This window comes from Xiphophorus couchianus, chromosome 20, assembly GCF_001444195.1.
Source record: "Xiphophorus couchianus chromosome 20, X_couchianus-1.0, whole genome shotgun sequence".
In the NCBI taxonomy this organism is placed as follows: domain Eukaryota; kingdom Metazoa; phylum Chordata; class Actinopteri; order Cyprinodontiformes; family Poeciliidae; genus Xiphophorus; species Xiphophorus couchianus.
This window is the reverse complement of record NC_040247.1, coordinates 13,299,956-13,518,587: the sequence shown is the minus strand read 5'-3', so window position 1 is coordinate 13,518,587 and position 218,632 is coordinate 13,299,956. Positions and strand designations below refer to the sequence as shown.

Sequence of the window (218,632 nt, the reverse complement as noted above, 5' to 3'; positions counted from 1 at the left end):
AGTTGTCACTGTGTCCATCAGCACCAAGAGGTACTTCTCACCTCTCTTTCCTGTTATCCCATTGGCTCTGCTACATCCATGCAGACTGAACCCCATGGGACTGTGCTCTTGATGAACAAACCTTCCATCCGCTGCCCTCGGCGACCTGCGTTGTATTGACCACACACTTCACAGTCCCTCAGCACGCGTTGGACTTGTTTCACTGGGATCCAAAGATCTTGCTCCTCCAGCTCCTTACGGGTAGGTCGCACGCCTGCATGTCCAAGGGCCTCATGCACGCTCCGCACGACCTCGACCACGTACTCTTCTGGGACCTCCCGTCCTCTGGGAGTACTGTCCCACTTCTCGGTACCGACAAAGACGATCTTCCTTTGTTGGACATAACAGTCCACTTCATCATTCCCACGCCAATGAGCTCCCTCATGCGTGTGTGCTCTTTGATGCTCAACTTCTATCTCCAACTGCATTTTTAGCTCAGCAATCTTTTTCCACAAATCTTTGTGTGCCACGGGCTTGCCCTTTGCAGTCTCGAAACCATTTTCTTCCCAAATGGCCAAGTCCTCTCTAAGGGCCTGAGCACAGTAGTAACTGTCAGTTACTAACCTGGCACTCTTGATTTTCCTTTTCACCAGCTCCAGCAATCCTTCCAGTACTGCCGTTACTTCTCCGGCTTGAGCACTACCGGGAGCTTTTCCTTTCTGACGGCATTTCTCTCTGCCATCCTGCTTCAGAATAAATCCCCAGTATGCCGACTGGTCGGACCCCTTTCTGGATCCATCGGTGTAGATTGTCCATTCCGGTTGTTCTGGCTTCTCAGATGTCTCTTGCGGTCGTTTCTTACTGGTGGGTTGTGCTGGCCCAATTTCAAGCTCCGGGTCCAGCAGGATGTCTTTAACCATGTCTGCGTCTGTGTGATGATGTCAGCTGCTGGTGTTTGTTCCTCTGTTGCCGGATGTCTTCTCGATGGCTGCAGTGGAGGACGCGGTGTGCTTGCTCATCCATCGTCGGCTGATGACACCTTTCTCCGTCTCCTCTGCATGGTTGCTGGCTGGTCTGGTCAGCATTACATCACGAACCACTCCAGCAAGAGTGAGCCAGCTTTCCTTTGTCAGGGGTTGATGTTTCAGTTCCTCATTCTTGGAACCAACTTCCCCACTTGCTTCAGGTCTGAGTCACAGTAGCTGTGTAGAAGCTGATGCAGTTCTGTTGAGGTCTCCTCCTTTTCCAAACGATCTGGACGGCCGGCTTCCTCCGGTTTCTTCCCCAGATTTTCCTCCTCGAAGTGATCATCCATCACTCCGTCTCTCTGTCGGTTCGAGTTGTCTATCCCCCAAAGCCTCTCTTTAGCCTTCGAGCAGGGATGGGTCTAGACTATGTTGGCTACTAGCTTCACTGTCTGGATCCGGTCATTTATCCTCAGTAGAAGCCTTCCCTCACCTGTATGCTATACAGTTACTGCAAGGGTTGTGACTGACGGCCTTATCAGTCACCATTAACTCTATTCCTTAAGAGTTAACAAGCCAAGTGAGCTATTCAGATCCTCACATCTGTTTTTACTAACTTGGCCATAGGGCCCTCCTACTCCGTTGGACTGGGCCCCACGTTGGGCGCCACTTGTTGTTGCGCAACACCCCCCCCCCCCCCTCCTTTCTGTCTCTACTCTCTCACTCTCGTACTTCCTCTTCTGAGAGGGGAGATGTGCTACCAGCTCTCCGTCTAACGGGTCCGTTGAGTTTCCTAAATCTGCTGGGATTTACCCTGTCCAGAACTGAAGTAAACTCTGTTTAAGCTGGTTTCGAGAAACGATTCGCCTGGTTATCTGACGGCCTACATCCAGGTGTCCCACCCTTCTTCCCCCTGTGAATTAGCCAGACTGAGCAGCCTACAGCCAACTAGTTTCACAGAGCACACCTGTTAACGGTCGCTCGTTCTCTATTTTACAACTTGCATTTGTTATTGAACCAGGTAGGTTTTAGTGACTCGGGCGAGTCCCAAGGATGAGGTTTTAAATATGGGCTACCAGCAACCTAAAAACATTTTCCACCTCTTCCTCTCCAGAATCAAACATCACAGCTATTTTACAACCATCAAAGAACTTTAAGGTGACTCATTAACTGAATGTCCACAACATCTTTAGATTTTCTTTATGCTAAATATTTTATTAGTAAGGCATTTTTGCAAGGGTCAGTACAGCTTAATTCAGTAGCAGAAATAATCAAATAAGTAAAATCAATCATCTAGTCTATCTTTCCCTACTGCTGACACTGAGAACTAAAAAAGGGAACCTTTGAGAGAGACGGACGGAGTTTGGCGTTTCGAACCCCAGACCTGGCTTGATGATGAAGAAGGTGTGGCAGCAGGAGGAAGATGTTGATCGGCGAAGGCCAGGATCTCCGCAGGTCTGATGAGCTTCCTCTCCGCATGGATGCTGAGGTCACACAGGACTTGGTGCTGGCAGGAAAAAAGGCACCAGTTCTTCTTCCTTGTCTTTGTCTTCATCTTTGTCTTTGGGGTCAGAACCCAGCCGATGAGAGAAGTGCGATTCGAAGCCACAGATTGTGGGCCAGACGGGTTGGTCTCCATGTGCAGGACAGTCTCCGGCTCCGTGGCCCCGGCTCTTCTTCAGCTGCAGAGTTCTTTGTCCATCTCGATCTTGGCTCGAAGCTGCCCGGAGGATCCAACAAAAGGTTCCTCTTTTGCACTCACCTTATATAGGGTTCATCCACCCCCCTGGTGCGCCTGCTGTCTGCTTAGACAGATGATCTCATATCCATCACTGTCTTACAGACATTTCCTGATGTCTGTGCCAATGTCTCAGGGTTGCTCAACCTCCTGTGTCCCTTGCCTGCACAACCTTTTACCTACCATCTACCTCCAACATATCAGTGATGTTTAATTGCAGTTTTATAACCTTTTACACCATTTCAAGTTCAATGTCAAAATCACATTTATATCACATTTATTTTCTTTAGCTTCTCTGATTTAGCATTCATTTATAATTTTATAACTATAACTTATTAATTATATTTATTATAATCTTAATGTGAGTTATTACAGATGTTTTTCTGAAAAGAAACCAAGAATAATCCATGATTCTAATTATATAATACCAAAGTTACAGTTACTTGTTTTTCTTGTAAGTGTTCTCACAAATGTAAGTGTAAGTATTATTACAATTAAACCAATATTAATATAAGTATTTTACTTTGAATCTTATCCAATTACTAATAATGTTTAGATTTCATTCTTTAAAACTTTCATGCTTTAAACTAAGAAGTAGTCTCAGCTATTTTTATAAATCTGCAGGCTAGAAACTTCCTCTTTTTCCAGGAAACCTGCTTTTCCTGTTTAATGACTCTCTCTGACTGACTATGATTTCTTATGATTAGATAGAAAAAAGTAGAATTAAAGCAAAGTTTGCATGAGACAAAAACAACACACACAACTAGATTTATTTTATTGACACTTAAGTCTACTGTTGGGCCTTGATGTCACTTGAGTGATTCATTTTAAAGATAACTTTATTTATTATTACTGTTAAACTAACTTTATTGACACTTAAGTCTACTGTTGGGCCTTGATGTCACTTGAGTGATTCATTTTAAAGATAACTTTATTTATTATTACTGTTAAACTAAAATCTCCAGCATGGGGAAGTGGGATGAGCTCGGATTTTCTTGACACCCCCTCCACGAGGTCAGACCTTTCACATGCTGGGAGTCCATCACCCTCCTGCAGTTCGCCGTCCTCATCCCCTAGAAAGAGAAGAAGTTCGTCTGGGATGTGAAGATGCAGATTCTTCATCCTCAGTTTTCACAGAGGGCTCAGTGTAGTCATCAAAACTCCACTTCTCTTGACACTACATTTAATCTAATACTCTTATGAAACAATATTTTATTACTTGCATTTTAGTGCTCGTCTCTGCAGACAAATTACAATCCATCTCTGTGTTTTTAAGGTTCTGGTTGTTCTTGGAAAGAGGTCAAATTTTTAAGCAACAATTTGGTGAACGAATTATTTTTGCTTTAATTGCTTATTGAGTATTTCTTTTCATCAGTTAATTAACATTCAAACTCAAGAAGGTGCTTAATTTTAAGGCAATTATTGAGTGATTGGCAGAGCGTTTGGAAAAGACCGCCTGCCCTCCGTCCTGTAAAACCCTTTTGAGTTTCTGCCTGGTTTCATTGAGTTCGGTCTCCTAATGCCGAAGGAGCGTGTGTAAGTGTGTACTCAGTATCCTTCACGGCGTCCATGTAGGTCCTTGACTTTTTTTATAATTATTTCATGGCGCAGGCAGATACCATGTGGCAGGTGGACAACATCTGCTGTGTAAAACGTTGTAACCTCGAGGTTTTCCATCACCATAATTGCTTCCACACAAACTGGTGTGAGCACACACACCTCTAGCGCGCTACAGCGGGTCTTCCGTGGTGTTCTGACGCGTTTTTAAGTCTTCAAACATCAAATCCTATAACCGTCAGCTTCTTTGTCTTAGCAGCAAAGAATCCGGCATATGTGTGTTAGAAATATCCTGAGATTTTAAAAGTTAATTACAGCATCAAATCAAGTGCAGGACAAGTGCCAATAGAGGGCCAGCGGAGGGGGTTTTAATCCCCCTCGCTCCCACCCTCAGCTTCTCAGGCGTCACCTTGGCCTCTGTTCACCAAACGACAAAAAAATCCCAGCTGTAGGAGGCAATCAACAAGCCCGTGGATTTACACGACTCCTTCCCCCTCCACTTGTTTGTTTGTGTTACTGAAAAGAAAGTGATGCATGATTCAATTGAACGAGGTCCCCTTTTGCAGCCGGTTTAGGGGGTAAATTTGATTGCGGTTTTAATTAACCAGCATAGTTGGCCCCTTTCATCGGTCCAAGGGATTACAATTATGAGCACAATGAGGCGGCGGCGTTGTGGTGATTTGGTCGTTTGTACTCAAGTGAGGGCTGTCGGAGCCGCACCGATGCCTGAGCTATTCATGGCCGCAGTGAAAGGTGGCAGGAGTGGGGATTCAGGGGCTCTTTCATCCCAGCTATGGAGCCGCGCATTTTAACTGGCGGCACGTAAAACTGTCTGGAGAAAAGAGCCATAAGTGGGTCCAGATTGGAGGCATACATTGTTTTTATATAAAATAATTCATTCTTGTCTTTTACTGTGCTAGATTTTCCATCAGCCTCGACATTATGCACATATTTACTGGCAGAAATGGAGATATGAGGAAAAAACCCTTAAATTTCTCTTTTACTGCAGCATTGTTAATCTCATTTTGAAAACATTGCCCCAGTTTTGTAATATTGAGCTTGATTTTTTGTTTTTATGGGTTTTTCCTTCTCTTTAGACAGCATGGTGGAAAGATAAACTTTGTTTGTCCTCCAGCTATGAAGGACCGGCTGCAGGAGGCTGCCGTTAAGGACTGTTAATCCCACAATGCACTGCATTAACCCACTTTCAGCTTCAACAGGAAGAAGATGAGTTTCAGGAAGGAAACGCTGTGATCATGGAGAGCCGATATAAACAAACAACACTCGGGAAAAACAACAATCTGCTAAAACTTCCCAATCCTCCTGGCAGAGAGAAGACCCGCTATATTTAGTGACATTTCAGACAAAACAATTTATGTCAGCCAAAATTGGCAGGTCAGGCTTTTTAAAGATCGTTAACAGGCCAGAAAACTGCAATCAGTGCAGCCCTGCACACATATTTATGACATTCTTTTGATTAAATAAATTTCTCTTAAGCGTTACTCCAATAGCTAAAAGTTTAATTTACACCAGGTGAGTTTTTCTCCCCTGAGAATGTGGACCGGTACCGGTACTGGACTGATTCTGAGCCTTCAAATGATTTTAACAGAAGTTTCACATAACCTAGACGTTGATGTAAAAATGTTTGCTTTAGCCACAAAATGATTAAGCTCAGCAGCAAACAACAAATCCCCAACTACAGCATATAGAAGCTCATCGATGTAGCAGCCATGTAGTCTGACGTAAAAAAACATTTTGCTAGACAATGTCAGACATTGAGAAGTTTTAATTATTATCAAACGTTATCAAACACGGCGTTTTGAAGCCAAAAATACCTCAGAAATATTCAGAGCCAAGCATGAGAATCAACTCCTTTAAAGTTTAAACTCGGTTTCACACAAACACAAAGACCCCAGTATAAATGTTGTGCTGTTGAACTGGACCGTTCCAGGTCCCTATCAACCTAATTATCTATTAGCAGCTTTACAAATCTTTTACATTACATTACGAAGGCACATTAAAACAAACCTTTATCTTGGCTTTTTTCTATTCTTCCTCTTTCTTTTCTCCCTCCCAGAAGGATAAGTCCTTTCTGAGACATTGTTTTGCTTATTTAACTTCTGACTGGAGCTTTGGACGTTTGGATGCTCTGCACGGCAGCTCGTTACCAGCGAAGCGTGCGGTACCGATCGCGGCCACCAGGGGCCCCAAGAGCAATTTATTTGTTGTTTTTTAATCCATGAAATAATGATTTCTATTTAAATTATCAAATATATACTATTGTAAAAACGAATCACTTCATAGTAAAATTGTGTGTTTTTGATATTATAATGACAGAAATTATTACCAAAAAAAATTTGAATAAAAATCAGTACAAGTACAAAATCGAATCAATAAAAAGTAACACAGAGGATAAAAGGTGAATGGGTGAGCATGTAAGTTTGCAGGTTTTCAAAGTTTTGTTTCATTATCTTTCTAATTTTAAGACACAATGAGACTGACCCAAATGCTTTGAAGTTTGAAAGCTTTGGCTGCTGCCACCATAATCAAAACTCAATCAGTGTTTAAAAGGTCAGTTCAGTTAAAGTTCAGATTTATTACGCAGTGGCTGTTCAGAGCCAAAAGTCATCTCATGGCATTTTATGCTGAGAAAAAAAAACAAAACAATTATCTTTAGGCAAACAGCAGCAACACATTTAGAAAAAAGAAGAAACTAATTTAGGGTCTGTGAAGTACGGGAAGAATAAAAAAACTCAACACGTCATATCCAAAACAAAAATGGGATAAAGTCAGTTTCCGTGCAACTAGTCTTGCTTAGACCCAGACAAGGTCAAGAAGGTGAGGCGAACACAGACACACACCTCCCTCTTCCTCCTCCTCCCTCACTGTAAAAGAGCAGCACTGGTGTAGATCAGCTACCCCCGTCCAAATGGGCTGTGTCAGCTCACAGAGAGCGTCATCATCGTGCTGCTTAGTTTAGAGCTGCAGTCCATCGGGAGGAGTGAGCTAATGCATTTCAATCCACACACACACACACACACCCACCCCCACCCCCACACGAAAGAGAGTAATAAGCTTCAACCACAGAGGCAGAGGTCGCTACAGGACAGAGGTGGCTCTGAATTTTGATACAATTGAGGAAAACGTCAAGTGAAGGGTGAATAAAAATTTTACATCATCAACGCATTCCCACAAAAAAAACGCACTTCCTATTGAACACCCAAAGAGTTTTAATAAGCACGTGTGTTTTTATTTAACGTGAATGTGCGCTCACACCCTGCCCGCCTCTCTGTGCAGCTTTTGCAATGCGGCACAGGACCCCAGTGACAGTCTGAGTTTAATAGCACGCTGATGAGGTCAAAAAGAGAGGGGAGTCAGGTTAATTGGGAGCTGCTTGGGAAGTCTCAGGTTGAATGATGATTACAAATCCTGCAAACGTTAACTGGGGGAGGGAAAAAAATTAGATAAATATAGCTTTTGGTTGAGCTGAATGAGAATGTGGAGCAGCGTGGTGACAGAAGGAACCCTCCTAGGAGATGGTATCGCTCAGAATTAGGTTATGATACTAGATAGAGGAAGGGACAATTATCAAATCTCCTCCCGTCCAGCCGCAATCAGTGATTGATAAGACGCCCTGTGGGCTCAGACACTTCTTATCAAGATTAGACAAAGTCAAGGGTGGCTGTAATGATCCTTTCGAAGCCAGAAAGGAGCATTATGTTTACTGATGCTGCTGTTTTATGGGTTTCATACTTTCATATAGCATACAAATTATGTGTTACTGTATTTTTAGGAGTAGTTATTGTCCTTGCTTATGGAAAGATATCAGCACTATGGCCTTAAATTGTGAAGAATCATCAACAGTTTACCTGATTTGCAGCGGTACAAAAATGATTTTTACAAATGGTGTAGAAAAAGTATTCTTTTGCTCATTTTCTGTAATGTATTTGGCTGTTTTACAAATTTTTTTACTTGTGTCTCGTCTTTTTATTCTTCAGAGTTTGTTTTTTTTTTTCATTCAATGTGAGTTTCAAAAGTCGGAAATTTTCAACTTTTGGAAATTTCAACTCAGAAAACTGAAGTTTCTGAGATTGATCTCAAAATTTCATTTTCCCCCCACAAATTTTCAACTTTTTGAGCTCAGAAATTTTCTTGTATTTTTCCTAGAAGAATTCTGAGGATTTGGCAGAAATGTATAATGTCCCTAATAAGCCACCGTACCTTTCTCTCTCTTGGTAAATGTGCAATGTCTTTTGGTTACATCTCTTTTTTTGTTACTTTGTCATTCACTCTTACCAGCATTCAGGCAACATATTTCTATTATTCATATAACAATCTTCTTATTTCCCACCGAAGAGTTTTTAAAAAAAAATAATAAAATTGATCAAAACTCAAGTACAACACAAATTAGCGCAATTTGCATAAAAGCGCCAAGAGTTGTGTTAAAATAAAATAAAATATAAACACACAAGAAGTGTCAAGAGCTTTTGGAGAGTTGAATAAACTCAAATAACAAGCAACAAAATATTTATATTTTACTCTGTTCAAATTGTTTTGGGTTTTTTTTCTCACTGCAAGTCCAAATAATAATCAGCCCATTTCAGGAAACAAGTCTGTTCCTAAAAGTATCTAATTTTCTTTGTAGACACTGAAATGGATATGAAATGTTCCTCAATTTTCCTAAAATATTATTTAAGTTTCATTAAGCTATGAAATAAACTCATTCCTGGGAGAAACTCTGTACTCTGATTCTGCTCAGTCCTTTTGCAGTCAAGTCGTCTTTCCAGCGAACCGTCCAACACATCCTGCTCACTCTTTCACACTCTTTACCTCCATTAAATTTCCAGAGAGCTGGGAAACTGCTAATTGTTAAAATGAAGTGTGAAGGGTCAGAGTGCTTTTTAAAGCCTTCAGATTTTTGTCAGAAGGCTTGTTCTAATATTACAATATGGTCGCTCTAACAGGCTAATTAAAGTCCGGCACTCCTTTGGAGGTTATCTCACAGTAAAAATCGGTTTAATGGATTCCCTTTCTCATTTCCTGCTCCTGAAAAATATCAAAACCACAGAGACATGAAAGATGGGTTTGTCTATAATGTGGTTTTTTCTAAACAAGTCCAAAACTGGTGGTAAGAACTATTTTGACCACGGATGTTTGGCTTTTATCAAACATCTATGATTCTCAGGAAACATGAAAACAACTTGAAACAGTTTGATTGCTCCCCATCTTTCAGATTGTCCATGAAGTTTAAATTGCAGGAGCAAACAGAGCTTAAAAAACACAGAGAGAGAGAGAGAGCGATGGCTTCTACGGTAAATAAAAACGGGGTTATTAAGAACAGTAACCATGACAGGTTAAAAGCTGGAAATGTCACATCAGAAAACAAGCTCGGTTGTATTTCGTTTTTGATGATCAGCTGCACAAATAAAAAACTCTATTTTTATCCCGGAAAAACTCAATACTATATTTCTACTTTAGTTAAAACTGTTTGCCTCAATGGAATGAAAATATATTAAGATTGTAATTTGTCAATTCATGAAGAACTCTCAAATGGATTTTGTTATTTTTGTTTTATTAATTATTGTAATAATTAATAAAACAAATTAAAACAAGCTTGTGAATGCTAGCACATTCACAAGCTTGTGTGAATGTGCTAGCTGCCACCAATGCTCGTTGCAAATGAATTGCCGCTCAGAGACCTAATAAACTTGAATTGAATGCTTGTACAGCTGAAATAAAACAAAACTAAGATATTTGCACCAGAAACCAAAAATACTTGGTAAGATCTAAAATACATATATAGTTCTGGAAAAACTTAAGAGCCCACCGCACTGAACCCCGTTGAAAACCTCCTGGTTATTCCACCAAATATTGACTTCTGAACTCTGTCTTAGTTAAAACATCAGTATTGTTGTTTCTAAATGCATATGAACTTGTTTTCTTTGCATAATTTGAAGTCTGGTAGCACTGCATCTCTTTTGTTATTTTGACCATTTCTCATTTTCTGCAAATAAATACTAAACTTTTGCTTGGACATGATGCCAGTAGTTCATAGAATAAAAGAACATAAACCTATAAAGAGTAAAATCAGAGAAACTGGTCATTTTAAGTGGTCTCTTAAATTTTTTCCAGAGCTGTATATATAGAGACCTGCTACTGTTAGCATGCACTTTTTGTCTCTATCGTTTATTTCCCCTGCAGTCTAACAGACCATTTGCCTTTGTAAGACACTAAGAAATGTCTCCAGCAGTGAATAAGAACATTTATTTATATGAAAACCACCAACTCCCTTGTGTCATGAACTTGCAGTAGGACAAAGATGCAGTGGGACATTTCAATAAATATATGCAAATAGCGATTCTCCTTCTCAGATCAGCTGAAAGTGCTGAAATCTTGATTTTCCTGCATTTTCACAGAATCATCCATATGAATATCTGCTCTCTGGCGCAGCAGCTTCTCTGTCCTCCCAGCATCTGAGGGAACATCAGGAAGCGCCGTCTGCATCTTTTCCCGATGGAGACCTTATCAGTGAGCGGTGTTTGTGTAATGGGCTTTAGCAGGGCCGTCCTGCAGGTCATACAGTCTGAAGCAAACAGAGAGCCAAAAGAAAAACAAAAAAAGAAGGGCACGGGACAAAGGGAGGAAGAATTACGTAGGTTGTAGGCCTTATCATGCCTTACACGCTGGCTTCTCTGTTCAACGCCTTTCAGCAGGATTGCATTACTGAACCGTGGCTTAACTGAGGGCAAACAAAGACGGGAAAAAGCGCTCCTCTGACTCACACCAGTGTTTGATTTTCTTCTTGTTAAAAAACTGTTCAAATTGCAGCGGTGTCAGTTTTTTCATTTTTAATATTGTTATTATTATTTGCTTTTGTCACTTGCAGCACACCTCCCACACACATGCACCCACATCCACACAAGCAGGACACACAATGTCTCAGAATACTTCCCACAAGTCCCCACCTACATTCCCCTTTCAAACGCTGATAGCGGGCGCATGTATAATTGCAGTCGGCAATGGCGTGCACCTTAGAGGAAATAATTACCACCATAAAAAGAGCAATTACTAACCTGGCAGAGAGCTGCAGTGGATTTTAATGCCTGTGCCGGTAACGTCTGTTCGCGCATTGCTTTTTGTTTGTTTGACTAATGGTTTCTTTTGAAGGATAAACAAGCCACATTTACCAAAATGTCCTCTGTTTCGCACACATGTTTGGACGTAGAACAGTGTCTGCTTGTTTTGAGACAATCAGGAAGAAAAACAACACTGTGAATGCTGGGAAAGATGAGCAAGGCTGAAAGGTTAATATGAGCTTGATTTATATAGCCTAACATTAAAGAGCCTTATAAGAATTGACTGTTGAGAGAGGCTGGCTTCAATTCAATACTTAATATCCAGTTTTGATTAGCTCATGTTTCATTTCGCTCCCTTTCATCTGTTTGGAATAAACGCTCACCAAAACGGCTGTCAGTGTAAGACAATTAATTGCTTTCTTCCTCGGTGTCATTATGAGAGGATCACTAAAATGATAAGAACGGAGCGAGCGGCTTTGTGATTTACATCGGAACCACTCAGCTCCATGAGCGAAGCATGGGCAAGATGCATTAAGGCGCGCGGTCTCTCCTACGTGCGCCATTACCAGACAGAAAGGAGGAAATAACGTTGGCAACTTTTTTTTAAGATACTAATTTCGCCGAATCAGTCATAGAGAATTAATCACCGTCTGTTCCCTGTCTGTTTCAGAGAATATGGCCATCTATCAAAGCCTTCACTTGTCCTCACAGAAACGTCTCGCAGCTATTGTTTCCGGGCTTCATTGGTTTGATGGGTTTCACAAAATGGGTACAGATTACCCACATATCCTTGGTTTAAACTGCACTGCAAAATCCACGTTTAAACACACTGGACAATAGGAGAGCCACTATTGTTAGTTTTAATACGTTATTATTCAAGAGTGAGGGATTAATTTGCCTCATTATTGACACAAACTGATCAAAACGTTGAACAGAAACAAGCCCCACTTAATGTTATGATCCCTCTTAATGAATCATTTTAAAAAGTCTTTTTAGGATTATTGTTATTATTGGTTGGTGTCTTCATAAAGAGGACACTTATTTATAGCATTTGTTACCAAATTACGTTTAAAACTGCAGTATGCAAGTTTTATAAAATAATATTTGTTTTTACATGTTTGTTGAACCTGTCACCATGTTGTGACAGTTTGGTATTAATCTGCCAGTGCCGAATAGAAACAACCAACCAGAGCCAGGAGGCGGGTCTTAAACGCTGTCAATCACTTTCAGTGTGATGCCGCAGCTAGCATAACCTCTTATGAATGCTAAGGCTAGTTAGCATAGACACCAATGACGGCACATAAGCAGATTTTCTGTAGCGTTGTTTCTTCGCCATTAGTACATTTAGGAGTGAGTACGTGAGGGTGATTGACAGCGCTTTGACCTCCTTCCTGGATCTTATTGGTTGTTTTTGTTTGGAAGCAGAGCAATAGTAGCCCAGGAATTAAGTGGAGGAGATCGATCTCTTCACAGATTATCTGTCTTACATTACACCGCCACGACACGGTGATAGTTTTAACAAATATGTAAAAATGAACTATTCTTTATAACAGTTACATAAAAGTTAAGAAATGAGGAAGGACGCAAGCTTATCTCATCACCATGGAGACGGAGGAGGAAGGTAAGGGAAGTAGAAAAATCTCCCACGCTCAATGTTTGAGAGCTGCAGAGTCTTGGTCTCCATGGCAACCACAGGAGTCAATCTACAGCTGGTTGTTTGGGACGCATGGAGACACTTTCCTGTCAGAAGTTAGTTTTTTTTAAAGGATAACAACTCAAAACATCCCAGTGATTCATTCACAAAACGCACCTTCTTTCATGGTTGTTCACTGTTTTCCACAACAATGTATATTTAGGATTTAGATCTGATTGTAAAATAATCTCCAATTGACATTTGAGGAACGTTTTGGTAAAAGTTTTTAAAGTTGCGTCGTAAAATGTTGTATATTTTATCAAGTTTTGGTACCCTGGTAAATAAATGGGTCATAAAATCTTCTGGAAAGAAGAGCAACATATATACAGCTCTGGAAAAAATTGAAAGATCACTTAAAACTATTAGTTTCTCTGATTTTACTCCTTATAGGTTTATGTTTGGATAAAATGAACATTATGAACTACTGACAACATGTCTCTGAAATTTCAAGCAAAACTTTTGGATTTATTTGCAGAAAATGAGAAATGATCAAAGTAATGAAGAACATTCAGTGCTTTTAGACCTCAAATAAGACAAAGAAAACAAGTTTATATTCACGTAGAAACAACAAAACTAATGTTTTAACTCAGGAAGAGATCAGAAACCAATATTTGGTGGAATAACAATGAGGTTTTCAATGGGGTTCAAGGCAATGGTCTCTTAGTTTCTTCCACAGCTGTATTTTGACCAAAGATTTAATGTTTTTGTAACATGGTGCACAGAATATTTGGTGTTTTCTTTATTTCCAGCCACATAGTGCCATTTTTAAAACAATAAAGCAGGGGCAACAAACTCATTTCCATTTTGGGCCGTATCAAAAATCTGAATGTTCTTAAAAGGTCGGTTGTACTAGAATATATTGACAAAACCAATTAAGGGCCACATAAAAAGCTACGGCGGACCACATTTGGTCCCCAAGCCTTGAGTTTGACGCCTGTGCAATAAAGTAATTATGTGTGTGTTACTTTTGGGTGTTATAAAGATACTGTAAAACTTAAGAAATCTGACAGTTTATCCTAACTCTCCTGATTACCACCGTCTTACGTTTCAAATATATAAAACTACATCTGTTAACCGTCTTCATAACAGAGCCAAAGGCTGCAGACAACCAATCAACCGAGAATGGTAAACATCTGAGATAGCTGCCCCATCAGTGCCTGATGAAAATGTGAATGTAATCTAAGACATTGTGACTGTCAAAATCTTTGGGAGGCCGTCTGAATACAAAGAAGGGCAATAATTGAACAATATTCATTATTAACAGGAAGATTTTACATTGAAATCTATCCAAATAGTTTGTTTTCTGTTATTATTAAAGGTGATTATAATTACATAAATAATCTCTGACTTGGACTCATTGGATGTCTGGGAAACCTTGGCTGCTCTGAGCAGCTACGGGCCATCTAGACCAGAATCCATTAAACAATCTGCCAAACATTTACAGCCGCAGACAGGCTGACAAGTTTAATTGTAGATGACTGAATTAACATTTGCCGTCAGCTTTTCAAAGACTTTCATGGCCATTTGGATTGACATTTTCCTAATGTGTGCAATTTAAATGTAATTTAATGCACTATTTTAATGTCTCATTATCACTGGAGCCCATTTGACCAAATGTTTAATAAATTTGCTGATCGGAAAAAAGCTCCTAAATGTATTCAGAAAAGTTACAAAGTTGGATATCAAACATCACAGACACACAAGCAGCGTTGCTATCAGAGAGAACATCACTCGGGTCCGCTTCAATGGAAAATCAATAAGCCTAACGGCATTACAAAAAATCCAAATGAGGGGAAATGGGATATGCTCAAAGGAATAAATACAGATGCAAAAACAAACAGCATCGGAGAGCAAAAGTGCCAGTAAGTCAATATCACATTACCTGTATTTTATGGTGACTAAATGGTGTGATGCTTTCTTCCAGATGGGACTGAAAGGACCAAGCTGAAGGAGAAATGTCAGCTTATATCAATAGTTCTAATAAATTAATAGCAGCAACTGCAACAGATTATTAGTTACAGTTTTTTTTTATTATTATCATTTTTATTTGGAAAAACAAATTTCTATTATTTACAACTTTATCCATTCAAGGTCCTGGATAAGGATGGAAGCAGAAAGTCCAAGTGATTTTATTCATGTTGCCTTTCTGGTATTTTCTTGCACACTACATGTTTTAGAGTTATGCAAGAACAACAAAAGAACTACAGAAGTGACTAGAGCCATTGAGCAAGAAGAATACAATGTTTACTTATTGCAGAATTGATCCAAAACCAAAAGAAAAAAGCCTTGGTACATGAAAACATGTAGCTGTGTTTGTGTCCTTCTTTAGTGAAACACTTTGCATGAATATTGACAGCACATGTTTTTAGGAGGCGCAGCCTCGTGATCACATGTCCAATATTCTACCTGCTAACAGATTGCTTGCTGGGTTTGGGAGCAATCAGCACCACTCCTGCTAGCAGTTTAAGTAACACAATCTGGTGTCTAATTTCCAACAGCTGTCCTCTCTGCTAGAGGACAGCAGCAAGGGCGGAGGGCCAGAAACACCTTGATGAATCAGGGCCTGCAGAATTAAGACAAATATTTCACGCAAACCGACATTAAAAGGGCAGTATTATGTGTTTTCCAGGCACATTGTGCCATTTTGTTGCCTTCAAGTGTAATAAAAAAACTGCACACAGATGACTAAGAACTCCTGCTCTCTCTGAAACTCCTCCTTCAGGAAGTCATCACAACACTCCTCCTCTACTAACCCTTTAGCAATGTTTTTACGAGAAGTAGCTCGTATAATGAACTCAGCAGATGTGCAGGTCCACCAGGTGTTGGGTGCTAATTGCTGCGGCTAGTCTGAAGGAGCTGAGTGGGAGAGTCGAGGAGGAAAGTTACTTTTGAGGCAGGAGCTCAGAAACTTGGAAACTGCAGCTCCAAGGAGGAGCTACATCCTTGAAGGCAGGGCTAGGTCCATCCAAGCGTTTTACATAGCTGAATAGTTGCCATGGAGATTAAAGTATTTCTTAAACATGCATGAAAGAATCAAGGCAACACTCCATGTATGTTTTTGATGAGGGAATAGCCTTATAAGATAATATAAAGCTCAAAAAGGCAATTTTACATAATACTGCCCCTTTAACTTTCATTTGATTAAATGACAGCCCAGTAAATGGAGGCTGTTGTGAAATTTTCTTTGTCCTAAAAATTAATGGCAAGTATTTCTTCTGTTTCTTACTTTTAGTAAATTTTTGCCAGTGTAGCAAAATATGTCACACAGTTGCCTGAAATAATGTTTCATTTAAATTTTCTGCACAAATTAAAAAATTGGATTTAATTTCTGCCTTCATTTAATGTCCTTAATCCTGTTAAGTAATTTGCAATGCATGCACTTATGGTTGCATGCACTGCGGGATAGAAACGTGCATCCGTGCAGCATGTGTACGCCTCCTCGTCTTTTCCCTTTCTAACTAAGTTTGCAGGGGTAAATCGAGTGTGTGACTGCATATAATTCACTCTCAGAGCGGCCCTATTTCCTGCTGCCTGCCTGCTTGGTCACGCTGATTCAGTGCACCAGCGGCAGAGCAAAATCTATAGCAATAAATTTCACCTCCAAGAGGCTATGTGGCACATCAGCCAAAGATGGCCCTGCTAGAAACCAAAGCATAGATGGTTAGCCACAAGAAGCCAGCTGCAATCGGCGGCCGCTGCTGCTCTCTGAGAGTTTTCACCCTTTTTGTATTATGGTTGACTGTTATGATCACTTAACCTTGACAGCCCCTTTAGAATACATCCACTCTCGCTGCTGCGCTTATAAAGTTAAATCAACATGAACCCGCAGAAGGCTGACTGCGTTGGTCATCTCATCTGGCCCGTAATGGCCAAACGCCGTCTCCCTGATTGATTCTGCTTATTTGATGCGCTTCTCGACAAGGGTCACAGGCCAGGCACAGATCAGACAGTAAGACTTCAATGCTCCGAGCTGATGCATGCTCCACTTTCTGCAGGTAGCAGTCTGGATTTTATATGTAACAGTGGCTTCACACGCCATTAACCTGCGCCACGGCTTGTCGTGTCGTTATCGATTCTTAAAGGGCCGCACCGGCTGTGGACGTTCCCAATGCCCTTCAGAGATATCGCTCCGATTTGGAGCGGGACGAGAAGACAGAGCGGCAGAGCCGGCCCAAGGCAATGCGAGCCAAGCAGCTGCTTAGAGTCCTGAGAGCATCATTTGATTTTATTTTCTAGTGATAGATTGAACGTTTTGCACGTTTTTTTTTTTTTTTACATCTGTTCCAAATTTTAAAAACAAAAAGATATTAAACTCGCTAACTTGTTTACTGTAAGTGTTTGTAGGCTTGTCATGATAAATTTTGTCCTGGAAGTTATTGCAATAAATGACAATATTGTTGCTTTGAGACAATTTTCAAGTAATATGATAATGGCATAATGATGCAAGACATATTCTTAAAGATCAATATTCAATTCTAATCAACATTTAAGACTGGAAGTGGAAGACATTTTAAATGTCTAAAATAAATAAGCAACAAATAAAATGAATTATGAAGTCTCTGTCAAACTTCTTCAAAAAAAGGGACCAGTTGAGACTAAAACACCAGACTGAAGACTTTTATCATCCAGTTTTTGGTAGAAAGAGAGAAAAGAGAAAAATAATAAATCATGCAAATGGAAATTATTGAGTTTGTTTTAATGAATCACTCGATTAGTTGATTCATTGCTAATTGCGACAGGCCTGGGTGTTTGTCTGCAGATGTTACTTTCAGTTAGTTAAATTAATATACCACACTCAAATAACACTCTGCATTTCAAAATGCTAATTAATTAGAGCCTCTTTGCTACTCTGTTAGGTTAAAATCAACAGGTAAGGTAATTTATTTATATAGCACATTTTCAGCAGCAAGGCATTTCAAAGTGCTTTACATCATATCAAACACAGAAACACAATGCAACATAGAATCAACAATATAAACACGACATTAAGTCAGGTTCCATCAATAAATTTGTAATTGATTACGTTTCAAATATAATCCTAAACAGGTGGGTTTTTAGTCGAGTTTGCATCCATAAAAGGTTTACCTGTTACACTCCTACTGTGTTATATGGAACAAAATACCTGTTGCTATTTTTATTCCCACTCACGCTCACAATCACACAGTTTAAAACGATGCAGACAGCATTTTAATGGGCTTCCGGCACGAGGCTCCGTACACCTCTTTCACAGAATTTCACTGTGGGACTCCGTCATCCCTCACGGATTTATGTGCAATTTCAACATAGAATCAACAATCAAACCATGACATTAAGTCAAGTTCCATTATTAAATGTGTAATTGATTACGTTTCAAATACAATCCTAAACAGGTGGGTTTTTAGTCTAGATTTAAAGGAAGTCAGTGTTTGAGCTGTTTTACAGTTTTCTGGAAGTTTGTTCCAAATTTGTGGTGCAAAGATGCTGAATGCTGCTTCTCCTCGTTTGGTTCTGGTTCTGGGGATGCAGAGCAGACCAGAACCGGAAGACCTGAGAGATCTGGAAGGTTGATACAACAACAGCAGTGAATTAGAAGGAAGTACAAACAAAACAAACCAAAAGAAAGACAAAAACGTAAAAGTATAAAACTATTGGTTTCCCATATTTAATAAGAATAAGTAGTTGATCATTTATAAACTAATAGAGGCTTCTCTGCCTCTTAAGAGAGCCATAATAACCCAGATATCTAATTACAAATGACACTAATATCAGTAGGTATGTTACAGGCCTGGTGTAGCCTAAAAATGATGAAGAATCTACTGTTGACATGTTGGTATGGAGGCCCCCGAATTAAAACCTGCTTAGGGCCCCAAAAAGGCTCGTGCCGGCCCTGCAGGAATGTGATCTGCGATCTCTGTAATTAATGCCGTCTCATTGTGTGTTTGTTGTTACTGATGAAACTGCGTGCTGTTGCTGACACCCAGCCACATTCTGCCATTTTCACACCAAAAAGTCACAGAAGAAAACAAAGACGGTCAAAATGAGCGCAGAGCAGCCGCGCCATCTGCCTCCACGGTCTGAGCCACATTTGAGATTCAAGGCCTCCCCTCGTCCCTCAGAGCCCTTATCCCATATTCACAGACAAGATTGTGGTTAAGCAAAACATTATCACTGCTGATTAAGCGCAGATTGAAATAAAGGGCCAGATTTTCCCTGCTATTTAGATCCATGTCTTGATTTTGCAAGCAAGTTGAACTCTGGATGTGGCGCTTTACTGCCAAACGAATTAACAGTAATCAGTCTAATTAGACACATTGAGATAACAGCGGTGTCTTTCTTTACTTTCCCCTGAGCTTGACCAGAAAAGTGTATTTTGTGTCACTTCCTGTCAGCGGAGACAGGCACCGTAGCAGAACGCCAGATGGGTACACAGCGCCACGGATGTTTGACGCACAAAAGCTGGTTGGATTTCCATCATTTAGACTGCTTTCGTCCCATTCTCCTTTTAATCAGTGTTGCCCGTCTATCACGCAGGGGAATAAATTTTACTTACACCGCACAAGATGTATTTACTTTATTTAATTGCTGTTTAGTTTGCTTCAGTATGCAAAGTATGCAGAGCAGCGTTTATTAAAGACCTTGAAAAAAAGTGCTGGAAACTGTTGAAACAGAAAAAGAGGTCATTCTCCTCATATAGCTTCTTATATTAGCTGTCCTAGTCACACACTGCATCACTTACCTGCTATTATATTATGAATTAGGTTTTTTATCAACTACTTAGTATAGTTACACATACATTGGAGTGAGAAGTGGTTTGTTGCCCCCTACTGGTGGCTAGAGGACATAACATAACTATTTGAACTATAATGGAGGAGCAGAATTTAAAAAAATACAACTGAAGTAAGATCTAATTTTTCTTCTTGTCAGTAGCTCATGTTGGCCAAGCAGCACAGCTAACTGCTGCAGGAAGTTAGTAGAGTAGCAATTCGGCAAAACTCCAGAGACAGAAGGTCTTTCTTTGCATTTTTTGTGCTTTGTTGATTTTTACCAATCAATCAGATATCGATCAGTTTATGAATCTATGCAAAGACGAGCTGACTTGAATAAACAATGTAATTTCCACCATTTAGAATGTAGTCTTATAACAACATACAAAAATGGCGTTTTGAAGGGATTTTCAGCGTATTTTATGACGGTCTAAGTCATAAACCGGGTATTTTATGTGACTCTTTAGCCAGATGTGTGGTAAAAGTTGCAATTTGTGGCCCCTTTGGCCTTCCATAGTGCAGCACTGACCAACTAGCTCGTCAAGCTTGCTAATATCCATCTGGATAGTTGGAAATGAAGGAGTTTGTCATGAGAAATGTAGGCCATCAATCCGCACACAGAATACACACAGTACACCTGAGTGTGTGGGAGCAGTTTCAGGTTTTACCTCTTCACCTCATAGCTGCTTAAAAATAAAAAAGATAACCCGGTGGAGGGAAAGGAGAAAATTAGTCCAACAGCTTAGGAGGAAATTGTGGATAAAACAATGAAAGGTCAGGACAGTCGTTTAGCAGTATTTTGGACATATAAAAAGGGTTTTAAATAGTAGAAAGATATTTCCAGGGTGTACAAATGTTATTTTAATACGAGATCATCTCTTTGGGCACCTAATTCTGCTCAGATTTCTAATTTGGGTTTACTGGGTTTACCTCGTAAATTATATTGCAGATCTTGTGAACGTATGCTACTGTGCATGTGTCAAGCCATTAGAGGATGAAATAATAATAAAAAAATACAACCGGTTGCCGTCCATGTGGGAAAGTGATATATTTGATGTATGTCTGCACATCTTGTGCTGTCAGCTGGCCACTAATGGACCAATAAACAGGCTGATGGGAAGAGGCAGGAGACAATCAAGCGAATGTCTCTTTCTTTCCCTGCTGTTGACTGTGTTCATGGTTCGCTTCAAATCAGTAGTCCTATTACGGATAATGTGCCTTATACCTCTTATCGGGGTCTCCTGAGCAATGACCCAGCTAATGCTAAATGGGTGTCTTAAGCTGTAGTTAATATCTCCATGTAACATTAGCGGCAGCCTTATTAGATAACACTATTAATGCTGGAGGGATGAAGAGAATGGATGGTATCAAAACAACCAAATGTTCACGTGTCTCTTCTGGATTCAAAAAAATAAAAAGGTAAAGAGGAAAACCAGCCTCTGTTCAATGAGGTTTGACCACATCGAGGTGTACGCCTGTTTTGTGTTTGTGTATTGTTGTGCGAGCTTGTGAGTGATGCAGCAAATTGTCCATTTGCAGTATATCCGATGGGCTCAGGGATGTCATTAGTCACAGCGTGCTCGTTTTCATTAAATGGCCCAGTCGCCATGGCAGCCCCACAAAGGCCAGTCCCCTCCCCGCCAGAGCAACAAGAGTGACAGCCCAATTAGAGCGGGGCGCCATGACACGCAGTATGCTGTGATTACAGCTCCGAGGAGACGGCAGCCAGGCAGGACGGGGCGGGGGGTAGGATACACCGACGAAGGTCCCAACGCGATCCATCGCCAAACAAACACGATGAGCCGTGACCCCGGCGGTCAGGCCTGTTCGGAGGGCGCCATATCTTCATCCCGCCATTACATGTGGCACCTGCCATCGAGCGCAGCTAGCCACGGCTGTTCAAGCTACACCACCCAGAGGGCTTCAGGCTAGCATCAAACAAACGTCGGCCTGTCCGGCAACATTCTGTGCTGAAGATCTCTATCGCCTAGCAACGCAGGATACCACACACATTTCCTAATCCTCTGCAAGCCTCCATGTTTTGTGGAGAGCATGTGACAGTTAGGTGTCAGAGACGCAGCAGGGGAGTGAAGCGGGGCTCTAATCTTGGTGATGATGAGAGTATAATGGAAAAAGAAAGCGTGAAGCAAAGTATGGCATTGAATCTGTCAGCCTCTCTGAAAAACACATTCAAGATATAACAGTCATTATGCCAAACCCAAACAATGGAGACTCATCATCGCATTGTGAAAAACACAGCTTCTACTTTTAAGCAGAATAAACTTTTTGAAAAGCATATCCCACCTTAGCTTCAATCGTCACCAAACTGTAGTGATGATTTGTCATCCATTACGGAGTTTAACTTGAGACTTTATGGATGCAAATAATACTCTGTAGAGACTAAAACAAAATTGCCACCTAACTAAGCCAAAAAGGTACAAATAATAACTGCATTGGTCATTATTTTGCAGCTTGCAATAAGTTATTTAACCCCAAGTGATATAACTTCTTAATTATTAAACTATCTTGTCAAAAACACATCCCATGGTCAGAAACATCCTCCTTAGGGTCAAATCATTGGCATGAAGAAAAGAAAACATCTAAGAAGATTGCAAAAACTGCTAAAATATTGAGTTAAAACTATAACGCGTTATTAAAACTGGAAATAAAGTGGGGACCAATTGGCTTTCAGTCAGAAATGTGGTTAGAAGAAATTCTGAATTATCATAAACGGTGAACTTAGATCAAAGAAAGCAAGACCAGAAGAACTCAGGGATATGTTTAATAGTAAAAGTTGCCTGCTTTTTACGCAAAACCTGAAGGGATTGGAATAGAAAAGCTGTATAGCCACAAGAAAACCACTAATCAGAGAAAAAAGGCTTATGGTGCGTTCACACCAAACACGGCACGCATGTCAAGTTCGACGCGTGTGCACTTTGAATGCAGATGGTTGACATTTTGCTTTAGACCTAGCGTTTCACGCATCTGGTCCGTCTGGTTTACGTTCAAAGTCTGTGGAGGCGTGTCAGACGAGTCAAAAATCGCTCTAGCAGTTGTTTTCCGTTGCCGGCCTGTATGTCGGACGAGTTGGATGCTCTTGAGCCGCAACGGGCCCTCGACGAGCCTCCGTATAGACTTTGAATGTAAACCAGAAACGCCTGACGTTCAAAATGCGTTTGGTGTGAACGCACCATAAATTTGCAAAGCGGGCACAAATATTGAACTCTGGAGCAATGGACGAAGGCCATGTGGTCTGATAAATCCATATTTACCCTCTTCCAGAGGGATGGGTGCGTCAGGGCAAGAAGAGAGGCAAATGAAGCGATGAACCAATCATGTCCAGTTTACCAGCCTGTGGAGGCAATGCTTTGACCTCTGGTTGTCAGATCCAGGTTCAGCAACATTATGTGCCCAAAGAATGAGGTCGGCTTCCAAACACCTTTTTGTATTTAATCTTTATCTGATATTAAGATTTGTTTGTGAATCATTTGAATGTGATACAACAGGATATTTTTTACAGCACTAAAGTTTCTTTACCATTAAGAGGCTGTGTTGTAATCTGCTTCAATCTAGCTCACAGTGATTTTCTTTATTGAGTTTAGCTGGCTTTGCGCCACAGTTACATTTTTCAAAACGTTGCTATTTTCTTTTCTGTAAAAGGTACTGAAGAGTTTTCCAAAAAATATTCCAAAAATGAAGTTAATGTTTTGATACTGTGTGATTTTTACTCCATTTTCCCAAAGTGATGATTTTAAGCTTATTCACTGTCGTGTTCTGGCCCAGATTTGCCCACGGCTCATATTTTAATCAGGTTTTACTCAACAGATGGTTTGCTAGGCTGAACCATGTTGACATTGGAAGATATTTAGAAAAAGGGCAAACATTTTTAAATATTACTTGGCCGCCCACTAGATAAACCATCCTTCCAACACATTTCTTCAAACCATCTTTACTGGATCAACAGACTCGACTCTTTAAATTTTAACTCTAGCCAACATTCTCCCAAGAAATTACAAACATATGGCAAAGAAAAGGCATTAGTGTTGTAAACATTGCTGAATTGGCTTTTCTTCTGTTAAGGAAATATGGATATTGTTGAGTGTTTAATATGGCTAATCTCATGACATGTGCGTTTAAGAGATAAACATTCCTATTTGGACAAATGTTAAGCAGAGATAAACATTCTCCTGGCAAGGCTGTAACTTAGAGCAGCCATAAAATACTATTCTCTTGAAAGGCTTTAAATTAGTAGGCCATAAAGAACATCTTCCCCTGCCTAGAGGTCGGAGGTTGGGGGGTTTCCCAGGGGCTCTGAGCTGCATCTGGAGTTGATCACAGATTTCGAATCTTGGAAACATCTATGTTTAATTTCGGATACACCTTTTAAATATTGTTTGTGATAAGGCAAAAATTCAAATCTTTGGAGAAGCTGACTGCAGAGGAGCAAGATAGGTTTTGTGAAATTAACTTATAACTTTAACAACTAAAATGACTCTTGAGTTTTGTCATTAAAACTTAGGGGAAGGTTTACGTTTTTCCAAGGTGGCTCTCTGATTGGTTGAACAACGGAACGCCTTCGTTGCATAAATTAAAATACGGAAACACCTCTTTGTATAAGATGACGTGTAAAGAGAAAGAGAGAGTTTTTTTCCATCTTTTCTCCACGTGGGCGCCTTTGTCTGTCTTTGTGTTCGTTTGTCTTCCCCTTGTGTGTTTTTATTTTATTTTTATGAGAAAATGCATATCTCTGTACCTCTGCAGCTTTGTTAACTGATTCATGTGTGGTTTTGTATGAATTAAACTCTGTGATCTGTGACGTCAACACGCCTTGTTTAGTTTCGTTTTACAGCTGGCCGCTGCTCGCCGAGAAGAACCCGGCTGTGTTAAGGAAGAGACGAGCCAAACGTTTTGTTCAAAGTTTTAATAAATAATTCTTCCTCAATACTTCCAATGAAAAAAAAATGTTTCCAGCTCTGATCGAATAGGTTTTATAACACCTATACACCCACATGTATCTGCAAGGTCAGGATAGGTTTTCTCATGGTTGGTTGAATTTTTGCAGAGTACAAGCTATGCTGCCATATCAAACTGTTTTTAAAGATTTGTTTATGTTTTGGAGATTCTGAATGAATTCTGAATGTATGAATCTTGGCATTCAAACAAATGGGGAATAAAAATAAGAAGTAAAAAAACAATAATTTAAGATCTAGAAGTTTATGACAAGTAAATAGTCAAGATGAAGGTCTGATGAATATTTCCTGTTAAAATCCTGTTGTTTTTTCACCATAACAGTGCCAAACTACTTGAACTGTATCTGGTCCTACAAAACTATTCAAAGAATTTAGAGTAGATTCTTTCTTTAAAGAACACAAAGAAACGAACAGAGGACAGACACTAAATACAGAAATGTTGGCATTTGAGAAAAATGAGTTTGCACCATTCTGCAAGCTGTGTTCTCTGTAAAATTCAAACTTCCTGGTAAAAAAAATAAACTGGAATCCCCTCGAAAGTTTGATTTCCCATTGAGAAACTGGAAGCAACTCCAACTAAACCGAGTTACAAGTTTTAAGGACGACTTTGTGCTGCTTCTTTGTGCTTATGCGAGAAGCATGCTTATTTTACAAGACGCACATGTAAGAGCGCGTCAAAAATCAATGTTACATGCAAAGCTTGGAACTATAAACAGAACCAATTAAAAGTGATGTTAAAAATGTTTGTAAGTGGTATGAAAAGCAACATTTACAGGCGCCGCCATGTTGAAATTCCTGAGGGATTCTGACAGACTTCTGACAGGCTACTGGCGCTACTGGGCTCTCTGACCTTAATGCATATTAAAGGATATTTGGTATTTGTACAATACAAATAGACAGTTTTAAGTGTTTTTAGAGGAAACTTTAAGTATTTACAATTTGGGGCGGCTGTGGTCTTTAACCTCTGCAATAATCAGGAATCCATTGGGTTTTAGGTGGAAATCTTGTTTTGAAAACTTGTGTCATTTAATGGCATTCAGTTCAAGAGACTCTGGAAAATTGTGCACAGAAAAACAGCCACAGCGTTCTCCCTCAAAGCAACTTTAGTTTCTACTCTGTGTGTATTTATTCACATTGTCTATTTAGGACCTTTTCTGGTATAATCACATTTTGAAGACCAACAAGCCTTCCAGCGACTAAAGTCCAGTCAAAAAAAATAATTAGTGGTTAAAAGTATGATGTGAATTAATTTCAGGTACTGGCAATACTTAAGGTGAGACATAAATGCAGTTTTTATAATGTATAGTCAATTCAATGTTCTACTACAGCTAGAAATACAAGAACACAGACATTTTTCTATGCAGTTACCATCAATCATTAGACAGATATAATGTATCTTCATCAAGGGATTAAAACGAAAGATTCAAATGTGACCAGCTTCAGCTTGAATAATATGTATCACGATTATCAAAACACAAACAAAAAATAGATTTCTAAGCATGTTTACATATGTATGCCGAGACCTAGGAAAGTATAGCAGCTGCAGGGCATTTTTACAGCAAAAAAATAGAGTTAAATACCAATTAAGGATTTTCTTTCCTGTGAACCTCATTGGAAAAATCAGAAAAAGGGAAGAAGAAAAGAACATTCTGTCAGGGCAGATCAAGCCATTAGCCTCTCTCACTGTACATCTTTTATGTTTCAGACAAAATGGTTCACTGCCTTCTGACAATAAAAACCACGGGTAGAAAAAAAAAAAGATAATTTTCTCCAGGCGGTACTCTGCTCCATTGCTAGCTTCGGCATGAAGAGCCTCACAATAAGCTGGAAATTCACATTTTGGCCTCACATTTTGTATAAATTGCATCTCTAATTGTACGTAAATATGCTGGGATTCTTTCATCTTGCAGAGGCGGTTATGACAAGGAAGAGCAAAGAGGCTGCGACTAATGATTTAATTGTTGGGAGAAAAACAAGTTATTCATCTTGTTGTCAAACAAAACTGCATCCAAGTGTAGAGGTACGTCTACAACTGAAGGAACAATTCAGCTTTTCTCTTTAGGCATTCTCCTTAGACTCAATCCAAAATCAATAAAGAATTTCTTTATTTTAACAAAGTTATCGGTTTAGATATTACCATGTCAAACATTTGTAGATCTTAAAATTTTACACCTGATATTTGTGAGAAATAAACATCTGATTCATTTGTTAAAAGGGGACCGACATTGCATGTTTTAGTACTTCCAGATGTTTTTTTTTTTTTATAAATTAATGTTTTTGGTGTATGGAAAATGAGTCGTTTCAAAAACCACCTGATTGTTGAGTCATATTCTAAGGGCACTGCACCATTACCTAGCAATCCCGGCTGAGTCCAGCCCATCATCTAGCAACACTAGCAGAGCTGCAGCACATTTGGTCAGCAGGTTTTACCGCTGTATGAGCTGTACAATGGCTGCTGGAAAAGACGAGTGCTTTGATTTTGACTTGCCATCCAGAAACCACTACAGCATTCTTGGTTGTGCAGGAGGCTCTACTTCTGCTTTTCTAAGATGTATGGTTTTATAATTTTGCATCCGTTTGCAGCCTTTTTCACATGCAAGTGTAAATGTTGAGTTGGGGGACGTGGCCAGCAGCAGCTTATTTGGATTTAAAGAGACAAGGGACCCTAAAACATCTTATTGTGAAAGGAGCTCAAAATAGGCAGAACTGAGCAGACTAAGGTCTCTTATCTAAGAATGACTTCATCCAAAAAAATGTAATGAACATATTTTATATAGCTCATCTTTTATTAAGTCAATTAACAATTTTGTTTGACCCTTTTTGTCCTTTTTCTGCGTTAGGTCTAAAATGTAAGATGACAGTAGAGAGTGAGGGTCGAGACACGAGGCTCTAATTGGCATAAAAATCAGAGCAGAAAAGTAAAACCATCCGAACCATGAAGTTTGAGTTATAAAACAAAGAAAAATAGATGTACAAGTGCCAATAGAGGCAAGGAGATTTTCTGGAGTTTTGAAAAATAAAGAGCAAAAGTATGAAGGGGGAGATTGAAAGAGACAACGAGGGAGAGGACGCCGTCTGGAGGGTTAAGGGCGATGCTGGAGTCTATGTGACGGCACCAAAGCCACAGTAGCAGCAGAGAAAAGCTGTTAACGGGAGCTCACCGTCCCTTAATCGATTGTGAACAGTGCTGCAAAGCACAGCCAATCCCGAGAGCTCCTGGAGACTTCTCTGGGTTACAGCACTTACACGCTGTCTGCCGCCTGATCCGGGAGACGTTGCAGGGAAAGCAGAGTGAAAAAGACAGAAAAGAAGAAAAAAACAAAGAAATAAGGATGGAGGGCTGTGATTGTGAAGGAAAGGGAACATTGGGGCTTTGAAGATTTAGTTTTCATCTTTGTGACCTTGAAAGTCTTCACAGGCAGATGTAAATGTGGGATTGAGATTCTGTAAAGTGTGTCTTCTTGTGCTTCATTTATGTATTTCTACAATATTTTTCTGTTTCTACTTTAGATCACGAGGACCTGCTTCTGTTCTGCATGGGGATGGTTCTAAAACAGAATCTGATTTGGGTCTCCTCTTCCTTTTATAAGTGATTCCTTGCTTCCTTGAACAAGTTTAAATACTTCAATAGGCAACACGAAACATTTTCTTGCACGAAATCATTCTTAGGTAATGAGATTTCTGCCTGTTTTGAGATGTTTTAGGGTCCCTTGTCACTTTAAATCCAAATAAGCTTCTGCTGGCCACACCCCCAACTCAACGTTTACACTCACATGTCAAAATGGCTGCAAACAGATGTGCAATTATACAAACGTAGATCCTTGAAAAGCAGAAGAGGAGCCTACTGCACAACCAACAAGAACACAACGAGTGGTTGTGCAGCGCATACACAAGCATGATTGACAGCACTAAGACTGTCGTCCTGGCTTTTATTGATTGTTTTTCAGATCATCTGTCTCATATAGTCAGAACATAATGAGTTTTAACAAATACATTAAAAACATTTTGTATTAAAGTTACATACAGTACTGCAGCTTTTATATATGAGATCATCATCACTTTTAAAGTTTATGTACCTAGTGGTTTTTCATATTGTTTATCTCAAACATTTATGTGTGGCAAAAAAAAAAGCAAAATCAGAAGAAATCTATAAAGTGTTAAAGCTTCCGTCAGCTGCAAAATGAAAGATGTGGTCTGCAAATGATTAAATGTTCTTATTCTTAGAGACCCAGTGGGCTGGGTCAGTTTGTTTGGACAAAGAAAGAAGCACTAACATTAGTTTGCTGAAGCCAAATTACTGCCCTCAATGGAATGGAAACCATTGTTTTGTGAATTTCAAAAGAATGTTTTCCCTCCATTTCAAATGAATGGATGACTAAATTACACCAACCTTCCTCTTTCTTCCATTCGTTATTTCAGCAGAGCAGCAGAATAATGATTGATTGGACTTTTGCTGCAGCACCTGGCATAGAGGCCCCCTGGGTCAGAGAGATGCTGATTGCCTTGACCAGCGCTATAGTGCTGCTGCTCCTGGTGTTTCTTTGTGTGATCCTGCATTTTTGTCCTTTTTTAATCTTTGGACTGTTATTTGATTTAGCCCTTTTCTTCTCCCTGTCTCTTTTGTTCCTCTCCATGTCTTTCGAGGTATGACCCTATTTTGGTTCACAAGGCAGAAATGAAGAGTTTTACCCCTCTGTGCACGGCTTGTGTTGTCCTGAATAATTATACCAATTAAATAATCAAAGTTTGAAATAGCACAGAGCTTCACCTGCAGTTATCCGACAAGATTCAGAAAATATATTGGGTTGATTTTCTTCATACGTCTACCCAAACTAATTCACAACATTAGAAATCCAGTTTCCCCTTTGAGGTGAAATATATTCTCTTTGTTCTCTGTAAAAGCAGAACAGTTGTATCTGATTGGCTTGATAGTGTGAAAATGAAGATTATAATGGGAGTAATGTAACATTATTCAGAAGAAGAATCCAGGTCAGGTAAAAAAAGAAAATCTGATTTTACATTAATCTCTGATGGTTGGCTTCAGTGGTTAGATTTGCTTCCTAAAAGCTCGAAGGTTGCGTGTTCAAATCCTGATCAGCGTCTCTCTGTGTCGGGTTTACTAGCTTTCCCTTTGGAGGGATTTCCTCCATGTTTTTTGTTTCCTTCTCTTGTTCAAAAACCTGCATCCTAGGTTCACTGTTTTGTATTTATGTATCTGAGTGGTAAAATGCTGCACTTTATAAGGTAATCCTGAGCCCACCTCCATGCGCAACACTGAGCAGGCACAGAAAATTAATAGACGGATTCTACACGATAGTCTTAGAAGAAGGTTTTTCATGTTTTGCGTTTTATTTAACAGATTGTTTAAAACTTCTAGAACAGGGGTATCCAAAGAGTCCATTTGTAGTCCGTTGAATGGTACAAGTTTGGTTTTCCAGTGGGAACTTTTGTAATTTTTCAAATTTAATTATTCTTTAACAGAAAGTGTCACGGTGCGTTCACGCTCAAACGCGTTTTGAGCGTCAGGTGCGTCTGGTTTATATTCAAAGTCTATGTTTCACGCATCTAACGCGGCGCAATTTTAATCGTTTGGGGCGTTTGACGCGTCTGACACGCCCTCGATGCGCTTCCGTGGACCTTGAATGTAAACAAGACACGCCTAACACGCGGACCGCTAGCTGTAGAGCAAAATATCAAGCGTTTGCATTCAGGGTAAACACGCGTCGAACCTGAAGCGTCGGACGCATTTTTTATGTGCATAACATGTTTGGTGTGAACACACCATTTCTCCCAAAGTATTTTTATTTGAATTTTAATTTCATAGTAAGTAGGGCTCTAAGCATCAAGCAACTTTGTACTCAAAAAAAAAGACAGGAACACATTAATCTTTCTATTAATCTTAATCATTAATCTTTCTATTAAACTTTGTTAACAAGTTTTTGAATAAAGTTCTCATGTGGCATAAGGTCCAAAACCAGCACTGCTGGCAAAAGTCCAATAAAACCTTACAAAATAACTTGTAAAATAAAAATAAAATAAAATAAAAAAACTTTATAAGACTAAAGTACAACCGGTTCTATTATTGTTTTATCAGGTAAAAGGTTTGATTTTGATTAGTAGCTTCTGCAACGATGCTACAGTTTACATCTTGTTATTCATTAAACAAGTAAAAATCTAAACACTATGTATATCCCTTAAAAAAATAAAAAAACATAACATGGATGCTCTTAATTTTTTTCCATGTCTTTCTGTGTTTAAATTTTCACATGTTTTTAGCAGAACAGACACATTTTCTCCATTCTTTCTTACAGTAAACATCAGGTTTTAAACACAAAACCTCTGTTGCTATTCTGAGATGAGAAATCCCATTATTCCTGCTTGACTGGTTTCACCTGTCAGTGAATAATTTCCCAGTAATCATCGGCAGGAAACGGGAGATGACTGCCAGATTGAAACATCAGGCTCTGTGTAGATAACATAAAAGAACATACAAGGAGGCTTTCACCACGAATCAGAGGAGGAGGGAAGGAACATTCTCCACCACATTCATTTAGCTCCTTTAATTTTAATTTCAAGTCATGGCGGCTGTACTGTACGAGCCCAAGTCTACATAAACCTGTTAGCTAGTTAGTCAAGAGAATTAACGGCTAAACCTACACAAGAAATGTGCTGCCAGCTGATTTTGGCAATGCAGCTCATTTGTTTTCCCAAGTTAGGCAGATTTTCCACCTTAAGCATAAACCATGACTCAAATCTGCTCTCATTTTGAAACATTTTCTCAAAAAAAAATCCAAAACGACACCATTTCTTTGTGTTGCTCTGTTGCTAAAATCAAAATGTTCGCGTGCCGTTTTTGCTCAGTGCCGCCCTGCCGTGGCAGTCATTTGGCAAAGTGGCAAGAACTCAAATAGGCAAAGGCTAATGCAAACAGTTTTTTAAGAGCAAACAGAGTGCTGGTCAAGGTCAGGCAGTCAGCAGCCAGAGCTGCCCCTTTAAATGTCAGTTGTCTAGGAAACAGCTGCAGAAATGGAGTATTTGGACAGTGGCTAAGCCTCCGTTTAGTGACGCCCAAGAACAACAGCGTGCCGAGCCAATGTCACCCTGTGGAGCCACTCAGCTCCACGGAAAGCTGCAATTCGAGCAAACTGGGATCTGGAAAACCATAAAAAGGAGAGAAGTCACCGGATGGTATAATCCACATTTGAAGTATGACTCATAATAGATGTGAAAAATTTTTAATCGTGCCAAGATAGTTTGAAAAAGAACTGGCTGCAACAGGTTTAGATCAGTTCAATTTTTAATTATATATTTTTTAAGAACCACCATCACCTAAAATCCACTAATCCACCTATCAGAGTTTGATTTTATCCTGAAAGATTAAGTGCAGCATTTACGGCGATAAAGGAGAAGTACAATCTGGTGACCTCGCCCTGAAATACCGGCACAGAACCAGAATCACGGAGCAGAGTTTCTCACTGCATCTTGCTTCAGAAACTCTATTCACTACTGCCCCCTGCTGTGACCACAAAGGCCAATCTGGGCATTAATGGATCAAAAGTGACCAACACTTTGACCTGACATGATGGATGTTATTCTCTCCTGAAATTTACTTGAGCTCGGAGACAATTTCCTCAGGTTTTAGGAGCAAAGCTTGAGGAAAAATGAGAACTTTGTCACCAGCGACAGAAATGTGAGACAATAAAGAAAGTCAATTTAACAGAAAGGAGAAAGCTCATATCGACTGAATATGTTATGAAACACTACATCAAATACCTCTTTTGCTTTTATAGAAGCAGCCAGAAAAAAATGCAAATAATCAGAAATCTGTAAAAATAAAAGCACAAAGAGCTTCACTTCATGAAAGTCAAATAGGTTTTTAGGCAAGGCTTTCATTTATTATTTGATTTCTGGGGGGAAAATCTGTATTGTGAACAACCATTTCTGTCTTTTTAGTTTCAAAAAGCTGCAAGTTCATCTCTAGCATAAACCATGTTTACACAAACGAGGTTGGTCATTTTAATCAATGTTCACCTTTTTTAATCTACATCTTTTTTTAAAAAAACATATCCAAATTAAATACTTGATCATGATCGGAGTGATATAACAGTCTGAATCTAGTTTTACAGCAATAAATATATATTTTATCTCCATATCCCCATAAACTTAAATGAAATGATTTTTAGAAGTATATCTTTACAATAGGTAGCATATTATATTTTACAGAGACCCGCTCTAAAACACCAAATAGATTTTTAAAAATTAATATAATTAATTGCAGGATCGGTCATTAGTATGATATGATTAAATTACTAATTATTTTACTAGTAGTTCACTTGATCTCCTCCATGGGCTGCCACCTTATCGTGGTGGAGGGGTTTGAGTGCCCCAATGATCCTAGGAGCTATGCTGTCTGGGGCTTCATGCCCCTGGTAGGGTCACCCAAGGCAGACAGGTCCTAGGTGAGGGACCAGACAAAGTGCAGCCCGAAGACCCCAATGATGAAGGAAAACCTTGGACTTGGTGTTCCCTCGCCCGGACGCGGGTCACCGGGGCCCCACTCTGGAGCCAGGCCTGGAGGGGGGGCACGATGGCGAGCGTCTGGTGGCCGGGCTTTTACCCATGGAGCCCGGCCGGGCTCAGCCCGAAGAGGAAACATGGGCCCCCCCTCCCATGGGCCCACCACCCGTGGGAGGGGCCAAAGGGGTCGGGTGCACTGTGTGATGGGTGGCGGCCAAGGGAGGGGACCCTGGCGGTCCGATCCTCGGTTGCAGAAACGGGCTCTTGGGACGTGGAATGTCACCTCTCTGGTGGGGAAGGAGCCGGAGCTAGTGCGTGAGGTCGAGAGGTTCCGGCTAGAAATAGTCGGTCTCACCTCGACGCATGGCTCTGGTTCTGGAACCAGTCTCCTTGAGAGGGGCTGGACATACTTCCACTCTGGAGTTGCCCAGGGAGAGAGACGTCGGGCAGGAGTGGGCATACTTGTTGCTCCCCATCTCGGCGCCTGTACGTTGGGGTTTACCCCGGTGAACGAGAGGGTAGCATCCCTCCGCCTACGGGTGGGGGGACGGGTTCTGACTGTCGTTTGTGCTTACGGGCCGAACGACAGTTCAGATTACCCACCCTTTTTGGAGTCCTTAGAGGGGGTACTGGAGAGTGCTCCTCCTGGGGACTCCCTTGTTCTGCTGGGGGACTTCAACGCTCACGTGGGCAACGACAGTGAGACCTGGAGGGGCGTGGTTGGGAGGAACGGCCCACCCGACCTGAACTCGAGCGCTGTTCTGTTGCTGGACTTCTGTGCTCGCCATGGATTGTCCATAACGAACACCATGTTCAAGCATAAGGGTGTCCATATGTGCACTTGGCACCAGGACACCCTAGGCCGCAGTTCGATGATCGACTTTGTCATCGTTTCATCGGATCTGCGGCCGTATGTCTTGGACACTCGGGTGAAGAGAGGTGCGGAGCTGTCCACTGACCACTACCTGGTGGTGAGTTGGCTCCGGTGGCGGGGGCGAAAGCCGGTCAGACCTGGCAGGCCCAAACGTGTTGTGAGGGTCTGCTGGGAACGTCTGGCGGAATCCCCTGTGAGACGGAGCTTTAACTCCCATCTCCGGCAAAACTTCGAACACGTCCCGGGGGAGGTGGGGGACATGGAGTCTGAGTGGACCGTGTTCCGTGCCTCCATTGTCGAGGCGGCCGATCGGAGCTGTGGCCGCAAGGTTGTCGGTGCCTGTCGCGGCGGCAACCCTCGAACCCGTTGGTGGACACCTTCGGTGAGGGATGCCGTCAGGCTGAAGAAGGAGTCCTATCGAGCCTTTTTGGCCTGTGGGACTCCGGAAGCAGCTGATGGGTACCGGCGGGCGAAGCGGCATGCGGCTCGGGCGGTTGCTGAGGCAAAAACTCGGGTGTGGGAGGAGTTTGGAGAGGCCATGGAGAAAGACTTCCGCACGGCTTCGAGGCGATTCTGGTCCACCATCCGGCGTCTCAGGGGGGGGAAGCGGGGCAGCACCAACACTGTTTATAGTGGGGATGGTGTGCTGCTGACCTCTACTCGGGACGTTGTGGGCCGGTGGGCAGAGTACTTCGAAGACCTCCTCAATCCCACCAACATGCCTTCCACTGAGGAAGCGGAGCCTGGGGACTCTGGGTTGGGCTCTCCAATCTCTGGGGGCGAGGTCGCCGAGGTGGTTAAAAAGCTCCTCGGTGGCAAGGCCCCGGGGGTGGATGAGATCCGCCCGGAGTTCCTTAAGGCTCTGGATGTTGTAGGGTTGTGTTGGTTGACGCGACTCTGCAATATCGCATGGACATCGGGGGCAGTTCCCCTGGATTGGCAGACTGGGGTGGTGGTCCCCCTGTTCAAAAAGGGGGACCGGAGGGTGTGCTCCAATTATAGAGGGGTCACACTCTTAAGCCTCCCTGGCAAGGTCTATTCAGGGGTCCTGGAGAGGAGGGTCCGTCGGATAGTCGAACCTCGGATTCAGGAAGAGCAGTGTGGTTTTCGTCCTGGTCGTGGAACACTGGACCAGCTCTACACCCTCAGCAGGGTCCTGGAGGGTGCATGGGAGTTCGCCCAACCAGTCTACATGTGTTTTGTGGACTTGGAGAAGGCGTTCGACCGTGTCCCTCGGGGAGCCCTGTGGGGGGTTCTCCGGGAGTATGGGGTACCGGGCCCTTTGATACGGGCTGTCAGGTCCCTGTATGACCGGTGTCAGAGTCTGGTCCGCATTGCCGGCAGTAAGTCGGGCTCGTTTCCGGTGAGAGTTGGACTCCGCCAGGGCTGCCCTTTGTCACCGATTCTGTTCATCACTTTCATGGACAGAATTTCTAGGCGCAGCCAAGATGTTGAGGGGATCCGATTTGGTGGCCTCAGGATCTCATCTCTGCTTTTCGCAGACGATGTGGTCCTTTTGGCTTCATCAGATCGTGATCTGCAGCTCTCGCTGGATCAGTTCGCAGCCGAGTGTGAAGCGGCCGGGATGGGGATCAGTGCCTCCAAATCCGAGGCCATGGTCTTGAGCTGGAAAAGGGTAGAGTGCCTTCTCCGGGTCAGGGGGGGTGTCCTGCCCCAAGTGGAGGAGTTTAAGTATCTCGGGATCTTGTTCACGAATGGGGGAAGAAGGGAGCGGGAGATCGACAGGCGGATTGGCGCAGCGTCTGCTGTCAAGCGGGCGCTGTACCGGTCCGTCGTGGTGAAGAGAGAGCTGAGCCAAAAAGCGAAGCTCTCGATTTACCGGTCGATCTACGTTCCCACCCTCATCTATGGTCATGAGCTTTGGGTCATGACCGAAAGAACGAGATCGCGGATACAAGCGGCCGAAATGGGTTTTCTCCGTAGGGTGGCTGGGCTCTCCCTTAGAGATAGGGTGAGAAGCTCAGTCATCCGGGAGGGACTCAGAGTAGAGCCGCTGCTCCTTCACATCGAGAGGAGCCAGTTGAGGTGGCTTGGGCATCTGGTCAGGATGCCTCCTGGACGCCTCCCTGGTGAGGTGTTCCGGGCACGTCCCACCGGGAGGAGGCCCCGGGGAAGACCCAGGACACGCTGGAGGGACTATGTCTCTCGGCTGGCCTGGGAACGCCTCGGGATTCCCCCGGAGGAGCTGGAAGAAGTGGCTGGGGAGAGGGAAGTCTGGGCCTCCCTTCTGAAGCTGCTACCCCCGCGACCCGACCTCGGATAAGCGGAAGAAGATGGATGGATGGATGGATGTTCACTTGATGAATAGCTCTACTTTCTATTAAACATATTTTGCTTTTCAGTCTTGAAATGCATGTTCTCTTGTCTTTCCTATTTTGAGAAATGGTTAAAAGAAATTGGGCTTTGTGTAACAATATACTGACAGTCAAGGGAAACAGGAAGTAACTGAATAAACATTTCAAAACGATAAAAAAAAACAGCATTTATGTTAAAATATGCTGCAGTTAGTTATTTGAATAAAGTTGCTAGAGGAGAAGAAATTTGTGGCAATGGAGATTATGTAAATATTTTTAAAGATGGTATTTTATGTTCCAAGTCAAACTAAAGGATGCATTTTCCTCCATTTTGAGCGAGAGCATGAGGCTGCAACAAATGATTAATTCATTCTGGGGCTTTTTATGCCCGTTTTCCAGGGGTGCCAATTAGTTTTGAGGTTATAAAATAAATGGTGGAGAGCGATTTCGCACGTTTGATGCTGAGGAAACATGTAGCGATCCTAAGACGAGAATCACATCCCTGCAGCTGCTTTAACATGCTCTGTGTAATTCAGATTTCCATTTGTCTATCCAAGTTGACATCAAGGATATCCTCTGATCTCTGTGGCTTAGGCAAGTAGCTGGCATTGTCAGTTTCATAACTCATGAGCTGCGATGACATATATACATGTCAGCAGTTCTGCAAACAGATCTGCATTTATTTACAGCAGCTACATCTGTCTTTCCTCCCTGCAGCCTCTTCTACATTCTTCTATCGCAGCATTTAAGCAGGGAAAAAAAAGAAGAGAGCAGTTCAAACATGTCAGACAGATTTTTTTTATTAGGATCCTCTCTGTGTCATGTTCCTTTGCATCAAGTGTCAGCTCCTCTTGAGCACAGGGTGACCCAGCTCCACTTCTCCACCCTCAGCTGATTAATTAGGGCCAGGGAGACGTGGATCCAGAGAGACAGATCAGATCCTTGAAACTCTTTGGCATGTCTTTGTGCTGGTGTTGCTGAACTGTGGAGTCAAGATAGCCGGTGGGCACGGCTTGAATGGGGACCTTTCAAATCCAATCGCGTGGTGTTGGTCCCCATCCCGGCCCGGCCGCGCCATCAGAGCAGATAACGTGCTCCACTAAAGGTTACGACTCACTATGACATTTCTCTTGAGACCAAGAAACCCCAGATTGCTGACGACTAATCTTAATTCATGTAAGAGCCCATTTGTTTGAATTTGTACCTCCTGTGCAGCGACATGAAGGCACCTCATTTCTTTTTATTTATGATAAAACTTAACTAAATGAACAGATACAGGTGGGAAATAAAAACAAGAAGGGACGATTTGTTTGGGATTGTCAGAGGAACAATGACTACTGCTAGCTTACACCTAATCAGAGGTGGGTAAAGTACCCTAAAATTGTAAAAGTAGCACTACTTCAACATATTTTTACTCAAGTAAAAGTAAAAAGTAGTCATCCAAGAAATTACTCAAGTAAGAGTAAAAAAAGTATTTGGTAAAAAGTCAAATTATCAATCATTTAATATTTAAAAATAACCCCATCAGACAGACCAAAATATAAAGTTAAGTGGAAATTTTGGCATTTTAAGGATGAAAATTACAATAATTCATGTAAGTAACAGAAAATATCAAAATCAGGCAGAAGATTTTTTTTCCAAATTAGTTTCTTTCAATAATAAACATATGAAACTTTATCAAAAAACTGCAGTGTCTCTGTGTCTGGTGGATTTTTGGGTAAAACATGTCATTTTACTCAAGTGTAGCGATACTTCATAATAAAATTATTCAAGTAAAAGTAAAAAGTACAGTATAGTAAAAATACTCCTAAAAGTCAATTTTTGCAACAAAAATAAAAAAAGTTACTCAAGTAAATGCCACTAGTTACCACTAGTTGGATGCTGGGGTGAGAAAATAATCTTTTTTACTGTTTACTTTAAATTATTATCAATAAAACGTCCATTTGTGCTTTAAATGCATCTCTTTGTGTCTCTAGCCAACCGTCTTAAAATAATTATTCTAAAGGTGTATTTAGCATTACCAAAGTTTTAAGTTTTTTTCTGCGCTTTGAGAAAACCAGTTCAGTGTCCAGTATTTTCACTATAAGTGTGCCAACAAAGTAAAATTTTTACAGCAACCTATTCAATACCCTATTGACTAACAGCGTCACGGTTTTGGTTATTTTTTAGAAACATTTGAAAATATCCTTACCGCTGATGAAGTGATGAGCTCCGTTGTTGATTAGCTAGCCACACTCGTCGATGATTCGTAGCAAAGTTTGCTCACCTTCACAGAAGTTAATGAAAACTTCTTCTTACTGTTTTGTCGCCTTAGTGTTTACATCCTTGAATCCAACAGTATCCAAACATCGCGGTTTTCTTCCGTCCGATCAATGAAGTGGAACGCAGCCGTACCGTCAAGATCGCGGCAGAGCACCCGGATGTAAGAGGAGTGACGTCTTCTTCTTCTTTAGATTTTAACGGTAGCTTGCATCTATTATTGTTGCACTACTGCCATCTGTTGGATCCTAATACTTATTCCTCAAATTCTCCTAATGAACCCAGTATTTTTTTTAAAACGAGATATCTTCTCTTTTCCTTCATGCTATTTAAATGAGCAATCACATTCTCAAATTTCAATTACCAATTAAAACCCATTTCCATATTCAGTAATCTTCTTTGATTCACATATTTCCTACAGCTAATAAAAACATGCTCCATCGTTTTATCGTTTTATCACACCAACTACAAAAACCAGGAAGATGTTTCCCCGTCTTAAAAAGAGTGCCATTCAAAAAACCGGTTATTATTCTATTTATAATTATCTCCTCCCTCCTGTTTATTCCTCTAATCCTTACAACATCAAGTATTTTTGTGTCATATATAAATGCCTTGCATTTATTTCATTATTCCACCTAATTTTCCATAACTTCTCACTTTCTTTCCAAGCTAAACTTTTGCCTTCAGATTTAGATAACTTTATTGGCATATCAATATCTTCTTTTTTAACATTAGCCAACCTATCAGCTCTTTCATTACCCAAAATGCCTACATGAGCAGGAGTCCAGAATAATACTACATTTTTGTTTTGTTCACATAGTCTGTGATGAACAGCCATAACCTCATACAATATATTTTGATGATTATTTGTACTTCCCTTTTCAATACTCAACAATGCCGAACGTGGAACGATCCATTCTTGGAGGATACTATTAGCGCTTTGTGGAAACCGTGAGATGGCTGATCAAAGCAATGAAGTTAAACATTATTCCATGTTATTCCGACAATGAGATTCTGCCATTCAATCTTATAATAAAATGAAAAATATCTCTAAATGTCATGTTTTCATATCCAAAGTACTCCTGCAAAACAGTCTGAAAGGTTGTAAATCCACCATTGTTGTCATCTTCTGTTTCATTGATTGTTTGAAGTGAAGAAATTATAATTGCACTTGTCCACTGAAATGCCCAAACCATGAGCTTTTTACAGAAAGTTTACCTTTTGGGTACAGAAATTTAACACAAAATGACTAATAATCAATAATAAAAACATTTTATTATCATAAAATTTGTATTAACAAATCCTTCATTAAAATATTAATATTTCAAAGATATTTTTACTTATCTCCTTCGTTCTTGCTAAACTTGATGTTCTGAACTTTTGGCATTCAGACTTTGTCCAGAAAAAATTACAAATCATCATTGGCCCTCAACAATAGATTAAATCTGATATCCAATTAGCAGTTCCCCCGCTGACTTGACCAGTTTGACAATCTTTGAGCAGCAGCAGTCTCTGCTCTCTAACAAAAGCATTTTTCTTCTGAGATCCACTTCATTACCCACACTAATATGAAGCAAAATGTTTATTCAAATGAGCTCAGATCAAATCCGGTAAAATGAACGAGAAAAAGGCTAAAATGAATTACGCTTGAAGAGAAAAATGCATCGGAAATAATTACAAACTAAAGGAGGATCATGGATTTTTAAAAGTCATTTTCTCATTATAATACTTTTATTTATTGTCATCAGCCAACTGTGCTCAATGTCATCAATGTGTATTCATGGAAGCAGACCATATTTAAGATTCATCAGGATAAATTTGACATCAGCAGGCATTTTGAGCACCTGCTTGGAAACATATTATACTTTTTGAGGTTTGATGTGCCTCTTCTTTTACTGACTTTTAGGGAAATTTATTTTACAACTAGGTGTGAACTTCACTGTGTGACTGCTACAAGGAGGTTTAAAAGTAATGTTTATTTTTGGTCCTAAATGGAGACACTTTTCAGGTCTGGCGGGGTTTTGCAGGACTGTGGTTGAGTGCAGTCATCTCATGATAAGCCGCATGTGACAGTCTGTCAGGTCTCATCAGGAGGTATTCAGACAAGGAGTCAAATGTACAACAGAAATAAAAAACCATGGATTAGACCCCACAAGTGCTGTTTATACCTATCATCTTGTACTTTCCTTTAATTGAAGGTTGAATGCCCAGATCACCATGAGTCCATCAGCATCCACCCAATCTTAGAGGATGTGGTGTAGCTGTGATTGCAACTGTGGGGAAAGAAGAAGAAGAAGAAAAAAGGAAAATTACAGGGTTGTATCCCGTAACAAGGAGGATGTTGTGACCTCTGTGCAAATACATTTGTCAGCCTTTACATTTAATGTTGCTGATCCACTACTCTTGATTTGATTTACATGAGGTGGATGTTATTAAAAGGTAGTTCCAAGGCTGCTTTCTTTCAATTTACATGCTGTTCTTTCGCAAATAAGATTTTACAAGATTAAATGCAAAAATCCATTAAGAGTTTTTGATGGGAATAAAAAGGCGTTCTCATCAGCAGCTTAAAATCAAAGGTCAAATTTAGAATGATAATTGAATAAGTGAGTAGCAGGAATATATTTATAACATATTTTACCTTACGTTTAAAGGGGACTTATGCAAAAATTCACATTTTGCATTTTTTGTACTTCCATCTAGGTCTAAACTGCTTATAAAAATAGCCCAAATGTTTAAAAGAAAACAAACACTCAGACCATTTTCTGGTAATAAATGAATGTTTTGGTGCCTGGAAAATTAGTCTTTTCAAAAACTTCACAATTCTTAAGACACATTCAAAGGGATTTGTGCTGTTACCTAGCAACCCCAACCAAGCTCAGTCCCGTTACCTAGCAACCCAAGCAAACGGTTTTATTGCTGCATGTGTTATACAATGGCTGCTGGAAAAGAAAAGTGTTTTGTTGTTGACTTACCATGCAGAAACCACTTGATGCATTCTTATTGATTGCGCAGGAGGCTCCACTTCTGCTTTTCAAAGATATACAATGGTATAATTGTGCATTTGTTTGCAGGCATTTTGAGTTTAAACGTTGAGTTGGAGGGACCAACTCAACTCAAAATAGATCTGCTAGCAATAGGCAGTCCAAAGCATGAGTTAATCTATTTAAAAATAGCTATTTTTTTTCTCATTCCTTATCATTTCTGAACTGTCCGTGATGTGTGATGGAGCCTCTACCCCTCCTGCCATCTCCCTCTCTTCCTACTCCCCCCTCCTGGAGCGCGTAGCTTTCGTCTACAGCAGAGGTACCCAAAGTCAGTCCTGGAGGGCCGGTGTTCTGACTATCAGTGCTACCTCATCAGATTTTAATACCGTAGCACGGATAGATAGCTAAATCTATCTGTCAGTGCTACGCGTCCAAAACTCCTAGGGTCATGTTTATAAACAGAAAACTATGGCAGGTTGTGTTAATGTTAAATACATTATTTGAGTGACGGGACTGAAGTGGAAGTTTAAGAGTTATGCTTAGCTTAGCATTGGAACAATTTATATACATAACAAAACCACAAGATCACTTCCTTCATCTGAATATCCTAACCATTTAAAATGAAAGCTGTAGATTTATGTACTAATCCTTTTATTAGAATATCCTACCTGTTAGAAATGTTTTAAATACCGAGGCGTTTGTAAGAATAAAACTGTATCAGACAGGGGGAACAGGTTTCTATTGGAATTAAATTAAAGACAAAAACAGATCACGGCAGATCTTTTTTGCGCATGAATCCATTGTATAACAGACTTTATTAAATGCAGAGCAGCCATAATGTGTCCACCGAACTGCGCAGGTCACTGTGCACCTGAAATGATAGGATATGATTCATATACATTAATATTACACCGCTATTACACAGCTTCAATCTCACATAGTATCGCTATCAACATCTATTTAGCAAGGTTTAGTAATAAAGAGTGTTATTAAACTAAAATATTTTAAAGTATAGAGACAAAAAAGCCCACAAAACAATGTATTTTGTCCTGATTTACTGCCAAATAATAACTTGTTTTCAGAAACGACAATGCATATGGCAAACTAAAGCCATTTATAAATATATTTACAAGCTGCCTGTTATGTAAACTAAAAACAAGAAGTAAAACAGCAGCTTAATGAAAGCCAGGTACAAAATAAATTAAATAAAGCTCACCGTAATCTGCGATGAAATAAAACACGAGACGAAACTTCCACAGGTAGGACGTATTTATAAGAAATCTGCTGAGTAAGCAGTATGTGACGTAGCATCGATGTGCGCATGCGCATTACCACAAGGTGGGACGGATTTAAAGGTAGCGCAGATAAACAGAACACCGGTGTTAGAGCCATAAATAGGAAATATTTAAGTTATTTGTATGATGGTTTGTTTATTATTTTATTATATTTAGTAAGAAGACTAATATTTGTTCAGGCCATTTTTATTGTGAAATTTAGATTTATTTTGAAAGGCTTGCTTCCTGTCGGGCCATATATTGTATTAGAAAAGCTTGACGGATTACTAAGACACGGAGCAATACAGTTTTTGACCGTATAAGCTGTGTATATTTTGGAAAAGGAAAAAGAAGAATTGTTAAACTGATGTATCGTCATTTTTGTATTTTTCGCTATTTTTTACTGATAAAGAATTTTCGTTAAATTCACGGTTTGCACGCGTCCTTTACTTCCAGTGTCTAAGGAATGACACAGATATTGGATCTGTTGCCATAACATTAGTCAAAAACTCGCTCCAAGAGGATAAAAGGACATTCAAGAAAGAAAGAAACGAAGCGGAGGAAGCTTTGAGAAGACGAGAGGTTAAGAGCCATTCTCAAGACTTGGATTGCCGCGAGTAGCTGACTAGCTAACATGCTAATGGCGAAGCTAACTATGCTAACTGAGGGAGCTCACATTTACACTACACAAGTCGTTTGCAAGAAGACATTAAAGCTGGAGAATATTTTTTACGTTTATGGACTATAAAAGCCTTTTGTGAACATTGGACAGTTTGTCTAAAATAAAAATAAAAAATTATTGGACATTGTTGAGACCAAGACATGGAGGAGAAACGACCGTTTGCTGCCGCATCGGACGCAATGCAGGCGGGTGACCACAAGAGGGAGCCAAAATACACACAAAAGGCACTCGAAGAGAAACTCTACAGGCTTATTGGACAAAGAAGGGCAAAAATGCTCAGATTACGGCTAAAATGAAGGAAATAGACAGCATGAAAAGTAATGACGAGCATGTATATAAAGTGGAATCAGAAACACTTCAAGGTTTTTACAAGCTGCATGAAGAGTTCATATTGCTAAACAACAATGTTGCACAGATGTTACCTGAAGATGAAGCTAACACAGATCAGTGTGACTGGTACGAGTCAAAGGCAGCTACTATTAAGCAGTTTTTGCATGAGACAGAAAGTTGGATTCAAGAACGTAAAAGATATGTTCAAAATGAAGAGGAGGTTACTCCATATGACAGTGTTTCTGTGATAGCTGATCTTCGTCGTCAAAGAAGTAAGAGCAGATCGAGTTCCAGCACTGAAGGTTCTTCAGTTGTGTCAAACACTAGTTCAGTGGCTCGCATGAAAGAGGAGGCTAAAAGAGCAGCTCTTCTAGCACAAGCTGAATCGCTAAAGAGGAAAAAGGCAATACAACTACAGGAAGCAAAGCTAAAGGCTGAGTTGGAGGAGCTAGACATTGAAACTGCAATAGCAGCCTCTACCGCTAAGCTCAAGGTTTTCCAGAACCATGAAGATCCCTGAGATGCCATGAATGAATATGTGAAACACAGGCTGGAAGGACCTCTATCAAGTCTTCCAAGATCCCAACTTGTACATGAAATCCATGCTCCAATGACAGCAAATGATGAAGAGAAGGAAGATCATCTGATTTTTGATGTGTCTGCTAGTATCACGAAACATTCATCTCAGGCATATTTGTGTCATCAGGATCACTCGGATGGAGCCCCACCTACAGGTCCTCAGGATCCCACATCTACAGGTGACAAGATTTATGAAGTGATACATCATCAGAACCTGATCACTGAAATGTTGGTCAAGCAGCAAAGCCTGTCACTGCTGCCCAAGAGAGACATTCCTGTGTTCTCAGGTGATCCACTCACATATAGATCTTTTCTCAGAGCACTTGACAATGCTATTGACAATAAGACACAAAATGAGAAAGATAAACTCTCTCGTTAAATTCACGGTTTGCACGCGTCCTTTATTTCCAGTGTCTAAGGAATGACACAGATATTGGATCTGTTGCCATAACAACCGGCATCCTGCATGTTTTAGTTCTCTCCCTGGTGGTAGTAAGAACCTTTTCAGCATGTCAATGTTCTTCTTAGGCCTCTAACGAGCCAGAATTGGATCCAGGTGCGTTAAACTAGGAAGAGAACTAAAACATGCAGGATGCCGACCTTCCAGGACCGACTTTGGGTATCCTGGTCTACAGCTTTCAAACCGTTCAGCATCTGTCTGCTTATTAAAAAACGTTCCAATTTAAAAGCAAAAGGAGATTCCCTAGTTGTGCTTCGTGTTATTTTGCTCAATTAAAACACAACACACCTCGAAAATAACTGCTTACTAACTTATAACCGAAGATTTCACTGGTATTAAACAATAGCGCATGGAGCGTCTTCGGATAAGACGATTCTTACTGATCGGATTTGATTTATGAACTGGGGTATTTTATACAGGTGGTCCACAGACATAAAAAATGGCGCTTGCACTGGGACGGGATGAACAATAAACCGCTTATTATTTATAGATTTATAAGCCTGATAAAAGTGCAGAGAACAATTACTAATTTGTTCAAAGGAAAAGACAGTGATGTCGAAGATTTTAAAAAAGTTTCTGCAGACGTTACAAGATCAAATGGTTTATCAATGTTTATACATGCCAGCAGAGGTGGAAAGAGTACAAAAATAATGTACAAGCAAGATGAGTTATTTTTTTGATAACGATTTGTGATTAGCATCTCATTAAAATTTTACTTTACTTACTTTATGATGAGTAAAACAAAGTTCAGCTCATCACAAAGAACATGAGAACATGTTGGTCCCAAGCTATTTTTATTTAAAGGAGCAAAATTATAAATAAAAAAGCAACACAAAATATTATGTGTATTTTTATTGGGACATTAATTTCCAATAAATTATGTCGGCTGCTCTTTGTCCCTCCCATCTAACAGTTTTATATAACTGACTGATGACTGATTTGTTGCTAAAATATTATTAAAGTTTACAATGTGTAATAAACTTGCTGCCTTTCTCATACTTGCAGTTAAATTGATGCCTTAAGTACAGCAAGATGATTTATTTTTCTCAGAAGATAACTTGAGCTACACTTGATGGGTTTTGCTCCTCTGTCTTCCTGTTGATGCAACATGAGATCTGAATACAAACCCAGCCGAAAGATCAATGCCATTTCTTCTGGTGTTTTCTCATGTTTTATCTTTTTACTCATTAATGGATATGATTTCAAATGTAACTGAGTAACTTTACTAAAAAAAATCAAGTAAAATTCAGGTTTTTAACAACTTAAAGGACAAATTGGACAAACTGTAATTACAGCAATAGATATAAATGTAACTAATTACTTTTCACCACGTATGGAAGAATATACATTTTTTTCACATTGTGAATTGTCTACTTTCTGTGTTATCCAAACAAGGAGCTTATAGTACAGTAAAATATTAATCTTTTTATTTGCTTTGGTTTGTGCAATGAGCCACTGACGATTTTCGTCATAGTAATAGCAAGAATTTAAAACTACTTTCAGCCCTGCATGGGACCAATAACAGTCCTGAAAAACTGGTGACTTGGTCAAAGCGCAGGGCGGCGGCGAAGCCCAGTTCAAGGGTCGCTTTCTGTGAGGACGCAGAGGGCCGTGAACGTGGGGCGACGACCTACTTGGGGTTCTATTTTCATTTATAGACTGCACTTTTTCAACAGTTAAAGGATTATTGACTTCAAACAGCTGAGTAATCAGACTGAAAACGGACAATGCGATCCTAAAAACTCAACACACCTACCCCAAGAGGAAATGAGAAACGGTTCTGACTCTGTGCAGAAAAAACACAAAACAAAAACACTGCTTTTATACTGGCTCCGTATTTAGATTACCACTAAGTAAAAGCGAGGAGCGGGATCTGAAGGAACAGGAGATTTAAACTGTTTCTCCAGCAGGACGCCTCATGATGACTCCGTCTGCATAAAAAGAAGAGAATAATCTCAGAATGTCATCTCTGTTCATGGGGTATTTGGACCGCCTCCAGTTTTAACTACTTCGAAAAGTCCAAATCTCGGTATTTTTGTCATGCTTCCAGAAGTAAGGTTTGTCTGCATTGGAAATACTTTTGTCTGCGCCCAGAAGCCGTGCAGTGCAAAGTCTCTGATGGAGAGCTTCCTTTCAGCAGGAGAGTTTATACAAACAGCATTCTTTCTCTCAACAACATTCTCTCTCTCAACATTCTTTCTCTCAACAGCATTCTTTCTCTCAACCGCAGGCTTGCTCTCAACAGCAGGTTTTCTCTCAACAGGCTCTTCATTCATGTCCAGATCTTCCAAGTTTAGTGACTCAATGTCTTCCAAAACTAGATCACCAATATTCACATAGGGATAGTTTTCATCTATGTCCTGGTTCTCAAAGTGTACTGATTTGGTATCTTCCAAAGCTGTATCACAGATGTTCACATGTGTAGATTCTTCATTGGTGTTCTGTTGGCTTTCCGTATTTTCTGGTTCAGAACTTTCCAAAACAGGATTACAAGGACGCACCTGTATGAATATTGGACAACACTTGCCTCTAAATGGATCATTCATTTTGTAGGGAGGTCTCATGGGTGAGCTTTCGGGAAACAACTCTGGGGTTTCATTTTCACTGATGGAAAGTTGACTTTTGTCCTGGTCTTCACTCTTGACAAACTCCAAAACAAGATCACAAGGAGCCACATCTGAAGGGGCTTCACTTGCATCTTGGCTTTCCACGTTTGTTTGTCCTAACTCAGAGGCTGGCTCAATGTTTGGTCCACTGTTACAGGGTTCTTGGGTCTGGACAACATCTGAATCATCTGCACAACAGAACGCATGTTTAATGCACCTCCATGCCTTTTGAAGATTGTTTTTTTGAAGATTAATTTTCCAGGGACGTTGCAGGGTTCTTTTGAAATCCAGTATAATGTTGTGAAAGAACACTGGGCTTTCATCTAGACTGATAGGTGATTGACTATCGTCCAGGTCTTCATCAAACTCCAAACCAATATCAAAAGGAACCACATTGGAACCACATCCACTTGTGTCTTGGCTTTCAAAGATTGTTTTCTTCATTCTTTTCCAAAAAGAAGGTCTCTGATCCATTTTAATCGGTGAGCTTTTGACATTCATCTCTATTGCACTGAGCTAATGAAATTTGTGCGAACTGACCAGAGAATGAACTGATCACTTTGCTCATGCACTGGCCTCTATGACATCACAAAGTCAGCCTTAGAAGGGTCTCATGACACAGACATCATTTGAAGTCATGCTGATGACATCATTGTCAGCAGCATGGCAACTGTTGCTAGGGATAATAATAGCAGGCAGTGAGCATGCGCTATGAAAATAAATGGAATCTGTGGGCACTAAATACATTATTCCCACAAGTCTGAACCTGAAGTGATCTGCGCAGCTTCGCCAGAACAGGGGGGCCAGGGTATCATTGGCCCCTCCACTTTACCGCCCTACCCATTTTTATTTGTTATTTGGGTTCTATCTCTTAACAGGCATAGGGCAAGTGTCAATGGGACCGCTACATCCAACCAGTTACTCAGCACATCCACCGCTTTAACCCAAAGGGTTTGACCACTTTGCAGTCCCATATTCAGTGTAAAAAAGTTTCTACTTTTTATCTGCTCTCCTGCGCAGGAATCCGCTGCTAATGAACGGTAGACGTTCCACTCGGTTTGGTTCGATCGCAGTGACGAGGTCATATTTATATATTTTTTTTCTGCCTGTTTTACAAAGCGCTTCTCTGTCACCTGGTCATCCAGGCAAAGTCGTGAAAACGTATATTTTCTCATGGTGACTCACTAGTCTCAACACGTTAGGCGCAGCAGATCGGACAGCGAAACCAATCGAGTCTACCAAAGTCAGCTCAGGTCCTGGGAGTAAATATAATTTTTTAGTACAGATTTTATAGTTAAAGGAACTTAAAACAAAAAGTCAGCATTAATGTAAAATTCTAAATATATTGAAGGGGTCATGAAATGTTTTTTGAAAAATTTACTACCAACTCGAATTCTACTTGTTACCATTTACTGGCCTTAATTTGGGCTAATTTCATTTACTACCTTTTACTGCCGCACAGAAGCCCTGTTACATGAGGCAAATAGCTTCTGACCCACTGTAACAGTTTATAAACCATTAACCTAACCTCAACACGCCTGATTAGCGCACCATTCTGTCCTAACATGTAATAAATTTAACGCTGTCTGAAACACAAGCTAAAATTTAAAAAGAAAAAAAACCCACAAAAAATAGCACCAAAGGAGAAAAGCGAAGTTGGAGAGGTCGGGGGGATCTGGAACTATCGGTTTTTTACCCCCTTTGCCCCCCTCTTATTATTTTTCCCCCCGGTTCAACGGTCGTGTCTCCCCCTGAACCCTCCACCCCCTCTTGTTCCTACGTTCGTCTGTCACCAGGACTAATGGTCAAACCCAAAAGAAGTCCAAAAGATAGATGTTCCAGGGTCCAGTTAGCAAGAGAAATGTCGTCTGACCACTTTTCGCGCTTCGCAAAGGTTCTTCTTCCTATTGTTGCACTCACGAAACAGACAGGAGTCCTTCAGTTTCGGCAACTTTATTTGCCCCACGCTGTATTTTTTATTTATTTTTGTTTTTGTTGTTCTTCTCAGAAGCAGTGCTGCCATAAAAAGGACACATAGATGAGGATCGGCTGGAAGAGTTGGGGTTGTTTTCTGAGAGTCTCTCTACTCGGGTGGAGCAGCTCTGCAGGACTTGGAAGGTTTGGTGACCCAACTGATCATAAGTGTAGATTCTCCTGGGCAGCCTCCTCCTTCTCGGGCATTCTCCAGGTGATCCTTCATCTCTTCGATCTTCATTAGATTCAGCGGTATCTGAGTCGACCTCCTCTTCCTGAGGGTGTAGCTCCTCTACTCCTTCCTCCAAGACCTCGTTTGGCTCAGTCACATCTTCAGCTCTCGGATGAAATTTCTCAGCCTCTGCATTTAGAGTTGACTCGGCTGATCATGTTGTAGACATCTTTCTTGTTCTTCTTACTTTGTTTTGATTTGCTTTTGTTTTGTCTTTAGAATTTGAACTGCTGATGTTGGCCTCTTCCACCAGGTAAGGGCATGATAATAGCAGGTTGCGATGTAACACTCGTTCCCTTTCTGTTCCATGCAGTGGTTTTACGACAAATACTGGGCTGTTTGATCACTTCTGGGTCCTCCTCCCCTCAACGTCTCTTCGCCCCCCGCCACCCACCATTCTGGCTCTTCGGTACGCTCTACCAACCTCGCTCTGACTGTAACAGCGGACGATTAAAAGTTTCCGGTATTCTCAAATCCAAAACTTGTCAGCTCTCACGGCCATAATCATCCACTGCCGTGAGTTGTGAAGTTCTGCTGAAGAAACACATCCAGTTTTGACACTTTCTGACAACGTGTCTCTCCCTGGATCTCCGTGGGTGAGAAAAAGTCCTGTAAACACCGTTATGCATAAGGGCGCACAGAGCCTGACTTTGACGCAGCATAGACGCACACATTACACGTGGTTACGCATGGAGCTAGTGGATTTATATCAAAACAAACGCCAAAATGCCTTATATCCTTATAACAGGACACATGTTGGCTACACATTGGTGTCTTTAAATTTAGTTTCCGAGTTGACCAGTCAGAAATATTCCAGAAAGAACACAGGCATGTCAAAACGAGCTCAAGTCGCTCTCTGGATATTATGGGCTCTTTGCACCTACAGCGCTGACGTCACATCCACATGCGCAAATGCAACTAATTTTTTTCCGCTTTGAGTGACCATGACCGCAAGTAAAGACAAAATCGTATTTCAAAGCAGACCAGAGCCGGACAGTCGAAAAACTGATCCGCCTGTGCGATGCACTTCTGCAGATCACTGTTAGTGCTCTGTCCCAGAACCAGCTGGCCTGGACATGGCAATAAATGAAAACGAGAAATTACAAGAAGAAATAAAAGCCCTAACAAACCAGATCGAAGAACTGAAAATCCAATCTACCTTTGGATTACAAAGGTTTGCCGGGTCTGATGACGACATCCGATTTTACACAAGGTAAGTATTACATGTCTCAGCTGTATTGAAACAGTTGTAACAGATGATTTTTTTTAATGTCTCTGCTTCTCCTTTCTTCCGAGTGGGAAGCCTGTAAACAAGAACAGCTTTAGCGAACGAAGAACGACTGCCGTCTTCTTCCCCAAACTCTGTCTCTTTATTACAAATTGTCAAAATCATGAAATCATGCAATCATACATTGAACATTCCTTTGTGCATTTATGTCCATGTGTCCTTCCGTTGCTCCAAAACAACCATATTCCATCTACTTCAATAAACAACATCAGCCCCACCAGCTGTGACAGCATCCAAGGGCCAAATCAAAACAATTCAACAATCAATTTAAATCTTACAGATTTACATAAAAAGAAAACTATTTCTCAAGTGCAGTGAAATTTTAAGGCCACTTTGAATTGTAATAATTCTGAAAAATGTAATCATATTATTAGTTCTATAATTTAATAGGGGCATATTTAGATGACTGGATCTAGCTTAAGCTAGTACAGTAGAATCAATTACAGGGTAGTAGGGGAAAAGTGGTAACGTCTATAATAAATGTTTGAAACTGATGAGAACTGATTTCCGGTACATGTAACAGAGTAACTTTAACACTTCCTATCAAAAGATAACACAACACGTCAGGAAACCACCGTAACCTTAATAAGGTTGGGTCGGGGAGTGGATCGGAGTTTATAGATACATGTAGCAAACTCTCTATAACGGCTGTTTTACGACCGTTAAAGCTAAAATCTCGTTAACCGTAATTCTGAAAAAAAAAAAATCACTCGTTTTTTTTCCCTTGAACGTCTGAGCACGTCTAGCATGTAATTACGAAATCAGCACCAAATGAACTTGTAACTTTACATTTTAGCGGGGACAGTTTCCACCAGCTTCACACTACTAACCTGTAAACAAGAACAGCTTTAGCGAATGAGAGAACGACAGCCGTCTTCTTCCCCAAACTGTCTGAGGAGCGAGGGGGCGGGGCTCCTCACTCTAGGACTCCTGGTGAAACTCTGTCTATAATTTGGTTCCCTATTTTTTTCTTTAATTTGACGTGGTATTTTGATCAATTTCACTCTTAAAAAACATATATAATGCATCGTAATACTAATAATTTATGTGGTGGCTTATACCCTTAAATCTTCTTGACTATATAAACAAATGATTATTACAATCTCCCACTTTATGGTGTATCACATAAGCTTGTACACTGCAACGAACCTTTTTCTTTTTAAAATTTGGGTTACTCGCCCCACCTCTGGTTTCTTAATGAAATATGTCTGAACTCTACAATACAAGGCTTGACGTGCTTCCTCATGCTTCGGAAGCAAAAAGCCAGAACCGTAGTCTCCCCTGTTAGACACTAACGACAACAAACACACATCAAAGCAATACACTTAAAAATAAATACAAAATAACGTAAGAACATTGTCCGTGAGAAAGAATAAGAATGTTTAGATATTTAAATAGCACAATTGTATAAGTAAAATGTCTGAGAATATTGCCTATTAGCATGAGCTAACGCTAATGTTAGCCACGAAGTTTAAAGAACTTTAAAGTAAGACTCACCTTCATATCCATGAATGTATGACGATACATATGTCTTAAAACCTTTTTTCCAGTTTGCTTTGGACGCGGTTGGGGACCACTGGTTTAAAGGACAAATTAGACAAAATGAAGCCTAGGCAAAATCAAACTGCAAGACTCTGGCCCCACCTGCATCATCCAATCGGCGCGTCCCGCTCATCATCGTCGACCTATCACCGCTGGACCAAGCCACGTCACGGCCAATCACAGCCCCAGTTGATAAGGACCTCCATCCATGGTATCTTCCGCTTTCCAGCTGCGCTCAACCCACCTCCACCCCTTCCCCACCTCCACTCTCCAGGCCTCCACCATCAGTGTCGCCCGGGGATGACATTCCTCTACTTTCTGTCTTATCCATACAAGCTTATAGTACAGTTAAATATTAATCTTTTTATTTGTTTTGGTTTGTGCAATGAGCCACTGACGATTTTCGTCATAGTACCGGCAAGAATTTAAAACTACTTTCAGCCCTGCCTTAGACCTAAGCTAACATTTTCAAAGAAGCCTACTTGCTCACCTTTAAATAAAAATTACAAATCTTAGATTTTATTCTTTTTTGTTATGAGAATAAAGTCACAATAAAACCAGAATAAAGTTGTAATATTAGGTGAACAAATTAGTAATTTTATAATAACTCACACTAAAATTAACAGAAAATTAAAATGATAAATGTTGAGCATCTTGTGAAGTTATACTCTGGTATAAGTTTTCATGGCACTTAGTAATTTGATGCTGATGTGTTAAGAGATCTACAGTCATGGCCAAATGTTTTGAGAATGATTCAAATGTTAATATTTACAAAGTCTACTGCTTCAGTTTTTATAACGGCAATTTGCATATACTCCAGAATGTTATAAAGAGTGATCACCGTAACAGCAATTAATTGCAAAGTCAATATTTGCCTAGAAAATGAACTTTATCCCCCAAAACACATTTCAACTTCATTGCAGCCCTACCTTAGAAGGACCAGCTAACATTGTTTCAGTGATTGCTCCATTAACACATGTGTGGGTGGTGATGAGGACAGGGCTGGAGATCAATCTGTCATGATTAAGTAAGAATGACACCACTGGACACTTTAAAAAGAGGCTGGTGCTTGGCCTCATTGTTTCTCTTCTGTGAATCATGGTTACCTCAAAAGAAACACGTCCAGTCATCATTGCACTGCACAAAAATGGCCTAACAGGAAAGAAAATCGCAGCTAGAAAGATTGCACCTCAGTCAATCTATCGCATCATCAAGAACTTCAAGGAGAGAGGTTCCATTGTTGCCAAAAAGGCTCCAGGGCGCCCAAGAAAGACCAGCAAGTGCCAGGACCGTCTCTTAAAAGTGTTTCAGCTGCGGGATCGGGCTACCAGCAGTGCAAAGCTTGCTCAGGAATGGCAGCAGGCAGGTGTGAGTGCATCTGTTACTGGCACCACACCTAGGGGAATCTGAGCCAGTATCAAGCGGTGCAAAGGCACATGAATCCTTTACAACCAATTTCTGTGGATCACAGAGGAAGCGAGTTGAAACAATGTTACTCTGGCAGAGCTCGTTTATTCTGAGCCGCGCATCTTCAATTAAACAAACACAACCACAATACAATTCAAATGCAGTCAACAACATCTGGAGTTTCCACAAAGAAATAAAATAAAATCCTCAAATAAAATAACATAATAGCAAAAGGAATTAAGAAAATCTAATCCTAAATTAACATAACCCAACTGAACAAAACATTCCATCTACAACACACAGTAAACACCAACGTTTGTCAGTTACAACTGTTTAACGTTTGTCAGTTGTAACTGTTACAGCAGCCACAAAAGAGATCAAGCCCACCACAAATAAATACACAGTTATAAGAAACAAAAATATTATAATGCTACCCAAACAATACTGACTGATCAAGTGATATAAATAAATTTAAAAATCCCCAAGGCTCCAACAACAAAAAGCAAGCTACACGCCGACACAGATCAACGGCAATACAAAACGTTGCAAATTATTAGGCCTGTCACGATAGCAAATTTTGCTGAGCGATTAATTGTCTCAAAAAATTATTGCGATAAACGATAATATTGTCTGAAGACCTTTTTACACTGATGTAATGGAAATGATGTAATAATGCATGTGATTTCCTGCCAAAGATAGATACACTTTATTTTCAAAAGAATATTTAACACTGGAGCTGATAAACAAAACAACCAAAAACAAAATGGATTCTTAGTCTCCATTAACAAAAAATGTACTTGATAAAAACTAAACAACATAAAGCCAAAGTGGAAATAAATACTGCATTCAACCAAAAGAGTGCAGATTATGAAGTTTGTATATTATGTTGCCCTTCAGTAATAATTAGATTTCAATAGAGAAGATGGGCACATCGACTACCTGGTGCAATAATTCACACTACATGATTTTTGCTCCTATTTTTCCCCTTACAACAATCTTAGCACGTTGGTCTTTCTAAGAGTGTGTGATGTGTTACGGTAGATCGTCGTTGCCGCTCCGATCCAAATCAGGGGTTTTCCCCGACTGGCAGCTTTAACTACACCTGTTGAATGTGACAGGCAGCCAATCAGAAAGCGATTCTCCTCCGTGTTTTCTGAGGGGAAATTACGTCGGGGAATCCCAAACAGCTGACACAGCGCAACCCGAAGTCCAGCCGACTGGAAACAACATTAATGTTTATTCAACATGCAAAGAATATAGAAATGACAAGAGGAGGAGTTGGAGCGAAATTGCTACCGCAGTTGATAAACCTGGTAACTTTTCATCTGTTCTTCGTTAACGTGACGTAAATAGGTTCTAATGATTTTCATTCAGTCAGGACTTTACGCTGACACTAGCCACATGCATTGCAGGTAGATTGTAGTAAAGCATTGATTAATGCCTGGTTTTAAAATTAGTTCACTGGACTTGTAGCCATTATTTTGTGCCCATTGTTGGACACCACACGGCAGGAACGAACCGATGGAACCGTTATACCTAGGATTTCTGTCGGCTAATGTTGTCATGATGAGTATATAATTCCAGCCCAAATGCAGAACACGACACAGGAGAGCGATATATATAATAAGTGAATTTATTACAACAGCTGAAGATTGCGGGTCCTTTCCAGGGGGAAGGAAAAGGCTCACGGAGTGGTCGGCTCACTATAAAGAACACAGCGAGGAGATGGTGCGTTCACAGGGTGTAGGAGACGGGAGTGATAGAGAATTGGAGCAATCTTACTTGTTGAGTGGGAGTTTGCAGGTTTGGAGGGATAACTGCCGTACTCGGGGTTCTTGATTCCGTATGATCCAGGTGGAACAGCGCTGGGCCACTGAGATCCGGAAGGCGGCGAGGGAATGTTGTTGGGGTGGGGACGGACAGGTAGGTTTTGGCAGGACAGAGACAGAGGAGCCACACGACTGCCAGTCGGGACATCCAGGAGGGAACTGCGATAGCCGGAGGAGGTGAGTCTGGAAACTCGGGCAACCAGTGGGTAGGTTCCACAGCGTCACGAGGGGGGGAACCCAGGACTTCTCAGGAAAGACACCTGAAGACAGGAGACAACAAGGAGATTCACTAAGAGATCAGACACCGAGGAGAAAAACAGAGACTAGCTCAAGGGGGCTCAGAGGTACCGTTTCTGGCTAACACTCAGGCGTCGAAGTGCTGGCAGTCAGCTCCTCTTGTACACCTTGCCTGACGAGCAGATAGATCACAGGTGCGCCGGATGACAACACCCCACTCCAGAGAGAGAGGTGAAGCTGGCGCCATCTGGTGGCTAGATGGTGAATAGCAGCAAGCCGACTTCCACAAGGGAAACCAAGAACCCCGGAACACGACAAATGTGTAGTCTCTCAGGTTTTAAAAATGGGCCGACAGCTCTAAGATCGTGTAGTCTGCGCTGGGCTTTACACTAAGGAAATGAGGAAGGGAGGGTCAGTGGAGAGCACCGGAGTTGAGCCTTTTTTCATTCGGTGTCATCAACAGAAAGAGAAAAAGGCCGGAAGAGACGATAATGCCGATAATTGAAATGACGTCGATAGTTTTAATTTATCGTACATTAATCGATTTATCGTTTATCGCGACAGGCCTACAAATTATACATGTAAGTTATACAATAGACTCCGAAATTAATCTTTATATATGTACAGATCATTTTACATGGCTTATGAGAGTGGCCTTCTATCTTACCTGTGGATCACAGAGGAAGCGAGTTGAAACAATGTTACTCTGGCAGAGCTCGTTTATTCTGAGCCGCGCATGCCCAGAGCCAGGAAACTCGTTCTCCTCGCTAGACCCACGGCGGCGCGAGCGCCCCCACTGGCAAGAAGACACACGCACACAACAAACACGTCTACACACAGAGGAAAAAAACTAAGACAAAAGACAAGACCAACTCCGATAGAAAAATAGGAGGTGTATTTTCTATTTATTTATTGATTTTTTTTTTTTTAACCTTTTTTCCTCAACCCACTGCACATCTGCACGCACTGTGAGGCGGAGACTCTTGGAGCAAGGCCTGGTCTCAAGGAGGGCAGCAAAGAAGCCACTTCTCTCCAGGAAAAACATCAGGGACAGACTGATATTCTGCAAAAGGTACAGGGAGTGGACTGCTGAGGACTGGGGTAAAGTCATTTTCTCTGATGAATCCCCTTTCCGATTGTTTGGGACATCTGGAAAACAGCTTGTTCGGAGAAGGCAAGGTGAGCGCTACCACCAGTCTTGTCTCATGCCAACTGTAAAGCATCCTGAAACCATTCAGGAAACCATCCTGAAACCATGTGGGGTTGCTTCTCAGCCAAGGGAGTCGGCTCTCTCACAGTCTTACCTAAAAACACAGCCATGAATAAAGAATGGTACCAGAATGTCCTCCGAGAGCAACTTCTCCCAACCGTCCAAGAGCAGTTTGGTAATGAACAATGCCTTTTCCAGCATGATGGAGCACCTTGCCATAAAGCAAAGGTGATATCTAACTGGCTCAGGGAACAAAACATAGAGATTTTGGGTCCATGGCCTGGAAACTCCCCTGATCTTAATCCCATTGAAAACTTGTGGTCAATCATCAAGAGACGGGTGGACAAACAAAAACCTAGGAATTCTGACAAAATGCAAGCATTGACTGTGCAAGAATGGACTGCTATCAGTCAGGATTTGGTCCAGAAATTGATTGAGAGCATGCCAGGGAGAATTGCAGAGGTCCTGAAGAAGAGGGGTCAACACTGCAAATATTGACCTGCTGCATTAACTCATTCTAACTGTCATTAAAAGCTTTTGTTACTCATAATATGATTGCAATTGTATTTCTGTATGTGATGACAACATCTGACATACACACATGAAAACCAGAGGGCAGCAGATCATGTGAAAATATAATATTTGTGTCATTCTCAATACTTTTGTCCATGACTGGACACTTGATGGGTTTTGCTCCTCTGTCTTCCTGTTGATGCAACATGAGATCTGAATACAAACCCAGCCGAAAGATCAATGCCATTTCTTCTGGTGTTTTCTCATGTTTTATCTTTTTACTCATTAATGGATATGATTTCAAATGTAACTGAGTAACTTTACTAAAAAAAATCAAGTAAAATTCAGGTTTTTAACAACTTAAAGGACAAATTAGACAAACTGTAATTACAGCAATAGATATAAATGTAACTAATTACTTTTCACCACGTATGGAAGAATATACATTTTTTTCACATTGTGAATTGTCTACTTTCTGTGTTATCCAAACAAGGAGCTTATAGTACAGTAAAATATTAATCTTTTTATTTGCTTTGGTTTGTGCAATGAGCCACTGACGATTTTCGTCATAGTAATAGCAAGAATTTAAAACTACTTTCAGCCCTGCATGGGACCAATAACAGTCCTGAAAAACTGGTGACTTGGTCAAAGCGCAGGGCGGCGGCGAAGCCCAGTTCAAGGGTCGCTTTCTGTGAGGACGCAGAGGGCCGTGAACGTGGGGCGACGACCTACTTGGGGTTCTATTTTCATTTATAGACTGCACTTTTTCAACAGTTAAAGGATTATTGACTTCAAACAGCTGAGTAATCAGACTGAAAACGGACAATGCGATCCTAAAAACTCAACACACCTACCCCAAGAGGAAATGAGAAACGGTTCTGACTCTGTGCAGAAAAAACACAAAACAAAAACACTGCTTTTATACTGGCTCCGTATTTAGATTACCACTAAGTAAAAGCGAGGAGCGGGATCTGAAGGAACAGGAGATTTAAACTGTTTCTCCAGCAGGACGCCTCATGATGACTCCGTCTGCATAAAAAGAAGAGAATAATCTCAGAATGTCATCTCTGTTCATGGGGTATTTGGACCGCCTCCAGTTTTAACTACTTCGAAAAGTCCAAATCTCGGTATTTTTGTCATGCTTCCAGAAGTAAGGTTTGTCTGCATTGGAAATACTTTTGTCTGCGCCCAGAAGCCGTGCAGTGCAAAGTCTCTGATGGAGAGCTTCCTTTCAGCAGGAGAGTTTATACAAACAGCATTCTTTCTCTCAACAACATTCTCTCTCTCAACATTCTTTCTCTCAACAGCATTCTTTCTCTCAACCGCAGGCTTGCTCTCAACAGCAGGTTTTCTCTCAACAGGCTCTTCATTCATGTCCAGATCTTCCAAGTTTAGTGACTCAATGTCTTCCAAAACTAGATCACCAATATTCACATAGGGATAGTTTTCATCTATGTCCTGGTTCTCAAAGTGTACTGATTTGGTATCTTCCAAAGCTGTATCACAGATGTTCACATGTGTAGATTCTTCATTGGTGTTCTGTTGGCTTTCCGTATTTTCTGGTTCAGAACTTTCCAAAACAGGATTACAAGGACGCACCTGTATGAATATTGGACAACACTTGCCTCTAAATGGATCATTCATTTTGTAGGGAGGTCTCATGGGTGAGCTTTCGGGAAACAACTCTGGGGTTTCATTTTCACTGATGGAAAGTTGACTTTTGTCCTGGTCTTCACTCTTGACAAACTCCAAAACAAGATCACAAGGAGCCACATCTGAAGGGGCTTCACTTGCATCTTGGCTTTCCACGTTTGTTTGTCCTAACTCAGAGGCTGGCTCAATGTTTGGTCCACTGTTACAGGGTTCTTGGGTCTGGACAACATCTGAATCATCTGCACAACAGAACGCATGTTTAATGCACCTCCATGCCTTTTGAAGATTGTTTTTTTGAAGATTAATTTTCCAGGGACGTTGCAGGGTTCTTTTGAAATCCAGTATAATGTTGTGAAAGAACACTGGGCTTTCATCTAGACTGATAGGTGATTGACTATCGTCCAGGTCTTCATCAAACTCCAAACCAATATCAAAAGGAACCACATTGGAACCACATCCACTTGTGTCTTGGCTTTCAAAGATTGTTTTCTTCATTCTTTTCCAAAAAGAAGGTCTCTGATCCATTTTAATCGGTGAGCTTTTGACATTCATCTCTATTGCACTGAGCTAATGAAATTTGTGCGAACTGACCAGAGAATGAACTGATCACTTTGCTCATGCACTGGCCTCTATGACATCACAAAGTCAGCCTTAGAAGGGTCTCATGACACAGACATCATTTGAAGTCATGCTGATGACATCATTGTCAGCAGCATGGCAACTGTTGCTAGGGATAATAATAGCAGGCAGTGAGCATGCGCTATGAAAATAAATGGAATCTGTGGGCACTAAATACATTATTCCCACAAGTCTGAACCTGAAGTGATCTGCGCAGCTTCGCCAGAACAGGGGGGCCAGGGTATCATTGGCCCCTCCACTTTACCGCCCTACCCATTTTTATTTGTTATTTGGGTTCTATCTCTTAACAGGCATAGGGCAAGTGTCAATGGGACCGCTACATCCAACCAGTTACTCAGCACATCCACCGCTTTAACCCAAAGGGTTTGACCACTTTGCAGTCCCATATTCAGTGTAAAAAAGTTTCTACTTTTTATCTGCTCTCCTGCGCAGGAATCCGCTGCTAATGAACGGTAGACGTTCCACTCGGTTTGGTTCGATCGCAGTGACGAGGTCATATTTATATATTTTTTTTCTGCCTGTTTTACAAAGCGCTTCTCTGTCACCTGGTCATCCAGGCAAAGTCGTGAAAACGTATATTTTCTCATGGTGACTCACTAGTCTCAACACGTTAGGCGCAGCAGATCGGACAGCGAAACCAATCGAGTCTACCAAAGTCAGCTCAGGTCCTGGGAGTAAATATAATTTTTTAGTACAGATTTTATAGTTAAAGGAACTTAAAACAAAAAGTCAGCATTAATGTAAAATTCTAAATATATTGAAGGGGTCATGAAATGTTTTTTGAAAAATTTACTACCAACTCGAATTCTACTTGTTACCATTTACTGGCCTTAATTTGGGCTAATTTCATTTACTACCTTTTACTGCCGCACAGAAGCCCTGTTACATGAGGCAAATAGCTTCTGACCCACTGTAACAGTTTATAAACCATTAACCTAACCTCAACACGCCTGATTAGCGCACCATTCTGTCCTAACATGTAATAAATTTAACGCTGTCTGAAACACAAGCTAAAATTTAAAAAGAAAAAAAACCCACAAAAAATAGCACCAAAGGAGAAAAGCGAAGTTGGAGAGGTCGGGGGGATCTGGAACTATCGGTTTTTTACCCCCTTTGCCCCCCTCTTATTATTTTTCCCCCCGGTTCAACGGTCGTGTCTCCCCCTGAACCCTCCACCCCCTCTTGTTCCTACGTTCGTCTGTCACCAGGACTAATGGTCAAACCCAAAAGAAGTCCAAAAGATAGATGTTCCAGGGTCCAGTTAGCAAGAGAAATGTCGTCTGACCACTTTTCGCGCTTCGCAAAGGTTCTTCTTCCTATTGTTGCACTCACGAAACAGACAGGAGTCCTTCAGTTTCGGCAACTTTATTTGCCCCACGCTGTATTTTTTATTTATTTTTGTTTTTGTTGTTCTTCTCAGAAGCAGTGCTGCCATAAAAAGGACACATAGATGAGGATCGGCTGGAAGAGTTGGGGTTGTTTTCTGAGAGTCTCTCTACTCGGGTGGAGCAGCTCTGCAGGACTTGGAAGGTTTGGTGACCCAACTGATCATAAGTGTAGATTCTCCTGGGCAGCCTCCTCCTTCTCGGGCATTCTCCAGGTGATCCTTCATCTCTTCGATCTTCATTAGATTCAGCGGTATCTGAGTCGACCTCCTCTTCCTGAGGGTGTAGCTCCTCTACTCCTTCCTCCAAGACCTCGTTTGGCTCAGTCACATCTTCAGCTCTCGGATGAAATTTCTCAGCCTCTGCATTTAGAGTTGACTCGGCTGATCATGTTGTAGACATCTTTCTTGTTCTTCTTACTTTGTTTTGATTTGCTTTTGTTTTGTCTTTAGAATTTGAACTGCTGATGTTGGCCTCTTCCACCAGGTAAGGGCATGATAATAGCAGGTTGCGATGTAACACTCGTTCCCTTTCTGTTCCATGCAGTGGTTTTACGACAAATACTGGGCTGTTTGATCACTTCTGGGTCCTCCTCCCCTCAACGTCTCTTCGCCCCCCGCCACCCACCATTCTGGCTCTTCGGTACGCTCTACCAACCTCGCTCTGACTGTAACAGCGGACGATTAAAAGTTTCCGGTATTCTCAAATCCAAAACTTGTCAGCTCTCACGGCCATAATCATCCACTGCCGTGAGTTGTGAAGTTCTGCTGAAGAAACACATCCAGTTTTGACACTTTCTGACAACGTGTCTCTCCCTGGATCTCCGTGGGTGAGAAAAAGTCCTGTAAACACCGTTATGCATAAGGGCGCACAGAGCCTGACTTTGACGCAGCATAGACGCACACATTACACGTGGTTACGCATGGAGCTAGTGGATTTATATCAAAACAAACGCCAAAATGCCTTATATCCTTATAACAGGACACATGTTGGCTACACATTGGTGTCTTTAAATTTAGTTTCCGAGTTGACCAGTCAGAAATATTCCAGAAAGAACACAGGCATGTCAAAACGAGCTCAAGTCGCTCTCTGGATATTATGGGCTCTTTGCACCTACAGCGCTGACGTCACATCCACATGCGCAAATGCAACTAATTTTTTTCCGCTTTGAGTGACCATGACCGCAAGTAAAGACAAAATCGTATTTCAAAGCAGACCAGAGCCGGACAGTCGAAAAACTGATCCGCCTGTGCGATGCACTTCTGCAGATCACTGTTAGTGCTCTGTCCCAGAACCAGCTGGCCTGGACATGGCCAGATCAAGTACTTTAAAAGATCAAGTACTTCTGTTATCAGTAGCAGGACTTTGAAACTATTTGTGTCCGTTTCCAAGAAAGAACCACACAGAGTTAGGTGTGACAGCAGATTTTGTTCATTAAACAACTTTTTTTCTCAGAATTTTAAGATATTTTTTATAGTAAAATAACATCGTTATCCTGACTCCATTGTACTTATGGAAAACAACAAGCATTAGCATGACGACCTCTTTCTTTATACAGACCTTAAATCTGACCACTTAACAGGCACATTGGCCATTTCAAGGCTAACTCTGTTTTTAACAGCCTGATCAGTGCATAACACAGAGGGCTTTGATGACTTACACAAACATAAATTATGTAAACAAGTGTGAGCACAGGATCAGTAAGAACCCCGATCAGAGAGTGGGAGTCCTCTGAAGGACATTGAGACGGAGCGTGACAAAACCGTGATTAAACCCAGAGCAAGCGAGACGATCTGCAGACCGAGCGGCGAAGAAAAGGGAGGACGTGACCATGGAGGTGGGTGACAGAGCGAGACGCCAAAATGAAGAAACGTTGAGATGGAAAGGATAGGAAAATAAAAGAGGCCTGCCAGACCTGGCAGAGGCTGGAGAAAGACGAGGGATCCACTCAGAGCAGATAAACAGATCACAAATGGCCTTTGTGGAAGTGTGGAGGCAATTCTGAAATGTGTGATAACGCATCGAAACGCAGCTCCCAACAGGTAAATCTTACTCCAACTGTAAGGTGTAAAGTTTCATGTCTTGATTTAAAATCCAGCCACAATAAAATATATTTCTTAAATGATGGCATCAGGTGTTGAATTATTTGGCTGTGTCCTGTTCTAATTTGGGTAGAGGAAGCAGATTTTAGGTTGCCAGGGTGAGAGAAAATTACAGCAACCACAAAGTGACTGACAATCAGCCCTGAACGTCTATCAGTGGGAGCCATTTTGTATCTTCCCAAATTTATCAAACAACTCCAGGTAAACATTTGCCCTTGGACCGAAAGAAACAAGTTCAGCAATTTGTCTTTCTCTGACAGTTACTGCAGTAAATGTTCTTTTTCTCTCTATAAATATATATATGTAAAAAACAGAAAGCAAAACTGCAAATGTGTTGCTTCTGCTTGCAAAACAAAGTGTCCGCCTTGTCCTCATTTTGTAATAATACAGCCTAATAAAGCTGGAGGCTGGGAACAAGGGAGTCTGATCTTCCAGCCGTTTAATCCTCGAGGGACACAGGAGGTAAAAATCACCATCAGTAACATGAGTTTGCAGCAGTGGTGGATATCAGATTAGAAGACATGGTACGTGGCATTCCCATCCTAATCAAGGTCACCTCTCGCCCTCTGAGGTTCAATCAGTCACTTGAATTTATTATAAATCCTAAACTGCTGCAGAAATAGACAATAATCTGGATCAAGTAATGAGTAAAATGTGTTTTTAAATCATATGATTTGACTGCTGTTGTGATTTAAAACTCCCGTTACCGTGACCTTGATGTTCGTCTTTGGTTAGTAGCCCGACAGCACCACCTGCTGGTCACGAACCAACAAGCAAGTCATTATGGAAGCCCCAGTAACTTCCATAGATGGCAACTTCAATTTAAAAACCAGTATAAAAGAGTAACTAATTGTTATTTCCATGCATATCTTTAACTAACGCTGTCCAAACTCTTTGAGCGTTCTGGTCTTCATTAACTTAAAGCAACAATAAGACTCTAATATAATTAATTCATGTAATTTCTCAATACAAAATATTTTAGCCCTTGTAAAAAGTCCTAAAAGAAGTTAATATTTTAATATTTGTAATTCACATTACAACCGCAAACTTTAAAGCACTTATCAGAGATTTATGGTATAGACCAACACAAAGTGTTACATTACTTTTAAATTCACTTTTCATGCACATCATAAATCTGGTTTTTGTTGCAGAGGAGGAAGAGACAGATAAATTAGAAAAATGGTGAAAGAAACCTTGTTAGATTCTGCAAAAGGATTGAGACTGAAGTTTCCCTTCCTAAAAGATGAATGCACTGCAAAAACACAAAATCTCACTGTTTTTTTTTTGTCTAGTTTCTTAGTACGCTTAAAATAAAACAAAACTAACGAACAAGTAACTTTTCAGCAAGATATAGGAGATTGTTTTAAGTCAAAAGTCCTTGATGTTAATGATAAAGTTCTAGCTCCACCTGCAAATTATTTCACTTATAAAATGGAAAAAATGTAGAACTAATACTACTCTGTCAATATTGAACTATTATTTACTTAAAACATTTTCATCAATATTAATGAATTATTGACTTAAAACAAGCTTTTATATCTTGCTGAAAAGTTACATGAGTTAGTTTTGTCATATTTCAAGATATTTGTATAAAAAAACGAGGCCAGAAGTGGGAAATTTGCGGCCCGGGGGCCATTTGAGGCCCTCTGAAGGATTTTGTGCGGCCTCCACACCTGAACTCAATTCTAGAATTAAGTAAATCTGCCCTGCGTTCATAGTTGGTTGATCCAGACAAACACGTTTCATCATAAACAATGTTTTGTTGCTGAAATGTGCTACACAAATAAAATGTGATTGATTGATCTTTCAGGGCAGTTTTTTTCGAAAAATAAATTATTTCCTCTTACAAAATATTGGGTGCAATTTTAAAAATGGTACAAAAATATAACATTTTTGAACCCCATGTGATTTCTAATTTACCGATTTTTGCCCTCATTGCAAAAAGGCTGGACACTAGTGAACTAGACCAAAAATATTTGGTAGGAAGTTGTGTTTTTGCAGTGCACAAACAGAAAGCCAACTGTGAACCCTCTCAGATCTTATGCACCATTTTGTGTTGATCTATCATATAAAACACAGGTGTCAAACTCCAGTCCCTGAGGGCCACAGCCCTGCAACATTTAGATGTGCCTCTGCTGCACCACACCTGAATAGAATAATTAGGTCATTAGCAAGGCTGGGAGAACTGACCTACACAAGGAGGAGGTAATTAAACCATTTCATTCCAGTGTTTTGTACCTGTGGCACATCTAAAAACTGCCCTTGAGGACTGGAGTTTGACACCCCTGATATAAAATATTAACCAAACACACTTTTCTGGGACAATAAAAATGTGAAAATCAATGTAAATAAATATTTCTGCAAGGCAGCGGATTTGCTAAGATGTATTTGACATTAACACAGGAGCACAACGGTTATCAGGAAGATGATAAACTGGAGCACTGATGTTCTGGTTCGAGTCGCCGCCCCTTTTTGGTGCAGCTGGTCTGTATGACAGTCTTTCCCCTGAAAGCCCTTGTAGCACTGGCACTGAAAGTTCTTGTCAAGAAGCACCTTGTCTGAGTCTCCTAGCTCGCCGATGACCGTCAGTTTGCCTTTTCGCCTCTCGATGCGGTGTGTGAGGGGGTTGAGGTGAAGGTAAACATCCTTGTCCCAACGTTTGCGAATGCAGCGGCCGTGGGAACCGCACAGGGTCTGGCTGCAGAGCTCTGCTGCCGTGGAGACGTTGAGGAGGTATTGGCTCAGTGTGCCCTGAAGATACGCGTTCAGGTCAGAGCAGGTGGTCTAAAGACCGGAAGAAAATGTATATTTACAGTAAATGTTAACATTTTACATCACAACGGCCAATCACTTCTTGTAAAAGGGAATATAATATGGCCAAATGCATTTAAATGGTTGTTTCATACTTGTTTATTTTACTGTCAAATTTGAAATACCTTGTGTTTTACTTTGAAATCCAGACTCTTATTTTGGTAGCATTTTTAGAGGTACTTTTTTTTTTTACACTTGCAAGGCCATTCATTTAATTAGTAACAGTCAAACCATGTACACCATGACATCATTCCACAGGATACTTATAAATGAAGACAAAAAAAAGAGTTTGACCAGTTTTCTGTTTTACTGCAATGTTTAAGTAACATAAAATCATGATTAAATAAAACAATCTAAAGTCCCCAGGAAGTAAATTTAACTCCGTTGAAAAAACAAAACAAAAAAAAGCCAAACTGGTTTGAAAGTAATTTTAAGCTCCTTGCTGATAACAGGCACAAGACATGTTAGTTTTCTACATTTAGGATGACTGTGAATGCACACAGGATTAATGAAAGTAAAGCTAAAGGTTTGCGATTGTGAGAAGCGTAGCTCCGGTTGCCATGCCAACAACTGGTTGCCGTTCCATTTATGCTAAACTTTAGCATCAGAGATAGTTTTTACATTTAGAAGCTGGTATTTTTTTTTTAGATATGTTTGAATTTGTTTAGTATGACCCAAAGTCACTCTGTATGTGTCTTCATCATGTTGTTCTAAAGACACATTCATTAAAGAAATGTTATGAACCAGTCAGAGCCACCAGCCACGAATGCTACATTCCTCACGCAATAATGTTCTGCAGTACTAAAAAACAACATTTAAAGTAACATATAAAATAAATTAATATAAAAAGAAGGTCAACTTTAAGAATCTGAGGTAATTTGAAGGCATTTAAAACAGTCTTATGTTCTAATTGTATTTATCTTGTCTAAGTAACTGTCTAAGGATTAAATAAGTATATTTATGCCTACCTTTCTTTTCAATAAAAATATATCCAAACATACACCTCTGGAAAAACTTAAGAGCCCACTGCACTGGACCCCAATGAAAACCTCCTGGTTATTCCACCAAATGTTGATTTCTGAACTGAGTTAAAACATTAGTATAATTGTTTCTAAATGAATATGAACTTGTTTTCTTTGCATTATTTGAGGTCTGAAAGCACCGCATCTTTTTGGTTATTTGAACATTTCTCATTTTCTGCAAATAAACACTAAATTTTTGCTTGCGATGTCAGACATGTTGTCATAGAATAAAAGTACAATGTTAATTTTACTCAAACATAAACCTATAAAAAGTAAAATCAGAGAAACTGATCATTTTAAGTGGTCTCTTGTTTTTTTCCTGTGCAGTAACTGAATTGTGGAAAGGTTCAATTCAGTGTTTGAATTGAACACTGAGAAATACATGGTCACTGTTTATCCATGCCTTTGAATACTAAGCACAATATTTAATCTCACTACTGGTTTTTTAACTTGAAGCTAAAACATCTTAAACTGGGATTAATCTAAATCCCAGGTTCACCTTTGAAGAAAAATTGAAGGCAGCTTGTGCCACTGCTGGTTTTTAAAGATATTGTTTAAAGGTATCCTACAGTCTCATAAAGAAATCTTTTGAGATCTGAATTGATTTAGGCCCAATTCATACCAATATACAGTATGTTTTACAAAACAGATTTTCTGCTGTGTTTGTTCCTCTTGTTCTTATACAAAGTACGTTTTTGGTGAGAAAAACTGATTTAATTTTAAAAAATGCTTTCTGGAGTGTTTTTGGTGTTGTCTGTGAAGAGTTATTGTCTTGAGGTTATTAAATATGAATAAAAGGTTTACTTTACACATACCCACAACTCAAAACTGTAGATAAAGCTTTCCCTTTTAATTATATTTTAGGCTACATCCAATGATTGTTTAAGTTTTCTCATAAAGGTAGAGATACATTTTGTTTTCAACCTGTACTCACATTTCTCTCTCATGCAAACTGTCTTTCACTGACGACTACACACTCTGAAGCTAAAAGCAGACCATCAACTCAGCAAAATAAGAAGAAAAACTTATGCAAACGCTAAATAATCACACTTTTGTGTGAGTCTGTATACATCATGTGTTTTTCTTCATGTTAAATAGTTTCCTCCTTCCACCTTTAGCAGACATTAATTTTCCTCCAGACACGTATCTTCTGTGTATCTGCAGAACAAGTGGCTTACAGTATAATTAGTGACTGACTCGGAGTCCTGAGTGTCAAATGACTTCACATGTGACAGGCAAGCAGGGGATCAAACTCCAGGTGAAAACTGTCTGCCAAAAGTATTCATACCTGTTCAACCTTTTCCCTTTTTCTCATATTACAGCCAAAAACTGTGATATTTAAGTGACAGAACAACCATCATCATAATGAGAAAGGCAAGTGGTACAACATTTTTAAGTAATTACAAAATACAAATCTGAAACGTGCGGCATGAATCTGCCTCTTCAAGTTAATTTCCCATAAATTAAAAGTAGGTTGCTTGCAACTTGTTTGATGCTGCAAAAGACTTGACATTGAGATGGAGCAGAACAACAACCTAAAAGATAAATTAATATTTATCTTTCAGAATGGATTAGAACAAAATCTACTTAAAGTTGTTCTGCAGTAATTTTTTACATGTTTAACCAAGACACTAAGCCTATTGTTTTCATCAGTTCCAGTTTTTTATTAATTAATTTGCATTGGCTGTTATACACCAAACTGCACTGACTGAATAAATTAAAGTTGTGTTTTTACATTTGACCAAGGTTTGATAACTCTGCACTACTAGCGCTGTGGTAGTGCAGAGTTATCACATAATTCAGTACGTTTATGTCTGTTTTAAAAAAGAAACGTTTAAAGTTCTGTTTGGCTGTATTGGATCGGTATCGGAAGTGAAAAAAGTGGATCACACAACCTGTGAAACGTGAGAGTCAGTTTATGCTTACTTTGTTTTTTGCATGCGTTACATCTCCCCACATGATGATTCCTGCAGCTCCCAGAGCGACACTCTCCCCGATGGTGGACACCAGGTCAAACTGGAAAAGAGGATTCAGCTCTTGAAATTCACAGATCAACAAAACTGCTTGGAAAAAAAGGAAGAAATAAGCTTTTATTTTTTTCTCTTTCTATCTTTATGGATGATTAGACAGATCTTGAATGTAACCAACACCCTTCCTGCTAGCTCCACACAAATTAAAAGGTATTAGGGACATCTGACTGCTACCAAAACAGGAAAGGAAAGGACTGCGCCTGCCCATAAGGAAAACTGAAGAGCTGTAGCTTCACTCAGCATGGGATGGGGGTTGTGAGCTAGCGCTCCTCTGCAATTGAGATTTGTTTGCTTGACGGATGACATAAGTGCATTATATTAACTTTCCACATAGTCACTTAAAGGCAAGTGTAAAACAGGATACGAGTGTTTCTGAACGATAATTCAAACTTGTCAGTAGGAGAGGCTAAAGAAGGCGGTGTGTCACCTCTGTCAGCTGTTCCGGATGGTCGTTGTAGGTGGGCCGGGTGTACACAAAGACAGGATGTGCCAACTCGTCGCCGGATGAAGACACACGCATCCCTTCTCTCACACGGTGCCGCACAAACTGCCGTCCTGGGGAAGAGGAGCGCAGCACTTTGCGAATGTAGATGGAGGGGAAGAGCGCCGTGCTCTCCGTCCACAGCCACTTCAGCTGCTCATTGCGGGCCAACTCCAAGTCGGGGCAGCGGCCCGTGTAACCCTCCAGGGACTTCAGGTAGTCGTGGTTGTAGCAGTCCGGGAACAGGTAGAACCCCCACAGATTGTTGGGCCGCAGGTGTTTGGCGCGGCGTAGCGTCTCCACCATGAAGTTCTTAGCAGACTCCTCAAACTCCAGCTGGGCCACTTTTCCCACCTGCTCCTCGGACCAAGTTGGGTTCTTCTGGCGCACCAGTTCACGAGACTGTTTTCGGTAGATGTCTTTGGGTCCCCAGTTTCGTATCCAAAGGGGCCGCCACTCTTCCCAGTCAATAACTGCTAAACCTACAGCGTCCCGGTTTGGTATGTACTTATCAACACCTTTCTGCATTTCTCTGAGGTGCTGCGAGAGACTGGCGATCTGTGGCAGCCCACCGCGCACCGGCGTCGCATCCGTTTTAAAGTAGGGGTACAAGCCCAAGCGGTCGTGATAGAACAAGGTCAAGTTCTGCCCGACGAAGGTCTGACTTGGCGAGGCCACAATCTGGAACTGGTCCAGCTGCAAAGAAACGCCATGCCGGGAACCACAGTCCTGAGTCGGGACATTCCAGGCGAAGAGAAGGGGCTTCTTGGAGTACAGGGGCCGTGTTGTAGGTTTCACTTTCGGAGCGCAGACGCCGTCCCAGAGCAGAACAATCAGGAGCTGTACTCTCCAGTCACGAAGAGTCCAATGCAACATGTCTTCAGTTGTGTCTCGAGTGTCCTTCTCGGCCCTACAATGTACATACGCCGATTGTTTTAGTGTATGTAGTTAAGGTTTTAGATGGCATACCCTCAACTGCTTGGCCATGTCCTACAAGGACCGTTAACTAAAAAGATTCAAAACAGATTGTTGCTAGGTAACCACAAACTACTCAAGAGATTGTTGCCGGGTAACCAAAGAGTGAGTGAGTGAGTTGAAGCCACTAAACTTGCTGTGAAAGGTTGAGCAGCTAAAGTGTTTCTTCTGTCCACATTTCCCAGAATGCTGGTTTCAAATGATCAAACAAATCTTCAATATCAAACAAAACTAACCAGATTGGATGAAAAAAAATTGTTTTCAGCTGATTATTTCATTTAATGAGAGGCAAAAAATCAGTTTAAACCAACCTGACCCACCTGGTAAAAGAAACTACCCTCTAGCACTTAAAAAGGTAAAGGTAATGGTAATTTTATTTATATAGCACATTTTCAGCAACAATGCAATACAAAGTGCTTTAAATAGAACCTGTTTGACAACACAAAGAGGCTAAAAGTTTTCAAAAAGCAACACATCATGACCTCATCTAAAGAAATTCAAGGATAAAAGACAAAATCGTTGACATATATCAGCATGGAAAGGGTTAAAGGACCCAAATACAAACTTTAAGGGAATAACAAACAAACATGGCGGTTGTGTGATTACCTATGATTTGCAGAAGTAGGAAGTTTTCTCTTCATATGGAGTTTTATCAAGATATTTTGTGGTTCTATTCTATTACAATAGCAATAAAAGTTATGATTAAAAACTATTTACTGCTTCTATTTTTAGGTAATTATATGCTCTGACTTCATGGTGCCACAAACATAAATACTGTTCTTGAATTCATTTGCAATAAGCTTCTTCAGAATGATATTTGTCTTGTTCAGACAGTTACTGTAGTAAATGTTCTTGTTCTCTCTATAAACATATATATGAAATATATATATGTAAAAAACAGAAAGCAAAACTGCAAATGTGTTGCTTCTGCTTGCAAAACAAAGTGTCCGCCTTGTCCTCATTTTGTAATAATTCAGCCTAATAAAGCTGGAGGCTGGGAACAAGGGAGTCTGATCTTCCAGCCGTTTAATCCTCGAGGGACACAGGAGGTAAAAATCACCATCAGTAACATGAGTTTGCAGCAGTGGTGGATATCAGATTAGAAGACATGGTACGTGGCATTCCCATCCTAATCAAGGTCACCTCTCGCCCTCTGAGGTTCAATCAGTCACTTGAATTTATTATAAATCCTAAACTGCTGCAGAAATAGACAATAATCTGGATCAAGTAATGAGTAAAATGTGTTTTTAAATAATATGATTTGACTGCTGTTGTGATTTAAAACTCCCGTTACCGTGACCTTGATGTTCGTCTTTGGTTAGTAGTCCGACAGCACCACCTGCTGGTCACGAACCAACCAGCAAGCCAGTAACTTCAATAGATGGCAACTTTAATTTAAAAACCAGTATAAAAGAGTAACTAATTGTTATTTCCATGCATATCTTTAACTAACGCTGTCCAAACTCTTTGAGCGTTCTGGTCTTCATTAACTTAAAGCAACAATAAAACACTAATTTAATTAATTCATGTAATTTCTCAATACAAAACATTTTTAGTAAAATTTTAAAAAAGGCCCAAAAGGAGTTAACATTTTGTTGCACCCTGCAAAATTAAGGAGAATCCAACATTAATTTCTACTTTGATAAATAATAATACTTTTTAAAATCAATTAGTGGTTCTTTTAACATGTTTAAAGTTACACTTTACGTTTTAAAGTAAGCATATTGATCAGTTCTTAATAAGTGATCAGAGGTTTCTGTTTCCCATAGGGGCAAAAAATCTGACGCCACTAAACAACATTTTCTGATAATTACTCTTCAAAATGGGAAAAACAATAAAATATCCTCTTTAATAAAGGCAGATGTATGTAATATCCTCACAAGTCAGGTAATAATTACAAGAAAATTGCTACTTGCTGAAACTTACATAAGTTTAGAGTTAGAATAATATTTAAAAAGTTGTAAAAAAAAAAAAATCTTTACCAGGGTTCCAGTAGTTATGGAGGGAGCTGAACATATTGAACAATTCACAACATATCTCAAACTTTGGTATAAAATTATCAGAAAGACTTTCTTCAATCTGATGTATGTGAAGATTTGAAACCACCTTTACAAAAACATTAAATCAAAACAACAAATTTTCCACTTGGGAGTTCATTTTACAACTCGTGCCATTGTGTTCTAAATACTGTCTGCCTGGAAAACTAATAGGATCTGTGCAGTTTGCAGAAGGATTTGATTAAGTAGGCAGACACCAAAACAAATTAGTGGTTTATGTAAAAAAAAAACACACAGAGACACATCCATATCAGTGCATACTGACAATACTGTAAAACAAAACACAGATACAAACAATGAGTCATGATTTCCAAAAATATAGCTGTTTTGAAATGAGCAAGAATCAATCAACTCAGTCCATTCATCCATCTTCAAAACCCATTTGGTCCTGATTAGGAATTGCAAATCCATCACAGAACAACGACAGAGACACTGACACCTAAAAGCAAATACTGCTAAAAGGCACATCTTTGGGTTCTGAGAGGAAACTGATGAAACGAGCAACAAGCAAACTCCTCTCAGAAAGACTCTGGCTTTCACTTCCCCCTCTTATTATTTAAAACTATTGTAATCTCTAAACTGGCGTGGAGCAGTCCCTCCCTTCCCACCCAGGATAACACCTGCAGTGGAAGTCAGACTTCATCTGCAGCACACTTTGTGCGTCCATCTGCCCTAAAACCCTGTAGTTTGTCCCTCCTGCCGGTTTCTTCTCAGACAGGATCTTCCAGGCTGCAGGGTCGAGCTGGAGGTAGGCGCCCGACTTCAGGTCCGACCTCTGACACCGTCCCTGAGAGGAGCACAAAGCCTGGCTGCAGAGCGTGGCAGCTGAGGTCACGTTGACCACGTAGGGACCTAAAGTCTCGTCGATGTAGGACTTGACTGCTTCACATGTAGCCTGGACAAACACAGCAAATAGCACAGAATAAACAACTCTCTGTGTTGGAGCACAGCAAAAATAAATCTGCTCTTCGTTGTCTCTACAGTGTTTGTTTTAGAGTAAATAAAGTCATATTGTACATCAAGGGTCTAAAATGTTTTTGATTCTATTAGTTTTTATGATTAATAGATGTATTCTACACATATAATATGTTTTCTATGCAATTACTTGTTGTCTACTGCTGCTACTTTGCAAAGCCTTCAACTTTTTCTCATTTTATATCATTGCAAACCAAACCTGAAGTGTATTTTACAAGGATTTGGTGCAATAAACCAACATAAAAGAGTGGATGATTGGAAAGTGGAAGCAAATTGATGCATTTTTTAAACTAAACATCTAGAAAACAAAATATTTAGCACCAAATTAAATATTTAGTTATCAAGCTAAATATTTAGAGGGCTAACTAAATATTTACCTTCAAACTAAATATATGGGTTGTGAACAAAATATTTAGTGCCAAATTAAATATTTAGGCCCAAACAAAGCATTTAGCTCCACACTCAATATTTAGTTAGTAAGCTAAATATTTAGCCTGAACTTAAATATTTAGCTATATCTTTACTTCAAAAACAACTTTGAAATTGTCACTGAAAAGCTTGATTTATATTGAGATTATAAAACACACAGCAGGACTGTAATAACAACTTCTGAAACCAATTGTTTGCACTAGATTTCACTTGGGAATAGCAGAGTAAAGGGGGCTAAAAACAAATCCAACCCTCAAATTTTGATTTTTAATTAAATCTTTAATAAAAAAAAAGCAGTAACTTATCAGAACTTTAACTTTATATACATAAAAGTGACAGGACATTAAACACTTTCAGGAGGAGTGAATACTTTCGCATGTCACCATAAACTGCAAATTTTACAAATTCCTCCTTTAAGATCTTCAGCCTTTTATAAGGAGTCTCACTGCAGTAGAAGCCAATAGGTGCCTGAGATGCTAAAGGTCATCAAACATTGGTACTAGAACTTGGGAAATCGTCATAAAGGAAAATGATTTGTAACAAGTATCACTTTCACAACCGGATTTCTAATAACAAGAGTTTCAACGGATATCTGCAGGATTATATTAGTGTTATAAAGAGGGAAAACAGCCATTGCATGTTTCATACCTTAGATTTATCGAATGCATGGTCCCCCCACAGCACGACCCCAGCAGATCCTAAAGCAGCGCTCTCTCCTACAGTGTGGACCAGATGCTCCTGTGTTGTGAAAACAGAATATTATTTACATCGGACCGTGCTGAAGAAGACGGTACTAACCCGCCACTCACCTTGGAGAGGAACTCTAATGTGTAGGTGTAGACGATGCGGGCGTAGGGGAAGACGGGCAGCTGCGACGGGGTCACCTGATCTGCCGCCCTCATGGCCTCCAGGATGCGGTGATGAGCGTAGAGCAGCACCTCTTTGCCGAGGCCTCGCAGGTCCAGGCTCAGGTAGATGTCAGGGTACAGAGCGGAGGAGGCGTTCCACATCCAGAACAGCTCATCGTTCCTGCTCAGCTCCACATCTGGACACTCACCTGTGTAGTTTACGCTCCTGTCGTTGTAATAGTTGTAGCAATTGGGAAATCCATAAAACCCCCACAAGCCACTTGGCCTCATTTTCTGCCCCAGTTTCTGTGTTTCCTCCATGAATTTCCTCCCAGATTGCTCAAACTTCCGCCGAGCCGCTGCCTCCACCTGAGCAGGACTCCAGTCTGGATGCCTGGCCCTCACCAGGGCTTTTGACCCCTCCTTGTACACTTGTTTACTGTCCCAGTTTCTCTCCCACACTGGCCGCCAGCTCTCCCAGTCCACCACCGCCAGGCCCTGGAAGTCTCTGTCAGGGATGTAGTAGCGGATATCTTCGCTTGCGAGTCGGAGGTGAGCGTCTAGGCTGCTGTTCTGAGGAACCCCGCCGTTGATGGCCTCGCCCTGGGCTGAGTACCGAGGGTACAGACCCAGCTTGTCAGCATAGAAAATAGTGACGTTTTCACCTATGAAGGTTTGATTTTGGTTCTGGACGATGCTAAACATCCCCAGGTCAAGATCCACGCCGTACTGGGAGAGGCAGTTCTCTGTGGGGGCGTTCCACACAGTGAGAAACGGCGCCTGGCTGAAAGGCGAGGCAACAGGCAGCCCTGAAGTTAGTCTGAGCAGACCAAAGAGGAGCAGCACCTCACAGAACCTCATGGCTGAAAAGAGGAACAAAGAGCTGTCACTCAGACGTGTTATGAAATTTCAGACATTGGCAAAACAGTGTCCTGTTTTTGTGTCTCAAAACATCATTCACTTCATTAATTTATGGCACTTTTTATAGTGGAAGGAATAAAATCAACAAATGCAAAATTGTGTAAGAATGTAAAAAGTGTCAGAATGGCTACAAGTCCAGACCTACATCAAGTTGTGAATGTGCAATAAAACTTGTGGGTTTCTGTAGAAACAATTCGCAGAAAAACTGGTAATACTTTCAATGACATGTTGAATGCTATTGTTTACATCCGGAAATATCGCGCATGCGCACAATGCTGGGGGGCAAAAAGACGATTCTTTAACTTGCCATAGCCACTGCTCCTCGGCCATCGAGCAATTACGTTAACACATCGAAACCTGGAGATGTAAGTACTTTAATGTAGCGCAGCGTGTCACAGTAAAGGGAAAACATGGCAGAGAAACGGATAAAGAGCAAGTCAAACCCGCTCTTTTTCTTCTTTTGTCTCTCTAGTATCTAAGCTATACGCAGAGCCGTTGCCATAACAACCGACTGACCAACAGCTCCGCTAGCTGACAGAGATTCAACACCAGAAAACGCGTAAACACTTTTCTACGGAGAGAAACATTCAGTCTGTTTTCAGTTTTACTGTTTTCATGCTAAGGTTGTCAAAGTCAAGCTGACATAACTGACTTACCTCCCTCTTCTTCGTTACTTTTTTTTTAAATTAAAACATTTTAGTGACCTGTAATCTTTTCTGCTAGTTGTCACAGTGTTGACAATTAATATCAAAACACTGCGTCCCTTTCTCTTGTATATATCTTGCATAATTTAAGATTTGCCGCATTATGTTGACAGCTAAAATCGTCGGAAGAGTTTTTCCCCTCCAACAGGAAGTTGGGGGCGGGTCTTGCGCGCATGACGTCACGTTTCAACGTGTCAAATAAAATGAGGCTAAGCCAGTGTTTCCCAATTCCGGTCCTCAGGCCTCCCTGCCCTGCATGTTTTAGGTGTTTCCCTTCTGCTACACACCTGGATTGAATATATGGGTGATCAACAGGTTTCTGATGGTCATGCAATCATTTGAATCAGCTGCTCTGGAATAGAGGCACATCTAAAACATGCAGAGCAGGGAGGCCTGAGGACCGGAATTGGGAAACGCCGGGCTAAACAATCAGTCAATCATTTATTTGTTTATATAGCGCTTTACACAACCAAGGTTTATAAGACTAAATGTTTTACAGGGAAAAAAGGAACAAAAAGAAACAGCAAGAAGTAAATCCAAGAAAATAAACACAGAATAAACTAAATAAAGGAGAGTACTAGTCAGAGAACCAGGCCAGAGGCCGCTAACCATGCTGAAACATGTTGGTGGTAGTATTATGGTTGTGGAGAATCTTTTTTTTTAACAACAGAACAGAAAAGCTGCTCAGTTAATAAATACATTAAACTAAATACAGAACAAGCCTGGATGAAAACCAAATAGACTCTGAAAGAGATTTGAGCTTCATTTCCAGCACAACAACAACTCTAGAATGGTTTGGAACAATGCATATTGATGTGTCAGATTGTCCTAGTCAAAGTACAGACCTAATTCCAATTGAAAAGTTGTGGAAATACTAATGCTTTGTTGTAGAGGTTCTTAACTCTTAAACAACCGATCTTAAGTATTGTCAGATAGTCTGAGTTTAGGCAAGAAAAACAGCTACAAAGAATGATCCAGTCATAAATCCAGTGCAAATTCTTAGCACTGAAACAGCAGCTAATCATTTCACACAAAATGAAATAAGCAAGCATGATTAACAGAAAACTTCAAACTGGTGTGAATTTGTAACAAAAACAACCCTCTTACCTACTGTAAAACCTTCAACAGGTTCTAATCTGTGGTTTGCTAAAGACACCAGAAGTCTCATGATCTGACTGAAACAGGGAGGGAAACCAAGCAGGGAAAGGGGAAGTGAAACACCAGAACTGGAACCAATCCGACGCAAGCTCAAGATTTCTACCAGCAAATGAGAAGAGACATGCAAATCCTGCAAAAGCAGCCTTAAAGTCACAGGCCAGATCAAACTGAATCCAGCCATTCTCTCCCTCATGCTGCTTTCAATATAAACACACAAACAGAGCTGGAAATAACAGGACAGGTCACTGAGTACTAAGAGACAATCAAGAAAGCCATAATGAACTCCTACACATCCAAATTCACATGTAAGCTCTGCTCAGCTTATTAAAATAGTATAAATAACGTTTGGCCAACAACACCCTGTAATTACAGAGGGAAGGAGTAAGAGGCTGCTGCTGCCGCTTGCCTCCCGGGAACAGCAGGCTTGGACCGTCCTGATGAATAAGTCACAAAGAATTCCTATTGAAACTTTGCTTTTATTTGCAAAAGACAACACATATGTACCTTTGTAATAACAAAGTCAGATCTTACCATTAATGCTTCCAGTGATTTATACAAGAAACTGCACAGGCTCACAAAAAAACTCTTTATTTGCAGTGACAAATCAGAAGAAAACAGCATGTACTTTTGCATGTATAAGCAGTTTCCAAACTTACCCTCAAATGAAGTTCTTGCTTTGTGATTCTGAGGTAAAAATACATGCACTGTGAGCTGTATGAAGGCATTAGTAGTCATGATTCGGACATACAAATAAAAACCCAGATATCAACTTCAAATACATTCAAATAAATACAAATGCGTGGAAAAACATCCGACGCCAGAGAGTGGTCACTTTGGGAAGTTAAAATTTTTAAGAAATCTGGCACTTCCGGTGTGTATTACTGTAGTACTCCAAGCTGATTTAAGTGCTTTATTCCCACTCTGACCACCCAGCAACAAACATATTCCTTCACTTTGTTCAACACATTTACTACAGAAGCATCAGATCCTGCAGAGAGACGAAGAATCTGACACCTTGGGAAACTGACCCAGGGGGAAACGGAGAGCAAAATGTAAACAGTGTCATTTCCAGCAAGCCCTCTGCTGTTTAAAAAAACGCTTATAATTTATAAACAAACATCACTTTTCTGTCCCCTTTGTTTATAATACAGTTTGACTTTCTGTCATTAAAGTTTTGCAGCAGAAAATGACTAACTAATCCCTCTTTGTGCTTGTGTGCAGTGCTTTACGAAAGCCTTGATATCTTCTGTTTCACATTTTGTCACATTACAACCGCAAACTTTAAAGCACTTATCAGAGATTTATGGTATAGACCAACACAAAGTGTTACATTACTTTTAAATTCACTTTTCATGCACATCATAAATCTGGTTTTTGTGGCAGAGGAGGAAGAGACAGATAAATTAAAAAAATGGTGAAAGAAACCTTGTTAGATTCTGCAAAAGGATTGAGACTGAAGTTCCCCTTCCTAAAAGATGAATGCACTGCAAAAACACAAAATCTCACTGGTTTTTTTTGTCTAGTTTCTTAGTACGCTTAAAATAAGACAAAACTAACGAACAAGTAACTTTTCAGCAAGATATAGGAGATTGTTTTAAGTCAAAAAGTCCTTGATGTTAATGATAAAGTTCTAGCTCCACCTGCAAATTATTTCACTTATAAAATGGAAAAAATGTAGAACTAATACTACTCTGTCAATATTGAACTATTATTTACTTAAAACATTTTCATCAATATTAATGAATTATTGACTTAAAACAAGCTTTTATATCTTGCTGAAAAGTTACATGAGTTAGTTTTGTCATATTTCAAGATATTTGTATAAAAAAACGAGGCCAGAAGTGGGAAATTTGCGGCCCGGGGGCCATTTGAGGCCCTCTGAAGGATTTTGTGCGGCCTCCACACCTGAACTCAATAGAGCTTTGGAACTGACGTCACTGCCTGTGACGTTCACGTCGCTGGGCGCCATCTTGTATGGCCACATACCAAAACAAACTTTTTCCGGGGTTTTCATTGTGCTACCGACTGCAGTGAAGTTGTTTCAAGTTGGATATTAAATATTCGCGCTCCGCGGCGTAAGGAGCGGTTAGCCCAAGGTTGATCCGATTTATGAACGCTAATTCCGGCCAGCTGTTCTCACCGCTCCCTCCTCAAGCTCTCGGAGGTTTACATTGGGACCGTAAATTTCCGAACCAAACACTCCTGTAAATAAATGCCTTGTGACCCACTGATACAAAAAAGTGGCAATTCATTCTTTTACACGAGGCACACAATCTTCTATTAAAATTTTAAGTGACAGACTGGTGACCTGTCCAGGGTGAACCCCGCCGCTCGTCAGGAACGTTAGCTGGAGAAGCAGCAGCACCTCCCGACCCCACTAGGGACAAGTCTGTAAGAAAATGGATGGATAAATAATTTTAATATTAAATTATATGTTTTCTTCAATAGCTTCCAAATCGTGCCCCATTAACTCAAAATCAGTGTGAAGTTATTCTACTACTTTTTTATTTAACTAATTTTATATTTAAAAAATATTTGATGGGCTCTTTAATCTGGTTTGCTTGTTACATTAAATGTTTACTGCAAAATTTAATATAGTTGTTTAATCACATGAAATGTTTATTTAAAATATCTTTCATTACATGATGTATGTTTATTACTTGAAACATTTCAGATATCACATTTTTACGTGAAATGTGATTCGTTTCATCACCTCTTTACATGCAGCTTGAAGTGCTTGAATCAAACGTTTCATGAATGTTTTACCACATTAAATTATGAAATGAGAGGAAAAACAGCCACTTCCAACTGAACACATATTTCAACACAAATGGTTCATGTTCCTCTTCAGAGCCTTGCTGATCTTTTCTCCTTGGGTTTCCTCCTCAGTCTCTCCAACTTGCTGCTCTTCTACAGCCTCCGCTGCTGCGTTTTCTAACCTCTTCTGGGGTAAATAATGTAAACACAGTCTCCGTAACTTGCTCCCCCATTTGTTGATCCATCACGGTCTTGCTGTATCGCCTCTTTAATTTACGTGAATGTCAGACCGATGTTGTGGCGTTTACCTCGCAGTGACCCATATTCAGTCTGGATTGAGCTGATCCATTTCATACGACGGTTTCCCTTGAAGAGGACATATCAGAACACACATCGGTATTAATGCCCTAAATTTGGTAACACTAGTAAAATAGTTTACTTCACAATAATGGAATAACCTCGATGTCCACTATGCTACATAAAAACATATAAGCCCGACCTAAACAAAGTTGACCCGCTTAAATGTAACGTAAGTGACATTTAACATCAACGTAACTGAACACGAGTAAACCCGGACAAAACCATAGCCAAACATTATGACACAACACCAACAGAGCGAATTTAGACACTAACCAAAATGGACATGTCTGGAGCAAACTTGTAGATATCTTGGGACGTTGGAGAACGTAAAATCAGGACATCTCACCGCTGATACCCGGGACATTCGTCTCCTTTTCGTTAGCTCCAATAGCTTAGCCTCCTCGCGTTGTTTACAGGCAGGAAAACAGTGAAACGAAAACCGTTTTCCATCTTTTTACTGTTTCAGTCGTGTGATTGGACACTACATCCAATAACGCAGCAAGTTCCAACCATTGCTAATTAATTTTAAGTAACTTAGATTCAAAAAATCTGTGAGACAGTCATTTTCTCGGTTATGTTTATGGCCATACAAGATGGCGCTCATATCCCTACACCTAGAGCAGTGACGTCAATTTCCAAAACTCAATTCTAGAATTAAGTAAATCTGTCCTGCGTTCATAGTTGGTTGATCCAGACAAACACGTTTCATCATAAACAATGTTTTGTTGCTGAAATGTGCTACACAATTAAAATGTGATTGATTGATCTTTCAGGGCAGTTTTTTTTCCAAAAATAAATTATTTCCTCTTACAAAATATTGGGTGGAATTTTAAAAATGGTACAAAAATATAACATTTTTGAACCCCATGTGATTTCGAATTTACCGATTTTTGCCCTCATTGCAAAAAGGCTGGACACTAGTGAACTAGACCAAAAATATTTGGTAGGAAGTTGTGTTTTTGCAGTGCACAAACAGAAAGCCAACTGTGAACCCTCTCAGATCTTATGCACCATTTTGTGTTGATCTATCATATAAAACACAGGTGTCAAACTCCAGTCCCTGAGGGCCACAGCCCTGCAACATTTAGATGTGCCTCTGCTGCACCACACCTGAATAGAATAATTAGGTCATTAGCAAGGCTGGGAGAACTGACCTACACAAGGAGGAGGTAATTAAACCATTTCATTCCAGTGTTTTGTACCTGTGGCACATCTAAAAACTGCCCTTGAGGACTGGAGTTTGACACCCCTGTTATAAAATATTAACCAAACACACTTTTCTGGGACAATAAAAATGTGAAAATCAATGTAAATAAATATTTCTGCAAGGCAGCGGATTTGCTAAGATGTATTTGACATTAACACAGGAGCACAACGGTTATCAGGAAGATGATAAACTGGAGCACTGATGTTCTGGTTCGAGTCGCCGCCCCTTTTTTAGGCGGTTCTTTCTGAGGCTGTGTATAACTACAGCCGCCCTCCTTAAAGCACTTGTACCACTGGCACTGAAAGTTCTTGTCAAGAAGCACCTTGTCTGAGTCTCCTAGCTTGCCGATGACCGTCAGTTTGCCTTTTCGCCTCTCGATGCGGTGTGTGAGGGGGTTGAGGTGAAGGTAAACATCCTTGTCCCAACGTTTGCGAATGCAGCGGCCGTGGGAACCGCACAGGGTCTGGCTGCAGAGCTCTGCTGCCGTGGAGACGTTGAGGAGGTATTGGCTCAGTGTGCCCTGAAGATACGCGTTCAGGTCAGAGCAGGTGGTCTAAAGACCGGAAGAAAATGTATATTTACAGTAAATGTTTACATTTTACATCACAACGGCCAATCACTATTTGTAAAAGGCAATATAATATAGCCAAACGCATTTAAATGGTTGTTTCATACTTGTTTAGTATGACCTAAAGTCACTCTTATGTCTTCATCATGTTGTTCTAAAGACATATTCATTAAAGAAATGTTATGAACCAGTCAGAGCAACCAGCCACGAATGCTACATTCCTCACTCAATAATGTTCTGCAGTACTAAAAAACATGTTACGCCCCCAAGGTCTGGGAGTTCAGGGGCGGTAACATAAAAAGTGTCCAGAGAAAATAAGTGGAATGTAAAATGATTACAAAAACATGGTTTCACAAAACACAATACAACTTAACCCAATTAAAACAAAAGGGCCAACAAATTCAAGAATGGTTAAGTGCAAATTAAGTTACAAAATGTCCAAACAAGTCAGTCTAAAGCAGGGGTGGGCAATCGTGGTCCTCGAGGGCCGGTGTCCGTCAACTCTTAGATGTCTCCTTGGTCCAACACACTTGATTCCAATAGCTGAATCACCTCCTAAGTGCAGTCAAGTTCTCTAGAGTCCTGCTAATGACCTCATTACTAGACTCAGGTGTGTTGAAGTAGAGACATCTAAAAGTTGCAGGAGACCGGCCCTCGAGGCCTGGAGTTGCCCACCCCTAGTCTAAAATAAACTGAAACCAACCCAAAAGAAAGGACACAAAGGGAGCACCACACCTTCCAAACACGAGCTTCTAGCTTGTATAAAGTCAGTCTACAGCAGATTCAAACGACTTAGCAGAACAAACAAAAACAATGCAGGTCTAAACACCAAAGGTGGCTGACAGCTTAACAAACCTCTTCCGACTAGCTGCCCCTCTAGAGGAATGATTTCAGGAGCCTTTTATATGGTGCAGGTGGGCCTCGTTAACGTCTGATTGGCTTGACAATCCTCTGCGTTGACCAGATCAACATTGTCTCTGACTGTACTAACATTTCTCTCCCAGAACAAATCAGTAAATAATGTATCTACGATGTTACACAATTCACATTCAGAGGCACAAAAGCATGCTTGCACCAAATTACAGCCTTGCACAATCATGGAAGAAGCTCCTGGATTGATGGATTTTACATACAAGCCTCTGTTCTGCCAAGTGAGCACAGATGTGCAAACAGGGAGAAAGCAGACAGGAGGGAGTAGACAAAGATTTGAACTTTGCACAAGGTTTTTATAGCCCACTTACATGCAAACTATCTTTCACTGACGACTACACACTCTGAAGCTAAAAGCAGACCATCAACTCAGCAAAATAAGAAGAAAAACTTATGCAAACGCTAAATAATCACACTTTTGTGTGAGTCTGTATACATCATGTGTTTTTCTTCATGTTAAATAGTTTCCTCCTTCCACCTTTAGCAGACTTTAATTTTCCTCCAGACACGTATCTTCTGTGTATCTGCAGAACAAGTGGCTTACAGTATAATTAGTGACTGACTCGGAGTCCTGAGTGTCAAATGACTTCACATGTGACAGGCAAGCAGGGGATCAAACTCCAGGTGAAAACTGTCTGCCAAAAGTATTCATACCTGTTCAACCTTTTCCCTTTTTCTCATATTACAGCCAAAAACTGTGATATTTAAGTGACAGAACAACCATCATCATAATGAGAAAGGCAAGTGGTACAACATTTTTAAGTAATTACAAAATACAAATCTGAAACGTGCGGCATGTATCTGCCTCTTCAAGTTAATTTCCCATAAATTAAAAGTAGGTTGCAACGCAAAGTTTAGGTTGTAATCTAAAGCTTTGGAAATTTCAAAGATGGATGCTTCAATCCATAATGTGAAACACCAAGTTTTCCCATCCCCTCTGTGAAACAAGGTGGTGGCAGCATTAGGCTGCAGGCATGCTTCAGAAGGACAGGAGAGCTGGTCAGATTTTATGGGAATGTAGTGGGAAAAAAAAGGTTGATTTTTAGAGAAAACGTCCTGCAATAGACTTGCAGCGTCAAAGTCTTAGGGAAGCGTATCTTACCTAAATTAATATTTATCTTTCAGAATGGATTAGAACAAAATCTACTTAAAGTTGTTCTGCAGTAATTTTTTACATGTTTAACCAAGACACTAAGCCTATTGTTTTCATCAGTTCCAGTTTTTTATTAATTAATTTGCATTGGCTGTTATACACCAAACTGCACTGACTGAATAAATTAAAGTTGTGTTTTTACATTTGACCAAGGTTTGATAACTCTGCACTACTAGCGCTGTGGTAGTGCAGAGTTATCACATAATTCAGTACGTTTATGTCTGTTTTAAAAAAGAAACGTTTAAAGTTCTGTTTGGCTGTATTGGATCGGTATCGGAAGTGAAAAAAGTGGATCACACAACCTGTGAAACGTGAGAGTCAGTTTATGCTTACTTTGTTTTTTGCATGCGTTACATCTCCCCACATGATGATTCCTGCAGCTCCCAGAGCGACACTCTCCCCGATGGTGGACACCAGGTCAAACTGGAAAAGAGGATTCAGCTCTTGAAATTCACAGGTCAACAAAACTGCTTGGAAAAAAAGGAAGAAATAAGCTTTTATTTTTTTCTCTTTCTATCTTTATGGGTGATTAGACAGATCTTGAATGTAACCAACACCCTTCCTGCTAGCTCCACACAAATTAAAAGGTATTAGGGACATCTGACTGCTACCAAAACAGGAAAGGAAAGGACTGCGCCTGCCCATAAGGAAAACTGAAGAGCTGTAGCTTCACTCAGCATGGGATGGGGGTTGTGAGCTAGCGCTCCTCTGATTTGTTTGCTTGAGGGATGACATAAGAGCATTATATTAACTTTCCACATAGTCACTTAAAGGCAAGTGTAAAACAGGATACGAGTGTTTCTGAACGATAATTCAAACTTGTCAGCAGGTAGTGATGGGAAATCTGAAGCCAGGCTTCGAGGCGTGAACCGAGTAAAAAGGGGGCGTGTCAGACGAAGCCCCCGCTTCGGCGTTTGTGTCATATTGAGGAAAATCACCTGATCAACAACAAACGAGGCCTCGCACTACATCTGCCTCGTCATTGCTTCGTTTTGCGTATAATTTTTTAAAATAAAAGCGCGATGAGCCCTGGTGCTTCGTGGGGTTGAAGTAGGTAGTTTTTTTAGCGCGTCAGCAGAGCAGTTTTCATCTGCAGTGGTTGAAAAGGAGCCGTCAAAAAAGAGGAAAACCTCTCAAACCTGGGAGTATTTTGGGATGACAGATCACAATAAAGTTTGCAAAATGTTTGCACACGATCTGACTACTTTTGCATCATTAATAGCAACTTTGTGTTAACTTCCACATCCTTTTATTTCAGGTGAAATGTTTGCTGTGTGAAAACATGTTGGTCTACATCAACAACACATCATCAATGATTAGCCATTACAGGGCCATACATGAAAATAAGCACACTTCAAACACAGGAGACTCCAGCAAGAGTATGACATTGTCTGATGTTTTGTAAATTAATTCACTGTGTAATTTCAATAGTTTTATATTTATGTGTCTTGCAGGTTCCAGGAAGCAGGTGCTAGATGAGGCTGTGGTAAATCTGATTGTAAAGGATTCCCAACCTTTTTCAGTAGTGGAGGATGAGGGGTTCAGAGAGCTCGTTCATTTGCTGGATCCAACCTATGTTCATCCTACTAAAAAGGTTTATATGTCTAAACAATAACAGCTAACGTGGTAATTGGAAATCATTTCAGTTATTTAAGTGAATAATTTTCCTTTTCATTTTAGGCATTAGAAAAGATGGTGGAAGAGAAATTCTACAAAACGAAAGAAAAGGCCAAAGAAGACATCCAAAAGGTTTCTGCCGTCAGCCTGACAGCAGATATGTGGACGTCCATGAATATGGAGGCGTACCTGGCCATAACATGCCACTTCACTGGTCCCAATGACAAACTGGGCATTGTATTAGTTGGAGTGGAGCATTTCCCTTCCACTCACACATCTGACAATCTGGCCAGGGTAGTGCATAATCACATGGCAGAGTGGGGAATTACTGATAAGGTGAACTGTCTGGTGACTGATGCCGCAGCTAACATGATTGCTAACACAAAAGCTTATATTCGATGTGGACACACGCTGGAACAGCACAGCACTTACCTTATGTTGGAACATCTGTTTCAACAAAAAGAACCTGTGGCCTCACAACACTCACAACTGATATAATCCCTTTCACTTCTCAAGATTAAGAGATAATTGAGGAATCCTTACCGGTGGTGTTCCCACTTTTCCAAGCAGCTTCAGAGATCTCTGAAGAGAAAAGAGTGTCAATGTCCAAGGTTATACCTTTAAAGAACATGCTGCACCATGCAGTGCTTACAAAGATGGCAAATATCAAAAATGATGTTGCAAGACTTCTGTCTGAAAACCTATTGAGGCGTGTCAAAGAACAAGTCGCAAATACTGATTCATTAAGTTTCATGCAATGGCCACATTGCTGGACCCTGGGTTCAAAACTCTTGGTTTGCTCAGTCAAAGCCAAGCACAAGAGGCGGTATGGCGGCTGAAAGCAGAATGTTCTGCACTGATTGCAAGCAATGAAGGTATCCAGCTGCAGGATTCAGGAGATGCAGGAGAAGGCACCAGTAGATCTTGTGAGTTTTTATTTATTTTGAAATTTTCTTGTGACATTTGTACTACTGTATTTCAGCTCTTGGTGTTGTGTATTATCTGTAATTTTTTACAGATAATACAGATAATAATTTTTTAAAATTATTTATAGGTGAACTGTGGTCTCTGTTAGATACTACAGTGGACCAGAAGAGGTGGAGCTCCAATGCCACAGCAGATGCCATTGCTGAAGTGGAGCGATACCTTGCTGAAATGAACCTGAGGAGACCATTGGCGTATTGGCATACACAGAAACATGTGCATCCCCATTTGTACTGTATGGCACTGAAGTTCCTCCGTTCACCTGCATCATCAGTGCCTTGTGAACGAGTGTTTTCCAAGGCGGGGGAGGTTATCTGCCGACGAAGAAACCGTCTAAAACCTGAAACAGTGAAAAAAGTCCTGTTCCTAAATAAAAACAATTAAACCTAAAATCCAGACATTTCTAAATTTTCTTTTGTTTGATCAGGAGACGCATCAGAATCACACATCAAAAGCAGGCTGAAAGCCATTGGAAGAGGCAAACTGGATGTGTAACTTAATATTAAGAACCAGAACTAGAGCTCCCAGGAAGAGATGATTTTAAACAAATTCTCTCTTTCAGGAAGCAAGTTTCAAGCTCAAAGTATACAGAGTCTGCCCCAACTATCACTCAATTCCCAATACATTAAAGTAACACATATCTTCATTGTCAAATAAGTCCATGACATAAAAGAAAGCCCAACACAACCACTGATGGTCAAGGATTAGATTGGCTACAAACCATTTTGATAATTAAAACATGACAATTAAATATGATTTAATTGATTCTCTTCTTACTAAACATGAGTTTGATGAAAACTTTGTGACAATATTGAATTGACTAATTTTTGGAAGTATGATTCAACTGAGTGACAAGCCTGTTACAGTTTCATCAGCAGATGTCACTAGTGAGTGAGTGGTGAACGAAGCATCGAGTAATGAACCTTTTTCCAAAGCAAAGTGTTGAAAAGCTTCATTGCTTCATGAGGCTTCATTTGCCCATCACTGTCAGCAGGAGAGGCTAAAGAAGGCGGAGTGTCACCTCTGTCAGGTGTTCCGGATGGTCGTTGTAGATGGGCCGGGTGTACACAAAGACGGGACGTGAAAACTCCTCGCCGAATGAAGACAAACGTATCCCTTCTCTCACACGGTGCCGCACAAACTGCCGTCCTGGGGAAGAGGAGCGCAGCGCTTTGCCCATGTAGATGGAGGGGAAGAGCGCCGTGCTCTCCGACCACAGCCACCTCAGCCTCTCGTTGCGGGCCATATCATAGGAGGGGCACTGGCCCTTGTAGCCCCACAGGGAGGCCATGTAGTTGTGGTTGTAGCAGTCCGGGTACAGGTAGAACCCCCACAGAGTGTTGGGCCGCAGGCGATTGCCGCGGCGTAGCGTCTCCAGCATGAACTTCTTAGCAGCCTCCTCAAACTCCAGCTGGGCCGCTCTTATCGCATGGTCATCGGACCAAGTTGGGTTCTTCTGGCGCGCTAGTTCAAAGGACTGTTCGCGGTACATGTGTCTTCTTCCATAGTTTCGTACCCAAAGGGGCCGCCACTCTTCCCAGTCAATAACCGCTAAACCTACAGCGCCCCGGTTTGGTATGTACTTATCAACATTTTTCTGCATTTCTCTGAGGTGCTGCGAGAGACTGGCGATCTGTGGCAGCCCACCGCGCACCGGCGTCGCATCCGTTTTAAAGTAGGGGTACAAGCCCAAGCGGTCGGGATAAAAGAAGGTCAAGTTCTGCCTGACGAGGGTCTTACTTGGCGAGGCCACAATCTGGAACTGGTCCAGCTGCAAAGAAACGCCATGCCGGGAACCACAGTCCTGAGTCGGGACATTCCAGGCGAGGAGAAGGGGCTTCTTGGAGTACAGGGGCCATGTTGTAGGTTTCACTTTCGGAGCGCAGACGCCGTCCCAGAGCAGAACAATCAGGAGCTGTACTCTCCAGTCACGAAGAGTCCAATACAACATGTCTTCAGTTGTGTCTCGAGTGTCCTTCTCGGCCCTACAATGTACATACGCCGATTGTTTTAGTGTATGTAGTTAAGGTTTTAGATGGCATGTTGCTTGACCATGTCCTACAAGGACCGTTAACTAAAAAGATTCAAAACAGATTGTTGCTAGGTAACCACAAACTACTCAAGAGATTGTTGCCGGGTAACCGAAGAGTGAGTGAGTGAGTTGAAGCCACTAAACTTGCTGTGAAAGGTTGAGCAGCTAAAGTGTTTCTTCTGTCCACATTTCCCAGAATGCTGGTTTCAAATGATCAAACAAATCTTCAATATCAAACAAAACTAACCAGATTGGATGAAAAAAAAATTGTTTTCATATGATTATTTTATTTAATGAGAGGCAAAAAATCAGTTTAAACCAACCTGACCCACCTGGTAAAAGAAACTACCCTCTAGCACTTAAAAAGGTAAAGGTAATGGTAATTTTATTTATATAGCACATTTTCAGCAACAATGCAATACAAAGTGCTTTAAATAGAACCTGTTTGACAACACAAAGAGGCTAAAAGTTGTCAAAAAGCAACACATCATGACCTCATCTAAAGAAATTCAAGGATAAAAGACAAAATCGTTGACATATATCAGCATGGAAAGGGTTAAAGGACCCAAATACAAACTTTAAGGGAATAACAAACAAACATGGCGGTTGTGTGATTACCTATGATTTGCAGAAGTAGGAAGTTTTCTCTTCATATGGAGTTTTATCAAGATATTTTGTGGTTCTATTCTATTACAATAGCAATAAAAGTTATGATTAAAAACTATTTACTGCTTCTATTTTTAGGTAATTATATGCTCTGACTTCATGGTGCCACAAACATAAATACTGTTCTTGAATTCATTTGCAATAAGCTTCTTCAGAATGATATTTGTCTTGTTCAGACAGTTACTGTAGTAAATGTTCTTGTTCTCTCTATAAACATATATATGAAATATATATATGAAAAAACAGAAAGCAAAACTGCAAATGTGTTGCTTCTGCTTGCAAAACAAAGTGTCCGCCTTGTCCTCATTTTGTAATAATTCAGCCTAATAAAGCTGGAGGCTGGGAACAAGGGAGTCTGATCTTCCAGCCGTTTAATCCTCGAGGGACACAGGAGGTAAAAATCACCATCAGTAACATGAGTTTGCAGCAGTGGTGGATATCAGATTAGAAGACATGGTACGTGGCATTCCCATCCTAATCAAGGTCACCTCTCGCCCTCTGAGGTTCAATCAGTCACTTGAATTTATTATAAATCCTAAACTGCTGCAGAAATAGACAATAATCTGGATCAAGTAATGAGTAAAATGTGTTTTTAAATAATATGATTTGACTGCTGTTGTGATTTAAAACTCCCGTTACCGTGACCTTGATGTTCGTCTTTGGTTAGTAGTCCGACAGCACCACCTGCTGGTCACGAACCAACCAGCAAGCCAGTAACTTCAATAGATGGCAACTTTAATTTAAAAACCAGTATAAAAGAGTAACTAATTGTTATTTCCATGCATATCTTTAACTAACGCTGTCCAAACTCTTTGAGCGTTCTGGTCTTCATTAACTTAAAGCAACAATAAAACACTAATTTAATTAATTCATGTAATTTCTCAATACAAAACATTTTTAGTAAAATTTTAAAAAAGGCCCAAAAGGAGTTAACATTTTGTTGCACCCTGCAAAATTAAGGAGAATCCAACATTAATTTCTACTTTGATAAATAATAATACTTTTTAAAATCAATTAGTGGTTCTTTTAACATGTTTAAAGTTACACTTTACGTTTTAAAGTAAGCATATTGATCAGTTCTTAATAAGTGATCAGAGGTTTCTGTTTCCCATAGGGGCAAAAAATCTGACGCCACTAAACAACATTTTCTGATAATTACTCTTCAAAATGGGAAAAACAATAAAATATCCTCTTTAATAAAGGCAGATGTATGTAATATCCTCACAAGTCAGGTAATAATTACAAGAAAATTGCTACTTGCTGAAACTTACATAAGTTTAGAGTTAGAATAATATTTAAAAAGTTGTAAAAAAAAAAAAATCTTTACCAGGGTTCCAGTAGTTATGGAGGGAGCTGAACATATTGAACAATTCACAACATATCTCAAACTTTGGTATAAAATTATCAGAAAGACTTTCTTCAATCTGATGTATGTGAAGATTTGAAACCACCTTTACAAAAACATTAAATCAAAACAACAAATTTTCCACTTGGGAGTTCATTTTACAACTCGTGCCATTGTGTTCTAAATACTGTCTGCCTGGAAAACTAATAGGATCTGTGCAGTTTGCAGAAGGATTTGATTAAGTAGGCAGACACCAAAACAAATTAGTGGTTTATGTAAAAAAAAAACACACAGAGACACATCCATATCAGTGCATACTGACAATACTGTAAAACAAAACACAGATACAAACAATGAGTCATGATTTCCAAAAATATAGCTGTTTTGAAATGAGCAAGAATCAATCAACTCAGTCCATTCATCCATCTTCAAAACCCATTTGGTCCTGATTAGGAATTGCAAATCCATCACAGAACAACGACAGAGACACTGACACCTAAAAGCAAATACTGCTAAAAGGCACATCTTTGGGTTCTGAGAGGAAACTGATGAAACGAGCAACAAGCAAACTCCTCTCAGAAAGACTCTGGCTTTCACTTCCCCCTCTTATTATTTAAAACTATTGTAATCTCTAAACTGGCGTGGAGCAGTCCCTCCCTTCCCACCCAGGATAACACCTGCAGTGGAAGTCAGACTTCATCTGCAGCACACTTTGTGCGTCCATCTGCCCTAAAACCCTGTAGTTTGTCCCTCCTGCCGGTTTCTTCTCAGACAGGATCTTCCAGGCTGCAGGGTCGAGCTGGAGGTAGGCGCCCGACTTCAGGTCCGACCTCTGACACCGTCCCTGAGAGGAGCACAAAGCCTGGCTGCAGAGCGTGGCAGCTGAGGTCACGTTGACCACGTAGGGACCTAAAGTCTCGTCGATGTAGGACTTGACTGCTTCACATGTAGCCTGGACAAACACAGCAAATAGCACAGAATAAACAACTCTCTGTGTTGGAGCACAGCAAAAATAAATCTGCTCTTCGTTGTCTCTACAGTGTTTGTTTTAGAGTAAATAAAGTCATATTGTACATCAAGGGTCTAAAATGTTTTTGATTCTATTAGTTTTTATGATTAATAGATGTATTCTACACATATAATATGTTTTCTATGCAATTACTTGTTGTCTACTGCTGCTACTTTGCAAAGCCTTCAACTTTTTCTCATTTTATATCATTGCAAACCAAACCTGAAGTGTATTTTACAAGGATTTGGTGCAATAAACCAACATAAAAGAGTGGATGATTGGAAAGTGGAAGCAAATTGATGCATTTTTTAAACTAAACATCTAGAAAACAAAATATTTAGCACCAAATTAAATATTTAGTTATCAAGCTAAATATTTAGAGGGCTAACTAAATATTTACCTTCAAACTAAATATATGGGTTGTGAACAAAATATTTAGTGCCAAATTAAATATTTAGGCCCAAACAAAGCATTTAGCTCCACACTCAATATTTAGTTAGTAAGCTAAATATTTAGCCTGAACTTAAATATTTAGCTATATCTTTACTTCAAAAACAACTTTGAAATTGTCACTGAAAAGCTTGATTTATATTGAGATTATAAAACACACAGCAGGACTGTAATAACAACTTCTGAAACCAATTGTTTGCACTAGATTTCACTTGGGAATAGCAGAGTAAAGGGGGCTAAAAACAAATCCAACCCTCAAATTTTGATTTTTAATTAAATCTTTAATAAAAAAAAAGCAGTAACTTATCAGAACTTTAACTTTATATACATAAAAGTGACAGGACATTAAACACTTTCAGGAGGAGTGAATACTTTCGCATGTCACCATAAACTGCAAATTTTACAAATTCCTCCTTTAAGATCTTCAGCCTTTTATAAGGAGTCTCACTGCAGTAGAAGCCAATAGGTGCCTGAGATGCTAAAGGTCATCAAACATTGGTACTAGAACTTGGGAAATCGTCATAAAGGAAAATGATTTGTAACAAGTATCACTTTCACAACCGGATTTCTAATAACAAGAGTTTCAACGGATATCTGCAGGATTATATTAGTGTTATAAAGAGGGAAAACAGCCATTGCATGTTTCATACCTTAGATTTATCGAATGCATGGTCCCCCCACAGCACGACCCCAGCAGATCCTAAAGCAGCGCTCTCTCCTACAGTGTGGACCAGATGCTCCTGTGTTGTGAAAACAGAATATTATTTACATCGGACCGTGCTGAAGAAGACGGTACTAACCCGCCACTCACCTTGGAGAGGAACTCTAATGTGTAGGTGTAGACGATGCGGGCGTAGGGGAAGACGGGCAGCTGCGACGGGGTCACCTGATCTGCCGCCCTCATGGCCTCCAGGATGCGGTGATGAGCGTAGAGCAGCACCTCTTTGCCGAGGCCTCGCAGGTCCAGGCTCAGGTAGATGTCAGGGTACAGAGCGGAGGAGGCGTTCCACATCCAGAACAGCTCATCGTTCCTGCTCAGCTCCACATCTGGACACTCACCTGTGTAGTTTACGCTCCTGTCGTTGTAATAGTTGTAGCAATTGGGAAATCCATAAAACCCCCACAAGCCACTTGGCCTCATTTTCTGCCCCAGTTTCTGTGTTTCCTCCATGAATTTCCTCCCAGATTGCTCAAACTTCCGCCGAGCCGCTGCCTCCACCTGAGCAGGACTCCAGTCTGGATGCCTGGCCCTCACCAGGGCTTTTGACCCCTCCTTGTACACTTGTTTACTGTCCCAGTTTCTCTCCCACACTGGCCGCCAGCTCTCCCAGTCCACCACCGCCAGGCCCTGGAAGTCTCTGTCAGGGATGTAGTAGCGGATATCTTCGCTTGCGAGTCGGAGGTGAGCGTCTAGGCTGCTGTTCTGAGGAACCCCGCCGTTGATGGCCTCGCCCTGGGCTGAGTACCGAGGGTACAGACCCAGCTTGTCAGCATAGAAAATAGTGACGTTTTCACCTATGAAGGTTTGATTTTGGTTCTGGACGATGCTAAACATCCCCAGGTCAAGATCCACGCCGTACTGGGAGAGGCAGTTCTCTGTGGGGGCGTTCCACACAGTGAGAAACGGCGCCTGGCTGAAAGGCGAGGCAACAGGCAGCCCTGAAGTTAGTCTGAGCAGACCAAAGAGGAGCAGCACCTCACAGAACCTCATGGCTGAAAAGAGGAACAAAGAGCTGTCACTCAGACGTGTTATGAAATTTCAGACATTGGCAAAACAGTGTCCTGTTTTTGTGTCTCAAAACATCATTCACTTCATTAATTTATGGCACTTTTTATAGTGGAAGGAATAAAATCAACAAATGCAAAATTGTGTAAGAATGTAAAAAGTGTCAGAATGGCTACAAGTCCAGACCTACATCAAGTTGTGAATGTGCAATAAAACTTGTGGGTTTCTGTAGAAACAATTCGCAGAAAAACTGGTAATACTTTCAATGACATGTTGAATGCTATTGTTTACATCCGGAAATATCGCGCATGCGCACAATGCTGGGGGGCAAAAAGACGATTCTTTAACTTGCCATAGCCACTGCTCCTCGGCCATCGAGCAATTACGTTAACACATCGAAACCTGGAGATGTAAGTACTTTAATGTAGCGCAGCGTGTCACAGTAAAGGGAAAACATGGCAGAGAAACGGATAAAGAGCAAGTCAAACCCGCTCTTTTTCTTCTTTTGTCTCTCTAGTATCTAAGCTATACGCAGAGCCGTTGCCATAACAACCGACTGACCAACAGCTCCGCTAGCTGACAGAGATTCAACACCAGAAAACGCGTAAACACTTTTCTACGGAGAGAAACATTCAGTCTGTTTTCAGTTTTACTGTTTTCATGCTAAGGTTGTCAAAGTCAAGCTGACATAACTGACTTACCTCCCTCTTCTTCGTTACTTTTTTTTTAAATTAAAACATTTTAGTGACCTGTAATCTTTTCTGCTAGTTGTCACAGTGTTGACAATTAATATCAAAACACTGCGTCCCTTTCTCTTGTATATATCTTGCATAATTTAAGATTTGCCGCATTATGTTGACAGCTAAAATCGTCGGAAGAGTTTTTCCCCTCCAACAGGAAGTTGGGGGCGGGTCTTGCGCGCATGACGTCACGTTTCAACGTGTCAAATAAAATGAGGCTAAGCCAGTGTTTCCCAATTCCGGTCCTCAGGCCTCCCTGCCCTGCATGTTTTAGGTGTTTCCCTTCTGCTACACACCTGGATTGAATATATGGGTGATCAACAGGTTTCTGATGGTCATGCAATCATTTGAATCAGCTGCTCTGGAATAGAGGCACATCTAAAACATGCAGAGCAGGGAGGCCTGAGGACCGGAATTGGGAAACGCCAATCAGTCAATCATTTATTTGTTTATATAGCGCTTTACACAACCAAGGTTTATAAGACTAAATGTTTTACAGGGAAAAAAGGAACAAAAAGAAACAGCAAGAAGTAAATCCAAGAAAATAAACACAGAATAAACTAAATAAAGGAGAGTACTAGTCAGAGAACCAGGCCAGAGGCCGCTAACCATGCTGAAACATGTTGGTGGTAGTATTATGGTTGTGGAGAATCTTTTTTTTTAACAACAGAACAGAAAAGCTGCTCAGTTAATAAATACATTAAACTAAATACAGAACAAGCCTGGATGAAAACCAAATAGACTCTGAAAGAGATTTGAGCTTCATTTCCAGCACAACAACAACTCTAGAATGGTTTGGAACAATGCATATTGATGTGTCAGATTGTCCTAGTCAAAGTACAGACCTAATTCCAATTGAAAAGTTGTGGAAATACTAATGCTTTGTTGTAGAGGTTCTTAACTCTTAAACAACCGATCTTAAGTATTGTCAGATAGTCTGAGTTTAGGCAAGAAAAACAGCTACAAAGAATGATCCAGTCATAAATCCAGTGCAAATTCTTAGCACTGAAACAGCAGCTAATCATTTCACACAAAATGAAATAAGCAAGCATGATTAACAGAAAACTTCAAACTGGTGTGAATTTGTAACAAAAACAACCCTCTTACCTACTGTAAAACCTTCAACAGGTTCTAATCTGTGGTTTGCTAAAGACACCAGAAGTCTCATGATCTGACTGAAACAGGGAGGGAAACCAAGCAGGGAAAGGGGAAGTGAAACACCAGAACTGGAACCAATCCGACGCAAGCTCAAGATTTCTACCAGCAAATGAGAAGAGACATGCAAATCCTGCAAAAGCAGCCTTAAAGTCACAGGCCAGATCAAACTGAATCCAGCCATTCTCTCCCTCATGCTGCTTTCAATATAAACACACAAACAGAGCTGGAAATAACAGGACAGGTCACTGAGTACTAAGAGACAATCAAGAAAGCCATAATGAACTCCTACACATCCAAATTCACATGTAAGCTCTGCTCAGCTTATTAAAATAGTATAAATAACGTTTGGCCAACAACACCCTGTAATTACAGAGGGAAGGAGTAAGAGGCTGCTGCTGCCGCTTGCCTCCCGGGAACAGCAGGCTTGGACCGTCCTGATGAATAAGTCACAAAGAATTCCTATTGAAACTTTGCTTTTATTTGCAAAAGACAACACATATGTACCTTTGTAATAACAAAGTCAGATCTTACCATTAATGCTTCCAGTGATTTATACAAGAAACTGCACAGGCTCACAAAAAAACTCTTTATTTGCAGTGACAAATCAGAAGAAAACAGCATGTACTTTTGCATGTATAAGCAGTTTCCAAACTTACCCTCAAATGAAGTTCTTGCTTTGTGATTCTGAGGTAAAAATACATGCACTGTGAGCTGTATGAAGGCATTAGTAGTCATGATTCGGACATACAAATAAAAACCCAGATATCAACTTCAAATACATTCAAATAAATACAAATGCGTGGAAAAACATCCGACGCCAGAGAGTGGTCACTTTGGGAAGTTAAAATTTTTAAGAAATCTGGCACTTCCGGTGTGTATTACTGTAGTACTCCAAGCTGATTTAAGTGCTTTATTCCCACTCTGACCACCCAGCAACAAACATATTCCTTCACTTTGTTCAACACATTTACTACAGAAGCATCAGATCCTGCAGAGAGACGAAGAATCTGACACCTTGGGAAACTGACCCAGGGGGAAACGGAGAGCAAAATGTAAACAGTGTCATTTCCAGCAAGCCCTCTGCTGTTTAAAAAAACGCTTATAATTTATAAACAAACATCACTTTTCTGTCCCCTTTGTTTATAATACAGTTTGACTTTCTGTCATTAAAGTTTTGCAGCAGAAAATGACTAACTAATCCCTCTTTGTGCTTGTGTGCAGTGCTTTACGAAAGCCTTGATATCTTCTGTTTCACATTTTGTCACATTACAACCGCAAACTTTAAAGCACTTATCAGAGATTTATGGTATAGACCAACACAAAGTGTTACATTACTTTTAAATTCACTTTTCATGCACATCATAAATCTGGTTTTTGTGGCAGAGGAGGAAGAGACAGATAAATTAAAAAAATGGTGAAAGAAACCTTGTTAGATTCTGCAAAAGGATTGAGACTGAAGTTCCCCTTCCTAAAAGATGAATGCACTGCAAAAACACAAAATCTCACTGGTTTTTTTTGTCTAGTTTCTTAGTACGCTTAAAATAAGACAAAACTAACGAACAAGTAACTTTTCAGCAAGATATAGGAGATTGTTTTAAGTCAAAAAGTCCTTGATGTTAATGATAAAGTTCTAGCTCCACCTGCAAATTATTTCACTTATAAAATGGAAAAAATGTAGAACTAATACTACTCTGTCAATATTGAACTATTATTTACTTAAAACATTTTCATCAATATTAATGAATTATTGACTTAAAACAAGCTTTTATATCTTGCTGAAAAGTTACATGAGTTAGTTTTGTCATATTTCAAGATATTTGTATAAAAAAACGAGGCCAGAAGTGGGAAATTTGCGGCCCGGGGGCCATTTGAGGCCCTCTGAAGGATTTTGTGCGGCCTCCACACCTGAACTCAATAGAGCTTTGGAACTGACGTCACTGCCTGTGACGTTCACGTCGCTGGGCGCCATCTTGTATGGCCACATACCAAAACAAACTTTTTCCGGGGTTTTCATTGTGCTACCGACTGCAGTGAAGTTGTTTCAAGTTGGATATTAAATATTCGCGCTCCGCGGCGTAAGGAGCGGTTAGCCCAAGGTTGATCCGATTTATGAACGCTAATTCCGGCCAGCTGTTCTCACCGCTCCCTCCTCAAGCTCTCGGAGGTTTACATTGGGACCGTAAATTTCCGAACCAAACACTCCTGTAAATAAATGCCTTGTGACCCACTGATACAAAAAAGTGGCAATTCATTCTTTTACACGAGGCACACAATCTTCTATTAAAATTTTAAGTGACAGACTGGTGACCTGTCCAGGGTGAACCCCGCCGCTCGTCAGGAACGTTAGCTGGAGAAGCAGCAGCACCTCCCGACCCCACTAGGGACAAGTCTGTAAGAAAATGGATGGATAAATAATTTTAATATTAAATTATATGTTTTCTTCAATAGCTTCCAAATCGTGCCCCATTAACTCAAAATCAGTGTGAAGTTATTCTACTACTTTTTTATTTAACTAATTTTATATTTAAAAAATATTTGATGGGCTCTTTAATCTGGTTTGCTTGTTACATTAAATGTTTACTGCAAAATTTAATATAGTTGTTTAATCACATGAAATGTTTATTTAAAATATCTTTCATTACATGATGTATGTTTATTACTTGAAACATTTCAGATATCACATTTTTACGTGAAATGTGATTCGTTTCATCACCTCTTTACATGCAGCTTGAAGTGCTTGAATCAAACGTTTCATGAATGTTTTACCACATTAAATTATGAAATGAGAGGAAAAACAGCCACTTCCAACTGAACACATATTTCAACACAAATGGTTCATGTTCCTCTTCAGAGCCTTGCTGATCTTTTCTCCTTGGGTTTCCTCCTCAGTCTCTCCAACTTGCTGCTCTTCTACAGCCTCCGCTGCTGCGTTTTCTAACCTCTTCTGGGGTAAATAATGTAAACACAGTCTCCGTAACTTGCTCCCCCATTTGTTGATCCATCACGGTCTTGCTGTATCGCCTCTTTAATTTACGTGAATGTCAGACCGATGTTGTGGCGTTTACCTCGCAGTGACCCATATTCAGTCTGGATTGAGCTGATCCATTTCATACGACGGTTTCCCTTGAAGAGGACATATCAGAACACACATCGGTATTAATGCCCTAAATTTGGTAACACTAGTAAAATAGTTTACTTCACAATAATGGAATAACCTCGATGTCCACTATGCTACATAAAAACATATAAGCCCGACCTAAACAAAGTTGACCCGCTTAAATGTAACGTAAGTGACATTTAACATCAACGTAACTGAACACGAGTAAACCCGGACAAAACCATAGCCAAACATTATGACACAACACCAACAGAGCGAATTTAGACACTAACCAAAATGGACATGTCTGGAGCAAACTTGTAGATATCTTGGGACGTTGGAGAACGTAAAATCAGGACATCTCACCGCTGATACCCGGGACATTCGTCTCCTTTTCGTTAGCTCCAATAGCTTAGCCTCCTCGCGTTGTTTACAGGCAGGAAAACAGTGAAACGAAAACCGTTTTCCATCTTTTTACTGTTTCAGTCGTGTGATTGGACACTACATCCAATAACGCAGCAAGTTCCAACCATTGCTAATTAATTTTAAGTAACTTAGATTCAAAAAATCTGTGAGACAGTCATTTTCTCGGTTATGTTTATGGCCATACAAGATGGCGCTCATATCCCTACACCTAGAGCAGTGACGTCAATTTCCAAAACTCAATTCTAGAATTAAGTAAATCTGTCCTGCGTTCATAGTTGGTTGATCCAGACAAACACGTTTCATCATAAACAATGTTTTGTTGCTGAAATGTGCTACACAATTAAAATGTGATTGATTGATCTTTCAGGGCAGTTTTTTTCCAAAAATAAATTATTTCCTCTTACAAAATATTGGGTGGAATTTTAAAAATGGTACAAAAATATAACATTTTTGAACCCCATGTGATTTCGAATTTACCGATTTTTGCCCTCATTGCAAAAAGGCTGGACACTAGTGAACTAGACCAAAAATATTTGGTAGGAAGTTGTGTTTTTGCAGTGCACAAACAGAAAGCCAACTGTGAACCCTCTCAGATCTTATGCACCATTTTGTGTTGATCTATCATATAAAACACAGGTGTCAAACTCCAGTCCCTGAGGGCCACAGCCCTGCAACATTTAGATGTGCCTCTGCTGCACCACACCTGAATAGAATAATTAGGTCATTAGCAAGGCTGGGAGAACTGACCTACACAAGGAGGAGGTAATTAAACCATTTCATTCCAGTGTTTTGTACCTGTGGCACATCTAAAAACTGCCCTTGAGGACTGGAGTTTGACACCCCTGTTATAAAATATTAACCAAACACACTTTTCTGGGACAATAAAAATGTGAAAATCAATGTAAATAAATATTTCTGCAAGGCAGCGGATTTGCTAAGATGTATTTGACATTAACACAGGAGCACAACGGTTATCAGGAAGATGATAAACTGGAGCACTGATGTTCTGGTTCGAGTCGCCGCCCCTTTTTTAGGCGGTTCTTTCTGAGGCTGTGTATAACTACAGCCGCCCTCCTTAAAGCACTTGTACCACTGGCACTGAAAGTTCTTGTCAAGAAGCACCTTGTCTGAGTCTCCTAGCTTGCCGATGACCGTCAGTTTGCCTTTTCGCCTCTCGATGCGGTGTGTGAGGGGGTTGAGGTGAAGGTAAACATCCTTGTCCCAACGTTTGCGAATGCAGCGGCCGTGGGAACCGCACAGGGTCTGGCTGCAGAGCTCTGCTGCCGTGGAGACGTTGAGGAGGTATTGGCTCAGTGTGCCCTGAAGATACGCGTTCAGGTCAGAGCAGGTGGTCTAAAGACCGGAAGAAAATGTATATTTACAGTAAATGTTTACATTTTACATCACAACGGCCAATCACTATTTGTAAAAGGCAATATAATATAGCCAAACGCATTTAAATGGTTGTTTCATACTTGTTTAGTATGACCTAAAGTCACTCTTATGTCTTCATCATGTTGTTCTAAAGACATATTCATTAAAGAAATGTTATGAACCAGTCAGAGCAACCAGCCACGAATGCTACATTCCTCACTCAATAATGTTCTGCAGTACTAAAAAACATGTTACGCCCCCAAGGTCTGGGAGTTCAGGGGCGGTAACATAAAAAGTGTCCAGAGAAAATAAGTGGAATGTAAAATGATTACAAAAACATGGTTTCACAAAACACAATACAACTTAACCCAATTAAAACAAAAGGGCCAACAAATTCAAGAATGGTTAAGTGCAAATTAAGTTACAAAATGTCCAAACAAGTCAGTCTAAAGCAGGGGTGGGCAATCGTGGTCCTCGAGGGCCGGTGTCCGTCAACTCTTAGATGTCTCCTTGGTCCAACACACTTGATTCCAATAGCTGAATCACCTCCTAAGTGCAGTCAAGTTCTCTAGAGTCCTGCTAATGACCTCATTACTAGACTCAGGTGTGTTGAAGTAGAGACATCTAAAAGTTGCAGGAGACCGGCCCTCGAGGCCTGGAGTTGCCCACCCCTAGTCTAAAATAAACTGAAACCAACCCAAAAGAAAGGACACAAAGGGAGCACCACACCTTCCAAACACGAGCTTCTAGCTTGTATAAAGTCAGTCTACAGCAGATTCAAACGACTTAGCAGAACAAACAAAAACAATGCAGGTCTAAACACCAAAGGTGGCTGACAGCTTAACAAACCTCTTCCGACTAGCTGCCCCTCTAGAGGAATGATTTCAGGAGCCTTTTATATGGTGCAGGTGGGCCTCGTTAACGTCTGATTGGCTTGACAATCCTCTGCGTTGACCAGATCAACATTGTCTCTGACTGTACTAACATTTCTCTCCCAGAACAAATCAGTAAATAATGTATCTACGATGTTACACAATTCACATTCAGAGGCACAAAAGCATGCTTGCACCAAATTACAGCCTTGCACAATCATGGAAGAAGCTCCTGGATTGATGGATTTTACATACAAGCCTCTGTTCTGCCAAGTGAGCACAGATGTGCAAACAGGGAGAAAGCAGACAGGAGGGAGTAGACAAAGATTTGAACTTTGCACAAGGTTTTTATAGCCCACTTACATGCAAACTATCTTTCACTGACGACTACACACTCTGAAGCTAAAAGCAGACCATCAACTCAGCAAAATAAGAAGAAAAACTTATGCAAACGCTAAATAATCACACTTTTGTGTGAGTCTGTATACATCATGTGTTTTTCTTCATGTTAAATAGTTTCCTCCTTCCACCTTTAGCAGACTTTAATTTTCCTCCAGACACGTATCTTCTGTGTATCTGCAGAACAAGTGGCTTACAGTATAATTAGTGACTGACTCGGAGTCCTGAGTGTCAAATGACTTCACATGTGACAGGCAAGCAGGGGATCAAACTCCAGGTGAAAACTGTCTGCCAAAAGTATTCATACCTGTTCAACCTTTTCCCTTTTTCTCATATTACAGCCAAAAACTGTGATATTTAAGTGACAGAACAACCATCATCATAATGAGAAAGGCAAGTGGTACAACATTTTTAAGTAATTACAAAATACAAATCTGAAACGTGCGGCATGTATCTGCCTCTTCAAGTTAATTTCCCATAAATTAAAAGTAGGTTGCAACGCAAAGTTTAGGTTGTAATCTAAAGCTTTGGAAATTTCAAAGATGGATGCTTCAATCCATAATGTGAAACACCAAGTTTTCCCATCCCCTCTGTGAAACAAGGTGGTGGCAGCATTAGGCTGCAGGCATGCTTCAGAAGGACAGGAGAGCTGGTCAGATTTTATGGGAATGTAGTGGGAAAAAAAAGGTTGATTTTTAGAGAAAACGTCCTGCAATAGACTTGCAGCGTCAAAGTCTTAGGGAAGCGTATCTTACCTAAATTAATATTTATCTTTCAGAATGGATTAGAACAAAATCTACTTAAAGTTGTTCTGCAGTAATTTTTTACATGTTTAACCAAGACACTAAGCCTATTGTTTTCATCAGTTCCAGTTTTTTATTAATTAATTTGCATTGGCTGTTATACACCAAACTGCACTGACTGAATAAATTAAAGTTGTGTTTTTACATTTGACCAAGGTTTGATAACTCTGCACTACTAGCGCTGTGGTAGTGCAGAGTTATCACATAATTCAGTACGTTTATGTCTGTTTTAAAAAAGAAACGTTTAAAGTTCTGTTTGGCTGTATTGGATCGGTATCGGAAGTGAAAAAAGTGGATCACACAACCTGTGAAACGTGAGAGTCAGTTTATGCTTACTTTGTTTTTTGCATGCGTTACATCTCCCCACATGATGATTCCTGCAGCTCCCAGAGCGACACTCTCCCCGATGGTGGACACCAGGTCAAACTGGAAAAGAGGATTCAGCTCTTGAAATTCACAGGTCAACAAAACTGCTTGGAAAAAAAGGAAGAAATAAGCTTTTATTTTTTTCTCTTTCTATCTTTATGGGTGATTAGACAGATCTTGAATGTAACCAACACCCTTCCTGCTAGCTCCACACAAATTAAAAGGTATTAGGGACATCTGACTGCTACCAAAACAGGAAAGGAAAGGACTGCGCCTGCCCATAAGGAAAACTGAAGAGCTGTAGCTTCACTCAGCATGGGATGGGGGTTGTGAGCTAGCGCTCCTCTGATTTGTTTGCTTGAGGGATGACATAAGAGCATTATATTAACTTTCCACATAGTCACTTAAAGGCAAGTGTAAAACAGGATACGAGTGTTTCTGAACGATAATTCAAACTTGTCAGCAGGTAGTGATGGGAAATCTGAAGCCAGGCTTCGAGGCGTGAACCGAGTAAAAAGGGGGCGTGTCAGACGAAGCCCCCGCTTCGGCGTTTGTGTCATATTGAGGAAAATCACCTGATCAACAACAAACGAGGCCTCGCACTACATCTGCCTCGTCATTGCTTCGTTTTGCGTATAATTTTTTAAAATAAAAGCGCGATGAGCCCTGGTGCTTCGTGGGGTTGAAGTAGGTAGTTTTTTTAGCGCGTCAGCAGAGCAGTTTTCATCTGCAGTGGTTGAAAAGGAGCCGTCAAAAAAGAGGAAAACCTCTCAAACCTGGGAGTATTTTGGGATGACAGATCACAATAAAGTTTGCAAAATGTTTGCACACGATCTGACTACTTTTGCATCATTAATAGCAACTTTGTGTTAACTTCCACATCCTTTTATTTCAGGTGAAATGTTTGCTGTGTGAAAACATGTTGGTCTACATCAACAACACATCATCAATGATTAGCCATTACAGGGCCATACATGAAAATAAGCACACTTCAAACACAGGAGACTCCAGCAAGAGTATGACATTGTCTGATGTTTTGTAAATTAATTCACTGTGTAATTTCAATAGTTTTATATTTATGTGTCTTGCAGGTTCCAGGAAGCAGGTGCTAGATGAGGCTGTGGTAAATCTGATTGTAAAGGATTCCCAACCTTTTTCAGTAGTGGAGGATGAGGGGTTCAGAGAGCTCGTTCATTTGCTGGATCCAACCTATGTTCATCCTACTAAAAAGGTTTATATGTCTAAACAATAACAGCTAACGTGGTAATTGGAAATCATTTCAGTTATTTAAGTGAATAATTTTCCTTTTCATTTTAGGCATTAGAAAAGATGGTGGAAGAGAAATTCTACAAAACGAAAGAAAAGGCCAAAGAAGACATCCAAAAGGTTTCTGCCGTCAGCCTGACAGCAGATATGTGGACGTCCATGAATATGGAGGCGTACCTGGCCATAACATGCCACTTCACTGGTCCCAATGACAAACTGGGCATTGTATTAGTTGGAGTGGAGCATTTCCCTTCCACTCACACATCTGACAATCTGGCCAGGGTAGTGCATAATCACATGGCAGAGTGGGGAATTACTGATAAGGTGAACTGTCTGGTGACTGATGCCGCAGCTAACATGATTGCTAACACAAAAGCTTATATTCGATGTGGACACACGCTGGAACAGCACAGCACTTACCTTATGTTGGAACATCTGTTTCAACAAAAAGAACCTGTGGCCTCACAACACTCACAACTGATATAATCCCTTTCACTTCTCAAGATTAAGAGATAATTGAGGAATCCTTACCGGTGGTGTTCCCACTTTTCCAAGCAGCTTCAGAGATCTCTGAAGAGAAAAGAGTGTCAATGTCCAAGGTTATACCTTTAAAGAACATGCTGCACCATGCAGTGCTTACAAAGATGGCAAATATCAAAAATGATGTTGCAAGACTTCTGTCTGAAAACCTATTGAGGCGTGTCAAAGAACAAGTCGCAAATACTGATTCATTAAGTTTCATGCAATGGCCACATTGCTGGACCCTGGGTTCAAAACTCTTGGTTTGCTCAGTCAAAGCCAAGCACAAGAGGCGGTATGGCGGCTGAAAGCAGAATGTTCTGCACTGATTGCAAGCAATGAAGGTATCCAGCTGCAGGATTCAGGAGATGCAGGAGAAGGCACCAGTAGATCTTGTGAGTTTTTATTTATTTTGAAATTTTCTTGTGACATTTGTACTACTGTATTTCAGCTCTTGGTGTTGTGTATTATCTGTAATTTTTTACAGATAATACAGATAATAATTTTTTAAAATTATTTATAGGTGAACTGTGGTCTCTGTTAGATACTACAGTGGACCAGAAGAGGTGGAGCTCCAATGCCACAGCAGATGCCATTGCTGAAGTGGAGCGATACCTTGCTGAAATGAACCTGAGGAGACCATTGGCGTATTGGCATACACAGAAACATGTGCATCCCCATTTGTACTGTATGGCACTGAAGTTCCTCCGTTCACCTGCATCATCAGTGCCTTGTGAACGAGTGTTTTCCAAGGCGGGGGAGGTTATCTGCCGACGAAGAAACCGTCTAAAACCTGAAACAGTGAAAAAAGTCCTGTTCCTAAATAAAAACAATTAAACCTAAAATCCAGACATTTCTAAATTTTCTTTTGTTTGATCAGGAGACGCATCAGAATCACACATCAAAAGCAGGCTGAAAGCCATTGGAAGAGGCAAACTGGATGTGTAACTTAATATTAAGAACCAGAACTAGAGCTCCCAGGAAGAGATGATTTTAAACAAATTCTCTCTTTCAGGAAGCAAGTTTCAAGCTCAAAGTATACAGAGTCTGCCCCAACTATCACTCAATTCCCAATACATTAAAGTAACACATATCTTCATTGTCAAATAAGTCCATGACATAAAAGAAAGCCCAACACAACCACTGATGGTCAAGGATTAGATTGGCTACAAACCATTTTGATAATTAAAACATGACAATTAAATATGATTTAATTGATTCTCTTCTTACTAAACATGAGTTTGATGAAAACTTTGTGACAATATTGAATTGACTAATTTTTGGAAGTATGATTCAACTGAGTGACAAGCCTGTTACAGTTTCATCAGCAGATGTCACTAGTGAGTGAGTGGTGAACGAAGCATCGAGTAATGAACCTTTTTCCAAAGCAAAGTGTTGAAAAGCTTCATTGCTTCATGAGGCTTCATTTGCCCATCACTGTCAGCAGGAGAGGCTAAAGAAGGCGGAGTGTCACCTCTGTCAGGTGTTCCGGATGGTCGTTGTAGATGGGCCGGGTGTACACAAAGACGGGACGTGAAAACTCCTCGCCGAATGAAGACAAACGTATCCCTTCTCTCACACGGTGCCGCACAAACTGCCGTCCTGGGGAAGAGGAGCGCAGCGCTTTGCCCATGTAGATGGAGGGGAAGAGCGCCGTGCTCTCCGACCACAGCCACCTCAGCCTCTCGTTGCGGGCCATATCATAGGAGGGGCACTGGCCCTTGTAGCCCCACAGGGAGGCCATGTAGTTGTGGTTGTAGCAGTCCGGGTACAGGTAGAACCCCCACAGAGTGTTGGGCCGCAGGCGATTGCCGCGGCGTAGCGTCTCCAGCATGAACTTCTTAGCAGCCTCCTCAAACTCCAGCTGGGCCGCTCTTATCGCATGGTCATCGGACCAAGTTGGGTTCTTCTGGCGCGCTAGTTCAAAGGACTGTTCGCGGTACATGTGTCTTCTTCCATAGTTTCGTACCCAAAGGGGCCGCCACTCTTCCCAGTCAATAACCGCTAAACCTACAGCGCCCCGGTTTGGTATGTACTTATCAACATTTTTCTGCATTTCTCTGAGGTGCTGCGAGAGACTGGCGATCTGTGGCAGCCCACCGCGCACCGGCGTCGCATCCGTTTTAAAGTAGGGGTACAAGCCCAAGCGGTCGGGATAAAAGAAGGTCAAGTTCTGCCTGACGAGGGTCTTACTTGGCGAGGCCACAATCTGGAACTGGTCCAGCTGCAAAGAAACGCCATGCCGGGAACCACAGTCCTGAGTCGGGACATTCCAGGCGAGGAGAAGGGGCTTCTTGGAGTACAGGGGCCATGTTGTAGGTTTCACTTTCGGAGCGCAGACGCCGTCCCAGAGCAGAACAATCAGGAGCTGTACTCTCCAGTCACGAAGAGTCCAATACAACATGTCTTCAGTTGTGTCTCGAGTGTCCTTCTCGGCCCTACAATGTACATACGCCGATTGTTTTAGTGTATGTAGTTAAGGTTTTAGATGGCATGTTGCTTGACCATGTCCTACAAGGACCGTTAACTAAAAAGATTCAAAACAGATTGTTGCTAGGTAACCACAAACTACTCAAGAGATTGTTGCCGGGTAACCGAAGAGTGAGTGAGTGAGTTGAAGCCACTAAACTTGCTGTGAAAGGTTGAGCAGCTAAAGTGTTTCTTCTGTCCACATTTCCCAGAATGCTGGTTTCAAATGATCAAACAAATCTTCAATATCAAACAAAACTAACCAGATTGGATGAAAAAAAAATTGTTTTCATATGATTATTTTATTTAATGAGAGGCAAAAAATCAGTTTAAACCAACCTGACCCACCTGGTAAAAGAAACTACCCTCTAGCACTTAAAAAGGTAAAGGTAATGGTAATTTTATTTATATAGCACATTTTCAGCAACAATGCAATACAAAGTGCTTTAAATAGAACCTGTTTGACAACACAAAGAGGCTAAAAGTTGTCAAAAAGCAACACATCATGACCTCATCTAAAGAAATTCAAGGATAAAAGACAAAATCGTTGACATATATCAGCATGGAAAGGGTTAAAGGACCCAAATACAAACTTTAAGGGAATAACAAACAAACATGGCGGTTGTGTGATTACCTATGATTTGCAGAAGTAGGAAGTTTTCTCTTCATATGGAGTTTTATCAAGATATTTTGTGGTTCTATTCTATTACAATAGCAATAAAAGTTATGATTAAAAACTATTTACTGCTTCTATTTTTAGGTAATTATATGCTCTGACTTCATGGTGCCACAAACATAAATACTGTTCTTGAATTCATTTGCAATAAGCTTCTTCAGAATGATATTTGTCTTGTTCAGACAGTTACTGTAGTAAATGTTCTTGTTCTCTCTATAAACATATATATGAAATATATATATGAAAAAACAGAAAGCAAAACTGCAAATGTGTTGCTTCTGCTTGCAAAACAAAGTGTCCGCCTTGTCCTCATTTTGTAATAATTCAGCCTAATAAAGCTGGAGGCTGGGAACAAGGGAGTCTGATCTTCCAGCCGTTTAATCCTCGAGGGACACAGGAGGTAAAAATCACCATCAGTAACATGAGTTTGCAGCAGTGGTGGATATCAGATTAGAAGACATGGTACGTGGCATTCCCATCCTAATCAAGGTCACCTCTCGCCCTCTGAGGTTCAATCAGTCACTTGAATTTATTATAAATCCTAAACTGCTGCAGAAATAGACAATAATCTGGATCAAGTAATGAGTAAAATGTGTTTTTAAATAATATGATTTGACTGCTGTTGTGATTTAAAACTCCCGTTACCGTGACCTTGATGTTCGTCTTTGGTTAGTAGTCCGACAGCACCACCTGCTGGTCACGAACCAACCAGCAAGCCAGTAACTTCAATAGATGGCAACTTTAATTTAAAAACCAGTATAAAAGAGTAACTAATTGTTATTTCCATGCATATCTTTAACTAACGCTGTCCAAACTCTTTGAGCGTTCTGGTCTTCATTAACTTAAAGCAACAATAAAACACTAATTTAATTAATTCATGTAATTTCTCAATACAAAACATTTTTAGTAAAATTTTAAAAAAGGCCCAAAAGGAGTTAACATTTTGTTGCACCCTGCAAAATTAAGGAGAATCCAACATTAATTTCTACTTTGATAAATAATAATACTTTTTAAAATCAATTAGTGGTTCTTTTAACATGTTTAAAGTTACACTTTACGTTTTAAAGTAAGCATATTGATCAGTTCTTAATAAGTGATCAGAGGTTTCTGTTTCCCATAGGGGCAAAAAATCTGACGCCACTAAACAACATTTTCTGATAATTACTCTTCAAAATGGGAAAAACAATAAAATATCCTCTTTAATAAAGGCAGATGTATGTAATATCCTCACAAGTCAGGTAATAATTACAAGAAAATTGCTACTTGCTGAAACTTACATAAGTTTAGAGTTAGAATAATATTTAAAAAGTTGTAAAAAAAAAAAAATCTTTACCAGGGTTCCAGTAGTTATGGAGGGAGCTGAACATATTGAACAATTCACAACATATCTCAAACTTTGGTATAAAATTATCAGAAAGACTTTCTTCAATCTGATGTATGTGAAGATTTGAAACCACCTTTACAAAAACATTAAATCAAAACAACAAATTTTCCACTTGGGAGTTCATTTTACAACTCGTGCCATTGTGTTCTAAATACTGTCTGCCTGGAAAACTAATAGGATCTGTGCAGTTTGCAGAAGGATTTGATTAAGTAGGCAGACACCAAAACAAATTAGTGGTTTATGTAAAAAAAAAACACACAGAGACACATCCATATCAGTGCATACTGACAATACTGTAAAACAAAACACAGATACAAACAATGAGTCATGATTTCCAAAAATATAGCTGTTTTGAAATGAGCAAGAATCAATCAACTCAGTCCATTCATCCATCTTCAAAACCCATTTGGTCCTGATTAGGAATTGCAAATCCATCACAGAACAACGACAGAGACACTGACACCTAAAAGCAAATACTGCTAAAAGGCACATCTTTGGGTTCTGAGAGGAAACTGATGAAACGAGCAACAAGCAAACTCCTCTCAGAAAGACTCTGGCTTTCACTTCCCCCTCTTATTATTTAAAACTATTGTAATCTCTAAACTGGCGTGGAGCAGTCCCTCCCTTCCCACCCAGGATAACACCTGCAGTGGAAGTCAGACTTCATCTGCAGCACACTTTGTGCGTCCATCTGCCCTAAAACCCTGTAGTTTGTCCCTCCTGCCGGTTTCTTCTCAGACAGGATCTTCCAGGCTGCAGGGTCGAGCTGGAGGTAGGCGCCCGACTTCAGGTCCGACCTCTGACACCGTCCCTGAGAGGAGCACAAAGCCTGGCTGCAGAGCGTGGCAGCTGAGGTCACGTTGACCACGTAGGGACCTAAAGTCTCGTCGATGTAGGACTTGACTGCTTCACATGTAGCCTGGACAAACACAGCAAATAGCACAGAATAAACAACTCTCTGTGTTGGAGCACAGCAAAAATAAATCTGCTCTTCGTTGTCTCTACAGTGTTTGTTTTAGAGTAAATAAAGTCATATTGTACATCAAGGGTCTAAAATGTTTTTGATTCTATTAGTTTTTATGATTAATAGATGTATTCTACACATATAATATGTTTTCTATGCAATTACTTGTTGTCTACTGCTGCTACTTTGCAAAGCCTTCAACTTTTTCTCATTTTATATCATTGCAAACCAAACCTGAAGTGTATTTTACAAGGATTTGGTGCAATAAACCAACATAAAAGAGTGGATGATTGGAAAGTGGAAGCAAATTGATGCATTTTTTAAACTAAACATCTAGAAAACAAAATATTTAGCACCAAATTAAATATTTAGTTATCAAGCTAAATATTTAGAGGGCTAACTAAATATTTACCTTCAAACTAAATATATGGGTTGTGAACAAAATATTTAGTGCCAAATTAAATATTTAGGCCCAAACAAAGCATTTAGCTCCACACTCAATATTTAGTTAGTAAGCTAAATATTTAGCCTGAACTTAAATATTTAGCTATATCTTTACTTCAAAAACAACTTTGAAATTGTCACTGAAAAGCTTGATTTATATTGAGATTATAAAACACACAGCAGGACTGTAATAACAACTTCTGAAACCAATTGTTTGCACTAGATTTCACTTGGGAATAGCAGAGTAAAGGGGGCTAAAAACAAATCCAACCCTCAAATTTTGATTTTTAATTAAATCTTTAATAAAAAAAAAGCAGTAACTTATCAGAACTTTAACTTTATATACATAAAAGTGACAGGACATTAAACACTTTCAGGAGGAGTGAATACTTTCGCATGTCACCATAAACTGCAAATTTTACAAATTCCTCCTTTAAGATCTTCAGCCTTTTATAAGGAGTCTCACTGCAGTAGAAGCCAATAGGTGCCTGAGATGCTAAAGGTCATCAAACATTGGTACTAGAACTTGGGAAATCGTCATAAAGGAAAATGATTTGTAACAAGTATCACTTTCACAACCGGATTTCTAATAACAAGAGTTTCAACGGATATCTGCAGGATTATATTAGTGTTATAAAGAGGGAAAACAGCCATTGCATGTTTCATACCTTAGATTTATCGAATGCATGGTCCCCCCACAGCACGACCCCAGCAGATCCTAAAGCAGCGCTCTCTCCTACAGTGTGGACCAGATGCTCCTGTGTTGTGAAAACAGAATATTATTTACATCGGACCGTGCTGAAGAAGACGGTACTAACCCGCCACTCACCTTGGAGAGGAACTCTAATGTGTAGGTGTAGACGATGCGGGCGTAGGGGAAGACGGGCAGCTGCGACGGGGTCACCTGATCTGCCGCCCTCATGGCCTCCAGGATGCGGTGATGAGCGTAGAGCAGCACCTCTTTGCCGAGGCCTCGCAGGTCCAGGCTCAGGTAGATGTCAGGGTACAGAGCGGAGGAGGCGTTCCACATCCAGAACAGCTCATCGTTCCTGCTCAGCTCCACATCTGGACACTCACCTGTGTAGTTTACGCTCCTGTCGTTGTAATAGTTGTAGCAATTGGGAAATCCATAAAACCCCCACAAGCCACTTGGCCTCATTTTCTGCCCCAGTTTCTGTGTTTCCTCCATGAATTTCCTCCCAGATTGCTCAAACTTCCGCCGAGCCGCTGCCTCCACCTGAGCAGGACTCCAGTCTGGATGCCTGGCCCTCACCAGGGCTTTTGACCCCTCCTTGTACACTTGTTTACTGTCCCAGTTTCTCTCCCACACTGGCCGCCAGCTCTCCCAGTCCACCACCGCCAGGCCCTGGAAGTCTCTGTCAGGGATGTAGTAGCGGATATCTTCGCTTGCGAGTCGGAGGTGAGCGTCTAGGCTGCTGTTCTGAGGAACCCCGCCGTTGATGGCCTCGCCCTGGGCTGAGTACCGAGGGTACAGACCCAGCTTGTCAGCATAGAAAATAGTGACGTTTTCACCTATGAAGGTTTGATTTTGGTTCTGGACGATGCTAAACATCCCCAGGTCAAGATCCACGCCGTACTGGGAGAGGCAGTTCTCTGTGGGGGCGTTCCACACAGTGAGAAACGGCGCCTGGCTGAAAGGCGAGGCAACAGGCAGCCCTGAAGTTAGTCTGAGCAGACCAAAGAGGAGCAGCACCTCACAGAACCTCATGGCTGAAAAGAGGAACAAAGAGCTGTCACTCAGACGTGTTATGAAATTTCAGACATTGGCAAAACAGTGTCCTGTTTTTGTGTCTCAAAACATCATTCACTTCATTAATTTATGGCACTTTTTATAGTGGAAGGAATAAAATCAACAAATGCAAAATTGTGTAAGAATGTAAAAAGTGTCAGAATGGCTACAAGTCCAGACCTACATCAAGTTGTGAATGTGCAATAAAACTTGTGGGTTTCTGTAGAAACAATTCGCAGAAAAACTGGTAATACTTTCAATGACATGTTGAATGCTATTGTTTACATCCGGAAATATCGCGCATGCGCACAATGCTGGGGGGCAAAAAGACGATTCTTTAACTTGCCATAGCCACTGCTCCTCGGCCATCGAGCAATTACGTTAACACATCGAAACCTGGAGATGTAAGTACTTTAATGTAGCGCAGCGTGTCACAGTAAAGGGAAAACATGGCAGAGAAACGGATAAAGAGCAAGTCAAACCCGCTCTTTTTCTTCTTTTGTCTCTCTAGTATCTAAGCTATACGCAGAGCCGTTGCCATAACAACCGACTGACCAACAGCTCCGCTAGCTGACAGAGATTCAACACCAGAAAACGCGTAAACACTTTTCTACGGAGAGAAACATTCAGTCTGTTTTCAGTTTTACTGTTTTCATGCTAAGGTTGTCAAAGTCAAGCTGACATAACTGACTTACCTCCCTCTTCTTCGTTACTTTTTTTTTAAATTAAAACATTTTAGTGACCTGTAATCTTTTCTGCTAGTTGTCACAGTGTTGACAATTAATATCAAAACACTGCGTCCCTTTCTCTTGTATATATCTTGCATAATTTAAGATTTGCCGCATTATGTTGACAGCTAAAATCGTCGGAAGAGTTTTTCCCCTCCAACAGGAAGTTGGGGGCGGGTCTTGCGCGCATGACGTCACGTTTCAACGTGTCAAATAAAATGAGGCTAAGCCAGTGTTTCCCAATTCCGGTCCTCAGGCCTCCCTGCCCTGCATGTTTTAGGTGTTTCCCTTCTGCTACACACCTGGATTGAATATATGGGTGATCAACAGGTTTCTGATGGTCATGCAATCATTTGAATCAGCTGCTCTGGAATAGAGGCACATCTAAAACATGCAGAGCAGGGAGGCCTGAGGACCGGAATTGGGAAACGCCAATCAGTCAATCATTTATTTGTTTATATAGCGCTTTACACAACCAAGGTTTATAAGACTAAATGTTTTACAGGGAAAAAAGGAACAAAAAGAAACAGCAAGAAGTAAATCCAAGAAAATAAACACAGAATAAACTAAATAAAGGAGAGTACTAGTCAGAGAACCAGGCCAGAGGCCGCTAACCATGCTGAAACATGTTGGTGGTAGTATTATGGTTGTGGAGAATCTTTTTTTTTAACAACAGAACAGAAAAGCTGCTCAGTTAATAAATACATTAAACTAAATACAGAACAAGCCTGGATGAAAACCAAATAGACTCTGAAAGAGATTTGAGCTTCATTTCCAGCACAACAACAACTCTAGAATGGTTTGGAACAATGCATATTGATGTGTCAGATTGTCCTAGTCAAAGTACAGACCTAATTCCAATTGAAAAGTTGTGGAAATACTAATGCTTTGTTGTAGAGGTTCTTAACTCTTAAACAACCGATCTTAAGTATTGTCAGATAGTCTGAGTTTAGGCAAGAAAAACAGCTACAAAGAATGATCCAGTCATAAATCCAGTGCAAATTCTTAGCACTGAAACAGCAGCTAATCATTTCACACAAAATGAAATAAGCAAGCATGATTAACAGAAAACTTCAAACTGGTGTGAATTTGTAACAAAAACAACCCTCTTACCTACTGTAAAACCTTCAACAGGTTCTAATCTGTGGTTTGCTAAAGACACCAGAAGTCTCATGATCTGACTGAAACAGGGAGGGAAACCAAGCAGGGAAAGGGGAAGTGAAACACCAGAACTGGAACCAATCCGACGCAAGCTCAAGATTTCTACCAGCAAATGAGAAGAGACATGCAAATCCTGCAAAAGCAGCCTTAAAGTCACAGGCCAGATCAAACTGAATCCAGCCATTCTCTCCCTCATGCTGCTTTCAATATAAACACACAAACAGAGCTGGAAATAACAGGACAGGTCACTGAGTACTAAGAGACAATCAAGAAAGCCATAATGAACTCCTACACATCCAAATTCACATGTAAGCTCTGCTCAGCTTATTAAAATAGTATAAATAACGTTTGGCCAACAACACCCTGTAATTACAGAGGGAAGGAGTAAGAGGCTGCTGCTGCCGCTTGCCTCCCGGGAACAGCAGGCTTGGACCGTCCTGATGAATAAGTCACAAAGAATTCCTATTGAAACTTTGCTTTTATTTGCAAAAGACAACACATATGTACCTTTGTAATAACAAAGTCAGATCTTACCATTAATGCTTCCAGTGATTTATACAAGAAACTGCACAGGCTCACAAAAAAACTCTTTATTTGCAGTGACAAATCAGAAGAAAACAGCATGTACTTTTGCATGTATAAGCAGTTTCCAAACTTACCCTCAAATGAAGTTCTTGCTTTGTGATTCTGAGGTAAAAATACATGCACTGTGAGCTGTATGAAGGCATTAGTAGTCATGATTCGGACATACAAATAAAAACCCAGATATCAACTTCAAATACATTCAAATAAATACAAATGCGTGGAAAAACATCCGACGCCAGAGAGTGGTCACTTTGGGAAGTTAAAATTTTTAAGAAATCTGGCACTTCCGGTGTGTATTACTGTAGTACTCCAAGCTGATTTAAGTGCTTTATTCCCACTCTGACCACCCAGCAACAAACATATTCCTTCACTTTGTTCAACACATTTACTACAGAAGCATCAGATCCTGCAGAGAGACGAAGAATCTGACACCTTGGGAAACTGACCCAGGGGGAAACGGAGAGCAAAATGTAAACAGTGTCATTTCCAGCAAGCCCTCTGCTGTTTAAAAAAACGCTTATAATTTATAAACAAACATCACTTTTCTGTCCCCTTTGTTTATAATACAGTTTGACTTTCTGTCATTAAAGTTTTGCAGCAGAAAATGACTAACTAATCCCTCTTTGTGCTTGTGTGCAGTGCTTTACGAAAGCCTTGATATCTTCTGTTTCACATTTTGTCACATTACAACCGCAAACTTTAAAGCACTTATCAGAGATTTATGGTATAGACCAACACAAAGTGTTACATTACTTTTAAATTCACTTTTCATGCACATCATAAATCTGGTTTTTGTGGCAGAGGAGGAAGAGACAGATAAATTAAAAAAATGGTGAAAGAAACCTTGTTAGATTCTGCAAAAGGATTGAGACTGAAGTTCCCCTTCCTAAAAGATGAATGCACTGCAAAAACACAAAATCTCACTGGTTTTTTTTGTCTAGTTTCTTAGTACGCTTAAAATAAGACAAAACTAACGAACAAGTAACTTTTCAGCAAGATATAGGAGATTGTTTTAAGTCAAAAAGTCCTTGATGTTAATGATAAAGTTCTAGCTCCACCTGCAAATTATTTCACTTATAAAATGGAAAAAATGTAGAACTAATACTACTCTGTCAATATTGAACTATTATTTACTTAAAACATTTTCATCAATATTAATGAATTATTGACTTAAAACAAGCTTTTATATCTTGCTGAAAAGTTACATGAGTTAGTTTTGTCATATTTCAAGATATTTGTATAAAAAAACGAGGCCAGAAGTGGGAAATTTGCGGCCCGGGGGCCATTTGAGGCCCTCTGAAGGATTTTGTGCGGCCTCCACACCTGAACTCAATTCTAGAATTAAGTAAATCTGTCCTGCGTTCATAGTTGGTTGATCCAGACAAACACGTTTCATCATAAACAATGTTTTGTTGCTGAAATGTGCTACACAAATAAAATGTGATTGATTGATCTTTCAGGGCAGTTTTTTTCCAAAAATAAATTATTTCCCCTTACAAAATATTGGGTGCAATTTTAAAAATGTTACAAAAATATAACATTTTTGAACCCCATGTGATTTCTAATTTACCGATTTTTGCCCTCATTGCAAAAAGGCTGGACACTAGTGAACTAGACCAAAAATATTTGGTAGGAAGTTGTGTTTTTGCAGTGCACAAACAGAAAGCCAACTGTGAACCCTCTCAGATCTTATGCACCATTTTGTGTTGATCTATCATTATAAAATATTAACCAAACACACTCGGGTTTCTGGGACAATAAAAATGTGAACATCAATGTAAATAAATATTTCTGCAAGGCAGCGGATTTGCTAAGATGTATTTGACATTAACACAGGAGCACAACGGTTATCAGGAAGATGATAAACTGGAGCACTGATGTTCTGGTTCGAGTCGCCGCCCCTTTTTGGTGCAGCTGGTCTGTATGACAGTCTTTCCCCTGAAAGCCCTTGTAGCACTGGCACTGAAAGTCCATGTCAAGAAGCACCTTGTCTGAGTCTCCTAGCTCGCCGATGACCGTCAGTTTGCCTTTTCGCCTCTCGATGCGGTGTGTGAGGGGGTTGAGGTGAAGGTAAACATCCTTGTCCGGATGTTTGCGAAGGCAGCGGCCGTGGGAACCGCACAGGGTCTGGCTGCAGAGCTCTGCTGCCGTGGAGACGTTGAGGAGGTATTGGCTCAGTGTGCCCTGAAGATACGCGTTCAGGTCAGAGCAGGTGGTCTAAAGACCGGAAGAAAATGTATATTTACAGTAAATGTTAACATTTTACATCACAACGGCCAATCACTTCTTGTAAAAGGGAATATAATATGGCCAAATGCATTTAAATGGTTGTTTCATACTTGCTTATTTTACTGTCAAATTTGAAGTTTTACTTTGAAATCCAAGCTCTTATTTTGGTAGTACCTTTAGAGGAAGTAAATTTAACTCCGTTGAAAAAACAAAACAAAAAAAAGCCAAACTGGTTTGAAAGTAATTTTAAGCTCCTTGCTGATAACAGGCACAAGACATGTTAGTTTTCTACATTTAGGATGACTGTGAATGCACACAGGATTAATGAAAGTAAAGCTAAAGGTTTGCGATTGTGAGAAGCGTAGCTCCGGTTGCCATGCCAACAACTGGTTGCCGTTCCATTTATGCTAAACTTTAGCATCAGAGATAGTTTTTACATTTAGAAGCTGGTATTTTTTTTTAGATATGTTTGAATTTGTTTAGTATGACCCAAAGTCACTCTGTATGTGTCTTCATCATGTTGTTCTAAAGACACATTCATTAAAGAAATGTTATGAACCAGTCAGAGCCACCAGCCACGAATGCTACATTCCTCACGCAATAATGTTCTGCAGTACTAAAAAACAACATTTAAAGTAACATATAAAATAAATTAATATAAAAAGAAGGTCAACTTTAAGAATCTGAGGTAATTTGAAGGCATTTAAAACAGTCTTATGTTCTAATTGTATTTATCTTGTCTAAGTAACTGTCTAAGGATTAAATAAGTATATTTATGCCTACCTTTCTTTTCAATAAAAATATATCCAAACATACACCTCTGGAAAAACTTAAGAGCCCACTGCACTGGACCCCAATGAAAACCTCCTGGTTATTCCACCAAATGTTGATTTCTGAACTGAGTTAAAACATTAGTACAATTGTTTCTAAATGAATATGAACTTGTTTTCTTTGCATTATTTGAGGTCTGAAAGCACCGCATCTTTTTGGTTATTTGAACATTTCTCATTTTCTGCAAATAAACACTAAATTTTTGCTTGCGATGTCAGACATGTTGTCATAGAATAAAAGTACAATGTTAATTTTACTCAAACATAAACCTATAAAAAGTAAAATCAGAGAAACTGATCATTTTAAGTGGTCTCTTGTTTTTTTCCTGTGCAGTAACTGAATTGTGGAAAGGTTCAATTCAGTGTTTGAATTGAACACTGAGAAATACATGGTCACTGTTTATCCATGCCTTTGAATACTAAGCACAATATTTAATCTCACTACTGGTTTTTTAACTTGAAGCTAAAACATCTTAAACTGGGATTAATCTAAATCCCAGGTTCACCTTTGAAGAAAAATTGAAGGCAGCTTGTGCCACTGCTGGTTTTTAAAGATATTGTTTAAAGGTATCCTACAGTCTCATAAAGAAATCTTTTGAGATCTGAATTGATTTAGGCCCAATTCATACCAATATACAGTATGTTTTACAAAACAGATTTTCTGCTGTGTTTGTTCCTCTTGTTCTTATACAAAGTACGTTTTTGGTGAGAAAAACTGATTTAATTTTAAAAAATGCTTTCTGGAGTGTTTTTGGTGTTGTCTGTGAAGAGTTATTGTCTTGAGGTTATTAAATATGAATAAAAGGTTTACTTTACACATACCCACAACTCAAAACTGTAGATAAAGCTTTCCCTTTTAATTATATTTTAGGCTACATCCAATGATTGTTTAAGTTTTCTCATAAAGGTAGAGATACATTTTGTTTTCAACCTGTACTCACATTTCTCTCTCATGCAAACTGTCTTTCACTGACGACTACACACTCTGAAGCTAAAAGCAGACCATCAACTCAGCAAAATAAGAAGAAAAACTTATGCAAACGCTAAATAATCACACTTTTGTGTGAGTCTGTATACATCATGTGTTTTTCTTCATGTTAAATAGTTTCCTCCTTCCACCTTTAGCAGACATTAATTTTCCTCCAGACACGTATCTTCTGTGTATCTGCAGAACAAGTGGCTTACAGTATAATTAGTGACTGACTCGGAGTCCTGAGTGTCAAATGACTTCACATGTGACAGGCAAGCAGGGGATCAAACTCCAGGTGAAAACTGTCTGCCAAAAGTATTCATACCTGTTCAACCTTTTCCCTTTTTCTCATATTACAGCCAAAAACTGTGATATTTAAGTGACAGAACATCATCATAATGAGAAAGGCAAGTGGTACAACATTTTTAAGTAATTACAAAATACAAATCTGAAACGTGCGGCATGAATCTGCCTCTTCAAGTTAATTTCCCATAAATTAAAAGTAGGTTGCTTGCAACTTGTTTGATGCTGCAAAAGACTTGACATTGAGATGGAGCAGAACAACAACCTAAAAGATAAATTAATATTTATCTTTCAGAATGGATTAGAACAAAATCTACTTAAAGTTGTTCTGCAGTAATTTTTTACATGTTTAACCAAGACACTAAGCCTATTGTTTTCATCAGTTCCAGTTTTTTATTAATTAATTTGCATTGGCTGTTATACACCAAACTGCACTGACTGAATAAATTAAAGTTGTGTTTTTACATTTGACCAAGGTTTGATAACTCTGCACTACTAGCGCTGTGGTAGTGCAGAGTTATCACATAATTCAGTACGTTTATGTCTGTTTTAAAAAAGAAACGTTTAAAGTTCTGTTTGGCTGTATTGGATCGGTATCGGAAGTGAAAAAAGTGGATCACACAACCTGTGAAACGTGAGAGTCAGTTTATGCTTACTTTGTTTTTTGCATGCGTTACATCTCCCCACATGATGATTCCTGCAGCTCCCAGAGCGACACTCTCCCCGATGGTGGACACCAGGTCAAACTGGAAAAGAGGATTCAGCTCTTGAAATTCACAGATCAACAAAACTGCTTGGAAAAAAAGGAAGAAATAAGCTTTTATTTTTTTCTCTTTCTATCTTTATGGATGATTAGACAGATCTTGAATGTAACCAACACCCTTCCTGCTAGCTCCACACAAATTAAAAGGTATTAGGGACATCTGACTGCTACCAAAACAGGAAAGGAAAGGACTGCGCCTGCCCATAAGGAAAACTGAAGAGCTGTAGCTTCACTCAGCATGGGATGGGGGTTGTGAGCTAGCGCTCCTCTGCAATTGAGATTTGTTTGCTTGACGGATGACATAAGTGCATTATATTAACTTTCCACATAGTCACTTAAAGGCAAGTGTAAAACAGGATACGAGTGTTTCTGAACGATAATTCAAACTTGTCAGTAGGAGAGGCTAAAGAAGGCGGTGTGTCACCTCTGTCAGCTGTTCCGGATGGTCGTTGTAGGTGGGCCGGGTGTACACAAAGACAGGATGTGCCAACTCGTCGCCGGATGAAGACACACGCATCCCTTCTCTCACACGGTGCCGCACAAACTGCCGTCCTGGGGAAGAGGAGCGCAGCACTTTGCGAATGTAGATGGAGGGGAAGAGCGCCGTGCTCTCCGTCCACAGCCACTTCAGCTGCTCATTGCGGGCCAACTCCAAGTCGGGGCAGCGGCCCGTGTAACCCTCCAGGGACTTCAGGTAGTCGTGGTTGTAGCAGTCCGGGAACAGGTAGAACCCCCACAGATTGTTGGGCCGCAGGTGTTTGGCGCGGCGTAGCGTCTCCACCATGAAGTTCTTAGCAGACTCCTCAAACTCCAGCTGGGCCACTTTTCCCACCTGCTCCTCGGACCAAGTTGGGTTCTTCTGGCGCACCAGTTCACGAGACTGTTTTCGGTAGATGTCTTTGGGTCCCCAGTTTCGTATCCAAAGGGGCCGCCACTCTTCCCAGTCAATAACTGCTAAACCTACAGCGTCCCGGTTTGGTATGTACTTATCAACACCTTTCTGCATTTCTCTGAGGTGCTGCGAGAGACTGGCGATCTGTGGCAGCCCACCGCGCACCGGCGTCGCATCCGTTTTAAAGTAGGGGTACAAGCCCAAGCGGTCGTGATAGAACAAGGTCAAGTTCTGCCCGACGAAGGTCTGACTTGGCGAGGCCACAATCTGGAACTGGTCCAGCTGCAAAGAAACGCCATGCCGGGAACCACAGTCCTGAGTCGGGACATTCCAGGCGAAGAGAAGGGGCTTCTTGGAGTACAGGGGCCGTGTTGTAGGTTTCACTTTCGGAGCGCAGACGCCGTCCCAGAGCAGAACAATCAGGAGCTGTACTCTCCAGTCACGAAGAGTCCAATGCAACATGTCTTCAGTTGTGTCTCGAGTGTCCTTCTCGGCCCTACAATGTACATACGCCGATTGTTTTAGTGTATGTAGTTAAGGTTTTAGATGGCATACCCTCAACTGCTTGGCCATGTCCTACAAGGACCGTTAACTAAAAAGATTCAAAACAGATTGTTGCTAGGTAACCACAAACTACTCAAGAGATTGTTGCCGGGTAACCAAAGAGTGAGTGAGTGAGTTGAAGCCACTAAACTTGCTGTGAAAGGTTGAGCAGCTAAAGTGTTTCTTCTGTCCACATTTCCCAGAATGCTGGTTTCAAATGATCAAACAAATCTTCAATATCAAACAAAACTAACCAGATTGGATGAAAAAAAATTGTTTTCAGCTGATTATTTCATTTAATGAGAGGCAAAAAATCAGTTTAAACCAACCTGACCCACCTGGTAAAAGAAACTACCCTCTAGCACTTAAAAAGGTAAAGGTAATGGTAATTTTATTTATATAGCACATTTTCAGCAACAATGCAATACAAAGTGCTTTAAATAGAACCTGTTTGACAACACAAAGAGGCTAAAAGTTTTCAAAAAGCAACACATCATGACCTCATCTAAAGAAATTCAAGGATAAAAGACAAAATCGTTGACATATATCAGCATGGAAAGGGTTAAAGGACCCAAATACAAACTTTAAGGGAATAACAAACAAACATGGCGGTTGTGTGATTACCTATGATTTGCAGAAGTAGGAAGTTTTCTCTTCATATGGAGTTTTATCAAGATATTTTGTGGTTCTATTCTATTACAATAGCAATAAAAGTTATGATTAAAAACTATTTACTGCTTCTATTTTTAGGTAATTATATGCTCTGACTTCATGGTGCCACAAACATAAATACTGTTCTTGAATTCATTTGCAATAAGCTTCTTCAGAATGATATTTGTCTTGTTCAGACAGTTACTGTAGTAAATGTTCTTGTTCTCTCTATAAACATATATATGAAATATATATATGTAAAAAACAGAAAGCAAAACTGCAAATGTGTTGCTTCTGCTTGCAAAACAAAGTGTCCGCCTTGTCCTCATTTTGTAATAATTCAGCCTAATAAAGCTGGAGGCTGGGAACAAGGGAGTCTGATCTTCCAGCCGTTTAATCCTCGAGGGACACAGGAGGTAAAAATCACCATCAGTAACATGAGTTTGCAGCAGTGGTGGATATCAGATTAGAAGACATGGTACGTGGCATTCCCATCCTAATCAAGGTCACCTCTCGCCCTCTGAGGTTCAATCAGTCACTTGAATTTATTATAAATCCTAAACTGCTGCAGAAATAGACAATAATCTGGATCAAGTAATGAGTAAAATGTGTTTTTAAATAATATGATTTGACTGCTGTTGTGATTTAAAACTCCCGTTACCGTGACCTTGATGTTCGTCTTTGGTTAGTAGTCCGACAGCACCACCTGCTGGTCACGAACCAACCAGCAAGCCAGTAACTTCAATAGATGGCAACTTTAATTTAAAAACCAGTATAAAAGAGTAACTAATTGTTATTTCCATGCATATCTTTAACTAACGCTGTCCAAACTCTTTGAGCGTTCTGGTCTTCATTAACTTAAAGCAACAATAAAACACTAATTTAATTAATTCATGTAATTTCTCAATACAAAACATTTTTAGTAAAATTTTAAAAAAGGCCCAAAAGGAGTTAACATTTTGTTGCACCCTGCAAAATTAAGGAGAATCCAACATTAATTTCTACTTTGATAAATAATAATACTTTTTAAAATCAATTAGTGGTTCTTTTAACATGTTTAAAGTTACACTTTACGTTTTAAAGTAAGCATATTGATCAGTTCTTAATAAGTGATCAGAGGTTTCTGTTTCCCATAGGGGCAAAAAATCTGACGCCACTAAACAACATTTTCTGATAATTACTCTTCAAAATGGGAAAAACAATAAAATATCCTCTTTAATAAAGGCAGATGTATGTAATATCCTCACAAGTCAGGTAATAATTACAAGAAAATTGCTACTTGCTGAAACTTACATAAGTTTAGAGTTAGAATAATATTTAAAAAGTTGTAAAAAAAAAAAAATCTTTACCAGGGTTCCAGTAGTTATGGAGGGAGCTGAACATATTGAACAATTCACAACATATCTCAAACTTTGGTATAAAATTATCAGAAAGACTTTCTTCAATCTGATGTATGTGAAGATTTGAAACCACCTTTACAAAAACATTAAATCAAAACAACAAATTTTCCACTTGGGAGTTCATTTTACAACTCGTGCCATTGTGTTCTAAATACTGTCTGCCTGGAAAACTAATAGGATCTGTGCAGTTTGCAGAAGGATTTGATTAAGTAGGCAGACACCAAAACAAATTAGTGGTTTATGTAAAAAAAAAACACACAGAGACACATCCATATCAGTGCATACTGACAATACTGTAAAACAAAACACAGATACAAACAATGAGTCATGATTTCCAAAAATATAGCTGTTTTGAAATGAGCAAGAATCAATCAACTCAGTCCATTCATCCATCTTCAAAACCCATTTGGTCCTGATTAGGAATTGCAAATCCATCACAGAACAACGACAGAGACACTGACACCTAAAAGCAAATACTGCTAAAAGGCACATCTTTGGGTTCTGAGAGGAAACTGATGAAACGAGCAACAAGCAAACTCCTCTCAGAAAGACTCTGGCTTTCACTTCCCCCTCTTATTATTTAAAACTATTGTAATCTCTAAACTGGCGTGGAGCAGTCCCTCCCTTCCCACCCAGGATAACACCTGCAGTGGAAGTCAGACTTCATCTGCAGCACACTTTGTGCGTCCATCTGCCCTAAAACCCTGTAGTTTGTCCCTCCTGCCGGTTTCTTCTCAGACAGGATCTTCCAGGCTGCAGGGTCGAGCTGGAGGTAGGCGCCCGACTTCAGGTCCGACCTCTGACACCGTCCCTGAGAGGAGCACAAAGCCTGGCTGCAGAGCGTGGCAGCTGAGGTCACGTTGACCACGTAGGGACCTAAAGTCTCGTCGATGTAGGACTTGACTGCTTCACATGTAGCCTGGACAAACACAGCAAATAGCACAGAATAAACAACTCTCTGTGTTGGAGCACAGCAAAAATAAATCTGCTCTTCGTTGTCTCTACAGTGTTTGTTTTAGAGTAAATAAAGTCATATTGTACATCAAGGGTCTAAAATGTTTTTGATTCTATTAGTTTTTATGATTAATAGATGTATTCTACACATATAATATGTTTTCTATGCAATTACTTGTTGTCTACTGCTGCTACTTTGCAAAGCCTTCAACTTTTTCTCATTTTATATCATTGCAAACCAAACCTGAAGTGTATTTTACAAGGATTTGGTGCAATAAACCAACATAAAAGAGTGGATGATTGGAAAGTGGAAGCAAATTGATGCATTTTTTAAACTAAACATCTAGAAAACAAAATATTTAGCACCAAATTAAATATTTAGTTATCAAGCTAAATATTTAGAGGGCTAACTAAATATTTACCTTCAAACTAAATATATGGGTTGTGAACAAAATATTTAGTGCCAAATTAAATATTTAGGCCCAAACAAAGCATTTAGCTCCACACTCAATATTTAGTTAGTAAGCTAAATATTTAGCCTGAACTTAAATATTTAGCTATATCTTTACTTCAAAAACAACTTTGAAATTGTCACTGAAAAGCTTGATTTATATTGAGATTATAAAACACACAGCAGGACTGTAATAACAACTTCTGAAACCAATTGTTTGCACTAGATTTCACTTGGGAATAGCAGAGTAAAGGGGGCTAAAAACAAATCCAACCCTCAAATTTTGATTTTTAATTAAATCTTTAATAAAAAAAAAGCAGTAACTTATCAGAACTTTAACTTTATATACATAAAAGTGACAGGACATTAAACACTTTCAGGAGGAGTGAATACTTTCGCATGTCACCATAAACTGCAAATTTTACAAATTCCTCCTTTAAGATCTTCAGCCTTTTATAAGGAGTCTCACTGCAGTAGAAGCCAATAGGTGCCTGAGATGCTAAAGGTCATCAAACATTGGTACTAGAACTTGGGAAATCGTCATAAAGGAAAATGATTTGTAACAAGTATCACTTTCACAACCGGATTTCTAATAACAAGAGTTTCAACGGATATCTGCAGGATTATATTAGTGTTATAAAGAGGGAAAACAGCCATTGCATGTTTCATACCTTAGATTTATCGAATGCATGGTCCCCCCACAGCACGACCCCAGCAGATCCTAAAGCAGCGCTCTCTCCTACAGTGTGGACCAGATGCTCCTGTGTTGTGAAAACAGAATATTATTTACATCGGACCGTGCTGAAGAAGACGGTACTAACCCGCCACTCACCTTGGAGAGGAACTCTAATGTGTAGGTGTAGACGATGCGGGCGTAGGGGAAGACGGGCAGCTGCGACGGGGTCACCTGATCTGCCGCCCTCATGGCCTCCAGGATGCGGTGATGAGCGTAGAGCAGCACCTCTTTGCCGAGGCCTCGCAGGTCCAGGCTCAGGTAGATGTCAGGGTACAGAGCGGAGGAGGCGTTCCACATCCAGAACAGCTCATCGTTCCTGCTCAGCTCCACATCTGGACACTCACCTGTGTAGTTTACGCTCCTGTCGTTGTAATAGTTGTAGCAATTGGGAAATCCATAAAACCCCCACAAGCCACTTGGCCTCATTTTCTGCCCCAGTTTCTGTGTTTCCTCCATGAATTTCCTCCCAGATTGCTCAAACTTCCGCCGAGCCGCTGCCTCCACCTGAGCAGGACTCCAGTCTGGATGCCTGGCCCTCACCAGGGCTTTTGACCCCTCCTTGTACACTTGTTTACTGTCCCAGTTTCTCTCCCACACTGGCCGCCAGCTCTCCCAGTCCACCACCGCCAGGCCCTGGAAGTCTCTGTCAGGGATGTAGTAGCGGATATCTTCGCTTGCGAGTCGGAGGTGAGCGTCTAGGCTGCTGTTCTGAGGAACCCCGCCGTTGATGGCCTCGCCCTGGGCTGAGTACCGAGGGTACAGACCCAGCTTGTCAGCATAGAAAATAGTGACGTTTTCACCTATGAAGGTTTGATTTTGGTTCTGGACGATGCTAAACATCCCCAGGTCAAGATCCACGCCGTACTGGGAGAGGCAGTTCTCTGTGGGGGCGTTCCACACAGTGAGAAACGGCGCCTGGCTGAAAGGCGAGGCAACAGGCAGCCCTGAAGTTAGTCTGAGCAGACCAAAGAGGAGCAGCACCTCACAGAACCTCATGGCTGAAAAGAGGAACAAAGAGCTGTCACTCAGACGTGTTATGAAATTTCAGACATTGGCAAAACAGTGTCCTGTTTTTGTGTCTCAAAACATCATTCACTTCATTAATTTATGGCACTTTTTATAGTGGAAGGAATAAAATCAACAAATGCAAAATTGTGTAAGAATGTAAAAAGTGTCAGAATGGCTACAAGTCCAGACCTACATCAAGTTGTGAATGTGCAATAAAACTTGTGGGTTTCTGTAGAAACAATTCGCAGAAAAACTGGTAATACTTTCAATGACATGTTGAATGCTATTGTTTACATCCGGAAATATCGCGCATGCGCACAATGCTGGGGGGCAAAAAGACGATTCTTTAACTTGCCATAGCCACTGCTCCTCGGCCATCGAGCAATTACGTTAACACATCGAAACCTGGAGATGTAAGTACTTTAATGTAGCGCAGCGTGTCACAGTAAAGGGAAAACATGGCAGAGAAACGGATAAAGAGCAAGTCAAACCCGCTCTTTTTCTTCTTTTGTCTCTCTAGTATCTAAGCTATACGCAGAGCCGTTGCCATAACAACCGACTGACCAACAGCTCCGCTAGCTGACAGAGATTCAACACCAGAAAACGCGTAAACACTTTTCTACGGAGAGAAACATTCAGTCTGTTTTCAGTTTTACTGTTTTCATGCTAAGGTTGTCAAAGTCAAGCTGACATAACTGACTTACCTCCCTCTTCTTCGTTACTTTTTTTTTAAATTAAAACATTTTAGTGACCTGTAATCTTTTCTGCTAGTTGTCACAGTGTTGACAATTAATATCAAAACACTGCGTCCCTTTCTCTTGTATATATCTTGCATAATTTAAGATTTGCCGCATTATGTTGACAGCTAAAATCGTCGGAAGAGTTTTTCCCCTCCAACAGGAAGTTGGGGGCGGGTCTTGCGCGCATGACGTCACGTTTCAACGTGTCAAATAAAATGAGGCTAAGCCAGTGTTTCCCAATTCCGGTCCTCAGGCCTCCCTGCCCTGCATGTTTTAGGTGTTTCCCTTCTGCTACACACCTGGATTGAATATATGGGTGATCAACAGGTTTCTGATGGTCATGCAATCATTTGAATCAGCTGCTCTGGAATAGAGGCACATCTAAAACATGCAGAGCAGGGAGGCCTGAGGACCGGAATTGGGAAACGCCGGGCTAAACAATCAGTCAATCATTTATTTGTTTATATAGCGCTTTACACAACCAAGGTTTATAAGACTAAATGTTTTACAGGGAAAAAAGGAACAAAAAGAAACAGCAAGAAGTAAATCCAAGAAAATAAACACAGAATAAACTAAATAAAGGAGAGTACTAGTCAGAGAACCAGGCCAGAGGCCGCTAACCATGCTGAAACATGTTGGTGGTAGTATTATGGTTGTGGAGAATCTTTTTTTTTAACAACAGAACAGAAAAGCTGCTCAGTTAATAAATACATTAAACTAAATACAGAACAAGCCTGGATGAAAACCAAATAGACTCTGAAAGAGATTTGAGCTTCATTTCCAGCACAACAACAACTCTAGAATGGTTTGGAACAATGCATATTGATGTGTCAGATTGTCCTAGTCAAAGTACAGACCTAATTCCAATTGAAAAGTTGTGGAAATACTAATGCTTTGTTGTAGAGGTTCTTAACTCTTAAACAACCGATCTTAAGTATTGTCAGATAGTCTGAGTTTAGGCAAGAAAAACAGCTACAAAGAATGATCCAGTCATAAATCCAGTGCAAATTCTTAGCACTGAAACAGCAGCTAATCATTTCACACAAAATGAAATAAGCAAGCATGATTAACAGAAAACTTCAAACTGGTGTGAATTTGTAACAAAAACAACCCTCTTACCTACTGTAAAACCTTCAACAGGTTCTAATCTGTGGTTTGCTAAAGACACCAGAAGTCTCATGATCTGACTGAAACAGGGAGGGAAACCAAGCAGGGAAAGGGGAAGTGAAACACCAGAACTGGAACCAATCCGACGCAAGCTCAAGATTTCTACCAGCAAATGAGAAGAGACATGCAAATCCTGCAAAAGCAGCCTTAAAGTCACAGGCCAGATCAAACTGAATCCAGCCATTCTCTCCCTCATGCTGCTTTCAATATAAACACACAAACAGAGCTGGAAATAACAGGACAGGTCACTGAGTACTAAGAGACAATCAAGAAAGCCATAATGAACTCCTACACATCCAAATTCACATGTAAGCTCTGCTCAGCTTATTAAAATAGTATAAATAACGTTTGGCCAACAACACCCTGTAATTACAGAGGGAAGGAGTAAGAGGCTGCTGCTGCCGCTTGCCTCCCGGGAACAGCAGGCTTGGACCGTCCTGATGAATAAGTCACAAAGAATTCCTATTGAAACTTTGCTTTTATTTGCAAAAGACAACACATATGTACCTTTGTAATAACAAAGTCAGATCTTACCATTAATGCTTCCAGTGATTTATACAAGAAACTGCACAGGCTCACAAAAAAACTCTTTATTTGCAGTGACAAATCAGAAGAAAACAGCATGTACTTTTGCATGTATAAGCAGTTTCCAAACTTACCCTCAAATGAAGTTCTTGCTTTGTGATTCTGAGGTAAAAATACATGCACTGTGAGCTGTATGAAGGCATTAGTAGTCATGATTCGGACATACAAATAAAAACCCAGATATCAACTTCAAATACATTCAAATAAATACAAATGCGTGGAAAAACATCCGACGCCAGAGAGTGGTCACTTTGGGAAGTTAAAATTTTTAAGAAATCTGGCACTTCCGGTGTGTATTACTGTAGTACTCCAAGCTGATTTAAGTGCTTTATTCCCACTCTGACCACCCAGCAACAAACATATTCCTTCACTTTGTTCAACACATTTACTACAGAAGCATCAGATCCTGCAGAGAGACGAAGAATCTGACACCTTGGGAAACTGACCCAGGGGGAAACGGAGAGCAAAATGTAAACAGTGTCATTTCCAGCAAGCCCTCTGCTGTTTAAAAAAACGCTTATAATTTATAAACAAACATCACTTTTCTGTCCCCTTTGTTTATAATACAGTTTGACTTTCTGTCATTAAAGTTTTGCAGCAGAAAATGACTAACTAATCCCTCTTTGTGCTTGTGTGCAGTGCTTTACGAAAGCCTTGATATCTTCTGTTTCACATTTTGTCACATTACAACCGCAAACTTTAAAGCACTTATCAGAGATTTATGGTATAGACCAACACAAAGTGTTACATTACTTTTAAATTCACTTTTCATGCACATCATAAATCTGGTTTTTGTGGCAGAGGAGGAAGAGACAGATAAATTAAAAAAATGGTGAAAGAAACCTTGTTAGATTCTGCAAAAGGATTGAGACTGAAGTTCCCCTTCCTAAAAGATGAATGCACTGCAAAAACACAAAATCTCACTGGTTTTTTTTGTCTAGTTTCTTAGTACGCTTAAAATAAGACAAAACTAACGAACAAGTAACTTTTCAGCAAGATATAGGAGATTGTTTTAAGTCAAAAAGTCCTTGATGTTAATGATAAAGTTCTAGCTCCACCTGCAAATTATTTCACTTATAAAATGGAAAAAATGTAGAACTAATACTACTCTGTCAATATTGAACTATTATTTACTTAAAACATTTTCATCAATATTAATGAATTATTGACTTAAAACAAGCTTTTATATCTTGCTGAAAAGTTACATGAGTTAGTTTTGTCATATTTCAAGATATTTGTATAAAAAAACGAGGCCAGAAGTGGGAAATTTGCGGCCCGGGGGCCATTTGAGGCCCTCTGAAGGATTTTGTGCGGCCTCCACACCTGAACTCAATTCTAGAATTAAGTAAATCTGCCCTGCGTTCATAGTTGGTTGATCCAGACAAACACGTTTCATCATAAACAATGTTTTGTTGCTGAAATGTGCTACACAAATAAAATGTGATTGATTGATCTTTCAGGGCAGTTTTTTTCCAAAAATAAATTATTTCCCCTTACAAAATATTGGGTGCAATTTTAAAAATGTTACAAAAATATAACATTTTTGAACCCCATGTGATTTCTAATTTACCGATTTTTGCCCTCATTGCAAAAAGGCTGGACACTAGTGAACTAGACCAAAAATATTTGGTAGGAAGTTGTGTTTTTGCAGTGCACAAACAGAAAGCCAACTGTGAACCCTCTCAGATCTTATGCACCATTTTGTGTTGATCTATCATTATAAAATATTAACCAAACACACTCGGGTTTCTGGGACAATAAAAATGTGAACATCAATGTAAATAAATATTTCTGCAAGGCAGCGGATTTGCTAAGATGTATTTGACATTAACACAGGAGCACAACGGTTATCAGGAAGATGATAAACTGGAGCACTGATGTTCTGGTTCGAGTCGCCGCCCCTTTTTGGTGCAGCTGGTCTGTATGACAGTCTTTCCCCTGAAAGCCCTTGTAGCACTGGCACTGAAAGTCCATGTCAAGAAGCACCTTGTCTGAGTCTCCTAGCTCGCCGATGACCGTCAGTTTGCCTTTTCGCCTCTCGATGCGGTGTGTGAGGGGGTTGAGGTGAAGGTAAACATCCTTGTCCGGATGTTTGCGAAGGCAGCGGCCGTGGGAACCGCACAGGGTCTGGCTGCAGAGCTCTGCTGCCGTGGAGACGTTGAGGAGGTATTGGCTCAGTGTGCCCTGAAGATACGCGTTCAGGTCAGAGCAGGTGGTCTAAAGACCGGAAGAAAATGTATATTTACAGTAAATGTTAACATTTTACATCACAACGGCCAATCACTTCTTGTAAAAGGGAATATAATATGGCCAAATGCATTTAAATGGTTGTTTCATACTTGCTTATTTTACTGTCAAATTTGAAGTTTTACTTTGAAATCCAAGCTCTTATTTTGGTAGTACCTTTAGAGGAAGTAAATTTAACTCCGTTGAAAAAACAAAACAAAAAAAAGCCAAACTGGTTTGAAAGTAATTTTAAGCTCCTTGCTGATAACAGGCACAAGACATGTTAGTTTTCTACATTTAGGATGACTGTGAATGCACACAGGATTAATGAAAGTAAAGCTAAAGGTTTGCGATTGTGAGAAGCGTAGCTCCGGTTGCCATGCCAACAACTGGTTGCCGTTCCATTTATGCTAAACTTTAGCATCAGAGATAGTTTTTACATTTAGAAGCTGGTATTTTTTTTTAGATATGTTTGAATTTGTTTAGTATGACCCAAAGTCACTCTGTGTGTGTCTTCATCATGTTGTTCTAAAGACACATTCATTAAAGAAATGTTATGAACCAGTCAGAGCCACCAGCCACGAATGCTACATTCCTCACTCAATAATGTTCTGCAGTACTAAAAAACAACATTTAAAGTAACATATAAAATAAATTAATATAAAAAGAAGGTCAACTTTAAGAATCTGAGGTAATTTGAAGGCATTTAAAACAGTCTTATGTTCTAATTGTATTTATCTTGTCTAAGTAACTGTCTAAGGATTAAATAAGTATATTTATGCCTACCTTTCTTTTCTATAAAAATATATCCAAACATACACCTCTGGAAAAACTTAAGAGCCCACTGCACTGGACCCCATTGAAAACCTCCTGGTTATTGCACCAAATGTTGATTTCTGAACTGAGTTAAAACATTAGTATAATTGTTTCTAAATGAATATGAACTTGTTTTCTTTGCATTATTTGAGGTCTGAAAGCACCGCATCTTTTTGGTTATTTGAACATTTCTCATTTTCTGCAAATAAACACTAAATTTTTGCTTGCGATGTCAGACATGTTGTCATAGAATAAAAGTACAATGTTAATTTTACTCAAACATAAACCTATAAAAAGTAAAATCAGAGAAACTGATCATTTTAAGTGGTCTCTTATTTTTTTTCCTGTGCAGTAACTGAATTGTGGAAAGGTTCAATTCAGTGTTTGAATTGAACACTGAGAAATACATGGTCACTGTTTATCCATGCCGTTGAATACTAAGCACAAAAATTTAATCTCACTACTGGTTTTTTAACTTGAAGCTAAAACATCTTAAACTGGGATTAATCTAAATCCCAGGTTCACCTTTGAAGAAAAATTGAAGGCAGCTTGTGCCACTGCTGGTTTTTAAAGATATTGTTTAAAGGTATCCTACAGTCTCATAAAGAAATCTTTTGAGATCTGAATTGATTTAGGCCCAATTCATACCAATATATGTTTTACAAAACAGATTTTCTGCTGTGTTTGTTCCTCTTGTCCTTATATAAAGTACGTTTTTGGTGAGAAAAACTGATTTAATTTTAAAAAATGCTTTCTGGAGTGTTTTTTTTTTTTTTGTTATCTGTGAAGAGTTATTGTCTTGAGGTTATTAAACATGAATAAAAGGTTTACTTTACACATACCCACAACTCAAAACTGTAGATAAAGCTTTCCCTTCTAATTATATTTTAGGTTACATCCAATGATTGTTTAAGTTTTCTCATAAAGGTAGAGATACATTTTGTTTTCAACCTGTACTCACATTTCTCTCCCAGAACAAATCAGTAAATAATGTATCTACGATGTTACACAATTCACATTCAGAGGCACAAAAGCATGCTTGCACCAAATTACAGCCTTGCACAATCATGGAAGAAGCTCCTGGATTGATGGATTTTACATACAAGCCTCTGTTCTGCCAAGTGAACACAGATGTGCAAACAGGGAGAAAGCAGACAGGAGGGAGTAGACAAAGATTTGAACTTTGCACAAGGTTTTTATAGCCCACTTACATGCAAACTGTCTTTCACTGACGACTACACACTCTGAAGCTAAAAGCAGACCATCAACTCAGCAAAATAAGAAGAAAAACTTATGCAAACGCTAAATAATCACACTTTTGTGTGAGTCTGTATACATCATGTGTTTTTCTTCATGTTAAATAGTTTCCTCCTTCCACCTTTAGCAGACATTAATTTTCCTCCAGACACGTATCTTCTGTGTATCTGCAGAACAAGTGGCTTACAGTATAATTAGTGACTGACTCGGAGTCCTGAGTGTCAAATGACTTCACATGTGACAGGCAAGCAGGGGATCAAACTCCAGGTGAAAACTGTCTGCCAAAAGTATTCATACCTGTTCAACCTTTTCCCTTTTTCTCATATTACAGCCAAAAACTGTGATATTTAAGTGACAGAACATCATCATAATGAGAAAGGCAAGTGGTACAACATTTTTAAGTAATTACAAAATACAAATCTGAAAAGTGCGGCATGTATCTGCCTCTTCAAGTTAATTTCCCATAAATTAAAAGTAGGTTGCAACGCAAAGTTTAGGTTGTAATCTAAAGCTTTGGAAATTTCAAAGATGGATGCTTCAATCCATAATGTGAAACACCAAGTTTTCCCATCCCCTCTGTGAAACACGGTGGTGGCAGCATTAGGCTGCAGGCATGCTTCAGAAGGACAGGAGAGCTGGTCAGATTTTATGGGAATGTAGTGGGAAAAAAAAGGTTGATTTTTAGAGAAAACTTGTTTGACGCAGCAAAAGACTTGACATTTAGTTGCATGTTTAAGTTGTTGGCAAAAAGATAAATTAATATTTATCTTTTTGAATGGATTAGAACTAAATCTACTTAAAGTTATGGTGAAACTTGAGCAATTTTGCTAAGGAAAATGGACCAAAATATTAAGCATGTTGGATCCCAAAACAGTTAATGAGGAACTGGTGTTGAACTGCTTTCTTTGACTTTTGATTTTTTTTTTTTTAAGTTTATATCTTACATAATGTAGTATATTATTGCAGTTTGTGACTGATTATACATTTCTCACACTCACAGATATCTTTTTATGGACTGATTTTCCATCCTGTCTCTGATTGGCTTAGATTTCCTTTCATCTCTAAATAGACACATTGTTTGAGAAGCTGATGACGGCATGCAGCCGAAACGCATTCGATTTCTGCCCCTTTTTAAAACCTATGACTATTTATATGTAGTTCTTCAGAACCAGACAGTCATTTACTCTTTTCCTTTTTTACATTAAGGTTGTGCGCACTAACTTCCTCCGCTTAAAAAGACTCGGTCTCTAGAGGTTCAAAGATAATAGAGATTTACCCCAGAAAGCTTGCAGCTGAGATCACAGCATGAAGTGGTTCAACAAAGTGTTAACTGAGAGAACTGAATAAAATAATGCAAATTTAAAATAAAAAAAGAAAATAATGTATCTATTTCCCTTGTGTTTCACCTGCTTTATGTTGGTGTATCATATAAAATCCCATTAAAATGTATCGGCCTCCATATTGAAGAAAATTCTGGCATTGGTGACAATCTACCTAATCCATAAAGGCAGATCTATTCAGTCTAATTCTATGATTTATTATTCATTTTACATTACATTCATAATTCTTAATTGTTCTTTCTGAACTATTTGAAAGGTCTGCTGCAGTAATTTTTTACATGTTTAACCAAGACACTAAGCCTATTGTTTTCATCAGTTCCAGTTTTTTATTAATTAATTTGCATTGGCTGTTATACACCAAACTGCACTGACTGAATAAATTAAAGTTGTGTTTTTACATTTGACCAAGGTTTGATAACTCTGCACTACTAGCGCTGTGGTAGTGCAGAGTTATCACATAATTCAGTACGTTTATGTCTGTTTTAAAAAAGAAACGTTTAAAGTTCTGTTTGGCTGTATTGGATCGGTATCGGAAGTGAAAAAAGTGGATCACACAACCTGTGAAACGTGAGAGTCAGTTTATGCTTACTTTGTTTTTTGCATGCGTTACATCTCCCCACATGATGATTCCTGCAGCTCCCAGAGCGACACTCTCCCCGATGGTGGACACCAGGTCAAACTGGAAAAGAGGATTCAGCTCTTGAAATTCACAGGTCAACAAAACTGCTTGAAAAAAAAGGAAGAAATAAGCTTTTATTTTTTTCTCTTTCTATCTTTATGGATGATTAGACAGATCTTGAATGTAACCAACACCCTTCCTGCTAGCTCCACACAAATTAAAAGGTATTAGGGACATCTGACTGCTACCAAAACAGGAAAGGAAAGGACTGCGCCTGCCGATAAGGAAAACTGAAGAGCTGTAGCTTCACTCAGCATGGGATGGGGGTTGTGAGCTAGCGCTCCTCTGCAATTGAGATTTGTTTGCTTGACGGATGACATAAGTGCATTATATTAACTTTCCACATAGTCACTTAAAGGCAAGTGTAAAACAGGATACGAGTGTTTCTGAACGATAATTCAAACTTGTCAGTAGGAGAGGCTAAAGAAGGCGGTGTGTCACCTCTGTCAGCTGTTCCAGAGAGTTAGCGTAGGTGGGCCGGGTGTACACAAAGACAGGACGTGCCAACTCGTCGCCGGATGAAGCCAAACGCATCCCTTCTCTCACACGGTTCCGCACAAACTGCCGTCCTGGGGAAGAGGAGCGCAGCACTTTGCCCATGTAGATGGAGGGGAAGAGCGCCGTGCTCTCCGTCCACAGCCACTTCAGCTGCTCATTGCGGGCCACCTCCACGTCGGGGCAGCGGCCCGTGTAACCCTCCAGGGAGCGCAGGTAGTCGTGGTTGTAGCAGTCCGGGAACAGGTAGAACCCCCACAGATTGTTGGGCCGCAGGTGTTTGGCGCGGCGTAGCGTCTCCACCATGAAGTTCTTAGCAGACATCTCAAACTCCAGCTGGGCCACTTTTCCCACCTGCTCCTCGGACCAAGTTGGGTTCTTCTGGCGCACCAGTTCACGGGACTGTTTTCGGTAGATGTCTTTGGGTCCCCAGTTTCGTATCCAAAGGGGCCGCCACTCTTCCCAGTCAATAACTGCTAAACCTACAGCGTCCCGGTTTGGTATGTACTTATCAACACCTTTCTGCATTTCGCTGAGGTGCTGCGAGAGACTGGCGATCTGTGGCAGCCCACCGCGCGCCGGCATCTCATCCACCTCAAAGTAGGGGTACAAGCCCAAGCGGTCGTGGTAGAACATGGTTAAGTTCTGCCTGACAAAGCCCTCATTTGGCGTGGCCACAATCTGGAACTGGTCCAGCTGGAAAGAAACGCCATGCCAGGGGCCACACTCCTGAGTCGGGACATTCCAGGCAAGAAGAAGGGGCTTCTTGGAGTACAGGGGCCATGTTGTAGGTTTCACTTCCGAAGAGCAGACGCCGTCCCAGAGCAGAACAATCAGGAGCTGTACTCTCCAGTCACGAAGAGTCCAATGCAACATGTCTTCAGTTGTGTCTCGAGTGTCCTTCTCGGCCCTACAATGTAGAGAGGAAAATTTAGGTTTAGAAATTCCTGCACTCTCTTTCTCTACATATGCCGATTGTTTTGGTGTATGTAGTTAAGGTTTTAGATGGCATAACCTTAACTGCTTGACCATGTCCTACAAGGACATGTTCGGGACATGTCCTTGTTGAGAAACATCAACAACTGTTTCTTAACAGGTTGTTGCTGTTGCTAGGTAACCACAAACTACTCAAGAGATTGTTGCCAGGTAACCAAAGAGTGAGTGAGTGAGTTGAAGCCACTAAACTTGCTGTGAAAGGTTGAGCAGCTAAAGTGTTTCTTCTGTCCACATTTCCCAGAATGCTGGTTTCAAATGATCAAACAAATCTTCAATATCAAACAAAACTAACCAGATTGGATGAAAAAAAAACAGTTTTCAGCTGATTATTTCATTTAATGAGAGGCAAAAAATCAGTTTAAACCAACCTGACCCACCTGGTAAAAGAAACTACCCTCTAGCACTTAAGTAGAACCTGTTTGACAACACAAAGAGGCTAAAAGTTGTCAAAAAGCAACACATCCTGACCTGATCTAAAGAAATTCAAGGATAAAAGAGAAAGTTGTTCACATATCAGCAATGAAAGGGTTAAAGGACCCAAATACAAACTTTTAGGGAAAAACAAACAAACATGGCGGTTGTGTGATTACCTATGATTTGCAGAAGTAGGAAGTTTTCTCTCCATATGGAGTTTTATCAAGATATTTTGTGGTGCTACTGTAATAACAATAAAAAGGTAATTATGTGATTCATGACGCAGCATTCATGGCGCCACAAACATAAATACTGCTTTTGAATTCCCATTTGAAATAAGCTTCTTCAGGATGCCACCTACTTAAAGAAGACTGATCTACATCAATAAATTGCTCACAGTAACTGTATTTAACCATATTTTTTAACTTACTGACATTAATTAAAGCATTCGTGGAACATTTCCCATGATACTTTAAGTTTAGTTTTTCTTTAATCTAATTAATTAAAATTGATCAAGACAACAATAAATCAAAATTCTTATCATCTTAAGAAAGTTTTTGTGATAAATGACAACATAAATGCCAACCCAGATTCTCCAGCAGATGGAGAATGTCGGACCATTTGCTCATAACCTGGAGCTCAAACACACAAGCAATGAGGAGGTACAGTAGTTGGACCATTTCAATCATCTGTGTTGGAGCAGACTCGCATCTAAAACTGGCAGGACAGCAGCACTGAGGGACACTGAAGCAGGCCAACGATCCATAACGCAGCAATAAGTCAAACTCTGAATGGTTAAACATGGAAAAAAATATACTACTTTATGTGACCTAGTCAAAGTCTTGACTTGAATCCAACTCCAATGCAATGGGATAACCCTAAACACAAAACCCTCTAATCAGAATGAATTTAAAAAGGTGAATGGTGAATCAAAATTCCTCTATACTCAATGCCAGCTATTGCAAACATTTGCAATAATGTTGGAACAGCCGGTTATCAGGTTTTGTGGGGTAAAATACTCTTTCAACTTTGGGTAAAACAGAAAACTGCATTATACTTGTACTCAGGATGAAACATTAGAAAGTTACAGAATAATAATAATAATAAAACTATTCACTATTCAATCGCCATTATATTTAAAAATACAATTAATAATTTAAAAGGAAGTTAACAAAATTTAGTGTAACTGCTTTTAATTGTTGTCAAACTTGTCAGATTAACAGTTTTTACTTACTGAGAACATATAGATGTTGTCATGCTTTTCCAATTTCTATGTAAGCAAATAAACAAAACAAAGATTTAAAAAGCCCTACAGTCGTATCCACTGGTCATTTTATTACTCCGCTCCATGTTTTTCTTTTTCTTTTCTTTTTTTTTACAGTTTAGAGTTTAATAACAGCCAGTAAAGCAATTTTAAGCTCCAAGTGGATGGACCTACCTTTAACAGCAGACTGGGGAAGCATTCCCGTTAAAAAAAAAAAAAAAAAAAATCCCAGAAACTTCAGGCGCGTCTCTCCAAAACAATCATTTCCTCCGGGTGAGGAAGCTATGATGGGAAAACTTTAGAAAGGCATAAGAAAGGGTGTTGGACCGTGTCAGCTCGGCTCCCGGTCTTCCCACGGCCACTACAGCGGGGAAAAGTGAACTTACCCCCCGCGACGTTGTCAGTTCAAACTCCTTCAGTCAGAAAAGCTCAAACCATTTTCAGGATGTTCCATTCAGGCCGGGAAGAGAGGGGGGAGCTCTCCGGACATCCTGAAAACTCCCTCAGCGCCTTGAATTTCTTCGATAAAACGCGTTTCCTTTGCGTAACTCCTCACGTATCGGACGAGTGACCTAATCGACCATAACTTGGTCGTGTTTTATTCATTTTTTCCCCCGAGTTAATTTATTGGGTTCAGCCCACAATGTTTCAGTCCAAGAAGCTGACCAGCAGGAACAGTGAAACAGACACCCTAACTATACCAAGATCCGCGCCAGGACAGCTTGCAATGTCCCAAAATAAATTCACTAAAGACATTTCTGATACGTTATATCCCGCAGGGCACATGGACGCAGTTGCCTGCTGAATTTGAACCCCGAAACTCAAGGATTTTTATAGTTTATATCAAAATTCAGACATAAATGTGTGAATTTGCTGTTAATGTTACTATAACTTGATGTAAAATGGATTTTAATCAGGTGTTACTGAATAAAATCCATTCCAATCAGCTGCCATTAGAAGTCACCCAATTAAAATCAACATTCATGGACTTTAACGGGGACTTGTTTATGGAAAATTCACTTTTTGCACATTTTATACTTCCATTTGTGCTTCTAGAAACAATCCAAGCACCAAAAAAAAAAAAAAAAAAAAAACATCCAGACATTTTCTAACAATAAATTAATGTGCTTTGGTGTCTAGAAAACAAGCCATTTCAAAAACTTCTCTATATTAAGGTCTCAATACATGGGCACTCCTCCCAAGCAGAGCTCCACCCATTTCACTGTTGGAGGACCAGCAGTTTGGTCAGCAAGTGTTACCATTTTATGCACTGTACAATGGCTGCTGTTGTTGACTTACCGCTTGCTGCGTCCTGGCTGTGCAGGAGGCTCCACTTCTTCTGCTTCTGGGTCTGACTCCAGGTCAAAGACATACAGGTTTACCATTGGGTATCTGTTTGCAGCCATTTCCAGGTGTAAAAAAGGGCAAGTGTAGACATTGAGGTTGGGGGCGTGGCCAGCAGCAGCTTATTTGCATAAAAGTGACAGAATCCTAAAACATTGCATTCTGACAGAATAGGCAAAACTAAGCAAGTGAAATGTAATTTTTAAGATTGATTTTGTGCAAAAATGTAATGAACATTAAATAAATTGACTTAAAAGAATGCATAATAGTTTTTTTTTCCAGCCATACAACCTTTAATATAGTTTTTCCACCTCTGTGAGACATGCAACTCAGAAACCTTCTGAAATTTAAAAGACATAACTGCTATCATCCGTGTTAAAACGACAAGAAACGATTTTAAAAGTAGTCAAAATGAGCTGAAGAGGGAACATTTACAACAAAACAACAAAAGTCCCAAAACAGCCTTGAGATCCACCATCTATAACTCGATGAAAGGCTAAAAGTTAATCCCAGCTCAAACAAACATGATGAAAAACACTGAATTTATCCAGAACAACAGATACATAAATGCTTAATCATAATCATAGATGTAGAATATTACAGTACACTATTCGGATCGGTGCATTGTGAAAACTTAATCACTTCATGCATGAAAACATCAATAAGGCCCAAATTGCTTCCCTCTGCTTGAAATAGATAATTAAAGCCTTTATTCTCACCACAAACAATTAAAGTTTAGAAACTAATAAGAGGCTTAACAGAATCTCATAAATATCGTTCTAAATAAATAATGGTTGGTTTTATGTTGCTTTAATCCCTTTCTATAATTACAACAGTTAATCATTTTGCATGACAACTTCAAACCCATCTACAGTTATAGCCAAGAAGTATAACATTCATTCCAGTGAGGCCCATTTGTTAAAATTACTTTTTGAAAATAAGAACCATTAAGCTGGTTTTAAGCAAATGTTTATGAAGCCCATATTTTTGTAATGATTTTTCATTGGCTTGATGTAATATTATAATCTTAGATATTTGTGTTTTTATGAGCCTTAAGCTGAGAATCATCATAACTAACATAAATGACAACTTGAAAACATCTGTTTTAGTAAATCAAGTTGCTGAAATAAATTAATTTTTAAATAATATTTTAATTTATTGAGTATTACTCTGTGTAAATAGGATCACTTTGTTACAGCTACATCTTTCTATAAGTAAAAATGTAAATATATTTATATACATTCTGTATAAATACAGAATTTATACAGAATTTGCATGTATTTAAATGTACATGCAAATTTAAATATGCATGCATATTTACATATGCATGTAAATCAATTATTACATGCATATTATTAGATGAGTCTTGCATTCATGTTTTTTTCCCTTAGTTTGGTATAAGCGATGTGGCTCCCTGCCCAGGGCTTCACCGCCTGAGGGTGTCACAGGCAGTCACAGGGTGTCACAAGCACTTTCTGTTTTTTAACTTTAAACAACAAAAAGATTGTTCTGTCACTTATTTGAGTGCTGAGTCAAAAGGGAGCGGGGCAGCTGCCACCACAGCACTTCTCTGCAGAAATGTGTCGAGGCGTGGCACAGAAACAGAGACTGGCTCAGGCGACAAGTTGATCAGAGTTCTGAGAAATGTTTATTTTGAAATAAACGATCTCCTGATTCTACACTTCATTTTCCTTAGAAACTTCTCAAGATGGGAAGTTTGAACAGGCCGTTCAATAGTGCAGATATTGTATGTGTTAATCTTCATAAATGTGGAGATTTTCTTATAAGAAAGTTGAATAATCAGTAGAATCCCAACTATCAATGTGTGCAATATCATAATAGTGAAGAAATATGGGCATGAACATTTTGGTTTGCTATCATATTTCACGTCTGATGCATGCACATTCTACATGCCCGTGATTATATCTACTGGATGGACTTTCACTGCCCTTTGTGCTTAAACCTGAGGCTGAATTGCTAAAAGAATAATGAGCAGTGGAGGAAACATTGTGAAAAAAGAATGAAAAATGCACTTTCATTGTAATCTATAAATGTTTCCACAATGTCCTGAAGCCAGACTGGCTTCCATGGCTGCAGTCAGCAATACTAAAGCCAAAGTCCACTGTTAAAAAGTCAAAGGAGGCATCTTGAGTTGCAGTTCTGCACATTGAAGATACAACATGAAAAAGTTTTTCTGTCCTAAAATCACAAAATAAACACAAGAAGTTGGCTTAACTCTACAGAGACGATGTCCTTTGATCAGATTAGACTAATGCTGACCTTCAGCTGAGTGTGAACAGCTGAACACATGGAAAAGTACCTCATATCCACTGTCAAAGCTCCAGTGCAAAACATTTATTAAAAATATATGTTTTTTATTTGTTTGTTAAAATATCACCATGTGGGGACTGTACATTATGAGGCAGATAATCTGTGAAGAGGTCGGTCATCTCCTCCTACTAGCTGCAATTACTGTCTGAAGATAAACACTGCTCCCAACCAAAAACAACCTATCAGAGTCAGGAGGAAGCTCTTAGTGCTGCCAATCGATTTTGTGAACGCGCTGCTAAATGTGCTAAAGTCGTAACAACCTACCGCTACAGGAAAACCATTTATCCACCGTTATTGGTGGCTCTGCTAACTAGCTTGGGCCTTCACAGCAGGCACTGCTGTCAGGGAGAAGCTGTATCATAACAGAGAGCAAGGGAGAGTTGAGGGTTAAGCATGATTGGCAGCGCTAAGACCCTCCTCCTGGTCCTGATTGGTTGTTTCTAGTTGGCACTGGGAAATAGTAAAGGTGTTACAGTTTTTCATAGATTATCTGTCTCATTCTGTACACTGCAAAAGCAACAAAAAAAACTTACCAAGTACACAGCAAATTCTGCAGAGTCGCAGAGTTTGTTTGGTCCTTTTCAGAATTGGCAGTAATTTAACTCTCACAGAGTTATTTCAACAATAGTTTCAGTAGTTAGAACTATTTCAAGTGTTAAAATTATTCAATTTCTTGTTGAAATAACTTGGAAAGAGTTAAAATAACACCAATTCTGATAAGGACCAAATAGACTTGGCATAGTGTTGATTTAACTCTGCAGAATTTGCTGTGAATCTTTGATCTAATTTCTAGTGCAAATATCTTACTGTACTTGAAATAAGATAAAACTAACTTACAAGTAACTTTTTTAGCAATATATATAACAAGACAATTTCCCCATGTTTTAAGTTAATTTATCTGCCAATAGAACTAGTATTTTTTCATTAATATTAAGAAGTTATTCACTTAAAACTTGCCTTTGTATCTTGCTGAAAAGTTACTTTTAAGTTAGTTTAACTCATTTCAAGTTTACGAAGATATTTGCAGAAACTAGACCAAAATTGCTTGATAAGATGTTGTGTTTTTGCAGTGTACTGTCACAACATAATGGCATTTTCAACAAATATGAAAAAAGGGTACATACTGCAGCTTTAAGGTATAGTGGAGAACCTGTGTTGCTGTGGGCTTCTTTCTTTTCCAAATGTCCTTGGAACCTCATATAGTGCATGGTTTTGCAAAGACTTTTAAATACTTGCAGTGCACTAAAATCTAAGAGTGTCCGCATGTTTATTTCCTCTACGGTAAAGTGGATAATTTGAATTTAAACTAGGTCTTACTTGTAATAATCAAAGAGTGTGAAAACTCACATCTGTCCTCATAAAGGAGTTAAAGTGCAGCGGTTTCCTTTCAAGCACAAACTGAAATAAAGCCTCTGAGATAAAACTTTAAGGAAGGAAATTGCACTTAAAGATATTGAGAGACATCTGGCAGCAGCACTAAAAAGTAATGCCTAAATCTAAAAGCAGTGGTGAAACATCACTGTTGGCTGTGTTTTTAAAACAGACAAATGTGCAAGCGGTCTTTCTGTTCAGTTGAGTGAAAAATTGTATGCAGGCCTTCTGCTTTTATTCAAACGGTGTTCGTGGGTGTGTTTTTCCACCAGCGCTTTGAGCACACTTCAGACAGTGGGTACACAAGGCATCTGGTATGCAGATGTCACTGCTGCCTGCCGGCATGTGACGACAGCCAGAGGCAATGACTCACTGAAGTACCCAAGAACCACATGCTGTCATGGTTGCCAAGTACAGCAGATATGGATGGGGACAGAGGACGTCTGAAACCACTGAATTAAATGAGCAACTAGAGCTTGTTTGCCTTTTAGATTTTTAATCCGGCCCACCACAGCTTTTGATGTGGCCCTCGGGACTCCAGACACCAAATCACATTGATTAGTGCCTCTGTTTTTTTGTTTTTATTTGTGAGTTTAATGAAAAATTTCTGAAGAAATGGTCAAAAACACCAAGTTTAGATGTCTTCTAACTCCCGCCTACAGGTGGCAGTATATCTTACTTCAGCTTTAACTGATGTCAAGGTGCAGTCCGTGATTGATGTGGCCAGTAACAAAAAGTCACACTTAATGTCATACAAAGCGCAAATATTGCAAAATTCCTTGCAAAAATATCTAAACTAGCACTACAAAATCTTTTTGATTGCAAAAAATTACAAAAACAATCCCCAAATTCTACAGAGAATGATTAATGTGAAATTTTTTTAAATATTCTTTTATTTTAAGAGGTACTTATAGAATACAATGCAAAGTATTTATTAAAATGTTTAACAGTTTGTTCAAAATTCACATTTTGCACTTTTTTGTACTTCAATTTGGATTTCTATTGCTTCTAAAAACAGCGTAAGCCCTTTAAAAAAAAACAGAACCGGTTGGGTAATAAGTTAATGGGTTTTTTTAAAGCCATTTTAAAATCTCCAGAATGTAATGTCACAAATCAGCAGGCACTGCCCCTCACCTACTAACCTCAGCAAAGCCCGGCCCGTTACCTAGCAATCCCAGTAGAAGCAAAGCTCCAGGCAGCATATTTGATTGGCTGGTTTTACCACTGTACAATGGCTGCTGGAAAAGATAAGTCTTTTGTTGTTGACTTACCATCCACAAACCACTTGCTGCATTCTTGTTGGTTGTGCAGGAGGCTCCGCTCCTGCTTTTCGAAGATACATGGTTGTATAGCAGCGCATCAGTTTGCAACCATTTTCACATGAGAGTTAAACTTTGAGTTAGGGGTCGTGGCCAGCAGCAGCTCCTTTGAATTTAAAGTGACAAGATGCTCAAAAACAGCTCATTCTGAAAGGAGCCCAGAGTAGGCAGAACTAAACAGACTAAAATCCTTTATATCTAAGAATGATTTTGTGCAAAAAAATGTAATGAACATGTTTTTATAACACATGAACGTATCTTAATGTCTTTATGGAAGTATAATCTGTCACCTTTAATGAGTTTTATTAATACATTCTGGCACAACCGGCTCAAGAGAACATTTCTGATCTTGATATTGGCGAAATAAAAAGGAGTTTGACGCCTCTGGTGTAGATGGTAAAAGATCATTTAAAGTGCTGCTGTTTCAACTTTTCAGGTCAGAGGTCAAGGTTAGGCTTGTGTCTAAGGAGTGCTACTTGTGATGTCTGAACACATGACCAGGGTAGCTTTGACGCAGGAAGATGCCGTTTTCCCTTGTCAGGATGAGTTCCTCTGCTTATCCTCCAAGCTCTGCTGACTCACCTCACCATGTCATCAGTTTGTCCCTCTTGCTCTTTTTCTCTGCAGAGAGGTTAAGGGAAATCTAGAACGCAGGCGACCCATGATTGAGGACAAAGAGGGAGGAAAGGAACACGGATTCGACTCCATTTTCCTCTTGTGTCAGCTTCCCTTTGACTTCGAGCTCCTGAACTTTACATCAGCAGGAACAAGTGAATGCCAGGAAGCGAAAACAATGGGAGGGAAAATGGAAGTGCACAGTGCCACTGTGTTTCCTAAACACTGTAAATCTCATTGCCTTAAGGTTTAACCTGGACCCAACCCTTTGTCAGTCCCACAGGGGCAAATAGATTTTAACATTAAAACATCTGTTTTATTTACTGGAAGTTTGTTTTTTTTTTAGAAAAGTTGGTTAAAACATTGCTCAGATAGCTAATGTTTCATAAAAAGGCATGGCACTACTTTACAATATGTTATCCATTAATCTATAAACACAATTAAGAACTGTTTATTATGCATTTCTTAAGGATGAGAAGGAAACTGTATGCTAACAAGTATGTGTACGAATGCTTAATGTGCTACAAGGTAGTCTGAAATGTTTACTATAACAACTCTGGATAAAATGTAAGCTTTATTTTAATGGGCTCATAAGATACTAATCCTAATCATGCTAAAAAAAAAAAAAAGTTAAATAAATTAAATATAACCTACCCAGCCATACAGTCACAGTGAGCTGTGACTGTTCTCCAACATGCTTCGTGTCCAGACACGGACATGGAGGTTTCTGTGGATCGAAGCAAATTTTTGACCTACAACAATTCGCTCCAACGTCCTACAACAACTCAACATTAACGTATAACTCCAGCATGAATTTGGGTTAAAAGAAACTAAATAAATTATTTATCGTCAGATCCAAGCTCATAGAAATAACATGGGTTAGTTCGTTGTTAGCCGTAGCATTGTTATCATAGACTAATTACTTAAAATAGCACAACTCACTACTCACCCGGCAGAAACAAGTCCACAGTCATTTAATGCTTCTTTTGGTCCTAAATGCTTGACCCAACTTGAAACGAAATGATTGTTTTCTCCAGGCTTTTGAAAACTTTCTTCTAGCTCATATAACATGAGGTCTGCAGCACCAGATAGTTAGTTATGTGGATTGCCTCGATGCGGGTAAATCCTCAATAATACAAGAGAAGTCTTTTTTACAGAGGTAATACGGATTACATCCTAAATATATGTGCATTTTTGCCTTGTCTGTTCCAGCCTATTTAGGGCTTTAGCGTACTGATCAGTTTTGCTTTGTTTTGAACCGGAGAAATCCACTTCCGGCCCTCCATCTGAATTTCGCGCGTCATCCGGGTCACGTGTCTGAAAGCCAGCAATACAAAGGAATACAAGCTACAAGCTTCAATAAGATGGTGCAATGAATACAATAAAGAAATAAAATGATACCTCGCTGTCTGATCCTTCTTTAGAGGTTGAAATGATGTCATGGTAACTAATTTTCAGCAATCATAAAAATGTTTTAATTTATTTTTTTTTAAAAAGCAATACAATGGAATTAACACATATGGCAAGACCTATAAAGCAATAATAACGGAGCTAAGTATGGCAAGACCTGTTAAGCAATAGTAAGGAACACAAACATAAACAAGGATCAAGTGATTGTTGTTTGAATACTGCTTTTGTATACAATAATAATACTAATATTGCTGAATTACTTGAAACATTTAAGTGCTATAAAGCATAAATAAGAAACTTGTAAATAGTTTTTTAAAAGCACAGTAATACCTTCAACAGAACTATTCCTTTATTAAGTTACTCTAATAAGCAGAACTGTTTCTTAGAAATCGTTTTTCAGCTCCATTTCATTCAAATGTGCTGTGTAAGATATATATATTGCAAAATAATTCATCAGCAACATCAGTCACAGATGTTTCACTTTAAGCCGCTTCAGCCTACATACTTCTAGGAAAGCGGTGTCTCCTTTTTCACTCTTTATAATTCAAAGCACATTGCCATACTTTTTTTGGAGGACTGCAGATAATTCATGACGACTGACTCTCATATCCACATTCACATGGACGATTCCCCCTTCCCCGCTTTACGCTCACATTGTATACATCAGGGAACACATTCCACAGGTCAGAACAGTGCTTCACATTGTCACTTTCACGAGGTTCATAACTCCTATGCTTCATCCTTCTGGTGGAGGGGGAACTTGCAGCAAAACTTCAAAACAGGAGCAGAGAGGAAACACATCAAAGTGACTGACCTCTGACCCAAGAACGCACCCAACCACATTCCACTCAATTACAGACACCAGGGTAGGGCTGCAAAGGAAGCCCTACCCTTTTATTGTGGAAACTCAGCGCACACACAGAAATATATATTTACATTACCATTAAAGTTTGATCCTCAGCCAACTGGTAACCACCTCAAACACGTCATATCTCTTTGCACTCAGATCACAAAAATTCAACCTTAGTATTCTGGATATCCTGCTTTAACAAAGTTATCACTACATAAGGAGAAAACATGATAACGGTGGTGTTGATGCAAGAGAACACAAAACCACACGGCTCATGTCTCAGGAGGAGACATTGCTCCCATCTAGTGGTAAGAAAGCGTTAACTAAATTTTATGACGTGATTATTTAAACCAGGAGTGTCCAAAGTGTGGCTAAGGGGACATACTGTACTTTTTTCGTCAAAAAAAGTTACTTTCTCCTGACATTCAAGTTCTGTTTCGCTGCTCTTGACAGTTGAAGGTTGCCATAGCAACCAGTAACTGACAACTCGTACCCGTTTTTTTTCTCTTGCTGCTTGTAACTGTTGGGCAGAAGCTGCTGGACTGATGTTGACCACCAACTTGATTTTCTCTCTTGTTATAGTCAGAGGTGGGCAAAGTACCCAAAAATTGTACTTACATAGAAGTAGCACTACTTCAACATATTTTTACTCAAGTAAAAGTAAAAAGTAGCCATCCAAGAAATTACTCAAGCAAGAGTTAAAAAAAGTATTTGGTATACTCAGGTTCTGAGTAACTGATCAAGTTATGAATCATTTAATATTTAAAAATTACATAATGATATGGACCAAAATACAATGTTTATTGCAAATTTTGGTAATTTAAGGACAAAAAAAATTATAATTCATATAAGTAACAAAAAATAACAAAATTGGGCAAAAGAACAGTTTCTTTCAATAAAAAACGAATGAAACTTTAATAAAAACTCCAGGTATGTGTCATTGTCTGGTGAATTTTTGGTTAAAACATAATTGATCTTCATTCAGTGAAGTTCCTGAGGGTGGGTAGAGTATCCTGAAATATAGAATAGAATAGAATAGAATAGAATAGAATAGAATAGAATAGAATTCAACTTTATTGTCATTGCACTGTCACAAGTACAAGCAACTCTACGAGATATAAATATTTATTTACAGATGTACAAGACTATGTATGTATGGACTATAAGGGGTTATAGCAAAGAGATATACAGTAGATATTGTGTATAAATATAAATATAAATATGGGAGCTATATGCACAGATTATACAGATTATACAGAATATACAAGAATGATAGGGAATGGATTATATATGTATATAATATAATACAAGATAAATAATGGCAGATAAAATTTACAGGTTGTATGTGTGTGTGAAGAAAACAGTCCGTGACGTGTGTGTGTGAAGATGGTCTATATACTCTATACCACTGAAATAAAGTAAAAATAGTGATACTTTATAATAAAATTACTCAAGTAAAAAGTACAGCGTAGTAAAAAATACTCTTAAAGTTTATATATTTTTAAAAAAACGTTAAGTAAATGTAACTACCAACTCTGCCTGACATTCATTGGTAGATAAATTATGTTTCGCTGTTCTTAACGGTTGGTGGTAACCATAGCAACCAGTAACTGACAGCTCCTCTCCATTTTTCTGTTGCCGTCTGTTAACCACAAACTCGATTTTCTCTCTTGTCATAATAAATACGGTGAACCTGAGCGTGTCTGTTGTGAAATCAGCCATATTAGACCCGAGACGAACAGAGCTTACAGACGATCTAAAGTCATGTTAGGTACTCAAGAGCCATCCTCATGTTCGTCAAACAGCAGACAAGGAAGCAGGAGTCTCTGGGAAAGGTCAGTCGGCTCCCAAACCAGACACCATCATTCTCAATCAGTTCTGCTGGAATTAAAGGTTTTTAAGAAATAAATGACCCTCAGTGTGGGATAAGTCGCCAGCATTTAAAAAGGCTTTAAAGGAAATTGCACAAAAAAAAAAACTAGAAAATTACTTTAATGTTTGTGAAGTCATTTAAAAACATCTTAATGGGTCTCTGAATCCCCAGAACTCAGACTTAAAACAAGCCGATCAAATAAAGACAGCCAAGCAAAACCACGACTAGCCTTCATTATTTATATGTTTGGTGTATTCTCACAGGCAAAACTAATTGACATCACACACTCAATGGCCACTTAGGCGTCTAGACGAGATGACGTTCAGACTGAGCACCAAAACAGGATGGGAAGGGGATTGAAGTGACTTTGAACGCAACACGGTTGTTGGTGCCAGACAGGATGCTCTGAGGATTTCTCAAACTATTCATTTATGAGGATTTTCTCACACTATTATCTCTAATGTTACATAGAATGACCTATTATAAAACAAGTCCAGCTTTTTGTCCTTTTTGTCAGATGAGAATGAATGGGCTGGTTCAGGACAACAGACAACAAGAGCTCAAATAACTTGCTATAACTCAGGTATGAATGGAGAAAATGTCAAACCTTGATGACATCAAGCTTTACTAAACTGGACAATAGTTTGGATAAATATTTCTAGTATAGACGTGTCTCGATTTCAGTCCAAACATTCAGATTGTATGGTCACAATTTGGTCAAAACAATATGAAAGCATGGATTTAACTTTGAGCCCCATTAGTGCCAACAGAGCATTGCTTAAACCCCAATGTTGTTGCTGACCATGTCCAGTCCTTCACAAACCCAGTGTACCCATCTGTCTAGAAATTGTATCGGACTTGAACTCTACAAACTGCGCAAGATCAATATTGTAGAAATCTTAGTAACTCTTGACAAAGCGTTTTAAGGAAATTACTGGATGTCAAAATTCATCACAGCAGTTTTGCGTGTCAAGTTAGTACAGAGACATCAGTCCAAACAAGAAATTCAAAAGTGAGCGTTAGTAATAATTTTATGAGATTCATAGTGAGAAAAAGAGTGAGAAGTTTCCCAAGAAATTTCAGACACCGATATTTTTTTCAGGCCCTGTTTGGTCGTTTGAATGCTAAACTGACTGCTAGAAAGCCTGTCCCACTAGCTGTGTTTCCATTAACCATAAAATTGCGCAAATTGGAATTACAAAAATAAATTTGCCTTTTGGAAACACATCAACGTGACCAACAAAAAATTTTTTTATTAGAAGTGGACAACGGAGAATGAAGTATGTTTTTTAATGACTCATCATGTGAACAAACTTGTTCACGCTTGATTTAAATTGCGTTTCTTATTTAATGGAAACACCGAAAGAAAATTTCTCCATTAGTGCAATATCAATGTTTTGTGCACATTTGTAATGGAAACTTAGCTAGTAATCGACCAAAGATGCTGATTCAAACCTACAGCCAAATATTTCCCTACAATTCTCTCACAATAAAGGATTTTAGCAATAATGAGCAATAATTGCAGTGTGAACCAAGCTTAAAGGAAAAAAACGAAAAAAAAAAAAAAATACGTCAAGACGTAGATTACAAAAATTTTTTAAAATGGCATTAATGCAAAGATTTGAGTCAGACCTCAGTTCATTAAAACATTTATTCAAGTATTTCCAACTAAGAAAGTATTTACAGTACATTATGTTCACTAGTGCAGGTCTGAGCTCCAGAAGCTAAGACAGACTCAGACATGACGATACAGAACACAAGTTTATGCATAAGAACTTAAAAAAATCCACTTTTATTGCTACCCTTTATTCTGCCATCCGCCTTCCACAGATCTAACCAACATGTAAAAAGAACCGTACAGTTTAACACACACAGTTTAGCGTTTCACTGAAGGCAAAAACAATTACCGCCTTTTCACATCATTTTAGTTTCTCCCAGCACAAAAGAAGAAGAAAAAAAACTTCACAGGGAAAATACGATGTGGATACTTCTCCGGATGGCTTACAGGTCAGATGATTTGTTTTGTAAACCATTTCCGGCACTACTGCAAAGTGACAGCAAGAACAGAACACTCTGTAACCACAGTTTAAATGGAGCAATTTAACAATACGGGTTGAATGTTCGATGTTTTCCCAAGCAGAACCATTTTCCCAGTCTTGACCACAATCCTGTCTGACTGTAGAAGTTTCGCCGTAAAGTTTTGAGGAGATCAGAGCTGAGAAACTCCTCACCCCTCACAGAGGACGATGGGGAAATCTACATGAATGCACGGGTGGTCGAGCTTCACGATTCCCTGAAAATAAACAACTTCCCAATTAACAAACAGAGCAGTTTCTGAGAAAACATGCTGTGTAGTTGCTGCTGTGTGTCAACGCTCACCTGTGGAATCAGGTTCTTCTGGATCCTTTTCAACTTCGACCTTCTTCTGCCGTTTTTTGTCACCACTGTCTCTTCGTAGAATTCATGGGCTAGATCCCCATCCTCATCGAAGTACAAGGAGCTGAAAAAACAAAGAGTTTTAACACTGAAATCAAAATGAGGCATCTTCATTTATATTTAGGATTATTACTCCAGATTGGTTCTGTTTGATTTGCTCAATAATCCACTTGATTACTGGGTCATAGTGGTTTCTGATGTGTCGACCAATAAAATAAAGAAAGAATTCAAAGACAGAACAGAACAACACTGTCATCTTATGACAGTCTAACATACAGAAGTTGCAGTTGTCAACAATGATTACTTCATAAAACAGCCATACAGTGGGATGTAACCCAGACATATAATGAACTTTTAGAAACCTTAATGTTTAATTGCATGCGAAGTTTAAATGGTACAGCAAACAGTGTCACTGTGATGATTAAAAATCCCCTTTAGACCTTTTCCAAGGAGATTCTCTGGTTAAAATGTTTATACTGACATTTACAAGAATTTATTTAGATCTTATTATAAAAAAGTGTAAAATTTTCTTTAATATTGGGTTTTTAAATGACTTAACTGATTAAAAATTGTTCATTTAAAATGAAAACCTTTCTGTACCTCCTTCTTGTGAAAACAAATGGTGTTGCATTCCTGGAGCCTTTCAGTCGGGCCAGAGACTGCTCGCTTCCATCGGCCCCTGAATCCCCTCCGCTGCCTGTGAAAGGCCAGGAACCTTTGACTTTGGATCCACTTCCTCCCATCCTCAGAGATAAGACATTATTTATCTCCAGTCAACGCTTCCGCTCCGCTCGGTTGGCCAGATGCTCTCAGTTTCTCAGCAAGGCCAGGAGCTGGAAAAGTGAAAGAGCACAAAGAAAAAGAGCGTTCCTAATCAGACGACGGCCGTCTGGTTAGTGTAAAGTAGCAGCTGTTTGCTTAGTGGCTGCTGACAAGCTGCAGGATAACACATGGAACCAGATTCCAGCTCACACATTTCCTAAAGACAGTGCTCAAGCTTTTCATTACAAGATTACAAAGTAACGTTCTCATAAATTGTAACTTTCACAAACAGCAAACTATACAAACTATTTCTCCTGTGAAAGCAACCTTTTTGGAATAATAGCAAGATGGTCTACAGAACGAGACTTTGTTTGCTCTTTAATCGCGGTTTAATAGTGTTATCACTTAATTCAAAAGATAACTTTGATGATGTATGAATACGTTTTACCCACTTTCAGACGTACGGTTACACCAAAAGAGTTTTGCCTTATTAAAAAAAACAAAGAATTGTCTTCAATCAACCTTGCTTACACTAGTGTAACATAGCAGAGTTTTGCCTCTACTTAAAATATTAATAATAATAAAAAAAAAAAAACAGAGGATGATCCCACTGTTGTTAACTTTTGGAAGAGTCTGAAGTGAAAAAAAAAGGATTTTCTTAATTAACCTAACTAATAATACTACCCCCAATAATACTATCATCCAACTGTGTATTCAATAGAGTTTAACCCATATCTTTAAATTATATGTTGTTTAGGTGATCACAGCTTTGTGTGTTTGAGATAATCTAATACAATAGGTGAGTATTTAAGCTAAAGTAAGTTATTTATTGTGTTTTAATGATATCCAAATTGTCTTTGTTGATATTGGCTCATCATGTAGTGACTTTCTTTTGCTCATTATGAATCTTCTCAAATGGAAACCTCTAGAACAAAAAAAACAACAAAAAAACTGGACTCTTTATTTACGCTATTTTATTTCAAAATATATATTTTGTAATACATTTGAATATCAAAGTTATTTTATTTCAGTAATTCAATTCAGAAGCTGAACCAAAAGTTAAATAATCTTGTAAATGTTTAATATCTTAATGACTGACTTACAGCTAGTGAAAACCCACAACATACATAAATGAATGAATGTGTATAACAGGTTTCACATTTTTTTTTCAAATTGTAAAACCTGAGCTTCACCTCTTCGCAAGTAACAGAACATGAACAGTGGAGACCTATGACTATTAAGTCATACTTTCTTTACTCAAATTGGATCGTTATTTTATTTTAAAATGTATATTTTGTAATTGCTATTGCTGTTATTCTGTGGCCCTTGGTAATTGTATATTTGAATAAAGTAAAAAATAAAATTAAAAAAAACCGCTCAGAATTAAATGGAAAGTGAAAGCCCATTTTAGAGTATATCCGCTGTGGACATGTCGCTGGAGTAAACTGTACCAGATAAAAGCTAATAAAACTCAGCACGTTATCGTTATGCTAGCTTCACTGAAAGCTAACCAAGTGGGCCGCACACAAAAACAACACTAGAAATGTAATTTATTACGCTCTCTATCTCACTTTATCAACTAATTAACACGCATACTTTCCTAGGCTTAATATATTTCTCACAAAAGACGATTAACAACCAGTAAACAAAAGGAGACGTCTATACAGTCTTAACTGTTAGCTTCAACCACTGACGCATATTAGCTTCAATGGCTAAAATAATTATTCGCACCGAAGCTTCACCATTGACACACAAAATTCCTTCTTTCTCACACAACAGCGCTTAACATGAACTATCTCACCTTATTATATAATGTTAAATCGATAGGTGGGCTCATAACTGCCAGCTGTTTCGCTAGCAGCAGTGAGGATGAAGCGATCAGCTGATCTCAGCGATGGGCTGCAGTCGCTCACTGACCTTTAACCAATAAGGTGGAACATCCGTCTCCTTGACAACGTTCAGGCTTCTGATTCGTCCACTATTTAAGAAGTGCCATAAACTACAAGGAAGTGATGTAAAATAGCCCAAACACGATTCTAAATAAAATGTTATTACTGATATTGTAATATGGAGTTATGATTTATATGTTGGTAAAAGTTAATGAACCATGTAGTTTGTCACCACACATTATACTATGGCCCGTTTGTTTTGTTCTGTTATAAACCCGTTTATTCAAGAAAAAAGGTCACCAGTCAAACTTAATCCCTTGCAACTGGGATACATGTTGAAATCTGTCAAAATCCCATATGTTATATTAATTCAAATTCTTCAGTTATTGTACCTAATGATGATTGTATTCATAGATACAATGTTCTGATTCTTGATTTTTCTGCTTGTTTTGATATTAAAATACACAAAAAACATTACCATTCACCCCATCAAATTTTAAAAAACTTTCTGCACTTTATTACTCTTCTGTTGTTACTGTCAGTGTATATTTGCTTGTGACAAAAATCTTAAAAAAAAAAAAAAAAGTAATTCCTACTTAGTTTGATCAGCCTCTCCCTGATAAGGAGTTGCCGTATCCATTCTTGACTCAAAGAAAACCAAAGATAAATTTGTTATTTTTATTAAATGCTGTGCACATTTGCCAGACATCCATAAGACTGCTACATTTAAAACAGGAAAAGTGCAGGAAAAGTGGAAGAAAACAGAAGACAAACATTTTAGTGATTAACAGAGAAAAACACAAATATGAAAGGAATGATAAGCAGCATCCAGTTAAACACAAGTATGGCAAATCCAGTCACATAGAGTGACTTGTTACACAGCTCTCTGACATTCATAATCTCATACAAATGTCCATACGTCAGTCATACTCACAAAGTGACCGCTAAGTAAAGAGTTGCACCCATCAGGGGTGTGGAGTGGACATGGCAGCTCTTCAGACTTGGATGCAATGAAAATTCAAATACCTTTCAGCTACAGACAAGGGAATTTTTTTTAAAATGAAGAATTAGAATCCAGTAATGTTGACTGAATCTAAGATTTTTGGGGCATTTGAAATAAAAATTAACAGAGGGCAAAATAAAAAGGAATTTTACCCTTTAAGAACATGCCAATTTAGATGTTTGTTTTTAGAAATGGCTCCGTTACAGTAAAATAAAGCTGTTAAGTTTTCACAGGATTTTTAAAAAAAAAGCTGCATTGCTTTTTAAGATGAAGTCTGTCAGCTGAGGTCCAGAATAATCAGACGGCACCCGTTGCATAACGTCACTGTCCCCGCTGCCAGTCTCAGTCCGCTCAACTCATTCTCTCAGGCACATCAGACTCTCCAGGTGTAAGGCACTTCTCATCTCTCGCATCATTTCACACCAACATACGCGCTAGCTCTTACTCTCTCATAGTCTTGCGCCCTATCTCACCCTCTCGTTCAACCAAGAGGTGTTTTTTCTTCTGCCGTTTTCTCCGGAGTCTTTGAATGCAGCAGCGTCCGGTCACAGCTGACCAACCAGGCCGCCGCACATCAAACTCCGTGCGCAGAGAGGTTTCAGCCCGGCGTCGAGCCGGACAGTGCCTCCAGCATCTTGGTGCGAGCCAAAGTGTATCGCTGTACGATCTGCTTGACGTGCTCCTCTTCCTCACGCTGCAGGATCAGCAGGAAGTTCTTCAGCTCTGGCATGGAGAAAGCATGCCACTGCAAAAAAGAGGGGAAGAACATGTAAATGCCTGTGAGATTCATTAGAAGTTTTGATTTGGGTATTTTAAGTGGATGCTTCGCTTACATTCACTTCTCCAGTTTCATTTTCTTTGAGAACAAAACTGAGGAGCTTCTCGTTGGGTCCAGCATTCAGGCGCAAACGGAGAGGACGCTCGTCGTCAGAGAGCTTGCGAACATAAACTGGAGGAGGCAAAATGGAAATGATTATTTTCTGAAAAAGCAAAATAGGATCAGATTGTTCTTTTCTTTTTTTAAAAAAAAGAAACACTACCTTGGTCATGGCGCTCGCTGCGCTCAAACAGTGCAAACTTGCCGGGATTGTCTACCACAGTAAACTTTTTCAGCAGAGCCTCGATGACCTCGCGAGCAGAAGTACGGGAGCTTATGTGCAAATGCTTGGAGGCGTCCTTTGGCAGGTAGAAGGAGGTGCGACGCTTCACCCCGCTGGCTCGCTTCCCTCCAGCATCAGCACCTCCTTTCTTTGGCGCTGGGACCGACACGGGGCGCACTAGCTTGAATTGAACCTTCACAAAACCAGTGTAGGACCCGTCCTTGTTCTGTTAAAAAATATATATAAACATAAAAAAACATTACATGCCCAAAAAAAGCCTTTCTGCTAAAAATTTGTTTTAGATAACTACGCACCATGTTCATGAACAGATTGCTATTGATCTGGGAGTTGTATTCCTTCACTTTCTGCAGAATTTCAGCAGTTGATAGCTCCTGTTTCTCACATTGGATTTGTTCATCCTAGAAAGGAGAGGAGTTACAATGATGAAGCACCAGGTGGCGCTGTTTCTTTAAAACAGCACAATATCTTTAAGTAAAAAAACGGCTACATAATGAAAGTATTCAAATAATTATCATTCAAATAATAAATCAGATGTCTTAGACATCTGGTTTATTATTTGAATGATAATTTTATTTTATAAAAATGAAATTATTTATTGTTGAGCATATTTTATTGGTTTTATTTATGCTGTATTTAAAATTGCTCACTTGCTCACATAAAAAAAATGTCAAAGTGAGAATTTTTTTTACAGCAATCAGAAATACAATCATTAGAGATTTAGATGCTCTTAAGAGACATTGTTTTTTTTTTTCCAAAAAGTACAAAATACAACACAAGAATGCTCTCCTTCTAACCCATACACAAAAGATTGTAAATTTATTTCACATAGGATTTTACAGACAGGGGAACTTAGTAAACCTAAAGCAACTCCATTATTGTTGTTTTCATAACGTGTTATGAATTTCCCACTATGGGTTCACACAAGTTGCATCAGACTCAACTTCCTGACAACGCCGCAAAGGGAAACATGATGATGTCAGCCCTCACTAGTCCTGCTTAACTCCTCTGATCCCTCTGCGTAGGAGGGCTGAAGGGAGGAGGAAGGGAGGCTGGCAGGGAGGATGAGGAAGAAGGGAGGGGGAATAACTTGCAGCTGTGCAATGACTGCGACCAACAGCAATGCATTCCTCAGCCTGGTGTTCATGTAAAAATAGCCTCCGTCCCCCCCCCTCAACTTCAGACTCCAACAAGAGACAAAGCTAGCCCTTGTTTCAAGCCACATCCTATTAGGTCAGCTGCCTGACAAACCACACACCTACAGTCATGTTGCAGTCATGCACATTTGGCCTCTGGCAAGTAGACGACCAGCAGCCTAATTTGACCTGGTGTTGGGGCACAAATTCCTGCTAGTCACACTATGCAACATTAACTGAGCAGTCGTTACAACCGAGACTTCAGAAGACTTAAATCCAAGTATCTGTACTTAAAAAAATGGCTTTTCCTGACAGATTTCCATTTCTGTTGCCCTCCAGATTCAGTTGATTTTTTAAATGGAACACAAAAAAAAGAGGAAGAAATGTTCTGCAGAAAAGTACAAGATTATGCCTCTTTATGCATAGCTTTAATTTCATCTGAAGTGCATGCAGGTAGCAAATGCTGGTAACGTTTAGAACTAAAAGCCCACAAATGTTTCAGTGTTTGACTTTACAATGAATTGAAAATCGGAAATCCAGTCCTAAATTGTCATTTCAGCTCAAAAGTCAACCTATTAATTTATTTATTTAAAAAGTAATTTGCAGCACATAAATCAATATCAAGTGGGAGGTCAATAGTAATGCTCCTAGACGGAGAGTTAAGGTGTTGTTCCTAATGAGTCAATAAATCAGTGAGTCAGCGGAAACTGGCATTTTGCAATGTGCCGGTGTTAAGGAACATGCAATAAAGCTGTGCCTAAGCATGCCTGCATAAGGAGTGCCAACAACATAAACAAGGGCCTCCGCAAGACAAGACGATGTTGTATGTTTACTGTAAACTTCATTTGTTTCTCATCAAGACAGAATCGGATACCCCAGTGTGGGCGTGTGACTAAAAGACAGAGATACGGATCAAAACCATCCGGTTTCATGAGTAACTTAGAATTGTGAAATTTGCCAAAAACCAGAGTCCAGATGACAATGAATGGTGGGTGTTGGGCTGGAAACTTGAGAAGCAAATATGCGTCACAAGAACATAACATGTGGGCTGATTTCAAGAAGAACGCACCAGTGGGCCTGGAATTGTAATAACGAAAAAGAAAGCAAACCCTACTGGAGTTTTAGTGTTTTGTGCTCTACTAACGTTTTTTTATTTATTATTATTTATTAAAAATTAGATAAAACAATAAAGTTTCTGAGTGCTGAAACCAGAAAATAGAGGAAGCAGAACTCCACCCAGAACCAGGAAACTTGCTTGGCAAGAATCGGGCCTGCTGGGGTTCCCTGGAGCTAACATGTGATAATTAAAGGTAGAAACAGAACAGGCTGTGCAAATTCTCAACATGTCAACAACTCTTTAAATTATTGAATTCGCCTCTATTTGATGAAAACAGGAGACGCATCAACGAAACAACGCGAGAGTTAATCACCCAACCCGGTCCGCTCTCAACTTCTCCTTCCCAAAAACTTTTATGAAGCATTGTTCCGGTTTAATTTTCTCTCCTTCTCACCTTCTTTACGTCATTAGTAACGGCGGGTTTTCGGGGTTTGGGGAAGAAAGACGTCCGGGCCGTGAAGTACTGCTCGAACTCTGAGTCCTCCTCCTCCTCGCTGCAGTAGCCGCTGCTGGTGGAGCTGCCCCAGGTCATCTCGAAGGAGGGAGTCTTGTCCGAGCTGTTCGCCTCGCTTGCCATGGTTCTTATCGCTAATAATAATAATAATCAACTCACTTCTCAAAACTAAACGTTAAACGACCTTCTGAGTGATTTACCGACACAAAATTGGCGAAAGAGGTTGTTAGCCGATGCTAAATAACGGTCGCCGTTAAGACTTCCAACGGTTATCTCGCGCACGATAAAATGTCTCTATGAAAGCTCAACAACCGCGCAGTCTCACCAAGTTTTTCTCCTCCCTCTTCCTCCCTGTAGCTCTCAACTACCGGCCACGTTTCCAGTGTGTGTGAAACAGGATGTGCGGAGCTCTCGGCCCCGCCTGCCGCGCTTCCGTCCTCCCTGCGAGGCCCCACCCAGGCCGTTGGTCTCCAGTTCAGAAATACACAAAACGCCGGAGAGGGTCCCGATTGGACGGAAATGCCGGAGAGCCCACCATGCGTCCCCCACCTACCACCCGCAAATAATGAAGCTGGCTTTGGTTTTAGCCAGAGGTGGGTAGAGTAGCCTACTTCTGCGCATTTTTATTCAGGTAAGGGCGAAAAGTAGCCGTCCAAGAAGTTACACAAGCAAGAGTAAAAACGTATCCGGTAAAAAGGCTTTAAGTACTGACTAAATGATCACATCAGTGATTTAATACTTCAAAATTACATAATCAGACTGACCAAAATATAAAGATCGTAATAGAAATCACTCAAGTAAAAATACAAAGTACAGCATAGTGACAATACTCCGAAAAAGGTTTTTTTTTCTTTTTTCCAAAAAGTTAAGTAAATGTAACTGAGTAATTACAACCCAACTCTGGTCTTAACAGAATTGGGTTCATAATCAGAAATACTTTATTTCTGATTATATAGATGAATACTTTATGATCAGATGGTATATGATAACTCATATTACACAATTTTCTTCAAAGAGTTGCTGTAGATGCTGATGGTTGTGGATGGGAAAGGTTTCCTGTAGCAGACTGTATTACAGTGGCTCTAATGAAGCCTCTGACTGAAAAACACGGTTGTATAATAGCCTTATATAGGGGATGCTCAGGGTTGTCCATAACATTGCACAATAATCTCCTTAGGTTCTAGAGCAATTCCCAGAACACAACCAGCCTGCTTTATTAGATCGTTAATCCTTTTTAAGTCCCTGGTTCTCATGGTGCAGTGCACTCTCCACTTCAAACTTATAGAATATATGCAACATTTGGATGCAACCCTTAAAGGATCTAAATCTCCTCAAGAAGCTCTGTCCCTTCTTGTAATCTAAATCTCATTTGTTTAAAGTAATTAAAATCAAAAGGTAAGGGTGACATATTTTACCGAGTCATTGCTTTTGAGTAACATTAGACACATTTTTTGAAAACCAAATGTAGAAAGACTCGAAAAAAAGATTATTTTGCATAAGGCCAATTTAAAATATATAATATAAATATTATGTTACAGCCTAAAGACAGTCCAGATGTCAGTGAATAACACCCTCCACAAGGATTGCTAGAAAAGGTGTAACTATGTTACACTGTCTGAGAATATTCTAGACAGAATATTCTTTATCTCTGTTGCATACGAGCAACACAGATAAATAAAGCTTCAAAAAGATTGTGAAGGAAAACCCACTCATGAGTTTTGCTACAGCTGTTGCATTTCTTGTGTTAATACATTTGAGGACAGAACTGTGCCCCAATTTTGTTGTTTGTGTGAGCTATACGGAAATGTACAGGGACGACAAAGACTTTACTTCCTTTACCTACTTAATTAGGCGGTATTGAAATTAACCGTTAACTAACAAAAATTTTGTTTTTTTTATCAGCCATAAAACATGATTATCACAAAAAAGAAACACCCCTAATATTCCTATTTATGCAATCCTTTTAAAAATAAATTAACTCTTTGATTATAAATGTATTTTATATATGCAGTTAAAAGCAAAAGCGCTTGACTAATAGTTAGCCTTTTATTATTAAATAACTTATTTTAGCCAAATCTTATAGACAAAATCACATCCAAATAAGTTCACAATATATTACAAATACTAACTTTCCTCCTATGTTCTAAAACTATAGAAGTAGTTGGCTATTTTTTAAACTAGCCAACTACTTCAGATTTAGTTTAATTTACCATCATCTTCCCTCTGTACTAACGTGAGTTTGATTTAAAGTCAGAGCTTGAACATCCCACATGGAGGAAGGATTCTCCTCCTCCTCCTCCTTCTCTTCTTGTTCCTCCTCTCCCGCCTCCTGAATGACATGTGATGATGGGGGGTTACCGTGGCGACAGCTTTCTACACTAAAATTTAAAAAATGCCCTCCACCATTAATTTACACCCGCCCCGTTGTCGCATGGTTCTTGGTTTCAATGCAAATTTAAAAAGAGTGAAAGAACAAATCTGTTTGAAAAGAAACAGTGGGAGTCAACGAATGTTTGAGTTTTAAAAAGCACTTGTTGCTAGAAGTGAAGCTTCAAATTTAGAGCTTTGCATCTATTAGTGGAGAAATGCGACAAAAAACAAATACCAAGCTTGGACTGTTTGAAGAGGGAAGTAAGAACAACAAAGTTCCCGTTAAGTTTCAGCTGTAAGTCTGTTCAAGTTGCAGTTCCTGCTCAGGAAATCAGGGAAACCTAATTTAGATTTTTATTTTAAACGAGCGCAACTTTGTTCATGATGTATAACTTTTTATATAAGGTTATTACTAAATATTATCATTGGTATTCAGTAAACTCTAACATTAAATATACGACTGACCAGAAGGCAAACTCCAAAAAGTTTTTCTGATCTCTGATCTTTTGCCTCAATGTCTATAATGTCAAACAGCCTAAATTAAACATGTGCTGTTCCGTCTTTACGGCAAACTGTTTAAATTGTAATATGACCTGAGGACTCACAATTTCTCTTGTGAGAAATTAACTTCTCACAAGAAGTTAATTTCCTGTACCTACTTTAAATCTCGCATCCTCATGAGACTAATAGGATAACAGAAAAGGTCATCTGAAAGTACCATTGCTTTAAAGTAAAACTCAGTTTACTTTCAACCAACACATCCTTAAAGCTGCTGTATTTAACTTTTATAGAAATATGTTTTTACATATTTGTTGAAACTGTCACTATGCTGTGACAGTATAACATGAGACAGATAATCTGAGAAAAGATCAATCTTCTCCTCCTCCTTATGGGTTAGTCCTTTTAATGAGAAGCCAGAGAAAACTTGGGTTTTTCCCAGCAGCATTAAATATAAAGTAGAGCAGTGCTGTCCCTCCCCCACCTGTTTCTGAGCACTGCTGCTCAGCTCACTGAAGAGGTGTTACCACATTTTGGTTTCCTGAATAGTCAATGTTACTTTGATAGCAGCAGGAATAATTAAAAATGTTAACATGTGGATATGTGAATGATTGAGGAAACTGAATAGAAGCAATATGTAAACAGAAGTACAAACATATTTAATTTCCTCTTAACATAAGTGGTGTTGGTCTTACCAAACAGTCCATGTAATCTGAAATACTAAACCTACTACTATCAATAGTATTAATAGTATTACTATTATTAATATCAGTAATGTTAATATTACTGATATTAGTATTACTATTCTTCAACATGATACTCTTAATTATTTTTGTGTTTTTATTATGTAAAGTGCTTTGAACTGAATTGCTGCTGAAATGTGCCATACAAATAAACTTGATTGACTGATTGATTGCTCAGTCAATTGATTGATTGACTGAACAGAACCAATAGCACTAAAGGTGTTCCAGGCTGAAAGATTTTTCTTGCATTTATCTGTATCATTTCTTCAGCAGCTGAGAAGGTGGTTGTGTCTTTCTGCTTAAAACTGAAGCGAGGAAAAGCAAACGTAGAAGTATTTTTTAGAAACACATTATCTGACTTCCTAGTATAAACTAGAGGTATGTTGCTCCCAGAAATCTTCCACAATCTTCCTTGACACAAGGCAGGCCTCACATACACAACCTGTAGATTACACGAGTCAGTAAGCGTGGCCTTGTCGGTGTTTTTATTTTTATTTAGTTTATTTACAGATTATTTAGTGCTGTAAAAGAGCAGATAAATTAAACTTTTCATCCAACTACTTTTCTTACCTTTCTTTTACTAGTTTATGTGGTTCTGTGCCTGGAAAGAAACGGGCTAAAACCTATAACTTAATTTGTGTAAAGATATCTGCAGCTAATTGTGCGTTTTCTGAGAGCAGCGATTTAAGTAAAAAAGCTGTCGGGCAAAACATAAGACAGAAAAGAAGATGATGTAATGGTGGGAAACACACTCAGCAGGAATAGACAAACTGTTTCGACATTGCAGGTAATTTCTAAAACACTCTTCAAGCAAACAAAGAATTAGAATTGACCAGAGCATAAAAATTTAATGTGTTCAGCTTTTCCCCCACAGATTTGCGTTCTCGTTTAAAACCACTGACCCAGATTTTTGGACAAGGTAATTTTTGGGTAACAAACTTCCCATTTGAATCATCTGACTTCTCTTTTCAGAGCTGCTGCTGTTTATTGCAAACCAGATTGAGATGCAGCGTTCAAGGAAAACGGTTTGTTGATAGAAGTAAACTTACTGACCTTTAGTTAAATAAAGTAAAGGATATTTCTTAATGCACTAAAGAAATGGTTCCTGTTTTTGATTGTAAAGCAGGTCTATTTAAAGCAATCCAGCCCTGCTCTATGAGAGACTTCTAGAGAAGTCCTGATATGATGTCCATACATAAGAAGAATCAGTGCCTACTAGAGTTCTGCCTGTGGGCAGTGCTCACTTCCACTAACAAAGCTAGGAAAGTCACTGCAGTGAAACACGAGGGGGCTCACCACATTCGTGTCTGTTTCGATTGTGTGCTCCACGACAGCGGTGAGGTCCGCCGTAGAGCCTCGCTCCCAGCTGCAGTCCAGCCGAATCAGCGCACGGCAGCGGTAGTGGCACGTGAATCTGCAATCTGCACATTCAGAAAGTTTAATAAGTTCAGGACACACACACCTAATACAAAAACAATTTTAAAAAAAAACATTTATTTCCAAATAATTTTTTTTTTTTGTAATTTTGTGACCCATGAATGTTGTTGCACGTGAAGCATTTACTCTACTTATAAACAGAGTTTTACATTTACTTGAGTAACTCTTTTGAAAAATATTGTTTTAGGAGTAATTTTACTAGACTGTACTTGAGTAATTTTATTGCAAAGTATCGCTACTTTTATTTAAATAAAATTTCTGGATTTTCTACCCACTGTGAGCAATTTCACTGAATGAAGAACAAACATGTTTTAACCAAAACATCACCAGACAATGACACACACCTGCAGTTTTTGTTAGTTTCATTAGCCTGATTTTGCCATTTTTATTTATTTATTTATTATATGATGTATTGTCATTTTCGTCCTTAAAATGCCAAAATGTCCACTTAACTTTATATTTTGGTCCATCTGATTATGTAATTTTTAGATATTAAATGATTGAGAATTTGAAAAGAAACCAGAGTAGACTTTTTATCAAATACCTTTTTACTATTGCTTGAGTAATTTCTTGGATGGCTACATTTCATTCTTACTTGAGTAAAAATATGTTGAAGTAGTGCTAAGTACAATTTTTGGGTACTTTGCTCACCTCTAACTATAGCAGGAGAGAAAATAAAGATGTGGTTAACTTCAGTTTAGCAGCTTCTGAACAACAGTTACAAATGGCAACAGAAAAATAAAAACCGAGGACGAGTTGTCAGTTACTGGTTGCTACGGTAACCACCAACTGTCAAGAGACAGACGTAAAATAATTTGAATTGTCAGGAGAAATTAACTTTTTGACGAAAAAAGTACAGCGTGTCCTCTTAGCCACACTTTGGACACTCCTGGTTTAAATAATCACGTCATAAAATCTAGTTAATGCTTTCTTGGATGGCTACTTTTTACTTTTACTTGAGTAAAAATATGTTGAAGTAGTGCTACTGTTACTTGAGTACTCATGAATGGACAAATAGGAATAGCTTATCGCAGAAGTGTTACTGTAGTTGTTGGAAATAAATAAAGGGAGGTTATATTTAGACGAAAGATAAAAGTTTATGGTTGGGCACTCTAGATAAAGCACAAACCACATCTGCTTTCTTCTGTTCAGGTGCTTTCAGACGCCTGAAGGAAAGTTCTGCGAAGCTCAGTGAGCGATAAAGGAAATAGGTTTGCAGCTTTGATTATGACCAGAGCACCAAAACCACCTACAGTCTGCAAGAAACAGCCTACTTTCAAACCACTATTAAAACCAAAACAAGCACATACGTAGATTAGTGTCTGCATGTTTCATCGCTCTCTTTGTTGTTTCTGAACACTAGAAATGCAACTAACGATTATTTTAGTAATCAAAACTTTAAACGGACTCACTGACACACCGCAGGCTCTGCTTGTAAAGGCCCCAGATGAAGTCGCCGCACAGGTCGCACCATGTTGGCTGAGCGTGGCTGCAGGGCTGAAAGTTGTGTCCCTCTCCTTTCTCCTCCACAAATTGGGGATCCTGGGAGCTGCTCAGGACCCGGATGATGCCCACCCGGCTCAGCAGGTCCGGCACCTTCCCCGGGCTGATCCTCAAGGCGTTCGTTCGCTCCAGGCGTGGGGGAGAGCAGGGCAAACGCGGGCCTGCCAGTCCTATCTGCTCTCTGCCGGAGTTCAGGTCCCGGAGCTCGATGAACTCGCCCCAAGACATCGTGGCTGTCAGAGGTGAGCTTCCAACGTCATCACTGAGGGGAGAAAAGGTGCGAGGAACATGAAGCAAACTGTATCAACCTTCCAGACAACCTTCTGGTTCTGGTCTGCTCTGTGTCAGAACCAGAACCAAACATGGAGAAGCAGCATTCTGCTCATATGCACCACAAATCTGGAACAAGCTTCCAGAAAACCACCAAACAGCTGAAACACTGAGTTTCTTTACATCTAGACTAAAAACCCAGCTGTTGAGAGTTGATTTTGAAACATTATAAATGAAACATTAATTAACATTTTGACTTGGAAATAATTTTATGTTCCAATCATTGTTTTTTCTATTTTTATGAAGTAAAGCACTTTGAACTGACTTGTTGCTGAAGTGCACTATCCAAATAAAAATGAAAAAAGGAAACATTAAAAGGTCATATCATCACCTTCCTAAAATAATGGCTTAAGTCGTTTTTTGCCAAGGTGATTTTATTTTTTTTTTGTGCCTAAGGCATATTTTAGTAATAGAGAGGTAGTGACACGGTCTTCAATAACTTTATTTATTGTTCAATAACAATAAATAAATAAATAAACAGCACCAATAAATTAACCCCGATTTCCTTCATTTTGGGATCGGCTGATATTTATATGTGAAGCGGATCTTATCCACCGATCTTATCTACCTCAACAAAGGCCTGAAAAACAAAAACTGTCCTCTTCCGCTCTACAGTGAGAGGTTTGACTGATAGACCGTCCCACCAGGTCATGTCATTGCAGTTGACAGCCACCCCCCTGTGGTCAACTCACCGACTTTATTGCTGTATTTAGCAACATTTCAGACAAAAAAATGGTACTGACCTAAAACAGAATCGACAGGTCAAGTTGTTAAAGATCGGTAATCGGTAATCAGCAATCGGCCAGAAAGCTGCAATCGGTGCAGCCAGGAAGGTGACAACATGGATATTCCTGGTTTTTCATTTTATCCATCCATCCATCCATTTTCTGGTCACCCTTGTCCCTAATGGGGTCGGGAGGGTTGCCGGTGCCTATCTCCAGCTACGTTCCGGGCGAGAGGCGGGGTACACCCTGGACAGGTCGCCAGTCTGTCGCAGGTTTTTCATTTTATTACAAGCTAAAAGCCACTAAAAATAAAAATACATATGATTAAATCTGTTCAATCAGTGAATGAACCTCTGTTTTTGTCAGACATCCGATTGTTTCATATAGGGATGGATGAGCGATATGGACTTAGAAATATATCGCAATATTTTGGGATACTATTGTGATAACAATGAAACTTATGATTAAAAAACAATTTATCACAGCATTCATAGTATCGACAACATAAATACTGTTCCTGAAAAACATTCCTATTTGAAACAGGCTTCTTCAGGACTCTACCTTCTTACAGGATTGTGATTTTAATTGTACATGGAAACTGTATTTAATCATGTTTTTAAATTTACTGTTTGTTGTTCCCGTGCAACAGACGGAAAATAGTACAATTACACTATCAGTTTTGTTCCTTATTTAACATAATTAATAGAAATGTATCAAGGCAAAATTCTTATCATGATCAGAAATTTTCAGAGTAAATGATAAATGTCTAACCCAGTCTAACATTAAACAGCCAGAGAGAATAGAAAAGCCACTGAGGACGAAGTTCTGCTGAAAGCCACGACAGAAAACCAAAGTGTGAACACTCCCTGCGGAAACTGTGATGATATTTTTAAAGGTGATGTTCACATTTTGAAACTTTCAAAAGCAAGATGAAGTGAATCACAAGCCAAAAACATTTCCTATTTATTATGTTAATGGAAAAACTGTTCAGCTGTTCATTTTAACTTAATAACACTGGCGCAATTTTGTCAAATCAGAAAGGGAAGAAATTATTACATTTATTTGTAATAATTTCAACGGTTATTTGGTTATGTGGTTATTTATTTAGTAGGCACAACAACATGACTGGAGCACATGTGGAAATGAAGTGAAGTGTTTACATAATGTCTGGCACACAGGTAGCGATGGCAGGTTGTGCAAATAAAAAGAAAGAAACACACAAAGAAAGACGTTTAACTCATATTTATTCATCACAATTCCACAAAATATACTAACTCACATTTCAAAGAAACAAACAAGGACACACAAAATGTTTCAGTGCCTTTAACAAAGGTTTGTCTAATCTATAAAGTCTCTCATTTAATTGAGGTAGAAATAGGTAGTATTGATGGAATAACCTCGACTAATTACAAAATCATTGGGGCAAAATAACTGAACCCGTATTCATTCAGGCTTTGCTTGTCACAGTTCCAGTTTCTACAAACTTTCCAGCTAAGGAAAATCAACACACCAAGCTGTTCTCCCGTTTTGCCAGTTTTGAAGAGGGATGCTTCTTGTCGCGTATAGGTCAGATTTTGCTCATTGTGAAAATAATGCACGAAAATAGTTTGGTTACATTTATTAATTGCACGGGTAGCAATAAGAAAAGAAAAGCATTTTCTCATAAACAAATATTTAAATCTTAGTTCCCCAAATAAATGTAGCCTATTCAGTTTCTTTTCTTTCTTTTTTTACGGGAAAAAAAGTTACTTTAAGAAACAATCAATGAATTTTAACGGTTTTATACAGATATGCTGTTTCTAAAAAGTGTGGCGGATACGCTGTTCTCGTTTTATCCATCCATATTTCTTACGTATTAAAAAAGTTTATAAGGAAAAACAGATATAGTTACGTGTCGCTTCAATAACCTGCTAAACATTACTGTAAACAATACGCTATAAATTAAAATAAAAGAATGCTGCTTTTATGAGAGACCAGCAGTTCTTCATGAACAAATCCGTAACTACTGAGGTTTAAATGTGCAACTTGGCAAAACTGTAGGAGGCAACTTACCAGAACAGAGGAGAAAACCACGCCGTGTTTGCCGCTTTGTCTCAAAACTCCTTCCATCCGAGGAGAGAAAAAACTTTCCGCAGAAAAATGTCGGACTGTTTCCAGGTGGTGGAGGTGCTGCTGCCCCGGCTACATCTCTGGAAATCAGCCGACCATCAGCGACCATCGCCGGCTAACGGGACGGCGAGGCTCGGAGGAGGTGACGGCAGAACATCACCGAGAGTCGGTCTGAGCCGCCCAAGGAGGAAGCGGGTGAAAAAACGGAGAGTGAAAGATGAGACTGAGCTGCAATGACATCCGGAATGTCTTCATGTAGGGGGAGAAAAGGGCTGGTTGGTTGCTGGCTGCGTCTGGAGAACAGCGGCTGAGTGGGCGGACAAAGTCCCCGACCCCTCAAACCCACGGTCTCTGGAGGGACGGATCGAGATTTCGTTTGCAGAAAAAGCTTGAAAACCACAAGCAAAAAATGCAAATGGGGTTTATCTGCGATCAGTTCCACAGTCTTACACATTTGCTTACGTTTAGATGTGAAACCCCCTTGCAAAAAAAAAAAAAAAAAAAAAGAGAAACATTTCAGCAACCAAAGAGGGTAAAGACTAATGAGTACAAAGAGCATTAACAGAAACTTGTATGAAAAATTGGTAGCACTTTATTTGGCAGAGTGTGCATAAGACTGACATCACACTGTCATAAACATGACATAACACCTGTTGTGAACATGAAGGAGTCTTTATGAATGTCAATGACTGTTGTCATGAAGTGTAATTCGGTAAATAATTACATTTTTAATGCAAAGCATCTATAAAAGTTGCATTGAAAGTCCATTAAAAGTGCCAACTTTGCATTAAAGTGTCATTATATAAAAAATAAGGCAAAGTGGGAACTTTTAATGGCCTTTTAATTAAAGGCCATTAAATAGTCCCTATTAGTTTATAAGTTACCTTCATAAAGACTGCTTCATGTTCATAACAGGTGTTATGTGATATTTATGATACTGTCATGTCAGTCTTATGAACACCCTGTCAAATAAAGTGTTACCAAAAAGTTACTCTAGTAAAAGTAAAAGTACAGGTTGAACAGTTTTACCCCAAAAAAGTAAAAAAGTACAAGTTTTGAAATGTACTTACTAATAGTAACTGGAACCAACATTTAGTTTTATACCTCACTAAACCAGAACAAACTTCAGATCCAGAGAAACCCCTATTAGTTTATAAGTTAACTTTTTGTATTTCTTTTGGTTTTGTTTGTATTTCCTTCTGATTCATGTAAATCACTTCGAACTGCCTTGTTGCTGTAAATGTGCTATATAAGTAAACTTACCTTACCTAAAAGTATAAAGTAATTTTCACCTTCAAAAATACAAAATGACTTTTGATCAGTCTGAAATACTTAAAAAGTTCTAGTCATACAAAAAACATTTTTTTTTTTTTCTTTTGCTGACAACATGCACTGTGTTGGTCTAGAAATGTAAAAAGATACTGATACGGTTTTTCTTCAAACCAACCAGGATAAGTACTTTTACTGCTTCATCTCATCCTAATCCCTGCTGCCTCATTTTACTCTCTTTTTCTCCAAAAAAAGATGGCGTGTTTCTAATCCAGAAACACACCATATTGGACTCAGTTCTTCGGATATAAATTGGCTGTAATCGTCCCGGGATGTTGACAGAAAAGTGGATCTGACTGGTGGTTTCGCTGAAGGCTGAGCGTCTCTGTTTCTGTGAGTTGGTAAACCTTGAAGTTAAACATTGGGGACAATTTGATTTTCACTCGAATTATGAATTTCATTTCAAGTCTGGAAATCCTGGAGCCTTAAAAAACTGTTGCACCATCCATCCATCCTGCTTTCTCTTCCCTGATTGAACTCTGACCTCCACCGATCTGCTGCTGCTGATCAGATTGGAAACGACCGCTTAAGGTGAGCCAGCAAGTCTTGGCTCCTAAAGGAAGTTTAGAACGTTTTCTGAAGTATTTCACAAAAGCATCACTTTCACACTCGTTTGAGTAAGAGAGTTAAGAAATAAAAACTGCACCTAACGGAACAAGTTGAAACTTTATTGCATCACGTTTAAAAGCAAAACTACTAAATTCTATAATAATCTCTAAAGATATGTGAGGGACTCCTGTTAGAAAAATCTGAATTTACATAAAATGTTGTGATTCAGGTTCATACAAATAAAAGCGGGTTTGTTTTCCTAGCTTTAGATGTTTGCTCGTTTAGTCAGTAAAATTATCTCAGCTTTTTGTCTTCCTGGATCTTCTGCATGGTCTCAGTCATCAGCTGACAGGCCTGCTTGTGTTTAGGCCAGTGCTTCACCTGACACTGTCTGTAGGAAAGAAACACAACACACAGGGTAAAACTTACCAGTCAGAAAATGACACAAAATATTTATTTACAAATAAAAACTAAAAGAGTGGCATACATTTGCATTCAACTCCCCTGAGATAAACTAAATTAGACACAACTGGGGCCCCATTTGAACAGTTGGGTTTTTATTAGGGGTACCAGAGTAAGGGAGGTTGACATTTTTCAGGATTTTATTTCTGTGAAATTTGAAACACATATATAATTTGCCTAACATGTAATGTGATGTTATGAATTACTGCAAAGCCTGTCACAATAAATCAGTTAATCGCCTGATAAATTTAGACAAGCTCAATAATTTCCATTTGTATGATTTATCATTTTACGCTTTTCTGTCTTTCTACCAAAAATTGGATGACAAAAGTATTCAGTCTGCTGCTTTGGTCTCAACTAGCCCTTATTTTGAAGGACAATTTAGTTGACAGAGACTTCATAGCTCATTCTATTTGTTTCTGTTTTATTTATTTTCGATATTTAAAATGTCTTCCAGTTCTAGTGTTAAATGTTCATTAGAAATTAAATTATTATTATTATTATGCCATTACCATTATACTACTTTAAAATGGTCTCAAAACAACAATATTATCATTTTTCCTAAAAACTTCTGGAACAACTTATCATCCAGCAAAATGTGTTATCGTGTCATGACTAATTGCAGGAATTAAAAACTCAGTACAATACAATATTTTATGGTATTTTTCCACAAAGTGTGTGTGAATATTATTGCCAGGCCCCTTGACTGTGGGGTCTGTCTCCCCTCATGTCTCACCTGCTGCAGTACCACTCTCCCTGGCATCCAGAGCATCTCTTTGGAGCCTCTTTCCCGCAGCATCCACACTTTGGTTTCTCCGGGAGCAAACGCTCCATCACATCCAGGCTGTAAGTCTGCGCCAACCTTGGGGAAACATTTTTAAAGCAGCGGCTCATGAGCTGTTCCTGCACACACCTTGACCTCACAGTGTCTTCAGCGTTACCTCTGGGCCTGTTGCTGCAAGTCGCTGTCAGACGGGCTGAATGTTTCCTTAACCTGATATTTAGCTATTCCTTTCCACTTCCCAGAATTTTCTCTGATAATCTGGTTTCGCATTTCTGGGATCTAAACGTAAATAAAACCCAGAGGATGAGCGTGCAGCAGTAGGGATGATGAGTGTATGTCTGTGACAGCGACTACCTGCTCCAGAACCAGATCTTTCTTTGGTGGGGCTGGGTCTGTAACAGCCAAATGGGCCAGAAAGCGCTGGAGCTCAACCAAGTTCGGTAACTGATCGATCAGCACGTCTGTCAAGAAACCCCTGAGCTGTGAACAGCACAGCAGCAGCAGGAATCAGGAGGAAAAAAAGTGCTTGCAAGAGGATAGTCAAAGCTCTCTGGTTATATAATTACTGCTGCAGGAAGAGAAGCTTATAATAGGAGGAAACTGAGTAATAAACAACCTTCGGAGAATGAATCTGTGCTCTACAAGATTGGATAGGATGTAATGAACAACAACCTGGAGCAGTGATACTTCCAAACCATTAGCTCAACTTTTACCAAACCTGTAAAATTAGACACACAACTCCCTGGGCGTAAAAGAAACAGGTAAAAAGCCAGCGTTTGTTTCAGCGCAGACCTTTAGAAGTTGGTTCTTGTTGAAATTGTTGAAGTCGTATTTTCTTTGGCACTCCTCCTTCAGGATCAAACTGTAAAGAGCCATCCAGACCTGGCCGTCAAGTTTGGTCATCTTCACATGGTCCTCTGCAGAAATCCTCTGCCATTTGCTGTTGATGTACTTTTCTACTTGGCCTGCAGGGGGCAGCAGAGACAACATAGAGGCTTTCAAAAGCATTCACAATGTGGCAATAAATCAATCAATCGAATGGTAAATGAATATAAGCTCAATAATTTTCATTCTGATGATTAATATTTTTTGAAGGGCAAAGATAAACAGTCAGTCAGTCAGACAGACAGACAGACAGATTGGTCAATCAGTCTGTAAAGTGTTTCGAGATCTGAAGGTGAGCTGTAGGATTTTATATCTTTAGGATAACAGAGGATAATATCTCTCTGCTCATCTGAGTAGCAGATGGTGTGATCTACCTTTGCTGCTCCGACTCCAGGGGCAGGACTCGACCAGCCGGACCAGGACACAGGGCATGTTGTGCGTGCAAAGCATGCGATTGATGACGCTGATGCTGGGAGGAAAAAGATGATATTTGTATTCTGCACCCCGCTTGTCATCTGTCAAATGTTTAAAGTTTTCATTTTACTTTGATAAACGGAGACTGTGGTCAAACAAGTGGCTTTAAATCGATTCCTACCTCTCGGTATGATCTGCGATGTAGCTCAGCACGGATATCGCTTTCAGGGAGATTTCAAACTCCAGTGCAGCACTCTGCATCTGCAGCTCCTTGTTTAGGAAAAAATAAAAATCATTCAACTTCTATCTCTATTTCAAAAGGTGAGAAAAAGCTACAGAATGAAGAGAAGCATCTAATTTTACCTCTAGAGAGGATATCTGGTTCTGATAGTCATGAGCAGCAGCAACATGGGACTTGGTTGCTTCACTGGCCAGCAGGGTCAGTTTACGATGGCAGTAATCCACCAAGTCAAGAAGAGAATCATCAGCTGCCTCACAGGAGTCCTGAACAACCAGACATACAAAACAGGATTCACACCAAAACATGGGGGAAGAAGACACTCTGGTCAGACTAAAATTGGACTTAAATATAGGTCAACACTGGCAGAAAACCTGTTGGAGGCTGCAAAATCCTTCCAACAGGATGTCAACTCTAAAAAGAACCACAGTGGAAATACTTTAGAACATATTCAGAAGGTAGAATGGCCCAGTCAAAGTCAGGACGTAAATCCAATTAAGAATCTGAGGAGAAAAGCTGAAAATTTATGTTAACAACTGATAACAATATTCTTCCTGAGCTATTTTATGAAGAACAATGGAGGCAGATTATTGCCTCTAGATCAGGGCTGTCAAACTCATTTTCATTTTGGGCCATATTAAATTATGAATGTTCTTAAAGGGCCGGTTGTGCCAGAATATATTGATAAAAACCAATTGAACTGTTAAGATATCAATAATTAGCAGTTCCTCCTTGATTTAGTGTTTTTTTACAATCAAAATTACAGATTTTGTGGTGCCAATTTAGAAATATTAGTAAGGAATTGTTATAGTATTTGCACTAATGTTAAAAGTCACTTTTTATTACTCGCTGTATCAGTTATGGACTATAACTTGACATCAAGTAAGGCTGAGGCAGCAGTCACTTAAACTCAATGTTTTTGACCAATTTTGAGAAAATCTGCAGTGAAATCAGAAAAAAATGTTGATTTTGTGTGAATTTTGCAGATTTGTGGAAAAACTTATTGATGTAATTTGGAGTCTAGAGGGCCACATAAAAAGCTACGGCGGGCCAGATTTGGCCCCCGGCCCTTGAGTTTGACACTTGTGCTCTAGATGTTCAAAGCTGGTTGAAACGTTCATTTTCAGAATGTAATTTCCTAAAATGAAGGCCTGTACAAACAAGATGCTAATAAGATGACAAAGATGAATCTGTGTTTATGTTTGTATAAAACAGTTATTGGAAACTAAATAAAGAGTTTTTAAAAAAAAGATTTATTTCAACAATAGGTGATTCAGGGAGACTGAATACAAATGACCAACTTTTCAGATTTTTATTAGCAATAAAAAAATGAAAAGCAAACAGATGCATTTTTTTCCACTTTAACCATTACACACTTTTTGTGTTGGTTTGTCATACAAAATCTCAATAAAATCCAATTTTAGTTCAGAGAATGTAGATATCATAAATATTTGAGAATTTACAGACCTTATGAAACAATATTGTTTCAAGCAGGTTAATAATTGTAGCTTCATGGCGGATCTAAGAAAGACAAAAAGAGAAATAAGCAAATAAAAATGAGAAGCTAGTCATAGATGCTGAACATCTATAACTTACCAGCATGTAAAGATGAAACGTGCTCTTAGGGTTGAAGTCCTGCAGCTGGCATAAGATGGGAAACACTTTCTGCTTCCACACCTCCACAAGGATCATCTCATGGACCAGAACTGGTATCTGCAGAGAGGGATTTATCAATAACATCGCTGCAAACTGACATGCTTGCATTTTAAGAACTGGAGGTCACCTTTCCAAAGGACACCAGGAGCTCCTTGACAAACTCATCATGCATGGCCGAAGCACTCAGAATGGCCTGCATGTTTAGCTTTTCAATAAACTCGTGCTGTCTGAACCACCTGAGGAAAAAAACGAGGATGTTTTATAAACAGCTGCAATATGAGACCCTTGCTTAATCAAAGCCATACATAAGGAATCAGTTCCAGCTTTTCACGCCATAATTGTAAAATGTATTCCCAGCGTAGCTGAGCTCAGCGTTCAGGAATTTCCTCCAGCTTGGCAGCAGCTGGGATGGTTCTTGGAAAGTGGGTTCAAAGAGAAACGAAATGCATAAAAACCTAGATTAACACAGCGGACTAAAAAATGAACCACATTAATGGGCTTCAAGCAGCAGATTTTAAACTGTGCCAGAAAGAATCGCTAACCAAAGGGTTTGTAGTCTCTTACAGATGAATGAGCTTTTTGGGATTTTACAGCTTTGTGGGGGAAAGTTGTTTCTTCCAGTTCGTTAGTTTTTCGCATAATGTTGAAAAGAACCTGCATGGCTGAAGTGTACATGTCAGGTAACATGTTTGATTCTTGCAGTCTTCACAATATAAAAAAAAGGCAGAAAATAATGAATTCACGTGTGTTTTCTTTAACATATCAATTTATGTTACTATAAAGGATGTACAGATTTCACTTCAGATGACCACAACATATGGAATAATCCTCTACAGATTCAATCTGATGCAGAAGAACGGCATTTTAATGTTTAGCAGAACAAGAATGGATATCAATGGGGTGTGTGTTCCCGTCTGCTGAACATAATTAAATGTTTGTCTGTGTATTTTCAAATCCCCTATCACTGACATATTTCTATATTACAAAAATGTCCCGCAAAAGTATTTAGTAACATGGTGTTTCGCTCACAAAACAGTGGAAATTTAATTACACAAATATGGACTCACTTCTGAAGGTGGATTTTCTGCAGCTTTTTTTAAAGGAGTGTCAGAATGAAAAAAATGTTTTTGTACAACTTTAGAGAACAATCTAGATCTATTATATAATCTTTCTTGCTCTGTCACAGCACGTGTAATGAAGGTAGCGAAGCAAATTGAATGACTTGTTCAGCAGTTTTTCAGATCTTTATGGTCTCCTCCTACTCCTACATTAGCTTACATTAGTTAGTTTCTGATCTTACCTCACAGAGCCCACTTCTTTGAGGGAAAAGGTTTCCAGACTTTGAATAAACCCTTCAGCTTCAACCGGCAGCACTACCGATGTATCCATTTTAATAGTCTTGATTATCCCGCAAAATGTCTGTAAATATATAACCTTTGCAGTTACTTCAGTAAATTTCTTTGAAAGTGACCAGCAACTGTGAAAGAGATACAGGTAGTTGTCAAGGTAACCGTAAACTAAGTACAGTTTGCAGTGGCGGCCACGGAGGGGCGCCAGACTATCACGTAAATCAGACTGGAATGAATGCTGACGATTTGATTGGCTGGTACATTGTTAGGCAACGGCGTCTTCAGTTGTATTGCAGCCAATCACAGTCAATCATTTGATAGCCGAGTACAAAAAGGAAGGCAAAGTTCAAATCCCTAGTAGTTAGCTGTAACTAGCTAGCATGTGGAACTAAATAGTTCAACCTTCTTAAAACTATTTATTGATTAAACCTTGATTAGTTTGTTTTTTATTTTAAAGAATGGCATTGAAAAAAGATTTTAATAAGGAGCTTTTTTCTGATTAAGCAATGTTTATTACGATAAAAAAACAGCATATTTCCTTCATACTTTCTGAATGTTTTAACACTTAACTTTGACTTTTGTCTGTTTCTTTATTTGTTCCCATTTCTTTCGTTCAGTCTGTAATTATATCACAAAGCTATTACAGTTTACCAAGATTTTTCCAGCAGCCAACATTGGGATACTGTTTTTCATTCTTCTTTTAATTTCCTTTATGTGTTTGAACTACACAGTTTGATGACATGGTCAGACAGAACAACAAAAATTAATTCTAAAAGTAGCCAAACAAACAGAACAACTGAAGAGACCTGAATAACTTTAGATCAAGATGACTTCAAAATAAAAATAAAGAATTAAGAAATACAATATTTCAGGGACCTCATACTTTAAGTTTAGTTTTGATCAGTGATTGTGTGTAAGCATCTAAACTTTGGAAGAGTGTGGTGTACAAGATTTTTCAACAATTCGATTCAATTTTTCAGTTTTACAGCCTGTGAAATCTAAAAAAAAACATCAAAGTAAAAAATAATAATAAAAAATCAAGGTACACTTTGTTTTATTCAGTCTTATAAAGACAGACATTGTGCAGTTACTTGCTTCACTGCAAGTTTCAAAACAAAGAGACAAAATTTCATGTAAATGGAGACTTTAAATGCATATCCTGGTATTTGACATTATTTTTATTCAACCCAACTTGTGTTATGGTATGAGGAGCCAATTAAAATGAATTTCTGCGCAGCAACAAGTTATCCCAACAGTTAGGTAAATGTAAGCATTTCCTGCTCAGTATTTCCAAGGCTGCAGGCCATGTACCAGTGGTTCTGTGTAGCTGCAAAGGTTAATGTTGTCTGGCATTTACAGTAAATACAGACCTTTTTTGTCACAATGTAAGCAGGATATGATACAGGAATAGCCATATTTTGGTTTACACAGTAACAGTTAAAAAGAAAGCCACACACACAGTAAACTTGAGTAGGAAACAGTTTAAAGTGAATTTTAACATATTCTGGTTAATACCCGGTTCTGATCTCTTCTGGACTATTGTTTACAAAACAAGGAGAAGACAATAACCAGACTCAGGCTAAAGTTAGTCACAGTCTTTAAAAGATAGAAATAAATAATTAATGAAAAACGGAGCAAAGACATTTACAAAACATAACTCAATCTTTGAAGCGTCTCGCTCTTGGCTGTATTGGTGGAGGCTTCTTGGTAGATGGCTTCATTTAACATCACTTCCAGCAGATGACAATATTAGGGTCATTTTCCAAACGTTCATCCAGCTCGAGGTAGCTAATCCCTGTAAAAAGCAGCACATACTTCAAAATACATACAAGACTTTCATGTTGAGTTAAAATAACATCTTATGTTAAGCAAGTAGCATCCCGAGCTGTTCAAAATAACTGCAATAAGTTAGGTACTCCAAAACATTTGTCTGAATACCTGTCCAGAAATGTGAGACTATCTTACAATATTTTTATTTATCTAATTCAGAATTTAAAATAATTAGTGGTTAGTTTTAACTTTAAACATTAATTATTATTTTTTGCTACCTGATTTTGTCACGTTAGCAGCTCTGATGGTGAAACAATTGGTATAAGGTGACAGCTTGTTGACATTTTTGTTATCTCTCAGCCTAAATAATTGGTCTTTAATGTGAAATTTAGAGCTGCAAAAAAAACATTTTTCAGTTTCACAAATTCCTTCTGTTTCTGCTTTATTTCACACTAAACCAAGTTTAAATTTCAAGCAAAGATAAACTGAGTAAACACAATATGCAGTTTTAAATGATGAATTAAATTCTTTTTTAAAGCTATACAAACCAACCTGGTTCAACACAAAATATAACTGAGCCCTAAACATAATAACTGGTTACCATATCAATAATCAAGCATTTCCAGTAACTGTTGAGTCTTATGTCTACCCTTCATTGCAGAACTGTCTTAATTCAGCCCCATTGGTGAGTTTTAAAGCAGGAACAGATTACTTAAGGCCACGCTGGAGCATTTTAATGTGATTCAAATCCAAACTTTGACTAGGCCACACCAAAACTTAAATTCAGTTTATTTTGTCATACTGTATAACTCAAGTAATTTGGGTTTAAGGCCAAAAACTAATGATTGGTCATTCTCAGTTTGGGATTTGACTGACTTCCTGGTTTCTATCAGTGATAGAAAAATATAGATATGATGTTCTCTTTTTGAAATATTGTGTTTGTTTTACACCAAAACATTCCACTTTTATCTTCTTTTAATGTTATTTGAACAAAAGTCATGGTGATAATAGGGGCACATCAAATTATATTTGTGTTTTCTTTTTCACCTGCATGTGTTTCAAATGGGAGATCCAACACTTTGTAAATGTTTTGAATCACAAGGTGGAAGAAGAATCAAGATTTCCAAAAGAACTGTACCAGAACCAACAATCTTTTGGTTTTTGAGAGACATTTTTGGCCAAATAACAGCTGTTTAAGCAGGAATTTTACTGTTTTTTCTTTTAGATGTCATTGAGACAATCAAATCTTTCTTTAGCTGTGGCTCTGGTACTTAACACAAGCAGGTGTTTCTCCAAGACTTTGAATACATCACACCTCAGGGTAAAGTGAAACATTAGATCTCAGAATCAGGCCATGAAGCCTCTTTCTTTAGGCTCCTAACAGACCAGGAAACTATTAATAACTGAGATTTTTATTCAGTTTAGATTATATTTTCAACATTCTTTCCCTCACAGTTACAGTCGTGCTCACTGGTCATGGACTGAATATGTAATCAGTGCATATTTTTGCAGTGCAATGTTTCTGTAATTTGTGCTATAAATAGTGTGCTGAACTTTAGCAAGAATTTTTTTAAACCAAGGAAGTGTGTCAGCGTTCCTTTCCTCTGAGAAAATACCAAAATGGGTATTAGTACTAGGATGAGCTACATGGCCCAATCTATAATGAATAACTGAACTGTACAAGGTAAAAAAAAACAAAAACAAACAAACCCTGAGTTTAAATAGAGCTGCTGAACTTGCCTGTTTTGCAGCAGATTTCATCATAACTATGACAGCCAGTGTAGAGACGAGGCGGTCTGCTCCTCTCATCCCGGACCACCTTCACAGGATATTTCTGAAGCCGTCGGATGAGACTTTTCATCAGTCCGAACTGGATTAGCCTCCTGGGTAAAACAAAACACACACTTTGTTAAACAAGAGTCACTCTGACCCGATATTTCCAGAGTCACTTCAGGAACTGATGCGCTGACCTCTCATCAACCCTTTGAAGTTGCTGCGAGTAGCGAGAACAAAGGTCTCGCACCGTCGTTCCTGGACTGAGACCACAGTAGAGCTGGAACACGTCCCGGAGGCTGGCACGTTTCTGACCTGATCATGACCCAAAACCCTGCAATCAACCTCTGGAAATCAATCAAAATGTCATCTTCAAACAGATGTTTTTCCTTACCTTGTTTGGAAACGTAGCTGAGGCATTCGTCCTGAAGGGATTTGTCATCAATGAGGCTCTGAACCTTTGGGGTTGTGCAGTAGACGTTGGAGTACTGCGAAAATTAACAAGATAGTCAGCCTAAAAACAGTCTGATTACGGAGTTCCTACAAAAATGTTTTTACAGACAGATTTAAATTTCTGGCCCTTTTTTTAATCATTTATTTATCTTTGTGCAAGCATTATTTGTAATGGATGCTTGGACAACAATAACACTTTAAATATATTTGTATAGAGCATTAAGAAACAACAACAAAAAAACAACATAAATAGAATAAAAGAAGAGGTATAATTCAATATAATTTATAATTTAAGCCTCTCAATTACAAATTTTGTTGGATGATAAATTGTCCGAAAAACAATGATATTGTCGTTTTGAGACCATTTACAAGTAATATAAAGATAATGGCATAATGGCTGGTACGCCCTCTCAATTAACATAAAAAATGAAGACAAGAATATCCTAAATAAATAAATGAAATGAAAATAAAAACCAAACCAATCCAATTATAGTGGATTATAAAATCTCAATAAAGAAAATTGCCCTTCAAATCATATCAAATTAAAGAGAAAACCCACTATTACTAAAAGTATGAACTCAAAATGGGATTAAAGATTAAAGAATCATGTAAACTTACCAAAATAAAGCTAATTTGAATTTGATTCTGAGATTCCTCACCAAATGACCCGTTTTGTTTACATTTAGGTTCAGAAAGCTTAACATCGTTCAGTTTTTGATGTTTTTCAGGCAGTTCAGGTGACAGGATAAATGCTGTTTATCTTAACTTGCAGGCAAGCCTGAGTAAAAATGAAAAACACAATTGTGCTTCCTTAAGATTCACCACAGACACCACATACAGCACAAGATGAATAGAAATGGGCCAAACACACAGCCTTGGAGAACCCCAGAGTGGGGAGGAACTCATTTTGAGGCAAGATTTCTAGCTTTTATTTCAACATGTTCTAAACACTATATGAGGATATTACGATCCACGTATCAAAGGATGCTGTTAAGTCTAAAAGCACTAAAATAACAAAGTTCCCAGCGCTAACTGCTCTACATAGGACACGGCTGTAAAAGCAGATAAAACATTGTTTTCCAATAACTCCTACGGCTTTAATTACATAGTATCTTCTTCACTAAAATGTTTGTTTTGAAAATGATATTACTACGTGGTGCAAAGGTTCCCAAATGACATGCCACAGTTTTGATTCAAATTAGGCTTTAGATTTGAAAGGATGTTGTGAAGAAAGTACATTTTTTAAATTAAATATTAAGGTAAACTGAGCAACATTTTGCTTAGTTTTTACCATGTCTGAAATTTTTGGCTTTCATAAATGAAGATTTTAAAACTAAAAATAATTTTTTCCTCACATGGCCATGCCTGGAAATGCTAAAAACCAATTACTGCTAAAACCAACAATATTTTCTATAAATTCTTAGAAATAGCAGGAATCCTGTTAGCGTGAGCTAATAATTCTGTTATATACTAATATTTTACATTTTGAGGTTGGCCTTTGGGCTATTTCATGAACAGTTTCACAACACTAAATCTGCCCACATTGGAAAACATTAAACAACATGTTGTAAAATTAGTTCAGTACCTGGAATATCGAGACCAAAGTCACAACACCATAATACCTGGAAGGACAAGATGGATGCGAATATATCAGTTTTTACTGTTTGTCCCAGAAGACGTGAGAACTTTAAAAAGCAACGCAAACGACTGTATAATTTAAAGCAAATAAACCGTACTAAAAATACCAAAATCTATAAGAATTACAACAGATTTGCTGGTCCCCTCATAAATAACAGGAATGAACTCACAGCAGATTCTGCACAGCGATACGAACGAGATTCAGCTCGACGTCTGCTTCGGCAGAGATTTTCTGGATGTGCCTGAATCCATCAATGTAAGGCAAAATCTAAATAAAACAACATAACAGATAATGAGCTCCGCAGCCTCATTTGTTTGAAGAATGCAAAACTGCATTCGGTATTAGCGTGAGAACATTGTTTTATTACAGTAATAACACTGTACTGCATCAATAAAGAGATTATTTCCTATTAGAGAAGCTCATTTCGCCGCCAAGAAACATTTGGAAAAGTCATCACTTTTTCCAACGTGATAAAAAGTGCTACACACTAATCTTTTAACAGCTGCTTCCTGGAAATCTAGAACATGTCTTATCATGACGTTGATATTAGCAGCCACAAAGTGCTCATCCTGCCTGCTGAGTGGTGAGGTCCCACTGAGACTTTATAAAAAGCTCTTTGCATTCGGTGAAGACGGGGACGTCATACTCCTGGACAGTGGGGGGGTCTGTCCGCTGCTGGATCAGTTTTAGCTGGATGGTGTTGGAGTCGTCTAGAGAAAGAAAAAAAAAACAGAGTTACAAACTTCACCCTAATTAAGGAGTTATTCCCCTGTTATGTAATTACATAACAAGATTTGTATTCTGAATCACAAATCCAGCTTTAAAAAAAACAAACCTGACAGGCTGAAAGATAGGGCTGGACAAAATGGCCGGCAAACATATCACGATGTAAGCGTTTCATATCAGTCGATACCAATAATTATTGATTACATTTTTGTTTTAAATATCAGAAATACAGCCAAACTAGTGATGTGACCTTTCCTGTTTTCCAAATTGTAAAGTGGAAGGAAAATGAAGCATGGTTTATCGTTTATTTCTAAACACAAATCTAACATGTGAGAATCAATTTGTATTGTAATTCTTTAGTCTTATAATCATATCCTAAATATGAAATCTGGTCCATCATCTGCCTTCAGAGGCCACTTTATTAGAGTAAACATCTGTCCAGCTGTGTGTGTTGTAACAGTGTCACTGCACATCAACCCTGTGAACCATGGTGGCAGTATCATGCTGTGGGGATGCTATTCTACAGCAGGAAGATGAAAGCTGCTCAAAATTGTGACTGCTCCTGTTTATCTGCATGGTTAGTAAACACAATAAGTTCAATGAAAAATGCAGCCAATGGTGCAACTTAGCTCAAGATAACCTCAGGTTTAGTAACTGCTTTTGTTTAAATAATAAATACTTCTCATAACACTTGAAAATCTGGCAACAATAAATTTTTATTGTTGTTCTGGCAGAACAACAATAAAGATAGAGCCAAGGCAGTGGGTTATATTAAAGCACATTCATGCGTTTGAAAGGTCCAGTCAAAGTCCAGACTAAAGGTATTGACTCGAGGGTCAATACCTTGTTACAATTTTTATAATTTTTCACATTTTTATTTAACAAAGCCTCATATTCTGCACCCTAAGGACACAAAGTAGCATTATCGAATGTCCTTCCTCCCACCAAACATCTCTATAATTATCAAAGTTGTTTGCAAACCTGCTATTATTTACAATTTTCCATCTCTTTATCTTTTTTTTTTGTTCAAATATATAAAACACAGCCTTGGTATTTTTAAATTAGTTTCTTGAGTTGGATATTTCTAAGAATCTGTATGTATATTTTCAGAGCAGTGCATCTCGTCTTACCTTGTACATTTGACCTCACTGTAGAGTTTAGTATATTTTTATTATTACTTATCTTTATGTGCATCATGTTTCCACATTATATCTCAAAGCTCCCTTGAGGAGCAACAATTTCTATTTAATTCTATTCTACAATTATACACTGCCTTGTGTACAGTTGTCACATAAAATCCCAATAAAAGTTAAAATGTGTTCAAATTTGAAAGAACCTTAAGGAATGCAAACACTTTGTAAGACACTTTTACTATATACTTAGCAAAAATATGAGATTGACAGTGAGTTAAAAATGTGAAATTACATAACAAATTACACGTGTGGCCTTGAGGTTATAAATCATTGTTTCACACATGAAATAAGAGTTTTAGTAGCTGCAAACTGACAGGCAGAACTAGATTATGATCACTATGAAGATTTTATAAGCGGGTTATAAAACCACCAAGCTATCATTACCTGGAGTAGACGCAGCGGAAAAGTGCACACTTTTACTCTTATAAGAGTTATTGTCTCATCACCTAATAAAAGTCACACACATAACACATAACACTTTACAACCCATCATTGCTTGCTAAGCAAACATTGATTTTTTAATGTAATTTCTTTGAAGTTTCCTCCATATAATTTCAGTTCTGAATCATGAAATTAATCTTGAGTCACATATTTCACAGATATTGAGCTGTATACAATCATAATACAGCAATACAGCTTATCCTTTATGCAATGATCACTATGCAAATATGTGCAATAAATAAGCTTATCATTGCACACATTAGTGCAATTCAAAGCTTGACCATGTGACAATTAACAACTGTGCTTTTATTTATTTTTTAATTTGAAACATGTAAGACACCTCCGGCCTCTTCCATCCTGTTCAAATGCAACAAAACATATTTTACAATATAAATTAGGTTCTAAATTGTAAAGATAAACAGCTTCGTTGATTAAGAGGCTTTAATTTTAGTGGCATTTATAGGATGGTTCTGAGATAAATGCCATATTTTATCTTCAGTTTGAGAAAATGGAGATTTTCATGAAGAAAATAAAACCGCTGAGAGAAAGTCGCAGGTGACTTTTGGAAGTTTAAGAGCGTTTACGTCGTTATTAGAAAGAGATCTGCAAAGCTGCAAGAACTAATTTCTTCTGATTTCATCCCAACAGTTTTACTTCCTTGTTCAACTTCTTTTTGACCATTTTGAGCTGATTTCTCTCTTTTTTTAGAGAAACTAATCTCTGGTGTGAAACTTTCAGTTCTCCATTCGGCATCAACTCATCTGGATTAATTAAATAGAGTTTTTCTAGCCCAGGACTCCTGGTTATTGCCATCATCAACAGCAGCTTAACTTCAAGGTGGTGCCTCCGCACATTAAACATGCTGCTGTGAAAACTTAGCTGAAGAAAACTTGGCTTAAACAAAACAGTCACTCTTACAAAAGACATTTTATAGAGGTGGCCAATAAAAACAACAAATAAAACTGGTTCAAGAGAAAATTTCCATCTGGGACTAAATCCCTCCATAGCACTGATTCTGCTCTACTGAGAGTTTTTAAATCTTTTAGCAACAGGTTCTGGTGATATTCAACTCCTGGTTTTACTGGATTTATTGGCCTACAATACTATTGATCAAATCGTTCTCATCTTGACGCGGGGCCGATGGATCCGCATCACTGGTTTTAGTCCGACCGCACTAGCAGATGTTTTTGTCTTAGTTTCTGTGGTTAGAGCTTGAACTCTGCTGCGCTGACCTGGGGTGTACCGCAGGGCTCCATACTTGGACCTGTGCTTTTTTTCTTTGCCAGCTGCCAACTTTGGCCAAGTTAACCGTTTTTAAAGGTGTTTTATAAATAAATTTGATTTTATTGTTGTTTGGATCAGGAGGAATAAGGTCTAGAGAGAGATCAGTCCTGTTTTAGGACTTCCTTCAGCTGGGATGTCTCCCATAGAGATGGTTCACAGTGTAGTAACAACAGATCTATTTCTAATGCCACTTTCAGCACAATTTAAATGACAGCTGCTTCTTTCTCACTGTGTCTCTCATGATAACAAATTTTGCTGGACAATAACTTGTCCCAAAACTTACTGCAATAAACAATAACATTGTTTTGAGACCATTTTCGAGTAATATAATGGTAACAGTACAATAATAATGCAAGAACATATTCTCAAGGATCAATAAACTTTAAATTCTGATGAACATTTAACTCTGAAACTGGAAGACATTTAAAATACCCAAAATAAACAAACAAAGCAACACATAAAATTAATTATGAAGCCTCTGAAAACAACATTGTCTTTCAAAAAAAACTGCTAGTTGACCAAAGCACCAAACTGAAGACCAGTTTTGGTGGAAAGAGAGAGGAAACAGAAAAATTATAAGTCAAGCAAATGAAAATTATTGAGTTTGTTTTCATTTATCATATGATTAATTCATTTATTGTCTATTGTGACAGGCCTATTTGTCACTACACAAAATGGGAAAAATCTAAATATTACCTATAGGTAATGTGCAGGCTCCTGTAGCATTAAGATCCTTCAACAATGTCGACATTATGGGTAAAAGTTTCTGCTTGCTCTCCTCCTTTGAAATAAAGCCACTTTCCAACTGCAACACAGCAGGGAGAAAATATTAATATGATCTCCAAGACATTTTACTATAAAAATATGAGGGACAAAAGCTCATTACAGCTGTAACAATATGATGTAGTGAGAGTAACATTTTACTCCTTACCTCCAGAGTTGTGAGGTACCCAGCCAGCTTTTTGACAATTGGCTCAAGAGCGCATGTGTTGGTCTGAGCCTCACAAACAAAGCCGAGGTTAAAGAGGAGAGCATTTCGGCTGTACTTTTTATGCTCGATGCACACTGGACAGCCGATTAGCTTCTTCTCCATAGCAGTGCTAAAAAATAATAAACGTTTAAAATAAATAGATATTGAAATAGAACCAAACCAAAACATTTAAAAACTGAAGCAAAAAGACAGTGTTGGATGACATACACTGTAATTAATTTGTTTTGTAGCTCTGGCTTGGTGATGATGTAAACTTGGACCGTGTCGAACAATTCCCGTGAAATGTACTCCTCTGGTACCTGCCAAGAAAAGGACACAGAAATAAATATACACCTTAATATTTTGGGATTAAGTCCTTAAAAATAACTACAAACACAAAACCAAAAAAACTCACAACAAAGAAAACAAAATTTACATTTATGTATCAAAAACCAAGTAACTTTGATCCGGACTCCAGCTTTTACGGATACTAGACAGTGAAGTATTTGTCTCCAGATGTACGCTGACCACTTAAAGTTAAAAAGTGCATAAAACATTTAATTATTTGAGTGTCTTTAGAGAATTGGTTTGATTATCTAGTGTCATAAAAAAGTTTGCAAGACAAATTCAAATTCAGAAGTACTTTCTTCTTTCCAGAAGGAAATTAAATGTTGTAACTCGTATTATGCAACTGTTGTAGTTGCTTGTGGCTAAGGGAAGGAAGGATCTCCTGTAGCTGCATGTATTGCGGTGGCTTTGAAAAAGCCTCTGAATGAAGACACTTTGTTGAGGTTCAACAGTCTCATGAAGACGATGCTCAGGGTTGTCTGTAATTTTATGGAGAATCCTTCTTGTTCCAGAAAAGTTCCCACTAGTTTTTTAGCCTCTGTTTTGTTTGTTTAGACGAGACGTTTAGCAGTTTTATTATATATTCTCAAAGATGCTAACAGAACACGAGTTAAAGGAGTATCAACCTTATGTCTTTGAGCCAATCGATGTTCCTATGAACGGAGAAGGTGAGATAAAAAGTGATATTGACCATTTTCAGAATATAAACTGGTACAAATTTGTCAAGATTCCTGTTTGCTTATTTTTTTGCAAATGACTGGTTTCTGTGCACTATCATCACTGATAAGACCATTAAAGATATTTGAAAATGAAATTTAGCCAATCCAGTCTGACCTGGTACACTTTTCCAAATTTATCGTTGCAACATTTGCTGTGATTTCACATGCAACTCTTTTTATTCTGGAGCCAGAGAGAATATACAAACACTTGTAAAGGAAGATATCTGAAAAAGGAAGCATTTAAAGAGGAAAATAACATTAAACTATTTTAAGGCAACAACAAAATAGAACAACAAATAGAAAAACTGATCACTTTATAGCTTCTTTAGTGACAAACCATCATGTGACTGATTTTACAGAAAAGTCTGGCGAGCACAGGGTTGTCAAAATCTAGAACTACTATCCGACAACTTTTAAATGCATCCCTTCTCCGACACCTGTAATAAGTATGTAATTTAGCTCTGCACATGTTTGACTCAGGTGTGTTATTGAAATGATGCATCTAAAAGTTGCGATATAGTAGCTCTCCATGACTGGGCTGGCTGCTTTAACAGGCATACGTGCTTACCTGATAAGTTATCTTTGGACCCAGAGTGGGGTGAAACTCACTGAAGAATATGCACTCTATTCGAGTTGTCATGTTCAACATGGACCTTTCCTCCTCCTGTGTTATGCTAGCTTCTAGCTGTAGCGTTAAAAACGAGCAGGTGAGTTCTTCTAAAACAAACTACAAACAGCTCCAAAGTTGTACGACATCTACATAACAGTGATATTTAAGTGATATAGAGATAAGTCACGTCGCTTTGTTGTTTAAACCATCTGAAAACGCTGCAGATTTTTACAGCAAACTGTCCAAAGAGACGAGACAACACTGCTGCGTTCAGAGTCTCCACAGAATTTACGCTTTTAAACACTCTAATGAAGAAAACAGGAATATGTGAAAACTAAAATTGGCTACAGAAAAAGTAAATATTTTAATCGTTGAACTGCGTTATATTTGCTTTTAGTGGGTTTTGAATGTCTATGGTCCCACTCTGTCCTCCAGTAGGATGGAAATGTCCCCTTCAAGTTACGGAATTGTAAGCTAGCAGTTGGACTTTTCATATAGTTCACACTAAAGCGATGTGATATAAGAGTTTAGACACAATTTTTTAAGTTTTATAAGCTATTTGACACCCAACTACGAGACAACAATTCGTTAAAAGTTAGATTTACCACAGTCTTTAAAGGGACCGCGTAGGGTACAAACGTTTTTGCGTCATAGGGACGTAAGTGGTGTTTATCACATACGTAGGACGCTCAACAAACATGCTATCAGTTTTTGTAACTGTCTGAGTGTTTTATGGGTTTAGAAATGTTTTTCAGAGCTATAATCGGTTATCTTGTTTTCGCTTTAAGAGGGGAATGAAAACTGATAACTGAAGAAAGTTCCAGACACTTTTTTCTATTTAACCATGTGGTGGAGACGGACCCTTAGCTCGAGCTACCGATGCTATGTGGAACGCAGGCGCAGTGGGGCAAAGGTAATTCGGTGTTTGCTGTATAAACTGCAGCAAAGCAGAAGACAAATGAATGTGTTTTAGCACATCATTAGCACATCACTGTGAATGACTCTAAAATAAGAGGCACAACAAATCTGTTTATTTTTAAATATAGTTTCTGTAGTCAGGCAACTCAGGCAGAATATTATATAATCATACAAAATGCTTTTATTATTAACGTTTCTTCAGCTGGTTGCCTTTATATGCGCGCAGAAGAAGAATAAAAATACCCTGCATCACTAAGCTCTAATTATATGATACAGAGAGGAGCTAAAGCGTGTGGAGAAGATCTTACTTCCTATGAAAAGCTTCATGTTTGGATATTTCATATCACTTTTAGTAATCCTGGAGAAGTCAAGTAATATAAGACATCAAGAAAAGGCATTTTAAGATGTAAGAAATGTAAGAAATTTCTGATGAGGAATAAATTAGGTTTATTCCCACTTAAAATGGCTAAAATCACACATAAAGTCAAACGTACATGATGAAAACATCATTATTCTGTATTTTGAAGGAGGATTTATTTAGCTTGGTGTGCTCCTGACTTCTGAAATGAGAGTAAACACCATGGTAAGACTGATCAAGATGAAAAATAAAATAGATATTTGCAACTATATGTGCTTTAGCACACCAATTTCATATATACTTATCAGTCATAAGATGATAAACCCTGACGGATCATATGAAGCAGCTCATCTGGTTACAACACAGTACTCTACTCTGCTGCACATCTGAACGTCACCCAAAACACACAATCCCTTCTCTGAAATATGGTTGTGGCGGCCTCATGTTGTGGGGATGCTTTTCTTTACCAAGAACAGAGAAACTGGGAGATTGAAAATGGTGAACCCTGCAAGAACACTTAGAAAAAGAGGTGGAGGTTCACCTTTAAGGAGGACAAAACACTCCTAAACAAACACCCAGAAACTGCCTAATGTTTGTCTGTCTATAGAATAAAGTCCCAAAACATGAACTGAAGTGTATTGGCAACAACTATTTGAAGAAACATGTATACTATGATTAGGATTAGGGTTTGTTTCAGACCTTTCACAAAAGCAAAACAATCAGATGGAAGGACAACGAAGCAGAGTCAGCAAAAATAATCCCCTCTGTCTGTTATTCATCAATCTGAAAAGGAGTGGATAGAAGTAAACGCTTTTATTTCCCTTTTGACGTCTTTCCTCCACTCAAACAAAATGCCAGTTAGAATAATAACAATAGACAACCAAAGAATTACATTACAAACAGACTAAAACAGTACAGTGTTAGAAATAAATGTAGCCAGCATTCAGTTTTTGTCCTCATTCCAATATTGATCAAAAGCCATCACATTATTTTTTAACTGTTTTAGGTTTTCACTTGGCTTTGGCTCATTTCTCCCTGTATGTCCTGGTGATACTTTTAAATGAAAACTGTTTTTATCAAAAAATCAGTTTTCAGCTTCATCCAAAATTAAAAGGTAGCAGCATTTCTACCCATATTTTAGTAATTTTATTAAGCTTTTTTTTTGCATTTGTAAGTAGGTGTTGGTATTTACTGTAACTTTTATCATTTATTGTAATATATGTCTTATCGTGAGAATTTTGAGGTATTGTTACAATAAATTGCAAATAATTGATGTTTGAAAAAAATCTGTCTGTATTTTTAGTTTTGCTATTTTTTTCACTGTTTGTTCAACAAAAGTATTAATATCAATAAATCTGAAAATATGATTAATGCAGTCACTATGTGCAGTTTAGTGATGCTAATTACACTTCATTATGAAATATTGTCCTAAAGAAGCTTTGTTTTTCCAAGAGCTGACTTTGTGATATTCATAAAGTTACCTGAAAAAATAATCAATAGTTATTATTGTCACTTTTATCAATAGTCCCACAAAATATGATACAAATTTAAGCTCAGTATTTGTAAACGTACCATCTACATTGGAGATCCTGATATTGGTATATTAAATTTTTTCACTAATAAAACTCCTTTATCAGATTTGGCGCTGCCTCACCAGACCCACATGCAGCGCTCCGGCCTTTCCTGCGGGCCGGATCACGGCGCTTCAGGCTCTGGATGTTTGGAAGAGGCACTTTGTGGAGAACGGTGTGACGGAGCCTGAACAGTCGAGCCAATACATCATCGCTCATCTGCTTGGAGCGAAAACAGTGAGTCACTCTTTCCTCTGTTTCCTATTTAATCCTTCCAGGACAGCGATAGCATCTCTTCCTGATCTGTTTCCAGATAGAAAGTGTCGAGCAGCAGAGGTTAGCAGAGTTCCTCAGCAAAGAGGAAACGCAGCAGGTGTGGCGGCTCTGCTCCAAACGTCTCTCCAGGTGAGTGCCTTGTTGAAATCTCTGTGTGTGAAATCACAAGTGATAGTTTTCTGGGTTTGTGATGTGCAGAATGCCGGTGCAGTTCGTCATTGAGGAGTGGGACTTCAGAGACCTGACGCTGAAGATGAGGCCTCCAGTTTTCATACCCAGGCCTGAAACCGAGGTTGGTGACAATAAAAACAAAAAGACTTCACGCTGGAACACGCCTCTTCATTTATCATCAACTTTATTTTTACAGACATGAAACCTTTGGACACACACATTTTGTCAAATTTGGTTTACTGTGCGATTCCCCACTTGAAAGGGAAAGTCTCTACTGTGAATCTTAACTGGATTTCACTCAGAGAGAAGTCACTTTAGCTGATCCATCTTTATTTTTATATGATGGTCATCATAGTTTTTAGCCTTCCAGCCACATAGGTGAAAAACCTCAAGAGAAACAGAAACGCATCTATTACATTTTGAAGTTAACAAGATAAATACATTGTGAAATAATCAAACAGATTTCCACCCCCTTAAACCAATTATTCCAAAAGTATAATAAATATCAAATATTTTATAGTAAAATTCGACACCAATAAATAAATTAGCATATTTATCAACATTTCTTAAATATATTTTTAGTCAAAATTCTATTCAACATTTATTCATTTTTCACTTTCTACCATAAACAATAAACACCAAGTGTATTTTTTATTTTATTACATGTTTTAAAAAATTACTCACTTGATTTGATTTGAATATTAAAACTGTTCCGTACAACAATCAATCAGAGTCCATGTGCTGCTCCAATGAGACTCAGGAAATGAGCAACCTCATTGTGAGGCTTACCGGCCGTCCTTCACAGTTTGTAGAAAACCTTTGCACAGTTCTGAATTCATGTGCTACCAGCACTGTTTGCTTCTCATGCTGTGGCGCTTCTTCTATCAGGAGTGAGACGTCAGTCACACCAAAAGTACCTGCACTCTCTGATCGCTAGGAGATTGAGTCCACCTAGTTCTCATCACTAACCAGGAGAGAAGCCTTCTGCTGTAGAAAGGTGCAGCAGAAAGGTGCTGCAGAGGGGAGTGGCTACCTGGCAGTTCGCCAGAACACATATTAAAACAGACAAAAACTAGTAGCAACATTCACGGTAAAACAATGAATAATTAACAGAAGTAATCAATTATAGGGAGCAGATTTAGACAGTGGCTTGCAAAAGTGTTCATATCTCTTCAGCTTCTCCATATTTTGTCACTTTACAACCACAAACATAAATATATTTCATTGGACTTGTGCACACCGCACCTTTCAGTTTTTTAATTGTTTAAAAAAAAAAAGATTTAATCATGTATGACTTCCTTTCTGCTTCACAATTGTACTTCACTTTGTGTTGGTCTTTCACATAAATTTCTAATTAAATATATTTATGTTTGTGGTTGTAATGTGGGAAAAGGTTTAAGGGGTTTGAATACTTTTGAAAGCCAATCTATGTAAATATGTGATTAGAAATGTCATGAGATCAATCACACTCTAGAGCTGTGATTAACTTTATAAAAGTAAAAATGCACATTTTCAAAAATGTTTCATAAAATGTTTAATTGGTTTTCATATTTAGAAATGTTTAAATAAAAGTAATTTTGTTCCAAATACAGTAAAACTGTCGCCATCGGTGGCTACGCTAACTAGCCTGAGAGTTCATAGCAGAGTCTGCTAAAAGGGAGAAGCTGTAGGAAAGCAGAGGGAAAAGCAGTGCGTACATGAGCATGATTGACAGAGGCTCTGATCGATTTGTTAGCACTGGGAGTTAACAAACAAGCCAGAGGAGCTTAATTTTTTTTCACAGATCATCTGTTTCATAATAGTTTTAACAAAAAAGTAAAGAACATAATTAACAAAACAAAAGTAAAAGATCACTTGAAATGATCAGTTTCTCTGTTTTAACGTTTTATAGGAATATGTTTGAGTAAAATGAACATTGTTCTTTTACACTATGAACTTCTGACAACATGTCTCAAATAACGCAAAGAAAACAAGTTCATATTGATTTAGGAACAACAATACTAATGTTTTAACTCAGACATCAACATTTGGTGGAATAACCAGGTTTTCAGGCTCTTCATTTGTTCCAGAGCTGCATTTTTATAAAAATTTAAACCAGATTTATCTGTGTTTCGTTTGGTGCAGGAGTTGGTTGAACTGGTGCTCACAGATCTGCAGAATCATCCCGGGTCCACAGAGACGACGCCAACGTGTTTGGAAGTGGGTTGCGGTTCTGGTGCCATTTCTCTCAGCCTGCTGAAGAGCCTCCCTCAGGTGAGCTTTGTGGTTATAATCAGAAGCAGCTTGTTAGCCTCACTGCCATGCGTCATATTCCTGAAAGCTGCTGGCTGCACATTTAGGAATTGCATAATCAGTTTGTTCAGAGGCCTTTTTGAAACACAGGAACAAGCTGCGGATGAATCACCAGGAAATTCAGAGAAAGGCTTTCTGGCTTTTCATTTCACTGTCTCTCTGCTGCAGCAGCATCTCCACTAGGATGCATCGCTTCAGACTGAATGGAGGAAATATTACCAGAGGCAGCTCTGTAGAAGAAATTGCAGGAATTTATTGTGTTTTTTTGGTGTAGCTTTATAGCATAGCTGGCACATGTGGTTGGAAAATGTTCCCCAACACTCCCTTGGCATATTAAATGCTGCGTCTGTAAACTGACACTTGTAGCTAAATATTTAGATGTCAGCTCATGGTCAGAAAGTGAAACAGTTGGCACCGCTTCTCCAGGACGCTTTCACAAAAGGAGAAAACATTCCTGATTACTGAAGGTTCCTGCGCTTACATTCATTTGTAACAACACTGTTTAACAACAGGAGCAAAATACAAACTAAAATATTTATGTTTAGTGTGCAAGAAAACCAAGAACATGCATATTTTACCGTGGAAAACGTCTGAGAGTCCTTGTTAGAAAAATAAAAAAGTCCTGTTAAAATGAATAAACCAAGAGAAATGTAGATAAAGAAGTGGAGGTCTGACTAATTTTAGGGATGAAAATTAGACAGACCTCTAATAAAATAAACATTGAAAAGCAGGAACAGCACGTTATTTAACTAAGAAGACAACAAGAATAATCCTGTACTTGTTTTTGTACCTTTAGTCATGGCTCAGTTTTCCTTTGTTCTCCGTAACAAGCAGACTTCTAGGAAACTGTGGAAAAAAACTGAGCTCTGCAATCTTAAATGATTCATTCCTAATCTGGAAAATGCAGTTAATAACCGTATAAAGAGCTTTTCAAAAGCTACAGTGTACAATTCATCATAAGTAACGAAGAAAAGAATCATTCAGTGTTTATTTCAGGACTAATAAACCCAAAGCTCTGAGTCACGTACTTTTATCTCTCTTTCTGAATAAAATACTTCCTAGCAGAAGTAGTGCAATAAAACAACTAATCCTGTTTGTATGTAATCTGCAGACATTCAATAAGATAATTTAACAGTAATTATTACATTTAGTTTAATACTGGCTGCTTGTTTTAAAGCAAACATCTAAGAAATTTGAGAAAAAAGAAGATCAGGATACACATTTATTGAAGCTGTCATCTTTAAATGAATGTAGCTGATTCAGTGTTGCTATCTACATTTATCCCTATAAATGTAGATAAATCCTTTAAAACAAAATAGTTTATGCTTTGAGAAAACTTTTCACAATATCTAATAGCCATAACTAGAGGAGAAAATAACCTGTTTTGATTTTGTAGCCAATATTTCTATTAGGAATTAATGTCATAAAGTGATAAATCTCATCTGATAAGCATTTAATGACGTATTTTATCACCGTTTCCTCTCATCGTTAGGGCGCAGTTACTGGAATGCTAACGCGTGAGTTCGGCCGAGGCTCTCGAAGGACGAGTGAAGATGTCACATTTCTCTTTCTCTCCTTCCACTTCCTTGTTAAAACCTGTCGGATCAGCTGGGTGTGTGTCGCCGTGTTCCCAACTTTCACAAAAGCTTTCATCACGTCGTTTGCTGAAGAACAGAGCTGCCTCTGTGCTTCACACAGACTTGCATGAGAAGATTCGCTTTCATTTTGGTCAATAAATGCAAAGTGTGGAAACGCATGTTGATCAAATAAAAACAACCGTTTACTGGTGATAAATGTGAGGGGGGGGGGAATGCTTTTGTGTGTTTTAAAGTGTGAGGGAGCAGCAGGTTATGAGAAGTCCGTCCTGAAAACAGAAAGTTTTTTACTCGGCGTGTTTGTTTCTCCTCCTCCAGCTCGAAGCCTTTGCCTTGGAGCGAAGCCAGGATGCAGTTGATTTAAGCCGGGAGAATGCGTCGAGGTAATTGCGCCACAGTAAGCAAACTGTGACTGTCCCAGAGGTCAGAAGTTACTCTTTCTATGATTTTTAAAAACATTTTTTTAGTGTTGCTGCTGTGTTGTTGTTTCTTCTGCAGGTTGGGGCTTCAGGACAGACTAAAGGTTTATCATATGGACGTGATAAAAGGTATAAAAACACAGACTGAGACAAAATGCTGTGTTTTTCTCTAATTAACCAGACTTATCAGGTTCTGCTCTCTATTGCTGTGGGTTTTTTCCAGATGCAGAACAGATGCCAGGTCTGTTTAGCTCCATTTCAGTGTTGGTCAGTAACCCTCCTTACCTGTTTTCAGAGGACATGGCAACCCTGGAGCCTGAAATTTCTAGGTGACCTGCAAACAAATCTCTACATTTGATCTGAAAATGTGTAAAAACCGATTACTGGAGCTTCTCACAGGCGGACGTAGCTGCTCTCTGGAAATTCATCTAACATAAAACAAAAGACAAAGATCACATGTGTCAAACTCGAGGCCCGTGGGCCAAATCTGGCCCGCCGTAACTTTTTATGTGGCCCTCTAAATTCTAGACTAAACATTAAATATGCTTAAATATTATGTTATCAAGCAAATCAATGCAGTTTTTATCAGTTTATTGCCAAATTACATCAAGCAGTCCCTCCAGTTTCTTGTGAATTGTCGTGGAAATTCAAGCAAAAAACAAATCCTGCACTTTTTTGTGCTAATAATCGGTAGTTTATTGCAGATTTTTCTCAGAAATTGTGAAAAACTGTCTTACTTGTTCTAAACAGTTGCCTCACCCTTAACTGGTGTCAGATTATGGTCCATGATCTATACAGCGAGTAATAAAAAGTCATAAATAAGCACAAATATCACAAATATTTCCAAATTAGTAGCACAAACTCTTTGATTTTTGTTTTGCAGAAGATCACAAACCAATCGTGAAATCCTGGAGGGACTGAAAAAATTTTCAATATAATTTGATTTTAAGAACTCATTAATATTTTTGACGGGTTTTATCAATACATTCTGGCCCAACCGACCCTTTAAGAACATTCCTGATTCCTTGATTTGGCCCAAAACAAAAATGTGCTTGACATCAATCGCTGACATAGGTACTTGATTCTAGACATACAAGAATGAAGCAAACAACTCAGTTCAGTTATAGATTTCCATTTGTCAGTAAATACCTTGAAATCAGATCATCTATATTTAAGGACACATTATTTAAATTATGAGCCGTTTGTCCTGATAGCCTGGAAGACGAACTAATAACAAATAGCATTTATAGGTTTTTGTGCTGGTGAAGACGTCGACACGTCAGATTTAGTTCATAAAAAATGAAACTGTCCAGCCAAAACCAAGCAACGTGCACTAACCGCTGTTGACAGAGTAGTTTTATCATCCATAATTTATCAGCAGATTATCTGCTCAAGCAGAAACTGCTGAAGTCAGGGAAAAAAATAGTCTTTATTATTTTAAATCTGAAGATAACTTGGGTAAAAATGCAAGTAAGGGATAATGTTTGAGTTTCCAAACTTATTATTTAAAAGATAAAACAATCTGTATTGCATTGATTTATATATTTTGTGTTTGAACTTTGATTTTCCAGATTGCAGCTCGAGTTAAATGTTATTTTCATATCAGTGCTTTGAGTTTCTGACTCATAACTTGTTCAAAAATGAATAAATGAGACATTTTGAAGTGTTTTTGGCATCGGGACAACATTACGGGTTTTAATCCTAACATTACGGGTTTTAATTCTAACATTACGGGTTTTAATTCTAACATTACGGGTTTTAAATCTAACATTACGGGTTTCAATTCTAACATTACGGGTTTTAATCCTAACATTACGGGTTTTAATTCTAACATTACGGGTTTTAATTCTAACATTACGGGTTTTAATCCTAACATTCCGGGTTTTAATCCTAACATTACGGGTTTTAATCCTAACATTACGGGTTTTAATCCTAGCATTACGGGTTTTAATCCTAACATTATGGGTTTTAATTCTAACATTACGGGTTTGTTATCCTACCATTACGGGTTTTAATTCTAACATTTGTTATCCTACCATTACGGGTTTTAATTCTAACATTACGGGTTTTAATCCTAACATTGCGGGTTTTAATTCTAACATTACGGGTTTTAATCCTAACATTACGGGTTTTAATCCTAACATTACGGGTTTTAATCCTAACATTACGGGTTTTAATTCTAACATTACGAGTTTTAATTCTAACATTACGGGTTTTAATTCTAACATTACGGGTTTTAATTCTAACATTACGGGTTTTAATTCTAACATTACGGGTTTTAATTCTAACATTACGGGTTTTAATCCTAACATTACGGGTTTTAATCCTAACATTACGGGTTTTAATTCTAACATTACGGGTTTTAATTCTAACATTACGTGTTTTAATCCTAACATTACGGGTTTTAATTCTAACATTACGGGTTTTAATCCTGACCTGTGGTTCTGTGGGACTGATGGCAACTCCTGTTGGGATTTATTTTTACTTCTTACTTTCAGATTAATCGGATTAATCGATTATTGAAATAACCGCCAGCTGGTTTAATAATCGATTAATCATTAACAGAGTATAAAGTCTCTAAAAAAAAGAGTATTTGCTGAAAGAATAAAATACTCTATAATTAATACATTTTGTATTTGTAATAAAAATAAAACACCTTATGGACATAAAACTTATGTTTTATCATAAATTCCTCAAGTTGCATAGATTTACAGTGACTTCATTTGGTTCAAAGTAAAACAAATGTTGCTATTGAACTGATAATCGGTTAATCCAATAACTAATCAACAGATCAGTTGTATTAATTAGTCAAGCAGAAAGGCTGAGAAATCCTCATGTTGATGTTAGAAATATTTTTTATGATGCATCCTTTGCTACAAAGTAATCCCATGTTATTGCGTTTTACTTAAAAAAGGATTTTAATTGTTTATTTGCATCTTTTATTGCATTTCTAGTATTGTTTAAAAAGGCTTAAAAGAAAATTCTACAGACTGTGCCATTTTTTAATCATCAGGCTAATCAATTGATTTATCGATTACTAAAATAATCATTAGTTGCAGCCCTACTTTCTTTATAAGAGCCCAGTTGTTTATCCTGGGTTAACTCTGGGTTTTATTCATTAAATAAAACTTATAAAGACAAATGTTTGCACTGGGTTGCAGTTTTGCACAATTGTCTGTTGGTCTGTCCAATAAAATCCAGATAAACCAGAATAAAATTATATGTTTGGCTAGTAAATATGTTGACAATCTAGTGCAGTGGTTCCCAAAGTGTGGGGCGCGGCCCCTAGGGCGTCGCAGTACCGTTGCAGGGGGGGCGTGGGAAGCAGTACGGATGAATGAAAAAAAACAGTTAAACAAAAGTGTTTCACTGTAAAGATGGTTTGTAGTTTGTTTTGTTGCAACCTGAAGTGTGAAATAAACTTCAGTGGAGTTTAAAAACAAAATATGCGTAAAGGTTTATGTAGGTTTATGTCTGGTTGACCGATGTGTCTGCCCAGTTGATTTTTTTTTTTTTTTGGGGGGGGGATTTTATTGTAATCCATAGGGGGACCAGAAGAAAATCTTTGGTAACCACTGATCTAGTGAATGAGTCCAGTGAGCGGCTGCATGCTGCCATGCTGTGTGAAATGCTGCTTCTGCTCAGCTTCGTTCAGGGTGAATCAAAACTGTAGTAAAATTTAAAACACAGTTTAAAAATTAACTACACTGAGCACTGAATTCATTCAGCCAAGAAGTTTGTTTCTGATTTGTTTAATTAAACAGTTAAACGGCTGGGACTTTAAAAAGCTGAACTTATTGTTATTTTAATTCTTGAAAAAAGTGTTTCACGTTTTCTCTGGTTCTCAGCATTTTGGCTGATTTACGTCCAGTCAGAGGAAACATGTTGGTAGAATTAAAAGATTACTTTAAGCCTAAATCTGGCAACGCTGAGACATTTTTCGGGGCTAAACTTTGTTGTTTTTTGTTCCCTGTAATCAGAAAAATAATAAAATCTGAATATTAAATACTTTCAGAGATGAAAACGGTGCATTAATAAATTATTTAAGTGCATCAAGCAGATTTCAAGGGATGATTATAGTTTTGAGTTTTTTATTATAGTTTAGTTTTTCTGTTGGTTTAAATTAGTTTTTTCAAAAAGTATTGTATCTTGATTATGTATACATCGATTGGGAAATTAATACTTAATAGAAATAATAGCAGTTCAGCAATAATTGAATATATTTTCTAATTGACTCTGATTGCCACCATGATGAATACGGCGTGCCGCATTTTGATGAAAGCTGACGTAAACTGCTTGTGTGAAGAAAATTAAAAGATCAATTTCAGATGAGTTGGAAATAAATTCGTGAACGTCATGTTTTAGTTTAATAAAAGGACGACATTGCTCCATTTTATCTGAAAACGTTTTCTCAGTTTTAATAACTTCGATGTTTTCCAGGTTTGAGGATCGCGCCGCGTTAGATGGAGGTGAAGATGGACTGAATGTGATCAGACAGATTTTAACTCTGGCTCCAGACTTTCTGTCAAACAGAGGGTAAGGCAGCCAACACACACACACACACACCTAGGTTTAATTCCTAATGGCACCTATACGCAGAAGGGGCCGTCTCTGAAAAACACACGTATCATGTTGCGTGTTTAACAAGCTTTCTGCGAGGCGTCCCCTGAACCCAGTTCCAGGCAGACGCTGCCTCCATCAAGGTCACCCACCGCCTGTAATCCTGTTGTGTTAATTTGATTTTAAGCCTTTTTCATCTCAATCCTCCCTTTGATAAACAACAGCCGGATTTACTTGGAGGTGGACCCCAGACACCCTGCGCTCATTCGCCGCTGGGTGGAGGACAACGTGGAGGAGCTCCGGTTCGTGGAAACACGGCAGGACGTCAGCGGCAAGTCAGTGCTTCAAAGAGATCAACACACATTCCAAGAATTTTAGATTCAAACTGGGAGTTGTGTGGTCTAAATCTTTGCATTTGGTGTGGTTTTGCTTCCTAGGCCTCGTTTCTGCATCCTCCAGAAAGAGGAGTCACATAAGGCCCCCGAGGTGGATCAGGATTGAGAAACCCAGATCCTATTACGCTGGCTTTAGCTCAGGTCGCCTCGGCTCCCCCCCCCAACACCTGACCCAATCTCCTCAAAATTAACAATTTCACACAAATAGTTTCCGTACCAACGCTGCACTTTTAACCAGCGGACAGTCAGCAAACACGCCCCATCTCGCAATAAAAAAAAAAAAAGAGGAAAGTGTGTGTGCGACGGCACAAAGCAGGCTCAGAGCTGAAGGTAATTACCAAAGCTTTTCTTAGAACGCTCCCTCTCAGAATCCGCCTCTCTCCTCCCAGGAAGCATTCAGTAGTTCTGTGAATCCGCTGATGAGCGGTCCTCCCCTTTTGCTTGTCCACCCCGCTGACTCAGATTGCATCGTTGAGCAAAAAGACACACTCAAAACGCGATCCGAATTCAAGCTCAAAGGCCGCACAAAGCCTTTGTGTCTCAAAGGTTTTGTGTGGCGAAAACATTTCACAACGACGAGCGTCACAAGAGCCGGCAGCATGTGACTGTTAGTGGTGCGGAGTTGTTGAAATAACTGGATTTTAAGCAGCACAGAAATTGTAAGTTCCAGTTTTAATAGAAAAAAATGTACACATGTAAAAAGTACAAAAATGGTTTTGCTGAGAAAAATAAAATGGCATGAAAGACGTCTCAGTGAAATCAGTGTCATTTCTTAACCAGTATGTACATCCAGACGCGGCGGCGTCCATGTCTGAGGAGCCTACAGTACCGACCTCCTGCTCTCCACAGGAGGGTTGAAGTCTGAAGCCAGACACATCAGAACGTCTCTGTGACTGGCCTCCGCAGGTCCAAACTACCTGCTGCACAGTGTCTCCACCTCCTCTAGCGTAAATCGGGTCAGTTCAGCTCCGCTCCTGCTCACACCTTGAAGGGGTAGTCCTGCAGGAAACGCAGCAGCGGCTTGGGGAGCGGCAGCTGCTCCACGCCGGCGCTGTGTCTGTTGATGACGAGGCGTGTCAGGTGCTGCAGAGTCGGGAGGTTCTGAGGTTTGTACACGGCCCGCTTCAGCTTCAGCACCACCGACGCCTCCTGGGCCGGCAGCTCGGAGGGCTTCGCCGGCGCCGCCTGCTCCTCCGCCCTCCGCTCCTCCGCTTTCCTCTCCGCCCCCATGTAGTGCTGCACCAAGCTGGGGACGTTGGGGAAGGACGAGAGGCTGGCCCGCGCCCCGGAGCTGGAGTCCAGCAGGAACTGGGCGCCGCTGTACTGGATCCGGATGCTGGTGGGTCCGCGCGCCGTCCTGACCGACAGGGTCAGCATGTACAGAGGGTGGCTGCTGTCCCGCACCAGGAAGGCTCCCTCTGGGGTGTCTTGCAGGGCGGCGTGGGCCTGCGCTGCAGTGATGGCTCCCCAGTACCAACCTGCACACACACCATCACATTATGAATCTCACAGAACAGTTCTGCTCTGATGAACATGAAAACACTGGAGAAAATCTACCAAACTGAGTTAAATGGGTTCAGTCACTGATTTTACACATTTTTACTGCACAGACAGATAAACGAAACAAGAAAATTATTAAAATGAACATAAACCAAACTACAGCTCAGTCTGTCATCAATTAATCACAAAATTAATTCAAATCAACTCAATAATTTACATTCTGATGATTAATTTATTTGTTCTTAACATCCCAGTTGTTCTGTTTCTTCGAGAGTTGCTACTTTTCAAATGTTATTGTGCTTTATTCTTGGTCAGTGACATTAACAGTGATTCTGATTCTAATTGATATTTTGTCTACAGAAAAAGAAACAATCCATTTTATTGATGGTTTCGCTTCAATCAAGTTTGTTTTCCACAAAGTGGAAAATGCAAATTAACTAACATGAATACATCATGTAAACAAGACAGATTTAGCCAGAGAGGCTAACTCGCATCTTTAATGGTTTTTGGTGTTTTTTATTTTATTTATTCATTTTTAATATTTATATTATCTTCCAGTTACAGGGTCAACGGTTTACAAAATTTAAATGTATTTGTCTTTTCAGATCTCCAGTGCAATTATCAATACCTTACTTGAAAACTGTCTTAAAACAGCAATATTATGGTTTGGTACAATTTACCATCCAGCTGAATTTGCAATCATGATAAGCCAAACAAAAATATTCATCTTATGACTGGAAGACTTTACCTGAGTTTTCTAGGTAGCAGAAGTTGCTGGCAATCGCCCGCAGGTCCTTGGTGGGGTCCCATTTTGGGGGTTTGCTCTGAAAGCACGGGGCAATGGCGGCTGTTCCCTCCCGCATGCCCCACGGGGCCTGAGAAGATGGAGCAGCAGGGAGAAGAGACCTGGGTCTGGGGAAAGAAGCGAGAAGAAAAAAAAACGATGGAAAAATTATTATAACTGGCACAAACAAAACCCCTCCATAAATAAACCAGGCGCTACACTTCCAGGCTTTCATTAAGGGCCACATTTTGACCTTTTTGTTCCCGGATAATTTTGGTTTTATGACGCCATGTGGTAAGAGAGAAATGTTTTCTTTCGACGTCTGTATTCGTGTTAATTAGAAAGCATGTTAAATTTAGACAACTCTGTACTAGACATATTAATCTCGAAGGAAAATACAGTTCCTATTTATTAATATTCAGGGTTCCTATTTTATAATTTTTTTTACAATTTATATGACACGGCATTTTTGTCTTCTAATATTAAATTAACACACACATACACACACACACACACACACACACATACATATATATATATATATATATATATATATATATATATATATATCTTATATATATAAATAAGATCGATCCAACTATGTTATTTCCTTACTTGTGGCGCGTTAGTGGATTTATTTGTTTTAATTGCGCCTTTCTAATAAACTTGGCATCCAATTTAACCTGAAAAATGTTTCCGTGCAGATAAACAAACAGGACAGATTTTGTTCTCAGATATGCGCACTGACGTAAAAACGGCGAAAACAAAGAAAAGTCCACTCACCCTCGTTCACAAAGAATCATACTATAAAATCCTCCGGCGTAAAAATACGATTTGTTGTTTGGACTCAGAAACTAAACGCAAAAAAAAAAAAAAAAAAGGAGAGAGACGCGATGTGTCTGGAGAGACGGCTGCCTTTCTATTAAGACAAAAAAACAAATCAGACCTGTAGTATCGGTTCTACGTGAAAAGGCGAAACACTAAGCCGACCAGGATACGTTGCTGTCATGAACGTGAAGAGAAAAAAAAAGCCACTTCCCCGGTGCGAAGCGGCGCAGGTTAAAGAAATATAAAGCGACTTTTCTGTCAAAAAGCTCGGTCCGGCGGCGGCGGCAGCGGTTCGGAGTGTGTTGTCGCCAGACTGAGATCCAAATGTGTGAGGGACGGAGGCTAACAGCTCGGCTTTTAAAATTTACCGTTTCCTAGAAGTCGATTCTGAGAACTCCTCACAGAACCCCGCGGCTCTGACGTCACCGCGTCTGCCGCGTTCGCCGCTCCCGTTCGCTCGCCGCTTTCGCGTCACGACGTGCAAGCGATTCTGTGGAAGATTTATGGCAGGCCGTTTCAACATAAGTTCGGCCTGGAATCGGATATCCTGACTGCGGATGAGTGAAGTCGGAATTCCTTTTATTCTCATTGTACGCGGAAGAAAGCACAACAAAATTTAAAATATAGCAACTCTCGATGACAAATCAAGTAACTGAATAGAAATAATAAGTATATCTCAATAAATATAAAAAATATAGCATGAACAACTGGGAAGTTAAGGAAAAAATAAATAATTGATCATCAGGTTTTAGATGGATTAGCTGTGTCCCGTCGCTTGAGTTATGTTGAGAGGAATTTTGACTCGTCAAAATGTAATTGACGATATTGTGAATTATTATTCTTACCAGTCAGATCAGAATGTACATGCAGATATTATACATTACCATTCCGGATTTAGTAAAAATCTTTAGACACCTAGAATGTAATTAACATGACGCTGGCTCTGTCAATTCTCCGTGAATCATTAAGGGGGCTTTTGTTATCAACTGACCAATCAGTGGTCGCAATTTGTCCTGAAGTACACGCCCCTTATCTGGAGAAACTGAACCTCAAGCATGTTGCTGTTAGACAGATTTAAAGGAAAAAATAGGAAGTCATGGTCCAACGGTGTCAGTGGGGAATGTGCAATCCTGACAGCCGTTATCCAGAGTGTATAGAGGGTGGAATGTAATTTATTAAACTTCCAAATCCCAAACTGAGTCTGAATTAATGCAAGAAATGGATTAAGGTCTGCAGCCGACCTGAAACTGCGATTAACGGCAAATTCCACATGTTCTGCAGAAGGTAACTGGTCGTAAACATCCCATTTTTTTTGTCATAATGACACTTACTGATAGTCAAATCAAAGATTAATAAGTGAAGCTAGTGTTGCTTGATTCTTTTATGTGTGTAAATTCCATTGGTAGCTCTATGGCAGCATGAAAACATGTGCTGCAGTAACTGCGGTATTTACAGTTAAATACAGCAATGGGGTCGAGAGGGGTGCTGGTGCCTTTCTCCAATGGTCAACGGAAGAAAGGTGTTGTCCAGCAACCTGGACAGGGCTGCTACTGTTTATTTGTAAGCATTTTCCTGAGAGCAGATTTTATTTAAGTCACTACTCACCCCGTTTTGTATGTGCAAAATGCACCTGACTGCGTTCACACTCACATCCAATGAGACTTTGTGTCCCTCAACATTTTTCCTCTTGGGCTTTATAGGTGATTTCACTGTTGTTTCCCGCTAATAGCAGACCTGATGTAGGAGATGTAGAAGAGAAATTTCTTTCCTCAGTGTTGGCTGGTAAGGCAAAAGTGACTGAACATTTTTTCCCGCTACTTCTGTTACTATAACACTGTTTGTTTGTCGGGGTTTTCTCCACTTTCGCATGTTGCCTCCTTCATGTCAAATGCGGCTAGTCAGATGAAACCGAATTCATGTTAAAACGGCCTGCCATACAAATTCACCTCTCTCCTTTCCTCTTCCTGGTGTCTCGCGCGGCTCCGCTCTCGTCGCTGGAGAGCTGGCGCGCGCGTCGCTCCCAGGAACCGCCAAGCAGCTTCTGCCTACCGGCTTTCCAGGAATAATTGCGGGGCCTGGCTCCGCCCCGCCGGGCGGCCCTGACAGAGCCCTTATTCTGGGAATTCACCGCCTCGACATTAAAGATAATAGGAATGCGCTCAGGCTATTTCCAGTTATATAGATTTCCCTCGATCCTGTTTGGAAAAATAGGGCTGGAGCTTTTCGCGGAGCTTCAGAGCAAATTACGTTCGCGAAAACAGGTTGTTGTTGTAACAATAGCCTGTAGTCTACTGTTAGGCCCGAGAAAATGTCGTTTACGCTGTAATATGGGCCACTTTGTGGATTTCTATTGGAATATGGTTTATGTATTAACACGTGTGACCCATTCTTGGAATGATTTAGGACTACTCAAAGTGCTCATTTTATCTCTCCTGACATCCCATTCCAGGTAATCTAGGATATTTAGTCTTCTATAGTAGACAGCCACTATTATTTACACTGTATCAAGCTAAATAAGCCCCAAATAGATTTGTTCCTGCTGGTTTTATTCTTTTATCCATAGATATTCATTACATTTGCTGTATTTTTTCACTAAATAATGTTCTTTGTTGTTACAAATGAAGGCTCCTGTTGATTGTATATTTAAAACATTTTGCCTGCAGACATGTAATACAATGGATTGAAGCTCAGATGTAGAGCGAAATTCATAAAAGTCTCCTGACCTCAGCGAGAGGAATCTCAACCTCGTCCCAGGAATTTTGGAATGAGTGTATTTCTAAGAAGTCTTGTGGACTTTATCTATCCCTACAGGATGTCACTGAGCAAATATTTTCTTTTGTGGTTCACAAAGGAAAAAGAACATTAACAAATGGGGACAATGTACTTACACCCCCCCCCCAAAAAAATAAACAATTAAAAAGAACGTGGCATGGTTGACTTTAAATGTGCTCCTTAGGATAAAATCACAGATTTAATCCTGATTACATCAGCTTAGTGTTGCATTTCTGAGTGAGCGCGGTGAAATTTATTTGTGCTCACATGACAATGATGTGCAGAAGCAGAAGATAAGCAGAGCACCTCTGAACTTTAGGTTCAACCAGGACGTTTTGTGATTGTTGTATCTGCTCTGAGTTCCCTGCATGCAGACGGACTTTCTTTTTTACTCCTGAAAGTTGTTTCTAGAAAGCCAGCAGGCAGCAAAAAAAAAATAAAAGAGCCCATAAAACGCTCCTCCGTCTTAAATTCTCTTCCTGTTCGCGAAAATATTTAATGTGCTTTTCCTGGAAGACGGAAGGAATCTGGCTCCAGCAGCCTGAATGTCAACATCTGCTGGTTTTATTGTCTAGCTGCTTGAATCGAGTTAAAACAGCAGGTAATAGTTACAGACTAATCATTTCTGCTGCAGTTCAGACCTGAAGCAAAGGCCTGGGATCGCTTTTTGTTCTAAAATATACGCAATTCTTCCAGGTTTGCAGGATATTATTCCATATTATAGCTTGATTCATGTTCATCCTCATGCTGTTCAAGTGGATCCTGATACAACTAATGATATCTGAAACCCAGATTCTCAGAAAACTGGAGTATTGCATGAGATAAATTAAAAATAGAGGCGCGCTACTGTAATGGAGACATGTGTCAACTTGACGGATATCGAGCAGAAAGAGACAACCTCCACAAGTAAGGTTGAGCAACAAATGGGCTATAAAAGTTACTTGTTTAGCATGTTAATAGAAATTTGAGTGGAAGGTAAACATGTGGTAAGAAAAATGATGCACAAGCAAAGGAGGTAACTGCAGACTTGTTCATTTGTGTGTAATAATTCAACAAAAACACTCATTAAGATGCATTTTATTTTGCATTAGAGTGGTGCTTACACAGTGACTTGAGAAATCTGAGTTCGATTTACTCTAAAGTAGATAAAAATTTATTTTATTATTCAACTTTTCTCTGAAAACTCCACTACATTCACTTTAATTAAACTTTTTTAAGTTGCTATAGCAAAATTTTAAAGCGTTTGTTCTGCAGATATGATCTTGAAAACATTTTGTGTATTAAAATGAATCACCAACTTTTTAATCACCTTATAACCTATTTTTTTCCAACAATTTAAGCCTTGTGTATTGCACTTCATGCACAAAAAGCCTATTATATGAGATATCTTTAATAACTTATCACAATTTGCAACACTTTCTCAAAGTTTCCTCCTCCTCCTCCTTGTGCAACTTTGTCTTGTAATTTTCCACTTTGCACCACCAGACGGTTGCCGGTTAAAACGCCACCAGAAACCCAAGGCCGCGCTCGCTTGCTCTTGACTTGAATGCGTCTAACTTTTCACACGTAAACACCCTCCCTTTACCTAGAACTTACTGAGAACTGGGTGCTGTCGGGACTCACTGAAAAACAATCTCCTCCCTCTGTGTTAAACAAAACAAAACAAAACAAAACAAAAAAAAAGTCAAGGAAATTCTGAGAAAATTGGTCGGTGCTTAGAATCAGCTGCAGAAATTCATCCTTGGTGAGTTAGGAGAGAAAAGAAACGTATTCATCAGCAGACGGTTAGTCAGAGGATTGGCTGGACTGAAATGGCTTTCAGCAACACAAAGTGTTTGTTCATGATTTTCAGCTTACTGTGGCCGATTCAGAGAATATGTCAAATATTTCTCTCTGCTTTTTTCAAAAAAACTCCTTCAGGTTTTGGATGAAGTTTGGACATTTTTCCACTAGAGCTGAAATTGTAGAGCTTTAACTATTATTCACAGCATGAGCCAGATTTTAGGTCTCTCCATAAGGAGTAGATCAGTTGATCTCGTTTTAAATAAATAGTTAATGTTTTCAGGTGTGTTGGATGTTTTTAAACCACAATCATCACATTCGTGTCTTTTTTTTTTTTTAATTCAGTGATAGCAAAAATACGAATGGCATTCGTTAAAGCTGTTTTAGCAACAGAATAAAAGATGTGTTTTTATACAAAGTTTTAGACCTTTAGTTTTCAGAAATCCAGATTTTCTTGCAATCTGTTCAAGTCCTTCTACTTTATGTTTTTTTGCAGACTTTTTAAAGTTTTTTTTAAAATTAGTTTTTAGTCTTTTTGACCCATCGTAACTGTGTATGAAGCTGTGCACTGCAAAAAAAACACTAAATCTCAACAAGTATTTTTGTCTAGTTTAGTGCAAATATCTTACTGCACTTGAAATAAGACAAAACTAACTTGTAAGGTTTTGTGTTTTTGCTCATAAAAAATGATCAAAGTGAGCAAATTATGGCATAAAAGAAGTAGAAATATAAGGACTAAATACTATTCAGCAGATAATAAAGTGTCTGAAAGTTTATTTTTAGGTCAATCTGAAGTCATAGAAGAATCTTTCCTTTTTCAGATGATTCATTGAAATGTATTTTAATAAACGTTCTTTGTTTGGTATATTGTTTTAGTAACATAAGCCTATTTTAGACTTTTCATGGACTTTATCTGTGACATGATGTTGTTTCTTCTCTAATGTTCTCTAAACAAACCTTCGCCGAACAGCTGGATTAAACTGAGATTAAATCACACGCCTGGACTCTGTTTACAAATTAAATGACCTCTGAAGGGAATTAGGTGACCCATATTTTATTTAAAGATGTCAGAGAAAAGGGAGAGACAAATGTCGTCATTTTTTGTAATAAAAAAAAAGTTAAAAACAATTTCCTCCTATCTTCATAATCGCGACTTTTAGACCATTAGACTTTAAAAGTATCACTGCTACCAATAAACTCAATAACTGTTTACATCCACGCTGCCATCTGTACAACTTCACTAATTGTAAATAGTTTGTCTCTTGATGCTCAAACACATATTCAGATTTTAACATTTTTAATTAATAACCTCAGTTTCTCATTTGTTTGGACTGGTGTTAATAATTTTTATAACTATATATCCAGTATTTATGTTGTAATTTTGCCCTAACTGTACAATATTCTTATTCTTTATTGTTACTTTTTATATATATTATATTATATCTCTGTGTGAATTTATTTGCTGTGATCGTGTTGCAAAACACCTATGAAATAAATGAGTTTTTATATGTTGTAGCATTACAGTGTGTGAAGATGTTGAAGGGAGTGAAATCTAATCATCTAATTTGAGTCTAGGTTAAACTTAGATGAACCTAGATTCATATAGGTTCATCTTTATGCCTGGAGCTCGTTATGCCTGGATAAGGTCAAAGTTAAAAGGCTTAATAGACACATAAACAAACAAAATAACATTTACTTCAAAATAGTCACTGGAAAGTAAATGTGTTAGAAAAAAAAAGCCCAATTCTGAGAAAAACCATTTAAAGACCATTTTAAAAAGCCTATAGGCAAATCTGACTACATGGAAGCAAAGCTTACAGTCCGCTGTGTTGTCTTATTATTTATATTTGTTTAAACTTGTGATATTTAGGGTTTTGTCTCATGCAGGGAACCATCAAGACTTGACCTTTCTGCACCATCATTTGTTTAATAATATCAGGCACTGCAATGGAAAAAAAACAAACAGAAACTCTGCAAATGTCCGTCCACCCTAAAGCTGCTGCTGCTCTGCTCTCATTAGGTTTAATAATTTTAAAAATATTTTTCTTTTTAGAACATCAGTCAGTATATTAAATTATTTGATATGTTGATATTCTGAAATGTTTTTTTTAAAGAACTGAAAAGGAAATTCTCAACTGTACACATTTGAAGCTACTATTGACCCTTTGCACGTGACGTCACGCTGTCCAGAACTCCGCCCACTCTGCCATGACGTCAAAACAACCGACGCACTGTCAAAAAAACAACACAAAAAAACAATTAAAGAGCTTTGGATGGATAATAAACTCTAAAGTTAGTGAAATTAATTTAAATCAGTTAAATACACGTCAGACAGTTTTATTACCTGCAGTACCACCATGGATACCTCCTGATGCTGAAGTTGATTTTTCATGATTAGAAAAGAAGAACAAAGATAAATTTCACAGAAGAAAAGAAAAGAAAGGAAGGAAGTTTTATAAAATCCAAAAGAGAATTGGACAGATGAGGAAAAACAGAAAGAAACAGGAGAGAAGAGATAATTTTTCGCGACTTAGAATCGGTCACACTGGTCTAAATAGATCACTATTTTTGATAGGGAAACATCAGACAGAGAAATGTGACTGTGGGGAAGATGAGACACTGGAGCGTGTTATTTTAAGTTGCATTATCTGATTCAGAGAAACAAGTTAATAAGGAACCTCACTAATATGAAAATGAAATTTGATAATGTCGATTTACTGCAAAAGGACTCGGGAAGCGGAGGACATCAGGCTATATTTGATTGTTAGAAACAGAGTAAGTTCTATAATAGGATATAGATTTTTTTTTTTGTTGTTGTCATGTGGTCCACACTCCTTACCAGTTGGTGGCGGTAATGCTCACCCAACGTTTTTTGCCAACCGCCAATAAATTTTAACAAGAAGAAGAAGAAGAAGAAAGGCGTCGAGGGTGCAGCAGGCGTTTTCGAGCAGCGAGAGTTTTTGAAACAACTTTACAAAGGGTTTTGTTATTTTGGCGGTTGGCATAAACTGGAGTGTGACTGGATTGGGATGACCACAAAGGTAGATGGGGGTGGTGATGAAGATGATATGGATTTTGACGAATGGACTACGGTAGGTAGAGGAAGGGGTAGAGGGAAGGAAAAAGTTTCGAAAGATGATAGAGAGATTGGTAACCTAAATAGTAAGAGAAGTTTAGAAGAATATAGTTCAGATGAAGAAAACAGAGTGGCTAGGAGGAAAATGGTAAATGAGGAGTTTAAGGTAATACTTAAATTCAGGAAGGAAGATATGAACATAAACCTCAGTCCGATAGCAGTGTCTAGAGAAATAAAAAAGAAAATAGGGGAGGTTGAGTTTGTAAAAATCTTGCGAGATGGTAATATGTTGATAAAATGTAAGTCTGAAGAACAAAAGAATAAAAGCATGCAGATTGATAACATTTGTAAAAAGGTTGTGAGTGAAAAGAAAATTGTTGGAGAAAACAGAGTATCACGTGGTGTAATCACAGGTATTCCGCTTGAGGAAGATTTAGAAAAACTTAAAAGAAATATACATGGTGGTGAAGTGCGGAGATTGAAAAGATTGTTAAAATCTGTGGATGGGGAGAAAATAGAAAGTTTTTCGATACTTCTGGAATTTCAAGGTGATGTTCTTCCTGATAAAGTGAAAATTGGGTTCTTGAGTTTTCCTGTTAGACCTTATATTCCTCCTCCCTTGCGCTGTTACAAATGTCAAAGGTATGGTCACATTGCATCAGTGTGTAAAGGGAAGCAAAGATGTGCTAAATGTGGTGAAGATCATCGATATGATGAATGTGGAGCAGATGTACAGTTGAAATGTTGTAACTGTGGTGGTCAGCATAATGTAGCATATGGAGGGTGTGAAGCAAGGAAAAAGGCAGCAGAAATTCAACAGCTGAAAGTAGTTAAAAACATTTCTTATGCAGAGGCAGCAAAAAGTGTTCAAGAAAAAAAAATAGTTCAGAAAAATCAGCAAGTGTCTTCTAGTCCAAATCGTGAATCAAGTCAAAAAACAATGTCAGGAATGGAAATTACAATGGATAAATTAATTTTATTCATGGCTTATGTTATTAATTGTACTGATCAAGTGAAACAGAAAACTGAAAAAATCAAGATTATAGTGAAAGGTGCAGAAAAATTTCTAGCTGTGAAGGATTTATCTTGGGAGTTGATAAATAAAAGGCTTGAAATAGATGGGAAGCAAGGTGGAGGAAGAATTTAATGCTTATTTTACAATGGAATGCAAGAAGTTTGTTAGCAAATGGACAAGAATTTAAAGGATATTTAAACTATTTGAAAAATAAACCAGATATTATTTGTATTCAAGAAACATGGCTTAAACCAGAGTTAGATTTTGTCATAAGAGGGTATAATAGTATTAGAAGAGATAGGGAACAAGAAAGTGGAGGAGGATGTGTAATATTTATAAAACAAGGAATACAGTATAGATTTTTAGGAAAAGGAGCTTCACTAGAATGGTTATCTGTGGATATTTGGATTAATAAAGAAAGTATTAATATATTAAATTTTTATAATCCGTGTAAAAAATTGGATTTAGATGAAATGGAGGAAATGTTTAAAAATATAGGAAGAAAGTTCATTTGCTGTGGAGATTTCAATGCTTATAGTACTTTGTGGGGTAATAGGAATGATGCAAATGGAGAAGTGGTGGAAGAAATAATGGATAGAAAACATTTGGTTTGTCTTAATAATGGAGAAGGGACGAGAATTAATATTAGAAATGGATCAGAGTCAGCGTTAGATTTAACTTTAGTTTCAAAGAATTTGGCTGGGATTAGTAAGTGGAAAATATTGAGAGAATCAACTATAGGTAGTGATCACTACCCTATAATTATTGAAATTGGTAAAGAAATAGGAAAAATTGTTAATGAGAACTTAGAAAGATGGATATTTGGAAATGTTGATTGGGAAAAATATAAAATAATAAATGATGAAGAGATGCAAAAAGTTAATATAGATTTGGATGTTGATATGGTAAATTCTTCTATTTGTGAGGCCATTTTAGGGGCTGCTCGAGAAACAATCCAAAGGAAAAAAGGAAAATATAAGAAGAAAATTGTTCCATGGTGGACGAAGGAATGTGATGGTGCAATTAAATATCGAAATAAAGCTTTTAGATTGTTAAAGAGAAATCAGAATTTTCAGAATTTTATTGAATATAAAAGGTCACAAGCTCTGGTTAAAAGAACGGTGAAAAATGCAAAAAAGGTTTATTGGAGTAATTTTTGTGATTCTGTAGGTAGGGAAACAAAGATTTCAAAAGTCTGGGGAATGCTAAAGAGAATGAATGGAATTAGAAGGGAATATGGATATCCAGTTTTGAAAGATGGAAATGTTATTGCTGTGACTGAGGAGGAGAAAGCAAATATGTTAGTTAAAAAATTTGTTAAAGTTCATAGTTGTAATAATTTAAGCGCAGAAGAAAACCGCAGAAGAAATTGTACAATTAATGAAAATGTAAATTTATTAGAAGAAAATGTAAGAAATAATGATTTATTGAATAGTCCCTTTTCTTTATTTGAATTAAACAATGCCTTAGGAAAATCAAAAAATTCATCTCCAGGAAAAGATAATATTTCTTATATTATGGTTAATAAGCTTAGCAATTCATCTAAGAAGGTTTTATTGGAATTCTATAATAAGATATGGGAAGTGGGTATTTTACCTCTGGCATAGAAAGAAGCAATCATAGTTCCAATCTTAAAGCCAGGTAAAGATCAGTCAAACCCAGCAAGTTACAGACCCATTGCTTTAACTTCTCATATTTGTAAAATAATGGAGAGAATGGTAAATGAAAGATTGAGCTATTTTGTTGAAAAGAGGGGATATTTATCAAAATGTCAAAGTGGATTTAGAAAAGGGAGAAGCACTATGGATCCTTTATTATGTTTAGAACATGAAATCAGAAAAGGGCACGTTAACAAGGAGAGTGTAGTGGCTGTTTTCTTTGATATAGAGAAAGCTTATGATATGATGTGGAAAGATGGATTTTTAATTAAATTGAAAAAAATGGGAATTAATGGATCAATGTTTTATTGGATAAAAGATTTTTTACAAGATAGATCAATACAAGTAAGAATAGGACAACAATTGTCAGAAAAGTTTTTTGTTGAGAATGGTACACCTCAGGGAAGTATAGTGAGTCCCTTGTTTTTTTCTATTATGATTAATGATATGTTTGACAATTTGGAAAGTGGAATGGGGTGTTCTTTATTTGCTGATGATGGAGCAATATGGAAGAGGGGAAAAAATTTAAAGTTTATTGTTAAAAAGATACAAGAAGCAATTAGAATTATAGAAGACTGGTCATTTAAATGGGGATTTAAAATTTCTATAGACAAAACAAAGACTTTATTTTTTACAAGGAAGAAAGCATCTGAAAATTTAAAACTGCAACTATATAATCATGAATTAGAAAGGGTAAGGGAATTTAAGTTTTTGGGTTTATGGTTGGATGAAAAACTTACTTGGAAAAATCATATTCAAAAAGTAGTGAATAAATGTAAGAGAGTTTTAAATGTAATGAGGTGTTTGGTGGGAAGTGAATGGGGTGCTGAGAGGAAGGCATTGAAATCAATATATACTGGGTTAATAAGGTCTGTATTTGATTATGGAAGTATTGTATTTGGGTCAGCATCAGAAACACTATTAAAAAAATTAGATAGTATTCAGTATCAAGCCTTGAGGTTATGTACAGGAGCAGTTAGAACAACTCCAACGTCAGCTTTGCTAATAGAAATGGGAGAGATGCCACTTAATCTCAGAAGATTACAGTTAAAGTCCAATTATTGGTGTAATTTAAAGGGCCATGATGGAAATCATCCATGTCAAGACATTTTAAAATCTAGTTGGGAAAAAGAAAAGAAGAAATTAAATTCTTTTGGATGGGAGATAGAAAATGTTATAAAAGATTTTGGTTTATCTGATATAAACATTAGTCAAACAGTTCCTCTTTCACCAGTTTATCCGTCTCTATTTCATAATAATGTTGTTGATTTAACTTTGTTGGAGAAAAGGAAAGGAGAAAACATTTCAGATCCATATTTGGTTCAATCATATTTAGACAGTAAGTACTATGGATATGTCCAAGTTTTTACAGATGCATCTAAAAACTCAAATAGCAGTAATGGGGTATCTTTCATTGTTCCAGAATTCAAAGTTAAAAAATGTAAAAGAATTACTGATGGAGTATCAGTTTATACTGGAGAGATGATGGGAATTATTTTAGCTTTAGGATGGATTGAGGAAGTCCGTCCATTAAGAAGCATAGTATGCTCTGATTCAAGTTCTTCTTTATATTCATTAAAAAATAATCATGCTATTAGTAGACCGGATCTTTTATTAGAAATTCAGTTAATAACATATAGAATTCAAGCAATGGGGTTATTAGTTATATTTACATGGATACCATCACATATAGGAATAAGAGGGAATGAGTTGGCTGATAAATATGCGAAACTAGCTTCAAAATATAGTGATATTGATATATTAGTTCCATTTAGTAGAGAAGAAATCAAATCTATTATTAAACAAAAGGTTAAGGAAAGATGGCAGAGACAGTGGGAGGAAGATAGAACTGGTAGATGGATGTACAGTATTCAAAGAAAAGTTGGTGCAATGAGGAGAACGGAACGAAATAGAAAAGAGGAAACAGTTATATCTAGGTTGCGTTTTGGACATACAAGGTTAAACAGTAATTTATTTAAAATAGGAAAGCATCGAACTGGAAGTTGTGATTTTTGTGGTCAAGAAGAGACAGTAAAACATGTTTTGTTGTTCTGTACCAAATATTCTGTTGAGAGAAGGAAATTAGTTTGCCGGTTACAAGAAAATAAATTACAGTTAAATTTACAAGATATTTTGGGAAAAATTTCTAATTCTAAAGATATAAGTTATTTAATTACTTATCTTAAGAAAACAAAATTGATAGAAAAGATTTAAGTGTTGTTATTTTATTATTATTATTATTTTTTATTTTTTTATTTTATTGTTTTGTTTTGTTTTGAGGGGGGTGTATATAGTTAGCGTCCCGATCCACACTCCATTCCAGTAGATGGCGGTAATGCACATCTAAAAGTTGTTTGCCAACCGCCATAAAAAAGGAAAAGAAGAAGAAGAAGAAGAAAAAAAAACAAGCATCCGGTAGGCTGATGTCACTTTTATTTTGTTGATTTCAACTTAAAAATGGTCATAGAATGCTGCCCGACTGGCTGCACAAACAGACAAGGAAAGAAACCAAACGTGTCATTTTATTGTGTAACTTTTAATGAGGGAAGATGGCGGCGATGGACAGCAGCGGCCGTTATAATCTCAGTAACTGGCAGCCCTCGGTGTAAC

General features: G+C 39.0%; 15 protein-coding genes and 2 long non-coding RNA genes across 28 annotated transcripts; 2 read left to right on the top strand and 15 right to left on the bottom strand.

Annotated features, from left to right (window-relative positions):
- Nucleotides 1-65,980: 65,980 nt before the first annotated feature.
- LOC114135790 (hyaluronidase-2-like) lies at nt 65,981-71,013 on the bottom strand. Its single transcript, XM_028003368.1, has 3 exons — nt 69,903-71,013; nt 69,372-69,461; nt 65,981-66,396 (listed from the first exon to the last, which is right to left on the bottom strand). Exons 1-3 carry the CDS (start codon nt 70,830-70,832, stop codon nt 66,007-66,009), a joined length of 1,410 nt encoding a protein of 469 aa, XP_027859169.1. The 5' UTR covers nt 70,833-71,013; the 3' UTR covers nt 65,981-66,006.
- A 1,740-nt stretch (nt 71,014-72,753) lies between these two features.
- Nucleotides 72,754-79,933, bottom strand: LOC114135788 (hyaluronidase-1-like). Of its 2 annotated transcripts, none has more exons than XM_028003365.1 (4): nt 77,973-79,933; nt 75,202-76,103; nt 75,041-75,130; nt 72,754-73,883 (listed from the first exon to the last, which is right to left on the bottom strand). In XM_028003365.1, exons 1-4 carry the CDS (start codon nt 78,214-78,216, stop codon nt 73,563-73,565), a joined length of 1,557 nt encoding a protein of 518 aa, XP_027859166.1. In that variant the 5' UTR covers nt 78,217-79,933; the 3' UTR covers nt 72,754-73,562. The 2 variants fall into 2 exon arrangements, with proteins under 2 accessions (XP_027859166.1, XP_027859167.1); XM_028003366.1 differs by lacking the exon at nt 77,973-79,933 and adding an exon at nt 76,818-77,006.
- A 2,539-nt stretch (nt 79,934-82,472) lies between these two features.
- On the bottom strand, nt 82,473-89,635 carry LOC114135789 (hyaluronidase-2-like). Its single transcript, XM_028003367.1, has 3 exons — nt 88,621-89,635; nt 85,332-85,421; nt 82,473-82,900 (listed from the first exon to the last, which is right to left on the bottom strand). Exons 1-3 carry the CDS (start codon nt 89,548-89,550, stop codon nt 82,499-82,501), a joined length of 1,422 nt encoding a protein of 473 aa, XP_027859168.1. The 5' UTR covers nt 89,551-89,635; the 3' UTR covers nt 82,473-82,498.
- A 1,829-nt stretch (nt 89,636-91,464) lies between these two features.
- On the bottom strand, nt 91,465-117,386 carry LOC114135145 (hyaluronidase-1-like). Of its 2 annotated transcripts, XM_028002127.1 has the most exons (5): nt 117,332-117,386; nt 96,675-98,630; nt 93,913-94,814; nt 93,752-93,841; nt 91,468-92,594 (listed from the first exon to the last, which is right to left on the bottom strand). In XM_028002127.1, the coding sequence occupies exons 2-5, from the start codon at nt 96,916-96,918 to the stop codon at nt 92,274-92,276; spliced, it is 1,557 nt and encodes a 518-aa protein (XP_027857928.1). In that variant the 5' UTR covers nt 96,919-98,630; nt 117,332-117,386; the 3' UTR covers nt 91,468-92,273. The 2 variants fall into 2 exon arrangements, with proteins under 2 accessions (XP_027857929.1, XP_027857928.1); XM_028002128.1 differs by lacking the exons at nt 96,675-98,630; nt 117,332-117,386 and adding an exon at nt 95,529-95,717 and having other exon boundaries at nt 91,465-92,594.
- Nucleotides 101,175-108,281, bottom strand: LOC114135148 (hyaluronidase-2-like). The gene is made up of 3 exons (XM_028002132.1): nt 107,322-108,281; nt 104,033-104,122; nt 101,175-101,601 (listed from the first exon to the last, which is right to left on the bottom strand). Exons 1-3 carry the CDS (start codon nt 108,249-108,251, stop codon nt 101,200-101,202), a joined length of 1,422 nt encoding a protein of 473 aa, XP_027857933.1. The 5' UTR covers nt 108,252-108,281; the 3' UTR covers nt 101,175-101,199.
- On the top strand, nt 108,206-124,924 carry LOC114135151 (uncharacterized). The gene is made up of 2 exons (XR_003593550.1): nt 108,206-108,328; nt 122,535-124,924. It is a non-coding gene; the product is annotated as an uncharacterized LOC114135151 (long non-coding RNA).
- On the bottom strand, nt 110,166-115,634 carry LOC114135144 (hyaluronidase-1). Of its 2 annotated transcripts, none has more exons than XM_028002126.1 (4): nt 114,230-114,418; nt 112,614-113,515; nt 112,453-112,542; nt 110,166-111,295 (listed from the first exon to the last, which is right to left on the bottom strand). In XM_028002126.1, exons 2-4 carry the CDS (start codon nt 113,511-113,513, stop codon nt 110,975-110,977), a joined length of 1,311 nt encoding a protein of 436 aa, XP_027857927.1. In that variant the 5' UTR covers nt 113,514-113,515; nt 114,230-114,418; the 3' UTR covers nt 110,166-110,974. The 2 variants fall into 2 exon arrangements, with proteins under 2 accessions (XP_027857927.1, XP_027857926.1); XM_028002125.1 differs by lacking the exon at nt 114,230-114,418 and adding an exon at nt 115,376-115,634 and having other exon boundaries at nt 110,169-111,295.
- LOC114135149 (hyaluronidase-2-like) lies at nt 117,810-122,600 on the bottom strand. Its single transcript, XM_028002133.1, has 3 exons — nt 121,528-122,600; nt 120,997-121,086; nt 117,810-118,225 (listed from the first exon to the last, which is right to left on the bottom strand). The coding sequence occupies exons 1-3, from the start codon at nt 122,455-122,457 to the stop codon at nt 117,836-117,838; spliced, it is 1,410 nt and encodes a 469-aa protein (XP_027857934.1). The 5' UTR covers nt 122,458-122,600; the 3' UTR covers nt 117,810-117,835.
- Nucleotides 124,800-130,000, bottom strand: LOC114135147 (hyaluronidase-1-like). 2 transcript variants are annotated; one of them, XM_028002130.1, is made up of 4 exons: nt 129,598-130,000; nt 126,827-127,728; nt 126,666-126,755; nt 124,800-125,508 (listed from the first exon to the last, which is right to left on the bottom strand). In XM_028002130.1, the coding sequence occupies exons 1-4, from the start codon at nt 129,839-129,841 to the stop codon at nt 125,188-125,190; spliced, it is 1,557 nt and encodes a 518-aa protein (XP_027857931.1). In that variant the 5' UTR covers nt 129,842-130,000; the 3' UTR covers nt 124,800-125,187. The 2 variants fall into 2 exon arrangements, with proteins under 2 accessions (XP_027857931.1, XP_027857932.1); XM_028002131.1 differs by lacking the exon at nt 129,598-130,000 and adding an exon at nt 128,443-128,631.
- Nucleotides 130,001-130,220: 220 nt separating this feature from the next.
- On the bottom strand, nt 130,221-140,197 carry LOC114135150 (hyaluronidase-2). The gene is made up of 4 exons (XM_028002134.1): nt 139,892-140,197; nt 136,990-137,953; nt 136,459-136,548; nt 130,221-132,447 (listed from the first exon to the last, which is right to left on the bottom strand). Exons 2-4 carry the CDS (start codon nt 137,917-137,919, stop codon nt 132,058-132,060), a joined length of 1,410 nt encoding a protein of 469 aa, XP_027857935.1. The 5' UTR covers nt 137,920-137,953; nt 139,892-140,197; the 3' UTR covers nt 130,221-132,057.
- Nucleotides 140,198-152,463: 12,266 nt separating this feature from the next.
- tusc2a (tumor suppressor 2, mitochondrial calcium regulator a) lies at nt 152,464-155,985 on the bottom strand. The gene is made up of 4 exons (XM_028003112.1): nt 155,830-155,985; nt 153,867-154,099; nt 153,210-153,330; nt 152,464-153,123 (listed from the first exon to the last, which is right to left on the bottom strand). The coding sequence occupies exons 2-4, from the start codon at nt 154,007-154,009 to the stop codon at nt 153,058-153,060; spliced, it is 330 nt and encodes a 109-aa protein (XP_027858913.1). The 5' UTR covers nt 154,010-154,099; nt 155,830-155,985; the 3' UTR covers nt 152,464-153,057.
- Nucleotides 155,986-156,583: 598 nt separating this feature from the next.
- On the bottom strand, nt 156,584-170,739 carry LOC114135648 (ras association domain-containing protein 1). Of its 3 annotated transcripts, XM_028003104.1 has the most exons (7): nt 170,404-170,739; nt 167,206-167,558; nt 165,653-165,777; nt 158,335-158,439; nt 157,961-158,246; nt 157,754-157,869; nt 156,584-157,665 (listed from the first exon to the last, which is right to left on the bottom strand). In XM_028003104.1, exons 2-7 carry the CDS (start codon nt 167,522-167,524, stop codon nt 157,519-157,521), a joined length of 1,098 nt encoding a protein of 365 aa, XP_027858905.1. In that variant the 5' UTR covers nt 167,525-167,558; nt 170,404-170,739; the 3' UTR covers nt 156,584-157,518. The 3 variants fall into 3 exon arrangements, with proteins under 3 accessions (XP_027858905.1, XP_027858908.1, XP_027858906.1); XM_028003107.1 differs by lacking the exons at nt 165,653-165,777; nt 167,206-167,558; nt 170,404-170,739 and adding exons at nt 160,686-160,879; nt 161,071-161,312; XM_028003105.1 differs by lacking the exons at nt 165,653-165,777; nt 167,206-167,558; nt 170,404-170,739 and adding an exon at nt 160,686-161,075.
- An 892-nt stretch (nt 170,740-171,631) lies between these two features.
- Nucleotides 171,632-179,031, bottom strand: zmynd10 (zinc finger, MYND-type containing 10). Its single transcript, XM_028003101.1, has 12 exons — nt 178,078-179,031; nt 176,905-177,013; nt 176,718-176,834; nt 176,589-176,642; nt 175,247-175,387; nt 175,065-175,153; nt 174,844-174,938; nt 174,377-174,549; nt 173,939-174,064; nt 173,742-173,863; nt 173,537-173,662; nt 171,632-172,729 (listed from the first exon to the last, which is right to left on the bottom strand). The coding sequence occupies exons 1-12, from the start codon at nt 178,164-178,166 to the stop codon at nt 172,633-172,635; spliced, it is 1,338 nt and encodes a 445-aa protein (XP_027858902.1). The 5' UTR covers nt 178,167-179,031; the 3' UTR covers nt 171,632-172,632.
- A 132-nt stretch (nt 179,032-179,163) lies between these two features.
- Nucleotides 179,164-190,344, bottom strand: nprl2 (NPR2 like, GATOR1 complex subunit). Of its 2 annotated transcripts, XM_028003102.1 has the most exons (11): nt 190,011-190,342; nt 188,604-188,695; nt 188,337-188,505; nt 188,102-188,210; nt 184,335-184,471; nt 183,931-184,028; nt 183,708-183,744; nt 182,064-182,157; nt 181,867-181,984; nt 181,637-181,779; nt 179,164-179,921 (listed from the first exon to the last, which is right to left on the bottom strand). In XM_028003102.1, the coding sequence occupies exons 1-11, from the start codon at nt 190,089-190,091 to the stop codon at nt 179,854-179,856; spliced, it is 1,146 nt and encodes a 381-aa protein (XP_027858903.1). In that variant the 5' UTR covers nt 190,092-190,342; the 3' UTR covers nt 179,164-179,853. The 2 variants fall into 2 exon arrangements, with proteins under 2 accessions (XP_027858903.1, XP_027858904.1); XM_028003103.1 differs by lacking the exon at nt 179,164-179,921 and having other exon boundaries at nt 181,636-181,779; nt 181,867-182,003; nt 190,011-190,344.
- Nucleotides 190,025-203,355, top strand: hemk1 (HemK methyltransferase family member 1). 4 transcript variants are annotated; one of them, XR_003593627.1, is made up of 11 exons: nt 190,025-190,149; nt 192,966-193,136; nt 193,213-193,304; nt 193,374-193,467; nt 195,471-195,599; nt 197,552-197,616; nt 197,732-197,781; nt 197,876-197,981; nt 201,199-201,308; nt 202,093-202,188; nt 202,437-202,547. XR_003593627.1 is itself a non-coding variant. In XM_028003108.1 (11 exons), exons 1-11 carry the CDS (start codon nt 190,060-190,062, stop codon nt 202,711-202,713), a joined length of 1,068 nt encoding a protein of 355 aa, XP_027858909.1. In that variant the 5' UTR covers nt 190,027-190,059; the 3' UTR covers nt 202,714-203,355. The 4 variants fall into 4 exon arrangements, 2 of the variants coding, with proteins under 2 accessions (XP_027858909.1, XP_027858910.1); XR_003593626.1 differs by adding an exon at nt 202,650-203,355 and having other exon boundaries at nt 190,026-190,149; nt 202,093-202,547; XM_028003108.1 differs by lacking the exon at nt 201,199-201,308 and adding an exon at nt 202,650-203,355 and having other exon boundaries at nt 190,027-190,149.
- LOC114135652 (uncharacterized) lies at nt 193,685-194,544 on the bottom strand. The gene is made up of 2 exons (XR_003593628.1): nt 194,031-194,544; nt 193,685-193,733 (listed from the first exon to the last, which is right to left on the bottom strand). It is a non-coding gene; the product is annotated as an uncharacterized LOC114135652 (long non-coding RNA).
- On the bottom strand, nt 203,261-206,096 carry LOC114135650 (cytokine-inducible SH2-containing protein). Of its 2 annotated transcripts, none has more exons than XM_028003111.1 (3): nt 205,838-206,096; nt 204,856-205,019; nt 203,261-204,085 (listed from the first exon to the last, which is right to left on the bottom strand). In XM_028003111.1, the coding sequence occupies exons 2-3, from the start codon at nt 204,968-204,970 to the stop codon at nt 203,586-203,588; spliced, it is 615 nt and encodes a 204-aa protein (XP_027858912.1). In that variant the 5' UTR covers nt 204,971-205,019; nt 205,838-206,096; the 3' UTR covers nt 203,261-203,585. The 2 variants fall into 2 exon arrangements, with proteins under 2 accessions (XP_027858912.1, XP_027858911.1); XM_028003110.1 differs by having other exon boundaries at nt 205,675-206,091.
- Between the last annotated feature and the right edge of the window lie 12,536 nt (nt 206,097-218,632).

What these genes read in the sequence shown, in the direction of transcription:
- LOC114135790 (XM_028003368.1), bottom strand. Translation starts at nt 70,832, where the DNA reads ATGTTGCATTGGACTCTTCGTGACTGGAGAGTACAGCTCCTGATTGTT. An exon ending in ATCCGGAACAGCTGACAGAG is followed by an intron (nt 69,462 to 69,902) that starts GTGACACACCGC and finishes CCTCTTTTCCAG; the next exon opens with TTTGACCTGGTGTCCACCAT. An exon ending in TAACGCATGCAAAAAACAAA is followed by an intron (nt 66,397 to 69,371) that starts GTAAGCATAAAC and finishes TCCGGTCTTTAG; the next exon opens with ACCACCTGCTCTGACCTGAA.
- LOC114135788 (XM_028003365.1), bottom strand. Translation starts at nt 78,216, where the DNA reads ATGAGGGAGAGAATGGCTGGATTCAGTTTGATCTGGCCTGTGACTTTA. An exon ending in TGTTGAAGGTTTTACAGTAG is followed by an intron (nt 76,104 to 77,972) that starts GTAAGAGGGTTG and finishes TCCTCTTTTCAG; the next exon opens with CCATGAGGTTCTGTGAGGTG. An exon ending in CATTAGAGTTCCTCTCCAAG is followed by an intron (nt 75,131 to 75,201) that starts GTGAGTGGCGGG and finishes TTCACAACACAG; the next exon opens with GAGCATCTGGTCCACACTGT.
- LOC114135789 (XM_028003367.1), bottom strand. Translation starts at nt 89,550, where the DNA reads ATGTTGTATTGGACTCTTCGTGACTGGAGAGTACAGCTCCTGATTGTT. An exon ending in ATCCGGAACACCTGACAGAG is followed by an intron (nt 85,422 to 88,620) that starts GTGACACTCCGC and finishes CCTCTTTTCCAG; the next exon opens with TTTGACCTGGTGTCCACCAT. An exon ending in TAACGCATGCAAAAAACAAA is followed by an intron (nt 82,901 to 85,331) that starts GTAAGCATAAAC and finishes TCCGGTCTTTAG; the next exon opens with ACCACCTGCTCTGACCTGAA.
- LOC114135145 (XM_028002127.1), bottom strand. Translation starts at nt 96,918, where the DNA reads ATGAGGGAGAGAATGGCTGGATTCAGTTTGATCTGGCCTGTGACTTTA. An exon ending in CATTAGAGTTCCTCTCCAAG is followed by an intron (nt 93,842 to 93,912) that starts GTGAGTGGCGGG and finishes TTCACAACACAG; the next exon opens with GAGCATCTGGTCCACACTGT. An exon ending in ATGCATTCGATAAATCTAAG is followed by an intron (nt 92,595 to 93,751) that starts GTATGAAACATG and finishes GTGTTTGTCCAG; the next exon opens with GCTACATGTGAAGCAGTCAA.
- LOC114135148 (XM_028002132.1), bottom strand. Translation starts at nt 108,251, where the DNA reads ATGTTGTATTGGACTCTTCGTGACTGGAGAGTACAGCTCCTGATTGTT. An exon ending in ATCCGGAACACCTGACAGAG is followed by an intron (nt 104,123 to 107,321) that starts GTGACACTCCGC and finishes CCTCTTTTCCAG; the next exon opens with TTTGACCTGGTGTCCACCAT. An exon ending in TAACGCATGCAAAAAACAAA is followed by an intron (nt 101,602 to 104,032) that starts GTAAGCATAAAC and finishes TCCGGTCTTTAG; the next exon opens with ACCACCTGCTCTGACCTGAA.
- LOC114135144 (XM_028002125.1), bottom strand. Translation starts at nt 115,619, where the DNA reads ATGAGGGAGAGAATGGCTGGATTCAGTTTGATCTGGCCTGTGACTTTA. An exon ending in TGTTGAAGGTTTTACAGTAG is followed by an intron (nt 113,516 to 115,375) that starts GTAAGAGGGTTG and finishes TCCTCTTTTCAG; the next exon opens with CCATGAGGTTCTGTGAGGTG. An exon ending in CATTAGAGTTCCTCTCCAAG is followed by an intron (nt 112,543 to 112,613) that starts GTGAGTGGCGGG and finishes TTCACAACACAG; the next exon opens with GAGCATCTGGTCCACACTGT.
- LOC114135149 (XM_028002133.1), bottom strand. Translation starts at nt 122,457, where the DNA reads ATGTTGCATTGGACTCTTCGTGACTGGAGAGTACAGCTCCTGATTGTT. An exon ending in ATCCGGAACAGCTGACAGAG is followed by an intron (nt 121,087 to 121,527) that starts GTGACACACCGC and finishes CCTCTTTTCCAG; the next exon opens with TTTGACCTGGTGTCCACCAT. An exon ending in TAACGCATGCAAAAAACAAA is followed by an intron (nt 118,226 to 120,996) that starts GTAAGCATAAAC and finishes TCCGGTCTTTAG; the next exon opens with ACCACCTGCTCTGACCTGAA.
- LOC114135147 (XM_028002130.1), bottom strand. Translation starts at nt 129,841, where the DNA reads ATGAGGGAGAGAATGGCTGGATTCAGTTTGATCTGGCCTGTGACTTTA. An exon ending in TGTTGAAGGTTTTACAGTAG is followed by an intron (nt 127,729 to 129,597) that starts GTAAGAGGGTTG and finishes TCCTCTTTTCAG; the next exon opens with CCATGAGGTTCTGTGAGGTG. An exon ending in ATGCATTCGATAAATCTAAG is followed by an intron (nt 125,509 to 126,665) that starts GTATGAAACATG and finishes GTGTTTGTCCAG; the next exon opens with GCTACATGTGAAGCAGTCAA.
- LOC114135150 (XM_028002134.1), bottom strand. Translation starts at nt 137,919, where the DNA reads ATGTTGCATTGGACTCTTCGTGACTGGAGAGTACAGCTCCTGATTGTT. An exon ending in CTCTGGAACAGCTGACAGAG is followed by an intron (nt 136,549 to 136,989) that starts GTGACACACCGC and finishes CCTCTTTTCCAG; the next exon opens with TTTGACCTGGTGTCCACCAT. An exon ending in TAACGCATGCAAAAAACAAA is followed by an intron (nt 132,448 to 136,458) that starts GTAAGCATAAAC and finishes TCCGGTCTTTAG; the next exon opens with ACCACCTGCTCTGACCTGAA.
- tusc2a (XM_028003112.1), bottom strand. Translation starts at nt 154,009, where the DNA reads ATGGGAGGAAGTGGATCCAAAGTCAAAGGTTCCTGGCCTTTCACAGGC. An exon ending in TTTGTTTTCACAAGAAGGAG is followed by an intron (nt 153,331 to 153,866) that starts GTACAGAAAGGT and finishes TTGTTTTTTCAG; the next exon opens with CTCCTTGTACTTCGATGAGG. An exon ending in AGAAGAACCTGATTCCACAG is followed by an intron (nt 153,124 to 153,209) that starts GTGAGCGTTGAC and finishes GTTTATTTTCAG; the next exon opens with GGAATCGTGAAGCTCGACCA.
- LOC114135648 (XM_028003104.1), bottom strand. Translation starts at nt 167,524, where the DNA reads ATGTCTTGGGGCGAGTTCATCGAGCTCCGGGACCTGAACTCCGGCAGA. An exon ending in GCAATCTGTTCATGAACATG is followed by an intron (nt 158,247 to 158,334) that starts GTGCGTAGTTAT and finishes ATTTTTTAACAG; the next exon opens with AACAAGGACGGGTCCTACAC. An exon ending in ATGAAACTGGAGAAGTGAAT is followed by an intron (nt 157,666 to 157,753) that starts GTAAGCGAAGCA and finishes TCTTTTTTGCAG; the next exon opens with TGGCATGCTTTCTCCATGCC.
- zmynd10 (XM_028003101.1), bottom strand. Translation starts at nt 178,166, where the DNA reads ATGGATACATCGGTAGTGCTGCCGGTTGAAGCTGAAGGGTTTATTCAA. An exon ending in ATCGCAGATCATACCGAGAG is followed by an intron (nt 174,939 to 175,064) that starts GTAGGAATCGAT and finishes TTTTCCTCCCAG; the next exon opens with CATCAGCGTCATCAATCGCA. An exon ending in AAGATCTGGTTCTGGAGCAG is followed by an intron (nt 173,864 to 173,938) that starts GTAGTCGCTGTC and finishes ATTTACGTTTAG; the next exon opens with ATCCCAGAAATGCGAAACCA.
- hemk1 (XM_028003108.1), top strand. Translation starts at nt 190,060, where the DNA reads ATGCACTCTATTCGAGTTGTCATGTTCAACATGGACCTTTCCTCCTCC. An exon ending in TACCCAGGCCTGAAACCGAG is followed by an intron (nt 193,468 to 195,470) that starts GTTGGTGACAAT and finishes CGTTTGGTGCAG; the next exon opens with GAGTTGGTTGAACTGGTGCT. An exon ending in CTGGAGCCTGAAATTTCTAG is followed by an intron (nt 197,982 to 202,092) that starts GTGACCTGCAAA and finishes GATGTTTTCCAG; the next exon opens with GTTTGAGGATCGCGCCGCGT.
- nprl2 (XM_028003102.1), bottom strand. Translation starts at nt 190,091, where the DNA reads ATGTTGAACATGACAACTCGAATAGAGTGCATATTCTTCAGTGAGTTT. An exon ending in GTCCAAAGATAACTTATCAG is followed by an intron (nt 188,696 to 190,010) that starts GTAAGCACGTAT and finishes TTTTCTTGGCAG; the next exon opens with GTACCAGAGGAGTACATTTC. An exon ending in TGAAATCTGCTGCAAAACAG is followed by an intron (nt 179,922 to 181,636) that starts GCAAGTTCAGCA and finishes TGCTTTTTACAG; the next exon opens with GGATTAGCTACCTCGAGCTG.
- LOC114135650 (XM_028003110.1), bottom strand. Translation starts at nt 205,694, where the DNA reads ATGATTCTTTGTGAACGAGG. An exon ending in ATGATTCTTTGTGAACGAGG is followed by an intron (nt 205,020 to 205,674) that starts GTGAGTGGACTT and finishes TTCTTTCCCCAG; the next exon opens with ACCCAGGTCTCTTCTCCCTG. An exon ending in CTGCTACCTAGAAAACTCAG is followed by an intron (nt 204,086 to 204,855) that starts GTAAAGTCTTCC and finishes GTGTGTGTGCAG; the next exon opens with GTTGGTACTGGGGAGCCATC.